The sequence below is a fragment of the Schistocerca gregaria genome, chromosome 1, assembly GCF_023897955.1.
Source record: "Schistocerca gregaria isolate iqSchGreg1 chromosome 1, iqSchGreg1.2, whole genome shotgun sequence".
In the NCBI taxonomy this organism is placed as follows: domain Eukaryota; kingdom Metazoa; phylum Arthropoda; class Insecta; order Orthoptera; family Acrididae; genus Schistocerca; species Schistocerca gregaria.
Genome location: NC_064920.1, coordinates 232,068,422 through 232,356,779, shown reverse-complemented (window position 1 = coordinate 232,356,779; position 288,358 = coordinate 232,068,422). Strand labels below are relative to the sequence as shown.

Below are 288,358 nucleotides of genomic sequence, written 5' to 3'. Positions count from 1 at the left end.
TAAACGTTAGAATCGAAACTAGTTTTCTTTGAACACTAATATTTTCAATATTAGGAAACAAATATTTAGTTTTTGTAGGTGTTGTATGAAAGCAAGAACAAATGATGCAATGAGACAATTGATGCTACGTATTTCTGATAACTTTTTATACGACCATGAAGCAGTTTTCAGTGCATCGATAGTACAACCTACAACTCCTCCTCAGAAAAGAAAGCTAACTATCCACGTTCAGGGTGGACATTTGCTACAAAACATGATTCCTGTGCACGACTGCTCTCCCTAGCGGATCTTGTCTCATCCACAACCGGCACCCCCAGTTGAAATCAATCAACCTCAAATCCGTGCACTGCATTTTCTGTTAATTAATACTGTAGCTTGATTGTTGGTCTACTTATTTCTGAACTTGAAGAAATGGGTAGACTTCAAGCTGATAATGCTTTGTCTAACCGTGCCATAACAAGACAGCAATAATAATAATAATAATAATAATAATAATAATAATAATAATAATAATAATAATAATAATAATAATAATATGTGCAGCCCTACAGCAATGTAGTAGCCGGTACATAGTTACTATTTTGTTGTGCTGTCAATTTGTTAGTTTATCTGTTAAGAAATGAGTAATGAAGGAGTTTCTGATGCATTGCGAGAACTACCTGCAACTCGAAGGCATTTTCTTTAGATATTGAAGCATATATGTCTCATTTTTACGGTACTCAGTGGAAAGTATGTGTATAGTGAGTGGACTGCGAGTATATGAGGAGCAAGGAAACTGTTATTTAATTTAAATACTTTTTTTGCTGAACTGTCTTTTTACTCATACTAATAGAATTTACACGAGCAGCCCATTTTGGTGATTTGCCATTATGTAGTATACGTGTTAGCTGGTATGACGTGGTCTGCCATCTTGGAGCTATCATATCGGTTGTCTTTTTTGTTACGATACGATCACGTTGTTTATGTTTACTTTTACTTTGCGTTATCATACAAAGCTATTTTTGTCAGCTTTTATGACAGCTTGGCTCCAGAAATGGAAACTCCATTACACACACACACTATCGCTGAAGCGGAAGTGCCGCGCGGGATTAGCCTAGCGGTCTGGGGCGCTGCAGTCATGGACTGTGCGGCTGGTCCCGGCGGAGCTTCGAGTCCTCCTTCGGGCATGGGTGTGTGTGTTTGTCCTTAGGATAATATAGGTTAAGTAGTGTGTAAGCTTAGGGACTGATGACCTCAGCAGTTAAGTCCCATAAGGTCTCACACACATTTGAACATTTTTTGAAGCGGAAGGTGTCAGAAAAAGTGTCAAAAAATAACTGTAGATAACGGAAAGTAAAAGTAAAGATATAAATAACATGATCGTATACAATGAAAGGAGAACCGACGTGTACGCTCCAAGATGCCGTACGGAGCACGTCATACCAGATAATACATATACTTAATAATGGCAAATCGCCGAAAAATGATTCCACTGGCTCTGAGCACTATGGGACTTAACTCCTGAGGTCAACAGTCCCCTAGAACCTAGAACTACTTAAACCTAAGTAACCTAAGGACATCACACACATTCATGCCCGAGGCCAGATTCGAACCTGCGACGTAGCGGTCGCGCGGTTCCAGACTGTAGCGCCTAGAACCGCTCGGCTACCTTGGCCGGCGCAAATCGCGAAAGGAGTTCGTCTTGTACATTCTATCACTACGATTAAATAAATAAATAGTGCGGAAAACGTGTACTTTAAATGGAATATGTCGTTCTTCGACCTTACGCAAGCTGCGGGCCCACTAGAAAGGAAATTGTTGTTCATACATTCGCTTGTAACCTCCACCTCGTTGTCACGCGTAAATGCTACTATTTGAGACAAATATAATTATCGGTAACTTCTGTAATCAGTATTAGTGTTACGGAATAGTGGTAATAGTAATGATGAGAAAATTTCATTTTATCCCTCGCAGGGGGGGGGGGGGGGGAGGAGGAGGGCGGTAATTACCCTCAGGATGGAAACCACTGCAATAGTGGTTGACGCTACTTTGCGGCCGTGGGCTGGGAGAGGGCGCTGACGCTGACGAGACGGGTCGCCGGGTCGCGCCTTTGTGTGCCCGAGGCGTGGCCGCTATCGATCCCCTTGTGCGTGATCCTTGTCCGGGCGTCGCCTCGGCGCCGTCTCGCCCCAGGCGCCGACCTTGAGCTGCCGCTGTGGCGGCTAGCGGGGTAGCCGCTCCACGACAGCTCCGTCCCGTGTAGCCACCCTGCTGCTCATAATGCACACTGTGCCATAATGCACACTGTGCCATAATGCACACTGTGCCATAATGCACACTGTGCCATAATGCACACTGTGCCATAATGACGTCTCTGAAGAGTTTATAGGGCGCTAAGCGAATACCAGAACGCACACTACACGAAGTGACATGTGCGAATAAATTCGTGCTGAGAGGCAGATATGCTCTGACAAATACACGATGGGGTACCTGCCCGCCCCCCCCCCCCCCCCCTCCACATGTACACACAACGGAGAAACATCGCCGTGAGCGGAGCTTGTGTAGTACGCATTTTTGCCGCTAGGCGTGTATAGCGCAATTCATTTCCAGTTCAGTGCTGCCTGTGTTGTCGACACGGCTTGTTCTGTCATCTGCAGTGGCTGCTTTTACTAGCGCTGTCTTGTGCTTGTTTCGTTTCTTTATGATGGCAATTTGAAGTGGACAGCGTGCAGCTGTGAAATTTTGTTTCCTACTCGGTAAAAAATGCTGCTTAAACTGTTTGAATGTTGAAAGCAGCTTACTAGATAACGCTGTGTGTGTGTGGGGGGGGGGGGGGGGGGAGGGAGAGAAACTCCAAGGGTACGCGTAGCAAGATCGATTTAAACATGGCGACTTATACATTGATGACAAACCTCGTTCTCGATAACCATCGACACCCCAAATCGACGAAAATATTGAAAATGGAAAAAAATTGAGAGATTGTCGATAGACAATTGATCAGCTGTAAGAGATTAGTGGGATATCTTGAAGCTCGGTTCAGCGAATTTTAACGGAAGTTTTGGAAATGAAAAGGGCTGCTGCCAAGTTCGTTCCTCTGTTTCTGACGGATAATCAAAATCTACGTAGTTGAAACATGTGCTTTGAAATAACAGCTTGAAACTGATCCAGATTTTGTCAGAGGTCATTACTGGTGATGAGTCATTGTGTTACGGTTACCAACCAAAACCAAAGCAAAAGTCAAGCCAGTGGAAGACGTCATCGTCATCACGTCAAAAAAAAGTCGCAAAATCAAACACCAAAATAATTATTAATGCCAAGGGCGCTGTTGATACAGAGTTGTTCTCTCCCAGGTCGGGCTTTCAATGAAACCTTTTATTTGGAAGTGAAGATTGCTCAAAAGTGTTCGAGGTAAAAGATCCGATTTGTGGCAGACAACGCACTTGCACATATAGCCATCTCTATAACAATTTTTGGCTAAAAATGGCATGCTTCCGCTGTCCCACGTACCTTACTCGCCTGACATGGTTCCGTGCGACTTTTTCTTACTTCCACGCATGAAAAGGGACATGAAAGGACACCGATTTGACAACATGGAAGAAGTCAAGAGGAAAAATGAGGGGGGGGGGGGGGGGGAGACACACAGCTATAAGCCTTTTCTGAAGCTGATTAGAAAACATGTTTGGAACAGTGGAAGCACCGGTGGGACGAATGTATTAATTGTAATGAAGAGTGTTTTGAAGGAGTGAGAGCCGGCCGCGGTGGTCTAGCGGTTCTAGGCGCTCAGTCCGGAACCGCGCGACTGCTACGGTCGCAGGTTCGAATCTTGCCTCGGGCATGGATGTGTGTGATGTCCTTAGGTTAAGTGGTTTAAGTAGTTATAAGTTCTAGGGGACTGATGACCACAGATGTTAAGTTCCATAGTGCTCAGGGTCATTTGAACCATTTGAAGGAGTGAGACTTGCAAGCGAGACCAATGCTACTGATGCCAAAGTCATCACAAAACTGAGGGATTCTCGGCAATAGATATGCATATTGGGAATTGCCTGAAGATTTAGGAAAGCAAACTAATGGATTAGGGAGCTGACTGGATTGTAAGATGTCATTATGACGGTATTGAAAATGAAATGAGGTTGAACGGGACATACAGAATTACGAAAGGAATATAGAACTACTAAGAAAGTTCTTAACTGTATTCGAAAACCGAAGAAAAGATAGAGACGACAACGTGATGGAAGCTAGGCAGTTAGATGACATTAGCAAGCTGGTAGGAGAAACATAGATGCGTTTCCTGAAAAAACTGTAATGTATGGAAAAGTTTAAAGGCTGCCTTTGTTCATGCGTGGATAAGATTGGGTGATGCTAATGATCTATTTCAAAGAATTAATTGCAACCAAATTGTGACATATTTCACGATCCAGACTATGGGTTGTACTGTATTACAACTAGAGAAGAAAGCAGAAAGACGAAATGACCTGTTTCATTCGTGGGCCATTCGCTTGCTTAGTATCAGTGAATGTTTTAGATGTTGAACGTTTATGTACTGTTCCGCTCAGTTACTTTGCGTTTAGGCTTTAGGTGGATTTCTCTGTTCGTCGGTTGCAGATGATTGAAACACAGAAGTGCTGGCACAGCTGAACTATCGATGAGAGACCAGGCGTCTTCTCGTACGTAACTTATACCTAGTGTTGGAAGAGTAGTTTCAAATGTGCGTTGGTCTTGATAAAAGTGCTGGTCAGTCTAACGATGTTGTGAGCGGCTGGAAAGACCTGTCTCTAAAAACCTAACCCGATGTGATAAACACGTGGGACGTTCCGATATTGCCAGTCAATGGATTGCAACCGGTTCTGTCTCATGCCTGTTCGAGAAGCGTGTAGCTAAATGAACTGTTCTCTGGAGTACAGCCTGAGACTAAAGCAGTCCAATGGTGGCCACACAGCAACAGCACATCATTAAGACTATGAGAACGATACGGACGGCTACGCTTTCTGCGAAGCCATTACTGTGCCAGCCAATTAATCTGACCTTCGCTCGATCCCAACCACTGTTTGTTCGTTACTCATTAGGTTGTACATAAGGAGAACGTGTACATCGCGATAAGAAGTTCGTTAAAGTAAGTTACTGCGTAAATTGCATCATAGAGATCAGCGCTATGAGCAACTAAATTACGAACAAAACGCTTATTACTATCATCCGATATAACGAGTATATCCAGTTAGTTCATTCTGTACTAGCGAAAAAGTGTGTCATATTTACAAGAAAAAGCTGTAGCCAGGTGTAAGTGTGGAGTTTATATTTTCAGCATGTTTCTAAAAACGAGCACGCTCCTTAGACTTCTCTTCATAATGAAAATGAAAGGCACTATTCCGAACGTAGGAGCCGTATGAAAATATTCAGAAACTGAAATCGTTTCCGTTACTTGCATATATCTTGTAGTGACTTGCCTTTTGTTGCCGGTTGGGAAACTGTGCTAAGAGGTTCATATTTGTCATGTGCACTTCTAAAAATGCGTCAGGGAAACATCAGTTGTTCCGGAATCCCACACAGTGACGATTGAGTCTCAAACTTCTAGGTAGCCATATTGGAGACCATACAGGTTAAATAAATTATGTGGTTTGGAGCACAGTAAATTTTCCCACGTTCTTGTTTACTTCGAAGGGTCAGTATAAATGCGCATGACACACTTCCGCTACGAAAATAGTTTGCTAGGTTATTGCGACAGTATGACTTGCAAAGCCCTAGTCCAGTGGTATGTCCTTATAAGAGATTGTGCGCTAGTAGCTTGCATCAAAACAGTGTAATCGTTGGGACCATGTGCTGCTGGTGATGTAAGGACTTCCAGTGATAAACTACGCCTCCGGATGGCGCCTAACTAGCCAAAATCTGAAAGTCAAATACGCTCCTGCTGGCTCGTGAGAATTCCCTGAAAGCTTTTCTACGGTAACTGTGCACCGCTGTTAAACGGAAACATCAGTCATCGCCTCTTGTGTTGTATAAAAAGCTGTAGTTTCAAAAGTACCCTACCGTAAGATCTACTAAACTGTCCACCCTCCTATAGGAGAAAGGATAAGTCACTTTAAAGGTAGGAAGAAGGCAAGGGCGTACCACCGTCAAGTGCCTGGTAATGTTTTGTGATGATTAAACTAACGTTTTTCTCCCTCTGTCTCCCTTTTTTCCAAACAAATACCTTTAACAGCCGGCCGCAGTGGCCGAGTGGTTCTAGGCGCTTCAGTATGGAACCGCGCGACCACTACGGTCGCAGATTCGAATCCTGCCCAGGGCGTGGTTGTGTGTGATGTCCTTAGGTTAGTTAGGTTTAAGTAGTTCTTAGGGGACTGATGACCTCAGCAGTTAACTCCCATAGTGCTCAGAGCCATTTGAACAATTTTGAACCTTTAACAAAATATGAAGCAGCTAATCCTGTCACGGAGATACATGCTTGGTTTAAAAAGGTAAATGTTCCCAGAACCAACTACGGGATGAGGAAAAAGGAAGAAATTTATAAATCGTGGGCAGGAATAGTAGTATTACATATTTCAGCACTCGCATATTACATGTGTGCAGAGACGCGTAATTGAGGTTTCAGAGCCCCTTCACCTAGCGAGGAAGTAGTAATTGGTTCCCAGTTTTTCGTGTCGTGGTATGGTTTCTGTAGTGATTGTATCCTGCTTTTTAAAGCATTGATGTTGGGAGTGATGTGCCGCGAGGATATAGGTTTCACTCAGATAATGTGATAATAAGATTTACATTTCATTTTTCTTTTTATGAACAAGTCTTTACGCCACATACCAATGTTATTTATCGTAGTTTGTCGCATGATGTCAGTCTATCAAAACGAGCAAATTGTTGTTGCCAGAGCTCCAGGTGTTCAAAAGCCCGACTAAAGCTTTTACGTCCGTAATTGTTTAGTGCGGAGTGGATTCGTGTGTGCTTAAACATGCGTGGTTGTCAAACTGGCGGATACATGTATGATCGCCTTTAGTGGTCTCGGTAAGCTGTTTGTTTTTGACAAGTATCAGGTGTGACGCGACACTGAGAAACGCGGATCTGCCCGATCTGCAGTCGCAGCCGTCGACCTGCGTGACAAGATACATGCGAAGAATAACGGTGGCTGTGCATGCGGTCAGGGGGAAACAAAGGGAGGACGGCGAGCCGCCGGAAGCGGGCAGCCACTGCAGTTGCGTTGGGACACCTGCGGCCGCGATCGCGTTACTGCCTGCCGGCGTCTCCTCGTTACTAAGTGACCACATACACACACTCCATACAGACAGGACCCTCCACTGCCGGGCACTTCACGCCCGCCGCGCCCTTATGCAGTGCCACCCCTTTGAAAGCACCCTCACAGACGTTCTGCTGGGGTCCCAGTAACGAGCGCACTGGGTTTCCGTTCGTCCCATCTCCAGCTTCAAAACAAGTCATTCACAGCTGTTTCCAACAGCGCAGCAGAATTCTGCTGCTAATAGTAGCACCCTTTTACTGTGTGTGTGTGTGTGTGTGTGTGTGTGTGTGTGTGTGTGTGTGTGTGTGTCGCAAAAAAAAATCATTTAAATCGTACACGATGACATTTCGGACTGAATGGATGCACTTGCAGATGGTTTATTTAATCCGGATTTACATGGAGCACGGTTAAAACTTAAAGATCAGAATAGAGTATTGGCAGTAAGAAGCAACTCTTTCCATTGTAACAACTTGGACACAAAAATGAAGTTGAAACAATGCAACACGGTCGCAGAATATAAACATTTTATGTGCACCAATTGGAAACGAAAATTTTACGGAGCGGCCCTGAAAAGTTATGTCTCCGATTTTTTTTTTGTTTCAAAACTGTTAAACCTTTTAAATAAAACAACGGTATTAACGTTCTAAATCTTTAACCTTCGTGAAACTTCCTGGCAGATTAAAACTGTGTGCCCGACCGAGGCTCTAACTCGGGACCTTTGTCTTTCGCGGGCAAGTGCTCTACCATTTGAGCTACCCAAGCACGACTCACGACCCGTCCTCACAGCTTTAATTCCGCCAGAACCTCGTCTCCTACCTTCCAAACTTCACAGAAGCTCTCCTGCAGACCTTGCTTTAACCTTCGTGTTTACACATTTGCTCTGGCCGGTGTAGCGTGCGGTTCTAAGCGCTACAGTCTGGAACGGCGTGACCGCTACGGTCGCAGGTTCGAATCCTGCCTCTGGTATGGGTGTGTGCGATGTCCTTAGGTTAGTTAGGTTTAAGTAGTTCTAAGTTCTAGGCGACTGATGACCTCAGGTGTTAAGTCCCTTAGTGCTTAGAGCCATTTGAACCATTTTTTACACATTTGCAGCCCTCTGTTGCTGGAGTGCTCGGAATTGTAGCGTGAAGCACGGCAGTGTGTAACGTAGCCACGTCGGTGCGTCAGCAACAGCAGCGTGCTGTAATCTAGTTTCGAATTCGAAGAGTTCGTCCACGCGTTGAACACCGTGCCCTTCAGCGTGACAATGCGCTAGACGACACACGAGTGCTGCGACAATCGAAGCAATCTGATGCATTGGGTGCACTGGCATCGATAATTTTCCATACAGTCTCGGCTTCGCCCCAACCGATTTCCTTCTGTGGCCAAAACTTACCAAACACCTTCGAGGGCTTCACTTTGCTTGCACCACTTCATCATAATCAGAGGTGAGATTGCGGCTCCGTCAACAAAGTCAAACTCACTACAGTGAGGGTATCAGCAAACTGGCCTCTCGCTGGGAGAAAAGATTTAGTTGCCATGGTGACTACGTTGAAAAATAAGTATGTAAGCATGAAAAATAAAATATTAGAGTGTTTTTGTTATTTAAAAATCTTTAGGAGTTTCCATACACAAAATCGGAGGGAGTCCTTTTGACCACGCCTTCCAATATAAACATGGTTCCTTGAAGCTCTTGCTGGACGTAATGGTTTAATTTTTACTAATTGTGATTTATATATCATAGCAAGCATGTTCTTGTTAGTTTCAGGGACTAGATACATGTATATATCTCATTACCATTCCTGTTCTTTGCTTAAAATGCTCAAGAATTTAACAGAAGTGCACTATCAGAACTGCTGAGAAATTCGTAGCTGCAGAATTTAATTTCATCCGCCAATAAGTTTGTTGGCTGGTTATATATAAATAAATTTAGAGCTCTCCCGGAATTTGTATTTTCTCATCTGAATCATAACACTATGTAGCTCAGACGTAATGGATGACATTTTAAATGTAGTTTTCATATTCGGCTATGGGTTGATAGTCTTTGGGACGTGTGCCTGCATCATTGCATATAACATAAAAAATAATTTTCATTTTATAAGTTAAAATATTCGCTGCATGTTGTACAGAGCGGATATCGTTCTCCACGTCCCACTTCAACCCCCGTGGAATTGTCGCAGGTTGTTTGACTAGACAGGTTCTGCGATGGTCGTTGCTGCTATAATAAAAGACAAGTGTTACAAATTCTCTTTACACAAGTTGAGGACTTGCAGTGAGAAGACAATCGTATCATTTTAAATGAGTGTATGTGTTGGGAAATGCTGAGTTTTCGTGCTGCATGCGAACCACGGCATAACCGGCGTTTTTTCGTATTAAGGACGTATTATCATATGTGAAACAAGCGATAAGTGATAGATAAAATCCCAGTACGCGGCCAGGATTGAAATCCGGGTCTTCAGATTTACACATTAGCTTATTTCTGTCTTTTGGTGGTGGTGGTTGTCGGACAACAGAAGAATAAATTTAAGCTTATTCCTTAAATGCAATGGCATATTGAATTGTGTGTAGGATTAGCATACTGAATTGTTACTTGGATGCAGAATAATCCAGAGGTAGTGGACTAGTAATTTGAAAACGATTTTGTTAACCTAGTGTATACAGCTAGGATATTAGATGATTAATATTACGTATTGCGATTATGATCGATTCTTCATCTGTGATGTGTTCACACTTAGAAGGCGATGTAGCAGACATACGGTATGGTAGTAATGTAACTAGTATGGTCGCAATCGTTTTGTCAGTATAATTCACACCTTACATGGTCAAGCACTGCGGATACTGCAGACGTGACACACTCGAAGATTCCGCTTATTGCGCGTTGTGTATCGAGTGAGCGAAGAAAAAATTACAAAAAAAAATACTTTAATTTGTATACTGACGAAAAAAAATAGTAAACCCCTTTAGAGGTTTCCATTTCACTCGAGATTCATTGTCGCAACAGTGGATATGGAGCACATGTAATAATTAAATTTACAGATCAATAGTACAAGCAGTTTTGAGGTACCAGGTATCGACAGAAGCTGAAACACCCATTTTAGTACGTGGTGTAGCCTCCGGGGGCGGCAATGCAGACGCTGACTCTGGCATCCAGTCAATCGCATAGATGGCGAATACTGTCTTCGGATACTTTATGCCACGGCCTGCTCTACTTACTTACGTAATTCTGTGAGAGTAGCTGTAGAAACGCATTAGTACTTCTCGTCCCATCATATCCCGTTCGTTCTAAATTGGAGACACGTCGAGAGATCATGTTGGCCAGAGATGTTGCTGTACGTCTTGTAGAGGAACAACACAACACTTTCCTCTTGCAAGAACGGCAACGGAACGGATCTAACAACATCGTACTCGTACTGAACGCTTGTTACGTTCACTTCTAGAAACACCAATGACCAAAGGTGAACTAGAGATCATGAGGCCACGGATGAGGCCAGTGTGTCTTGGACGAATGCACTCTGAGACAGCGCTCACCAGGTCTACGTTGTACGCGCAAACAACCATCACTTGCGCGCAGACAATACCTGCTTTCAACGTTGAAGACCACGGCGCGCCATTCCATCAGCAAAGTGATCCTCTGAGGCACCAGTCGAACTGTGCACATAGATGCTTTGGCTTGAGTTGAAGACTGGCAAGCACTGCTAATAACCGGTTCGTAAATGTTAGTGTTGACACGTCTGGGTTCACAGGCCTCCTTATCTGTTCTGTGGTAGCTGTGGGATTTGCTACTGTTGCGCTTACAATGCGATGATCCTGGCGTGTGTGAGAATATTCACGTGACCATTGATACCAGCAGCGTTGCGCAACTGACACAGCACGTCCAGAACGTGAGGCAGTTCTCCGAAAGAATCGCACCGGCAGTCTGAAGGCCACAATTTGACCCTTTTCCAACTCGCTCATTTGGCCTTAGGAAGCACGATTGCCTATCCGTGGCATGGTCGTCTCCTTGCCTCACACTTTTGCATCACACTGAGCCTTCTCGTTGTGAGCATTCCGTATTAAGAGCTAGACACAGTCTGCGCTCTGGTATCTCTGCCACTACGCTATCTGTCGGCAGACGACGTTGAAACCACTATCAGTACATCTACGATCCCCCATGCGGCATATGCCGTCATAGTCCTCCTTCCAGGTGGACTAATTTTTCTCCGGCAGTGTATTTTCAAGTCGTTTCCACTGCGTTTGAAACGTCCACTTAGAAAAATTTGACTGACCGTGCCGGTAAACTTCTACGTTATTTGATTTTCAAACAGCTGCGCAAAACTGATCGTACTTAAAAATTTCTCTCTTTACTTATTCTGATCATCGCTAAACTGACACACAACGTTTTTAGCTCAATGCAATCTGACTTTCAATAATCCCTACAAAGGAATGGCTCTGACTAACAACAACATGTACCTTTCATGAATCACTTACCTCACAAAAATCTGCGTTACTAGAACTACTGCAATACAGCAAGCGCGAATACTGCCAGCTAAATAAAAGATTCTAACTACTGATGGCACTAACTACTGAGAGGCATAGTTAGCAAATGAAAAACTTTGATAGAGAACAAACAATGTATTTTACCTTAATAGCTTTATAACATTTTGTGATATCCAAATAAATTTCGTTTTTCTTATGGACACACGTCAAGATCTTCCGCTCAAAACTCTGGCATCTCTCCCCCCACATTCACCACCGCTGGCGGCTCACCTCCAACTGCGCAACGCAACGCGCTGTTAACAGCCAACTGCCCAACACCACAATAGCATATACGCCAACAATGCAAACCAATCACAGCCTTCATACAGCACAGTCAGTGATTTTCATATAGAGCGCTACGTGGCGTTTTCCAACATAAAAACCTAAACAGCCTACTAACACACTGATAAAAACAGTAAAAGAATGCGCTGCCGTTCCTTATGTCAACATAAAGTTCCCGTCCAATTTGATGTGTGTACATATACTAAAAATATTAAATGTATAATTTCATTTCGTGGATCGCCCATCAGTTCCAGTACAGTGTTTATTGAAGTTGATGGAAGATGACGTGAACCGGGCACGTTCACAGTTACACTGTATTGGTAGTCCTACCGTTGGGTTGAAGATAACGCCGAAGCGTCGGTAATGTAAATGACACGACACTGCAGATAGCTGCAGCACACTCCACGGCGTGTCAGCCGCGCCCCGCTAAGGAGAGACGGCTTGCGCTGATGGTTCCGTTCGGTCGCCCCGCAGCCAGTTTTGGAAGTGGAGGGGAGAGGTTTTCTGGCGTGAGCTTCGGCTCGCCTCATTTGCAGTGCCGACACGGCCCGTCCTCGGCAGTTTCCCTGCCACATTAGTACCAGACCTGGCGCGGTCGGTGCATCGAGATGTGGCCGAAGCGTCACACGTCCACACTGTCTGCCCTGCAACGGCCGTCTGCGGGACATGCCAGTGTGAAATGAACTACACGTAGCTGGCCGGCGTGGCCGAGTGGTTCTAGGCGCTACAGTCTGGATTCGCGAGACCGCTACGGTCGCAGGTTCGAATCCTGCCTCGGTAATGGATGTGTGTACTGTCCTTAGGTTAGTGAGGTTTAAGTAGTTCTAAGTTCTAGGGGACTGATGACCTTAGAAGTTAAGTCCCATAGTCCTCAGAGCCATTTCAACCATTTTTGAACTACATGTACTTAACTGAAATAAGAGGATCAAGGGAGATGATATCATGAAATGATAGCAATGCAAACGGTAACCCGTATTTTCCTGCATTTCGCGAGTAGTCGTCTTAACCATTAGGCTGTGGGAGCACACATTTTATCTTACCTCGTACAACTATTGTCACCAGTGTTTCCATTTATTGCTTCTGAATATTATTAAAAGTGATCCTTCCACCGGGTTTCTCTGAACGGTCTGCAGTAATTTCATTTCATTTCATGTCATTGCATCTTCACTGATTTGATCCCTATGGAGCCATTCATTTCATTTTAGTGCATTTATTTCATGCACATGTCCCTTCGGCCAAGGTAAGCCATGGTCCTCCACCGACTCCGCTTTAGTAGGTTTGCAATTAATATGCGAAAACATCAGCGACAGTGAAACATGTATTTTGAGAAAAGCCTGTAGCCGTGCTCGGATATTCTAACAGATAAGGCGACTGCTCGCGACAAGCAAGAAACACGGGTCCACTCCCGGCCAGGATCAAATTTGTAGTTTGTCACTACATTTTCATTACATATCAGTGTGGCTATAACTCAAGAGAAGTCATCTGGAAAATTATAGCTGTGCCATTAACTATGTTGAATTTAATGTTGCCATCGCTATGTAGCCTCTTAGCCCTGTGCTAGCGAAACGTATTACCCAATGATTGACCATACAATTAGTTGGATGCAGATTCAGATAGAACACGTGCAGTTGTCTGACCATGACGGGTTCATCTCTTGTCAGGAAACGACCAGTGATCTTATTAATCGACTACCGGTAAGAAATACAAAGCTATCCTCAACGTTAAGGCTGGATTGAACGCTTAACGACTGTATGAGGCGTGATCTCATTGGAAATAGTACGCCTTTCCCTTCTTCCGAACTTTGAATTAACGTACTCAGCCAGTTATATGGGGACTTATTCTTTATAATGAATATTGAACTCTGGTGCGTTTCGACTGTTATCGTTGCGAGATATGAAAGAAGTGGTGACATGAAAAAAATCATAAGACTGACTATTTGTTTTGACCCTCTCTCACCGATCTCCCGAGCCGCATATTACCCGAAGAACGCATATAAGATATAGCAGTGTGGCAGTTTCACCAATATTGGTTCAAATTTGTATTTTCTTCAACATAGGTCCAGCTTAAATGTAGAAATAAATGTGTGTCCACCCAACCTAGACAGTTCCTACATTAACTTTTCATCTTTTGCCGTACACGGTAGTAGTATAAAAAACACTGATTTGCGGACTTGAAATGAAGCATTATGAACTCGGTTAAAAGCACATTTAATTTGTCTGAAATTCTGAATGCGTCACTGAATTTGACGTTTGTGATCACAACTCTTTCACGAAATAAGTTTTTCAATGTTTATTTACGTTTGGTGGGCTGTCCGAGCTGGTACGTATGTCCTTGTAATATGCACCCGCACTGAGCGACGGCAGATTCAAGAAGAAAGAGGAAAGCTTAAAAACAATTAGGGTTTGAATCCCTTCCTCCTCGATCCCTCCCTCTTTCTGACTCAGACCTCAATCGTGACGCAATTTGGCCAAGTAGGCCTATGACAGGAAGAAAATTCTGCTTTTAGTGGATTCATGGTACTCCTACGAAGATCATGCATTGTCTACTTCTGTACGTTAAGGATGTACGGGAAAGATCCAGCCTCTCGGTATTCATATTTTCAGACTCTACAAATCTTTTGATGGTGCCATAAGTAAGAAGCCGCAACCAACTGCCAGTCACATAGTGTGCCGCTGTGGGTAACGTCCGACCGCAGACTAAATTCCAGCGGTAATGAAAGTGGATCTTGCCAACCCAGCCGCTCGTGCTGACATAAAGACACACAAACCGTTTATTGTTCTTATAGTCTGGCAGGTAGATCCGGCGAGATATGCACCGACCGTTACCATAACGAAATATTAAACTTTCTCTCGTGTCACTTTTCTTCTTGAAAACCTGAGCGGAGAAAATGTAGAGAGTAGTACTGGCGGAACTGAATTTATGAAGGCGTGAGTGCAGTCAGGATAATTTAGCCAGCAGGAGAATCGTCGGCGAAAAACAAGGTTCCAGGTTCCATGTTCGAGTCCCTGTATCTCAGAGTTCGTTATTCATGAAGCTTCAGAACGCAAACATCTGAACCTTACAGCGCGACAGAGGATCGTTCTCCAGTGGATGACGTAGGCGAACAGCAGCAGGCCGCTTTAACAATTTTGACTGTAGGAGCGATAATGTTCACCCCCAGACCTCACTTAGTTACCAAGGTAAGCAATATCAGCCGTGGTGCCGCGCGGGACTAGCCGAGCGGTCTCAGGCGCTGCAGTCAGACTGTGCCGCTGGTCCCGGCGGAAGTTAGTCCTCCCTCGTGTGTGTTTGTGTGTGTTTGTGTGTGTTTGTGTGTGTTTGTGTGTGTTTGTGTGTGTTTGTGTGTGTTTGTGTGTGTTTGTGTGTGTTTGTGTGTGTTTGTGTGTGTTTGTGTGTGTTTGTGTGTGTTTGTGTGTATTTGTGTGTGTTTGTGTGTGTTTGTGTGTGTCCTTAGGATAATTTAGGTTAAGTAGTGTGTAAGCTTAGGGACTGATGAACTTAGCAGTTAAGTCCCATAAGATTACACACACATTTGAACATTTTATTAGCCGTGGTATGGTGTAATAACTGGAGTGAGATGGAGCTGTACTTTTGTTTATTAATATTGATTTAATACGTAATTGAGATTTCTATTGATGATTACTTCAGCGAACCTCATTCTTTACACAACATTAAGATTTTCTTCATAACAATATTTGCTCCCACAACTGTAGTATAAAAATCGCAGACGAAGCACTTCGTGAACATTCGACTCGCTCTATTAATGCGCACCGAACAAGTTATTTCGGACTGACTAGAGTAGTCGTGTTTGGAGAGTCGTGTCGGATGAGCGCGCTCATACAGAGCGTTTGCACAGTAAGGTTGTGGGCGAGAGTGCGCACGTTTATCATCTTAGTGGTGCGTGCGTTTATAACTATGGTAATGGATCCCGTCTCTATGAGAAATGCAGAGGGGAATGTATAAATGCAAAGTTTATTATCATATCGTTTTATGCAAAGTACTTCACGCTCATTTCAGTTGTTACTACTGGATCTGAGTTACATTGATAAAATAATCGAACGTTTGTTATATCATTTGTTAGAAATTTACGGCTTGGTCTGCCTCGTCGTTTACTTTTTAATAAAGCAGTTAGCACCCCTATTTGGTATTTAACTTCTCATATAGTAGCGTATAGACTCATGGCCCTCTCATTAGACAGATTTTACAGCCTCACGGCAAGAAACACGAACCAACGACCTGAGAGCTGCTTCCGTGCAGGGACGCAGGATGGCTGGACCTTTAGAATCTGTACGCTCTGCCTTGATGCGGAAGAGTACAGCTAGGTTCGTTGCACCTTCTGCATTCGTAGCATAATTGTGGACAGACGCATGTTATGTGCAGTAATATACAGGACACAAGTTGCAATGGACATTGGTCTTCTTTACTGTTGCATTATTATTCCACCGTAATGTAACACCGTCTCCGTGAGCGGTATTAGCTGGCATGGAAACATACTCAAAGTATGTAATTCTTCGTGAAATGAAACCTTGAATACAACTAAACAATTAGTTCAAAACATATCGTATAGACCCAGTGGACTCTACCGCATCAGTCCCTGGGTTCGTTTTTTACAGAAAAGTTTTCAATTTGATAGTTGATTCGCCCCTGAATGATTATGAAAAAATTGGATTTCGCGCAGTGTGGCACAGCGCAAATATTTCATCTTGCTGGAACATGTGGCAAAGGTTCTTCCTACGTTCTCTTTATCGAACTTAGTTCTTTGCAGAGGGGTCATTACAGTCGTAGAAGCAAAACATACATTTTTTACCTTTTTTCCTTTATTAAAACCATATATGTACATAAGCACAAAAATAAAATATTGAAGTGCTGGAACTGATTCAACACGAATTGTATTCTACAATAGACTGAACACATTTCAATATAGTGCCATTTGTAAGCTTACAAAATAGAACATAAATAGTAGACTGACAATAACCTCTTCAGTCCAGACAGACATAGAACCGAAAACGCAAACATATATATAATTGACTGTCTTAACTGGAATGACAGTTCTGTCATATAATTCATAACCGTCCAATCTGTCATTTGGAGCACACAAACGGATAACAAGAGATGCACAGGAACATAAATTAATGAAAACGTCATAATTAAGTTAATAACACCATTGAGAAGTCGGGAGTAGCCCTAGGAACTGGTATAACCCCATATTCGTTGTGTATTTTGTTCGCTACATAGTCTTGCATGTGATTCGTGTCCTTACCGGCATAGAGAATTACCCTACGCCTTGTTTTTAAAAAATGTCTAACATGTTAGGAAACATCTTCCTGAAATTTGTGTAACGTTTCATCTTCCAGCGTGCCATTCTCATGTAAGCCTCGAAACTAATGAGATTATCTTCACTATTGTGGATGATGGTATATGTCACAAACTGTCCTAACATCCACATCACGGTGTTGTTCTTGGTGTCGGGAAAATGTTTCGCGTCCGGCCAGAGCAGGATGTCGGTGCAGTGGCGGGCTGGGCTGCTGCGGGTAATCAGGCCCAGCCTCGGGTGTAGAAGGCATATCAAATTGCTCGCTGCATTGTCAAAGTGTCCAAACATTGGCTTGAAGCGTTTGAACCGAAATACGGAAAATTGCTAGTATAGCGTAGGTGCGCTTGAATGTGAACAAGAGTCCATGACGTTAGCACTGTGCCCGTTTGTTCAGTTGTTTGCTGCCGATGGAAAACCGGGACGGTCTGTAGCATTCCGCAGCAGTAGTGGGCGGGGCCCTCGCCTCTGCCTTTCATCGCTTGGTGCTCAATGGATCGCCAGCGCCGGGGAAATGTTTTGACAGAGCTGTTATCTCGGTGTGGACGCGACTGCGACGAGCGACGCGGAACGAGCTCTTGCGACACTGGAGCACGCTTTCGTCACACCTCTGGCTCGCATACTTCCGCAGTTTGTTTACTTTTTCAACTCACTGGTCATTATCTTGAGGCAACGAGCATTCCACGCATGACTCGCAGTGGAGCTGTGTCATTATCAAAGCGAAGATATTTTTTGCTCTCGGTTGTAAACAAGCAATATAGAAATAATACCGAGTGTATAAAATGTATAGCAACAAGTGAGTGCTAGCTAGGTCAGTTTAAAAAGGTCCAGAGTACGATAGCAAAAAGGAAGTGTGAATAAACATACGTAATAAGTACCTTCAATAACGCATTTAAGATATTTCCTTTGCCTTGTCGCTCTAAAAAGGATAAAAAGACCTTGTAGAAATTTTTATCCCATGATGTACAGTTTCGGTCATATAGAACTCGAAAAGAACAACTGAGAATTCCGTTTCAGCAATTAATATCTCCATTGTTGCAGTGTAGTATATTGCTGCAGGTGGTGAATTTAACCATGTCAGGGATTTAAATTAGATATTGTTTCACAGAACGGCGTACCGTAACGTTGGTCATTGTTGATTTGTTTAACGTAACGTTTTTCGCAGGAACTGTTGAAATTTCGCTGACCTTAAACGATACTTGAACACACACAAATTGTTCACCAGATCAGAAAACGACTTCCATTTACACAGAGTTGAAGGAACTGAGTAAACGAAAGCGTGATTTCCAAATCGAAGTTTTGCTCGGTTCCCTTTTCGCACAAAATAACTCATTTGGTTTATGTTCGCTTTATAATGTGTGACTGCTGTATTGGAGCTTCAGAACTCAGCATCAAATGTTTTGGTCCCGTGCGTATTGGAGAAAGAAGTAGCCTAACTTCCGAAAACACTGTTATATGGCTAATATATGTAGTTTTCATCTCGGACAATTCTTACTGTTTCTCCAGCGTGACTAATATCGACGTTTGCCGGAAGACATGCTGCAAGCGTTTGAATTGAACTCGCGTTCCTGACTGTCGTATACATTCACATGGCCTTCACTCGGTCGAGAAGTAACACAGTTTAACTTATGTACTACCGAGCGAGATGGTGCAAGTGGATAGCACACTGGACTCGCATTCGGGAGGACGACGGTTCAATCCCCCCGTCCGGCCATCCTGACTGAGGTTTTCCGTGATTTCCGCAAATCGCTCCCGGCAAATGTCGGGTTGGTTCCTTTGAAAGGGTACGGCCGACTTCCTTCCCCGTCTTCCCTAATCCGATGAGACCAATGACCTCGCTGTCTGGTCTCCTCTCCCAAACAACCCAATCCAACTTATGTACTTATCAGATATAATACTGATACGCTCCTTTAGATTCACTCACATTGCGGATAACAAAATTAATTTAAGATCGCTAAATGTTAATGTCAGTTTAGATGTTTAGCTGGTTTCCATGTATTCAGCATGTTCATTAAGCAAAATCACGTTCACCCCGCGACAGTCTCCTGTTACTAAATCAGCTGCCTCCTTGTCCTAGTTTCTCTTCATTGTGTGTGATGAACAGCAGGTTTCTTTAAATAGATGATATTGTCGCTAGTTAATTCATACTTCATTAAATTACTTTCTAAACTGGAATGCCCTCGGAGGGTTAAAAATGAGAAACAAAGCATACAAAAGGAGACACGTGCCTTCAATAGAGCAAGTTCCTATTGGGAAAAAAAGAAACGTGTTCTTTTTCTAGAGTGGATTGAAAACCGAAGTTGTGCATCCTGACGGACGGTTAAAGAGTGTCTCAAAGAACGTAGTCTTTGTCCCGCTGCGGTGTACCGTTATTAGAAAGCGGCGTCCCAGAGGTGTTGTGTTAACCAACTGTTTAACGTCTCGAGGACATGGCTATGTAAGACAAAGACGAGAGGGGGCTAGCAGAGCAGTTTAGAGCCAGTGCACTGGTGAAGCAAGTTGCCATTTTCATAGAAATCTGTAGGCCAGCTATATAACTCAAGATCAGAACCATCTACAGGGTTATAGTGGTGTTGTGCGCAGGGAGCGGCAGCGGTTTGTTTCAATTTCGCGGACGTGCACAACACCGTGTTGCATTATAAAAGCGGTGGCTTTTTATATTATGCACTGCTATGCAAAACTTCAGGACGCGGTAGATAAAGTAACGTGTCATATTAACAACTGGGTGGAAATGAATGAATGACCGGGATCGTGTTGCCAAATGTCTCGCAGTGTTGCACAGGAAGCTGGACGTCACATGTGATATCAGCGTGATTATGCCGCCATACGTAGCTGGGCCCGCAGCGTGACGGGAGGACGACGGTTCAATCCCGCGCCTGGGTATCCTGATTTAGGTTTTCCATGATTTCCCTAAAGCGCTCCAGGCAAATGACGGGATGGTTCCTTTGAAAGGGTACGGCCGATGTCCTTCCCCGTCCTTCGCTAATCCGATGAGACCGAAGACCTCGCTGTTTGGTCTCTTCCCCGAAACAACCTAACCCCCGCATGACGCAGTTGAAGGGACGAAAAAAAGGGAGTGTGTGTGTCAATCAGCGGGCAGTTACGGTGTATTGTGGTGGTGTTAATTACAACATGATCCGGAGACAACATTTGTAGTGTGACGTGTGTAGTCCAGGAGTTCGGTGTTGTTCACAGCATTGTTTCACATGGCTTGGGAACGTTCCGAACCTCAAGGCGCTGCTGCCCAAAAGAGAAGAGGTGGTCAAACCACGATCCACTACAACAAAAATGATCGCTATAATGTGCAACAGGCAATAAGGTGTCCACGTCAAATTGCGGATGCAATTGCAGCCACATTGTCAGCACTGAAAGACAAGCAATCTCATTGTTCACACTGGCTCGGCGACTGCAAGGGGCTGCCACTTTGCCCGGCGGCCAGCATGGTGTGTTCCCTCGGCACGTGCACATCGCCTGCATCGTTTATGATAGATCCAAGAGCGTGTGGACTGGACCCTCGAAAAGGGGGGATCACGTGCTGTCCTCGGATGAAAGCAGATTGTCTGAGTAGTGATTCTGGACGTACCCTCTTATGATGAGAGGTATGAACACGTAATGCACCCAGAAACGTCCTCGAACATGATAGTTTTAGTGGTCCAGGTGTAATGTTCTTACCGAGCGAGGTGGCGCAGTGTTTAGCACACTGGACTCGCATTCGAGAGGACGACGGCTCAAACCCGCGTCCGGCAATCCTGATTTAGATTTTCCGTGATTTCCCTAAATCGCTTCGGGCAACTGCTGGGATGGTTCCTTTGAAAGGGCACGGCCGACTTCCTTCCCCAATCCAATGAGACCGATGACCTCGCTGTTTGGTCTCTTCCACCACATCAACCCAATGTAATGATGGTGGGATACTTAATGTTGCATTTACATACTGACCTACAAATCTTTGATCATGGTACACTCCTTGGTCAGCGTAATGATGACACTATCGTTCTTCCCTATGTGCGTATTTTCAGGGGTGCATCCATCCCTGACTTCATTTTTATAGATGACAACACGCGACCGTATCCAACAGCGCAGCTGGACCAGTTCTTGCAACACGAGGACAGTCGGCGAAAGGACTGGGCCGGCCGTTCCCCCTACTAAAATTGCGTCCAACACGTGTGGGAGGTATTGGGGAACCTATTGCAGCCCATCCACATGCAACACGCCCATTCAGCAGTTATCAACCTCGCAATTGGAGAAATGGAATGTCCTGCCACAAGAACTCATTAAGCACGGCAGCACGTTGGACACCATGCACTGCTCTCTGTGCGAATCACACCATATTGAGGTCGATGTCCCGCCTTTTGTAATGTCTAGGGGACCATCATAAATCGCCACCACTACAGTGTAATTATTGCGGTTCAAAAATATCGTTCCTATTCGTCTCATTGCGTATTTCTTTTTACTATGCTGTAGCAGTTTCGCCCCTAAGTTTTGTACACCAGTATATAAAACAGAAACCGTGTGCAGCGTGCTGCGACTCACAATTGTGTGAGAAATAAGGAATAAAAAAATATATTATTTCGTGCTGAATCTTTGCTACAAAGTTGTGACTATCGTCGTTGTGGTATAGGAAAAAGACAATTTCCGTTTAAGGGGGGTAGGACGTTAAACGGGCCGACTTGGAGCAGGAGAGGCACCACAGAACATTTTAATTTCCATTGTCTATACTTTTACAAGTAAATTCATAAAACTTTGTCAGCATGACTAGGAAGGATTCAGGATTCACACTCGTAGCAGCGGAAGTTCAAAAACATAACAAATTTTTTTTTTACATGTGAAATTTCATCATTTTTTCACTTACTATTGGCTGCATTTGTTGGAATTGATACACTTTTCTTCATAAGTAAGAGAGACTGTTCGATGAATTTTGCACAACATACAAACCATACTTACAGATGTCTGAAACTCTGGAATCTATTTAATTTATGAAAAAATTAATGAGCTGTTACGTCTTAAACTTTATGTTTAGAAAAAATCAAATTTTGTAGTTAATCATATCGATTTTTACCACAGTTTTTAATGGATTTGGAAAATTCTAGAGTTTCGTACACCTGTAAGTATGGTTTGTATGCTGTACAAAATTCATCAAAGAATCGCTCTTGATTGAGAAGAAAAATTTACCTATAGCAACAAATGCAGCCAACAGTAAGTGAAAAAATGATGAGAAATTTCATATCTAAAAAAAATTTATTTTGCCATGTTTTTGCACTTCCAGTGCTATGAGTTTGAATCCTGAATCCTTCCTGGTCACGCTGACAAAGTTTTAGGAATGTATTTGTAAAAGTAGAGACAGTAGAAAATAAAATGTCCTGTGGTGCCTCTCCTGCTCCAAGTCGGCCCGTTTGACGTCCTAACCCCCTTAAATAGCGAATAACATCGTTTGTTGTTGTATATCGATGTTCCTTCCACCCATCCCATAGGCAATGCTTAATTTTTGGAGATACAAAAAAATGTGGCACATTTGTGTATGAGGTGCGTATCAGATCAATTTTATTAACAAAATGCATTTTTTTTATTTTCTCCTCTTTAAATACAGCCTCTTGCATGATGATATTAGTGAGACAGTGCTCCAGTTGCGTTAAAACACTGTTGTTAGCAATAAACGAATACTTGTTACCTGCCACTTTCGTTATACGATTCCTTGATGTGTGTCTGGATATTAACCTCTATCATGAGGCAAATTCAGTTAAAATGGTGCTGCGTAAAACTGCTAAATGTGTGTCTGTGCATATTTGTGTTTCAACTGTTAACCCAACGGGAATTCATTTTTGCTGAAATAGGTCCTGACACACTCTTCGCGTTATGCCTGAAAGTATTAGAAACTTCGTATTTTGAGTACTACAGCACGTAATACCTAACCATACTGTGCGTCGTCCTCTTGGCTGTTACAGAGACACGAGTCAGCATCCGGTGGATTTGAGCTTTGTCCCACCTAAAGCTGATGGGTTTGTCCTTTCCAAATCCACGTAAAGTAGGATTTTGTCGGATCTTCCTTGTGGGGCTAGTGACTTTTCAATGACAATAGATATTTTTCCAGCCACTGTGAAAATAAACGTGTGAGAAGTCTTTATGGTATGTAGCATTTCTAGAGGATGCTACTGGCCGAGCATGGGTGTGTGTGATGTCCTTAGGTTAGTTAGGTTGAAGTAGTTCTAAGTTCTAGTTGAAGTAGTTCTAAGTTCTAGGGGACTGATGGCCTCAGAAGTTAAGTCTCATAGTGCTCATAGCCATTTGAACCATTTTTTTTTCTCTTTGTGGAGATTATCTGCGGGGTTGAGGGGAACTTGTGGAATAGGCATGTTGACCGTTAGCTTCATATATTTTTCCGGTCCCGTGGTTGTACGTGGGAGTCTTTCTTATAACAGTTAAATTGCTACAGGGCATTTGTTGCTGGTATTGGACTTCTGGCGGTTTTAATCCTGTCGGGTCTCTGTGCACAGCAAGGACGTTTAAAGGCAAGATAGTTTCCAGAAGTGTAGCAATTCTGAGAATTAATCCGAATCAGTCTACCTACGCTTCCTAGTAAGTCAACGCGACGCATACGCGAGTAAGGAGCTTGTACACTTGAGAGCAGCGCGGTTCGAGGATTCGAGGAAACACCTGACGTGAAGAGTCTCGTCACAGCATTCTTCGAGCCTCATTACTCGCGAGCGCGTGGACACGTCCAGTACGTAACAGTACCGACCCTACTGAGCCGCGCCGGCCGCGGTGGTCGAGCGGTTCTAGGCGCGCAGTCCGGAACCGTGCGACTGCTACGGTCGCAGGTTCGAATCCTGCCTCGGGCATGGATGTGTGTGACGTCCTTAGGTTAGTTAGGTTTAAGTAGTTCTAAGTTGTAGGGGACTGATGACCACAGCAGTTTGAGTCCCATAGTGCTCAGAGCCGTTTGAACCTACTGAGCCGCTCCGAACGCGGGTATATACGCACAGGAGACATAGCACGACGCCACGTCGCTTAGAGTATTAGAAGTAGGAATATTTCAGTACGAACACAATCAATAGGTACGCCACTATTATTAAAAAGAAACGTTACCTCCATAGAACAAGGTCATTGCATACAGTAGCGTTGTAGTTCAGCGACTAGCATCTTAGGACTGACATTTGGCGCAGGCCGGTGCTGAGCCTCGGACACCGGTGTCGGGGAATTCCTTTGTGGCCCGGCCAGATGTCTGCGAAAGCTGTGGTGCGCAGGTCGCGCCATTCGCCCCATAAATCGTGGGTCCGGACTGCTAGTGTGGCGGAGGGGCTGAAGCCAGTGTTGCTCACTAGCCGCCTGCTTGTGGAGGGGGTGGCGAGGCGAGGCGTAGCCAGTGGGCCCCGCCCCGCCCAGTCCTGCCCTGCTCTGCTCTGGCGCGCAGTATTTATAGCCGCCGGCCTCACGAACCTGCCGCTAGTCTGGAACACTGATTATAAATAAGCCGCGTACCGGAGACCAGCCGCCACCGCCCGACTCTTGCGTCGAAGCTCGTCGCACCCTCTGGTCAACAAGACGCGTTCCTGTAGTCAACTGTAAGCACTGGGAAAGAGAGGTCCAGGCTCAAGGATCGGGCTGCACAATTACGACCATATACATGGTGTTGCAAAAAGGTGCGAGCAAACTTTCAGGAAACATTCCTTACACACAAATAAAGAAAAGATGTTCCAATATTTCTACGGAATCCAAACTGATCGTCCCCAAGGTCGGCCTCTACTAGTTTTTCCATTCGGTTGTAAAGAATTCGCGTTAGTATTTTGTAGCCGTGACTTATTAAACTGATAGTTGGGTAATTTTCGCATCTGTCAACACCTGATTTCTTTGGGATTGGAATTATTATATTCTTCTTGAAGTCTGAGGGTATTTCGCCTGTCTCATATATCTTGCTCGCCAGATGGTAGAGTTTTGTCACGGCGATATAAATTCGTAAAATTTGCCAAGCTTCAGGCAGAATGTAGAGACTCTTCGTGCTCGTATTGTGGACGGCTGTGATACGATACTCCATTCTCCAGGGCTGCATCAGCCCATCAGGGATTCCATGCGACGGAGGGTGGATGCATGTATCCTCGCTAACGGAGGACATTTTGAACATTACCTCTAACAAAGTGTCTGAAGTCACGCTGCTACGTTGTGTTTCTGTGTGTTTCCATTCAAAGATTAATGCGATTAGAAGAGAAGTAATGAAATGAGCTCTAACATGGAAAGTAACCGCCTCGCAGCTAGTCTCTCACAGAGCGCTGCTGTATTTAGTCTTGTCGGAAGATAACGCGCGTAACTTACAAACGATCCGATTTTTTGAATAGCTCTTCGTAATTTTTTTCCTTAATATCTATATGTTCAGGTATGTACATCTGATTAAGCACATTTCACAAAACGTAAACTCCTATTTTGTGTAAAAACCAGACATTATGGATAAAATTGAAAGTCATATATATATGCAGGGTGTTACAAAAAGGTACGGCTAAACTTTCAGGAAACATTCCTCACACACAAAGAAAGAAAATATGTTATGTGGACATGTGTCTGGAAACGCTTACTTTCCATCTTAGAGGTCATTTTATTACTTCTCTTCAAATCATATTAATCATGGAATGAAGACACAGCAACACAACGTACCAGCGTGACTTCAAACACTTTGTTGCAGGAAATGTTCAAAATGTCCTCAGTTAGCGAGGATACATGCATCCACCCTCCGTCGCATGGAATCCCTGATGCGCTGATGCAGCCCTGGAGAATGGCGTATTGTATCACAGCCGTCCGCAATACGAGCACGAAGAGTCTCTACATTTGGTACCGGGGTTGCGTAGACAAGAGCTTTCAAATGCCCCCATAAATGGAAGTCAAGAGGGTTGAGGTCAGGAGAGCGTGGAGGCCATGGAATTGGTCCGCCTCTACCAATCCATCGGTCACCGAATCTGTTGTTGAGAAGCGTACGAACAGTTCGACTGAAATGTGTAGGAGCTCCATCGTGAATGGACCACATGTTGTGTGTTGTACTTGTAAAGGCACATGTGATAGCAGCACAGGTAGAGTATCCCGTATGAAATCATGATAACGTGCTCCACTGAGCGTAGGTGGACGACGAAACTAAAATGAGCCCTAACATGGAAATTAAAGCGTTTCCGGACACATGTCCACATAACATATTTTCTTTCTTTGTATGTGAGGAATGTTTCCTGTAAGTTTGGCCGTACCTTTTTGTAACACCCTGTATAAGCGTTTTCGAAGCCGCAAGGCGCCTTCCCGGAAGGAAGGAATGTATGAGGTGTTTCACGTGTGACATCATTGGGCTGCGGCCGTTGTTGCGGATGCCAGAACCATGTCGTGGAGACGGTGGCCATGACCAGCCCGGGAATGATGGGTGAGCACTTCCGAAATACTTCAAAAGCGGTTGTAGTTGCAGACTTCTACGCTAGCGTAAGTGGCGCGACTTCCCACGACGGCGGGTGTCGTCTGGCACTCGAGTTGGGGCAGCACTCGCACGGAAGCTCGTGGATATTTAATCACTTGACGTGCCTGAAGCTCGGCAAATTTTACTAATTTATATCACCGTGAGAGGATGCATTGTGCATAACTTCAGAAAAGCCTTGCAGGAAGAAGCTCCTTCTAGGAACATTCCGTTACCAGGAGTAGCAATGAAAGTCCCTACATTCTTCTCCACAGACTGATTGGCTGAAAGACCTGGATGCTAAAAAAATTGATGAAAATGAGACATTTAAATTAGTAGAGAGGATATAAAATGTAGACTGGCAATGGCAAGGAAAGCGTTTCTGAAGAAGAGAAATTTGTTAACATAGAGTATAGATTTGTCAGGAAGGCGTTTCTGAAAGTATTTGTATGGAGTGTAGCCATGTATGAAAGTGAAACATGGACGATAGGTACTTTTGGACAAGAAGAGAGTAGAAGCTTTTGAAATGTGGTCCTACAGAAGACTGCTGAAGATTAGATGGGTAGATCACACAACTAATGAGGTATTAATTAGAATTGGAGAGAAGAGAAATTTGTGGCACAGCTTGACTACAAGAAGGGATCAGTTGGTAGGACATGTTCTGAGGCATCAAGGGATCACCAGTTTAATACTGGAGGGCAGCGTGGAGGGTAAAAATCATAGAGGGAGCCCAAGAGATGAATACACTAAGCAGATTGAGAAGGATGTAGGTTGCAGTAGGTACTGGGAGATGATGGAGCTTGAACAGGATAGAGTAGCATAGAGAGCTGCATCAAACCAGTCTCTGGACTGAAGACTGCAACAACAACAGTAAAGAAACGTTTAGTATGCAATAACCAAAACGTACAACACAGTACGTGGAGAGATGTAAAGACCCTTAAGCAGATGCATCAAGATGTGGATGACGTCGTGCGGGAACAGCTAAACGTAGCATAGTTGTTTCGCTCTTCCGTCGTATTCAGTGAACCAATACACGAGATGCATATTGGCCAACTGTTCATCAGTAAAATTATCCACAGTAGTACCGTTGACATTATCAACAGAATACTGATACAAAGCTAATTGGAGCAAGAAACAAAACGAAATGAATAACGTGAGTAACGTTCCTCCGGAGACTGTAGGTCTCTTACACCAAAATAGTCACAAGCTATCCCTAACAGGCTCCCAAAGTTGTTCGTTAGAGTTCTGGTTCACTCTGTGTATGACTACCTTATAACGACCAATTTGGCTGTGCTGTACGCCATTGGCACCTTTGAGAGCACTCGTGTTTAACATGCATCCGTTAAGTATAGGTTCTTTGAGCCCACGAACTGCACTATTTTCGCAGCAGAGCCGCTTGTATACCGAGGCCTCTTTTAATCGTAGTGTGGAAAGTTTAAAATAAACAGGGCGTCTGCTGTAGTGCTTGCTGAAAATCCCAGTCTGTCTTCCTGCTGGCAGCCCGAGCACGTCCCGTAAATTGAGGTTTCTCGGACGCCGGGCCCGCGGCGCTGGTTAGCGGCAATTAGACCTCGTTCTTGCCGACAGCTGCCGCGTTCTGGCTTCTTTAGCAGCCAGCATTGAAAATCTCACGGACGTTCCCAAGGGCCGGCTTTTAGCGACACACGTAGGCTACATTGTGCACCGACCATTGTTTTTTTTTTTTCTTTTCTTTCGCAGGACCCAGTCGTGCATGAGCTGCGCAGTCTTGCCTAAAATTGAGTGCAGGAGGAATGGATAATGTTTCATGGCAAGCTTTTTGTGAATAGTGTCTGCGTAGACATGATGGGAGGTGTGCGCTGACGGTAGGCATTCAGAAGGGGTGTTCAAACAGTGGAGCGGAGAACGTTCTTTCATTTCTTCGAATATCTTTCACCACGTTCGGTAGATGTTACGATGATGGTCCTCGTTGCATGAATAGGAAAGACAAGACTCCGCTATTCTCACTGTTGTTACCAATGTTCGTTTTCCGTGGCATTTAAAGTCGGAGTATTTAATTACATAGCAAGTGCGACAGCAGTCACAGAAGAAGACAGACGGTCTGCTCTATCATTCGGACACTACTGACCTACGTTCCTGCTTGTTAATTTTGCGTGACCGGAAACCTTTCTTTTAATACTCCGGAAGTACTTTCGAGAAGGAAACCGTTGTCAGCCAGACGTCATTGTCATCAGATACATTCTGATTGCTACTAGCTCCATGGACGATCAGAGTTCGCCCATTCTGCCTCAGGTTCCGATTAGCGATTATAGTTTTTTTGTTATTTATTTTCATTTGTTCAAATTAGACCTTACATCCATTCTGTGTGTACAGAACGATTTTGAATTAATACGAGAAGATTTAAATGTAAAATCGAAAGCCATTCAGCACGCTATTCAAAGTACACAAATAACGGTAGTATAGATTTAAACAACTCGTTTGATTCATCGCGACGATGTATCTCACGGAATTAAAACGATAGAAAATTTATATAGTAAGGCCCTTTCATGTACATGCGTACTCGGCAAGCCACCGTAAGGTGGATGGTGCAGGGTACCTCGTACACTAACATTTGCCATTCCGCCGGCCGATGTGGCCGAGCGGTTCTAGGCGCTACAGTCTGGAACTGAGCTACCGCTACGGTCGCAGGTTCGAATCCTGCCTCGGGCATGGATGTGTGTGATGTCCTTAGGTTAGTTAGGTTTAAGTAGTACTAAGTTCTAGGCGACTGATGACCTCAGAAGTTAAGTCGCATAGTGCACAGAGCCATTTGAATCGGGGGTGATGGATCATTCCCCTGCACTCAGTACCAAGCAATACGGTTATAGACTGACCTGCAAATTATCGTGGGCTCCGAACCACGTGGCAGCTACGCATTCACATTTACAAATCGTTTCCAAAGTTGAAGGAAACTGTAAGTGACAAAGTGACCAAGGATCGATTGGAAATTCTGCTTCCGGCGCTAACCCACTGTGGTCCCTCTATAGAAATAGGTACAGGGAGTAACATTTCAAAAATTTTATGCCCACCCTAGGAAAAGTTAAAAAAAAAGTTGAATGAAACAAGAAGTTTACTGTTACCAGTCATTGTTCATCTCCACGACGCTTTTCAAAGGTTTAAACCTGGTTTTGGGTTTCTTTTGACAAAAGGTAAACGCATGTCTAACAGCAAATTAGTCCTCATCATTTCCTCCTCATCCGGGAAAGTGGCGTAACTGGTCTGTGAGACATTGAGAATGTGTAATGGGCGTTGATAACCACGCAGTTAAACGCCCTACTAACCAGATTCGATCATCCCACTGGTAATGCGAGGGTTAATGTCCAAATTTTACATTGAAATTGTTTGTAGTGAGCTTGTATGGCAAATTGATCTTTTTCATTCGTGCTGCTCCCACAGTTTTTTTATCCATTCTACCAGTTATTTAAACTTCCAGTATGTCTGTTTAGTTCTGTAGCGCAGAGATTTCTATTTTTTATGGCAATATCAAGCAAACTTCCCACAGAAGATTCTAACCTGTACTTGTTAGCGCATGACGTTAAAGTAGCACGTCATCTGCGGCCTTCTACGTGTGCGACAAACAACGCAACCTCAGCACGTAAACTGAATGTAAACGCAGAGCCGCCCGCGTTCATACGCGCCTCTCTGTTTCTTATCACGTGCGTTTTTTGTGGAACCGGTCGGAGCCAGAGGGCAACTGGTGGGAGCGGCATTCTGTGGCGGCGGTAGCTCGGCCGTTCGGTGCTGTGTGCACGCGCCCGCAGCGCCTGTGTGAGCAGAGACGGGGTGTTTTTTTGCGCCGCGGAGCGGGCCCCAGTGACTTCCTTCTACGCCGACTGGCTCTGGGCGGTCGGCACACAATCGAACGCGGGCTCCTGGAACTGGCAACACTGCCCGCTCTGCTTACCACGGGGACAGGGCGGCACGGCGAAGCGAAGCAAAGCAGTCCGGCGCCGCGTCTCCAGTGGCCGCACGCCGCCGCCGCCGATAGCATATCTCGAGGCGGGCTGGCTTTCCTGGTAATTGTCACGACCACGGCGCGCAGTTACCCAGGCGGCGGTGCGTTTGTCAACGCTGATGGCCATAGCGGCTGCACTCCTCTTCGGAGCACATCAGCGATGTACTGAACTTCGCATAAATTTATCTAGTTCTTCTGTCAATTCCCGTTAAAAGTTAATACCTGGTATTTAGCCCATACTCATTTCCATCTACATACACACTCCGCAATCAACCATACGGTGCGTGGCGGAGGGTACCTCGCACCACAACTAGCTCCTTCTCTCCGTGTTCCACTCCCAAACAGAACGAGTGAAAAATGACTGCCTATATGCCTCTGTACGAGCCCTAATCTCTCTTATCTTTGTGGTCTTTCTGCAGAATATAAGTTGGCGGCAGTAAAACTGTACTGCAATCAGCCTCAAATGCTAGTTCTCTAAATTTCCTCAGTAGCGATTCACGAAAAGAACGCCTCCTTTCCTCTAGAGACTCCCACCCGAGTTCCTGAAACATTTCCGCAACAGTCGCGCGATGATCCAACCTACCAGTAACAAATCTAGCAGCCCGCCTCTGAATTGCTTCTATGTCCTCCCTCAATCCGACCTGGTAGGGATCCCAAACGCTCGAGCTGTACTCAAGAATAGGTCGTATTAGTGTTTTATAAGCGGTCTCCTTTACAGATGAACCACATCTTCCCAAAATTCTACCAATGAACCGAAGACGACTATCCGCCTTCCACACAACTATCATTACATGCTAGTACCACTTCATATCACTCTGCAGTGTTACGCCCAAATATTTAATCGACGTGACTGCCAAGCGCTACACTACTATTGGAGTATTCAAACATTACGGGATTCTTTTTCCTATTCATATGCATTAATTTACATTTATCTATATTTAGAGTTAGCTGCCATTCATTACACCAATCACAAATCCTGTCAAAGTCATCTTCTATGCTCCTACAGTCACTCAACGACAACACCTTCCTGTACACCACAGCGTCATCAGCAAACAGCCGCACATTGCTCGCGGTTGCTCTTGAATTTTTTTTTTTCTGCTCGCATTAGAAATATATTTCCTCGGTGTAGCAAAGCAACTTAAATCACTTACTAAAGACAAGGCCCCTGGTTCTGATTTTATACCAGTCAGGTTACTCTCGGAGTATTCTGGTATAATATCTCTATGTTTGGCGATCATATACAGCCGATCAGTTTTTGTCCTAAAGACTCGGAAGTTGCATAGGTTACACAGATACTCCAGAAAGAAAAATCTCCGGTCTGTAGTAGTAGTAGTAGTAGTAGTAGTAGTAGTAGTAGTAGTTCACAGAATTACTGACCCGTACCACCGAAGTCGATGTGCAACAGGATTTTGGAACATACATGTGCTCTAACATCGTGAATTATCTCGAAGAAAACACTATATTGACAAACAGCCAGTACGGATTCAGAAAATATCGCTCTTGTGAAACACAATTAGCTCTTTATTTTCACGAAGTAATGAGTTCTATTGACAGGGTGTGTCAGACTGATTCCATATTTTTAGATTAGACTTTTTGATACTGTGCCTCACAAGCGACTTCTAATCAAATTGCGTACCTGTGGAGCATCGTCTAAATTGAGAGACTGGATTCGTGATGTACTGCCAGAAAGGTCACAGTACGTAATAATTGACGGAAAGGCAGAATTAATATCTGGCGTTCCCGAAGGAAGTGTTATAGGCCCTCTGCTGTTTCTGAGTTACGTAAACGGCTTAGAAGACAATAAGACTAGCATTCTCCGGTTGTTCGCAGATTATTTACCGTCTTTGAAGACCACAACAACAACAACAACAACAAAGACATCAGATGATCAAAACAAATTGCAGAACGATGTAGAAAAGATCAATCTGTGGTGCGAAAAGTGGCAATTGACTCCAAATAACGAAAAGTGTAAAGTTCTCCACATCAGTACCAAAAGGAATCCTCTAAATCTCGCTTAGATGATAAATCACACAAATCGAAAAGCCGTGAATTCAACGATATCCTTACGGGTTACAGTTCCGAAAAATTTAAATTGATAGATAATATTGTGGGGAAAGCGAACCAAAGACTGCGATTTTTGGCACAACTCTTAAAAGATGCACCAGGTCTACTAAAGAGACTGCCTGCGTTATGCTTGTACGTGCTGCTCCGGGTATAGGATTTGCATCAGATGGCATTGACGGAGAACATCGAAAGAGTTCAAAGAAGGGCAGCTCGTTTTGTACTACCGCGAAATAGCGGACAGGCCGCAACGGATATCATACGTGAATTGAGGTGGCATTTATTAAAAAAAAAAGGCATTTTTACTCTGACAGGGCCTTCTCATGAATTTCAATCACCAACTTTCTCCTCAGAGCGTGAAAAATATTTTGTTGGCCCCCACCTACATACGGAGGGATGATTATCACCATAAAATAATAGAAATCAGAGCTCGCGCGGAGAGGTTTAAGTGTTTGTGTTTCCCGCTCACTGTTAAGAGAATGGAAGGGTAGAGGAATAGCTTGAACCCTCTGCCAGGCACTTGATTGCGAATTTCAGGGTTATCATGTAGTTGTAGATATTACCCGATACGAGTTTCAAATCTAAGGAATAAAGCAATGTTGGTTCCGAAGATTGTTCTGAACGCCACAGTGCTTTACTAGGCATGACCCCGTTGCAGGTGTTACGCTACTGCCTTCCTCCGACCTTCGAACAGACTCGCCCTGCCTGTTACAGGGGAGCCCTACAGTTTAGCGTGGATTCCAAACCATGATGCAGCTTGCCAGGGGTGAAAGAAGTGGTAAGTGACTGAAAATTATAGCACTGACCGAAGATGGAACCAGAGACCTTTGGATTTGTAGTTCGATGCTTTACCACTGCGACACCACGAATCTACTTACTAGAAAAGGGTGAAAGGCAAATTGCGCTATTTGCCACTATTATTTACTGTAAATCGAATTTTATCGTTTTAGGACGTTAATAACAACTGCTTAGCGTCCACAAGAGACTAACATGCAAATATAGGTTGGGAAAAGTTCATTAATTACTTGGGGGTACTTTTTACCGCCCCCTTCCTTAGTAGTAAAGCCTCTCTCGGGAGGTTTACCCTATAATTTATGTGTAGTTAAATTTCTTCGATATGTTCAAGTTTTTACTTATACGACTAAGAATACCAATTAGGTTGCTTCGAATTAAATTTTAAAAAGAAAAAATAAGCTGTTAGGGGATATTCAGAGAATATCCATTACTCCATTTTCAAGATGATTAATGTAATTAAGAACTTGACAGCCCACCTTTAACGTAGTTTTTAACCTCTAATTTCACAAAAAAAATCTAGTGCATAGATCCAGAAAGTGTCTTAAACTGTATTTTAACACTTTATTTAAAACACTTTATTTTTAACGTGACAGCCTTGGGTAGTATCTGGATGTACAGACAAAAGGGCTCCGCGAAAATAGTATCAACAGAATGAGATTTTCACTCTGCAGCTGAGTGTGCGCTGATATGAAACTTCTTGGCAGTTCGAGTCTCGGTCGGGCACAAAATTTTAATCTACCAGGAAGTTTCATAGTATCAACAGTTTTCACCAACCCCTAAACACCGACCGTTCATTGATAATATATTAAGAAAATGTCATCGAACGTTTGCTTACCTTGCAGATGAAAGACAACATTGTTCGTACCTTTCAGTGAACCATGTGATTACGTAGAGTTTTCAATCTCTTCATTTGTATGATTACTAAAAGAATTCCCATTGGTGAACTTCAGCTTAGCTTCTTTCCACGAACAAGTAACTTTAGCTTTAGCGTTTGTTTCGAGTTGTCGGTATGCCTGTTGACATAAGCGTTGTAAAAGTTTAACAAAAATTCATGATGAACGCAATAACATCGGCTTTAAGTGCTTTGTAGAATATCACGAGTGCCTCACTGATAACACGCAATGATTTAGACCGGGAATCCTGGGCAGTCACACGTGTAAAGCGTTCAGTTCATAGGGGCCAAAAAGAATGGTAAGCACTTTAATATTCCCCATGTTGTGGATTAATTTTATAAAACAATGTTACCAGTTATAATACTGTACATTCTCTGAATTAAGAAGTTGACGTGAGATGTCGATAGCCCTCTCTCCCTTCAAATGAGATATGGTAAGATTTTGCCACATCCCATTCCCTTTCTGAGCTCACATAATTAACGGACGCCCCCTTTCGACAAGGGTTTTTCCCCTCCGTAGCTCAGTGATCAGGCTGTCTGGCTGCTATTCGCAGGACCCGACTTCGATGCCGGGTACTATCAGGGATTTTTTTCGTGGTGGGAGGACTGGATCGTGGTGCACTCATCCTCGTGATGCCAATTGAGGAGCTGCCTCAGCGAGAAATGGCGGCTCCAAGAAAGCCCACAAGGGCGGGCAGAGCGATTTGCTGACCCCACGCCACCTCACTTCACATCCCATTGACGCCACAGAGCTGAGAATGACACGGCCGTCGTTCGGCCCCGACTGATCTCTTCTTGTTAAGAACGCGGCGCTTGGGTTGCTTCACGTGGTGACGAGGGTTCGGAGGTACAATTAGCAGGTCCGGAACGCCGTGCGCCGGCCGGAGTGACCGAGCGGTTCTAGGTGCTTGTCTGGCACCGCGCGACCGCTACGGTCGCAGGTTCGAATCCTGCCCCGGGCATGGACGTGTGTGATGTCGTTAGGTTGGTTTCGTTTAAGTAGGTTTAAGTAGATCTAAGTCTAGGGGACTGATGACGTCAGATGTTAAGTCCCATCTCAGAGCCATTTGAACCATTTGGTCGCCATGCAGACGTAATCTTGGCCGTTATCAACGGAAGACATCCGCCGAATTTGGGTTCGTCGGTTCCCTAGGAGCCAGTGGACTACTTTTTACCTGATTCGCGTAAAATGTTACGTAAGTAGATATACACACAATACGCGATAAGTGTTAGGCATGCAGTGCATGCTAAGTGTCGCGGTTAAGACCTGTTGGACTGGCGTAAGGGCTAGAGCCTTTACTATGGCGTCAGGTATTTTCCACCAAGTATTAAGCTATAAATAAACATGCGAAAAGTGCTGGCAGAACACACTTCCAGAGGAGTAAACGTTTGCGATGCCATGCATCACATAGTGTGTTTCATTTACTGCGAATGGGGTTTGGATTCCAGGCACGAGTGAGGTTTCACTCGACACCACGAAATCTCTGATGTATCATCAAAAGCTTCGAGCAGAATACTGGACCTGCGCGTCAGTAGCTAGCGACGCCAACCACTACCGCACGGAGGTGACCACCTAGAGCACATGGCTGAGTTACATTTTCCTTATATTAGTGACAGGTGATAAGTACAGGAGATACTCCACCAACAGTAATTAAAAAAAAGTCTTTCTAATGTTATTGTTAATAAACTAGCCGAGTACCTGGCGTTGTCTGGGTATGTACAAGGTCCAGTCTCCTATTAATCCATCTCGTCCTTTACCCACTCTTTGTTCACTCCTCCTATCCCTTTTTCTGTCTCTCTCCTCCCCGTTCCCCCTCCCCCCCCCCCTCCCCCGCCTGCGCGCTCTCTCATATATATAATCTCCTTCTACCCCCTCCCTCCCTCCCTCCTCTGCCCATTTCCTCGTACTCCTTCCCCTTGTGTGTCCCCATCTCCTCCTTCCCTCTTTTTGTCTGCCCATGTCGTGCTTCCTTCTATCTGTCTGCCCATCTTCTGCCCCCCCCCCCCTCTCCCCCCATCTCTCTCGACGTTATCACCGTCACCCTAATAGGAAGCTGGTGGTTTTTGTCGCCACAGTGATTCATTACAAATCGTGAATAATGTGTATACCAAATTTGGTTGAAATAGTTTCAGGGATTTACGATGAGTTTTTGACCTGTGGTTTTGCCTGAGTACACACATTTTAAATATGTATTTGTACATACTCGAACATTCGCCTGTATCTATAGCGAATTTCGCCCTGCAGTTTCGTTTTCACGCAACTCAATATTCATGAGATCGTATCTCCTGAAATGTGTGTCGTACAATGATAAAATTTTGCAGGTATATCCAGTGATATGTGTGAGGTACTACCTGTTTCGTAAATAGCGTTATAACTAATGAAGTAGTAAGTTAAAGCGTCATGCTTTAAGCGGCAGACAGCTGCATCAACAGCGAAAATGTAGTAAGCTATAAATGTTTTTCCTTTCATTACTTTTTGGGGTTTTCAGCGAAAAAACGTTCCGTAAAGGTTTGAAATTTTGCTTAAACATTTTTCAAAACCCAAATGGTCTCATTCTCAAATACAGTAAGACTAAATTATGGGCACTCGCGCGTCGTGGGCTACGCTCTTTTTCACCCCACGCCTTTGATAAGTCGGCAGTTACTATCCCCACAGCGATGTTAGGTTGAAATCGGTCCAGTGGAGAGACGGCTATGTTTAATGCATTTTCGTAATATGTATGGATTCATAACATTACAGTTTTATTTCATGCTCTTCGGTGATACGTGGATTGTTAGTGGAGGACTGCTATGGTTAGCCACGTGCCAGCTAGCGGCAGGTACAGTTTTGTTTATTTCGGGGTTCTATATGTGTGGTACGTGATAGATACTGCTTACTGAAGTTTCTTTCTCCTACAAGATGTGAAACAGGGTACAATGTCCGCTAAGAATAATGATGTATTAGTAATACAATGGTGCAGTGATACGCGTGTACACTATATGTAGGCAGATACTCAACACGTGGCAAGAAATTGTAGAAGTTTGAATATTCAGCCCATATCCCTCAACAAATGCACGAGCGTCACAAGTAAACCTGTTCGTCTATATATATCGCTGGCATCACCGTTGATCTCAAGCAGTTCCTACATTCCAGAAACAGGAAGCCATTTTCACTTGCCAGGGATGAAGCGTGGTCCCTTTCAAACTGATGAGAACATAATGGTCCCCATGGTCTTCATCCCCCACCCCCGTACATCTCATCCTATGCCCGTCTGCCCTTGCCCCCACACCCCAACTTCAATTTTTGTATCTGTCACTCCGTCGGAATTTGTTTTGTTTTTGTAAGCTGGAAGGTGAATCCCGATGGAGCGGCTGATAAACTAGGCGAGCCTCATTAAAGCGGAGCACCACGGCACGGGCGCAGCTGCGCGTGGCGCGGAACGAATTGCGGAAATGCGCGGGACCGTTGCTGCTACTGCCGGCGCTACGGCCGGCGCTGCGGCGTCAGCGGAGCAGCAAGTACCGAGGCGAGGCGAGGCGAGGGGCGTGCCTCCGGCGCGGCGCCTCGCAGTTCGACCGCCTGTACCCATCCCCTCCAGCCGCCCCGCCACAGCCGTAGCCACTGCCGCGGGTCCCGTTTGCCCTCGATGACGTCATCGCACCCGGTAGCACTGCTGCCAACGCTGCGGAGCCGAACGGTGCTCTGTGTATTGCGGTGGAGCGCGCCTGTCGATAGCAGGCGTGCCTCCCTACTGTGTTACCCTTGTCGGCCCATCGCATTCTTCTCGCCCTGCTGCCGTGACCGCTTGTGGACTGACAGGCCATTCCATTCCGAGTGTGCGGGAGACAGCTGTCGTCTTTTAATTATTGACGCTGTTGCACCAGCGATATGATGTCACTCATGCAGAGGAAAGAAAATATTTCGTGCCGGGACCACCCACTCGGAAAGTTTCCTTATCCATCAGGTTAACTTCCTTCATAGAACCCTTATACTAACAAAGTAAATACACGTACACTATGTGATCAGAAGTCTCCGGACATCCGCAAAAGCATACGTTTTTCATATTACGTGCATTGTGCTCCCACTTACTGCCAGATACTCCATATCAGCGATCCCAGTAGTCATTAGACATCTTGAGATAGCAGAATGGGGCGTTCCGCGGAACTCGTGGACTTCCAACGTTGCCAGGTGATTGGATGTCACTTGTGTCATAGTCCTGTACGCGAGATTTCCACACTCATAAACATCCGTAGATCCACTGTTTCCGATGTAACAGTGAAGTGGAAAGTTGAAGGGGCACGTACAGATACAGGCCGACCTCCTCTGTTGACTGACAGAGACCGCCGACAGTTGAAGATGGTCGTACCGTAATTTGCAGGCATCTAGCCAGACCATCACACAGGAATTCCACACAACACCAGGATCCACTGCAAGTACTAGGACAGTTAGGCGGGAAGTGAAAAAACTTGTATTCCATGGTCATAAGCGACACGTCTCGCCGGTAAATGTCAAACGACGCCACGCTTGGTGTAAAGAGCGTAAACATTGGACGATTGAACAGTTGAAAACCGTTGTGTGGAGTGCCGAATCACAGTACACAATGTGGCGATACGATGGCAGGGTGTGGGTATGGCGAATGCCCGGTGAACGTCATCTGCCGGCGTGTCTAGTGCCAAAGTAAAATTAGGAGGCGGTGGTGTTATGGTGTGGTCGTGATTTTTTTTTTTCATGGAGGGGCTTGCACCCCTTGTTTTGCGTGGCACTATCACAGCACAGGCCTACATTGATGTTTTAAGCACCTTCTTGCTTCCCGCTGTTGAAGAGGATTTCGCGGATTGTGATTGCATCTTTCAACACGATCGAGCACCTGTTCATAATGCACGGCTTGTGGCGGAGTGGTTACATGTCAGTAGCATCCCTGTAATGGACTGGCCTGACCTGAATCCTATAGAACATCTTTGGAATGCTTTGGAACACCGACTTCGTGCCAGGCTTCACCGACCGACATCGATACCTCTCCCCAGTGCAGCACTCCGTGAAGAACAGGCTGCAATTCCCCAAGAATCCTTCGAGTACCTGGTTGAAGGTATGCCTGCGAGAGTGGAAGCTGTAATCAAGGCTAAGTGTGGGCCAACACCATATTGAATTCCAGCATTACCGAATGAGGGCGCTACGAACTTGTGGAGACGCCTCTCCGGAGGGAGGAGACGCCTCTGTAAGTCATTTTCAGCCAGGTGTCCGGATCCTTCTGATCACATAGCATACTGTATACAGGATGTTCGGAAATTCCGGTTACTTACAGAGTGGAGTGAGTACACAATATTTTGAATAGGAACCACTGTCCGGAAACATAGCGTTTCCGCGCCACAGCCGTTTAGAAACGTGTTTGCTAGGTAGGTATGGAACAGGGTAGTCATGCTGGGGGAAAGGGGGTTGGTTACGTCGGATCGGCACCTGTCATTTGACGTCTGTCCTACCTCTCCGACCTGGTACATGATTGAGTACACATAATGATGCTTCTGAATGGCGAAACTCACAGTAGTGGAAGAGCTGCTCGACCCCTTTACCAAATAGTTCTCCACTACGTCAGACTCCATCGCAATCTCTTTCCTCCGCAATTTACGCAACAACATTGAGAAAGGGTACCTTCACCATCAGCAAGCGTGTCTGTGGTCCTCAAAGAGACGCCGCACACCCGAATTGGAAGAGGCCGTACTGCATCGTGCTGATGAGAGTACCCAACATTTTCTAGTGATTGTAGCACGGAAACTGAATGTCTCCGGACATGTATTCGAAACGAAAATAATATCTGCTCGCTCCCCTCTAAAAGCCCTAGAAGTTTGTAACAAACTTTCGTACACCCTGTATACAATGATTAACTTCAGGCCATGCACAAATGAGTGCAGCAGTAGTAATCATAGGAATAGTTGCGAAACTGATGAAGTTAATCACAAGCTTATACAAATGCCAAAACTACTGAAAGAATATGCGGCTGCACACATTTTATCCTGTAATGCACACTATCTCCATCATAAATTGCTAGACCTAGCTTTAGTTAGAATCCACAGTCAGTTGGTAAACGCACATATTCGTATACAGATATTGTGTACTTCGTACCATGAAGTTTTAAACATAGTACTGACACAACATGACATATCTCAAGAAATTAGAAGGGTTTAGCAAAGCCTGAAATTGAAGGAAAAATAGTCTTTAACTGGAGTCAAAACTTCGTGGGGTACTGTCGGAGCTGAAATACAGGGAATGGAGAGAAGACATTTCTGTCTACGAGAACTAAAAGCAGTTCATGCGGGATAACATTTAAAGATACATCTCGAAGAAATGCCAATAAATTAAGGTATAGCCAATATACTTTTACTTTCTCAAAACTCATCGATACAAGACCGCGATGACCATAAGAATATGAACGCTGTTAAGTATGGATTTGAAGAACGTTCCTATTGTTATCTTAGACTTCAAAGTAAGGATTAGAACAGCCCTGTCTTGGCCAAAAGAAGCCCAAGAATTGCTTCAGAGACCCAAATGTTGCAAAGTGAACTACTTTGTGCATGTCAGAGCTGACAGTGTGAATCGCTGTTAAGCGAGGAGCAAAGGCGAAATTACTTTAAACATCTTGTGTATTAGACTATCGTTGGTATAATTATGTATTGTCTATCCTTTCATTAGTAACTGGAAACTAGTTGGTGGGTCATGACAACAAATGCGTTAGTACTAACAGACTATTAGAGGAAAGACAAACGCCACTCGTTGAAATAAAATGTTACAAAGTGGACGTTTCTCATTATGCTCAGAAGTGCTAGAATCAACTGCGAGTCCCCGTTTCTTCTCAGGCGGCACTGCGAGCTTTGCCTTCTCGTTAAAGAAAAGCGGGCGGAAACCTGGATGACGGCCTGTTTTGTCAGCAGCTAGCCTATTTCCAGATGTTTGACGTCATGTTTGGAAATAAGTAATGGCCGAAGGCGCTGCCCACGAACCTTGATAGCGCGCGCTCTCTTGAACCATCTGTGCCATTGGGCCGTTGCCATAGCACCAGTTAAGACATGTGTCGACGTGAAATCTCACCGGCGACAAGATTGTTGCGAGCGCAGTATTTAATACCGTCGTATGTCTTCAGAGAAGATGTTGAAAAACGGTCTACATCTTCCGTTATACTCCTAGAGCCACCTTGCGGTGTGTGGCGGAGGGCAATTCGCTATAATTTGCCCCCCCCCCCCCCCCCCGGCCCCTTTCCTTTCCCGTTCTCAGATGATGCACGGCAAAAGCTGTCGGTATGATTCAGTATAAGCTCGAAGCTTTCATGTTTTACAGTCATGGTCATTTCGTGTGTGTCTAGAACTGAAACGTTAGGTTATACTAGTCCTGGAACGTGCGTTAACGTAGTATTAAAAGTAAACCTCTCCGTAGAGCACAACACCTCTCATGTAGCGGTTTTTTGCATTTAGAGTTGGGTGAACATTTTAGATTCGGTAAATAAATTTGTCTGGAATAAAATTTTGTTGCAAGTAGTTCCGCATCGTCAGTCTACTGCAGTTAAAGAGTGTACTAATGGACTAGTTTTCGTCGAACAATTTCGTCTTCAGAACGATTTGGCAACCGCGCAGACGTAATTTCATGTAAAACATCTGGCGGCTAGAGCAAGTCGAAGACAGACTTGTTGTTTACGAGTACCAGAAAATATAGAGGCAGGAGTTACAAATAAGAGATGTGGACCATGTACACAAAGAATGGAACTGTATTAAAATGCTATTTTGACTAAAACACCTGAAATACTGAGGGAGGGGGGGGGGGGGGTGCTAGGAGACTTAGAAGTGAAATTGACGAATGTATGCAAGCAGTGGAACAGAAAAAGGAACCAAGACTGAGTTGCTTATAAGGAAATATTGGTTGAAAACAGGTATTATGTGATAATGAGTATAGATGTTGCAAGGGTACAAACATAGGGAAGCCATAAGAAAAAAAGATAAAAATGGAAGAACATTACCAAAGAAATGAAAGCTGAAAACATTATAAGAAAACTGAAGAAAAGAATTAAGAATTAAAATAACAGCATGTAAAGACAAAGAAGGAAATTAGCTGATAAATAAACAAGGTGGTGGATAGACGGAGAGTTCAAAGGATTTTTGAAGGGCAGTGCTACCAGGAATCAGCTGCTCTATTACAAAACAAAGGAGCGCGTATTAAATTGAATACAAAAGGTAGAGAATAGTCTGGAAAATTACAGGGACCGATGACCTAGCAGTTTCTTCCCTTCCCCCTTCTTGTAAACCAACCAATCTAGAAAATTACAAAGAACCAGGAACTGTTGGAATAACTGCAGAACCATTGAAGGGTGGGGAATTGGTCTCCACAAGCGAATCCAGCAACAATCCCTGTCGGAGCAATAAATCGTTGCGAATTCGGTTTCCAATTAGAAGTTACGAAATACTGGCCTGCCCTACCCCTCACAACATGGAGATGTGGTCCCATGTGCCATTGGATATTCAAGGGCCATCGAGGAGCATGTGGCAGATTAGAGCTGTGTACTTGTTTCTGTTCCTCCGGATACATCGCCATCTGTAGCGAAACGAAGAAAACGCTTCAGACAAAACGTATGTAGATTTTGCCGCATAATCGTAATCCGCAATAGAAAACGAGAGTTCCCATTGAAGATTTCAAAGTTGTCCTCTGCGACCCACGCACGGATTGGGGGGGGGGGGGGGGGTGAGTGTGGTATCGTTGGATGTCCCCCCCCCCCCCCCCTCAGACAAACAAATAACATTTTTAATTGTATGTCTAATTTTCGAAATATTTCAATGTCTTCAGTTGAAATGGGCACCCTATATATAAGGGTAACGAGCTAAACGAAAGCAGCACGGCGAAAGAAGTGTAGGAGGGTGTGAAGGCGGCACTTGCGGCCCGCGAGCTGAGGCGAGCCGGTAATTTGACGGCCCGCGTGGCGCCTTAATGAGGCGAGCCCGCGGGCGCCGCCCCGGCTCTGCCCCCGCGTCTCTGCCATTCCTCTCCGCCACCCACCCCCGCCACGGCCGCGGCTAACAAGGCGGAGCGCACACCCTCCGCCGTTCACATTCCCCCGGACAAACTATCAGCAGCGCGTATCCAGACGACCAGGCTGCCGCCAGGTCCATACATGGCCTCACGTTGTATTTCTCACCACCACCACCACCACCCACACCCCCACCCCCATACCTTATCCCCGTTACCCTGCAGCTAGATGATGCCAGCAGCTCTCGCATGGTCGTCGTCCACAGATTGATTTGATAAAACTCTACATGTTAGTCTATCCTGTGCAAGCCTCTTCATCTCTCAGTACCTCTGCTTACTGTAGTCAAGCCTTGGTCTCCCTCTTGTAAAAAAAAATTATTTATATTTTGTTTTTTAATAATTTTTGTTGAACTGAATTGAGATGGATGGAAATATTTAAAAAATCTGTGAATATATTTAAACCATGATAAGGTGGCATCGGACATATACTTTGAGAATTTCGTCGCCGTAAGGAGGTGGTTCGTGGGCCACGGTATTTCTGAGCTAAAATGAGATAAACACTGAAAATACAGTTTGCGTAAAATGTTGAAATTGTAGGATCATGGATTAAACAAATAATGAAATCACAATAGCGTTAATCATCACTATAATTACTGAAGTGCACCATGCTACTTACATTGGGAATACAATATTAATGTTGATTATCCGCACGTCGGTATCTCGTCCGTGCGCAGTGGAAATTTCCTTGTATAATTACTAGTACGTAGTGACTTTTTATAAAATTAAAGAGTTTAAATTAGAGCGGCCAGTCTAACGCGCGAGGCTCTCACTCGACCCATTCCAGAACAGATAACAGAAGAAGTAATCAACAAAAGACTAGACATCCTTTCTGTGTCTCACCAGCGATCACATGCGACCGCGCACAAGATAACTTGCATTGGCTTTCATGCTTTATTAAATAGTGTTCTCTGATTTAAAAAAAAATAGATTTACATGCTATGGCTAAAAATGTGCCTTTAAACTCTGCAATTTTTACTCCCTCACACTTACCTTCATTACCAAACTGTCAATTTCTTAATGTCTCAGAATGTGTTCAATCAGTAACTTTCTTCTTTGAGTATAGTTATGCAATATATTTTTTTCTCCATTTCGGTTCACAGCTACGTCATAAGTTATCAGATTTACGCATCTGATGTTCAGAATTCTCCTGTAGCACCTTCATGTGAAGAGAGCCCCCATTCTCTAATTGTCTGGACTGCTTGTCGTGCACTTTTAATACCGTACAAGGCTACAATCCAAACGAATACACTGTCAGATCAAAAGTACAGGGTGCGGCTATCAGACGTGCATTTATTAATATTGCGCCGAAGCGTTGGAAGTAGTGGAGGGCGAGTAACCAAGGTCACCACTGCGTTCCCCCACACAAAGCAGCCGTGGAGGAGTGGAGTAAGCAACAAGGGTCGTTTGCAGTGAGCGCGTTCTGCCAAAGCGGTAGCGATGTAGCTGCTCAGCGTCGTTTCCGGGCGCATTTTCAAATTAATCGTAATGGGCCGGTGCCTTCGGTTAATTCAATAAAATTTGGATCGAGAACTTTGAAAACGTTTGTGAAACAACAAGGAAAAGACGTGTCAGAGCGAAGACAGTGCGTACTCCCAAGAATATGGAACGTGTAAGAATTGCTATGGGAACAAGCCTCCGGAGATAAGCGTGTAGACAGTGTTCCGCTTGGAATTTACGATAGGACTGTCCGAAGGATTTTGAGGTTAGACTTAAGTCACCGCCCGTACAAAATCAAAGTGGTTAACGCTTTGAATAATTAAGACTTCGTGCTCGGACAGCATTTCTGTGAAATATGCAATGAACGATGAGATTTTGTTTCAGCAAGATAGAGTAACAAGTCACACAGCCCACGTGAACATTAATGTTCTCAATGAAGTTTTTCCTCACCAGGTGATTTCCAAGATGCAGCGTTTACTTGCGCCCCCCCCCCCCCCCCAAGCGTTTGCTCGTCCCCCCCCCCCCCCCCCCCCGCGGTTGCTTGCGCCCCCACCCCCGTTCACCCCACCTTATAGCTTGAGATTATTTCTTATTGGGTTACTTTAAGAGCAAAGTGTACGAAGAAAGACCTCATAACGTTGGTGATCTCAAAGCAAGACCCCTGGCTGGAAATAGGAAGATTTCCTCAGGGTGTGCTCTGTCATGTGATGGACAGCATCGTAAATCGCCTGCGAGAATGCCGTGATCGAGAAGGTCGCCATCTTGCTGATGTTATTTTCAAACAGTGAAAAATGTGTTGCTTCTTAAATGCTTTTTAATGTAGAATAAGATTGTATGAATAAAATTTTGATATCTGCATCCGTGTTTACTTTACAATCATTTAAAAAATTCAGGTTTGACTGCAGCACCCTGTATGTGGGCACCTGTTGCTGCACATTAATATGGGGCCTGGGGTATCCGGGATGACCCTTTATGACGGCTTGAGTTCTGCTGGAGACACTTCCAGTAGGTGTTTGAATATCTGTCGCGGAATGGCAGTCCATTCTTCACAAAGAACCGTAACCAGATAAATTAGTAATGTTAGACTCCGGGGTTTGGAGCGAAGTCAACTTTCTAATTTGTTCCAGAGCTGTTCCATTGACTTCATGTCGGGGCTTTGCGCAAGCCAGTCAATTTCAGGAATGTTATAGTCGAGTTTGCTCTGCAGATGCTTGTACATGACATCGTGTATTGTCATGCTGATACAGTTAGTCATCTCTGAACTGTTTCTCTATGATAGATATTGCTGTAAAATGTCTTCATAGCCTTCCACGTTCAGCGTTTTTTAATCAAATAACAGGACCACACCCTAACCGCGAAAAACGGCTACATATCGTACTGCAACCTCCTCCGTACTTTACTGTTGGCGCAACACACGATGACAAGTAATGTTTTCCAGGCATTCGCCAAACCCAAACCCTTCCATCGCATATCCACAAGATATAGTGTCATTCGTCATGTCAAATAACTCTTTCCCTGCCATGCGCTGTTCACTGGCTCGCTCAGTACTCTACCGCAAACCTTGCTTAGTATTAACTATAGAAAGGTGTGGCTTGTGAATACCATTGTACCATATTCTTTTTTACTCGAGATACTGTCATTGTGGTAACTGGACTGCTCACTTTATGTGATTTTTTTTTTTTTTGTAGAGCCACCCTTAGCAATGCTTGATACCTCCTGTTCCAGTACATTATGTCTGGTTGGTCTTGATTAATCTGTGGTTGTTCCTTGTCGTGTTCACAATTACATCACCAAGGGCTTTTGCAATATGGTTCATTTAGGCCCTACAGAACAAGACATAAGTGGTTAAATGAATAAATATGTTTAATTGAGGAGCCCCACAATGTCTGTGTAGTTAACAGCATGTAATCGACAGAGGGGCAGTTGTAAAATCTATACACGTGACGCACGGAACAAATAAGACACTTCTGTGTCTAGTTGGTAGTTACAGTTATGTATTAACGATGTCTTGCGAATCACTATATAAAGAGTAAGAACCCGCTATGATAAAATAACAAGTACGACATGTTCTTGTCTCTTCAAATGATTCGTCAGTCTTAGCTGGTTGTATCATACAACTGAAGATTTATTGCTAATTGAACATACTTCAATCGCCGCAATAAACAGCCTATAAACGCTTTAAAAAGATACTGTCGTGACAGAATCCCCTGATCCATGAAACGCCAGATCACGTCAAAGTGCAGTGTGCAGCGCACTCCGCTTGCGCCCGGTGTACCGTGCAGGCGAATTGTTCCGCGGTGTCTCGCCTGGAAAGGTTAATTCAATCAGGTTTTACGGCTCCCAATAACCATTAACTTGGTCAGCGCATTTGTGTCGACACAGCGACAGCCTTTTAAGAGTTGAATCGTTTTCCAGCCGGTACAGATAGGCGCGCACGCCGGAAACGTATCGTGACTGAACCTGTGCAGTATGCACTCATGTCTAATTATACTGTGCAAACACGCGCCCTCCTCTTTGCTGGATTAGAGTTCTATTTTAGGCTTATCCTCTGGCTAGCAGCCCACTTCTCGTGATAACGACCGCTGATAGAATTGACGGTTCTCTTGCTTCTCACACATGATTTGCGTCGTGCGCCCATACTACAAAATACGCTGCACTCATTCGTTGCTTGAATAGATAAACTTAAAGCACTTTCGTCCTTCCATTTTTAATTAATTTAGGACTCGGTCACAGCTTCTAAAAAAAGGTCACGTGTCAGAGCCAGGGTTTTCTTGTTAATGAGGCTTCTGCATATGGCGTACTTCCTGTAAATGAAAAAATAAAGCTGCGTTATAATCAGTCTTCCACGTTATTTATAGGTCAGCATACAATCCTCAGGTTGTATAATGGGAAGGGCGCACTACGTTAAACAAGATTGTGCTCGAATCAACTTCGTAGTCAAGGACAGCTCTATATTTAATTCGGCAGGAAGTTAAAAAAAGCGCAAAACAAAAGCATTTTTGTTTCAAGTTTTCAACAATTTTATTTCTACGCTGCTTAATGGCTGCAGGTTCTGACACTGACGATAACTATAGTGGTACTTAAACTGGAAAGAGTTCAGCATGCTGCATATACAGGGTATCCCTGCTAGCAGCCGTCAGTTGAATTTACTGTGGTATTTCGGCAGGCATTTAAAATTTCGTTTTCGCAATGTGTAGCTGGAGTCAATCCAGATAAATATTGCTCATCGCGTCTTTCATGCGACGGTCTGTGTCGACGAAAGCATCGGTTTATTTCCCGTTAGGAGCAAAATGATTTTTACAATGTAATTTTGTGTGCTCATTCGATAGAGCGGCCCGAAATTGGTCTGGTGCAGTACTCGTTTTATCATTTGTATCAGTGCGACAGCACCGTCTGATCCTCACGGATTGCTATCGCCATGCATCAGCGCTGCTAATTCAGTGCTGAAGTTATGGTTATTCTGTGTTTTTTTACTGTCCCTGTTAATACATATTCATAAAAAGTATCACACTAGACTAATTTGGGACATTTCTATCGAATTGACACACAAAAATCCGCTTTAAAAATCATTTTGTTAACTGGATACAATTCGACTTCTTCCGTCGACATTGTGCGGCGCATGAACGATACGATGAGCAGATTTTCTTTGGGCTGACTCCACAGACACAACTGAAAAACGAAATTACAAGTATCTCTTGAAAACACACAAGAAAATACCTATGACTACTCTTAACGAGGGAGACACTGTGTATTAGAAAACACACTCTGCCAAGTTTTAATGACCTCGATACTACACAAAAATTATAAGTAATCATTTAGAGGTTGTTTCATTCGTTGCTGCGTTTGTAGAGCAAACTGAAGACTTTCCTTAGAATTCGTGGTGGGTTGATTTGGGGGAGGGGATGAACAGCGAGGTCATCGGTCCCCTTAGACTTCTTGACAGATACTGTAGGCTGGACCGCGGCTCAAACCAGAAACCTTGCCGTTTACGGGTAACTTTCTTACTAAATGTGCTACCCAGGCACGACCCACGACCCGCCGTCGCAGCATCAACTCCGTCAGAACCTCTTTACTACTGTACAGAGTTCATGAACACTCTTCTGTTTACCCTCCTGGACCATAATTTCTGGAAGAAAGGATATCGCGGAGAAGTGGCTTTAGCCACAGCTTAGGGTTTGTTCCCTGAACGGAGGGGAGCTTTGGCGTCAGAATTGAAGCTGCAGTGGTGGGTCGCGAGTAGTGCCTGCATACCTCAGTCGCTAAGAGAATTGTTCGCAAAAGGAAAGGTTCTCGGTTTCTCTCGGTCTGACGCGCGGTTTCAGTCTGTCAGAAAGTTTCAAAATAGCGCACACTCTGCTCCAGAGTGAAAATTTAATTCCGAGAAAATATATTTTTCGTATTCCAAGTGCTGGCTTATTCGTTCTTTATTCTTTAATTTTCAGTTGCTATTAAATCTCTACAAAGAAATGGGCTAGTAAATTAAAGCAATATTGTTTTCCTTCCTACATTCCTCCTTTAAATACTCCTTGCGCTCCTTAAATAAGTGTAGCGAGTGTCTTTCGTCCCAAACTGTGGATGTCCATAGCACCATGAATTCGCATTGGTAATTACTGCTCCTCTACTTAGTGTGGAATGCATACACCATTACTAAGAGATATATAATACAATGATAGGCAATAGAAGAAACAGGATGAGAAATTTGGATGGAGAACCACCACCCCACGAATGTGTACATACTAGAAACTACAAATTTATTAATGCTTTTTACTAACAGGAAGCCGATACAAAAAAGTCGTACAATCACGGATATTTTAGATTGGAGGCTACATTGTCAATGTACTGTTTTCTTACGCTGATGAGCATATACTTAAAGAAACTAGCGACTTAGTACTTAAAGGGAGATTATAAACAATATATTGGTTGAATTTTTTATTTTGGGGGCGGGGGGGGGGGACGCACCAGCTCGTAATTTTAAGAGTAAACTACACGGTGAAGCACAAAGCTTCTTTTTGAGCGTCAGTTACCGAGGGTGAAGGAGTATTTCTATGAAACTGCCGCGCAAAGTAAAGGAGCCTGTAATGAAATGCGTTGCTGCTGTTAGGCTCTTCTCTATTTCTTCCGAGAGTGACTAGCAGTATTAATGTATTCCCCGAAACGGAATTTTTCAGCTACCTACTTTGTGGGTGGCCTGCACTTTGTGAGGAATCTCGCAGTGAGTCTCTGTGGCATCTGTATTTCCTACGATTAGTTTTATGCGATCGTTCCACTCTCAGATATTTAGTTTGTGTGACTGCTTCCAGTGCCTGTTCTGCAATCGTGTGATCATGCAGTACTATGTCTTTCCGCCAATTTATTAGTAATACGGTACATTTGTTTATGTTGAGGGTCATACGATAATCATGGCTCCGAACGTCAGTGCTTTCCGTGTTTCGATACCGTTTTCGAGAATTTCGATTTATTTATGAATAGAATCACACGCTAATAGCCTCATGGAGATCCTGACTTTCTCCACAACGGGTAGATCATTTAAATATAGCGAACTTTTGTTATAGATATAATGAAGGGTAAGAGTAGGGGGCGAAGCGAATAAACCTAATGAACATAGGTCCGGAAACCAGTATTTTACGTGAACGCCTTACAGAAAGTTTCTCAGAGGATCCAAACTGCAGATAAGCGCTTGGGGCAAACACTTACAATATATGCGCAACACAGGCACCGTTCATGTGAAGGAAAGCTTCAGCACGTCTCTTCGTCGATGCCCGCACTAGTTAAAAAATTGCACACGTGTGCTAAATGCACGGACAACCATTCACAACGAGTTCCGCGAATTCGACACTGCCTAAAAGGCTGATATGCACCGAAGCTTTTAAATGTCCCCAAACAAAAAGAAAAAGAAAAAAATCAAACGGATTCACGGCACATGCTTCTCGACGTGGAAGATTTGTGCCACGCATTCCCGAACAACCAATGAAAGTGTGCTAAGCATCTTTTCACCGTAAGGAACACCATCTAACTAATCGATTAGCTTGTGTTGACGGAAAAGAAAGCACATACGACGAGTAGCTCGGCTAGGCAGAAAATGTGGCCATATTGGAGAAACCACCCCTTTCGTTTGTACCCTAGTAATCAGACAGTGTGTGTATAGTTAACAGTAATGGTCTCCTAACATTAAGCTTAATGCATTGTAGTGGAATCAAACCAAATAATGCGGACGATGTTACATTATGCAATCAGACACTAAAAACAGCGAATTACTTTTATTTTGGCAGTAAAATAAGTACTGATGATGTAATACCGTGATTAGCCAATACCAAGAGAAGCGTTTTTGGAAGATAGAGATTTGTTAACGTCGAATAAAGTTTTAAATGTTGGCAAGTTTTCTTTGAAACTCTTTGTGTAGCACAGATTCGTACGGGGAAATGAAACGTGCACGATATACACTTCAGAGAAGACGGGATTGTTGGGACATATTCATCATCAACGATAAGATCCGCTATATTTCTAGTTTTTTCTGAAAGCAAAGCACAGCCCTGTTTCGGGACCGTGTGGCCGTAACGTAAACGAGTAACTTTATGCGGATCCAAAAAAATGGTTCAAATGGCTCTGAGCAGTATGGGACTTAACTTTTGAGGTCATCAGTCCCCTAGAACTTGTGCCACGCATTCCCGAACAACCAATGAACTAACCTATGGACCTCTCACACATCCACGCCCGAGGCAGGATTCGAACCTACGACCGTAGCGGTCGCGCGGTTCCAGACTGTAGCGCCTAGAACCGCTCGGCCACTCCTGCCGGCTATGCGGAACCATTGTTGGTACTCGTTTAACTCCGGACCATTGTCCTGCTCTGCGAGTGTCTTTCCGGCAGGCCTAGGAATTGTGAGGGTCTCCTCTTTCGTGCCATATGATAGGGATGCACTTTCTTTAACCTAATTTGACCTCTTGTTATTCGACTTCTATGGCCTCACATTTTATATGCACCTGAAGATGGGACAATTGATGAGGAAGAGAATAGCTTTTAAAATGTGTGCTCTTTAGAAGATAGAACGGTAGATTGCGTAACAAATTAGGGGGTAGTGAATCGAATGTGAGAGTAGAGGAATGTATGGCACAAATTAACCAAAACAGTGGATCACTTGATAGCACACTTGGAGGCAACGAGGAATTGTTAATTTGGTACTGGAGGGAAGTGTGGGGGCCAAAGATTGTAGAGAGAGACGAGAGGATGAATACCGTAAACAAGCTCGAATGGATGTAAGTTACAATAGTTACTCGAAGAGGGTTGTATAGTACTGACAGGTGATCAGAGGTGCGCTAAAGCAGTTTCCGATCTGGAGACTAGAACGTCCCAAGTTCGTCATAAGTTTTCTCTGCAGTAAGAGTGACAGTGCTCTCTCCTTTTTACAACGATCTCCATCGTGTCGCAATGCTGGTGTGGTATTGCGTTCGCTCGTATTTTGTTCATTAGGCTGCAGTACGGAACTGCATCGAACGGCTTTCGGAACTCGAGACACACAGCACGCAGCTGGGCGCCGTTGTTGCTTCTGGTGCTACGCTGACACATACGGCTTTTGGAGGGCAGGGAGCGATTTCTGGGAAACGGCAGCGACATAGCGTACCGCGGAACAGTCGTGAGCGGCTTCGCTTTGAGGCGACGTGCCGCAGCTCTGCACGGTGTGTCGGCCGTGCGTGGCTGGCCACAGCTGCCGCGTCTGCTCCAGGAAGCGGCGGCCGTCACGCCGGCACATCCTGCCCGCCAGGGGGCGCTGATGGCACAACTCACACCGCGCATCCGCCAAATCCCAGCCGCTTCCTCCCGCCCCGTCGCAGCCTCTGTCTGTGCGATTTCGGCCGCCATTGTCAGAGAAACCACTCCAACTACTCAGTTTCGTCGAATACAGATTTTTATTTCCGATACTACATCAGCAGTAGAATTTCTTGGGAAAGTCACTGAATATATCTTGGCATTATTGCCGCTTATTTGTACCACTTACACAATTACACCAAGAAGAAATGCAGATGATAAACGGGTATTCAGTGGACAAATATATTATACTATAACTGACATGTGATTACATTTTCATGCAATTTGGGTGCATAGATCCTGAGAAATCAGTACCCAGAACAACCACCTCTGGCCGTAATAACGGCCTTGATACGACTGGGCATAGAGTCAAACAGAGTGTACGGCTACAGCTGCCCATGCAGCTTCAACACGATATCACAGTTCATCAGGAGTAGTGACTGGCGTATTGTGACGAGTCATTGACCAGACGTTTTCAGTTGGTGAGAGAACTGGAGAATGTGTTGGCCAGGGCAGCAGTCCAACATTTTCTGTATCCAGAAAGGCCCGCACAGGACCTGCAACATGCGGTCGTGCATTATCCTGCTGAAATGTAGGGTTTCGCAGGGGTCGAATGAAGGGTAGAGCCACGGGTCGTAACCCGTCTGAAATGTAACGTCCACTGCTCAAAGTGTCGCCAATGCGAACAAGAGGTGACGGAGACGTGTAACCAATGGCACCCCATACCACCACGCCGGGTGATACGCCAGTATGGCGATGACGAATACACGCTTCCAATGTGCGTTCACCGCGATGTAGCCAAACACGGATGCGACCATCATGATGCTGTAAACAGAACCTGGATTCATCCGAAAAAATGGTTTTGCCATTCGTACACTCAGGTTCGTCGTTGAGTACACCATCGCAGGCGTTCCTGTCTGTGATGCAGCGTCAAGGGTAACCGCAGCCATGGTCTCCAAGCTGATAGTCCATGCTGCTGCAAACGTCGTCGAACTGTTTGTGCAGATGGTTGTCGTCTTGCAAACGTCCCCATCTGTTGACCCAGGGATCGAAACGTGGCTGCACGGTCCGTTACAGCCATGCGGATAAGATGCCTGTCATCTCGACTGCTAGTGATACGAGGCCGTTGGGATCCAGCACGGCGTTCCGTATTACCCTCCTGAACCCTCCGATTTCATATCCTGCTAACAGTCATTGGATCTCGACCAACGCATTTCTCCTCGTTACACGAGGCATCACCGTTTCACCAGGCAACGCCGGTCAACTGCTGTTTGTGTATGAGAAATCGGTTGGAAACTTTCCTCCTGTCAGTAAGGCGCCAACCTTGTGTGAATGCTCTGAAACGCTAATCATTTGCATGTCACAGCATCTTCTTACTGTCGGTTAAATATCGCGTTTGTAGCACGTCATCTTCTGGTCTAGCAATTTTAATGGTCAGTTGTGTAGGTAAAAAGTTACTGTCATCAACACGAAAGTGATTTTTCTTGCCATTTATATTCCGTCCTTAATTATAAGAGGCGATAAAGTATCCGTACGAAGACCGTATAGTTCAGAGTCGGTAAACCCATCAGGCAAAAACACCGTCAGCACTGAGGCAATCATCCTACCGGCGCACCATGTTCAAGATCCCCAATTTACGAGGGTGAGTCAAATGAAAACCTAAAATATTTTTTAAATATTATTTATTGTGCAGAAGTGGTACAAAGCTGTATCACGTTTCAACATAATCTCTCCCACGCCCAATGCAAGTCGTCCAGCGCTTACAAAGTTGCATAAATTCCTTTAGAAAAAAAATTGTTTTGGTAGTCCGCGCAACCACTCGTGCACCGCGTGGCGTACCTCTTCATCGGAACAGAACTTCTTTCCTCCCATTACGTCTTTGAGTGGTCCAAACCTATGGAAATCACTTGGGGCAAGGTCCGGTGAGTGTGGTGGACGAGGAAGACACGCCAAATGCAGGTCTGTGATTGTTGCAACTGTTATGACACCTTTTTCGTCCCAAAAGAGTGTCAGCTTCACCTTCCCTGTTGATGGTTCTGTTCAAAATTTCTTTGGTTTTGGTGATGACGAATGGCGCCATTCCTTGCTCGCTCTCTTCGTTTCCGGTTTGTGGCAGTGAACCCAGGTTTCGTCCCCAGTAACGATTCTCGCAAGGAAGCCATCACCTTCTCGTTCAAAGCGCCGAAGTAGTTCTTCACAGGTGTCAACACGTCGTTCACTCATTCAGGAGTCAGCTGCCTTGGCACTCATCTTGCAGACACTTTGTGAAACTGGAGCACATACACAATGTGGTGTGCTGACCCATGACTAATCTGTAAACTTGCTGCAAGTCGCAAGTGGGGCGGCCATCTGATACTGCGACGGTATGTGTGCATCTGGACTATGCTGCCGCCTACAGGCCATTCTGCACGCTGTTTGTAGCACACTATGCTCCTATTGTGGCGGGACGTAAACTGTTGTGAACGAGTATTTTGCTGGTTCTGTCAGATGCGGGCACGTAGATAACTTACCTGCTGTGGGCACACTGTTTTCTTTTCTTTATTTGTGCGCATGCGCACATTAAATTTGGTACCACTGATGTGCTATTTCCCCCTTACCTGTTTGTTTCTAGAAAAGTTGTAACATTGGGTGCGGAAAACGATGAAATGGGTAATGTCGCTATTGAGGTTAAACACTGACGTTCGGATCGTCCGGAGATGGCGGTGCCACACCTTGTTTATGTAATGAAGTGAACTATTGTTTATGTTCTAGTTCGGTGAGGCTTGTCCCACAGCAAAGAACCCACTTTTATGACCGTAGGAAGGTTGTTTCACCTTGTCACAACGAGAACTACCACCTGTATAATGTGGCATCTTCGGTTTTGTTGTTTGTGCGTGAAACTTGTTAGCCCACTTAAGTGGAATAAAAAAAATGTTCTAATGTGTGTGAAATCTTATGGGACTTAACCGCTAAGGTCATCAGTCCCTAAGCTTACACACTTCTTAACCTAAATTATCCTAAGTAAAACCACACACACCCTTGCCCGAGGGAGGACTCGAACCTCCGCCGGGGCCAGCCGCACAGTCCATGACTGCAGCGCCCTTAGACGGCTCTGCTAATTCCGCACGGCAAGTGGGATCAACAATGCAGAAGTTTTGGGTGCGTTACGTGGTTGAAATGGCTCTGAGCACTATGGGACTTCATTGCTGAGGTCATCAGTCCCCTAGAACGTAGAACTACTTAAACCTAACTAACCCAAGGACATCACGCCCATCCATGCCCGAGGCAGGATTCGAACCTGCGACTGTAGCGGTCGCGCAGTTCCAGACTGTAGCGCCTAGAACCGCTCGGCCACTCCGGCCGGTTTGCGTTACGTGCTCTCATATTTGTCATGTAATGTTCTTCTTTTATACGCAACGAAGTGAAAAATTTGACGCGCTTGCCTGTATTAGAATTCCATACTACAACAGACGTTCTCCCCCACATCTCTGACGCTGGAATGACGAGCCTGTCCTTGGCTCGTGGTGGTGCAGTATAGACAAAAATTTGTCATTCCTGCAGTTCCTGTAAGAGAGAGAAATATATATTAACACTCTTGTTGATTGGCCCTGTCTGGTTTTACCTGAAAAAGAGAAAGACACCCTCTGTTGAGGGATTAGTAAAACTTAATCCCTCAGCAGGTCAGGCCAACGCGTGGTTGGCCTGTGATGTGGTTATTGGCCCAGTCCACGGATGAGCCGGTTGCGGGAGTGTTCCGTCCTCTCGTAGAACTTCCTGGCTATGGCGCGGAACCTTTCTCGGAGAGGCAGGATCCCGGTGTCCTCGTGGAGTTTGCGCGTCGAAAAGCGCCTCGTAAGATGCATAGCAGTCTTCATGACGCGGTTCTGTATCCGTTGCAGAGTCACAATGTGAGCATCTGCGGTTTTCCCCCACACCACGGCCGCATACTCTAACAGTGGGCGAACCAATGTTAGGTAAAGCGCGATGCCGTGTTGCGGTGGCAATGACGACTGCGGGTTTAGCAGTGGATACAGGGCGCGGAGGCGTCCAATTGCTCTCCCTTTGACATCACGGATGTGATGCTTCCAGGTGAGCCTGCGGTCTAGGGTAACCCCGAGGTATTTCGACGTCCCACTCCATGGGATAGGTTCTCCCAGGATTTCGAGCGGCGTAAGCCCTGGCGGCAGAAGTCTTCGAGTGAAGACGTCCCCCACATCTCCACCGTGCCCTACCTCTTAAACTGGACGGCTAAGACTGGTTTGTCAAGTCGTGGTGTGACAGGGAGCAGAATCATTCTTGCAAAAGCACAGTGATGTCACCTGCTTCACATTCTTCGCCTACATCGTACACCAGCTGGTCATGACCGCATTCCGCCCGTCAATGAGGCTCGCAAGGGCACCGGAAACTCCCACCAGCCACCAGTGTGTGGGCCCGCCGGGTCACCAGCCTCATTCAAACACGGCGCGCGTCGCGCGCAACAGGATGCTGCGTCATTGCCGTGAATCCTTGACAGCGTCGCTCACCATTTAACTATTGCCATCCGACGCCTCAGCTCCAAATAAACCTCGCCAACGTGCACAGACCCAGTCAAAATAGCTGCTGTAGTAGCCTGACACCCGTACAGTGCCAAATAAAGCCACTCTGTGCGTTACCAGTGCTGACGAATTGTAGCACTATTGTACAGTTGACATTAACGTACACACAGTGGGACGTACGAGGGTCATTTCAAAAGCTCTGCGCACTGCGCATGCGCAACGACCGTTACGGTGGCGTGAAATTTCAGGTCAGTTGTGAGCGAGACTTTAGGCGTGACGGTTGTATATTATATGTTTGCTGGATCGCGTGACTGTATTGTGAGATACAATGGAAGCTGAAACAGTCAGGTCGGATTTCACGTAGTGACTAGTGTTCTTACATCAAAATCTAACCCCTACGTGGAAAGAGCCCAACGGAAATTTACAGCGCTCTGAGAGAGATGTGTGGGAGTTGTATAATGGATGGTAGCACAGTGTCACGGTAGTGTATTTGTTTCCGTGTAGGTCGGGGAAACACGAGAAATGGAAGGCTGTCAACTGCAGCAGACTACGCCTGTCAAGTTATAGTTAATGACACTTTGAGAGAGAATCAACGAAAAAAATATAAGGTAATTGCATAGGACGCCAGAATGTCTGTCACTTCCGTTTACAGAATCATAACTGGAAAGTTAAAGGTAAGTGTCTGACACATACATCCCACGTGATCTGAGTGAAGAGCTGAAAACAGGTCGCAAAAGAATTGTTTCAACATTATTCAATAGAAGAACAGTTTCTGAAAAGGGTTGTCGCACTTGGTGAAATCTGGACACGAGATTTTGAGCCAGAGCTGAAGTCTCAATTGTCACAGTGGAAAAGTGCCATCTGTCCACGCCCAAAAACATTCCGCCGCCAACATTCAAAGGTGAGTGGTGGCATGAATGGAGTGATAGCTACAGTTCCCCAGGGTACGTCTGTAACAGACGCGTAGTACAAGCTAGTTCTGCAAAATAATTTGCGCCCGAAAATTCGTCGTAGGAGGCCTGACATGCTTGCAACTGGTTATCATATTTTGCACAGTAATACAAGACTCCATACTACCCTACCAGTTAGAGAAACGTTCGACAAATATGGATGGGAAGTGTTTCTTCACCCACCGTACAGTTCTCACGTGAGCTCACCAGACTTTGACTTGTTTACCAAATTCAAGGAACAACACCGTGGAACGCATTTGATACAACTGATGACGCTTTCATTGAAGTTAAAAAGACAGTTCAACAATAGAGGTGCTCTACCCGGAATACAGAAGTTGCCAAAACGTTGGGAACTGTCATAAGCAAGAATGGTGATTATATTGAAGGCCTATGAAGGTATTTTGTAAAATATATTATTTTCTTCAATTCTGTTTTACAGTGTGCAGAACTTCTAAAGTAACTCTCATGAGTACAGACATGAATTCAAATCTTCTCGTTAAAAAGTAGAGTGATTGGAGATGAATTTAACGACACTGGATTACTAGGAAGGAGTGGCTGCAAAAATTAATAGAAATGAAGCAGCTCACAAGCATGTATTGCAGATCCTACTTGATTTTATTTTTTATTCTTTCCGTTAGTACTTACAAGAAACGTGAAAAATGGGTAGAGAATTCAGTAGACATTAAATTCTATTTTCCACATATGCTGTATTACGATCACAGTCGTTTAATTCATATAGTTCAGATGATTTCGGTAATGTGCCATTTTCAAATGCTCACTTATAACGTGTTAGTCTATCGTTTAAATATACAACGTGCTGCACAGTTCTTATTACAGGCTCTTGGCGGTTGCAGAGGAGACATAGTAAAATCAGTTCTGATAAGGACGCCCATGTCCTGAAATGTACCTTTTGGATGTGAAATACGTTTGAAGGTCGGATCTCTTTCAGATGTCCCGCTTCACGGCACGCACACAGAGACACGGTCTGACCTGTGCCCTCCACAGGAGCCCATGACATGGGCAATGTTTAAAGTACTTTACTTTACATCGAAACTATACATTTCCGGATATGGGCTCCTTATCAAAATTGTTATCTACTAATTATCCTCTGCAGGCCCTAGAAGCCTGTAATACGAATTGTGGAACACGCTCTATAGCTGTTGTAGATTCGAATGAGGACAACGTTCTGTACTCGTCAACGACTTATAGACAGGTGGTGTCTTGTGGCGTACATGCGCAAACATAAAAACTCGTGATACATCGTTTAGAACATTTTACACAGGCCAGTCTAGAGAAACGTGTGAAATAAATGACTGCATCCGGATTACAGCCAACCTAGAAAAAAGAATTATCTTTTCATAAAACCATTATGAAACATCCCCTTAGAAAAATTATACATGACTGTGCTTAAACTGACACACAATATTTTTTAGCGCAACGCAATCTGACTTTCAATAATCCCTACAAAAGAATGGCCCTGACTAACATTAACCTATACCTTTCACAAATCACTTACGTCACCAAAAATCTTCGTTACTCGAACTACTGTAATACAGCGAGCGCCACTACTGCCAACTAAATAAAAGATTCAAACTACTGAAGGCAGTAACTACTGATAGGCATAGTTAGCAAATGAAAGATTTTGATAGAAAACAATGTATTTACCTTAATAGTCATAATAGATATAGCAGTTCATGACATCCAGTCTTACAAATTTCAAAACTCCGCCATCTCTCTCCCCACGTCCACCACTGCTAGCGGCTCACCTCCAACTGCGCAACGCTACGCGCTGTTAATATCCAGCTGTCCAACACTACAATGGCGAGTATTACAACAATGCCAACCAGCCACTGACTGCACACAGCACAGCCAGTGATTTTCAGGGCGCTACGTGGCGTTACCAATATAAGAAAACCTAAACAGCCTACTTACACTGTCTATGGGATCCGATATAAAAATGCCTTATTGGACAGACAGTTTTATTAATTAAAATGTTGTTTCACAGCTATGTCTATACAAAGGTATTATATGGTTACGATACCGCTTGGTGTACTAATAAAAGTGTTCGCTATACGCCGTTTAAAAAAACATAACACTGGAAACGTATAGGTGGAAGCTGTAGAGATTGGACACTGGGAATATCTAGTACATAACAGACTCTAAATATTGACGTAAAAATATAATATTCAAATTATCGTCCGGTAGTTACGAGAGTTCTGTTAATCAGTTCTGGTGTAACGTGAGAGAACTTTCTTGAAGACTTCCTCCCTCTACTGAAATAGTATTTCATCTCGAATGATGTTGACAGCATAAAACAATACCTAAGGTTGCCTCTTGGCATAAGAAACTAATTAATTCGAAACCACTGGATGGTTCGTCATTCGTTTTGATGTTAGTGGAACAACAGATAGTTTAGCAGAAGGCGGCAAAAGCTTCTAGCCCGGGACTAGAATGTAAAAGTAGTGCGAGTATTAAGTGTTGGCCGCCGGTTGGGTTACATCACCTGTAGTGAATGATTTGATGAAGTAACATCAAGAAGGAAGTGGAGGTCTTCATGTTAAAATCGAAAATAATACGTTTGTAACAGATTTTCCTTTATATAAACAAAAGCTTTAGTCATGTGATGTTTTGAGTACCCAATAATTCCTTATCCTCATGTTTTCTCGCTTCTGCTGTAGAGCCCATGATGCTGTGGCATAACTGTCTTGAGTATCTTTGTTTCAAGATTTCTTATTTTAAAATTTCGCTCATAAATTCTGCTCATTTGAAACATTCTCAGACTGAGAGCTTTATTCGCCTGACGATGTATCACCTTTTTTGTGTAGTAAAGTGCATCTAGAATGAAACATGATGTCGAACTTTGATAAAAAGGAAATTTAGCACAGTATGAAACGTTAATGCTAACGCCCTGCCGTAGTGATAAAACCAGTTCCCATTCAGATGAGAGAAGTTAATCACTGTCTGGCTTGGCTAATAGAAGCCTGTCCGGGTCTACCGAGTGCTGTTGTCAATCGGAGTGTACTCACCCCTCTTGAGGCCGATTGAGGAGCTACTTGATTGAAAAGTAGCGGTTCCGGTCACGAAAACTGACAAAAGACCGGGAGAGCGGCACCCTTGGGCCTTGCGAGGCCTGTTCGGACTTAGTTAGTTATGAAATGTTAAAATTCCTTATTGATCGTGTGTGGATTGAGATTATTACTTTAATAACTTCTCACAACACTCATTACTAATTCATGTTTTCTTTTTGTTTCAGGTAAGTGTTCCTGGGACACCTGCCCATGTGTAACCGTTAGCTGCAATTCATCAGCTGGTAATGTCTGTATTTAAATTATATAGTGAGCTACTTAAAATAAAGCTAGCATACATGTTCCCGGTCTAACTTAAAAGTTCAGAAATATATTCACCCAGTCTGCCATCTTCTTTCACTGTTCAAATCTTGCCGACCGCTGTGGTCTAGCGGTTCTAGGCGCGCAGTCCGGAACCGCGCGACTGCTACGGTCGCAGGTTCGAATCCTGCCTCGGGCATGGACGTGTGTGATGTCCTTAGGTTAGTTAGGTTTAAGTAGTTCTAAGTTCTAGGGGACTGATGACCACAGTAGTTAAGTCCCATAGTGCTCAGAGCCATTTTTGTTCAAATCTTCAGGTTCTTAAGAATCTCTCCTTAAAGTCAGAACTTCGTTCTGAGTTCATACGCATGTATGGGTCTAGTTAAACGGCTATTCGCTTTTAACCAACCAAAGATTATCGAATTCACTACAGGCAGCGGAAAAACGTTAGCCTTCCATGCGATGCAAATGGTCAGCACATAAACATGTTTTCTTTAATTTTTTTTTAAATCGGTTGTGTGTGTGTGTGTGTGTGTGTGTGTGTGCGCGTGCGTGCGTAAGATTCATTGAACACAATGTCTATCATGTAAACAGCCTGGGATGCATGCGGAGACTCTATTCAGGGAGTTATATGCATTGTACTCTATTTCGGTAGGCTATCGAGATAAATCCTTGAATAAGTTTATTATTATTACGAAAGAGTTTTATTTTGGTGTTTAATTTTAATCGAATCTTTGGAAACAAATCGTCCAGATATAATAACCAACAGCTCAGTTCGTTTAAATCGTGCTCGTCATAAGCTGCTTCGCACTTCTGGCTTGTCTTAGTGGGTCATTATGAGTGCAGTAGTGTCAGTGCGGTGACCTACCAAGCATCTAGGATGTCAACGTTCATTCTGTACACTTTTCTCTTAACCCAACTCCAAAAATAAATATCGGCGTAGCTTCCTCAGATTTTAATCGTCACGTAGAGATACTACAAAGCCGATCCACAGATCACAGAGAGTTCTTTTCGTATGTTACCCAGCACATACGGCAGCAATGTGGAGGAGCTCCATCATATCGGCAATACACTTGATTCTGTGCAGCCAGTAGAACATTTTAGTGTAAAAGGCTGGTCTCCTGTGGCTCGGTAGAGTAATTGTATTTCATTTGATTTCTTACCACATTTATGTTCGTAGCTGTACTGCACAGAAAATATCTGGACAATTGTACAGCTGTCGACAGAGTACGCTAAGCGTCGTTTTTGGGATTAAACTTGTTCCATTCACTCATGCTACTTGCTGTTGACAATAGTGATGGCCACTTGATTCTTCGCCGTTAAGCTTGCGTTTCCAGTACTGCTTCTGTCTGTCCCTGACTCGTTTTACCAGTAGTGTGAGTTGTAATTTAAGAATGGTACACAGTAGTATTTTACAGGTTTACTGATGAAGATATGCCCGACATGCACCTCGAGTTTGGGCAATGAACGCAGCTACGGCAACCAAAACACAGTAATGTTAGAGCTCTCAGTTGTTGCATTATTCGTTGTTTTGTGTAGTACGTTTGGTGATTGCATTTAACAGGTCTTACTCACAAAAATATCCCTGGACGACCTTCACAGTTTTGTTGGTGGAGTTCGGTGACCTTGTGTAAAAATTTTTGGCTTCAAAAAACTGTTTGTCGTTCACGAAAATTATGACCTTTTCTTCTGAGAAAACATGGTTAATGAAGTGTCCTCTTCAGTTCGTTTCACTGGTAATTACATTATTACTCTTCAACGAAGAACTAGAAAAACGCCCTCAACACACACACACACACACACACACACACACACACACACACACACAGAGTTGCCGGTCTTTGACATCTTTCAGTTGGCAGCTGCCCACGTGTGCCGGCTGAACGTGGCTAGCAGGTTAGCGCTTGGCTGTTATGCGTGAATAGGCCATTGGCTGAGGACTGCGGTATTCGAGGCTGTGCGACCACCCGTGTCGTTTCAATCCTGCCTTTCCTTACACACGGCTGGTAGTCGATTTCCCAGTGGTGGCAACACCTGCTGGCCGCGCTGGCAACATCGACCTCTGGCCGTAGAAAATAAACATGAGTCAGCAGCCGCGCCGCTACACCGGCGCAGGGTAGAGGTGGGGATGGGGAGGGGAGGAGACACACCTGGCGTCACAAGGCGACGCCGGCGCCGCTGCCTGTGGGGACGCCGCGCACCTGTTACGCCGCCCCCGTTGCTCCCCTCCGCTGATATTCTCTGCCATTGTCTCGAGCCACAATGGGACATTATCCTCAGACATGTGTGTAGCGGAAAATCTTAACTGCCATAGAATCAGTGCAAAAGGCAGCAGAAGTTTGTAGGCACGTCGGTACTGGTCTAAACCACTGAAATGTGTTATGTTTGATATGAGATAGCTCTGACAAATGCTGTGACTGTTACTGACAGAAATAGCATACAATTCAATCTATTAGACATTTATAGCAATGATTCCTCTACTGATTGACGAGAAACGAAGGCTGTAGCAATTAATTTTTCCTTGCCTTCATAATCTTCATCTCAAAAGAAAAAATGTTTACCTAGTTGCTGTTCCCATTACTTGCTAAGGGGGACGCCGTTTCCTCGTTGAGCTCTGTAACGAAATACCTGTTAAAGATAATACCCTGTCTCAATTGCGATTACCGTACATTTGAAAGTGACTTGTATTTGTTATTGGATTGTGTAAAATGTGAAAATCAAAGGTGGAAAACACTATGCGAAGAACTCAGAATTGCTGGTTACTTCTATTGTGGTTAAATTCTTTGAACTACCTGAACTGTAAATGCATTTGTACATACTCTTACAAGGGTACCGTGTGAATATCCTCCCACCGATTTGGGTCCTATTAAAAGGATGTGTAGGGCACGACTAGGACTTCTAGTATATGTCAAGAAGAAGACGCTAACTTTCAACGGTTTTCGAGAAAAGAAAAACGTCAAAATTTTTGGCATTCAGACATACTTCATAGGACTGCTAACGTTAAAGGGGGCCGCAGACAGCGAGGGAAAAAAAAACGCGTGGTTATGGGAACGAATCTCGCTGCCGGTAGTAATTTCTTTTAGTGCTATCTGCACCATTATTCGGTGATATTCTTAGACAGGCGTGGTACACTGCCAAATTGTTTGACGACTAGTAACTGTTTACGAACGTAAACATAGTGTGTTTATCAATTAATACATTCAAAAAAAGAAAGTACTCGCAAATATTCCGGTTCATTACATAATCTATTTGTCGCAATCAAATTATTTTCCATGTTTCTACTATCAGTATCACTCTGATTCGTGTATTGCTCCACTAGTAACACATTACACTTTTCACAAATATACACTCCTGGAAATGGAAAAAAGAACACATTGACACCGGTGTGTCAGACCCACCATACTTGCTCGGGACACTGCGAGAGGGCTGTACAAGCAATGATCACACGCACGGTACAGCGGACACACCAGGAACCGCGATGTTGGCCGTCGAATGGCGCTAGCTGCGCAGCATTTGTGCACCGCCGCCGTCAGTGTCAGCCAGTTTGCCGTGGCATACGGAGCTCCTTCGCAGTCTTTAACACTGGTAGTATGCCGCGACAGCGTGGACGTGAACCGTATGTGCAGTTGACGGACTTTGAGCGAAGGCGTATAGTGGGCATGCGGGAGGCCGGGTGGACGTACCGCCGAATTGCTCAACGGGCGTGAGGTCTCCACAGTACATCGATGTTGTCGCCAGTGGTCGGCGGAAGGTGCACGTGCCCGTCGACCTGGGACCGGACCGCAGCGACGCACGGATGCACGCCAAGACCGTAGGATCCTACGCAGTGCCGTAGGGATCCGCACCGGCACTTCCTAGCAAATTAGGGACACTGTTGCTCCTGGGGTATCGGCGAGGACCATTCGCAACCGTCTCCATGAAGCTGGGCTACGGTCCCGCACACCGTTAGGCCGTCTTCCGCTCACGCCCCAACATCGTGCAGCCCGCCTCCAGTGGTGTCGCGACAGGCGTGAATGGAGGGACGAATGGAGACGTGTCGTCTTCAGCGATGGGTCGCTTCTGCCTTGGTGCCAATGATGGTCGTATACGTGTTTGGCGCCGTGCAGGTGAGCGCCACAATCAGGACTGCATGCGACCGAGGCACACAGGGCCAACACCCGGTATCATGGTGTGGGGAGCGATCTCGTACACTGGCCGTACACCTCTGGTGATCGTCGAGGGGACACTGAATAGTGCATGGTACATCCATACCGTCATCGAACCCATCGTTCTACCATTCCTAGACCGGCAAGGGAACTTGCTGTTCCAACAGGACAATGCACGTCCGCATGTATCCCGTGCCACCCAACGTGCTCTAGAAGGTGTAAGTCAACTACCCTAGCCAGCAAGATCTCCGGATCTGTCCCCCATTGAGCATGTTTGGGACTGGATGAAGCGTTGTCTCACGCGGTCTGCACGTCCAGCACGAACGCTGGTCCAACTGAGGCGCCAGGTGGAAATGGCATGGCAAGCCGTTCCACAGGACTACATCCAGCATCTCTACGATCGTCTCCATGGGAGAATAGCAGCCTGCATTGCTGCGAAAGGTGGATATACACTGTACTAGTGCCGACATTGTGCATTCTCTGTTGCCTGTGTATGTGCCTGTGGTTCTGTCAGTGTGATCATTTGATGTATTTGACCCCAGGAAAGTGTCAATAAAGTTTCCCCTTCCTGGGACAATGAATTCACGGTGTTCTTATTTCAATTTCCAGGAGTGTAGATACAATAATACGGATAAAATCACTACACTGATTTGATAGAAAGTTCTCGTGTATAGTTCTTTATTTCCAAACTCCTTAACAGAAAACAGTTGTTACGACTCACTTTATTTGTTCCCCAGGCTATCTGCTAGAAAAATAATGAATGAATGATTAGGTACTGATAATTTGCTCGGCCGTAATAAATTAGAATTACGTGGCAATGAAAAAAACATTGACCTGGTGTTTATGGAACTTAGCGCTTGCTCGCTTGGATGCGGAAGCCTTGAATAGCGGCGGCTGTACAAAATATGTAAGCAAGCCTAAAAATATCAAACTCTGTCCTCGAAAACGATTGAGAATTAAGTCCTCCTGTTTGACATGTTGAAGTCCTAGTCGTGCCCTACACGCCCTTTCAAATGTGAATCAAATCAATGAGAAGTTTGTACGGTCGCCTTTTTAGTAAATGGGATCGTTAATAATACTCGAATTTTGTACTTATCTTCAGACTGGTTCATTAATTCGTTAGTTTATACTGTCTTACAAGCTTTACTTTAAGTGATACAATTTTCAGTGTCTAAATTTATGAATCTGAAGTGCACAAATATAAATTTTAAAAACATCGCTATGTTCGTGTCTAACAAATAAATAATAATTTAATTTTACCTCTGGGTTTTGGTTACGCGGGCCGTTGCCCAAAGGGATTTTAAATGAAACAAACTCGCTTTGCCTTCAATTCGTGAAAACAATTTCTCCGGAATGATTTTATAAATAGGTGCTGTAAATAAGATAAGATGGTTCTTGGACACCTTAAGTCGATAAACCTCATCTGTCAACAAACAGAACAGCTGTATTCCACTTCTGTCGTCGGAACAGGTTCGAACAAAATGGAGGTAAAGCTTCACAACAGACAGCACTTATAAAGTAATTGGTCTCTTTTGACTCGAGGAAATTCGCTGTTAATGTAATTATTTTCCCTGTTTTACTTTGCAGCAGTGCAAAACAACACTCAAGTATTTTTCATTCTGATCTCTGAAATGAAATGGTTGTACGTAAGAAACATGTATCGAAGTCGTTTAATTTTTCTCATCATAGCTCATTATCACACTGAAAGGGAATTCGTCACATATCGTTCCATCATTCTCAAGGGCATTATTTACTATGTACTAAATACAATATTGTTTTGGCTGTAGACCACAGCTGCGTTGTTATTTGTATGCTGGTATGCTGCATCTGCATGTATGTGTTCATATGCAATTCAGAGATGTATCAGTAAATCAGAAACAAGCACTCTGAATGAATTGGATCCAAATTCATTTGCGACCATCCTAGTCTTTGTGCTGTTGAAATTCGCTGCGTCGGTAAGGCTTGATCAAATTGCTCTTTACATATCCTCAGCATTAAGCTACGCTTCAGTTTTTTCACCGGTCGCGTCCTTGAATGTAGTAGTTATTAACTGTAGAGAGATAGTAAAGCAACGTTCGGTTGAAAACCGTGCACTTTACCACGGCCTGGTTACCAAGGCAAGGCGCATGGGACACTCAGTGTAGGCACTTGCTTTTCCACTATGTGCCGAGTTCCGTGAGTATCAAGATTGGAACGGGTTGCCGTCTGCCGTTTGGGGTTTAAAAAATCTTAAAGGTCCCTCAGATAGTTTGACCCCTCAGATCATGTCTAAATATACTGTGCACCCCTCATCTTGTTATGAGGTACAAATAAATCAGCTAACCTCACATCAGCGCACAGAGATTTGCACGTATTAAATAACACACACATTTAATGCTAGTAGAATATAAAAAGCCCAGTTGAGATAGTTAATTTTAGAACGTAATTGTATATGCCGGGAGGAATGGGGTGGGGGAGGAGGAAGAGTGTGTGGAAAACGAGGCCTTGATTCATATCAGTGGCGATGTCTTCATGTCCCTCCTGTTGCTACACTAGTTGGCAGATAATGCACAGGCGTTAGTTAGCCTACAGCACACCACTAGAGACGTGGACTTCAGAAAGACATGGCACCACACTATTCTTTCTGAAGTGTGCCGTTCCCTTGCTCATGAAGCCTTGTAACCTGGTTTCTAATCAGCACTTTTGGAACGTTGACGACAGGAAAGAGCATGTACCGTATACGCCCTCATTCCATCACCATGTGTGGTTTTCGACTGTTCTTAGGCGGTCATATGTTAAAATGCATGCTTTCTCTTTCATCTAAGCCAGGGGAAGCACACCTAATTAATTTTTTTATTGACGATATACGCGACAAAAGGCAACGGTGTAAACTTTGAATTACTCCGTTTTTCATTTTAAAATATCTTTAAGCTGTAACTATAAATAGATTACTGTGCCTATGTTGTTAAGACGTAAGATGCAGTGTTCCTTCGGACATACAATCGTGTCGGAAGGAACAGGAACGGCTGAGACTACAGCCGTTATAAATACAGGGTGTCCGGAAAGTCTTTCCCTGATTACATAAATTGATAACTCAGGCTAGAAGTAAGATACAAATATGAAATTGGTGTCTGATTGTTTACAAACTGTCAGAGTTTTTTCACACATCAGTAAACTTCCACGTGAGCACCCTTGGTAGCACATCTAGGCGACATTCAATTTCCGTCCACACATTAGCCAACACCACTGGTGGTTACCCGTTGCCGCAGGGTTTCAAGATCTGGTACAAGTGTTCGGTAGACCTCGTCCTTGACATAAAGAAGTCTAATGGTGTTATGTCAGACGAGCGTGGAGGCCAAACCGTTGGCCCAACACGACCAATCCATCGCCCAAGAAAGGTCATATCGAAATAGGTACGGACGTCCAAACCCTAATAAGGCGGTGCACCGTCTTGCTGAAACGAGACATCGGGGTGATAATGAAGCAGCTGAGGAACAGCATACAGTTGCAACATGTCCAGATGCACTGCAGATGTGATAGTAGCCTCAGCGAAGGAGGATGGCCCGATAATTCGATCGTTCAATAGCGCGCACCAAACATTCCCCCTTGATCTGCCTCTGGTGCACTCCACGATCTCGCCAGGGGGTCGTGAACCACAAATGCGCACATTATGGCGATTCACTACTCCACTGACAAAAAAGGTCGCTTCGTTGGAAAAGGCAATTCGTCTGAGATAACTATCATCGTTCTCAATACGTGATAAAATTTAGACCACAGTCATATCGACGTGTACTGTCATTGGGCAACAAGGCCTGACCGATTTGCACTTCGTATGCACGAAACAATAAACGTTTGTGTAAAATGTCATGGAGAGAGCTTTTTGGCATCTGTAATTCACGTGAGGCCCTGCGCATTGATTTCTTCGGACTTCGCAGAAAAGACTGTCATACTGATTCCACCCTGTCTGCTGAGGTTCTTGGTCGACCAGACGTCGGAAGGTCAGAAACCGATCCTGTGTTCTTCACGTCTCATACCAGGCTTTATTGCTCTTGACATCAAGTGGGTTCCTTTCAAATGTTGTCTGGAAGTGTCTCTGCAGTGTGGTTGGTGATCGTGTCTCATGGTACCACAGGACACTCTGTGCCTTCTCCTGATTGGTTAACATGGCTTCTTGGGCACTGCACTTCATCCACTACTTACGTACTGCGAACCTAAAACAGAGAAAAAAACTTTGAGAGTTGTAAACAATTCGACACAAGTTTCATATTTGTATCTTACTTCTAGGCTGAGTTATCAATTTATGTCATCAGGGAAAGTCTTTTCGGACACCCTGTACATTAAATGTTTTTGCAGTCTCGAATATGGGCGAATATCATCTCTATAATGAGTTGACTACAATGAAAAATTGTGCCGGTCGGGGACTCGATCCGGTATTCCCCGCTTTGGTTAACCGTGCACGGCTCGGCCGGACCAAAACATCCCTACCCATGATAGGCAATGAAAACCTCGTAAGGTCATTTTGTTTAATTTTACAGAGAAGCAAAAACGGGTTCTTAAAAATGACACAAAGTAATACAGATAAAGTTGCGACATCCATAACTATATAATAGACTAGTTATTGACAGATTAGAGAAATTCATGCACTTTCAAATCTCTTTGATAAATGAGTTACAGGAATTACGACGTTTTCAAGGACATTTATGAGGTTTTCATTGCCTACCATCGATGTGTCGTCGTTCATGCGTCTCAACCTGCACTCGTGCAAATTAGTAATTCCCGTACAGCGGAACAGGCACTGCAATATCGTAGTCATCCGCCGATACCGCGCAGCGACTTTCAGTGAAAATACCCTCCCCTTGTACGGGAATTACACAGTGTGAACGAGTAAAGGTTGTGACTAAGGAACGATGACATGTGGAAGTTCGCGTTTGGCCGTGATTCGTGCACGGATAGCCAAAGTGGTCGAGGGGACCACTAAAGCTGGAAGTCCGGGTGCGAGCCGTGGTCCGGCACAAGTTTTCACTGTCGTCATTTCATTATAAAGCTGACGGTTGCCCGTATTCGCAATTGCGAATGCATTTCATGTGTTTCTTGTATAGCTATAAACAGTGACCTCTTATGGAAAGTTCTCCCTCATGTCGAGAGAAATCACGCGCCCACCGAGAGAGAATTAATTTCTGAGATATGAGCAGTGTAACTTTAACATTTAGCAAGAAGTTTCGTATTCGTACTAAACTAGTGGAGAAACTAAGTTATGGAAAAGTTCCTTTACTGTATTTTGTAATTTGGTCACGAGAAATCGGGTTCTCTGTCGGAGCATTCACGATCATGGTCCTTAATGTCGTGTCGTGATCGTATATGACGTGCATCCATTGCCCAAGGTGTTGATTGCTAGCATCAGCTTATCTGGCACAATACGATGACGTCACTTGTCTTGTGTACTGTGTGGTTACTTGTATCTGTGTGCTACATCTTACTCGCTGCTGTGAATAGACGGGATGGGAAGGTGATAAAACTGACACGTGTTACGTCCCAACACAGAAACATGATGACATTCTTTGCATTTGTTAAGAACGGTTCCCCGTAAATTCATGCACGTGTGAAGAGAACGATTGATGAATTAGGAAATGAAGGTTGTATATTTTCGTACGGAACGTGCGTGCAAATATCCTTAAGTTGCTGCGAAATGGCAGTTTCTTAGTATACCTCGCCATTGTAACTGCAAGCGTTGGCCTGAATTATGTAACGAATGATGATAACTGCTTTACAGCGTAAATTTCTGACAGTGGGAGTGAGGTGTTACGTCTATAGTTTTAATATTCAATACAGTAAATTAGAAGTAGCGCTGATGTAGTGCATGGCCCTGTTCCCAATCCGACAAATGGAGTGACAATAAGGATACAAGAATATGATGATAGTGGCAGCGCTTCGTGTGTATGTACGTTTGCAAGCTTAACTAAGCTACGAAGAGGTAGGTTTCTTCGTTGATTGATTTTACTCTTTTGCTTTACACAGGTGTCAAATCGCGCCCAGCCCACCAACGATCTGCTGCTTACAGTGAGTTCCGATCTAAAACAGATATTTATTGTGTCATGACACGTTCCCTGCATTACAGGCTCAGGTATTCTTTACGCATTTCATAGGTTTGGCCTTACATTGCATGGACTGCATATAGTTTATTAAAAAAAATGGTTCCAATGGCTCTGAGCACTATGGGACTTAACAGCTGTGGTCATCAGTCCCCTAGAACTTAGAACTACTTAAACCTAACTAACCTAAGGACATCACACACATCCATGCCCGAGGCAGGATTCGAACCTGCGACCGTAGCAGTCGCACGGTTCCGGACTGCGCGCCTAGAACCGCGAGACCACCGCGGCCGATAGTTTACTCCACTCATTACATTCCAATGAATTTAATTCAGTTCGTAGTTGTGGTTTCATATTTTATCTTAACTTGCATCTCAGCCTTGCTATTTGCCAGTGAAATATGCTTTTCAGGCAAAAGATTAGGACCACTGCCCACCGCTATACTGAATGCTGCCCGGCGGCGTTGCAGGAAACGTTCACGGTAAGGAAAATACGTAAGCGGAGCAGAGATGAATGGAGAATCATTCAAGCGACGATACGAGACGCAAATAGATGGGGGTGGGGAGGAGGACATGCTGACATTAGTGACTTCGACAAAGGGTAGATTACTCTCGCCCGGCGCCTGGGAACAAGCATGTCTGAGGATTAAGCTGGTGGCTTGTCTGCCTGCTACTGGTGTGAGTATGTATGGAAAGTGGTTGGAGGACGGTAGAAACAAACAAAGAGTAGGCGACATGGTGTTGGACGTCTTCGCCTCACCCCATAATGTCGATGTTGGAGGCTTGTACGCGTTGTACAGTAGGATAGACGGCGATCTGTGACAGAAGAGTTGAGAAAGCACGTTGCTGGTGCAGGCACAAGCGTTTCGGAGCACATCATTCAGCGCACACAGTTGCACATGCAGCTCCGCAGCAGATAACACCTACGGGATTCCATATTAAACCAACGCCATCGTAGGCACAGAATCATCATGACTAGACCGTAGATCAACGGAAACTTATGGCATGGCATGATAAATAACATTTCTTGTTGCACTACGTCGATGGCCGTTTCCGGTTCCAGACAGTCACCACGCCACGGATGGAGGCAGGTGGGGGCGTTATTATGCTGTGGAGGACATCCATGGGACATACGATAATAATAGAAGGAAACCTGACAGCTGTGGACTAAGTGAACATCATTACAGTCCACCTGTACCCTTTCATACTTGATGTCTCCCGAATGTGATGCCACCTTCCAGCAGAATAACTGATTTTGTATCAGAAATCCAGAATCGCGCTTACAGCCGCGTCAGGAGCATGATAGTGAAATTATGCTCCCATTTTGGCCATCAAAATCGCTTGAACTGATCTCATTCCAAGCTACTAGGCCAGATCCGCGCCCGCAAACTACCGTCCTCTAGTTTACGGGAATTGCGTGACCTGTGCGTAGACATTCGGTGCCACATACCTCCACAGATCTATCAAGCGCTTCTCGGATCCACGGCAAGTAGAATAGCGAAGGTGGACCAGCACGCTATTAACACATTGTCGATCAAGCCACAGCATAGCTGGGGCCACAAAGCTTTGTTCAAAGCCCGCACCCGATTGTAGCTCGGACCGCGATTTTCTTGACGCTTTCGCTACCTGTCACTCGAAAAATTGACTCATTTCGTATGAGGACAATGTATGGACAGGTGCTGCCTTCTGTTGTGAATTTTTGGAATTATTTCGGAAGAAATGTTATCGAACATCATCGCTGCTGTGGCGAATGGTTGAAGCAGTGGATTGCGCTGACGTAATATTGTGCATGTATTCGCTAGGTTTCGCAATCTGCTGTATTTCTGCTATGAATACGCAACTTTTTCTGTACGAGCGACAAGTTTAGTCTTAAGAGGAAGAAACTGCACAGTAACTTACCTCACACTTTTTTTGGAAGGATAATTGTACTTTCTATCATCATTGTTTTAAAATTTGTAATCTATCAAAGAACTAAAGTAAATATCGTACGTCAGCTGCCCCTTATCTTCTCTAGCGAGGGAGGATTGTAAAGCGCAAGATAACATAGCGGACAATGGGTCTGTTATAACTAATACGTTGCGCAACGCGCGTCTCGTTTTTCATGCTGTCAGAAGAAAAATGTCGCCTGGAGGTTTACTCTCCACACATATATTTCTCGGGCGTTTCTCCCTGACATTTCGCAGTTTGAGAAAGAGTGGCGAGAGTAGAGGCTGCTCTGTTGGAAGTCCGTCACTAGTCATTCGTGCCGAGTACGGTGTATTGTGGACAATGCATCGTGTCATTCGCATAATCGGAAACATGGTGTGATTTGGCGCTTCCGACATGCTCATTTGGCCGTTAAAGTCACTGAAGAATCCGAGGAATCCCTGTCCTCGGATGTAATAAACTGCCTCGCGTTAAAAAGTTGGAAGCACTACTGTCGAATTGTGTCATTGAGACGTACTGCCTTACAGATGTATGACACTATTCGCAAGAAGTGCAAAATTGCGGATAATTATAATTTTAAGAAATACTGAACCATGTGTCCGTAAGCGAATGGTTAGTGTCACTGCCATCGGCGCGGAATGACCTGGGTTCAGTTCCCGATGCATATTCAGATTTTTTTCTGAGTTAGAAAGGCCTGGTACGAAGTTCACTCAGCCGTTGAGAGGCAAAACAAATGAGGAGCTGCTTGAATAAAAAAGCAACAGCATCACTAGGAATCATATACAGGAAATAATGGCTAGAGCCATTGGCGAGATGTTGATTACATATTTCACGCCCGTAGGTGGCGCCTCGCACTGCCTTGTATGTAGCATTCGGCCAATCTGAACAGGCCTAAGACCTAATCCGATAGCAGCGTTTCCTTTACTAAAACATGGAACTGGAGTATCGCAAACTATTGTCAATTACTTTCCAAGGTGTTACTCCAGGCGGGTGTAAAATGAATGTGCGCAACGGAAAATAACAAACGCTAAAATGAAGATTTGGCCCCGTCTGACTACCCCTGAAGCAGGATCTCTTAATGGACTTCAACATATAAATTACAATCTAAACATAAGTGAATGATGAAGGCAACTAATCCTATTAAATGATAAATGTTGTTCCTGCTTATATATTTATTGCAGATTAAAAAAACCCTTTATATTACAAAGTTTACGTTTACTAAGTAAAATTACTGATCAATTGCCCAACTCTGCCCCTTAATATGACTGCACGGTCTAATATTAATAACACAGAATGACTGACATCATCTACGTTCCAAACACTAGAAGACACTACTTTCAAAGACAATCTACGGTTGTGTGGAACCTCAGTGGAAATAAACTAACGTGATCACAGCTGTTTAGCTTTATACCCCTAATAAGCCGAAGCAATTTGCGATATTACCGTATGTACTGCGTCTGGTGCGTCGAAGTGATAGTTCTCGTACTCGTCTGCGACGATGGAAGAACTCCAGCCACAAATAAACTCTTTCAAACACTAGGACGGCAGAAGGCGGTCCTCTGACTAATATGTTCTAATACTGTCTTCTCCTCTCTGTGTTCTACAGACGAGAAAAGCGAACTCCCAACCACAAGGACAGAGTTCATATAACGTCTCATCGTAAGTATAGGCAGAGGAAGTGCTCTCAATTACTGAACGCTGCGTACTCAACGACGACTTCCAACCCGGATGTGAAGTCAAGAACCGTATAGGTTCGCAACAGTACAGTGCCTAACTGTTCTAACGATAAACTCTACTGAGAGCAAAGAGAGCAAGTCCGTCTGTACCAAAAAAATCTGATATCGAGCGACCGCCACACACGGGCGCTCACAACGTAAGACCTTCTCTCCAGCGCTGGCTTCCCTGCAAGGCTCGGCTCCCCATCATCGTAATTTCAAAAACGAATCATATTCCCGAAACCACTAAATATTCTCCCTCTCTGCAGATACACCGGAACGCCGACCAACCGTAATTTAATCTTTTGTCGTACAGCGCGAAAAGTTCGCGAGGAAAAACCTATACTTGTACAATGGTACGCTTCCGAGTCAAAATCCTTGGAAATAACCCAGCCTGCGTGGTTTCCGAGGTGCAGCTTGTTCGTTCCTCTTACCTGCGTCCAAGATTTTCAGTGTTCCGAAGTATTATCTTGTTATCCTTCCGGCCCCGACTACAATAGTGGCCGGCCGTCACCCTATTGTGCTCCAGAGCTTAGGTGCCACGACGTCTGTCTAGCTACTTCCTGTGTTTAAGCAGGAGCAACACCTGTGCGAGCCTACCACTCAGACCTTGAGTTCTGCCTGCCGTTTTTTCTCCAATGTCTTCTTCCAAAGTCTACTAGTATAGGCAATCATTCATTACGCCATTTTTTATAATAATGCCACTCCGTCACCTTTCATGCAATAAGCGTTAACAATTATTTACAAGACGTACGTGACAATGTCATATATTCATATACACGATGTACAACGTGTCACATGATACCTAATTGTATTTGTAGATCACGGCAAAGTATGTGGATGAGTTCTTGTTAAGGTGCGAAATTATAGCCACCTTACAACTTCATCAAGCAACTTGTTACGAAATAACACTCGATTGAAGAAGCGAGCACAACTGCAAATCTTCAATATAGTGAAATGAAATGATCGTATGGCAATGTTGGCCGGGAGGCCCCATGCGGGGAAGTTCGGCCGCCGTATTGCAAGTTCTTTTCAGTTGACGCCACTTCGGCGACTTGCGTGCGTCAATGATGATGAAATGATTATGAAGAACACACAACACCCAGTCATCACGAGGCAGCGAAAATCCCAGACCCTGCCCGGGATCGAACCCGGGACCCCGTGCGCGGGAAGCGGGAACGCTACTGCAAGACCACGTGCTGCGGACTTCAATATACTGAACAATTCATTAACAACTCTGGATTGTTACACTTTGGTGTGCATGGCCTCTTTACGACACGATCCCCGATGAACGTGGAAACCAGCAGTTGCGTGTCAGTGCTGACATTTTAGTCCTTAATGTGAGATGCTTTGTGATCAGTTTTGTGTGGCGCAAAAACTACTGACAAAGCGCGCGTTCTGCGAGCGCCGCAGCAACCAGCCTCCGAAGCGTGTGCACTGACGCAGGATGTTGCTTAACCGGAACACGGCAATTAACGCACGTGCTTCAGCGTTCGGTGTGTGGCGCGTACGATCGCTGCAGTGCTGCTCAGCGCGGAACATTGATCGCGGGAGTAATTGGGGCTTCGTCCACCGGTTTAATGGGACACTTATCTTGAAAATACTTTTTGCTGTTCAACAATAATTTGTTGTAATCTCATATATACTTTGGAAATTGACATCGATTCTGAAAAAGAACTTTACAGATAGCAAAAGTAATCACCCCTCTCCCCCCCTCCCCTCCCAAGTCTATTCTTTAAAGAACCGAACTGTCATGTACGAGGATTGCCCAGAAAGTAATGCACCGCATTTTTTCTTCAACAATTGCTTATTGAACCTAATGAGAATTAAACAAGAAAAAATGTTTTATCTACACACCCTGCTTTTCCACATAATCTCCATCCTCTTCTATGGCCTTCCTCCAGCGCGAATCAGGGGCATGTTGTCCTGGTGGCGCAGCCATTGCTTCACTGTGTGAATTACCTCCTCATCGTTCTCAAAATGTCTTCCGCGAATGGGGTCCTTTAACGGCCCAAACAAGGGGGCTAGGTCAGTTGTGACAGCCGTGGTTGGTCTCTCCGACCGCTGCAAATCGGGAACTCTGCCGAACCGCCTTTTGATGGCCACACTCTCCGTGCCCTGCGACTAACTCTACTTCTGTTGACAGCAGATGCTTCATAGACTTTGCACAAGCGTTTGTGAATATTCCCCACAATTTCTTCATTTGCAGTGAGAAATTCAATGATAGCACGTTGCTTGTAACGTACATCACCTACAGACGCCATCTTGAAACTGTCCTGCAGCTACGCTGAGACTTCAAATAATACGTACGTAACGTTTCGCATTCGTAGCATTGTTTTCGGCTGAGAAAAAAAAGTGCAGTGAATTACTTTCTGGGCAACCATCCTATATTCAGAGGCACACGTGGATACTGTCTGAAAAATGGGTGACGAAAAGAATTGGTAATAAATAAATATTAAGTTAATACGTAATGCTTGATGCTGAAGATTATCATGTGAACAGCGAACATTTAGTAAGCGATAAACTTATGCATTTCATTCATTTATGGGAGGAGGGTGGCTGTGGATAATAGTTCAGAAAAATTCTGAAATTATACATAAGGCCTTTTCGCAGTCTCTCTCGTTTTCACTTACTTGATGAATATAATCTGTATATTTTGCGTGCCGTGATTATACTGCCCAAAGACTTAAACATAGTTATTAACTTTCATAGTTGACTCATTGTGTTAAGCCTGTATCATAGGATAAAATCTCTTAATGACTATTTTATGACAACATTTTAAATTCTGTCAGTAATGAATAACATCTATTGAGGGACTTGAACACACTGTATTGGGAGCCCCACACACATTTATGTACCATGCTACATTTCAGGTTTACAAAATGCTTTTTTTTCTTTTTTTGTTCCTGTAAGACATTGGCCTATTGTATCCGGGAGAGCGGTGGTTCAAATGTGCAACCGCCCATCCAGATTTAGTTTTCCCGTGATTCCGCCAAATCACGTTAAGTGAATGCCGGAATGATTTCCTAGAAAAGGAATTAGCGATTTCCAGCTCCGTAATCTTCCAATTGGAGATCTTGCTGACTCCGATGGTATTATCGTCGACAGGAGCTCTAAACGGACTACCAGGTTAATTCTGGAGGAAAGTGGTGTGTGTGTGTGTGTGTGTGTGTGTGTGTGTGTGTGTAAAAAATGTAGAGGAAGACGAAGAAATGAATACATTAAGCATAGTCAGAAGGCTTTAAGTTGCAATAGTTATTAACAGATAGAGATGGTTGCCCAGGATATAGTAGCATGGAGAGCTGCACCAAATCAGTATTGGGACTGACGACCATAACATCAACAGCAGCGTTTAACATAATAGCTGTTTTAGATTTTCATCGCCTTACTATCAAAAAGTGTCCTTCCTTCATCATTCGCTTGGAACGTAAACACAAGTGACTAATGTGTACTTAGATATTACGCAGTCCGTTTATTCCCCCACTCCTTCCCTAATGACTACGAAATCGGAAGCCAGTTTATACAAGTATTATTTCCTGTTGAATTCTCCATTCCATTGTTAAAAGTGAAAACTAGATTTTTCTAAAGAACTGTGTAAACTGAGAAACATGCAGCCGATTTCTGTCGACACAGTGCAGTGGATTACTGGTTGTTCATACGCCTCTTCTGTGCTAATCCATAGTGATCAAAACCGGCGCCCGTGCTAATCCATAGTGATCAAAACCGGCGCCCGACAAAGAAAAATGTTAAAACTTTGTGGACCCATCCCGGACTCCCAGCAACAGGGCTGACGTGCAAAATTTTAGCGTACACGGAACGACTGGATTCGACAAGTCGTAAAAGATCTAGAACGATCCTAGGTTTATTACTCTGTAATTTCAGACAGAATGATGTACAGACAAAAAACTGGGTGATGGGAGTTGTATTCGGAGGTGGAAACGGCGAAGAAAACAGCAACAAAATCACAGTTTCACCCACACAGTCAGTACATTCCTAATAATTTCTGTTAGACACTCTGACAGAAGCGCCCCAAGCGGACAGAAAGCTACTACAGGATGATTGGGAGCGTTTGTATTGCCATCAGATTCGGCTATAACTAGACAATTATCCCACCTTAGCACCCTGGGAGAAATGAAAATGTGTGTTACAGGGCAAAGTTTTCTCCCTAACATTATCAGTCAAATCAGTGAATGTACTATAGAAGCAGATACAACTTAAGCTGAAGGGAAAACCACACAGACGTGATAATAAAACTTCAAAATCAATAGAAAAGTTTCTCGACACACAAAAAACTAATTCTTCAATATTACTACAACTGAGCCACAAGCAGCAAGAATTTTAAACATATGCGCGTTTGAAGCAAAATAAATTATATTTACAAAACATTCGTGTATTAGAAAGTCGACTGAAGTGTAAGAATGATTAAGTTATTAGACTCCGTAAAAGTATATTACGTGTCAAGGAAACTGCCGATCATAACGAGAACAGACAACAGATATATATATGCTGCTCATGTATGAAATATGTATTTATATTATCTTACTCTCAGCGGAGTAAGCTGCCATTATACACAAACTCGAAAGTATTTCTTCATGAATAAGTTATAGCTGATGTCATTGAATTAGTGAAATTCGACGGTTTTTGTATTTGTGGGTCATTCAAGTCTTTTAATCACTTACTAATGCCGAGAACACAAGAATGAAATAACGATTTCGTTAATTAAATAGAAAAATAATTAATTGAAAAATCCTGCGGTTGATCTCGCAACCAGTGTCACTAGGGTCGTGCCAACTATTACAGAATGCAATAATTTTCATAAAAGTGAGTGTCACAACTGTGCATGTTAGACTGTGAACAAGTTGGACAGAAGAAATAGAGATAATTCACAGTGTAAAAATGAGAGCTCCTTGGAAACTTGGAAAATTAAATCGTAAAGGTTTGCGCGATCCAACGTGGTACAGTCACACGTAATAGTTACGTAATATCGGTCAGTTTATTACAGGTACTATTTTAGACGAGATCTTAAAGCAGCTTATAACATCTGTTTAGCAAGTTCCGATTCGGTATTTCGTTCTCGATCCGCATACGCTGAAAACAGATTGTTAAAATACGGAAAGGACGCAGGTTGGGAATTACACCATTCACACACAGATTGCGAACTCTGCTAAGTTCCCGGATTCGGTTAAGCCCACAAGGCCACTGGAAGGCCATCCGGCCGCTGAAAGTCCAAATTCGCTGAGAGCAGACCTCGAAAATAGCAGCTCCAAACGGGGAAGAGTATAACTGGCTCAAGAACATATGTCATACATTGCGTTACATCATAATCAGGCGAACTGTGATTTGGTTACCGCCGTGTACACAGTAATCATCATCACAGATCATTTCGCAAATCGCATGGACTGTAGTTTTATCATGATGATTTAGTTTCTGCAATAGTTACTTGACTGACAGGGCATGAGTTCAGTGGCTGTAGTCAGTAGGCATCGCCGATGTCTTCGTGCTGCCCGCCCGATAGCGTCAGGATGACTTATACGACCTTTTAAGCCATCCTCCACGTTTTTATCATTACGCGAGCCCTTATCGCAGCGTAACCCAGCCCCGAACAATTTTACTGTCCTCAGCGGCTTGTAATGCGACGCAGCTGCTGCAGTTCAGTGCGAGTAAATACATTAGCAGCAAAACAAGACTGCCTGACAATTTACTGACATATATTTTAATACTTCTGCTTTGTGTCACGAAAACGAATTGCTGAGCGTGATTGATGAACACTGGGGGAATAAGGATTTGGCGTCACATTAAAGCTAACGATTCAGAATTGTACGAAGAACTATATATTTGGTAGTATTTAAATGTTACTTGCTATTAACTATTAGAGGTCCTCACACAGGAGCCACGGATTGCAGCAATCCGTTACCTGTTGCGCAGATCACAGCAGTCGATCTCTAATTGCCTGAGAGACTACTGTCACCACATGTGCGATGTTTATTACGTAGGAAGCCGCCTTTTCTGGCTTCGTGAGTGTTTTGTCGACTCCTCGCAACGATGTCTTACGTCAGCGAATCGACTAGTGTTTTACCTGATTGTATACTATAGTCGTGACAAATAAAGCTTCGTAGTAATTGTTGTATTTGTGACAATATCACCTAAACATTATCATGTGAGCAACATTTTCATGTTTGTATTCTTCTGTTCTTAAATATACGGTAAATATATACATTTTGACCAAAGATGGCCGAAAATATGACATATACTATAAAAAAAAACCTTGAGCATGAATTTACAATAAAACTACTTTTTCTACTTGGATAAGTGCATAAACTGTTCTAAAATTCACCCTAAAGTTCAGGAAAAATGATTAGTCATTAAAATCCGGGTCCTGGTTATTATAGCTGATGATGCACATAAGAAAGTGAGTGTCGGGATGATGGGCGCTAGTGAGAGCCCAACAAGAGTTGAACAAAATAGGGATGTTTTACGAAACCTAGACAAACACACAAAAGCCTAAAATTCAAAATACAATACAATAAAATATTGCATTTAACCTTGTTAATACTTTCGCCCACTTCTTAGTAGTACCTTCCCTTCTTCCCCGTTGAAAAAACGATGAAACTGCCAGCATGTAAATGTGTACCGTAGTTCATGTCAGCTTCTAATCTAGCCATTGACAATCAATTTCTGTCAGTAATCAAAGTGTTCTTTATCAGGTTGAAAATTCTTTCTAGAGTAGCATTGGAATAAAGTATAACAAACGGAAGACACAACTTTGAACAGGTTTTCATAGTTGTCATAACGACGAAAAAATTTCATCCACTTATCAGATTTCAGGTTAAAAAAGTTCTCTTCTTCTTTGTGAGAGGCGTTTGATTGCACACGTTCTTCGAACATCAAATCGTCACCTACACGAAGTGCACATAGAGAAGCCATTCCTGGAATTGAGCACTGTTCGCCTGTTAATGAAGGTGGTTTGGAAGTTTTGTACATGCTCTCTTTAAAGTCGAATCCTTTGTCAAGACAGTCTAAGCCACACTGTAAGTAATCGGCCCCTTCTATTTTGAATCATTTGACACGATCATCATATACAGAGGATCGAGTTGTGCGACAGAGGAAGGAAATTACTCAGTACTACTTAGTTGGTCTTGCAGAGAACGATTAAATACTGTTATTATCGACTCCTGACTCTGCACGAAGACAATGGTTGTCGACTCAGGTTTGCCAACTGAGCTCTCTTGCTGAAACTAAACGTAGAATTTTAAATTTCAGTAACTTCTACATAAATGACCTTCACTTTCAAACGCACGATGGAAAGTATTATATGGAATATTCTCCATTTTTTGTATATCCGAATTTTTACCTATCCTGACAAGGTTTAATGGGGAAATGGGTTTTCAGGTGGGTATTCGGGACAATCCCGCATAACTCGGGATATGTGGCAACTCCGTAAAAGGCATTATACCACAGACAACAGCTTCATTTGCCGCATCTGACTTGGGTACACACCAGTGTGCGTTGGAACATTTAGGGTCTTCTTGTCATGGAGGCTAATTGTCCATTGCAGCTTGCGCTACGAGCGATATAGAGCAATGGCATCCAGTGTTAGGTTAACAAGTTATGGCGAGAATTTTCGAAGTTTACCGAGTGTTCAAGGAAAATGTATCCATGTACGAAGATCACACTGCAGCGTTGCCATTGCCAGGTGAGAGAACTGCTGGAGAACTGGAGAGTGCCGTGAGGGACAGATATGCTGCAGAATGCCCCCCCCCCCCCCCTCCGTCTGACATTCATACCATTCTTTTACGAATGATAGTTAATAGTAGGTACACAAGAGTTGGAGGAGAGATTAGACTGTCGGCGATGAAATGGCCAACAAATTTCGTGTGCAGTAATGTATTGTAAGTGTGCTGTTACGTGTCAAGGAATAACCTAGCCTGCGAGATCTTAAATGCGCTTGATACATAGCCACACTTCTTTCTTATTCCCGTAGAAAACTCCACTCCTCCACTTACCCAACCTCACCCTTTTCTGGTTAGCCTTTCATGCCCTTAGTAACAGTTCAATCGAAGCGTTGTATCAAACTTCGAGTTGCTCTTAACTGATAGATACATTACTACTTTGGTAGGTTCTCATGCAGTGCAGAATAAAACTCCCAAATACAACACTACCTTTGCGGGGATGTAGAAAAAAATTCGTTGCTGCAACTTTCTATTAAAGTGTAGTACACTACTAAGGTAAACTACCCTCCTGAGTACCACTAGATTTGGTGCAAGAATGCTGTACGACGATTCAGTCTTAACGCGCCGTTCGTAGAAGTTGCATGTCGTTTCCGGGAAGGCGGTCATTTCGTCATTTCCTGTGGCAGGTGCTAGGTCATTGGGCCTCTGAAGTTTTTCTCGTACTGCGTGGCGTTGTGAAAGCAGTAGTTAAATTAGGTCAGCCGTTGTCTACACAATTTTCCGCTGAGCTCGACGAATGGGTAACTCTTCGGTGGTAGTCGTCGCAACATTAATCACAAATGAGACGGTGAGATTTTGAGACACACGTAAAATTCTGTAAACTGTAAGAAATCTTATTACCCCGCCCCTCCCAAAACCAACGTTGCCACACCGCAAATGGTTCGTCCCGGGAGTCAACATTTGAATACTGCAAGAGAAAAGTTTCATCGCCAGAATACGGCAGATAAAGGGAGAAGGTGAGGTGGCGTACAGTTTGGAGTTATCAGATCTGCAGTCACTGATCCGCTTTTATTTAACCTTGTCTTCAATTGTCTCCCTGCTACATTTTCGCCATCTCTCATATTGAAGGGATGCGATATAGTTTTAGGTGACTCGTCCGTCTATTTGGATTCCTCGCTACAATCGTACACAGCATACCAATACACATCTATAACGACGGTCACTAAAAAAAAATTTAAAAAAATGCACACTATTTTTTTAAGTTTGTCTTTTATTCTACAGCTTTGAAAGTTTTACAGTGTATAGATACATCCTTTAGAAACAATATTTTCATTTCTCCACATAATTTCCATCCCTCTCAACTGCCGTACGCAAGCTTGGAACCAGTGCCTGTATACCCGCAAAAATTCTGGGCCAACCTGTTGGAGCCAATGTTTGGCAGCGTGCACAAGGGAGTCATCATTATCAAACCTTGTTCCACGAAGAGTCTTTCAGTTTCCCAAAGAGATGATATAGTTACATGGAGCCAGGTCAGTACTATAAGGCGGGTGTTTCATTGTTGTCCATCCGAGTTTAGTGATCGCTTCCATGGTTTTTTGACTGACATGTGGCCGTGAATTGTCGTGCAACAGCGTGCTTTTGCCGATGTGGTCGAACACGACTCGGGCTTGAAGTTTCTTCATTGTCGTCACATATGCATCAGAATTTATGGTGGTTCGACTTGACATGATGTCCACAAGCAAGTCTTTCGTAATCGAAAAACATCGTAGCCATAACTTTTCCAGCAAAAGGTGTGGTTTTGAAATTTTTTTTCTTGGGTGAATTTGCATGATGCCACTCCATTGATTGACTCTTCGTCTCTGGTGAAAAATGATGGGGCCATGTTTCATCACCTGTCACAAGTCTTCCAAGTAATTCATCTCCACCATTCTCGTACTGTTCCAAAACTTCGCTGCAACCGTTTTTCTTGGTTTCTTTGTGAGCCACTGTCAACATCCTGGGAACCCACCTGGCACAAACCTTTTTTTAACGCCAACACTTTCAGTATTCTGCAAACACTTCCTTCCCCTATCCCAACGTAGCGTGACAATTCGTTCACTTTGATGCGTCTGTCAGCAGTCACCAATTCGTTAACTCTCTGCACATTGTGTGGAGTGTGTGCAGTGCGAGGCCTGCCGCTGCGAGGACAATACTGAGTATTGCCGTGCCCGCTTTCATCACGTAACCTGCTTGCCCACCGATTAACTGTATTGCGATCGACAGCAGCATCTCCATACACCTTTTTCAACCTTTTATGGATGTTTCCCACTGTCTCGTTTTCACAGCACAGGAATTCTGTGACAGCACGTTGCTTCTAACGGACGTAAAGTGTAGCAGCCATCTTGAAGACATGCTGTGACGGCGCCACTCACGGGAACAGGTTGTACTAACAAGCGGGAAGGATGTATCTACATACTGTAAAACTTTCACACATGCAGAATGAAAACTGTATTTTTACAAAAATAGTGTGCATTTCTTTTGAAGTGATCCTCGTACAAACCGGGAATTTGGTGTCATCTGATCAGTTTGAGTATAGTAACTTATCCAGATTTTGAGGCTCTACCTTGTCTCGTAAAGTTGTCAATTCGTTTCCTTTATTTTGTAAACAATGACCAGGAGAAATAAACTAACAACCATTCTTTAGCTGTACACGAAATATTTCTTTGAGACAATCATAGATAATGTTTTGCATCGTTAACCGGTAACCAACTATTGGCCATCATCGGGCCGATTGAAAGCAGTAGCAGATGTCATCAAACAATGCTTTGTGAAACTCTGAGATCCTCTCAGTCGTTCTGCTGATGGCCAGTGGTGGGGGTCATCAGTTAGCGATGTAATCAATTTTACGTAATAAAAAGTCAATCACAGTCTTCACGACAAAATGTCAGGTTTCCGAAAATGAATTTATTTGTTGTGCACAGCATCAAACGTCCTCGAAATATTTTTTCCTCGGGTAAGCCTCACGTAATATATCCTTCGTAATTACCGTACCAGGAATAAAGAAGCTACACATGGCAACAAACTTATGAAATTCATACAACTACTGTGCAGTTTGTATCAAAGGAGAAGTATAAAATTTGCAATATTTTCAGCGTAAATCTTACCTTCTCCATTTATGGGGCGATTGCTGTGTTCTCGCAATGGACAATACAGACGAAATGCTCCAGTGCTCTTCAGAATGCTTCCGGTTGTGCTTATATGTTGTTTGCGGTTGTGTTCTTTTTCACGGAGTTGCGTTTCGGCGAAGTAAACGCGTGGCACGTAGCGCCTGATATTTTTAGTGTTGGCGTCTCCTCGTGGAAATTTCAATCGAGTGACCAAGTTCTGCGAGAATAAAAAAGCCGTTCAGGTTTTTATAACGGGCCCGGTTTTTGTTCTGTCGAAGCGGTATCCCCGTTCGCCTGTGCCGTACGCTTGCTTCCTCGTCGACAGTGAAAGTTCAGCCGACGCGGCTCACTGGCGAATTGGCCCCAAAAGGATCGTGACCCGCTGACTTTCACAGCCGCTCCTTTAGTCTTCCGGGTCTGCGACGGCGGGCTAACACTTTGTGATTGGCATCTGCGTGTTCGCAGTGCGCTGTCGTGGTATACGGGAGTATATACGCTGCTCAGGAAATAGCGAGACCATCATAGACAGCTGCCTCAACGAGATAACAGTTTGCAATATTGATTGCTGTGTACATACAAAACTAGGCTATTACAAATGAAGACGGAAAAATTGGTATCTGTTCTTTCGAGAACAGTTACTATCTTCATATATATAGTTAGAGGCTACCCAGCCATTGACCTTCGTCTGTGCGAATGCACACAGGTTGCCCGAACTCTTACGGGAATCGTCACCTTAGTGTGCGCGAGTAATGAGTGGATGGGCAAATATCTATTACATACGTCACGTATGTAGATTGTGAACAGTTGGGAATCTGGGTCTGGGGTAATTCCCTGCAGTCGCGCTGTTCATCTGTGTCCTCGGTGGCTCAGACGGATGAAGCGTCTGCCATGTAAACAGGACCTTCTGTAAAGTTTGAAAGGTAGGAGACGGATACTGGCAGAAATAAAGCTGTGAGTACCGGGCGTGAAGCGTGCTTCTGTAGCTCAGTTGGTAGAGCACTTGCCCGCGAAAGGCAAAGGTTCAGAGTTCGAGTCTCGGTTGGGCACGCAGTTTTAATCTGCCAGGAAAGTTTCATATCAGCGCACACTCCGCTGCAGAGTGAAAAATCTCATTCTGGAGACTGGTTTGATGCTGTTCTCTATTCTCGACCATCCTGGCAACCCTCTTCACTCTGAATTGCAACCTGTATCCATTTGCACCTGGTTACTGTATTTAAGCCTTAATACTGCTCTAAAATTTTAACCCCCACACACTCTCCATTACCAAACTGATGATTCCTTGATATCTCAGGATGTGACCTATTAACTGACCCCTTCTTCTGGTCAAGTTGTGCTTCAATTTATTTTTCCCCCGATTCGATTCGTACCTCATATGTTGTTAGAGTTACCCGTCTTATCTTCAGCATTCTCTATAGCACCACATTACAAAAGCCCCTAAAGTTTTTTTGTATAAACTGCTTGTCGTCCAAGGTTCATTTCCGTACAAAGCCAAACACCATACAAATCGCCTATTTTCGACTTCCTAACACTAAAATTGGCGGTAGATGCTAACAGATTCCTCTATTTTAGAAAAGTTTTTCTTACTGTTGCCAGTCTGGGGTACAGTCCTCTCTGTTTAGATTATCATCCGCTATTTTGCTGCCCATATAACAAGTTATTTACTACTAATGGTGTCTCATTTCCTAATCAAATTTCCCCAGCATCGCTTGTATCAATTTGATTACATTGCATTAACCTTCCTTTACCTTTGTTGACGTTCATGTTACAATCTCTTTTCAAGACACTTTCCATTTCATTAGACTGCCAAACCCTTTGTCGCTTCTAATGGAATGACATTGTCATTGGCAAACTTTAAAGTTTTTATTTCTTCCTCATCAGCTTTTAATTCCCTTTCTAAATTGCTTCTTGGTTTCATTTATTACTTGCTTAGTGTACCGACTGTAGTTATTACGTATTTGTAATTAGTCTGTCCGAGAATATACAAGTGCTTAAAAAAATGATCCTCTTTCAAACAGTATATCGTCTACGTGATTAAAAATAGAAACTTAAACTGATTTTTAACTTACAAATAACACTATAGAGTTTTTATTTTCAAAATAAACATCCGATTTTACGAGGCTAGGGACGGCTGAGGCGGTACCGTGAGTTTCCGCTAATAATTTGGGCCCCCTCAATATGTACTGAATAAAGCTGCGCATTCTGGTTTCGAATTTATCAATTGTTATTTCATAGTTACGCCTGTAGAGCGCTCTGACGCCCTAATGCGTTTTACCAGTGAGCCTCTCTTATGTTTCCACCACCGACAAAAACATTTAGAGTTAGCGGTTTTGTTTCCAGCGATGGCAATGTTGGTATTATGAGCTCCTTTGGTGCTTCCAATAAGAGTCCTCAGTGTAAAAGGACACAAATTATCACTACAGTACTTTTCTCCAATTTTGTGTTGCCGAAGTTTCGTAAAGAGTTAACGCGGAGAAAGACTTAGGGCAAACAAAACTGGATGATAGCTTTACAGGCACTGCGGAACAAAGAATGAGCATAAAAAGGCAGTAAAACTGGTGACTGTCTGCAAGAAAATTTGTACGTTGCGCAATTGTTTAAAGATACTTGGTTTAATAAGAACATTGTTCTTGTAATTTTTTGTGTAATTTTTTGAATTTATCCCATGGGACTCTCATTACAAGCAGTCTTTTTTCGCAGATTGTGCAATATCCCATATAACAGCTTACTTTTTTCTTGCATAATACTTCAAATAGGATGATAAAGTCGTGTATGTGATCAGCAAGTTTCAAGTACTTAAAGTGTCATTAAGGACAAAAAACAGAGTAGAGGCCCCATTATACCATCTCTTTCTACATGGGCTTATTACCTTGGGGTACTACATAACATTACGTTTACGGTAAGCCTTCTCATTTGCCTTTCACAAATGCTCACGGAACGCATGATAAATATCCAAACGATATCAAACTCGTCCCACACTTTTGGAAGTTTGTCTCGAGTTCACTGCACTCACTGCTTTTGCTACTTGGCGTCGCAGTTCATCTGGAGATATTAGAAGAGGCGGTACATAGACGGATGCAACTTAACGGAAGGTCTATTGTTGTGGCAGCTTATTAAGGAGGACACAAAGGTGTTAGTGCGGTGGTGCTCCATATTGTTGAAAACTGAATGTTATTGTATGTACGGGCTGTTGCAGAAAAAGCCAGACCTACAACGCATCTAGGTAGAGACGTTCTGTAACGTTCATGGCTGGCACGACGGGTAGACTACGAAAACTGCTACTGACTACGCTGTCTCTTCAACGAGCACTCAGGAGGGAGGATCGATGTTGATTTCCCCCTGTATAATCAACTGCCGTCTTGAAACTGCTAATGCCATCGTCGAATGCTTTGAGTTGCAGGGGTGCAGTTCCGTAATCTTTAGACAGAAATCACACTGCACAGTTGTAAAATATGATGTGCACATGTTGAAACTGAGAATTCAAAACACCTTTTGTTGCTGTACTGTTGCGAGCTGCACCAGGGAGGTACTTGAACTGGTAATCTAAAAGTGGCGCCAACGTAAACTTTATTTCGATGCCTAATTTAAAATTCAACCCAAATTTCCATTTTTACTCAGTGCAGTCTTGGGAAAGCGAATGAATCTTTTTCAGACCCTTGTACAACATGGCGTTTCGTACTCTAGAATTATAAAACTAGGCTACACGCACAAGGCTGAGTAGCTCCTCTTCCCTGTAAGATTATTTTCTTGAAAGCATTATTGACTTGTTCCTAGACTTTGTACCTTGGCTCCCAGGCATTTCTGCAGACCCAAGGGAAATATGTCGAGAAAGCTCTGCGTGACTATCGACTTGGAATCCGCGGACATTCCAGTTCACCACGATAACTGTAAAAGGTTTTTACAACATTTTGCACTTTCCGACTTATCGTAGTAGCTTGTAAACACGCCAGACTCCTACTCGGTGGCGGGGTCCGCGTCGTTATGTGGACAGTACGTAAACAACATGAATAGTGACCAAATTCACGCCTCAGGCACGGTGTGCAGTTACGGCTCTTGTGTTAGTACTGACAGCAGTGTCTCCGAGTGGGCGTGCTTCAAGCTTTTATGTGGTAAAAGCCAAGCTATGCGAACTTGACACTACTTACTACAGGCAGTGCGCTCATTTTAGTTCTTAGGTGGATAACCTATCCATGGCTTAAGACAAACGTTAAAGACAGTAATTCAACAGGTGTCCCACTGCGGCAAAGCGTAGGGTATTTCCGAGTAGGCTTCTAAAGTGGCCGTGACTAGGCAACACGTAACGCGAGAGTACTCTTCCGGGAGAGTATTGTGAAATGACTCGATAATCCGATTCGGATGAGCGGCTTTCTGTAATTACAGAAGGAAACAGTAGGACTTCAGTGGCTCTGCGTTCAGCGTCACAAGCTTTTACCTTTGCGTTCATATGTATGTTACATTAACCGTGTCTGATTAAATTGTAGTTTGTTTCCACTACAAAATTAATATTATAATGAATTGACCAAATTGGTTAAATAAATGTGCCCATAAGTTAGTTCATTTAGTTTCATAAGTCTTAATTTTCTGCTCCCTTTCTTTCAGACCAAGTTTTCTGCTGACGTCATAGCTGCGTTGCTTAGACTCTAGGGCAGTAGTTGACAAACTTACGAAGCTTCTGAGCTACAGTACAGTTTTTAAATCCTACTGTGAGCTATCGAAAGGGTCACGACAGAAATAAGAACTTCTTTAAAAATTACATTTGTTTATTGCTTATAGGCGGACATTCCTGCTACATACTAAATAAATATTAATTACATTTTTTAAAACTATTAAATATTTAATTCGCAGCCTCTGAAAATGTAGTTTTGATTAATCCAGTGTCTTCGTACGGTTTCCTATTCTGTGCACTGATTTTTGAAACTCTGACGCCTGAGTTGCTGCTTTGTTTTTTTTTAATGGTTTAAAAAAGCTGATACTTGAGCAATACATTTGGATTTTCGCTGCCTTACTTTCTTGCCGTAAAGCAGAAACTAGTGGGAGATCGTTTTCAATCCCTGAGTTTTAAAGTAACGTTGCCTTTCTTCACAGCTCATACACTTACTGGGCGAGTTATTGAACTATATGAAATAAAATCGGCATACCTTGTGAACGATTTGCGTTAGGACATTCAAACTGCACGGTTGGCCGCTGGGCGTAATGAGAATTAATAAGCTCATTGTTTGGTTTGTGACGAAGCCCACTTTCATTTGAATGGGTTAATCAGTAATCAAATTGGCGCATTTGGGGGACTGAGAATCCGCATTTCGCGATCGAGAAGTCTCTTAACCTTCAACGCGTGACTGTGTGGTGTGCTGTGTCCAGTCACGGAATAATAGGTGCAATATTCCTTGATGTCACGGCGACTGCCGAACGGAACGTGAAAGTTTTGGAAGATGATTTCAAAGGACGCTGATTTCGACAAGATGTAGTTAATGCAAGACAGATCTCGGCCCTACCCAAGCAGGAAAGTGTTAGATGTGCTGAAGGAACACTTTGGGGACGGCATTCTGACTCTAGGGTACCCAATGGCCACTGGTGTAGGCCTCGATTGGCCGCCATATTCTCCGAATTTGAACATATGCGACTCCATTTTTGCGATGCTTCTTTAAAGACAAGGCGTACAGCAATAAATAAAGTGTGTGCACGCCGTACTTCGTAACTAATTTACGTTGTTTTCATATAGTTCCATGATTGCCATCCTATAAGTAGCCCAGTAATCATACACATTCATGTTCAAATAACTTACGGGTTTGCTGCCGGGTGACGCCGTCGACCACCGCCGATATTTCGACAGGAGCGGCAGCCTACCATACTCAAGGCACAAATGCCTATTTTTACTCTACTGCTGCGAAGTTTATGCAACCTCCGCAAGCAACGATATATTTCCTCCGCGTAGAGGTAAACAATGTGAGACCTTAAGGCATTTGTGCCGTGAGAATGGCAGGGTGTGTTGCTGTCGAAATATCGGCGGTGGTAGACGACGTCACCCGGCAGCAAACCCGTAAGTTGTTTGAACATTCAGTTCGCCGGGCAAAGTTAAGGTCTCACATACACATTCATGCTTTACCTGGGTAAAGAAGTATAGTAATCTTTTTCCCTTACCGAATGGTGGCCGAGCTGTTCTAGGCGCTACAGTCCAGAACCGTGCGACCGTTACGGTCGCAGGTTAGAATCATGCCTCGGGTATGGATGTGTGTGATGTCCTTAGGTTAGTTAGCTTTAAGTAGTTCTAAATTCTAGGGGCCTGTTGACCTCAGAAGTTAAGTCCCATAGTGCGCAGAGCCATTTGAACCATTTTTACCCTTGGCGAATGAAAGTGATTATTATTATTATTTTTTTTTTTTACTTTTTGCTTGAACACGCCATGATTAGAATCAATCTAGCTTAGTGTCAATGGATAAATCACACTATCCACGTTAGAAAATTCAGATGCACACACATGAAAAACGTACCGTGCTGTACCTCAGGAGTATACAGTTAGCGGTAAGGTTACCACTGTAGGTTTCTTGATTGCCAGTGACAACAGCATGGGAAAAGCAAACAGTTTAAGTGATCGCGGTCTGAGCTCAGAGGAGCAATCCACTTGGCCAACTTGGGCATTACCGCGATCTGCTGAAAATGTCCCCACAAGCTACCAGTTGCTCTCTATCAACTGTTTTGCCGGTCGGGTTGGGTATTTTCTCTGCCCGGGGACTGGGAGTTTGTGTTGTCATCATTATTTTATCGTCATTCGCAACTGTACAAAATTTGATTGTGAAAAAATTGGGACTTTTTATAGGCTCTGATGACCGTTGAGCGCCCCACAAACCAAACATATCAATCAACGGCTTGGCGATCACTGGAATAGATCGTCCACTTCATTTGTTTTTCCGGGGCTACATATAGTTTCTGACAAGATATGAAGCGTTCTGGGTAAAATGTTTATCTCCCTACGTAATTCGTAGAAGGTGTGCCTTGAGACAACTTTTTGTACATTATTGTATGGGAACTCGGGAGTGTGTTTTTACACTTCACGTGATATCTTCGTGTGTTTTTACACTTCACGTGATATCTTCGTGTGTTTTTACACTTCACGTGATATCTTCGTGTGTTTTTACACTTCACGTGATATCTTCGTGTGTTTTTACACTTCACGTGATATCTTCGTGTGTTTTTACACTTCACGTGATATCTTCGTGTGTTTTTACACTTCACGTGATACCTTCAGCCTAGTACCGCCTGTGAAAGCATGTTTTCTCGACCACATAAAGAACACCAACCGCGCACTTCTTTTCTGAAGCAGACTGCTTAAGTTGCATTACGTATGCCAGGCAGACCAACAATACTGTAAAATAAAGATCGCGCTATTGTGCTGTCAGCTCCTCAGTGGCTACAGCTCCCAAAAAGTGTCAGACGAATACTGTGCTGCGGCTAGGGTTGCCAGTTGTCCGGCTCTTCACGCTCGTGTCTAGCGAAATATATACAATCCAGGCCTGTCTAGGTTTGACGGGCTTTTTAGCGATGAGGCAGATAACGCACAAGGCCAGGACCAGGTCCAAGTTATTGACTTTGTTGTTGGGTAACTTAAATTATCCTGTCAAGAATTCCAAAACAAATTACTCTCTTGATAAAGTGTGTTTAAATGAGAAATATTAATACTTAAACACAAATTATTGTTATTTCTTTAATTCTAACTCATGTGACTAAAAGTATACAATATCCTTTCGTTTTCCCTCTCAGAAGGAAGATAATAGTTTATTTTATTTAACTAAGAACTTTTAGTTTATTATGACATAAGATTATTTTAGGAAGAAGACCAGAGCAATTATGAAGACTGAACGTTTAGTTGCTATCATAACTGCAAAATTACAAGAATGTGTACTTATTGTATTTTTCTCTTTTTAGGTTTTTTTGAGGTTCATCTCGCACAAAACGGATTGTAGTTGGTTATTAATAAACAACTGAAAGTACCCAGCTCACTCTATTTTTATTTAAAACAGGAAATCTTTTTGGGTAAAGTATCTGGCTTTTCTGTTTTTAGACCTGGCAACCTTACCTGCAGCGTAACTTTGTTCAGAGATCCACTCGGCTTTACCATCATGAAGCAAGGGGGGGGGGGGGGGGGATGCAAAGATCTTTTACCTGACTATCACGTCAGCGTAACTTTAGTTTGTGACAGAACCTCGCGCCACGCGGGGTAGCCGTGCGGTCTTGGGCGTCTTGTCACGGTCCGCGCCCCCCCCCCCCCCCTCCCCCCCCCCCCCCCCCCCCGTTGGAGATTCGATCAGGCATGGGTGTGTGTGTTGTCCTTAGTGTAAATTAGTGTTTAAGTTAGATTTGGGACCGATGACGTTAGTAGTTTGGTCCCATAAGACCTTACCACAAATTTCCAATTTGCAGAACCTCGGGTGTTATTTTCTGCTTGCACCGTGCTGTGTAAGCTCACACTCTACCACTAGTAGCGCCATTCTTGGTAATTCACGGCAGGCTAATTGAAACCAGCAGCCTTTGATTCTTGTCCCCATTATTAAAGGAAAAAATAAGATTGATGAAATGGCAACCCGGCCAGGTGATAGGTTCTCTAAAACCCGTTCCATCTTGTTTCTGCATGTCAGACACAGCGTTCGTTGCCATATGCAATCTCAAGCATTCGTTTCGCAACAGCAGACGGGAGAAAGTTGACCGGCGTCTCTCAGATGCGTGTCTACGGTGAGTCATGCTCAGAAGACACGGTGCCCCAACTGGCTCGGTGGTGGTGGTGGTGCTGGTGGTGGTAGTAGTATTGCGAAGCGGTCTTTTTGGTTTTCGTTACTCGAAGTTGTATAACGTTTGCTATTTGTAACTATTCTTAGGACTTCATCCTAGCTCGTATTATATAGGTAGTATACACTACTATACAACCTAGCAAACAGAATTAAGAGTTTTCTTAATGGTTCTCATCATAATATTGAACTCCAAGTAATAACGACAATGACTGAAGATAATTTCGAGAGGAAAAACTAATATAAAAATGTTGATCACAAACGGACATGCAACGACGTCACATTGGCTTCTGCGTCTGGTAAAGAATACATAAATACACAGGGGTCCAAAAAAATGTATCCACTGTTTAAAAGTCCATAACTGGCAAAATAATTGGCGGAGTTGTCTCATCTTTGGTAGTGTAAAAGTTTGTAGTTCCGGCAATCGCCACACAAGCGTTGCATTACGTTGTTTTGTTTTGTGTGATGACAGTCGCCAGATAGTCAGTGTTTTGTTTTTAGTTGCACCTAGTTACTCGAGTAAGGCTTGCATTCGAGGAAAGGAAGTCAGTTTTGAAGTGGTATTTTACGAAAACATTAATGAGGTTCAACGGCAATGGCGAAATGAGTATCAAACAGAGCCACCGACACGTTGAACGATTCGTCGTATTCGAGACAAATTTGAAGCCGAAGGCTGTGTTAAAGATGTACACAAACAACGATCTGAACGACCTGTAACAGTAACAAGTCCAGCTAACTCCGGTCGTGTGTTACAACAATTCACTCGATCATCACAGAAGTCTGTGAGACAGTGTGCCCGTGAAACTGAAGTGGGTCGCTCAAGTGTTCGGCGAATTTTGAAGACAGCAAAGTGGAAATCCTACATCCCACGATTGCTACACGCAGTGAACAAGGACACCCAGACCGCAGAATGGAGTACTGCGAGTGGTTTACTAACATGGTGCGCAACGATGAAGAGTTTGCAGAGATGATTGTGTGGTCTGATGAGGCACAGTTCAAACTCAGTGGTACAGTAAATCGCCACAATTGCATCTACTGGGACGCCGAAAATCCGAACGTCCATGTAGACAAAGCCGTGAATTTGCCAGGAGTAAATGTGGGCCATTCTTCTTTGACGGCACAGTTAACGGTGAGGTGTACCTTCAGAAGCATCAGACATCCATTTTTCCTGCCATCCGAGACTTGTATGGAGACGGAAGAGTTTACTTTCAAAGAGATGGTGCCCTAGCCCACTACCAAAATCGCGTTAGGGCGTATCTCGACGAAAATCTACCAGGAAGATGGATAGGTCGTAGAGGTGCTGTGGAGTACCCAACAAATTCCCCAGACCTAACTCCTCTGGACTTTTATCTGTGGGTAACACTGAAGGACATCGTTTATCAACAAAAGCCACGCACATTGCATGAACTCGAGAATCCATCGTCCATTCATGTGCAAATATCCAACTGAACACATTGTAGCCAGTAGTTTGTGCTGCATTTCGGCGGCATCGTTTGTGAGCGGATGTTAATGGTGACCATTTCGCATACCTCCAGTGATATCTTTAAGTTGGACCTTAAGCTACACTTTCACCAAAAATGAGACAACTCCGTCAATTTGTTTGCAAGTTATGGACGTTTAAACAGCGGATACATTTTTTTGGACCCCTCTGTGTATTGCAAAACATTAAATCGCGAAGCAGCAAGCGTGATGTCCTGATACCACGAAAATTACGTTGAAAGTTACTTACATAAAGATGCCTACTGTTGTCGCCGCTTTGGCGACAGCATGTTATTGTTGAGTCCTGTTACCTTCAGTGAAAAACCGCAGAATGAAAATGGCAAATAATCTTGTAGTTCTGGAAGAAGAGAACGTCCATTAGAAGTATTACGCGATTGGTTTGTCGAAAGTGGAGCAGAGGCGTAAAGTTAATCTTGTCATTAAGATTAAAATTTCAACATAAAATGAGCTTAGAAGAGTTTTGTTAGAAAGTATAACTCACAAGTGGCGTTTTGTGCTGTCGAAACGAAAATTGATTCTTTCGTCAGACATTGTCCTCATGGAGTATTTTTTATTTATTTTTTCCAAATGAAATGAATTTAAAAGGTCTATGTTCAGATTTGCAGATACGAATAAGTCCTGAAATGACATACTGCCTACAGAGGTAAAACACTCTTTCACGTTCAGTTCCATAAAATATAACGTCTAAATGAAAATGAATCAACGTTCTATCATCATTATTAATCATTGAAGGATTGTACTGTAAACATGTACACTTTGCGTTATAGTATTACAGATAGGACGATATCCATTTCATCGTGTACAAATGTATGTTAACGTATTTATTTGGTAGACTTTTTCGTTGGCTATGAACCAGAACATATGATATTAATTACGCGCAGAACCCGACTGGTGTGTGTGTGTGTGTGTGTGTGTGTGTGTGTGTGTGTGTGTGTGTGTGTGTGTGTGTGTGTGTGTGTGTGTGTGTGGGGGGGGGGGGGGGGTTATGGGGGCTGGAGTGAAGAGTTGGAACGGAGGGGAAGTAGTGGTGGTAGTATGCCTTTTTATGCTCTGGAAACTTTAAGGTGATGATTTTAAGCGCAAAAGACGTTGTTGTAGAAACTACAGAGAGACTTTTTTCTCATATTGGTCTGAGAGCGAGATCTGCAAGGGAGGGAGGGAAAGAGAGATAAGATACGTCTGTTTTGTAGGGGCGAGGTCGTTTTTTATGATAGTTGGGCGGTCTCCTTGTCTCTTCACCGCGAACTTGTTTCGTACTAACGACTCAATTGGTCTTTGGCCTGATAGCATGGAACTAATTGCCAGATAATTGGCAGTTATCATGTATTGTCCGCCAAGTGTTCCGTTTGCACACTGGAGTGCTTCTCTTCGTATTGCGTGTGTTGGAGTGTTTTGTCTTACTCTGGAATTAATAATAATAAAACTGTGAAAATGTGTTTTTAAATTTTGCTTCACGTATAGGTCGACTGAGTTTCACGGTTTCTGTGAAACGACTAATCCCCATCCCGCTGCTACTTGGGTTGCCATATCTAGCTGGGAGCTAGAAGGGGGTGTAGAAACGATGTAAGAAATTAATAAAATTACTTTTTGTTTAGAACACAATTACATGGAACTCTTTACGGCAGAAGTTGTTGTTACACCATATTTTTCGGAAGATTTCACCTTTTTCAGCAAGTCTTTTCTCTCTTTTACGTATTTATAAAACACCATGCAAGTCAGTCCGTGGTTGAGAAATCATCGTCTTATCAGATCTTTATTCAAATGGGAAGTGAAACATGGACGATAAATAGTTTGGACAAGAAGAGAATAGAAGCTTTCGAATTGTGGTGCTACAGAAGAATGCTGAAGGTTAGATGGGTAGATCACATAACTAATGAGGAGGCATTGAATAGAATTGGGGAGAAGAGGAGTTTGTGGCACAACTTGAGAAGAAGGGACCGGTTGGTAGGACATGTTCTGAGACATCGAGGGATCGCCAATTTAGTATTGGTGGGCAGCGCGGAGGGTAGAAATCTTAGAGGGAGACAAAGAGATGAATACACTAAGCCGATTCAGAAGGATGCAGGTTGCAGTAAGTACTGGAAGATGATGAAGCTTGCACAGGATAGAGTAGCATGGAGAGCTGCATCAAACCAGTCTCAGGACTGAAGACCACAACAACTACTACTGTCATCCATCGCGTCGGTGTTAGTATGATCACTGATCAGGCGAATATATCTGAAGACAACTGAAGTCGACAAACGAACAGTGGAAAAAACAAGTTTCCGCTATGTTGCGCGTGTTGGGCACTGTCGATCAATTCGGCGGCGGCAGTTCTCACGGCCCATTGAGGGGAGAAGCCGTACGTGCGCCTTGCAGAGGTCTGCATCGCGTCGCGTGCCATGCAGCCGTAGTGCCTGAGGGTCGGCGAGCTTTCTCCTGCGCCGGCCGCCGTTTGTAGGTTGTGACGCGCCGAGCCACTCGTTACGTAATTCCGCTCGTTGAGGGAGCCGCAACAGCAACCGCCTCGCAGCTTGTCTCTCACAGAGCGCTGCTGTATTTAGTCTTGTCGGAAGATAACGCGCGTAACTTACAAACGACCCGATTTTTTGAATAGCTCTTCGTAACTTTTTTCCTTAATATCTATATGTTCAGATATGTACATCTGATTAAGCACATGTCACAAAACGTAAACTCCTATTTTGTGTAAAAACCAGACATTATGGATAAAATTGAGTCATATATATATATGCAGGGTGTTACAAAAAGGTGCGGCTAATCTTTCAGGAAACATTCCTCACACACAAAGAAAGAAAATGTTATGTGGACATGTGTCCGGAAACGCTTACTTTCCATTTTAGAGGTCATTTTATTACTTCTCTTCAAATCATATTAATCATGGAATGAAGAGACAGCAACAGAACGTACCAGCGTGACTTCAAACACTTTGTTACAGGAAATGTTCAAAATGTCCTCAGTTAGCGAGGATACATGCATCCACCCTCCGTCGCATGGAATCCCCGATGTGCTGATGCAGCCCTGGAGAATGGCGTATTGGATCACAGCCGTCCGCAATACGAGCACGAAGAGTCTCTACATTTGGTACCGGGGTTGCGTAGACAAGAGCTTTCAAATGCCCCCATAAATGGAAGTCAAGAGGGTTGAGGTCAGGAGAGCGTGGAGGCCATGGAATTGGTCTGCCTCTACCAATCCATCGGTGACCGAATCTGTTGTTGAGAAGCTTACGAACACTTCGACTGAAATGTGCAGGAGCTCCATCGTGCATGAACCACATGTTGTATGTTGTACTTGTAAAGGCACATGTGATAGCAGCACAGGTAGAGTATCCCGTATGAAATCATGATAACGTGCTCCATTGAGCGTAGGTGGACGACGAAACTAAAATGAGCTCTAACATGGAAATTAAAGCGTTTCCGGACACATGTCCACATAACATCTCTTCTTTATTTGTGTGTGAGGAATGTTTCCTGTAAGTTTGGCCGTACCTTTTTGTAACACCCTGTATATTCAGGTATTAAGCACACGTCACAAAACGTAAACTCCCATTTTGTGTATAAAACAGGAAGTCATATGTATATACATCAGGTGTGGCTGATGCTGTCGTAGAGTAAATACGCATTCGCTTACGTTGAATGACCAATAACTGGGAAGCGTGAAGTCTTCTCAGACGAGTACGGCATCTCTGATGTCTGTAGAGCAATCATTGTGGCCGTGGCCTCATTTGGTGTCACATATGTTATTTTGTTTTGTCGGAAAAATGATGAGTGTTGTAATAGAGCAACGAAGTTTAACATGAAACTCGGGAAAAGTGGTACCGAAACCTATTTTTTACTAAAAGAAGTGTATGGCGAAGGCTTTACTACGTACGCGAATTTTCGAGTGATTCTAGCGTTTCCACAATGGCCGAGAAGACGTTAAGACCACTCACTCCCGAGAGCCCGTCAATATCAAAACAGTTAAAAAATATCGAAAAAGTAGGTAATATGATTCGATCTGACCGTCGGTTGAGTATTCGATCAATTGCAGAAACTGTAGGAATTGACAAGGAATGCGCAATGCAGATTTTACACAACCAGTTTAACATCAGACAAGTGTGTTACGAAAATTGTGGCGACCAAACGAAAAGGATTCCTGAAAATGTTTATACTGAAAATGTGAAATGACGAATCGTGCTTTTCACTTACGATCCAGAAACTAAGCGCCAGTGCATGCATTGGAAGGGCCAAACTTCACCGACAGCGAAAAAAGTTCGAATGAACTAATTAAGATTCGAAGAAGTGATGAATATTGTTTGGTTTTTTCTTTTTTTCCGATATTCATGGGATTGTGCATCTTGACTGGTTTCCTGAGGGTCAAACTATTAATCGACATTACTACCTTGAGGTTCTTGCTCAGCTCCGTGAGAAAATAAGGAAAGAAAAAAAGACCCGCATTGTGGGAGAACAAATAATGGGTTGTGCGTCAAGACAGCGCTCTGGCTCATACAGCTTTGTGTGTTAAGAGGTTTCTAGCGAAGTACAGCACCTCAGTCTTAAAACTACCCACCTTATTCACCTGACGTAGCGCCATGTGACTTTCATCTGTACCCCGAGGTCAGATCTGGATTTAAAAAAAAAAAAAAAAAAAATTCAGTCCGTTCAAGCAGTGAAAAAGTAGCGGCCGCATCATGAAGGGACTCACAGAACAAGACTTGCAACGCAGTAGCCGTCAATAGAAAATTTGAATGTAGAATTGCAGAATAGGTGAGTACCTTAAGGGTGACAATAACAAAAAAAAGTTTTACTACTATAGTCCCATTATTTTACGGCCACACCTTGTGTAAACTAAAGTCGCTGGCTCTCGTCCGTCATTATATGCAGGCTCATATCAAAAACAACTGTGAGAATTTGGCTAATAGATACACTACACTGATTTGCGAGGAAGATTTCCGCCATAAGTCGAGAGAGCAGTCTTGTCTCGAGAACAGAGTAAGCAGCACCAAATTTTCATGCGATGTGATGGTGTAGGGGCTGAGCAAGTGGCTGGGAACTGAAGGCTTCTGGTATCAAATCCTGGCTGGGTCACTTTTTCTAACTCTGTCTTTTAACCTACATTGACTCCCTCAGTGATGTAGAGATACATATTTCGAAATATGACGGCAAATTTAGACTGCCTATTCGTGCTTCCGTCAAATTAGCAATCGCAGTTTACGCTCTTACTCCATTATAAATTCTTCGAACAACGGACAGTGAGTTACTCAACTTCGAAGTATCGTGATGTTGCTGATGTTGTCTTCAGTCCGCAGAGTGGTGTGATCAAGCTCTCCATGCTACTCTATCCTGTGCAAGCTTCTTCATCTCCCAGTACCTACTGCAACCGACATCCTTCTGAATCTGTTTAGTGTATTCATCTCTTGGTCTCCTTTTACGATTTTTACCCTCCACGCTGCCCTCCAATGCTAAATTTCTGATCCCTTGATGCCTCAGAACATGTCCTACCAACTGATCCCTTCTTCTGGTCAAGTTGTGCCGCAAATTCCCCAATTCTATTCAGTACCACCTCATTAGTTAAGTGATCTACCCATCTAGTCTTCAGCATTCGTTTGTAGCACCAAATTTCGAAAGCTTCTATTCTCTTCTTGTCTTAACTATTTATCGTCCACGTTTCACTTCCATACATGGCTACACCCCAGATGACCAATAACGAAAATATAACCACCTCATCATCAGGCTCTGATGTGACAATTTAAAATAATCAAATATTTGTAATCAATAGTGTCCCTGCAATCGTTTGAGGACAATGCATACCGAAAAAACATGCGAATCCAAAAATGTCGTGTTTTATTTTCGATGCTTCAAGTCAAATGTTTCCTGGAAAAATACTTCAGCAACTTTTCTGAATTTACATGGAGTACATTCTGTCAGCAGAGCAACAGATGATTCCTCTTTTAGCTTTCTACATTCTTTCGGTCGAAACTAGCTGTGGACACAATGATTTGAGTGGCAGGGAGTAGTAGTCTCCCATAAATCGCCCAGGACAAAGAATTTCGGCAGTGAGTCTCAACAGTTTATCGCAGTGCGTACTAAGCTTCACAAGAAGAGCGTTGAAATACGGGCGAAACATGTACATTCTTCCTGTTACTTCTTACTTTTTTCTGTGATTTCTGTCGCCTCACCAGCCTCCGACACACTCATGATTCCAGCATAATATTTACATAGGTTGTAAACATGTTCCTTATATCACGATTTGCTCTCGCCATTGACGTGAGATGTCACTTCAAACGCCAGTTGTATACAGAACACACAAAGTTCATGCCTCCAGAAAACTTTTCTATAGTGTGCTGCTTATATCGCGTAAGTTGTTTGAAAGTAATGTTCAGTTATTTTCAGTTGCTTAACATAGTTTTCCAAAATTTATTCCTGACTCTACACAGTGGCCTGCAAGCAAAATATGCAACGCCTCACAGGTCATCTGGCCGTAGATATGTAATGTTACCCGTGCGAAGCCGAGCCGGGTGGCTACTTTCTTATAAAAACAAAAAGCATTTCACACCTATTGTTGAGGAATCGTCAGAAACCTAAATGCTTCCTGCCATGTTGATATTTTGTCCTTTTATTCCGTGGAAGGGAATATAAAAGATCTCTGGAAAGAACATTTTAAGAAGCTGTTAAACGCTGAGGAGCAGGTTCATGAGGAAACAACAAATACTGGAGAAATTGAGAGAAATTGGGAAGCAGAGTTAGGACAAATAACACGGGAACAAATGGAAAAAGCTGTGAAGATGATGAATGGGGGGAAAGCCCCAGGACCTGATGAAGTATCAGTGGACATGATAAGAGCAGCAGGTCCAGTGGGAATGCAGTGGCTGTATAGAGTACTATCAAGCGTGTGGAGAAATAGTAAAATACCTGACGACTGGAGGAGAAATTGTTCCCATCTTCAAGAAAGGCAATAAAATACTTTGTAAAAACTACAGAGGAATAACCCTCATGAGTCATACAGCCAAGATTTTAAAGAATTTTACTAAATCGAATAAGTGGAAAGATAGAAAAGGAGCTGAGTGAAGAACAGCATGGGTTTAGGAAAGGAAGGAGCACTATCGACCTGATATTTTCTATCCGTCAACTGATGGAAAAAAGTTGGGAGTATAACAAAAGGGTGATAATGGTTTTTATAGACATAGAAAAGGCATATGACTCAGTTGACAGGGAAAGACTCTGGGAAGAACTGAAGAAGATAGATATAGAAGATGGATACATTAATGTTATAAAGACAATATACAGAGGCCACAATTGTAGAATTAGAACACCATTGGGAAACTCTGAATACTTCGAAATATGACAAGGACTTAAGCAAGGAAGTATTCTATCTCCTGCGCTTTTTAATGTTGTGATGGAGGGATGAATAGGGCAGTTAAAGATGTAGTAAAAGAAAAAGACAAAAAGATGATTTTTGCAGATGATATGGTAATACGGGGTGATAGAGGTAGATGTACAGTTACAGCTTGATGCGTGGAAGGAAATAATGAAAAGATATGGATTAAAAATAAATAAAAATAAGAGTGAAGTAATGGTATTTGGAAGAGAGAAAGGAATCAATGGAAATATTACCTTGAATGGAGAACCCCTCAGAGTGGTAGAAAGTTTCACTTATTTAGGGAGTGAAATATCTAGGGATGGAAGAATAACTAATGAAATTAATAGGAGGTTACGGAAGGGAGGCAGTTTCTACCAAACAATAAAACATCTGATTTGGAATAATGAGGTGTAAGAAAGAGCAAAACTCCTTATGTATAAGAATTATTACACCCCTATTGTTACCTATGGTGGAGAAACATGGACAATGACAGAAAGGGACTGGAGCAGACTGCAAGCAAGGGAAATAAAATTTCTCAGAGCAGTTATGGAAAAACAAGAATGGACAGAGTAAGGAATGTAGAGATTAGAAAGGACCTGAAACAAGAAAGTATGAGAGAATAAATTGAAAGAAAGAGATTAAGATGGTATGGGCATGTTAAGAGGATGCATGGGCAGAGACTCTCCAAAATTATGGAAGAACTAAAGATGGATGGGAAAAGATCTAGAGGGCGCCCAAGAACACGGTGGAAAATGGGAGTGAGAATATCTGTTGAAAGGAGAGGTGTAACCTGGCAGCAAGTGGAGGAAGAAAAGTGGTGGGAGGACCGAGCCAAATGGATAGCACTCGTCAGCACCCAGACCCGGCAGTAGCTGGACCGGGATTCGGATATAGATAGATAGATTCCGTGGAACGGGAAAGTAGTAAACTAAATGACTGTCAGTTAAAAAAATACAGGGATTCCTTGGGGAACTGTGTTCCGGGCGGTTTCAAACTGTTTGCTGCCATATCACCTGGACAAATTTAAAATGATAACCATTGCATTAATATTGGGAACTTCGAAGAAATTCGGTTAACTTCACCACCACTAAACGTGTAATACTAACAGAAGTCGTACAGTTGTTAAAATCATTGCTTGAATTCAGCTATGAATAATAAGAACTGTGAATTTTAGCTCGACTTGTCATAGTCAGTAATGATAGAAACTCGTTTTTGGCTCTCCGCCACGTGACTTATTGTTAGATGTTGGTTTCAAACGTTAGCACGGCAGAGAGACAGGAACGTGCGCGATATCAATGTATCTGTGGTCTAAAATGTGAAGCACCTGCGGTCTATGATCTGAAGCACCACCCCATATTTGTTACGTGCCGGCAGCCACGCAGTCAGCGTCGCACTAACGCATCTCACTCGTTACGTATAGTATACGGCTGCCAGTTCGCTCCTGAAAATCTCAACCAAGAGATCGATCGAGTCTGCCATGTTTTCTGTTTCCTTAAATCTCTTCACGTTTATGTAAGTAGCGTTACAACGTAGTGCCTATTTTGCTACTTCAGAGACTTCGTTTTGCCGTAGGTCTGTTTTCATTTCTTTCTTTATCAACTCTTCTATCGGTTTCTGCTTCGCAGTTTTCCAAATCCTAAGCCACACAGCTCGCATTCCAGAGAAGCGGTGTGGATAACCGGATTTAGATGTTTCCATAAATTACCTAAAATAAATGCCGAGATGGTACCTTCGAAAGCATTGTGACCGAATTCTGTCTCATCTTTTGTCAAACTGAGCGTACTGCGTTCTCCTTTTGAATCGGAGAACTTGGTGAAAGCTGCGGGGAAACGTCATCTCTCGATGCTCACTAGTTTATTTTCATTGTTTGGGAGCCTTAGGTAGTGGACGGATAAGATAAAAAGGCAGGCGGGCCGCGTATATCAGTTACCTAACAGAGATTAGCCTGCAAAGTTACTGTGAGATAACACGTTGCCGTTTGAGGGGAAGGTGCCCTCTCAACTCAAATAGTACAGTTGTATTTTTTAAAATATGTTTATCGTTATTATTATGTTACGGCCTTATGGGAAGTCCACGGACGAATTTTTATGAATTTCTTCTCAAACTCCGTGTTTTCTTTCTATCATTATTACCCTATTTCCAGTCTTAAATTCTATAGTAACTGAACTGTTAGTCGTAGTGCAAGACTTGGTGTATTCTACCGTGCCTATAATGACCTCATCCAAAAGAGGTCTCCTTCCGAACTGCACCCAATCAGTAGCTTTCCTCGATTGCGAAACAACCAGTAGCTCTTTCATCCTCACCTCTCTACAGCTCGAATACCTTTAAAATTCCTTCAGTTTCTCTATCACCACGTCTCGAAACTATCCGGGCACTTTGTCATATTACTTCAGGTTCTAATTTTTGAGCGCTTCTTGGCAGTGCTCCAACTGCAGTATTTTCAATCTGCTGCTTCTTGACGAATGCAGCTATTGCATCGGATATCTTCAAATCCGAATTTCTTAGGTGGCAGACAAATTTCAGGATTATCTCTCTAATTTCGGAAGTGGTCAGTATGCCCTATAATCTGTTGTGCTTCTCACATATAATGATCACAAATGTGCAGTTCGTGGAACGTCGTTAAGGACGGTGGAATATTAGATTTCCGTTATATTTTTGTGAGAATTTCTCAGTGGTTCGTGATCGCATCGTTACAGAAACGTAAAACGCAAATATAAACCAACAAAGAATGAAAGCGGACGCCCATAATGCATGGAAACATAGCGCAGGTAACTCATTATAACGAGTCAGGCACGCTGTGTTAAAATAAAGAGCAAATCAGGCACAAAATCCACAAGTCTTTCTTCGGAAAGGAACGTGCATGTTAACAAAGAGAACAAAGCTTTCACCATTTGATAATAGATAACGTTGTACTTTACATAATCTGATACGTCCCGAGTTTGCTTTGCGTGACGGTTGGTGGCTTGCTGTGGGTACGGTATTAAATTTTTCAAAAGTGAGTGCAGATGACGTATTGCAATACTCGGGATTTCACTGCCATCACTATACATCCGTATAGATTAGTACAAAACGCTGTAATGGACAGAACAAAATATTCCGATGAGACTTGAATAGAAAGAACAGTGATCTTAACTTTGGTCAGATTTCCAATTAGACCATCACCAAATTCGCTAAATTTTTTCCATGTGCATATCAGTACCGCAAAAGAACAGTCGAAGATCTGTTAATCGCTCACCACTGTACAGGTCATCAACTAAAAGTGTTCTAGTTCTTCTGTTACTTTCGTTGAGTTTCTTGTGATTTTATTGAGATTTTCGTGTGTTTTTGACCCTTTTCTCGTTGTTAATTTTTTGGAGTGTTTCCCGAGTAGTGTTCTTTTGGGCTCCTAATTTTTTCTTCGTGGGTTTTCGGTTTTTTAACTCTCGTCTTAGTTCGAGGGTATTATGTTTTGTGATTCTTTAATATATTCATAAAGCATGTATTCTCATACAGTAGTAACAGATTTGCGTTGTACAGAGAGAATATTTTGTGTGCAATATGGGTAAACTGTAAACAGCTGCCGGCCGTGGTGGTCTCGCGGTTCTAGGCGCGCAGTCCGGAACCGTGTGACTGCTACGGTCGCAGGTTCGAATCCTGCTTCGGGCATGGATGTGTGTAATGTCCTTAGGTTAGTTAGGTTTAAGTAGTTCTAAGTTCTAGGGGACTGATGACCACAGCTGTTTAGTCCCATAGTGCTCAGAGCCATTTTTTTTTTTGTAAACAGCTCGTATATCGAGCCAGTGTCAAAGACTAAGTGAATAGACTAAAAAATGTGCAGCCTTATATTAATGCAAGTAGCGGCTAAAAATCACTAATTATTCTACATTTGAGTCTGTGATACGTTGACGTAAAGTGTAATATATTTGTTGACCAAGTATTTATTTTTTTGCTTGCGTTCGAAATATGGCGTATTGCTTATAAATAGGTGAAAATAATAACTGGACGTAACACTATTACTGATAAATATCGGAATTACTGTTATTAAATATCGGAATACCTCAAGTGGAGAGCCGCATCAAACTGTTTATAGGAAAGTAAGAAATTAGACTGAGACTCACTGCAAAAATCCCATGTATGAAGCAACATAGAAAACCCTCGTTGCACCAGTTCATTGCTTGTCATTCTGTGCCTCTTGACAGTTATGACTGAGAGGAGAAGAATCAACGAACAGCGGCGCGGTTCCTCGTGGATTCATTTAGGAAGGGCGAGACCTGACCGAGGCATTCATCAAACGCAGCTGGCAGACGCTACCAGAGGGGCCTTGTGCATGAAGGAATGGGTTGTCAGTAAAATTACGAACGTGTACGTTCGGGGCGAGCCAGGTAAAATTCTACTTTCTCCCAAATACACCTCGTGAAATGAGACATTAAGAAAGATTAGCGTCTCATTGGCAACGTCGTCAGTAGAAGCAGGATACGAGCTCAGAACGTTTCAGAGATAGGGAAAGAAATTGGTCGTGCCAGTTCAAAGCAACGATCCTGGCATTTGCCTTCCGCGATTTAGGGAAATCACAAAAACCTAAACTGGGTGGCGGGGCGCGGACATGAATCGTCGTCTTCTCGAATGCGAATCCAGTCTGCAAACCACTACGCTCCACTTCAAACTCATACAAAGGCTTACCGACTGCTTCCTTTCCCGCATGCTGTTCGCGAATAGAACAGGTAAAGTACTCAATGTGTTATGCATAACAAGCCGCGATGTAGTGTAGTTAGCGGCGTATATGTACACTACTGGCCATTAAAATTGCTACATCACGAAGATGACGTGCTACAGACGCGAAATTTGACCGACAGGAAGAAGATGTTGTAATATGCAAATGATTAGCTTTTCAGAGCATTCACACAAGGTTGGCGTCGAGAAAAGTTTCCAACCGATTCCTCATACACAAACAGCAGTTGACCGCCGTTGCCTGGTGAAACGTTGTGATGCCTCATGTAAGGACAACAAATGCGTACCATAACGTTTCCGACTTCGATAAAGGTCGGATTGTAGCCTATCGCGATTGCGGTTTATCGTATCTGGACATTGCTGCTTGCGTTGGTCGAGATCCAATGAGTTTTAGCAGAATATGGAATCTGTGGGTTCAGGAGGGTAATACGAAACGCCGTGCTGGATCCCATCGGCCTCGTATCACTAGCAGTCGAGATGACAGGCATCTTATCGGCGTGGCTGTAACGGATCGTGCAGCCACGTCTCGATCCCTGAGTCAGCAGATGGAGACGTTTGCAAGACGACAACCATCTGCACGAACAGTCCGACGACGTTTGCAGCAGCATGGACTATCAGCTCCGAGATCATGGCTGCGGTTACCCTTGACACTGCATCACAGACAGAAGCGCCTGCAATGGTATACTCAACGACGAACTTGTGTGCACGAATGGCAAAACGTCATTTTTTCGGATGAATCCAGGTTCTGATTACAGCATCATGATGGTCGCATCCGTTTTTGGGGACATCTCGGTGAACGCACATTGGAAGCGTGTATTCGTCATCGCCATACTGGCGTATCACCCGGCTTGATGGTATGGGGTACCATTGGTTACACTTCTCGGTCACCTCTTGTTCGCCTTGACGGCACTTTGCGCAGTGGACGTTACGTTTCAGATTTGTTACGACCCGTGGCTCTTTCCTTAATTCGATCCATGCGAAACCCTACATTTCAGAAGGATAATGCACGGGGTACGTTGCAGGTTCTGTGCGGGCCTTTCTGGAAACAGACAATGTTCGACTGCTGCCCTGGCCAGCATATTCTCCAGATCTCTCACCGATTGAAAACGTCTGGTGAATGCCAGTCACTACTCTTGATGAACTGTGGTATCGTGTTGTAGCTGGATGGGCAGCTGTACCTGTTCACGCCATCCAAGCTCTGTTTGACTCAATGCCCAGGCGTATCAAGGCCGTTATTACGGCCAGAAGTGGTTGTTCTGGGTACTGATTTCTCAGGATCTATGCACGCAAATTGCGTGAAAATGTAATCACATATCAGTTCCAGTATAATATATTTGTCCAATGAATACCCGTTTATCATTTGCATTTCTTCTTGGTGTAGCAATTTTAATGGCCAGTAGTGTAGATGTTAAGTTGCGTGCGACTGCCCATGTCTTCCTTACATTTATAACACCGAAAGTTTCATATTGAATGTGGGAGATTTAACGCTTAATAGCATTTTTTTTATATTCAGCTTAGCCGCGCGGGATTAGCCGCGCGGGATTAGCCGCGCGGGATTAGCCGAGCGGTCTCGGACGCTGCAGTCGTGGACTGTGCGGCTGGTCCCGGCGGAGGTTCGAGTCCTCCCTCGGGCCTAGGCGTGTGTGTTTGTCCTTAGGATAATTTAGGTTAAGTAGTGTGTAAGATTAAAGACTGATGACCTTAGCAGTTAAGTCTCATAAGATTTCACATACATTTGAACAATTTTTATTCAGCTTAAAAGAGTAAATAATAAATCAAGTGGAAAATCACTTCAGTTTTTTTTCTTATAGGTGTTGAATGTGAGCAAAATTCGACACAACAGCACTCCTCGAATCGATAACAGAGTTCTTCCCAAACCTTGATTATTGTTTGTGGACTAATTGTTACAACTACTGCTTCAACACTGTTTCTTAAGTCGGACAGATCAGCTAGTGCCGTACGCACATCACCCCCCCCCCCCCCCCCCCAAGGTAAAAATCGCATGGCGTCAGACCGGTTAACGTGGACGCCATGTAAAAAACTTCTATCATCTGGCCCCTTGCTGTCAGTCTAGCGGCAGGGTACAACGTCGCTTAACCACTTGCATATTGAGTTATGTCAGTGGGGCGGCACATCTCGTGGTGCCAAATAGTTCTGTTGTTATGTTTATTCCATTTGAGCAAAGACCCATAGTTCGAGAGCACCAATCAAGAAATAGCAGCAACAGTTGCTTTTACCGAAACAGAAAGGTCCAAGGGTATGGCCAAAAAGCATTCAGCTTAGAGGTGTCTCGTTGGATGTGTACCATCTATTTGGTATTTGCTGATTCCAGATGCACAAATTGTGTGGGATTACATTTCCACTTAACGTGAAATATCGTTGTCCTGGAGTAGCATTTAGTTTGCAGAGTTTCATTGGATGTATTACTTGCAAATGTAATTTCAAAGTACTATATACTACAAAGCCTGATAACCTCGGTGACGTTTTGAGACACGTGGCATGAAGCAACTATCCTGGGACTAGGACCCAGTAGCAGATGGCCTATCTAGATGCTTCTACGAGCAACAATTTTACTTTCAATATTTCATATGAATAGTGACAGAATTTAATTGTTTAAAATACTGACCGAATCTATTCAGTAAGAAGTACAATCTTATATGAAAGATTCAACACAACAAGGAAAGTATAAGTGAGAAACAGTGTTATATAGCCACCGCTCGCAAATACCCAGACGGTGTTCATCCGGTATTCGATATGGGAGCACTTTGTGACCTGCAACAAAAATTATACTCAATTTCAACCTATTCGAAACTTTTTCTCGCGGACGCTCTTATTGTCAGATATTTAACACATTGACTCATTTGTAAAATAATCAGGAATTTGAAGCTGTCTCATTCATGGCAGATAGGTTCTATAAAGAACCGGAGTTTACCGGCGAAGTCGAATGTACGACGAGAATAGTTCAAACTGAATCGGTAATCAATTGAAAACAACATGCGTTAAAGCCACTTCATCTTGAGCGACTTTGTATCTGATCGTGGCAAGTCAGTATACTGCAGCGTCCCTGGCTGATACACTATGCAAAGTAGAATTTACGGTGGTCTCTCCAAAAGAAATGCACACTATTTTTGTAAAAATAGTGTTCATTCTGTATGTGTGAAAGTTTTACAGTGTGTAGATACATCCTTCCTGCCCGTTTTCAAACTTAGTTCAACCTGTTGCCTTGAGTGGCGCCGTCACAGCATGTCTTAAAGATGGCTGCACTTGACGTTCGTCAGAAGCAATGTGCTGTCATAGAATTCCTGTGCTGTGAAAACGAGACAGTGGGAAACATCCATAAGAGGTTGAAAAAGGTGCATGGAGATGCTGCTTTCGATCGCAATACAGTTAGTCGGTGGGCAAGCAGGTTACGCGACGAAAGCGGGCACGGCAATATTGAGGATTGCCCTCACAGTGGAAGGCCTCGTACTGCACACACTCGAGACAATGTGCAGAGAGTTAAAGAATTGGTGACTGCTGACAGACGCATCACAGTGAACCACCATAAAACCTGATGCATATGTGACGACAGTGAAGAAACTTCAAGTTCGACTGAGTCGTGTTCGACCACATCGGCAAAAGCAGGATGTTTTGCTGTTGCACGACAATTCACGGCCACATGTCAGTCAACAAACCATGGAAGTGATCACAAAACTAGGATGGACAGCACTGAAACATCCGCCTTACAGTCCTGACCTGACTCCATGTGACTATCATCTCTTTGGGAAATTAAAGCCGGCCGCGGTGGTCTCGCGGTTCTAGGCGCGCAGTCCGGAACCGTGCGACTGCTACGGTCGCAGGTTCGAATCCTGCCTCGGGCATGGATGTGTGTGATGTCCTTAGGTTAGTTAGGTTTAAGTAGTTCTAAGTTCTAGGGGACTGATGACCACAGCAGTTGAGTCCCAAAGTGCTCAGGGCCATTTGGGAAACTAAAAGACTCTGTTCGTGGAACAAGGTTTGAAGATGATGACTCCCTTGTGCACGCTGCCAAACAGTGGCTCCAATAGGTTGGTCCAGAATTTTACCGTGCGGCTATACAGGCGCTGGTTCCAAGGTGGTGTAAGGCAGTTGAGAGGGATGGAAATTTTGTGGAGAAATGAAAATATTGTTCCTGAAGGATGTATCTACACACCGTTAAACTTTCAAAAAATGTAGAATAAAAGATGGATTTAAAAACAAAATAGTGTGCATTTCTTTTGGAGTGACCCTCGTATAATGCATATTCTTGGCAGATGTATGTTATATACTCCACTCTCACGAGAGCAGAAATAGTAGGAAAAGTTTCCTCCGACATTGCGAAATAATATTTACTTTCTCGAGACAGTTGGTCGCGCCTTTATTCATAGTCTGATTCTCATCCGACGTGCCAAAAGTGTGTTTTTCCTTTAATAGAGCGACTTTTTCACTGATTATTAAAGAAAACTTCAGTCCCTATTTGTACACAAGTTACTTTTCTTCCTTGCCAAGGCATTGAAAAATGTGAATAACATAATTTCTTTCAGATGTTTCGTGTCTCTTATTGAACAGTTGTAGGAAAGTAATTACGTGGTCGTGCTACCTTTGCAGCATGTCATAAAGACAAAGGTAACACAAAAGCACAAACTCCATTACTGTAATACGAGAGAGCGCGGGGAGAATATGTTGAAATCCCATGGCACTAGACGACGCCATGGTTTCATGTTTTTGCTCATACGCAGTCTTCGGCGTACTCGGGATTAAAGAAGTCTCTACTCGGCATAGCCAACTGATCGCTGACGTCATCGTCTCACTAGCGACGTTGTAATCCTTTTTGCCCAGATAGTCGCTCATATACAGGGTGAAAAGTATTTAAACCGAGAAACTCTGGGAGGTTGTAGGGGACATCAAAACAAATATTTTTCCCTAATGGCACTTTGCCTATGAGCATTATTTAAACCGGTGGAGACCATATTACGCTCTTCAGTTGAAGGCAACTGCTGTCCATCAGTGTAGTAGTGCGTTGTCTCTGTTTACTAATGGAGCGATACATCTCGATTGAGTGCACTAATATGGTTGGTGCGTACTACGTAGGACGAGCTGCACAGATGGTTTATCAACAACAATATCCTAATTGCCGTATCCCTTACCCTACGACCTTTGCTGCTGTGTACCAACGTCTGCGTGAGACCGGGTCGTCATTTAGCAGATTACCTGGACACGGACGCCGTCGCACGGTAGGAACGGTGCAGTTTGAGGAAGCTGTCTTGCAGCATGTGGAGCGGGGGATCCTTCAATCAGCATTCGTGCAATTGCATGTAACATGGAGAAGAATCAGACGAATGTAAGAACAGTCCTTCGAGAGCAATTATGTCCATTTCACTTCCAGCGTGTCCACAACCTGGAACCAGTTGATTATCCAATCCAGAACACAGTTTTCGCAGTAGTACTTGGAACAGTGTGAAATGCATCCTACATTTCATCCTCTGTGTTGTTTACCGATGAAGCAACGTTCGTGATAAGTCTTCAACATGCACAATTCGCATGTTTGGAGTGAGGATAACCCACATGCCACAGTTACCAGCGGTCATCAAGTGCGGTTCTTCGTTAATGTGTGGGTCGGTGTTGTTGGGGACTGTTTAATTGGGCCATATCTGCTACCTAGGCCATTAAATGGCAGGCACTATTACAATTTCCTCACCAGACCATTGCCAGAATTGCTGAAAGACGCCTTGCTCCCTAAAAGACAACGCATGTGGTTCCAACATGACGTGGCGCCGGCACATTTCAGTCGTCGTGTGCGTCGATTCCTGGATCGACGGTTCCCAGAAACGTAGACTGGCAGAGGTGGTCCTGTACCATGGCCTGCTCGATCCCCAGATATGTCCCCTCCGGACTTTTTTGTGTGGGGAGAGATGTGCAGCCTTGTTTACGCAACTCCTGTTGCATCAGAAGAGGATCTGTTTGTCCGGTTAATAGAAGACAATACATGATCCGATGGTTAACCTTTGTTTACGTGTCAATGGAGGCATTTTTGAAAATCTACTGAAATTGAAATTGGGTCTTGTTAATGTGTTGTCCTTTGGTCATAAAAAAATGGAGAAGTGTTTGTAGGTTTAATTAATTTGCCGCCAGAGAAATCTTCCTCTGCCGGTTTAAATACTCCTCATAGAAAAAAAAGACATTATGGAAAAATATTTGTTTTGATGTCCCCTACAACCTCCCAGAGTTTGTCGATTTAAATACTTTTCACCCTGTAGAGCAAGCGGAACGGTCGGTACCTGCGTTGGTGTGCATGCGGCAGTGCCATTGTCGCGCAGTGTGTGGCGGCCGGCCGGCGCCGCATCAGGTCGATACCGGCGAGCCAGCCAGCCGGGCGCCGTGCCGTGGGGCTGTCCAGGGCAGCGCCCTGAGCGCGCAACTGGGTCAAGCCGACTCGGCTGCCGCGCCGCGTCCCTTTCCCTGCAGCGGCTGGAGACGCGCGCACCCGCAGCGCGCCGGGCCGCACTGGAGCACTGCAATCGCGTGCCCGATCCGCATGGCGCTCACGCGGCTGTGATGTGCGAGAGATAGTGCGAATGACTTCGCACGCCTTGGCGAGAGTTACCGAGGTTTGCCGATGCTGCTTCGCCTAATGACAGCCGAGTGAGCGCTTGCATACGGCCACGCGGAAGTTACGCGCTCGCACTGTCGTCCATAAGCTCCGAATTTGCTGTGTTGGTATGCGCGTTGCACTTCGCAGACCACTATAGTAGGGCGAAATTTATTCGAACGATGAGTGACGAATAACGAATTCGGATAAAAATTATTCTTATTCATGAAAACAAATATTACTCGAAACATTCACTCATACGAATAGGAATATTTATCATCCGCGAATAATTTTTTTTTACAAGTAATAGAAAAATTTGAAATCCAATAACATTTACTATTCCAATTCTTTTCCATTTACCAGGTGTACCGGTATGAAATGAGCGTTAAGATACAAATGTGTCGATAGGGAACATTTGTTGTGAACGAGCCTTAGTGTTTGTTTGTTTTGTGTGGTATGACATCTGTCAGATATTTAGTATACATCAAGTCATGGAACAAACATCATATGTTTTCATCGTGTTACCAATGTCGAATTTTGTACCAGAAAGTGATGATTTGCGGAAAGCATTAATTTATTGTTTTCGTTTGAAAAAAAGTGCTGCAGAGTCGCCTCGAATGCTTGTCGAGGCATATGGTGATCGTGCTCTATCAGAAGCAACATGCAAAAGATGGTTTCAACGGGTCAGAAATAATGTTGGCCAGCAAGGTTGCCGAGCTCCTCCAATTGAGAACTTTTGGAGCGCAACAGGCAGGGCACTCCAACCAGCTCGGGTTTTTGACCCTCTAACGCGCCAGTTTGACAAAATTTGGCAAGATATCCCTGAGAAGGATATCCACAGCAACTCATCTATCAACTCCAAGCCGAGTAACGCGTGCACAAGAGCCAGACACGGACTAAGTTGTTACTGACTTGCTCAGTTTGTGAAGCTCTTTCTCTTGAATAAATTATGCAATTTTTCTGAAATTATCATATATCTATTATGTACGAATTTCTGTCTCATTTCGATGATTCCTTCTTCGTACGCCGTTTTTTGTCAGAGTGAACTACTTTCTAGATCACGACAATTTAAACACGAAAGAATGTGTTGAAAATGGTTGCTCAAGTACGTTATTGGACGTATATCTGGAGTTGCGTGAAAAAATAACACTTTCGGACATACTAAACAAATCGCGCAGTACTTATTCGATCCCAGACTGTACATACAACTACGGATATGGACTTGTCGGGCGTAAATTATTTATACAAACTTCCCTCATGAACTGTCTATTAGTGAAACATGTATCAAAATCCGTACAGCAAACTAGCCTTCAAATATAGACAGAAAAACGTGGCAGGGGGGCGTCATTTTTGTGATTTGTAAAGGTACTGAAGAGTAGGTTGGGCGATGTTTCTCTACTTGGTGTGCTAGGCATGGATCCAGGGATTGGTGGTGTGGGAGGGATTTAAGTACTAGAATAGCACTTTAAAAATTTCATAATTTTTGCTATGTACAACCGTAGTGTTCACTGACCGTTATCGGTATTTCACTTAACACTAAGATAACGTACATTGGTTTTGTCGACTAAAAGTATGCAAGAACATAGATGGAGGAGTGGGGGGGAAGGGGGGGGGGGGGGAGATTGCTATGTCTTTGTCATTGCAGATATATTCGTTAAAGTCAGTCTTTCTGTTGTTAAGTTTTATGTGGACAGTCCTTCCCATCCTGTGTTGCCGTAATCAGCTCCTAGTGATGTGCCAGTTCCTTCTGCGAACTTAGGAACTGTGTCGGATTTGCTATTGGCAGCAGGTGTGGTCAGCTTGTGAATATGCCCGTTTCCTGACCTGAACGTTTTCTGCAGCTAGTCACGCCGCAAGTCGTTGTATGTAGGCTACCTGTCAAAAATCTACTTAAAGAACTTAACTCTTTAGTTTTTCTCTCTACTTTATCCTCCGATAGATGGAAACAATTGGAATTGAATGTATCTAAAAGTATAAGTGCCTTCATTATTCCACATTATTCGCCGAATTCAAATTTCATGACATCAGCTGCAAGGGGTATAGATGTATTACCCAATTTTGTCATATGAACTTTGTGCCGGGCCGGGACTCGAGCACCCATTTCTTGTTTATCGCCAGCGGTCGCCTTAACAACCTCGGCTATCCGTGCACACTTCCTGGTCGAATGCACGGATAGCCGAAGTGGTGAAGGTCTCTGTTACGGCGTAAGTCAGCGCCGGCACTCCATTCGGAAACGACACAGAAGAGACGGCCGTGAGAAGAGGTCAGCGAATCGCACGCTGACTGACCTTCCTCAGGGACGACGACGCGCGAGCAGCGACTCCTAGGTGAAGAGGACATAAGAGCCGCGCCGGACTGGTGGCAGCCCACTTCGATAACAGCTTAAAAGCCTCTTCTTTAGCAGTCTCTACGCAGCACAGTCACTGCAGTCCAGTTGCTTTTATATGGCGCCCTTTGCTTGCGACACATCTGTCTAATCAAAGTTAAATATTTGTATTTGTAATAAAGGTCATTAATACGAGTTGTTTGATTGTTTGTCTAGCGAACCGAGCACGCAGGATTCCTAGACACAACAGTCTCGGCTCGCCATAAGTGGGATATCCGGGTTCGAGTACCGGTCCAGCACAAATTTTCACATGTTACTGTTAGCTAATACGTCTACCCCCTTGCAACTGAAGTCATGAAATTAGCGCTCGGCGAATGATTCGGAATAATTATGAAAAAGTTTATTTAAATAACCGCTACCAGTCACAAAATTTGTTACTACTGTATTATTTATTGAGCAACATGTTTCGGGGAATACCCCATCTTCAGGCTCAAAGGCCTTACAAAAACATATTTTAACATTAAAGTCATATTAAAGCCTTTTATAAGAGCTGTTGGTGTCTTATAAAAGGCTTTAATATGACTTTAATGTTAAAATATGTTTTTGTAAGGCCTTTGAGCCTGAAGATGGGGTATTCCCCGAAACATGTTGCTCAATAAATAATACAGTAGTAACAAATTTTGTGACTGGTAGCGGTTATTTAAATAAACTTTTTCATAATTTTTGATACAGTCACGGTCGAAATATAGTCATAATGGCTTTAAATTCGGAATAATATTTCATTGAGGTGCTGATCCTCAAATCATACACAGATGCCTTCAGCAAAATTTTGTTTTGGGAAGGGGCGGGGGGGGGGGGGAGGAGGAGAGGACATGACCCCTTTCGGATAGGCACATGTTTACTAGATGGATAAGTTTAAGCATTATTCCAATGAGCCGCAGTCGGTCATACGGAGTATAGAAGGCCCAAAGGCTCAGCAGGGTATGCGCGACATCTTTGTCTAGATGTTCACCCACTTTCAGTATTAGTGGCATCCAGTCAACGCTGGCAGTAAATTAAAATTGTACCATTAGTATTTATTCATAACTCTCTTGCTTCGGAAATTAATTAAGGAAAAATAAATATCTACAATATTTTAACGAGTTAGTAAACTACCAGTCCCCAGTTTTCAACAATTCCCTGAGCCTAAGTGTCCAGAATCCACAGAAATTATTTTCTTTATATAATATTACTTACGTTTTTATGAGTGACATCTTTTCTGTTGCGATGTCGTGCATATAACACACCATGTGTAATATTTTGCTGCTCATCGAACTTTGTGATTGTTTGGTGTCAGTGCCTTTAATTTGGGCGAAAATTACTACTGTTTTGACTGATTACTTAAAACAGAGTGCAACGTACAAAGATGACTCGACTACAGGTATTAAGAGAAGAAACACGTCAACAAAGTGACACAAGTTCACAGAACTTGTATACCTTTTAAACTTGGAGTGAATAGTAAGGCAGTGTGTTTCTTAAGCCCGCCGCGCCAGGAATAAAACAATAGTCCTTCCTGTAGCTCGTAGTTCAACATGTTTAATAAGCGATCTGCATAAATGTCTCCTTATACGAATTAGAATTTTCCAAACTTACACATCTTAACTCACAGCATTGAATACATTACAGTGGTACAGTAAATTTCATATTTTACGAGATAGTGGCAGTAGAGAAACCCGACATGTTTGTTGTTCGGTTTTGGAATGTTTATACATTCACGCTGCGTTGGTGTGTGTGTGTGTGTGTGTGTGTGTGTGTGTGTGTGTGTGGTGTGTGTGTGTGTGTGTGTGTGTGTGTGTACGAGAGAGAGAGAGAGAGAGAGAGAGAGAAATCGAACGCACGCGTACTCTCATATACGAGTCTGTCGTGATTTGTCTGGAGTCGAAAACAAAGGGACGACTTGGGTGAGGGGGTGCACTACTGTGGCTTCGGGCGTTGTACGCAGCGTAAGCGTAGGCTGTGGAAAAGCCTGTCACACAAGACGGGAACAAGTGTAGGATATGAATCACCAGTTGAATATGAAAGAGCTAGGGGGTAGGAAGGAGATGACATGACAGGTTGTCAAAAAGTGTGACATCACATCGAGGAAAGTTACCTCGAGGGTTACTGTATACTCTCCTACCTTGAATTGTTCTTACAGTACTTTTCTACGGACGATGTTGTAATATCCAAAGCTAGAAAATGACATATGCAATAACTTAAAATGTATAATAAATTTTCAGATTCATAAAGATCGATTCAACATGTACATCACGGAATGGAACGCCAAAACATTCCACAATGCTTTGCGGTATTTACAAAAGGCCGTCAGTGTGTCTGGTCAGGGCCTCGAACGAAAACCGTTTTCGGGAAGAAGCTTACGCTGGGGCTTCTAGTGACTTAGTATACGTCATTGTCCTCCGAATTCTGGCGGTGTTCGTATCTCCACGCAGTGTTTTGGCAAGTGGTATCGTCTGCTTACGTCGGAAATTAGCCTATTCTTACCGTATTCACTCGTGTTGTAATTTCTAGTTCGTTTAGTTTGTCTTGGAGTTGTGCGAAGATTCCACGAGGAGTAAAATATCTTTCCAGCGAAGGCTTTCCATTAAAAGAAGCCCAGTATTTGAAAGGGAAAAATGATTTAGATTTTACAAGACCAGGACAAACAAAAAACCCACACAGTGCCCAAATAAATTGAGGAATTTTCATTAAAAAATAAACAATGACAATCATGGCTATTGACGGAGAAAAAGTGCTTTGGGGTGATGTGGTACTTAACAAAGAAAATAAAACATATCAGATAAGGTAAAAAGGAATGAGATTTTCACTCTGCAGCGGAGTGTGCGCTGATATGAAACTTCCTGGCAGATTAAAACTGTGTGCCCGACCGAGACTCGAACTCGGGACCTTTGCCTTTCGCGGGCAAGTGCTCTACCAACTGAGCTACCGAAGCACGACTCACGTCCGGTACTCACAGCTTTACTTCTGCCAGTATCCGTCTCCTACCTTCCAAGCTTTACAGAAGCTCTTCTGCGAACCTGTGTGTGTGTGTCCCGAGTTCGAGTCTCGGTCGGGCACACAGTTTTAATCTGCCAGGAAGTTTCAAGGTAAAAAGGCTTCATACATTGCCTTATAAATATTGTTCCAAGTGTTTGTATGTTTGGACAACATGTTTCTCATTATTCCGCTTCCCAGCAATTTGCAAAACGTTGCATAGAAACTTTGTGGATAACATCAGTTATGTATTTCACTGTGGCCGTTAATAAATTCTGTCATCGCTAATTCCTTAATTCTTCCATTTTCCAACTTCTTGTACCACAGATAGTACACCACTCCACTTTCGCCGTTCGGTAGTGGGTTAAGCAAAGCGACGGTATGTTGGCGTTTCGTTTTGCGGTAACACGTCTCCATTCGACGGTGACGTCCACTGACTTTAAACTGTGAAAACGAAGAAGGAAAACATGTTAACGGAACATATCCGACCCAACCTCGTTTCACTGGTAACAGTGTGCAGTTTCCTTAACTGCAGCTAAGTTTCAATATAGAAGAGACAATAGTATAAATTAACAATGAAGGCATAGAATCAGTGAGTTACTGCGTGAAGAGCAGTTGAAAGCATGAACTGAAGCTCATAGACGCCTGCAGAAGGGGGGTGGGGGGGGGGGGGGGGCAATTGTCTCTCTTGCCATCGCTTCCGCTCTCCGCCAATCCTGGAATTCATATCAAAACTCTCATAAACTTCTAGAAATGATTTCCCGTGATTCCGCTAAGCCTCGCGTTTAGACAGTTGTAGCATTACGCTAGTTAAGAGACGTGTCACGCAACAAGAGGTAAACTGATAGAGTTTATATAAAAATGGCAGTCTTGGAAACCCGTCCATCCCCTGCTCTCCCCAACATTGATAAATTTCTGTGGACGCCCATGCTAAAGTTGCAGTTTACTAACCAACCACGATATTATTGCACTTGGCCCCCTGTGGCTGTTGTCGGAAATGTGTGGTGATATTACAGTAAACGAAAACCATACCCATTTTTCTCGACTGTCGTATACACTGCGGAATTCCGAAAAGTTTTACAATTAACTTGTCTGATCGTTAAAACAGCAGAGCACATCCTGAGGGACTTGGGCGCACAGGTAAACACACGAGTCGACCGAAGCGCCGTCACTCACAGGTGCAATAATATTGTGGTTGACTAATACAATCATTGTGGATTTCTAGTTCCGACAGTTAGACTTAGTTTTTAATGCGAAAACTATTCTACAATTCAAGAGTTGATTCTAGACCAAAGAGATGATGCGTGTTAGTAATAACTACACTCCTGGAAATTAAAATAAGAACACCGTGAATTCATTGTCTCAGCAAGGGAAACTTTATTGACACATTCCTGGGGTCAGATACATCACATGATCACACTGACAGAACCACAGGTACATAGACACAGGCAACAGAGCATGCACAATGTCGGCACTAGTACAGTGTATATCCACCTTTCGCAGCAATGCAGGCTGCTATTCTCCCATGGAGACGATCGTAGAGATGCTGGATGTAGTCCTGTGGAACGGCTTGCCATGCCATGCCATTTCCACCTGGCGACTCAGTTGGACCAGCGTTCGTGCTGGACGTGCAGACCGCGTGAGACGACGCTTCATCCAGTCCCAAACATGCTCAATGGGGGACAGATCCGGAGATCTTGCTGGCCAGGGTAGTTGACTTACACCTTCTAGAGCACGTTGGGTGGCACGGGATACATGCGGACGTGCATTACGTGCATTGTCCTGTTGGAACAGCAAGTTCCCTTGCCAGTCTAGGAATGGCAGAACGATGGGTTCGATGACAGTTTGGATGTACCGTGCACTATTCAGTGTCCCCCTCGACGATCACCAGAGGTGTACGGCCAATGTAGGAGATCGCTCCCCACACCATGATGCCGGGTGTTGGCCCTGTGTGCCTCGGTCGTATGCAGTCCTGATTGTGGCGCTCACCTGCACGGCGCCAAACACGCATACGACCATCATTGGCACCAAGGCAGAAGCGACTCTCATCGCTGAAGACGACACGTCTCCATTCGTCCCTCCATTCACGCCTGTCGTGACACCACTGGAGGCGGGCTGCACGATGTTGGGGCGTGACCGGAAGACGGCCTAACGGTGTGCGGGACCGTAGCCCAGCTTCATGGAGACGGTTGCGAATGGTCCTCGCCGATACCCCAGGAGCAACAGTGTCCCTAATTTGTTGGGAAGTGGCGGTGCGGTCCCCTACGGCACTGCGTAGGATCCTACGGTCTTGGCGTGCATCCGTGCGTCGCTGCGGTCCGGTCCCAGGTCGACGGGCACGTGCACCTTCCGCCGACCACAGGCGACAACATCGATGTACTGTGGAGACCTCACGCCCCACGTGTTGAGCAATTCGGCGGTACGTCCACCCGGCCTCCCGCATGCCCACTATACGCCCTCGCTCAAAGTCCGTCAACTGCACATACAGTTCACGTCCACGCTGTCGTGGCATGCTACCAGTGTTAAAGACTGCGATGGAGCTCCGTATGCCACGGCAAACTGGCTGACACTGACGGCGGCGGTGCACAAATGCTGCGCAGCTAGCGCCATTCGACGGCCAACACCGCGGTTCCTGGTGTGTCTGCTGTGCCGTGCGTGTGATCATTGCTTGTACAGCCCTCTCGCAGTGTCCGGAGCAAGTATGGTGGGTCTGACACACCGTTGTCAATGTGTTCTTTTTTCCATTTCCAGGAGTGTAGAAAGAGATTGAAGAACAAGCAAATGACACACACAACAGATTGGAGTCAAAGATGTGGGTTCCAATGTAGATATTTTATTCAGTGAAACATTGTTGATTTTCATAAGAATGATAGTTTCCAATTAGGGTCTAATTGTTGAATCAGGTAGTACATAGTAGAAAGTAGCTTCCCGAATAAATTAGGCACGCTTTGAATCTGATATAGATCAAAGGCGATTACACTTTCGTGTAGAAAAGGTTTTAGAATGCCATTGGGATGAGAATGAGCTATATTCATCGCCACCTTATTCCTCTTCTCTCTCTTTCCTCCCTCCCCGTTACCACTTCACATTTTCAGTATTACATCCTCTGCATTAACTGCTTTATTCAAAATAGTTTCACAGTAATACCGCGAGGTTATAGTTTTGAGTGCAGCCACTCAGAGAGTCCAGTGTGTGCTCTGATTATTGTATGTCAACGAAACTTGGCAGAAATTCTAATGCGTTCATGGGGAACCGGTTTACGCTGGAAAAACTTCAGTTTTGGCCACCAGGTGCAAATCTGGCGCTATGTATGCAGAAAAGACACAAAGAAATGTTTCCACATGTAATGGACTAGGAACGGGACGTGGGCAGGAAAGGTCAAACAAAAGAAAAAGCCATAATTTTGATTTTATTATTAATTGCCTCTTACACAATTTGTTCAACATGACCATCGGAGAAGTCGACGAGATGTTGTACAGGGCCAGCTTGCACCTCGTGGCCGAAATTGGAACTATTTTTTTCCACTGTAAATCAGTTCCGGATTAATGCGTTTACATATCTACGAAGTTTCGTTCCATACGATAATCCAGACCTCTCTGGAAGTCTGTGAGTAGCTGCACTTTAATTATAAACGCATGGTATATGTTGTACCGAGTGGTTCTCTCTCTCTCTCTCTCTCTCTCTCTCTCTCTCTCTCTCTCTCTCTCTCTCTCTCTCGCTTTTATAAGGGCGGCAAAGCAGTGCGCCGTGGGCGGGCGGAGTAGAGTAAGTCATTGTCTTGTTATGACTTATTGTTTGTCTGTGTAGATTACCTTTTGTATGCGTGAATGCTGAACGAACGTCGCGTAGGGTGATTGAGATTTCGTCATGCGAATGTCTTAATCAACTTGGATAGAACTTCCGTCTGCTTTGGTACTTAGAGCAATTAATTTATTATGTTTGGGTACATCAACATAATTATATATTCCACTAGCAACGTTGCAGAGCATGGCGGACGGTATTTATCATTAATATAAGTGGCACGTGGAGCTATGAGAAAATACCTGGGTACGCGCCCCAATTTCGTTTTACACCCATTGTCCCTACGCGCGATGGAAGACAGAGATAGAACTGTTGCACAGTTTGCCCCCGATTGTCGGTCCTATGAATTTACCAAGATGTGCTTTGTTCGATCAACTCTGCCTTTATTGCAAACATTCATGTGCAAGCAGCGAATTTCTGAAATTTATGCGCACGAGGCTTCCGTTATTGATTCACGCACTTCCTGAGTACATTACCAGCATATTTAATTTCTGTTATTCACTCCCATGTTCGTGCCTTTCCCATTTCGTACGACTTCGCTGTGCGAGGGGGTGCTGAAAATTAATATCTGCGATTTTTTTAATGAAAACTCTTAAAGCTTTTTAAATAAAACAAACTTTATTAACATTCTACTTCTTTATTCTTCATGTCTGCATATTTGCCGCCCTCTGCCGCTGCGGGGCTCCGAATTGTAGCGTGTAACAGGACGGTATGTAAGGTAACTATGTCGGCCCGTGACAAACAGCGTGCTGTAATCCTGTTTTGTATTTGAAGAGTTCGTCCACACAAGGAGGACCTTCTTCAGCATGAGAGTGCCAGACCATACACGAGCGCTGCGACATCTGCAACAACTGATGTCTTTGGTTCACTGTTATCGACCATCCCCCATGTAGTCCCGATTTGGCTCCATACGATTTTCATCGGTTTCCAGAACTTTAATAAAACCTTCAAGGACTTCACCTTGATAGTGGCGAAGAGGTGCAAGCTGTGGTGAGGTGGCGGCTCCGTCAACATAGTCAAACATTCTACTGTGACTGTATCAGTATATTGGTCTCTGGCTGGGAGAAATGTGTTCGTCGCCAGAGTAACGAAAAATGGTTCTAATGGCTCTAAGCACTATGGGACTTAACTTCTGAGGTCATCAGTCCCCTAGAACTTAGAACTACTTAAACCTAACTATCCTAAGGACATCACACAATCCATGCCCGAGGCAGGATTCGAACCTGCGACCGTAGCAGTCACGCGATTCCAGACTGAAGCGCCTAGAACCGCGCGGCCACATCGTCCGGCTAGAGTAACGAAGTTGGGAAATAAATATGTAGACATGAAGAATAAAGATGTAGAAGTTAATAACGTTTTATTTAAAAATCTTTTAAGAGTTTTCACATAAAAAATTCGAAAGAATTGTTTTTCAGCACACCTTCGTGTTACCCTTCAGGTATTAATCGATAGTGACAGGCTCCAGAAGTTAACCACTAATTCTTAATCTGATATTACAGGGTTCTTCCACTTTTGTTGCGGTCAAATATTCAGCCGCAGTTAAAGTTCAGTTCACAGAGCATAAACACTCCGTAGTATCCGCAGCCCAAGAGAACGTGAAGGATGGGTGTAACGCTTAACGTATTTGACGATTCCATTGCCAGCATTGGTTGCTGAACAGTCTAGTAGAGAAATAAGCGTGTTTCTATCTTTTACACAAGTGAAAAAGAAATTTTTAGATTTCAGCTCAGTATGGGCAGTGGATTAAATGCAATGGCGACATGTGAAAAATTTGTGCCGCATCGGGACTAGAATCTGAATGCTCCGTCCTCCAGAACGGTTTCTTAACGCCTCGGCCATCCGAGCACTCATCCCGTGGAGACCAAATGCCCACATGCCGCACACTACAGGTATAGGACCCTCCACCCATAATCCCCTGTACGCTGAGTCCCACAAGCATTAAGACAAGTGAGTGTGATAAGATTTCACTGTCATGTAAACGTATGTACATATACGCATGTGAACTTAAGCACAATTTAATAGAAACACATGTCCGAAAGAACAGACACCACACGTATAAATTATTTTTCACGAGTATTTAGGCTCGAGTTTGTTCTGTTGAACATTTTGAAGCTTCCTTTACTATATTAAATTACTCTACTACTTCATTGCGCTGTTACTGAGCTGCAGACCTCTTTTGGTCTAATTGTCATCCTGAAGTTCGGATGTCACTTTCTGTTGGCCTAAAGATTTATTTCTGAGTCTGTTGACGTCCAGATCTGCGACCGCATCCACTTCGTGTAGTTTTTCTGTGAGTGTTCATCACTCAAGTAAGACTATTTTCCTGAGGGTGGTCGATAAAATTGTGAATTGGGAAAGACCTAGCTGCGACCTCATAGCGTCTCATAATGTTTTTCATCACCGTTGTACAATCAGTAAAAGATTGATTGGGTTGAACAGAAACCCTGCTACATAGGTGAGCTTAAGCTATAGTCAGGAGCGTCATCTTTCACCTCTCTGCTCAATGCTGTATGTAATTTAACATTATTACACGTTACATTATGAATTGTACTGCGAATGTCTCGGTATCAAAGCAAGTAACTTATTCAGGTCTTGACATGAATAGGACAGTACAACATTCCTCTTTTTTTATCTACGGCTATCCTCTTGTTTTTTATCTACGGCTAATGAAGATAAGACAAACACTCGACTGTTGTCTGACTGATACGCTTATTGAATTACAGGATGATTCTAAAGGAGAAATTTCACTTATTAATTTAAACTGTTTACAGGAGAGCTGACAGTTTAAAACGATACCGTTGTCCGAAAGCTATCAAACACAAGTTTGTGCGACATAATTTTGTGTATGCTGCTATTTACACTGAATGTAAATATGCTCGACACGTAAAAAGTACTGAATACGTTAAACTCCCCAAGACTTTGCCTAGAGAGAGTGAGTTAAAGTGACAGAAAAGTGTCGTGACAAACTGCTATTTCCAAAGATAATTGAAAATTATATCTCTCTCTCTCTCTCTCTCTCTCTCTCTCTCTCTCTCTCTCTCTCTCTCTGTGTGTGTGTGTGTGTGTGTGTGTGTGTGTGTGTGTGTGTGTGTGTGTGTGTGTGTGTGTTTCAGAAATGGGAGGCACAGCGTTGTTTTACGGGGCGATCAGAGTCGTATCGAGACGTACCAGGGGTCCCATATTACTCCAACTGCACACGCCCCACATCATTACATAGCCTCCACTAGCTTGAACAGTCCCCTATTGGCATGCAGGGTCCATAGATTCACGAGGTAGTCTCTATACCCGTACGCGTCCATCCGATCGATGCAATTTGAAACGAGACTCGCCCTAGCAGGCAACATGTTTGCAGTCGTCAACAGTCCAATGTCGGTGTTGATGGGCCCAGACGAGGCGTAAAGCTCTGTGTCGTGCAGTCATCAAGAGTATAACAGGGAGCCTTCGGCTCCGAAAGCCCATATACATGTTGTTTCGTTGAATGGTTCACATTCTAACACTTGTTGATGGGCCAGCAGTGAAATCTGCAGCAATTTGCGGAAGGGTTTCACTTCTGTCACATTGAGCGATTCTCTTCAGTTGTCGTTGGTCCCGTTCTTGCAATATTCCTAATATTCACGGTACACATGTGGAATGGTCGTGCTGGAAAATCCCCACTTCATCGCTACCTCGGAGACGCTGTGTCCCATCGCTCGTGCGCCGGCTGTAGCAGTCTGGAGCTGAGCGACAGCTACGGTCGCAGGTTCGAATCCTGCCTCGGGCATGGATGTGTGTGATGTCCTTAGGTTAGTTAGGTTTAATTAGTTCTAGGCGACTGATGACCTCAGAAGTTAAGTCGCATAGTGCTCAGAGTCATTTAGCCGGCTGTAACAACATGTTCAAACTGTCTTAAATCTTGATAACCTGCCATGTAGCAGCAGTAACCAATCTAACAACTGCGCCAGACACTTGTTATTTTACATAGGCGTTTCCGACTGCAGCGCCGTATTCTGCCCGATTACATATCTCTATTTGAATGAGCATGCCTATACCAGCTTCTTTAACGCTTCACTGTATATTTTATGTTTTTCACATACAATTGGCATGTAGAATGCACGTGGCACTCTCAGGCTCATATCCAGGCTTAGATAACGTAATTTCGCCCGTGTGCGTGCGACCTTGCGTGTGTGTTAATCGTGTACATCGCACCAGGCACATCGTGAACGCCTTCAATGGGCGCTTCCCGGTGGCGTACTGATGAGGGTACGGTGCATTCGCGTGGGGCCTGAAAGCCTTATTTAAATGGAACAAATAAGCATTCAGTGGCTTGTGCTGCTGGTGTACACCAGGAGGAATCCGCGAGCGTGCAGGCTCGCGAGGGAAGGCGGCGTGTTGATAGGCCGGTATTTGCGTTCACGAATAGGCGGTGACGCAACCCGGAACGCAGTCACCTCTCGCCCACGACCGGCCTCCGTATCGTTTCGTAGCTTCCAGCGCGGCGCCATACCGTGACGCGCCCGGCGCAAGGTCGCGCATACTGCAAATTCTGTCATGCGTACCACAGACTGCAGGAGCGGGCAAAATCAAGATACTCCTGCGAAGTGTGTACGCTCCCCATGAGAGCTCTCGGCGGGGAACCTTGGCTCCAGGGTTGTATCTCCAGACTTTCTCCAGTTGCAATACCAGTGGCATTTCTTCTTTATGGTCTTGTCTGGTGTCGGTCTCAGCAGTACAAAAAAGTTACAGTGGTATGCCCAACGGAACAATGCTATTCCGCCAGCAGATGTGGGCGCCTAGTGATTTCGTGCCGCTGCACCCATGTGCCCAGGTTGTGAGCCCGTGATTTACGGTAATTAATTTTAGGGTTTTATCTGCTTAATCTTTTTTGTTTTCGCGACACGTTTTAAAAACGAGACTTCATACTTTTCCCTAGGAATTTCCTCCCTTAAGAAGTTCTAAAAGTCTGAAAGAAATGAGCTTTACAATACTGGCACACAGAAAAATCCTGCATTATCCATATACAAGAACATAAATAAATAAAAAAACCTGTTTTTGATGAAAATTGTTTAGACACTATAAAAGTGAGCTCTCTTGAAGGAGGAAAATGTTCAGAATTTGTTTCTTTGCTGGGGATTTAGAACGCAAAACGGTTCAGGTCATAAACGCTCAAACCATGACTTAAAACGGATCGTTCCCTAGGGAACCCACTCCGTGATTCTTGAAGTTATTTGACACATAGGAACCCAAACGACATTAGGCCTAATAGGTTTTCGTGATTTCCCTAAATCGCTTCAGGCAAATGTCGGGATGGTTCCTGTGAAACGGACACGGGCAGTTTCCTTCCCCATCCTTGACACGATCCGAGCGTATGCTCCGTCTCTGTTGACCCAATCTTCCATCCTAGCAACCATTCGGCAACAGATTAGGACAATAGGTTTCGACGGTGAAAATTAAACCACCTTCGCCATGTCGGTCCGATGCGTATCTAGGTTGTCCAGAAAGAATACCGAGAAACTTTAGGGGCAGGTTCCTTATACAGAAATCAGTAAAAAAAGTCTAGTAAATATGGTGGCTATGTGCGTACTTAGAGACCTATGAACATTTGTTCATCTTACCTTGAACAAGTGTTCATAGCTCTTAAGGTATGCATTTTAGAGGCCACGTTTACTAGACAATATTGTTACATTCTACCTCGTCCCAGAATATGGAAAGCAAAGAGCTTGCAATAGAAGAGAAGTGTTTCAAAGTATCGGAGATGGACAAGTGCTCATATCTCTTACGATATGCGCTTTCGAGCCCATGTTTAATAGACACTTATATTCTTGTTTTGGTGTAAAGAAGCTTTTCGTAAGGTTTGTCATTGTTCCTATGGGACACCCTGTATAACAGCATTCTACAGCCTGTGCAGTATATGCAAGGACCGTTGATTGCTCAGATTGCAAACACATTTTAAACACTAACGAGTTACAGTGCAGCACCATCAGTGGTTTTCGTTACAGTAAGAGCTGCTTAACAAACGAAGATTGATGAAAACACAGTAATCTAGTTAATATTATCTCCTCGCGGCGAGATGAACGAGAGCACCTCGCTCATGAGTTGGAGAGGGAGCTTAACTCCCTGAACTCGCTCCCACGCGAAGACGGCCAGCGTTCGTGTTGCAGAAATACAATGTCCCAACGTGTAGCGACACAGAGAACGTCCGGGAGAACATTAGTGATAAAACGCCTGGGCAGTAGAGTTGGAGTGCCGGCGACGGCAGCAGCGAGCGAGTGAAGGCATTCCTGGACGCATTACACCGGGTGACACAAGGTCATGGGATAACGATACGCACATACACAGATGGCGGTACTCCAGTAATTCATATGAAAGGATCCAAGGTGATTATGGCCTTACGACGAAAATTAATACTTTGAACGCTGAATGGTTGTTGGAGCTAGACACATCTACATCTATACTCCGCAAGTCACCCAACGGTGTGGGGCGGAGGGCACTTTACGTGCCTCTGTTATTACCTCCATTTCCTGTTCTAGTCGCGTATGGTTCACGGGAAGAACGACTGCCGGAAAGCCTCGGTGCGCGCTCGAATCTGTCTAATTTTACATTCGTGATCTCCTCGGGAGGTCTAAGTAGGGGGAAGCAACATATTCGATACCTCATCCAGAAATGCACCCTCTCGAAACCTGGACAGCAATCGACATCGCGATGCAGAGCGCCTCTCTTACAGAGTCTGCCACTTGAGTTTGCTAAACATCTCCGTAACGCTTACCAAATAACCCTGTGACGAAACGCGCCGCTCTTCTTTGGATCTTCTCTATCTCCTACGTCAACCCGACCTGATACGGATCCCACATTGATGAGTAATACTCAAGTATAGGTCAACAAGTGTTTTGTAAGCCACCTCCTTTGTTGGTGGACTACATTTTCTAAGGACTCTCCCAATTAATCTAAACCTGGCACCCGCCTTACCAAAAATTAATTTTATATGATAATTCCACTTCAAATCTTTCCGTACGCATACTCCCAGATATTTTACAGAAGTAACTGCTACCAGTGTTCCGCTATCATATAATGATACAATAAAGGATCCTTCTTTCTATGTATTCGCAATACATTACATTTGTCTACGTTAAGGGTCAGTTGCCACTCCCTGCACCACGTGCCTATCCGCTGCAGATCTTCCTGCATTTCGCTGCAATTTTCTAATGCTGCAACTTCTCTACATACTACAGCATCATCCGCTAAAAGCCGCATGGAATTTCCGACACTATCTGCTAGGTCATTTATATATATTGTGAAAAGCAATGGTCCCATAACACTCCCCTGCGGCGCGCCAGAGGTAACTTTGTCTGTAGGCGTCTCTCCATTGAGAACAACATGATGTGTTCTGTTTGCTAAAAACTCTTCAATCCAGCCACACAGCTGGTCTGATATTCCGTAGGCTCTTAATTTATTTATCAGGCCAGAGTGCGGAACTGTATCGAACGCCTTCCGGAAGTCAAGGAAAATGGCATCTACCTGGGAGACTGTATCTAATATTTTCTGGGGCTCATGAACAAATAAAGCGAGTTGGGTCTCACACTATCGCTGTTTCCGGAATCCATGTTGATTCCTACAGAGTAGATTCTGGGTTTCCAGAAATGACATGATACGTGAGCAAAAAACATGTCCACGGGACATTCCGTTCTGGAAATCGTTAGGGAATTCAATATTCCGAGTTACAAAGTGTCAAGTCTACCGATAATACCGAATTTCATGTGTTACATCTTACCGCTGACAACGCAATGGCAGACGCCTTCGCTTTACGACCGAGAGCAGCGGCGTTTGCGGAGATTTGTCAGTGCTCACAGACAAGTGACACTGCGCGAAATAGCTGCAAAAGTCAGTGTTGGACGTAAGACGAAGATGTCCATTAGGACAGTGCGGTGAAATTGAGCTTTAATGGGCTTTTGCAGCAAAGGACCGAAGCGAGTGCCTTTGCTAACAGCACGACGTCGCCTCAGCCTCTCTCCTGGGCTCGTGACCGTGTCGGTTGGACCCTAGACGGCTGGAAAACTGTACCTGGTCAGATGAGTCCCGATTTCAGTTGGTAAAAGTTAGTGGTAGGGTTCGAGTGTGGTGCAGAACCCACGATGCTGTGGACCCACGTTGTCAAGCTGGTGGTGGTTGCATACTGGTATTGGCTGTGTTTACATGGAATGGACTGGGTCCTCTGGTCCAACTGAAACGATCATTTGGACACCATTTGAATTCGTGGACTTGATGTTCCCAAAAAAATGTCACCAGCCCACAGTTATTCGCAACTGGTTTGAAGAACATTCTGGACAATTCGAGCGAATGATTTGGCCACCCCGATCACCCTACTTCAGCCCCATCGGACGTTTATGGGACATCGTCGAGAGGCCCGTCTGTGCACAGCATCCTGCACCGGCAACACTTTTGCAATTGTGGACGGCTATAGAGACGGCATGGTTCTGTACTTTTGCAGGGGACTTGCAGCGACTTCTTGAGTCCACGCTGCATCGAATTGCTGCACTACTCCGGACAAAAGGTGGTCAGACACGGTATTAGGAGGCATGCCATGACTTTCGTTACCTCAGTGTGTTCTTACGGGCGGCGCAATGCCTTCTGCTTGCTTCCACACACGCGTGGACTTGACGCAACATGCGTTGCCTTTGTGTTGGGCACTGGATTTGTATTCGGGAGTACGGTGGTTCATATACCCGCCCGGCCACCCTTATTTAGGATTCGCATGGTTTCTCTAAATCGCTTTAGGCAGATATCGGGATGGTTCCTTCGGAATGGAACTGTAGATTTCCTTTCCTGCATTCCCCATACCACGCTTGCGCTCATCGTCGACGACACTGTAAAATCTCAATTTTCCTCTATTTCATTAGGTCCATGGTGGTAAATGGTGTTTTACGGGTTGTAATTTATCACTTCCGTAATACTAATGCCAGAAATTTAGAGCCTTTTAACCATAGTTTGGGTGTTGTGGTTTGCCTGTTTGTGTTTTGATGTTAAGACGCTGGTCGTGCGACGTTATCTCAGCTGCTTCATTTGGCACTCCCTGCGGGTTTCCCGCTGCCAGTTAATACGCTTACCCCCGGGATGGCAAGGGAAGCCTTATTTTCGGTAAACAGAGGCTAATGCTTTGTCTGCGGGTCACAGAAGTGCGGGACGTTGCTCTCCGCCGCCACCCTTACAGAAAAACACTGTAGACAAGAGCAAGGCAAAAGTACTGCACGCGGGCGAGGGGTATTAAGGAGTGTAAAACGCCCCGTAGATGCGACTCCACAGCACAGGCGATTCGTGATTATCTTTAGGATACTACGAATGTACAATGGAGCTTGTCTTTACCCTTCAGATGGCCTAGTGAAATTATTTTAACGAACAGGACACACACATTACGGCGAAAAAACCATTAGGTACAAGGCAGACGAATGTACATATCGTAATCCCCCAACTCCACCGACAAAATTCCGGTTTGTTGGAGGATATTTATGGTTAATTTCGTACAAGGGCCCCGCAAGTCTCTGGTGGCTGGTTAGGGCACAGTAACTGCATTTCGTTTGATTTCTTGCCCCCGTTGATTTTCCTATCTGCATTACACTGAAAATATCTGCAGTAGAGTGCAAACGTCGACGGTATACGCTGTGTGTGTTGCTTGTTCAGTTCCAGGACATAGAGTACAATTTTTATGCTACTTCCCAACAGACTAGAACTACATTCTGGGTTGGGGCTCGTGCTCGAAACCTTGCCTTTCACGGGCAATGATGTAATCGATTGCGCTCCCAAGGTACCAATCTCGACGCTCCCTCACGACTTCATTTCTGCCAGTACCTCTCTGCTGCTTTCAAAACTTCCCAGGAGCTCACCTGTCTACGTGATACCGAGTGTTTTCGAACATACAAGACAGTTTACTTTCTACATGATAATTTCTGAATTATTAAATATGATGAATCCGCCTCCGTGGCCTAGGAAGCGCCAGGGTGGAAATATCTCTGTGACACTATTGTCACTTGAGTGGCAATATCGACTGTCTATCGTAACACTGTAGCACACGAATATTATTTCTATACCGTTTTGACAAGTGTGGCAATACCGACTGTCTATCGTCACACTGTAGCACACGAATATTATTTCTATACCGTTTTGACACGACATCTAATTTAGAGAGAATATTATTACTCTAACTTCTGCTGCTGCGCGCATTGTGGAAGACGTTTTTATTCTTGTATAGGCCATAGAAAATGATTCATTGAGAATACAGAAATAAGTGTGGAACCAGTGTTGAAAACCTAAGTGGTTGTAGAGGAAACATTGTTACTGGATTCGTTTTCTGTCATCGATCTGTTTCGCCAATTATTTGATAGGACGCAGCTAATTGGTGACTGGTGGAATTTATGAAACAGGGGGGAAAAAGCATGGCCTGGGTCGGACTGTCTTGTTTTTGTCGCCTTCCATATCGAAATGAGTACAGACAGGTTTCGATGGGCCCTAGTTCAGTCTCCATCCCAGGATACTTGTCGCTAATACTAAACGTAACTAGTGAAAAAATGACTGTTGGACTAATAAATGTGTCTTCGTGATTTTGTTGAGCTGTTCACACATTATCAGACAAAGCGTAGCGTAGCGTGGACCAATCTCTCTGTCACGTTTCATTGAGAGAACGTTCCACTGTGTAGATATTTAGTAAGATGGTAAAACAAGTTTTTGTCCACTTACGACGAAAGCCTGTTTAAAAGAATCGTTAGAATTCAAACCAAAAGTGGACGTTAAGTTTGATTGTTACAGAAGACGTATTATTGAGACCTGACTCAAGAGTTCCTTGCAGGCGTGTGGTGCTGGTAGAGTGTGAACCGCTGACCTAATAAAAGTGAGCTGAAATCATGGTGTCAGACGGAAATAAGTAAGAAAAACAGAAAACTCTCATCGCGGCAGTGCCCGCGCATCATCCTTACGATGTCAGCATTGAGGATACAATAATGATATTTGTGACATTTTGCTAGAATGTAATGTTCGGTAAATTTTGTACTGTTTTCTATGGGTATTATTTTTATTTTTCAGAGTGAACTCATCAGCCCACAATGGCAGACACCAGTCAATCCGAGCAAACCCCTCCGACTGAACCTCAGACGAATGGTGTTTCTGACGGTATAGATGACGATGAAAGAAACAAAATGCGTCCAGCTGATATTGATGCGGTGAGTTATTTAATTAAAGCATATTCAGATTCTAATTGAAACTGTACTTTGATGCTGTTCCATTCTCTGTGGATGATAAAGTCTCATCGTTTTTGGTAAGTTTGTTGCAATAAAATGTCTAAAAATGGTACAGCTTACTTAAGTCATTGCTTGCGGTTTATTATTTTAATGTAGTGAGCCATTGCTTAAGATAACGAGTTTCGCGTAATTTTATCAAGGTTATGAACCTAGAATTCTTAATCATTCGACTGGTTGGCAGCTCAGCTTCTGGATCCATTGGAACTAAATTCGTTCGCTTCTGCATAATTAAACTCTCCTGCAACAAAAGTGCCATCCGCGATCTTCCTTGGAATACCTTCCCTTTTAGCATTTCTCCAAAGACATAGACAAAGAGCTGGTTGGGTCGTATTGTGTGACCAGTACATACATTCATGTCTTCTTCGCTCTGTTGGTGTCCCAAATGCTCTTTCTTCGCCAGTTATTTGTAGGAGTTGCTGATTATTTGTTTTATCTGTCCGCGTTTTACAAATTTTCTCCAGCACCATATCTCACATTCATGAAGAGATTTCATTTAACTTTTGCCTTTGTCCATATCACACAGCCGTACAGTGTTACACTCCCTGTGCAGCTTAAAACCACCTTTTTCGTTACTCCAATATATATGTTGTCTGAGCAAAGAATTTTTCTTTTATTCATGATCATCATTTTTGCTTCTGTAAATCTTTGTCGTAGCCTGTTTGGTTCTTCTATCTTTACTTATCTTACATCCTGAATATTTCTCTGACTTATTTATGTTTATGTCTTCTGCTTCCTTGGTGCACATAGGTAGTTCTATCTTTCTTGAGTTAATTTCCGTTTCGTACTCATCCCATAGTAGTGTATCAAAGGGATCTAAAATTATTTTTCATGATTTCTTTCATCTGGAGCTATTACAGTTATTTCATCTGCAGACATAAGAATCTGCATTTTTCCTCCATTTCATTGTGATACCTGCACAGTATCCAGAGCAGTCGTTTGTTGTTAAGTTCTGTGTAGACATCGAAAAGGGATGGAGACAGATTGCACCCTTGTCCAACACCTTTAAGTATTTTAACATTTTTTGTGTATTTGTGTAGTTATTACCTTTAGTAGGCCTTGTCACTGTTCTTTGTATAGTTCTTTAATTATTACTCTGTCTCTATAGTCTAGTTTAATGGTGCTTAGAATTTCCATTAGTAGGTTCCAGTTGAGGATGTCAACTGCTTTCTAGAAGTTTGCAGTAACTATATAACTTTCGCTGTTTTGTTATTAATATTAATACTTTTAAGTGTGAGCTACAATGCTCAAAGTCCAGTGACCTTTACATGTAGCTAAATTACCTTCTTACTTTTTGGAATCAATTAGCATGATACTTTTCCTAAAATATTCTGGGTTAGTAAAAGTTTTACAATCAAATTTTCCACCTGGGATGTTATCAAACCACTACTTACTTTTTCAGAGCATTTCATACTTTCTCAAATTCTTCTTCAATTCTTCTTTTAATTTTTGTGGCTCATAATACAGCTCTTCAATATAATATTGTTTCCATTCTATAAGAATCCCTTGCTTCTTGGACGAGGTTGAATTGGTGTGTAGTTTTTGGTTTCCAGAATGCTTTCTATTTAGTATTCTTTGTTGCACGGTGTTTTTTTAATTTATTTGTTTCATGCACCTCAGGTTTTGCTTTAAATCTGCAACTTCTTTTTGTTTACAGCTTGTACTGTATTGCAAATAATCTTCGATCGCTGCTCTTTGTTATTTTTACAAGATTTTTGATTCTGGACATCATCATCTGCAATCCATTGCTTCCTTCTTAAGGCTGCTGTGTGTTTTACTGTCCATCACATTATCCAGTATCTGAAATCTCTTCCTTCCTCACTTCCTTTTCCCTTGTACATAACCTTCTAAAACTGTTTTTATCAGTTCGTCCTTTTTTCTTAATATATGCCCAGTCCAATTTCTTTTTCTTCTTTTTATTACATCTGGTAACTGTCTTTTCTCTCCCACTCTTCATTTTTTACTCTGTCCATCCAACTTATTCTTTACATCCTCTGCCATGTCCAAATCTCAAAAGCCTCCAGCCTTTCTCTGTCTTTCTTCCTCAAAGTCCGTGTTTCAGTGCCATACAGAACAACATGCCATACAAAACATTTTATGAATCTTTTTGTCAGCTCTCAGTCCAGACTGCTACAGAAAATTTTTCTTTTCTTATAAATTGCCTCTTTTTGCCATTGCTATCCTTGTTTTAATTTCTATGCTGCACTTCCAGTCTGTGTCTATCCTGCTTCTATTCAGCATAATTTTTATTTCTTTATTTCATCTAGTGCCGATACTTTTGTTTTCTTTGTGTTAATTTTCATTCCATAATTTTTTCCATTAGCTTCAATGGTTTCCACTAAATCCTGTAACTCTTTTTTTCCCCTGTGGCTAGAAGGACCATGTCATCAGCAAACCTCAAACACCCTAATCTTCTTCCTCCAATTTCTATTCCTTTGACATCTAATGAGCATTGGCCAATCATATTTTCCAAGTAGAGGTTGAAAAGGGTAGGTGATAAGACAGCATCCTTGTCTTACTCCTTTTCCTAGTCTGGACACTAATTATGCTGAGCTATGATCATCAGAAATTTAGCATGTGTAGAACACAAATGACAGGCATCAGAGTAAATGTTTTCCAATAATTTTCCTTTTTTCAGAGTTGCAGTATTCATATTTTTCAATGTGATTAATCTTGCTTCATTAGCTTTTGGAGGTTGTAAAAAAAAAATCTGAGAGAAGGTGGGGGGGGAGGAGGGGGGGGGGAGAGAGAGAGAGAGAGAGAGAGAGAGAGAGAGAGAGAGAGAGAGAGAGAGGGGGGGGGGGCAGCACGCTGCTTTCCTAGCTGTTTTAACAGTTTATGAGACCGGAGCCACCATTTCTCAATCTAGTAGCTCGTCAGTTTGGCTCACGATGGCTGAGTGTACACTGTTTGCCAACAGTGTTCATCACCCTCATCACCCATCAAAGTGTTAGCCCAACCTGACAGTGCTTAGCTTCGGTGATCTGATGGGAACCAGTGTTACCACTGCAGCAAGGCCATTGCTATATTTTACTTCCATTTGGAATTATATAGACTCACAAAAACATAAAATTTTAATCCGTCAGTGTTAGATTTGTTCAACAATGGGAATGCCTCTTTAATACATTAAAGCTGCTGCCAGAATTAAGAAACAAGAATCTATCTTCATAGTAGCTGAAAATTAATTAACAGAGAACCATAGTGATCAGTGTCGGCCTGTAATATCAGTCTAGCCCCATTCCTCTTTTATTCCCTGATGTCATCATTATTTTGATAGTGTCCTGAATCCCCTGGATTTATGCACGTACAAAATTTTCTTGACTCATTCTGAAAAAAATGTATCTGTGACACTAGCTCTTTTTCCATGCTAAAGCAAAAAGTCTTTGTCTGTCTTCTTCTTACATTTCTGATTCCTAATCCACACCTTCCTGTCATTTCAGCTTTTTGTTCATCTCTAATTCACAGTCCAGTATAAGATTCTCTGTCATCCACATATTGCAGTACTTAAAGTTGTTTGTACCCTCCTTCTGTTTCATCACCACTATGTCCAGATGTTGGCATATGCATCTGTATGATAGCTATGATATATCTACTTTTTCTGCTATAATTTTAATAGTCATCCTGTCACTATACAGTACATAGTCTATCTTTTCACCTGTCCCCCACCCCCATTCTTTAAACAATACACCACAACTCCTGTATTTTGTTTTGATTGCCTGAATATATTACTGTCGTCAGGAGTAAGACTGACCCATTTTTTGATGTTTCTGTAGAATATCTCTTGCACATATCAATTTCTATTCATGGTGATTTTTATGATTGTAATGGAAACACACACAGGGCCCGTTGTAGTCCTATTTCTCATAGATCAGTAGAAAAAAATTTGAAAGGGGCCAATGTTACCCATGATGTGGGGTTATATTGACCCCTCAACTTTGTTTATAATAAAACACATGCAGTATGGCTGTGGTATACAGTATGAGTATGTCTCTGTGAAGGGATTGCTTTGTAGAAAGTTGGTTAGCTAGATATAGGTGAAACGAACATTTCTTTGAGTATAATTATCAGTCCTTTATTTAAAACACACTACAAAAACTTTTACTGATAAAAACATTAAGCTTATTCCACAAGATTTCGGGATTGCAGCCGGATCTCGTCGACTTCTTTCCACGATATTTCGGCTGTCAACCTTGCAGCCATCTTCAGGCGAGTGTTTGACACTGGGGATTGCTAGTGCATGTCGCTCTATTTATACGTAAAAGTGCCGCAAGACGCGCATGCGCAAGTTACCGTTGCATGCGCGCCACCTGTAGATTCCAAGGCCCTCTACAATATTACTGCATCATGCGCTAGTAATCTCCAGTTTCAAACACTCGCCTGAAGATGGCTGTAAGGTTGTCAGCCAAAATATCGTGGAAAGAAGTCGACGAGATCCGGCTGCAATCCCAAAATCTTGTGGAATATTCGATACGCTGGGAAAACTTCAAGAATCACAACATTAAGCTTCTTTCATTAAAACCCTCCCAGAAAATTTATACAGAATTCCATGCCCATCAGCCAGTAGCTTTGGTGGAGGCAGCTTGCCAATCACATAACAAAATAGGGCAGTGAATATATCATGTTCTTTGGGAACAAATGTAGTTTTCATTGACTCAGTGGGGTGAAGCCCCATTACTTCACCTAACTTTTCCTTTGTTGCAGCTTTGTGAATAAACATAGTGAAAAGTTTGCTTCACTCTTTTACCCCCAACTATTTTCACAATAATAAAAGCGTTTGGAAAAAGGTCTTGACACTCGCACTTAGTGAGCAGCAACTTTTCGACCACAGAAGGACCAAAATCACTTTCGTTAGTTTCCAGAGTCTCTGGCAATTTCATTACATCAAGCTTTTGTTCTGAGAAAGAATTACCACACTTTGGAAAGAGATTTTTTTATTATTCCCATGTTTATTTTCTTTACGATTCACTTTCTTTGCCACATATCAAGGAGGGAAACTTGTTTTAATTTCCTGTTCAAAATTGCTTTTTCTAGACAATTTTTTGGACCATACAATAGTTCCAACAAGTTGGGAGAATTTGTGTGTGCTGCAATTTGCATAACATCGTTTATGTGTGCAATGGCTTCTTCAGGTGTATTTATTTTTCTAGGGACATCATTTGCTCCTCTTCTTCTTCCTTTTATTTCATCATCATCGTCCTTCTATTAAATGTGTTGCTGGAGTGAAAATGTAATGAGTTGACAGAAAGTCATCACTTTGAATGTAATCATCTACATGAAATGATTCGCATTTTCATTAATTCAGCAATTGCTGCTGCATTTTCTTGAACTTTGATGGCCACAGATTTGTCTTGATCTTGACCCCCAAACCTCACTTTGTTAAAGCATTTGGTGACAGTTTCGATTTTATTTCCTTTACTGCCAAACCAATCCAATTTATGGCATTCAGGACAGAAAGTGACTGTGCAAGAGCAAACACACTTTCTTTTTCTTCAACACTAAGAATAAGAGATTGTGTCAGTAATGACAATCAAATGTATAAATAACCACCTGGTCCATGGGTTTTATCAAACACGCATGAGATAGATTGAAAAGGGCTGTTTATGGACGACGTGACCCTCCAACCACTCTGAGGGATCTACATCAAATCGCCATTCAGGAGTGGGACAATCTGAACCAACAGTGTGTTACGTGAGGCTGGTTGAACCTGGAGGGAAAAAAAGCCAATATCACAATTGATAACGTTACTTTCAGGTGGCAGGTTGCATTGTCTAGGAAAAGGAGAACTTAGTGATTTCCTTTTTTCATTTTGGCATTGAGAGCCCAGCCATTCTTCTATAAGATCACTCACCATCCATGCCTTTTTATTGCTTCGGCATGTGACTGGAAGCTTACTGATGTCTGTCTTTTGGAAACAATGTGGTTTTGTTGCCTTTCCAATCACCAATGGTTTCTCCATTTCACCTAACATGTTTCCACACAGCAGCACAGTGAGTCTTTCCTTCGAGATTATTCTGCCAGTGCATTTTTCACCTTGGGCGGTTCACTTTTCACCTTGAATTGCTAACCATTTTGAAGGTAGCGTGTGACAGAACAGTCCCCGTTTCATTGGCACTGAACACGTCATTCAGGTCATCATTCACAATTAAGTTGGACAGTATTATCCTCCATTCTGTTTCTACACTTCCCTACACATCCTCCGCTTCCTTACACACTTCTTTCCACATGATGATGTGCCTAGCTTTGAAACTGTCCAGCTATCCTGTGGATGCCCTAAACTCCGTAATTCCAACCTATTTAGTGACTTACAGAGCCTCGCTCTGTAACATGGGCCCAGATAAAGGTAAGTTTTTTGTCTGTGCACTTACGAACAAATTCCATACTGTATTGTTAATTTCTTCATTTCTGGTCTTCGCCTTTCTTATCATCTGCCCGTTCCCTTTGATTCATTCATCCTGAATCTTATCCTTGTTTCTTAAAGTCTGATAAATTTGTATTTTACCGGATAATACTACTATGCAGTAGTACTGTATAGGCTCTTTTCCGCATTATGCAATGAATTAGTAAGTATGTTCTTAGATTTTCTTTCCTTTTCCATGTTAGCCACGATCTGTTTTATACAAAAAAATCAGGATATAGAAGTGCACTGAATGTATCAGAAGTGAAATACTTGTACAGTTTGGGCAGATTTCCAAATTATACATGTGCCGAATTAAGCAAATTTTTCTGTATTTGAAAGGGCTATTGGTTTTTTCTTTTCACATAGAGACTTCAAGTAAGAAAATAGGGTTTCAGCTACAGCTTCCGTTTTCTGTTTCATATCCTGTTCACCTGAGAGTTTAAGAGCGTACAGCTTATTTTTAATTAACAAAATAACTTCTTCCAGTGTTTCCTTATCCACAACTAGGTATAGTCTTGTACCTGAAGACCTTAGATAAGTTCTAGACATTTAAGTTCATTTTTAAATTTAGTTACAGCTTTATTTTCTGTATTCAAACTGACACCTTGTTCCTTAACTTCACTGTCAAATCAAGTTGTGCATATTGTGGCCATTCTTTACAATTCAAACAAAACACGAATCTCGGTCTAAAACTTCTGCAATACAGAGAACACTTAATACGTATGCTGTCAAAGACTGACAATGAATTTCAATTCATTGTTGCCTCAGTCTTAATTTGTTAACAGTGGTTATAAATTACACATTTGTTTTATACCGCATTTAGGCAAATGCGAGTGGAGTACTTGGAAATCCAGTGATAATATTTTGTACATAAACGTCAACATTTAGTGAAAAAAGTTAGGTTACCCCTGAGGGGAGAAGGGTAGGGTGCAAGTGTTACCCTTTTTTTAAAAAAGTTTGATTGTTATAATTGTTTGTACTGTTAACAGGTCAGACAATTTCATTAAAATTGGTGCATTTGAACATACAAGAACTTGATGATGGTATTATTAACCATCTATTCTGGCCAGAAAATTTGTTTTCCAATTGAATTTATAAACAGATATGTAGGGCTTGCTTAACTTTTTGAACTATATTATTTTTTAAATTTAATTATAAAATGTGTGACTTCAAATCAACAAATTCCATTGTACTGTTATGATGATTTTTATTTTCAAGAAGTTATAAAGGTTCATCCAGAAATGGAAAGAAGAGTGAAACTGACCCTGGGGTCAGTCATACCAGTTGATGGTACACAGAAATTGTCGCACTGGAAATCACCTTCCTCTTCCTATTTAATTTCACTCATTTCTAATGTATCCTCCCCCCTCCCCCTGCGAGTCTGGGGATTAGAATAGGCCTGAGGTATTCTTACCTGTTATAAGAGGTGACTAAAAGGATTCTCTCACTTTTCACCCCCAATAAGTTCAGGTCCCATTTTATGGTTTGACCTGCTACTTTCCAAATTCTACAGAAGTGTGGGCCACATGGGGAAGGGTGCCTTACTGATGCACGAGTTATCCATAGTGCCCTTAGATTCAATCTCCTATATCTCTTGTCGTCATGGATTTGCATCTCCACCTGCAGCTCAACTATTTGGACGAGGACACTTTCTGGTGTATGTCATCTTCTTCAGTTGTCTCCTGTCCTCTTTTGCCCCCATGACAATATTGGATTTCTCTACACTCAATATCCAACACAGTAGCCAGTCTGTTGTGGTGGGGCCATCATGTACCCCTTTTGGTGGTAGCCCTCTGACAACACAGGGATCACACTGCCTGAGTAGTAAACTCCCGACGTATACCAAGCAGTAGATGCCAATCTTCATGAGGCATCAAGAATTCTGGCAATGGCCATCATGCCAGGTGACCTTTGCTGTGGCTGGGTTGTGCCCAAGGGTAGAGCCTCTGTTTGGAGTTGGTGGCATCAGGGCAGATGACCCACAATGAAGCGGACTAAGTCACCTCTTGCTGGTGACAGTAAGGTGCCAGCAGTCTCTAAAAAGGGAAAGATCAAGTACAATGCTGACAGGTATGACCCTAAATTGTGTCCCCTCCCTTGCTACACTATATAGGACTACAGAAACAACAGAGCCATATTTGTCTCAGTATTTAGTCTGTAGCAGAACGGACGGGACTCCTTTCTACCTATGAAGCCTCAATTTTTTGTTAAACCTCTTGAGGATAAGTTTGGGGAAGTGACAGCGCTGTCCAAGACGAGAAATGGCGCAGTCTTGATTCTGACGGCATCCCCAGGCCAATCCCGAGCGTTACTTGCTTGTGACTGGCTGGGTGGTATCCCTGTTTCCATCACTCCCTATAAAAGCCTCAGCGTGGTCCAGGGGATTGTTTTCCATCACGACCTCCTCTTGCAGACTGCCGACGAGCTCTGCACCAATCTAAAACAGTGGGGTATTCGTTTCATCCGACGCTTACAGGGGACACACAGACAGACGACAGGTATGCTACCAGTGCCTCCATCTTGGCCTTTGAGGGTTCATTGCCGAAAAGGGTCAAAGTGATGGTTTCCCTCTGTCGCGTTAAACCGTATGTCCCTCTCCTTATGCGGTGCCGTAAGTGCTGGAAATTCGGACATATTTTCCCGCTGTTCTTCCAGCTTCATAGTGACTGCAGATGTCCATCACATTCCAATACTTCATGTACCCTGCCTCCCATCTGTGTCAACTGCGGAGAGCACCATTCCCCTTGTTCGCCAGGCTGCAGGATTCTCCAGAAGGAAAGAAAAATCGTGGAATACAAGATCGTGGACCAACTGATCTACACTGAGACTAAGAGGAAATTTGACTGCCTACATCCTGTACCTCTGACATCCTCTTACGCCGCTGCTACGAGAACAGTTATGGCCCCATCCGTTCAGTCAAATCCATTTGCTATTTGGCTCTAAGAGCTGTAAGACTACAACTGTCCCCTTCATAGTGGGGTGCACTTCCCTCCCTGTTGCTTCTGCACCACCTACTTCGGGAGCACTGCCCCCCCCCCCCCCCCCCGCCCCTACCACCACCGCCACCCCCCTCCCCAAACTGTCGAGGGCATCAGTCCCCACTTCAGAGATGCGTAAGTCTTCTTTGGCTCCTCTCCCTAGGAAAGCGTCCCATGGGGACCTCCCTTCCCAGGTTTGACTCAAAGAAGCCAGAGAAACCTAAGGAGCAGCGAGAGAAATAAAAAAAGACCCCCCCTCCCCCTCTCTCTCTAAGAACAAGGTAATTGTGGTGGCACCCACTCCACCACTATCTACAGCCTCTGTGTCTGAGGATGAAGTGGCAATTCTGGCGTCTGCTGAGGACCTAGATCTCCCCAGACCCGCAGATACAATGGAAATAGACTGCTCAGGATCTAAGTTGGTGGCAGCAGGTGACCCTGAGGCGTAAACTACCTCACTGAGCATTTCATGCCATCCGTGCCTCAGTATAACGTCACCCTCCAGTGGAATTTTTGCAGTTTTTTCCGCCACCTGCCTGAGCTACGGCAACTGTTGAGTTTTACACCTGCTTCCTGCATTGCCTTCCACAGCTATAAGGGATAGTATAGAAACTGTAGCGACTATAATAGTGTCACGTGGAGTTTGTATCTATGTCTTGAACTCGGTATGTAGTGAACCTGTGCCCCTTCACACTTCTCTTGGAGCTGTGGCTCTCAGGATAAGGATGACGCAGGAAATAACTATCTGCAACATATATCTTCCTCCAGATGGTGTGGCACCCCTGGACGTCTTGGCTGCACTGATTCATTAACTCCCTAAATCTTTCCTACTTTTGGAAGATTTTACTGCCCATAACCCCTTGTGGGGTGGCAGCATGCTTACTGTCAGAGGTAGAGAGGTAGAAAATTTACTGTCTCAGCTCGACCTCTGCCTCCTAAATACTGGGTCTTCCACATGTTTCAGTGTGGTTCATGGCACTTCCTCGGCCATTTATGTATCACTTTGCAGCCCAGGACTTCTTCCATCTGTCCACTGGAGAATCCATGATGACTTGTGTGGTAGTGACAACTTCACTCCCCAGTGTCATGCCCACAGACGCCTAACCTGATAGGCTCTAAACAAGGCAGACTGCTGTAACTGTTGAATCTCTGGTACCATCAATGTAGTGGTTGAGCAGATCACTAGAACCATTGTTTCTGCGGTGGAAAATTAGATCCCTTGTTCTGTTGGGTGCCCCCGGCATAAGCGGCACGCATCTCTGGAGCATCTAATAGCTTTTAAACAATTCCATGCACACGTTCACCAGCTTAAAGAATGATGGAAACAGGAGTGTTGGGAGAGGTACGCCTCAACCATTGGGTGCTATATGTTCCTTCCCTAATCTGGACGAAGATCAGACGTGATTTTGGGTACCAGATCCCCAACAGCTGTTCCGGGCATTACCATCGATGTTATCTACTGATACAAATGTGATTGCCATGCATGTTTGCTGAGCACCGTGCTCGAGCCTATGAGCCAGAGAATTACCCCCCAGCCTTTCACACTCTGAAACGTCAGATGGAAGGGAAAGTCCTCTCGTTCACTACATGCCACCGTGAACCGTATAACACCCCATTTACAAAGTAAGAGCTCCTCACTTCCCTTGCACATTGCCCTGACACAGCTCCTGGAGCGAGCGAGGTGGCGCAGTGGTTAGCACACTGGACTCGCATTCGGGAGGACAACGGTTCAATCCCGCGTTTGGCCATCCTGGTTTAGGTTTTCCGTGATTTCCCTAGATCACTTCAGGCAAATGCCGGGATGGTTCCTTTGAAAGGGCACGGCTGATTTCCTTCGCCATCCTTCCCTAATCCGAGCTTGTGCTCTGTCTCTAATGACCTTGTTGTCAACGGGACGTTAAACAGTAATCTCCTCCTCCTCCTCCTCCTCCTCCTCCTCCTCCTACAGATCCTGGACCAGATCGGATCCACAGTCAGATGATTAGACATCTCTCGTCCAACTACAAGCAACAACTCCTCGTCATCTTCAACTGGATATGGTGCATTGGTGTCTTTCCATCATGAAAGTGGGAGAGCACAATCATTCCAGTGCTCAAACCTGGTAAAAACACTCTTGATGTGGATAGCTATTGGCCCATCAGCCTCACCAACGTTCTTTGAGAATGTATGATGTGTTGGCGATTGGGTTGGATCCTGGAGTCATGTGGCCTACTGGCTCCATGCCAGGACGGTTTCCGCCAGGGTCGCTTTACTCCTGATAATCTTGGGGTCCCTCGAGTCTGCCATCCGAACAGCCTTTTCTAGACGCCAACACCTTTTTGCCGTCTTTTTTTTATTTAACGAAACTTCAAAAAGTGTAAGTCATGACCTGGTGGCATCATATCCTTGCCACATTGAGTGGGGTCTCTGGGGCCTGAACCAGATTTTTATCCAAAATTTGCTATTGCTCTGTACTTTCCGTGTCCAGGTTGGTGCCTCCCATAGTTCCCCCCATATCTCTGAGAAAGGGGTGTATTTTTCTTTTTAGTGGCCATTAACAGCCTAGCAGTAGCTGTAAGGCCATTGGCTGGCTTCACCTTCTCTGTATGCAGATGACTTCTGCATTTTGTACTGCTGCTCCAGTACTCGTGTTGCCAAGCAGTGCTTTCAGGGAGCTATCCACAAGGTGCAGTCATGGGCTCTAGCTCATGGCTTCAAGTTTTCAGCTGCAAAGTTATGTGTCATGCACTTCTGTTGGCATTGTACCATTCATCCAGAACCAGAACTTCACCTTAATGATGATCCACTCACGATAGTGGAGACATTGATTCTTGGGACTGGTTTTGGATGCCTGATTGACTTGGCTTCCTCACCTTCATCAGCTTAAGTGGAAGTGCTGGCATCACCTCAATGCCCTCTGCTTCCTGAGCAACACCACCTGGGGTGCAGATTGCTCTATGCTGCTGCAGCTCTGCAGAGCCCTTGTTTAATCATGCCCTGGTGGAGGCGGGAGTCCCTCCATGGAAGGTTAGGCATGCACAACTACTCACCAGCTACGTTGCACACATTCGTAGTACTCCTGCACATCTAATTTACTGTCTCATAAAAAGGACTGTTAAAAATGTCTTCTGACAGGCCACAGGAGAATGAAGTGTGCTGACCATTTACATACCCATAAAAAATGTAATAGACAAGACAGACAGAAAAACAGACTTTGTTCTGGTTGGGAATAAGTGCTCTCATGTGAAGACACTGTTTTTCAAAGTGAATATGTTTACCAGTGATGATATTTTGTGTTCTAAATGTTTTGACAGAATAACAACAATGATAGTACCTGAACAAGGTTTATTCTAAATGTTTTGACATAACAACAACACTGATAGTATCTGAACAAGGTGAAGCCTACCGTGGTGTAGATGATGCAGATTTTCCATCAGTAGAGGAAGAATTAAATACTCTGAATCAGTGAACTGCAGAGGTAGGTGTTAGTCCTGTTAAGAAACTATGGTCAGTGAAGTCAAGCTCTATGCATCAAGAAGGTGCAGAGAAATTACTAAAGCTATGGATGAATACACTACAGCAAAACTGACCACACTCTTCGAAGTAGAAACTCCATCTTCAGAAGAAAATGAGCCAAAACACTCTTGCACCTCTTGCCAGGAATTTTTCAAAATTATCGATTCAGCTGTTGAATGTTGTGCATGTTACAGTGAAAAGTTGCAAGTTTTAACTATTATTCCAGAGACATTTTAAAAGGAAACAATTTTGCAGCATATTCCATAAGTATCAAAGTGCATGGTAGACAAATCGAGAAATGTGAGGTCTTTAAAAAAAAAAGTCGTCTTTGGAATACCAGATCCCTGTTATGATCATCCTGTAGGAGCTCAAGTTCAAATAGTGCAGTCATTTTATCTAGAAAATAAATGAGACTGTTATCACCAGAGTGCCAACAAGAAAGACACTATAACTGTAATAGGTGAAGGTCAAAAAGTTGTGTAAGTGAAGAGGTACACGATTCGCATATTGGAAGATAAAAATTTTATGCGCTACGACCTAAGTGGGTAGTTTGACACCCACCTAGAGGTGTCTGTTTATGTGTGTACTGCACGAATTTTGAATTTTGCATGATAATTTTGAAGAACTTACTGGAGCACATGACATATGCCACCTTGGTTGGGTATGTGGAGTCATTAGTAGTCTGGGACGTAAAGTGAGAGACTTGTTTGTTTCAAGAATGTGGTGACTGCCCTGGAAAGGGAGGACAGTCTTTACAGACACTTTGCTTGGAAGACAGCAGATAACACTGCAGAAATTACAGATGTGACATGGGAGGAAAATAAACTAATTGAAAAAGCCGGTTCCTTTGACAGTTTCATTGATGAACTTCGTAAATGGTCAGTGAAAGCAGTGACACACCAGCATCTGAAGAAATTGTAGCAACAACAACAACAACAACAACAACAACACAATGCAGAAGTGAAAGGGTGTGTACAGGCTGAAGAACTATGTTTAGTGTTTCACTGTGAGTTTGCTGAGAACAGGTCTGTAATTCTCCCACTAGAAGTACAAGGCTATCATGGGACAAATGACAAGTTTTCAGTTTTTATAGTGACATATTTTCAAAATGAGACAACAAATGTTGAAGTTATAAGTGATGACACAGGACATGACTTAGCAAGTGCTTTGCTAGCAATGCACAAAATTCTTCAACTGCAAACAGGGCAGAGAAGATAATCATTATTTCTGATGGTATTCCTAGTCATTTTAAAAATCATTACCAGCTGTTTGAATTGAATAAGTTGCTTGTGCCAACTGACTGGGTATACAGTGCTACTGGTCTCGGGAAGGGGCCTTCTGATGGTGTTGCAGGCCTGCTAAAGCACCTTGCTACAAAACATAATCTTTCAAGACCAAATACAGCTGTGATTCAGAATGCTGAGGATTTTACAATAGCCGTGAAATCTTACATATCCACAGCCCTCATTCTTTTATACAAAGAGGAAATCGAAGAATTTGGTGAGCAGAAAAAAGAATAATGGTCCAAACAAACTACTCCTGTGAAAGGAATTCAGAAGGCACATTTTTGGATGTGCGAACTCATATTGCGTGCACTTCAAAGAGCAAGAAAGAAGATATTTCGCTCATTTGGCCAACACCTCAGAAACAGCAGGATAATATTCAGATTACCAACCTGAGAAGGGAGGCGTTTGTGGCATGTGTGTATGACTCTGACTGGTGGCTTGCAGAGATTATAGACATCTTTTATGAGTTAACGAAATTGTAGTGAACTTTATGCTACCACATGAACCAGCTGCTGGATATAGGTTTCTAGCTGAAGGACAGCAACCACACCATCAGTACTCACTTCCTGTTAACAAAGTTTTGAAGATTGTAAGTGCTTCAGTTCCCATTGATTCAACAGGAAGGCACCACGCTATATCAAAAGAAGATACGCAAGCAGTGGAGCGCATTTTTAGTTCATTGGTTAATTTTGGTATAAAACAGAGTACACAGAAGTTGTTTAAATTGAAACCTTTTAAGTCTTTGGACCTTACACGTACATTTTGGAACCATTTAAAATGCTCGAAAAATGAGTCTTGTACTCACCTTTCAAAACTAAAATTATGTTAAATAAGGCTAGGTTTTGATCTTCATGTCATGTGACACTGTGGTAATAAAACAGGTTTTATGTATGGCAAAAATTTCAGTTGTTTATAAAACCTGTTCAACCTAAAAGTGGAAACTCCTTTTCTGGGTACTATATGGTACTAATCAACAGAAAAAATAAAACTATATGGATTGGCATTTTTAGGGGAAAAAAATTCCATAAATTATAAAAAAAGTTCAGAACACTATAGTAAAAGAACTTAAACAGATAATTCCAACTGGAGGATTTCCTTGTAATTGTAAAGCAATTATATTTCAAATAAAAAAATAACCAATAAAATAACTAGAACTGTTTCAGAAATACAGCATTTTAAATTTTTTTCCAAAATTCATATCTTGAAAATGGTATGCACAGTGTCATCTGCGGAGGGCTGTATCCTAGAGCAAAAATTTTCTGATGATGAAATTATATGGACAACACAATACCCAGTCTGCCAGCAATCCCATCCTGGAATCGAACCTGACCAATCTCCCTCCAGCATGGCAGTTAGCCACACTAACCACTCAGCTATTGAGGCAGATATATTTTCTTGATTGTGATGTGTCTTTTTCTTTTAAAGGATATGAAGGAAATGGAAAGGAGGAAAAGAGTAGAGATGATAATGAATAGTCGTCTTTTCCGTGAGGAGCTGGAACGAATTATTGAAACACAGTTGAAGGATGGAAATGGCCCAGCAGGTTTGTTGCAACAGCTATCGGACATGATGGGGTTGCAGGGTGGCCGTTTACAACCTGCAAGTGTATTCAGAGGTGTGTAAAATACTTTTTGTAGTCCTCAATTTTTAAATGGATTTTAATCTTGCTTTTTGAACTGTGAAACTTAAGTGCAAGTCAGTTAGATATTGCAAAGCCAGTAAATCTTTCATAGAGCAATCGTGTAGATATTTATCTTTACATAAGTGGTTTTTGTAAAATTTGTGTAAATTCATAGTTCGCCTTAGGTCTTAGCATCTTATACATTACTGTTTAATGTTTTGTAGGATCTAACTGTGTCATTCCTATAAATGATATTCGTGGTGTTGAAAGCATGGGCTATGCAAAGGGGGAAAAGATCCTTAGATGCAAGTTAGCAGCAGTCTATAGATTAATGGATCTTTGTGGCTGGACCCAAGGAATCTACAACAGTATCACTGTAAGTATTTACTGATGTGCACGCCAACTATGCCATCATGTGAGATTCTGTTTTGTGTGTAACAGTTTGATGTTGATATCTTGCATTTTTATTTTCAGGCGAGATTAAACCAAGACCAAGAACATTTTCTCATAAATCCGTTTGGAATGTTATACCATGAAATAACTGCCTCAAGTTTAGTGAAAATTGACATGCAGGGCTCAATAGTTGAGCCTGGAACTACAAATTTTGTAGTGAATGTTCCTGGTTTCATGTTGCATTCTGCCATTCATGCTGCCCGTCCAGATATTAAGTGCATTATTCATGTTCATACTCCTGCAGTGTTGGCTGTGAGTATCAGAACTTGTCATATTTTCCTTTACTATAACTTGTTTAGCTCGTAACTTATTTTCAGTACTGGTCTTAAAAATATGCTGTGCAACTGTGAGCCCTCTGTCTGCAAGACCTAGAATTGCAAAGGAGAAACTGATTTCACCACTAAAGAAATCTTGGGAATTCAGAAAGTATCTGCAACATTCTGAAGGACGATTAGGGATTATAATTACCCAGTATCATCATTATCAGTAATTAGCAGTATTACGATACACACAATCTTCTAACCTTAGTGCACACCTACGTAGCCTTTTTCTCCAATCCCCCAGTTTTCCTTCAGACTATAGACTACTGATGCTTCACATAACAGCCGACCATCGTGGACTTGCCACATCCTTGCATACTTCTACATGTAGCACTGGAGCATCTTCAACAATACAATTTGTAATTGATTTTTTGTGTAAATATATATTTTTAAACGCAAACATTGATTGACTTCTGATACTGAAGTTTTTTACTAATTTAAATGTGAATTACAATAGAGTTGGCAAAAGAAGATCCCTTTCAGCTGGCATTGCTGTACCAGCTTTCAGCTGTGAAGTGCAAATGGCTGCACGCAAAAATAATAGTCATGTAACACCACTGAGGCATTGCCGTAGAGAAAGACATATGCAAAATCATGTTACAGGACTAGTTGAGGTAGACACGCAAAGAATCCCCCCAAGCCCATTGCAACTGTTGGGGGGGGGGGGATCTTTTGCTGCCTATATTACAATATTTTGCGTACTTTCTCTAGTGTCCTTTTTTAAACAAACAGTTATCGAAACAAATTGATCATCCATTATGAATTGAGGCATATCATTTAAATTGGAATTTAAATTTTACCTTACAGAGATTGCAGTTAAAAGCATGTTTGTGAGGGAATTTGTCACACTGGTTGTTGCACACCAAGTTGATAAGACATTGTATGACTAGTGACAGTAACAACAGAATTTGTGGGAATGCTGGAAAAAGCAAACGCAAATTAACGTTGCAGAATTGTTGATAAAACATGAAAGAAACTAATGTTTGTCTTTCACTGTTGTGGTAGCAAGCTGATGATAAGTGCTCACAAATTTCTCCTCCGTCAGTGTACTCAAAAAGTCTGTCATAGAGACTTTGCTGCCTTATTAACAGCGTCATCCTCTAGAATGGTGTTATTCGCTATGGTTACTTTACATTTCAGAGTTCTGTCTCAAAATTTTGCTCCATTAATTCAACTTTATAATGTATCTATTTTGAAAAATTGTGGTAACTTATTTGCTGAAACTCTGCCTTCATTGTGGTAAAGACCATATGTATCAGTATGAATATTAGCTTTGTTTTCTACTAGTGTAGAATGAGCAGATTCATTCACTATAAATTTGTTGTCGGTACCCGAAACAATTTTTGTAACAAAACGATGATTCCTGTCATGTTCATTACTGTTTAGTTATGAACTACATGTGCACTTCAAGAAAAAAATTCTGCTGGGACAGTTACTGAGATCCTACCAATCTTCGCTGATAAATTATGGTATGAACAGTAACTAAGAACATGCAGCCCTTTACCTCTCCCTTGTACCCCTTATCTTTCTCTTGCTTACCTGTTGAAGATTATGTCTGCCATGAATATCTTGTAATCTCTGCATTTGTTACTATTAAATTAATACATCTTATAACGAGCATTTCTGTAATACTGAAGGACAAGCAGTTTGATTAGTTTCATAATTCTTTTACAGGTGTCTTCATTAAAATGTGGCCTACAGCCTTTGTGCCAAGAAGCTATTGTAATTGGTGAAGTTAGCAATCATCCATATCTCGGTGCAGTCTTCGAGCCAGAAGAACGAGAAAAAATTGCCAGAAATTTGGGACCAGTAAACAAGGTTAGTTTTCCATACTAATTTCATTCAGGTGCTTTAAAGAAAATATGTACACAACAAGCATTGTATGTATCGTATTATTGCTACTCTCAAGAAGGTAAAATGTTCTGGTGTAGTGTGAAATGACTTAAACAAATGTGCTCTTCCTATTCCGCCCAAGGGGTCTATATTGTTGAAGATAGGCTGCTTTTTTAGGTCATCAGTTGTGAACTTCAGCACAATTTCAGAATGTTAGATACTGTTACTATCGATGTAACATGTTGAAAGATGGTGATACACAATGAGACAGCTATTAGATATGTGAAGACGAACAGATTTCGTTAGTGAGACTACAGGCTCTTACATTGAGTTTTCCTTGTCAAAATCTACAAATCCAAGTCTGATCTTGAATCAGCTAGGCTACTTTTTATTTATACTTTGTGATAAAATAAATCATTTCTGGCCAGAATGGTTTAACTGATATCAGCTAATTTTCAATTGGCTTTCGACAGTCAAACACTCCAAAGATTCTAGAGTCAAATTAATATTTTTTTGTATTTAAAATCATTCAGTTTTTGTCACTCCAGTAATTGATGCGACAGATGAAGCAGAGGTCCTGTCGTGTTATTTGCAATATTTTCGATCACACAGAATACAGTACCTATCAAAATGCAACTTGTATTTCCATCATACCTCATGGAGACCACTTCCATCCAACATTGCTCTGCGTTGCACACAACAGCATTTGTGAAGTTATGTGCTGTGTTTTTATGTGTTGCGTACAACCGATTGGTAACCGATGTGGTGACACTGTAGTGACAAGTGACAAATGTCAACTATAAAGTAATTTTAATCGTACTATAGGTGAGAGACTGAAATGAAATGAAAATTGATCCCACAGAATGATAAATGTCATAGCTACAGATACAAAATGCTTTGAAGTAATTCAATAATTCTATATTTTTTGCAGTAAGTGTTTCAGGTCAAGTAAACTTTCTTTCTGTTTACAACTCTAGATAAACTCACTTTCTTTTTAATCTTAGTATCATAAGTATTATGGGGTTTCACTTTCCAAATGTTTCTACGTTATCATTAATGAACACTGGATTGAAATTAAATTTCTTGTAATATACCAATACGCGTTTAGACAGTAGTTTGCCATTTTGGAAATGGCACAAAGGGTGGCGTTTTTGGTAGTATGTATATGAACTCCAATACATTAGGATGCACAGAGAGCAAGTTTAATGGCAAAAGACATGAATGCTGCAGCCCTTGCTCATTTATGTATTTTTTGTTTCTTTTTAAAAAGTTTTAGTTTTTAACTGCATGAAGTCTCTTTTTTTCTATGTTGTTGGTTGATCTCTGTATCACCCAAGTTCTTCTGTCAGCTGTTGGATTTGTGTGGCAGTTCAATTTACAGTGTGCTTACAATGTCGTGAACAAATTCTCAGAGGGTTGTTAGGAATGGAGAAATGGGCTCCGTCCAGACTCTCTGTACATAGACAGCTGAGGAGGTAAAGATGATGCGGGACTAAAAAGCCCCACTTTCTTTGTGCAGTTCTGGTGTTACGCCTGTGGATACTGGTTTAGCGTGACATGACAGTTATTCGTAATGGCCACAGTACACTAAATAACAGGTACTGTGCTATTAGACCACCAATATAGGTGGTAGCTGGACAAAAACACTTAAGTACCAAAGTCTACAGATACCTGGTAGCTTCAGATGACCCAGAACTAGGCATCCCTCATTCAAGACGTTATCAATAAATAGTATTTATACCTACTATACTGCATTGGTAAAATTGCAGTTTTAAATGCTCACATATCATTAAAAAAAAAAAAAAAACACTTGAATATTAACTGGACACTGCACTTGGCAATTCCATTTGTGGCTTGCTTGCACCCAAGTGCTTTATTTATACCGAAAGTAAATTAGAGGAGTGTAAGCATATTTATGACAAACATTTTTTTGCCTCATGTGTGGTTAAGTATGCTGGTGAGAGGTTGCAAAGCGGTGCCTGTTACGTAAGAACATAATGAAGATTTGACAACCTAAGAAAGAACATATAACCAATAATCATTATTGCAAGAAATGACCTCAGAATTTTTGTTGCCAAGCGAAATCTTCTCTGTTGCTGGGAACTTATTAGTTGCTAAGCAATTGCATTGTTGATATTGTAGATGAGGCTCTCAGTGAGGTTGCAACTACAAAGGAGCACTTAGACAATTCTTCAGAGTGTGACAAGATGATTTTGGGTGGGCGTTGGTGTCGGAAATGAGCAAAAATAGTTCCTGATAGAATGATATGCTTTACTCATTGCATCTTACTTTTAGTGATGTCGCAAATAGCTTATAGGAAATAGTTTAGAATTTTCTCAAGGCATTGTGACTTTAGAGTGACTTTTTGCAAAAGTTCTGTGACATCTTCAAGAAGATTGCTACTAATTTTTTCCTCCGTCATTACGTAACTTGACTAGGGCTTTCTTCTTAGTAGACATACTCCTCCTTTTATTGATCAAACTCTTCTCCAGATTCTTCAGTGTCTCACATTTTTATTCTCTTCAGATCACCACACTGTTCCTCACACTCTTTTGTTTACTTTCTACCTCCATAATAATCCCACATAAAACTTTCTATCATAGAATGTCACTCATTTTCTCTAATTCTTTCTTCCCCACCTTCTCCTCATCACCTCGTCCTCTACGCCATTCTCTTTTCTCATTATGGTTTAACAAAGTGTTCCTGCAAAAGCTTTGCAGATTGTTATCAGTTGTGCAATTTTGAGTTTCTCCGAACATTTCATGCTGGTTTGAGAGAACTTTCCATCAAGTGATCCAAACACGGTGGCGATTCATCTGGAAAACCTTGAACTCTCAGGGAATTGCATTTTACCTGGAAAGACCTGGGGAATTTCAGGAATCTTATGAAATGTCAGGGAATTCTGTGTTCTTAAAGTTGTGTTTTCTACATGTATGTGAATATTACATCACATAAATGACCAGTGTTTAAAAACTACTACTTATGGCTGGTTGATATCTCAAATGAGAGGAAAGAAAAGTTGTTATTGCGTGTTGCCCCCCTTCCCTCTCCCTGCTCACCATTAATTTATCTTCTCAGGGAATTTTTTTCCAGATTTTAATGGCCAATCTGCTAATAGTGTTTATCTAATGTAGATCTTCTCAGGGAATTTTTTTCCAGATTTTAATGGCCAATCTGCTAATAGTGTTTATCTAATGTAGTGGTCAACATCTTTTAAAGTTTGTTCCATTCAGTAACTTTTAAAATTCATTCACATTTCAGTGTTTGTATGGAAGTTATGGTTTAAAATTTTTATTTAACTGGGTTCATCAGGGCTTTAATTTTGTAATGTATGATAATATGTGAAACTGTGTGATAGAATTAATTACATAGTAGAACATCACTATATTACCTGTGTTCATATTTCAGGTTATGTTTCTATCAAACCATGGTGCTGTCTGTTGTGGAGAAACAGTAGAAGAAGCATTTTATAATGTTTACAATACAGTTCTGGCTTGTGAGACACAGGTATGTATTGATAAATATGATGAAATTGTTTTGTTGTTAATTTGTGCATAGCTGACATATTTAAATATAGCATGGGTATCATTCCATGTCAAGTGATCTAGAGGTTCTCACGTGACCATTACAAATTTTGTACAAATATTTCCACTTGTTCTCAATAAACATTCGTAAAGTTTAATGACCACTAATTCCATCCTTCCGGAGATGTAGTAATTTATTTGACCCCATAGCGCAGCTATCGACAGTCTTAAGCAAAATAACTGAAAAAGATTTAGTGAGCAATTTTTACTTGAATAATTCAGAACAAAGTTGGCTGAAAAAATAGGTCCTAAAAACATGTAGTTTAGCGTTTTGTATATTTGGAAGTAATTGCATGAAAACCTGAAACTGCATGTAATTACTTACCAATACAAGGTCTCGGAATATAAAATTTCATTCTCCTACAGATTTTCAATATTTCACAAATTGAGGGCAAAGATGGTGAGTTTTTTAAAAAATGCCAAAGATGGTAGCAAGACCATGGGTGTGAGAGATAGTGTATAGGGAAGTGTAGTGAACAATGAGAAGTAGGGATCGAGGAGGGAGAATGGAGGGGAAGGTGGAGAGTTGAAGAAGGAAATGGCTGGAACCTTGGTGTATGAGGCTAGATTTTAGTTGTTTGGGTTGGAGGTGTTGGTCAATGAGGGTTGAAACTCTTTCAGTGGGGGGGGGGGGGGGGGGGGGTGATCAGGATTGTTGGGTTTGTGGATTTTGGGAAGGATGTCTGAGGTCAGGTGTCGTGGAGGTGAGGAAGGAAATAGATCATAGGAGAGCTTCTGGGAAGAGTCTAAGGCTTTTAGTGGGGATTGAAGATTGTTGGACTTACAGGATGGGATCACTCTGGCAGAGTTTATAGTTGGAGGAAACAGACAGTTGTCAAATACATTCTGCCAGGTGCCACTGCCATTCATACCTCATTTGGCTGTCAAGATGGCAATGCATGGAGCCTTCAGTGATTACTGTAGCAGAATACTGTCAGATAATTTTTCAGAAAACCTCAATTCGGATTGTAAGTACAGACTGGTAGTGGTACTAAAGTCACTTTATAGTACCTAGCGAATAAGACAGGAGCTGAAATTGAGGGTAGCAAAGCAAGAGCTGAAATGTATAACTCTGTTTTCAGATGTTCCTTTACTATGGAAAACCGAGGAGCATTGCCTCAGTTTAATCCTCCTCCACTGAAAAAATGAATGAAATCAGTATTAATGTCAGTGGTGTTGGGAAACAGCTGAAATTGTTAAAACTGAATTAAGCTACAGGGCCCGATAGAATTTCTGTCAGACTCTAGATTGAAATTGCAACTGAGTTAGCTCTTCTACTAACTATAATTTATTGTACATCCGTGGAACGAAATGTTAAGCCCAGTAGTTGGAAGAAAGCAAAGGTAACACCCATCTACAACAAAAATTATCCACATAACTACCATTCAATATCTTTGACATAAATTTGTTGTAGAATCTTAGGACATACTGTGAGCCCAAACATAATAGGGTATCTTGAACAGAAAGATCTCATTGCCAACCAGCATGGATTATGAAAACGTCGATCATGTGAAACCCAACTTGCACTTTCCTGAAATGACAAACTGAAAGCTTTGAATCGAGGCAGTCCCATAGAAGAAGTATTTCTTGTTTTCCAGAAAGCATTTGACTTAGTTCACACCTACACTTATTGTCAAAAGTTCAATTGTATGGAATATCAAGCAAAATTTGTCACTGGATTGACAACTTCTTGGTAGGGAGGACACAGCATTTTATCTGGGATGGAGAGTCATTGTCAGATGTAGAATAACTTCAGGTATGCGCCAGGGAAGTGTGCTGGGACTCGTGTTGTTCATGTTGTGTATTAATGACCTTGTGGGCAATATTAATAGTAACCTCAGACTTTTTGCAGACAATGCAGTTAAGTACTGTCTTGAAAGAAGCTGCATAAATATTCGGTCATACCTTGGTAAGATTTCAAAGTGGTGGAAAGATTACCTGCTTGCTTTAATTTCTTCGGAAATGTAAAATTGTGCACTTCACAAAAAAAGCAGTATATTATGACTATAATATCAATGAGTCTCTATTGGAATCAGCCAACACATACTAATACCTGGGTGTAACACTTTCTAGGAATACAAAATGGAGTGATCACATAGGCTCATTCACGGGAAAAACAGTTGGTAGAGTTGAGTTTATTTGTGGAATACTGAGGAAGTGCAATCTACATCTACATCTACACCCTGCAAACCACTATGAGGTGCATGGCAGGATGTATGTTCCATTGTACCATTTATTAGGGCGTCTTCTTGTTCCATTCGCATATCGAGCATGGAAATAATGGTTGTTTGAATGCCTCTGTGTGTGCAGTGACTATTGGTATCTTATTCTCATGATCCCTTAGAAGTGATACGGAGGGAATTGTAGTTTATTCCTAGAGTCACCATTTATTTAAAGCCAATTCTTGAAACTTCAACAGACTTTCTCAGGATTGTTCATGTATGTCTTAAGGAGGCTGCCAATTCACTTCCTTCAGTGTCTCTGTGGCACACTCCCATGGATTAAACAAATATGAGACCATTCATGCTGCCCTTCTCTGTGTAAGTTCAATATCCCTTGTTAATCCTATTTGGTCTAGATCCCCCCCACACTTGAACAATATTCTATAATAATTTGCACAAGTGATTTGTAAGCAATCTCCTTTGTATACTGATTGCATTCACCCTAGTATTCTGGCAGTAAATTGAAGTCTGGCACCTGCTTTACCCATGACAGCCTATGTGATCATTCCATTTCATATCCCCACAGTGTTATAAGGGGTATTTGTATGAGTTGGCCAATTCCAACAGTGACTCAATGATATTATACTCATAGGATGTTACTTTTTTTTACATTTTGGGAAGTGTACAATTTCACATCTCTGAACATTTAAAGCAAGTTGCCTATCTTCACACCACTTTGAAATCTTATAGATCTGACTGAATGTTCATACAGCTTCTTTCAGATAGTGTATCATTATAAATAATTTTGTCATCTACAAAAGTCTGAGGTTACTGTTAATACTGTCTGCAAGTTATTAATAAATAATACGAACAGCAAGGGTCCCAACACATTTCCTTACGGCATACACGAACACAGTTCTACATCTGACTACTCCCCATGCGAGATAACATGCTGTGCCTTCCTGTCAAAAAGTCTTCAATCTAGTCACAGATTTCACTTTATACCCCATATGATCAAACTTTTGCAGTAAGTGTAGTGTGTTGCTGACTTGGATGCTTTTTGGAAATGAAAAAATACTGCATCTGCCTGATGCAAAGCTTTCAGTATGTCATGTGAGAAAAGTGCAAGTGGGGTCTCACATGATCAATGTTTTTGGAATCCATTCTGGTTGGCATTGAGGAGGTCATTCTGTTTGATACCTCATTATATTTTGAGCTCTAATATCCTACAACATAAATATTTCATGGATATTAGACAGTGGTTTTGTGGATCAGTTCTACTACCCTTCCTGTAGAAGAGTGTAATACACACTTTTTTTCCAAGATTTGGGATAGCCTATATTTAGAAGAGGAACTAATTCAGCTGCAAATTCAGCATAGAATCTGACAGGGACTCCATTGGGCCCTGGAGCTTTGCACAGTTTTAATGATTTCAGCTGTTTCTCAGCATCACTGATAAACATATTTCATTCATCCTTTCAGTGGTACGAGGATTAAATTTGGACAATTCTCTTGGGTTTGCCTTTGGATATGAACATTTGAATATGGAGTTAAGCATTTCAGCTTTGTTACCCTCAATGTTAGTTCCTGTCTCACTCACTGCACGCTAACTTTGTTGCCACTAACAGCCTTTGCATATGACCAGGATTTCTTTGGGTTCTGTTAAAGATCATTTGACAGTATTCTGCTGAGGTAGTCACTGAAGGCATCACACATTGCTCCCTTGAGAGGCAAATGCATTTCATCCAGCATATCTCTAGCAATAGGCCCTACACTTTGTTTTACACCTATTATGCAATAATCTCAAGTTCTTTAGAAGTTTCTTTACAATAACTGTACTGTGGAGGGTCCCTCCAATTATGTACTGTTCTACTGGGTACATACTTACCCAGTGCATGGTCAACCATTGTTTTAAAATGAAGCCATAGTTCCTCTACATGCTTCTGCCCTGTGCTGAAAGTTGGTTCTTTATTGAGATGTGACACCACTGATTTTTGATCTACTTTACTGAACATATATACCTTCCTGCTTGTTTTAGTTGTCTTTCACACTTTTGGTAATGATTGTTGCCACAGTCACATCATGGTCACTGATACTAGTTTCGATGTGGTGGACATCCTCAAAGAGACCAGGTCTATTTGTTGCCACAATTGTTGGGTGATTAAGGTCTCCACTGATGATTGGTGTATGATTGGGGAACTTACGTGCAAGTGAAGTGAGGTTTTCTTTAAAGTTTTCGGTTAAATCAGGAGACGAGTCTAGGGGGCAATAGATGGTTCTGATGGTCATTTTATGCGTAGCCCTGCTACTGAGTCTTGCCCAAACAGTTTTACATGCAGCTTCAATTTCTATCCAAGTGGATTTGAGTTTCTTGTCTACTGTGACAAATACACCACCTCCATTACCCATTTGCATATGCTTTCGGTGTGCACTCAAATTTTCTCCATAAATCTCACTGCTAATTTCAGGTTTCAACTAGCTTTCTGTACCTGCAATTATGAAAGCCTCAGTGCTTTCCACAAACACTTCAAGCTCTGGCTCTTTGTTGCGAATGCTTCGGCAGTTTACCATTAGGATTTTAATACTGTCATCTGCAGGAGGCATTTCTTTTGATCTTACACCGATACTTCTGAGTTTCCTACAGCTATCATCATCTGGATTGGATGGTGGAGTCGCCTTATCAAAAATAAGAAACCTTGTGAACACCTCACACACAGTCAGCTACCTGAGTAGTAGTCGCTGATGTATAGTGCACACTTGACCCATTTAGGGGGACCCTACAGTTCTCAACTTGAAATCAAAGGGCTACGATCAGTTCTGGGGACAATGCTGCAGATTGTGAGCTTTGCTGAAATGCCATAAGCAAGGCTGGTCTTCTCAACCTTTGCTGCCAGTTGCTGGATGACCTGTGTATGACCTCGGAGCCCAGACAACAGGTGTCATGCGTGCCACAATCTGCAGTTAGTTGCACCCTGTTCCTTCACTGGCTGCTGGAATAGCCTCTTCAAGATTTTGAATGAGGCCCCCAAGCATATACACTGAGTGAACCTTTTGTGCTTTCCTATCCTTGCAATCGATCTACAGAGGAGATTGCTTACAAATGATTCATGCAACGAGTTCTAGAATATTGCTCAAGTGTACAGGACCCGTCCCAAATAGGACCAACAGGGACTATTGAACATACACAGAAAAGGGCAGACAGTGATTCTGAAAAAAACCCATCTGGCAGATTCCTGAAGGCAGACGTAAACTATTGCCAGGAAAGTCTGTTGACAGAGTTTCAAGATCCACCATTAAATGATTCTATGAATATACTACAACCCCTATGTATCACTCACCTACGGATCTTGAGGACAAGATTAGAACAGCTACAGCACACACAGGGGCATTCAGTCAGTCATTCTTTCTGCACTCCATATGTGAATGGAATTGGGGTGGGGGGGGGGGGGGGTATAATAACTGGTACAATGGGATGTACCCTCCCCTATGTGCTTCATGGTGGTTTGCAGAGCATAGATTTACTTATGTAGATGCAAATGTAGATTTCACAGTCAATGAGGTTCTTGGTTTGAGGAGGCATTTCATATATTCACAAACAAATGTAAATATGCTGAATATTGGTGGAGGTTATGTATAAAAGAAGAGTAAAAATTAAATTGCTAAGAAAAGTCTGTTGTATTTTTATTTAAATTGTACTTGATAAACACAGCTTGTATATACCTAATACTCGATGTTTCTTGATTTTCTTTTAATTGCAGGTGAAGGTAATGCCTGCTGGTCTGGAAAATCTAGTTCTGATATCAGATGAAGTCAGGAAGCAGGTTTATGAGGCTGTACGACGGCCACCTGATGCTGTTCAAAGGCAGGATACAAGTTCTGACTTGCCACCTTCGGGCCTTAAAAAGGAGAAAAAATGGAGACTAGGAGGCACAGAATTTGAAGCCCTAATGAGAATGCTGGACAATGCGGTAATTTCATTAATATTGAATTCCTGAATATACTTTTGTTCTGTGTGCCATTGATTATTTTATTTCTTCCATCCAAATATAAATAAGAAGTTTGAACAAAGTTCCTATACTGTTAACAGATGTGTTAAATAAACTGTCATAATTTCACTGTAGTAGTCTGAGAGTCTGAGAAATGTTACGTACTTATAAACAGCAGTTGCATTGACCAGATCAGGTTGTCAAAGTTGATATTTTCTGAAGACAAAAGTCTTTGTTTGAAGGTATATATTTTTCCCACCCAAATTTTTTTTTTTGCTGCTCTACAGGATATAATTGATTGATATGAGATGATGAAACTTATTAAATCTTTTTTGCAGAGTGTAGTTTTTCTTTTTTTTAAGCCACAAGTTTGAATATTGAATTTAATTGATGAAAGGAGAAAATATAAAAATGCAGTAAATGAAGCAGGCAAAAAGGAATAAAAACGTCTCAAAAATGAGATTGACAGGAAGTGCAAAATGGCTAAGCAGGGATGGCTAGAGGACAAATGTAAGGATTTAGAGGCTTATCTCACTAGGGGTGAGATAGATACTGCCTACAGGAAAATTAAAGAGACCTTTGGAGAAAAGAGAACCACTTGTACGACTATCAAGAGCTCAGATGGAAACCCAGTTCTAAGCAAAGAAGGGAAAGCAGAAAGGTGGAAGGAGTATATAGAGGATCTATATAAGGGCGATGTACTTGAGGATAATATTATGGAAATGGAAGAGGATGTAGATGAAGACGAAATGGGAGATACGATACTGCGTGAAGAGTTTGACAGAGCACTGAAAGACCTGAGTCGAAACAAGGCCCCGGGAGTAGACAACATTCCATTAGAACTACTGACGGCCTTGGGAGAGCCAGTCCTGACAAAACTCTTACCATCTGGTGAGCAAGATGTATAAGACAGGCAAAATACCTTCAGACTTCAAGAAGAATATAATAATTCCAATCCCAAAGAAAGCAAGTGTTGACAGATGTGAAAGTTCCCGAACTATCAGTTTAATAAGCCACAGCTGCAAAATACTAACGCGAATTCTTTACAGATGAATGGAAAAACTAGTAGAAGCCAACCTTGGGGAAGATAAGTTTGGATTCCGTAGAAACATTGGAACACGTGAGGCAATACTGACCCTACGACTTATCTTAGAAGAAAGATTAAGGAAAGGCAAACCTACGTTTCTAGCATTTGTAGACTTTGAGAAAGCTTTTGACAATGTTGACTGGAATACTCTTACATTCTAAAGGTGGCAGGGGTAAAATACAGGGAGAGAAAGGCTATTTACAATTTGTACAGAAACCAGACGGCAGTTATAAGAGTGGAGAGACATGAAAGGGAAGCAGCGTGTGAGAAGGGAGTGAGATAGGGTTGTAGCCTCTCCCCGATGTTATTCAATGTATATATTGAGCAAGCAGTGAAGGAAACAAAAGGAAAGTTCGGAGTAGGTATTAAAATCCATGGAGAAGTAATAAAAAATTTGAGGTTCGCCGATGACATTGTAATTCTGTCAGAGACGGCAAAGGACTTGGAAGAGCAGTTGAACGGAAAGGACAGTGTCTTGAAAGGGGGTATAAGATGAACATCAATAAAAGCAAAACGAGGATAATTGAATGTAGTCGAATTAAGGCGAGTGATGCTGAGGGAATTAGATTAGGAAATGAGACACTTAAAGAAGTAATGGAATTTTACAATTTGGGGAGCAAAATAACTGATGATGGTCGAAATAGAAAGGATATAAAATGTAGACTGGCAATGGTAAGGAAAGCGTTTCTGAAGAAGAGAAATTTGTTAACATCGAGTATAGATTTAAGTGTCGGGAAGTCATTTCTGAAAGTATTTGTATGGAGTGTAGCCATGTATGCAAGTGAAACATGGACGATAACTAGTTTAGACAAGAAGAGAATAGAAGCTTTTGAAATCTGTTGCTACAGAAGAATGCTGAAGATTAGATGGGTAGATCACATAACTAATGAGGAGATATTGAATAGAATTGGGGAGTAGTTTGTGGCACAACTTGACAAGAAGGAGGGACCGGTTGGTAGGAAATATTCTGAGGCATCAAGGGATCACAAATTTAGCATTGGAGGGTAGTGTGGAGGGTAAAAATCATAGAGGGAGACCAAGAGATGAATACACTAAGCAGATTCAGAAGGACGTAGGTTGCAGCAAGTACTGGGAGATGAAGGAGCTTGCACAGGATAGAGTAGCATGGAGAGCTTCATCAAACCAGTCTCAGGACTGAAGACCACATCAAGAAGTCATCAGTCTTTTAACTGGTTTGATACGACGTGCCACGAATTCCACTCCCGTTCCAACCTTTTCATCTCAGAGTAGCATTTGTGACCTACGACCTGAACTATTTGCTGAATGTTTTCCAATCTCTGTCTTCCTCTGTTTTTTCCCTCTACAGCTCCCTCTAGTACCATGGAAATCATTCCCTGATGTCTTAACAGATGTCCTATCATCCTGTCCTTTCTTGTCAGTGTTTTCCACATATCCCTCTCCTCTCTCCAATTGTGCACAGAACCTTCTCATTCCTTGCCCTATCAATCCAACTAATTTTCAACATTCGTCTGTTGCACCACCTCTCAAATACTTCAGTTCTCTTCTCTTCTGGATTTCCTGCAGTCTGTGTTTCACTGCCGTACAATGCTGTGCTCCAGACGTACATGATCAGAAATTTCTTCCTCAAATTAAGGTCTATGTTTGATACTAGTAGATTTCTCTTGGCCAGGAATGCCCTTTTTGTCAGTACTAGCTTGCTTTTGATGTCCTCCTTGCTCCATCCATCATTGGTTATTTTGCTGCCTAACTTACTTAACTTCGTTATTGTGACCATTAACCCTGATGTTAAACTTCTTGCTCCTCTCATTTCTGCTACTTCTCATTACTTTCGTCTTTGTTTGATTTACTTTCAATCCCTATTCTGTACTCATTAGATTGTTCATTCAGTTCAGCAGATCATGGAATCACTGTCACTCAGGACAGCAGTGTCATCAGTGAGTCATATAATTGATATCCTTTCATCCTGAATTTTAGTTCCATTCTTGAAATCTTCCTTTTATTTCCATCATTGCTTCTTGGATGTACAGATTGAACAGTAGGGGCAAAAGACTAAATCCTTGTCTTATCCTCTTGGGTGTCCATTCCTACTATTCCCTCTTGGCTCTTGTACATATTGTATATCACCCAACCCTCCACACCTTATCCATATTTTTCTCAGAATTTTGAATATCTTCCAGCATTTTACACTGTTGAATACTTTTCCACATTGACAAATCCTAAGAAGATTTTTCTTTAGTCGTGCTTCCATTATCAGCTACAACGTCACAGTTGCGTCTATGGTGCCTTTACCTTTCCTAAAGCCAAACCGATCATCATCTAACACATCCTCAATTTTCTTTTCCATTCTTCTGTATATTATTCTTGTCAGCAACTTGGATGGGTGTGAGCTATCAACCTGATTGTGCGATAATTCTCACACCTGTCAACTATAGCTGTCTTCAGAATTGTGCATATGATATTTTTCCGAAAGTCGGATCATATGTTACCAGACTCTTGATCATACCCACTAATGTGAATAGTCGTTTTGATGTTGCTTCCTGCAATTATTTTAGAAGTTCTGATGGAATGTTATCTGTCCCTTCTGACTTACTTGTTGTTAAGTCCTCCAAATCTCTCTTAGACTCTGATTCTATACTGGGTCTCCTATCTCTTCTATTTTTATTCCTGTTTCTTCTTTTATCACATCAAATTTTCCCCCTCATAGAGGCTTTCAGTGTGTACTTTACAACTACCTGCTCTCTCCTCTGCATTAAACAGTGCAATTCCCATTGCACTCTTAGTGTTACCCCGTTGCTTTTAATTTCAACGAAGGTTGCTTTGACTTTCTTATATGCTGAGGCAGTCCTTCCGACAATCATTTCTTTTTTGATTTCTTCACATTTTTCATGCAGCCATTTTGTCTTAGCTTCCTTGCACTTCCTATTTATTTCATTCTTCAGCGACTTGTATTTCTGTATTCCTGAATTTCCCTGAGCATTTTAACATTTCATTTTTCATCAATCAACTGAAGTATTTCTTCTGTTACCCATGGCTTCTTCAGTTACCTCTTTTGTACCTATGTCTACCCCCTTCCCCCCTCCTACTTCTGTGATTGCCCTGTTTGGAGATGTCTATACCTCGTCAACAGCACTGCCTAATGAATTATTCCTTATTGCTGTATCTATAGCCTTAGAGAACTTCAAGCATATCTCATCGTTTCTTCTACTTCTGTACATCACTTCTTTGCGTACTGATTCTTCCCAAGTAATCTCTTTAAGCTTCAGCCTACTTTTCATCACAAGTACATTGTGATTCGATTCTGTATCTGGCCCTGGGATTGCCTTACAATCCAGTCTTTTGTTTCGGAATCTCTGACTGACTACAATGTAATTGAACTGAAATTTTCCCGTACCACCTGGCCTTTTCCAAGTATACCTCCTCCTCTTGTGATTTTTGATCAGAGAATTTGCTTTTACTAGCTGAAATTTATTACAGAACTTGGTTAATCTTTCTCCTCTCTCATTCAATGTCGCAAGTCCTTATTCTCCTGTAACCTTTTCTTCTGCTCCTTCCCGTACAACTGTGTTCCATTCCTTCATGACTATTAGTTTTTCATCTCCCTTTATGTACTCTATTACCCTTTGAATATTCTCATATACTTTCTCTAGCTCTTCGTCTTCAGCATTTGATGTCAGCATGTATACCTGAATTATTGTTGTTGTTAGTTTGCTGTCAATTCTGATAAGAACAACCCTACCACCGTTCACAGTAACACATTCTCTGCCATTCCTTTCTATTCATGATGAATCCTATTCCTGTTGTATCATTTCCTACTGCTGTTGATATTACCCTATACTCATCTGACTAGAAACCCTTGCCTCCTTTCCATTTCACCTCGCTGACTCCTACTGTATCTAGATTGAGTCTTTGCATTTCCCTTTTCAGATTTTCTAGCTTCCCTGCCTTGTCAAGCTTCTGACATTCCACTCCCTGGCTAGTAGAATGTTATCCTTGTGTTGGCTATTCAATCTTTTTCTCATGGTTGCCTCCCCCTTGGCTCTCCCCTCCTGGAGATCCGAATGGGGGGCTCTTCCGGAATCTTTTGCTAATGATGAGATCATCATAACACTCTTTCACTTCCAGGCCACATGTCCTGTGAAAACACAGTACGTGTCTTTAGAGGAGTGGTTTCCATTGCCTTTTGCATCCTCGTGCTGTTGATCGTTGCTGATTCTTCCCCCAGTAAGGGCAGCTTCCCACCCAAAGGACAAGACAGGCCATTGAAACTATGTCTGCTCCTCCACCCTCTTTGACAAGGCCGTTGGCAGAATGAGGGTGACTTCTTATGCTGGGAGTCTTTGGCCACCAATGCCGATTATTACTTAAAATTGAAGTGGTAGCAGGGTTCAAACCCGGGACCGAGGACATAGTGGTTAGTAATCAAGGACGCTACCCCTAGACCATGGTTGCTGGCAATATGTTCTTTTAGTTATCAACTCTTCAGGTTTGTTTAGTGCAGCTCTCATTTCATATTGCTTGCCAGCACTTCATGTTAGCATAACTGCTACATCCCACAGCAGCAATGGATCTGTCTTTCCATTCCCTGATGGAATTTGTCAAATGGTTCTTCCAGTCTTCTCATCTCATTACGCATCACATGTGATCACTATGTCTTCCTGCTTACTGAACAGCACTCTCCTTCCAGGTGCTAGTTCCATAATGCTTCCACTCCGACAAAGATCAGTAGTCCCACCATGACCTGCATCATCTCATCTACTCTGCACCTCTCATATGGGCAGGAATACCTATCACTTCCTCTCTCTTAAATTCATTGATGCTCTGCAGCTGCTTATACTAATTACATTAAATCTACACCTAACCTAAAAAAATGGCTACCTCCTGGGCCTTAATCCATAGGGGTTCCTTGTTACAATTTCATTCACAATCTCTTGTTCATCCTCCGATACCTTTCTCCTCATTCTTTCTTTTCAATTCGCATCTTGGAATAACTACCGGACTCCCTTGAAAAGGTTTCAACCATCCTACATGCATAATTGTTATTCTCATCAGCATTTGAATCTGGAAATTTATGGTGACATAGGCTCTACCACTTGGTATGGTACTTGGTAAAAAAACTTTTTTGTCTTTCCATTTGTTGTATACGAAGTTGGCAGTGTAGCCCACTGACTAACCTTACACTGTGGCATTCTTGCCATACGGCCCACTGCTTCTTCCTGTTTCTCCAGTGCCCTCCATACTGTATATCAAATTTCCCTAATCACTCTGTCAAATTCCTTAACAGATTCTCCAGTCTTCCCTTTGTTTGTTTTCAATATCTCGAATGGTGATAGCATTTAAGACTATATACTGCTTCATACATTGAAAATTCTGTATTTGTATGCTGTTTCGAATTGTAGTTAGAGATAATGTACTTCAAATAGACATCCCATTTGATATGATGTGAGTCAGCGTAGTATCAAAGCAACTTACCAATAGTCCTATGCACTCTTTCAGTTCTTTCATTGGCTTGAGGATGGAGAGGACTCATCTTTAACTACTTCAAATTCAATAATGTACACAATTCCTTCAATATGACTGACGTGAAGTTTGTTCCTTGGTCTGTTACTGTTGTTTCAGGCACTCTAAACTTCATTATCCAATTATCCACTGGTGCTTGTGCCATTGTTGCTGCATGCTGATCCGACAGTGCAATCATTTGTATGTACTGTGAGAAATGATTTTTGATTGTTAGTACATAATTATTCCCTAAGAGTATTTTACTGAAAGGACCTGAAACATCAAGCCCCAGAAATTCTAACAGTGCTAATGCTTCAGGTAGCCTGTGCACTGGTGCTCTTGGTAGACACAAATCTGCTCTCTATGTGCTCTGTATCCAATACTGCACACAATGGTTTATGTCTGTCTACCTATTCCTCCAACAATACCTTCCTCCACCATTACCTTTCTGCTACTCCTCTGTTGGTAGGTCTGCAACCTTCGTGAGCCACTACTATGTGATCATGACCTTCTTGTAGCACTGTATATGTTAGCTTCAGTGTTACAACTATGTACAGCCGCATCACGGTTTCTCTGCATTATCAGCCTCGATTGCGGTAATGAAACCAACCTTTACCTAGGTTTCAGCCCAAATAATTGAGCCTTCTTAGACAAATTATAGATTCAGGTATATCTTCTGAAGAAGGCTCAATTATTTGGGTTGAAACCTAGGTAAAGGTTGGATTCATTACCGCAATCGAGGCTGATAGTTTCTTATATATGCTGCTAAGATTCGTCATATGTTCTCTGTCCAGTTTGTCTTTCCTATTGCTTAATACCCCCAATATGAAATGCTGCTACTTTTCTACTTGAGCCATCTGCATTTTTTGTGCTTCTTCCCAGTTTTATGTATGACTTTGAAATCAAATTAATTTAGTCTTATTGCCCATTGTGTCAGCCTACTAGAAGGATCCTTTAACCTCAACAACTGAATTAATGCCATAGGATCTGTTATTACACTAAACTTTTTACAGTAAGAAAAAAATTTGAAATGTGTGATTCCATAAATAAGGCTTAACATATATTTCTCCATTGTGGAATAAAATCTTTCTGCAGAATTTAGTTGTCTTGATGTGTAAGCTACCGGAGGTTCTATGCCTTGTACCCCTTGTGACAACACACAGCCACATGCATGGTTCGATGCATTGTATGATAAAACAAATTCTCTATTAAAATCGAGACAGTTTCTCAAAAGCATGCTGACACTCTTATGACAACACAAATTTACTATCCATTTTTAACAAATTTGTCAACGGTCTAGCAATATCCGCAAATCCTTTCATGAACCTGCGGTAATACTTTGCAATTCCTACGAACGAATGCAACTCCTTTACAGATTCCAGTACAGGAAATTTACATACAGCTCTTATTAATCTTGGGTCTGCCTTAACTCCATCTTTACTTATGATATGACCTAGGTATATTACCTCTTCCATCCCAAAATTACATTTTTCTGTACTCATTTTTAACTTCACTGCTTTTAACCTTTAATTGGTGCATATGCTGTTCCCATAGATGATTTTGGCATTGAGACACTAAGCATTGCTGTGGTTTTAAACCTCTGAAACGTAGCAGGCATTCTTCTGAATTGGTAGTGTCCCCAGTGTGCCGAATACATTTGCGTTGATTTTGTAGTGCAACGTCTATCTGATGATAACTGTTCTTCAAATCCATTGTTGAAAATTATTTATATTGCCCTAAATAATCCCTAGATTTCTGAGATGTTTGGCAAACAGTAGGCATCCGTTATGGTTTTCACAACAAAATCTATATTTTTGTGTTTCATCTTTAGCATGACAACTATTCCTTCCCCCTCCCCCCTTGCACTATCACTTCCTTGATGGATAAATTTTTCCAAAGTTAGCTGCAAGTACCTTGGTATTCTGCATGGTTTGTGGCATATTGGTGATTTATTTCCCATTTGTATGTGGTGCTGTGTAACATGCGTAGTGGGTAATGGGAAATATAAATCCTTAAATTCGAAAAGTAATTTTTCCACTCATTCCTTATTGCTTCCCTCTAGATTCTTCGCTTTTTCTTGTAATGCTGTTTCAGTGGTGTTCTGTGATTGTCCATGGCTGACGCCCCTTGTGTCCCGTTTTTCTTCCTCTAGGATATCTAAGTTAGGGATTAACAACCCCTTTATTAATCCCATGTCCTCTGTGCCAAAATTATCTATAGAAACAGGTACCTTCTTTTCACCCTTCATCTCTTTTACACATGCACTTTGTTTAAATTGAACCTTATTATGTCCACTGATCCTAATGGTTTGACATCTTTATCCCACACTGCACACATTCTCTAATGTGGTAGGTTCTATTGCTTATGTTTCACCAGATCACTACTGGCGACTGACACACATGCCCTTGTGTCCAATAATATCCTGCATTACTTCCTATTATTTTGGATAAGTGGATACGTCCCCTGAAGTTAGCGAAACTGTCTCCTTACATGTCCCATTTGTTCTCCCCTGAAACATTTTATTCTAGCTGCAAACACTGTCTGTCTGCCTTGCATTCCAGTTGACAAATTGATCTCCTCATGCTCTACAGCTTACTGCACTTCTGTGCGCAAACTCATTGGACCCCATGTCCTGACACTTCTGTGTGCACCTCTTTTAAGAAAGGATCGAGTGCCCTCTGCTCAGCTTCTTGCAAACTAATTTCTTTGACTGCAGCATCCTGTCCCAATTCCTAGGTACATCCTTTAATTCTTCCATATCCTATCTGCAAATTGTTTCACAGTTTGCATGTTTTTCTTAGTTACTACCCCAATTGTATCTGGTACTATTTCGTTTTGTATGTGTCTGAATTAACCCTTCGTTAAAATCTGCGAATGTTGTTGCTTCCTTAAGAGCTTCTGTATATCTTTCATAAGTTCTAGCTTCCACTTTTAGTCTGTTTTGCAACACTCAGTAATTCCTTATTGGACCAACCTTCCATCTCAGCCAGATTTTCGTCTCCCACAAAGGTCTGCACAATCCTCGGTTGCCTTGCCAAAAAAAAAGGAGCAATGAAGCCTGTGATTGACAAATCTGCACCCCGTTGTGACAGTTGTGATTGTACCAACACACAGACTTCTGTTTTATCTGCTGTTAATCTACATCTATGTTATTATTCTGCTATTCACAATAAAGTGCCTGTCAGAGAGTTCAGTGAACCACCTTCAAGCAGTCTCTTTATCGTTCCACTCTTGAACGGTACTCGGGAAAAACGAGCTCTGAAATTTTTTTGAGAGCCTGATTTCTCTTATTTTATCGTGATGATCATTTCTCCTTATGCAAGTGGGTGCCAACATTATGTTTTTGCAGTCGGAGGAGAAAACTGGTGATTGAAATTTCATGAGAATATCCCGTCGCAACGAGAAACGCCTTAGTCTAATGATTACAGTATATGAATACAGTATATGTTTCAAAACGCTACTGCAAATAAATGTTTGTGATGTGGGATATTCAGCGGATTACGGGTAGTGATGTGACTTGAGCAATTTTCCAATTTGTAGGTACAGATCTTTCTGTGAGCAAGCGGTTGTAAATAATAGCTAAATATGGAGCTAATGTATCAGCATACTCTGAAAGGAACCTGACTGGTGTACAATCAGGACCGGCAACCTTTCCTTTATTGAGTGATTTAAGCTGCTTTTCTACACCGAGGATATCTACTTCTATGTTTCTTATCTTGGCAATTGTTCTTGATTGGAATTCAGGAATATTTACTTCGTCGTCTTTGGTGAAGGAGTTTCGGAAAACCGTGTTTAATAATTCTGCTTTAGTTGCGCTGTCATCAATGACTTCACTGTTGTTATCACACAGTGAAGGTATTGACTGCATCTTGGCACTGGTGTGCTTTGTGTATGACCAGAATCTCTTTGGGTCTTCTGCCAGATTTCAAGAGAGAGTTTTGTTGCAGAAATTATTAAAAACATCTCGCATTGAAGTACGCACTATATTTCAAACTTTTGCAAAACTTAGCCAGTCTTGGCAATTTTGACTATTTTTAAAGCTGGCATGCATTTTTTCACTGCTTCTGTAACAGCGATCTGACCTATTTTGTGTACCATGGGGGATCAGTACAATCACTTATTAATTCAGGTGCTATTGATACTAACTCTTTGAAATCATTCGATAACTTTGCTACACTTACATGACCAGATTAGGAGGACTGAAGACGGTCTCTTAAAATGGTGTTAAGAGCATTTTTGTCAACTTTTTAAAGTAGATATACTTTGCATTTCTTTTTGATGGTTGTAGGTGTGTTATGGTATCCAGCCTAGCAGCAATTGCCTTGTGGTCGCTAACCCCTGTATTCGTCACGATGCTCACTATTTGTCCAGGATTATTTATTGCTAAGAGGTCAAGTATGCTTTCGCAACCATTTACGCTTAGAGTGGGTTCATGAAATAACTGTTCAAAGTAATTTTCTGATAGAGCATTCAGCACAATTTTGGATGACGTTTTTTGCCTGCCTCTGGCTTTAAACACACAATTTTCCAATATATCAAGGGTAAATTGAAGTCACCACCAACTATAATTGTATGAGTGGTGTACCTGTTTGAAATGTTCAGCAACTACATCTTCAGAGTTGGAGTATCACTAAAACGATCCAATTAATAGTAAAGTTCGATTGTCAAGTATAACCTTACTATTTCGCAGAAACTATCTACAATTTCACTACAAGGCAAACTACTTTTGACAGCAATAAATACTCCACCACCAATTATATTTTTATTTCTGAACACAACAATCATTTGAATAAATTTTGGCTGAATTTATTTCTGGCTTTAGCCAGATTTCTGTACTTATAACTACTTGATCTTCAGTGCTTTCTATTAGGGCTTGGAGCTCTGGTTCTTTCCCAACACAGCTACAACAATTTATAACTGCAATACCAATCGTTTCTACAACTAATGAACTGTGTTTTATTTTCTCACTTTTAGACAGACGCCGCGTCTGTTGTTCCCTGATACCATTTAACCTAAAAGCCGCCCAGTCCCTTCCACAGTCACAGCTACCTGTGTAGCCACTTCCTGTGTGTAGTGGACTCCTGACCTATTAAGTGGAACCCGGAAACCCACCACCCAATGGCGCGAGTGAAGGAATTTGCAGCCTACATGGTCACAGTATCGCCTGAGTCTGTGATTCAGATCGTCCACTCGGCTCTGCATCAAAGGACTACAGTTGGTTCTATCGACAATGCTGCAGATGGTCAGCTCCACCTCAATCTCGCAAGCAACTTTTTACCCTTTTGGCTGGCCGCCAGAAACCAGAGAGAATCTCCTCCGATCCAAAGTGACACATTGGTACTGACGTGAGCCACCACTTGCAGCTGGCTGCACCCTGTACTCTTTATGGCTGGCCCAATATGCACACTGTCTTCCTTCCCCTCCTTGGCAGCCAGGTTTCTAAGGGCCCCCATTATGTGCCTAACGTTGGAGTGCCCAACTACCAGCATACTCACCCTCTGTGAATGCCCAGACCTTGCGGGCTGAGAAGCTTCCTCTGGAACAGGGTGGATGACTGCATCCCGCTTAGAAACGTCGTCAGCCACAGATAACATCTGAAACCTATTCGTCAAATGAACTGGGGAGGCCCAACTTAACTGCTTCCGGCTCTGATACATCTCACGTCTGTGGTTCTGTCGAAGCTTTGTCTTTCACAACACTCATTAAGAGAAGTAACACTCACATGACAAGAAAACAAATGACATGAACTAAAGTCTTATGTCTAATCTGAGCCATCATGATTCCCAGCTTTGCCTATCTACATGCCTGCAACAATTACGTGGACCGATTCCATACATGGTGCTGAGTGGCCCTCGAGGTTATGCTGTGCAAATCTAACAGGCACTAACCAATCGTGACTCCGATTAGTTTTAAAACTAGACAAATCCGCTGGTTGTCCGCATGCAGTGAAATCTACTTTACAAAGTGCATGACTGTCAAACTTTTCTGTGGTGGCAAGTGCGGAAATGTCTCCATGCTTCCACTAGCATATTGTAGCATCACCTGTTGCTATAAAGTACCCAGCTGGCTTTGCTTTGCAACACCTGTCGACCATGTTTTGCTTTGCAACGCATAACACTCTTGTCTGTTTGCAGCCTACTCTGTTGCAACCCACTTTCGCTCTGGTATACTTTTTGATGGAATATGGCTGATACACTACAGTATCTTATCACTTCAGTGCATTTCGCAACTCGTGTTGACTGAAAAAAAGTAAAGCAAGGAGAAGGTGAGGAGAAAATGAAATTTAATTCATTGGGTGAGAATTTATGTGAAGTTATTTCACAGAATAAAAAAAAAGTTACTAAGAAACTTGGTAGCATCAACCCATTTATCAGTCCAAAAATGTACTGATTTGGTTAGCAAAGGGTGTGTAAAATTATTTTTACCTCTCTTGATACAAGCTGGCACACATCTTTGATATCCTGGATGCTGGAACTGGGATAGAGCTGACATCTGAGCACATCCTACACATCTCCTGTCATGGATCTTGCTGGCCACAGGAGTACAGAAGTATCATTCAGACAGTTCATAGAGACGTGCCATGTGTGGATGAGCATTGTCCTGTTAAAAATGGCACCATAGTAAATCATATGAGAAGTAACACATGATGACATGGGACATCCATGTCAAATAATTTCGCTGTAGAAGTTCCCTCAAACATACCAATAGTGGTCAGGAGTCACAACCGACAGTTCCCCACACCATATAGTTATGTCTCTCAAAATGTTGGAAGAATGCAATTCTTCCCTAGTTCACCATCACACTAGCTGACTGGTCATTTGGGGTGGTGCTGAATCATAATTCATCGCTAAACAAATTGTAATACCATTCATCAGCTACCAGTGCCTCCCAACAGGGAGCACATTACGGTTTCTCAGATGGCAGGTGCAGTGTGAAGGGGCTATGGTGTGCTTGATGCACAGTACTGAGATCCTTCAGTGATTACTCAACATTTGACACTGTTCACACCTCTTACGTGCTCTACAGGCCTTGCAACAACACTGAACATGAACAAAACTAATGTTTTGTGGTGTGTGTTACACCTGTCGCAGACAATTCCAACTCTAGAATCATTTACATACCTTCTTTGTGGATACTTCTTTGTTGTGCACACTCAGCATCGTTACTGTGCAACATTTTGCTGTTAGCTACTTTACTGATTGATTAGTTTCGTTGTTCTTAAAATTTGTTTGGCTGGCACAGTTTGGTGGTACCACTGTAGATTTGATGGCATGTATTGCATAATTTAGGGATTTCTGTCAGGTGGATGACTTGGTGAGTACATAGTTTAATTAAGAGTGCTGACTCTGATATTGATGATATTGAACAGCGGCCATTGTTGTTAAGAGATTTAAAGTCACCTTTTTTTTTTTTTTTTTTTTTTTTTTTTTTTTTTTTTTTTTTTGGGGGGGGGGGGGGGGGGGGAGTTTCAAGTGAAAGCATCTCAATTGTGCTTTTATTCACCTCCACCACCACCACAAACATTAATAATAGATGTTAGTATATTAATGAAAGTGACAAGAATTATTTTAAACTGTTCCTTTTTTTTTTTTTTCCTGCTATACAGGGCTTCCGGACAGGTTACATTTATAGACATCCACTGGTCAAAGGTGACCCACCCCGACCTCGCAATGATGTTGAAGTTCCTCCAGCAGTGTCTTCCTTGGGATATATTCTTGAAGAGGAGGAGATGTACAAACAAGGGTATGCATTTGTTGTATACTGTTTTCCTTTCAATAATATAAAATAATTAACATTAACAATAAATTTGTATGTTAGTTATTTTACGTGATATTTATATCATAAAAAAATTGAACTTTGCTTTCTGAAATTTGCTTCAAGGTACTCACACAAAATAAAAAAACAAAAAGAAGGAAAAAATAAATAAAAGGGTGAAAGATAGGGGAAGTACAGAAAAACTGTGTGCTCTTGTTTCTTTCACCCTCTCCAGCTAGGCACAAATTAAAGGGAATATTGCATCATATTAATATGTTCATTTGTCTCATTTTGCCACATGCTTTATTCGAGATTGTAGGAAAAGGGAAATTCAAGTAAGAAAACTATTAAAATATTGGGAGCTGCCACATGCTTATCTTCAGAAAATGAAACTTCCAGCTGATAAAGCAGTATTTCTAGATTTGCCACAGTAGTTTCCCTGTTCACCTTTTATCATGCGTGGGCCCTTCTTAACTTATAGTCTGTATGACTTTCCCCCACACCATTTCCTATATTCTAAGACAAATTCCTCATTTTACCATGAAGAAGGTATATAATGTTTTGAATATTAGCGATATTATTTTCCATTAAGTGTTGGTCAGCAGTACTGGAAGTTAACATCCCAAAGGGAATTACTGGTTTGTGATGATAAATTTATTTCTACACAATCAAACCATGCTGATTTCGATGTGCAAAGGTTTTCCCAAAACATCCTAGATGGGTGGTATGATGCTCCTAATAGTAGTGTATCACTACCACCTTGCACATCCCTGAGTGTTAACTTATTTCAAATTAGGGTTACTACTCGGCCACACATACATTCATTCACTCACTCACTCACTCACTCATAGACTGTAGATACATGGTCACATTTCGTGATCATTTGGCAATGTGACAGCAATCCTATGAAGTAATAAAAGCAAATAGACTTCTTCAGTAGTTCAGTAGTTTTCCTTGATCCCTTTAACGAGTCTGCTACTAGTTTTAGAGAACAGTTATCCAATTTCTGAACTGCACTTGTAATCTAAACGGCTAATAATTTTTATTCTGTGTAATTAAGCTGTTGCTTTTGAAAGGTCATTTCTATCTTACATTGCCTCAAAAATTTGTGTGTGCAGCCAACTAAAAGAGAATCTTACTTACTATAATAGCACTTACAAAACAGAGAGGGGCATGAACTCACAGTTACAAGAAACGGGGATCAATAAGAGTCTGGCCATCCTGAGTTATTAGGTTTTCATGGTTTTATCGAATCGCTAACAAAATTATTGTCAAGATGGTTCCTCTGAAAATGCCACTACATACTGATTCCTTGTCTCACATTTACTGAAATGAGTGTGTGCTCGAACCCTAACAATCTCTATTTTAGAGTAACTGTGATGTGTTATCTTTTTCTCCCTACTTAAAAGTATTGAAGTACTCAATGAGGCCTTATATTGCATTCTGTTCGCTCGGCGGAGGGATAAGGCAGTAGAAATAGTTCATTTTTATTCAGATTGGAGGATATAGATGCAATATCCTCATTTGTGTGGAAAAAATTGTTTGCTATATGAGATTGCATTGTGTTGGGCAGTTAAACTGTGCACATTTCTCAATTTACAGTTTTTTATAGCTTTTGTGTGTTACCTTTTAAATGATATTTCATACATGAATTATTTCAAAGGGATTGTTTTGCAGTGTGGGATTGCAATTTTTTTTAATAAATGGCAAATTTCAGAGTTACAGTCTTTTCTCAGATATAGTTATGTTACAAAATAATGTGTTTGCATTTGAGCTAAATAGCCTCCTCACGTCAGAGATTTCTGCCGACACGTGGAGGCTAAAAGGGTTTAAACGGATGAGTCTCTTTCTAAGGAGGATAGATTTGAGAATGAATTGTCTGTAAATGTGGCCATTTTTTCTCATTGGAAAATAAAAATGTGTTGGCACGTTGATAGTGATTCACCTGTCAATATATAATGCCTGGCTTTAGTAAATTGTTTCTGTTTGTGTTTATAGGCAGTGGAAGAAGTACATCGATGGTAAAAAAACACATGACCGCACACGGTGGCTGAATTCTCCAAATGTATATCAGAAGGTGGAAATATTGGAAACGGGAACACCTGATCCAAAGAAAATAACGAAGGTAGAGGTCATAACTTTTGAAAACAAAGAGAGCAAGTAAATCATTATATAAAATCCACATTTGTTTCTAGTTGTTAAGAAGGCCGGTCGTCTACTTCTCCTTATTTATCTTGCACAAGAAATTGTTTATTGTGAAGACACTTGTTGTTTGGTATAATTAAATCAACATTCCTTAGTGTGATTCATGTTTTGCAATATGCAAATATCTTGTGCTCCATTTAAAAAAGGTACAAATAACACTTAACTCTTCTAAATGACAATTCAGTGTTGTGAAATATAACACTAGAAATTTTGTGACATGTGTTAAACCGAATTTTGTTGTGTTGCTCCGTATTGAATGTTTTATTGATGATTCAAGTATTAGCTAAATGTTAAAAGTTCCTGGTGAAATCTTTTCCTCCCTGTAAACATGGTAATTTCTGTTGCAGTAATTTTTACTTGGAAACACATTTAAAAATCTTACAGTAGAGTGAAGTAGAATGATCAGGCTGTAGACTTCTAACCATCTAAAGAAAATTTTAAGGTGTTGTATAAATACAACACTTGTATTTTTCAGAGAAAAGTTGATACATTGTGGTGACAGCCACAGATCGGATACAGATGTATCATATAGTAGAACTGTTAGCATTAATGGTAAATATAGAGTGAAACAGGCAATGGCTGTTTTCACATTATGCAGCATAAATTACTTGTCCTGTAACTTCTCTTAGATGCTGGTGTCAGTGTTTGTACTTTTTGATGTGCTCTGAAATTATGTACATTTTTAATTTCAGTTGTGTTATTAGCAATTTCTTTAAACAGAAGGTGTTTACTGTGTTTATCATGCAATATCAAGTTTCAAGGGCTTTTGCTACATTCCATTTGTTTTATGCCAGCAGTCTGTCTGTAGTTAATCAGTGGAGTTCCTACAAACTCTGATTATATTCTAGAGATAGCATTGTTATTTTTTCTGATGATAATGTAACAGTTACTGCACAGTGTTGTACTATGGATTACACTACTGTGTGTATATGTAGTAATACTTGGTGAAATAAGTGTAGCTTACAATTTATTCTTGAGAAATGAACATCAGATTGGTACCATGAAAATTATGATGGGTCATCTTTCAGTTTTATCACTTTTGAAAGATTTGGTTAATAATAACCTCTAATTCCTATGTAACAACATTTGTTACTACAATTGTCTTCAAGGATATGATTCTTACTTAACTCAGATGAAATGCTACATAGTATGCATTTAAAGCATATTGAAATATGGACCCATAAATCTTCTTAGAATGCATTTGTAGGTCACTTCTGGGTTTCTGCTTTTCTAGTTAACATTTCTCTTCATTATTTATGTGAATTTTGCTGAATTGGTTGAAAATTGTTTTATTTCTGTTCTGTGGCTGATTACTTCAGATTGAGCAGCAATCATGGATCGCTTGACAGCTGTATAACTTGTGTTCATCATTCCATTCATATTTAAATTTAATGTGTTTATGTGGTATGTACTGAATCATTGTTACAATGGAATATTAGTAGCCCTACATTCTACTTTGGACATACAAAGAAATTATTATAAATGTAGTTTATGTGGGTAGTGTATGAGCAGAGATTGTTTTGCAGCTATATATCGTAGAAGATTAATTTCTGGTTATTGTGACATACTTGATAGTGATTGTAATGACAGCGTATATGAATATGAAAAGGAAAAAAATAAAACAAAAAAAATTACGATCACAGTGATGTTTGTAGGATCATCGGGATTTTCTTATGTAGACCTTTTTTTACCTATTTTACAAAATTGTCTGTGTTCCTCAATACAAAATTGTAATAATAAATAAATGCAGTAATTAAAGACAGAGTAGGTTTTATGATACTCATTGAGATGTGCTTTTACTATATTGAATATTCAAATTTTCAGATAATAAATAGTCAATGTTTGTTAGGTTATGTTTGTAAATGCATTTTCCGTATTTCAGGAAACATATTCTGACATTTATTGTAATTTTGTGGATGAGAAAGTAACATGCTTGAGATGTGTTTATTACTGCTTTGTTCAATAAATATTGACAGCCTATTGCTTTGACTTTAATTTTTATTGCATTGGAAAATAAATTGGATTTTGAAACTTTGATCTTGTGTTTATTGCTTAAAATTTATTTTCAAAATGGACTAATTGATGCTGCTCTGATGGAGTGGCATAAATTATATTTAATTTTGTGTGAATATTATGAGTGGTATATAAACACTGTAGTTTTTTTGTGTAGTAGCTAACTAGATACATGATTGTTCTTTTTTCCCTAATTTGGTTTTTCTTTTATTTTTGATTTTTAGTGGGTGGATGCAAATGCAGAAGAGGTAATTGGAATTCATCTCATTCAGACTTATTTCAGGGTCTAAGTTTCTGTTATTTTTAATTAACGGGTTACTTCGCATTGGTGATGGGGCTTGCATGTTCTGGCAGAATGATAAATGTTTCATGGTGATGGGAACATAACAATGCACAGAACAGATAGATTGCAAACAGCAGAATGTGATAAAGCTAACTGTAAATGCGTCCATATACTGGAAATGCTTAACGATTTTTCATAGATGCTTACAATTTTTATTTCTCATCCATTTGTTGGAAAGCCTTTGGTCTCAAGTGCCATCGAAAATTTTCTTACTGATTTTGTCCCATGATAAATTTTTGGTGACAGTAGCACATGTAGACAACATAAATTAGAGACAGGCAATCTGGAGTCAACCTGTTTTGATAGTTCCACACACTGCTAACCCTCAGTTGCATATTAGTATACTTTTAAGTTTATAGGAAAAAATAACAGTAGTAATATGTCGAGATGGAAAGTTAATGTCAATGGAAAATAATACAGTTTGAAACATGTTGCTGAAGATAGCATAGTTATCTAACTGACTTCATTATGTTGAGGTATCTGAATTTTTTGTGATCATCAGAGATTTTTATGCATCAACCTTCCTCGAGTGCTACTTCCAGTGATTGAGGCATTTGACTTCTACATTTGAAGAGCTGGGTTTTGACATAGTTAGGAATCTTTACTTTGATTTCATTTACTTTTGCTGTCTTCACAGAAAAATGACACTGTTAAAGACAAGTGTGTGTTTTCCTTTGAGTTAACAATCCATTCTTAATAACAATACTATTAATGGAACAGTAGAATCCTAACACCACACACACACACACACACACACACACACAAATTCTTACATATTAATTATTAAAGAATAAAGAAGTAACATTGTTTGTATTAGTTGGTAGACAGATAATTCAGCATACAACCTCAGAACTTTTAAAATACTTAAAAATTAGAACAAACAAGTTCATTAATTTCCTTCTATCCTATTAACAGCAGCTTTGTATAAATCATTTCCTAACTATGTCCCCCTCCTCCCCTCCCCACCCTCTTACACCAAAAATGTGTGTGTCTAAAATACCATAGGGAAATTACTTATTTATTTTCTTCTGTTGCTTTTTTAAGACATTGAAGAATGCATGATACAGGCAGTTTCCTGTTCATCTGTCATATTGTCTTCTGTTGCTGCTTACCTAATCGCTACAGTCTTAAGCTAATGTTCTGGCTGCTTTTTACTCTCCTGCTTATAATTGACTGTATTAATGACTGCAAATGGTTTGCATGCTTGATGTTTCGTCTACCTTCCTTAAATTTGCTTTCTTACATGTGTATATTGTTTTCTGAAGACTTGTACGTACAGTGCAAGTGACCTAGTTCGCTGCAGACTTATGTATGTTTTCATAACATTTATTAACTTGTCTATTGGAGAGTAGAATGTGACAGTAAGCAATGTAATGCATGTAGATACTTGTCATCAGGCTCATAATTTCCAAACTTTATTTATGCTTGTAATGTACAAAGTTGACAAATGCATAACTGTCACTTCAATTAGTATTTTCCTAAGTAATAGCTCTCTTGGAGATTGAAGTAAACTTTTTCAAGCAATTTCATTGTACTGCACCTCAGGAAAGAGGTACAACACATAAATGTGCCTGTTTTCTCCTGCCCTTTATCATTTCTGTCTCTGAATTGAAACATTTAAAAAGTATGCTGCTGCTCATTGATTTGACAAAATCAGTACATACTGGGACCAAAAATTTTTCAGAAATTGCTTAATTGTGTTGTAGAAGTTACAGGAATGAAAACAGGCACACAAAATTCAGAATAGTTGCAGAATTATTTGTGGTTCTGGGGGAAGTGGTCCCTAATGTGCTGGTTTTGTCTGTTTACAGTGGGTGGCAGAGGGTTCACCAACACACAGTAGTACACCAGTGAAGATAGAGAGTGCTCTTCAGTTTGTGCCGAAGAATACAGATCCAAAGGAATTCAAGAAACTACAACAGCAGGTAAGCAGCCATACAACGAAGGAAAAAAGTCAACCATACTCACACTTTACTGAGCTTCTTGTTGTGTTGCACTATATTTACATTTACATAACAGAAAATTAATGCTCAACACTGCAGAAATGGAATTAATCCTTAGATTGCTGTTGAGAAGTTTAAGCTCAGGCTTTGGATTTTCCTGAAGTGCTATTGACGAGTTAACTTGAGCCTCCTTGCCGCCCCATGAGTGTTAGTGACAAGTATAGTTCCAAAAGCACAGAGGTACATAAGTACTGTTCACTAATTATAAGTGTACAGTGAATTTTCTGCCTTAGCAGCTGTTCACTGCTCTGTGGCTGCCAAGTGGTGTTCATGAAGCTTGTTGAGATTGACTTGATACATTGTGCCCCACTGTTCATCTGTATCACAGTGTTTATCAGCAATTATTCTACTGAGGAAGAGATTGTGCAGATACCGAAGAAGAGCAGCAGTAGGGATAACTATTTGATGTCAATAGAAGTGATAACTCCTCCACACATTCTGAAAGTGACAGACTTAAGCCGTCTATGTGAAAAGGTGTCACATTATCGTCTAATGTTTCATCAACTGCTGTAATTGATGGCTCATCTGAAACTCAAAGCAATAGTCACATACTCAGGAAGAAAGCCTGGTTTAGTGACAGATTCAATTGTAAAGATATTTTTCTTTGTTCAAGTAATCATGCAGTTGATTCGCCTTCAGGAGACAACTGTCAGGTAGGGAATGATCCAGGCATTCTGTCATTCTTCGTGTTATTTTTGACACAAGTTACTGAGAAATACACAAGCGCTTGTGGTATTGAACTGTTTATATATCAGTAAAAAATGTTCATACACGTTGATTTCCTTTGCCTTGAAGACTTTAACTCACAGTTGCAAACAACATTATTGTTTCTGTACAGATTTTTTATGCCTGATTCTGAAAGTTATATTAATGTTACGAAATATTACTAACTGACAGAGAGCTGTGTTGACCATTTCCTAAAGACAGAAATTAATCGGAAATTTCTAAAAGGATGAGAGATGTTCGTTAGATTTACTTTTAAAATACTGTACCTGTCAGACATGCAGTGTGTCCTACTGTGATTGACACAAGGACTTGGACAGCTAGGTGTAGTCAAACCAGTGAAACTGTGCTTAAGTTTTTCTGAATTTTGTGCAGTAGTTTCTAATGCCCAGAGCTTACTGCCAATTTATTGCACTTGAAAGAGGGACCTTTCTTTTGTTATTACCTTTATTACCAATTCTATGTCATTCACCAGCCACAGCTGGACAGACAGCGTCAAGATACAACATTATCAAAATACATGAATACAACTGTACTATGGTAGTAATTAATACCAGAAGACATATTCAGGTTATAAATTAGATTACAATAATATCACAACAATAAAATAGATACAAGTATATAATGAGATTAAATATAATGTTTGCTGTTGGAGTCATGGAATTGAGCTGCAGCTCAAGTAAACGCTATGCTATTATTAGAGAATTATTCTTCAATATTGCAGAAGGGTTGCTCTTTTAGCTTACACAAAATAGTAGTTTTAAACTGCTCCCATGGTAAAGACTGAATGTCATCAGGTAGAGCATTAAACAATTTTAGGGTCACCAGTGGAAAGCTGTTTTTTGGAATAATTGCAAAAAAACATACTCACATGTCACTGACCATCATATATACTGAAATGAAAATGTTTGCACAATTAAAAAATGTTTTTCTTGTTCTTCAGTTCTTAAATGGAAGGTGTTGGTATTAAAAAGGAAACTGTTTGAAAAATATAGTTTTTTTAATGAAAATTACTGCCACATTTTCCTTAGTATAAAAATTTTGAAGGATTTTGGAAAATGGCGTCCTACCTCACATTCTTCATAATAGTACTTTTTGGCACTTTCCCAAATCTTGGCTTGCTCCATTCTGCATGAACCTTACATCTCGCTTGAAGTCATTTTGACATTTTATGTAATTGGAATCATTTGTCTTCCATCGAGTATCTCACAGGTGAATTATTTTGGGTGGAAATTGATTCAACCAGGCCTTCTTTGTTACAGCTGACTATCTGATGAATTCAACATCATATTTCCCAGTAGGCCTCAAATTTTTATGTGTACCATATTAATTGTTGTCATGTGAATGTAAAGAGACTCTTTCGTCTGCCGCTTTATTTGTTTCCTCTCAGAAGAGTAATATTCCATTAGTGGGCTGCTGTGGTCCACACCAACCTTGTTTTTATTATAATCCCAAATGGAGGCAGGTTTCACTTTATTTATCAGTCCTAATTTTGTTCTGACTTCAACATTGGATGAAATTATTTCATGTTTTGTTGTCAAAAGAAATACATCCCTGATGTATCACCTTTGAAACAAAAGTTTGTAATTGTTTTTCTCCCCCTACCTTCTGGGCAAATAGATCTTCAGATAGCCTTTTCTTATTTTTCATTGCTTTACTATAAGGCCATCTTCAAAATAAATACAGAATGTATAGTGGAAAACAAGTGGTACCCTTTTCATTGCATTTGACCTTGTGAGTTGTCATGGGGCAGCAGGGAGAACATAGAAGCCACAAAGCAAAAACAGACAGTGTTCTCTGTATACCTTTCCCACTTATATGAATGACAGATGGTGCCCTCTGTGGTGGTTTTTATATATGACAGGTGAAAGTCAGATGTTGGAACACATTTACAAAGTGTTAAGCACCCAGTTAGTCTAGCAAAAAATTATTCATGACACTATCACATGTGTCTTGTGACGCAATAAAAGTAAAGTTAAAAAGTGTTTAAGCGGTTCACAATAAATGTCAACACATAAGAACAGTGTCACATAGAATCGATATACACTCCTGGAAATTGAAATAAGAACACCGTGAATTCATTGTGCCAGGAAGGGGAAACTTTATTGACACATTCCTGGGGTCAGATACATCACATGATCACACTGACAGAACCACAGGCACATAGACACAGGCAACAGAGCATGCACAATGTCGGCACTAGTACAGTGTATATCCACCTTTCGCAGCAATGCAGGCTGCTATTCTCCCATGGAGACGATCGTAGAGATGCTGGATGTAGTCCTGTGGAACGGCTTGCCATGCCATTTCCACCTGGCGCCTCAGCTGGACCAGCGTTCGTGCTGGACGTGCAGACCGCGTGAGACGACGCTTCATCCAGTCCCAAACATGCTCAATGGGGGACAGATCGGGATATCTTGCTGGCCAGGGTAGTTGACTTACCTTCTAGAGCACGTTGGGTGGCACGGGATACATGCGGACGTGCATTGTCCTGTTGGAACAGCAAGTTTCCTTGCCGGTCTAGGAATGGTAGAACGATGGGTTCGATGACGGTTTGGATGTACCGTGCACTATTCAGTGTCCCCTCGACGATCACCAGAGGTGTACAGCCAGTGTAGGAGATCGCTTCCCACACCATGATGCCGGGTGTTGGCCCTGTGTGCCTCGGTCTTATGCAGTCCTGATTGTGGCGCTCACCTGCACGGCGCCAAACACGCATACGACCATCATTGGCACCAAGGCAGAAGCGACTCTCATCGCTGAAGACGACACGTCTCCATTCGTCCCTCGATTCACGCCTGTCGCGACACCACTGGAGACGGGCTGCACGATGTTGGGGCGTGAGCGGAAGACGGCCTAACGGTGTGCGGGACCGTAGCCCAGCTTCATGGAGACGGTTGCGAATTGTCCTCGCCGATACCCCAGGAGCAACAGTGTCCCTAATTTGCTGGGAAGTGGCGGTGCGGTCCCCTACGGCACTGCGTAGGATCCTACGGTCTTGGCGTGCATCCGTGTGTCGCTGCGGTCCGGTCCCAGGTCAACGGGCACGTGCACCTTCCGCCGACCACTGGTGACAACATCGATGTACTGTGGAGACTTCACGCCCCACGTGTTGAGCAATTCGGCGGTACGTCCACCCGGCCTCCCGCATGCCCACTATACGCCCTCGCTCAAAGTCCGTCAACTGCACATACAGTTCACGTCCACGCTGTCGTGGCATGCTACCAATGTTAAAAGACTGCGATGGAGCTCCGTATGCCACGGCAAACTGGCTGACACTGACGGCGGCGGTGCACAAATGCTGCGCAGCTAGCGCCATTCGACGGCCAACACCGCGGTTCCTGGTGTGTCCGCTGTGCCGTGCGTGTGATCATTGCTTGTACAGTCCTCTCGCAGTGTCCGGAGCAAGTATGGTGGGTCTGACACACCTGTGTCAATGTGTTCTTTTTTCCATTTCCAGGAGTGTATTTCATTCACTATAGAAGGAGCAATATTCTTTCGGCTACAAAAAAATACCATATAGGGTAACTTGTAGCATTGGTGGCTTTCATTCCTCATGCTGTATGAAACCATTTAATCAGAAGAAGAACTGATAGTAACTGATGATGTGTGACCCAAAAATGTTGTATATTTCTTTATGTAGTAGAGTGAAGAATACATGCTGAGGTATTGTGGACATAACAGTTATGATGGAACAACTTATATCCAGGAGCAAGAACTTTGTTCTCAACAGCAAGGGTTCTGGTTGCTAGACATTCTAATACAGATAACTCTTTATCTGCATTATAAATTTGGCCTTATGTGAAAGTCTCTTCTTCCACAAATTTATGGAACTCTACCCAGAAGGAATCAGCTGCCAAACATTTGGATTAAGCTGCTCTCCATGCACAGTAATTCATGAATCCCATGACATTGCTTGAATCTGGTTAGCTATCCAGATGCATTAAATTCTTGCTCTTACCTTAGGGTTTCCTGAAAAATTGTAGGTTTTTATGCACACATCATACCTGAAACAATGATGCCATTAGCTTGTTTTTGGCTAAATCACTGCGAAGGAGCAGCATCTAATTCATAAAGTGTAGATCTCTTCATGCTCTTTAGTACAGATGGTTGAACTAGAATAGCATTTCCCGACATTAAAAATAATGCCCCAAACAGTTTGCATTGAAATATCATAATTAGCTCTTAGTTTTGCAGCAGTTTTTTTTCTCAAATCTTCCAACTAACTCCAATTTTTGTTTTAATGTCAACACATTGCTTTTGTTTCTCTGACATTTCTTTTAAAGATTTTTTTTTAACTTGCTTCATTGACACTTACACTCCGATTAACATTGGGAAACTTGAGTTTCTTTTGGATTTACTTGGTGTTAGACAAAAACAAGGAAAACAATATTATGTTGCCACGAGGCAGTCATTTAAATTATGGAAATGGCACTTACTGTCATGTGGCGAGTTTTTTATTACTGCTTGCTAGAAGAAAAGCATTGCACCTTTCTTAAGCACAAGTAATCTGCACACTGCATAATATGCACACGTCCTTGGACATTACCATGGTTTCTAAAGCTGCCACGATACTGCTTCGGTGTTCTTCGTCTCTACATACTCGATCAGGAGGAATATAATTGTGCACCCGTATTGGAAAGCAATGGTCAATGCTTGTGAAAACTTTACATTTTTTTCAGGAATCTCGGTGAATTTGCCATTAAAATACTTCTCTTATTTTGTGAAATGTAGGAATGGGAGAAAAGTATTAAGAACTGTAATTGAAATTGACATTATTAAAATCAAAGAACTATTCACCCTTCAAGAATAGAAGGCTAGTTTTGATATATTAGTTTCATGGCAGAAAGCAAGATATTTTATGGTGGTAATAAAAATGGAAAATGAAGATAAGTACCAAAATATATGTAGTATACTCTTATCTAATTCATATCTACATCTACATGACTACTCTGCAATTCACATTTAAGTGCTTGGCAGAGGGTTCATCGAACCACAATCATACTATCTCTCTACTATTCCACTCCCGAACAGCGAGCGGGAAAAACGAACACCTAAACCTTTCTGTTCGAGCTCTGATTTCTCTTATTTTATTTTGATGATCATTCCTACCTATGTAGGTTGGGCTCAACAAAATATTTTCGCATTCGGAAGAGAAAGTTGGTGACTGAAATTTCGTAAAAAGCTCTCGCCGCGACGAAAAACGTCTATGCTGTAATGACTTCCATCCCAACTCGTGTATCATATCTGCCACACTCTCTCCTCTATAACGCGATAATACAAAACGAGCTGCCCTTCTTTGCACCCTCTCGATGTCCTCCGTCAATCCCACCTGGTAAGGATCCCACACCGCGCAGCAATATTCTAACAGAGGACGAACGAGTGTAGTGTAAGCTGTCTCTTTAGTGGACTTGTTGCATCTTCTAAGTGTCCTGCCAATGAAACGCAACCTTTGGCTCGCCTTCCCGACAATATTATCTATGTGGTCCTTCCAACTGAAGTTGTTCGTAATTTTAACACCCAGGTACTTAGTTGAATTGACAGCCTTGAGAATTGTACTATTTATCGAGTAATCGAATTCTTGAGAATTGTACTATTTATCGAGTAATCGAATTCCAACGGAGTTCTTTTGGAACTCATGTGGATCATCTCACACTTTTTGTTATTTAGCGTCAACTGCCACCTGACACACCATACAGCAATCTTTTCTAAATCGCTTTGCAGCTGATACTGGTCTTCGGATGACCTTACTAGACGGTAAATTACAGCATCATCTGCGAACAGTCTAAGAGAACTGCTCAGATTGTCACCCAGGTCATTTATATAGATCAGGAACAGTAGAGGTCCCAGGACGCTTCCCTGGGGAACACCTGATATCACTTCAGTTTTACTCGATGATTTGCCGTCTATTACTACGAACTACGAACTGCGATCTTATCCTTTCTGATGATTTAGTATTCTTTCTTGAAAGCAGTAAAGGGAGTGTTGAGATTCAGAACGGTATTGCTGGTGTGGAATTTTCTGAGAATTTTATCTTCTGGCCACCAGTGTAGATGTAGTAATGCAAATGATAGTAAAACATGAAAGCACACAACCCATTATAAGCTAAAGACACTCCTTACAAGATTCTTGCAGCATAGTAAGACAATCTATTGAGGAATTTCACACACACACACACACACACACACACACACACACACACACACACACGCACATTTGCACGCCGCGTGCTTTTTTTTGCGGGGGGGGGGGGGATATTCAAGCTTTAATTGTATAGAAAGACTGTCTTGGTACCGGACCTTATGAGTAAACAGCAAGTATGTTTATGAAATGCCTAGTTTGTGTTTTTTTGCACCTAGTTTGTGTTTTTTTGCATAACAAAGCCTTTTCCTCGGTACTCTTTTAACCTCAGGAATTTCTGTGTACAGCCAGTTGTTTAAGAGAGAAGTAGGAAATGTACTTTCTTACTGCTTTTCATTATAGTGCACTGTTGTCTCCAGTTGTCTCCCTAACATCTGCTTAAAACAAGCTGCAGTAAACTTGTGTGTGATGACAATAGAATAGGTCTTATTTTAAGCTGAACATTATAAAATTTCTAGAAGACTGACTGTTATGGGATTCCTGTGAGTTTGGTGAGTGAAGTGTAAACATACAGTCTAATTTACTGATTGGGGCCTTACGTATCTCTCTCATCTGGCGAGTCCCACTGTGTTTAACTGCTGCGTGAAAGTACTGTGGAGTGGAAAGGAATATGATAATCACTTTCTCAAAAGTAATGGAAATCCTACTTTTCTCGAAGATTATCTTTACATTTGCTCAAAATACAGCCCTACAAGTTATATATATTTGTGCATTTCTTTGGGTAACTGAATTTACACTCACAACATGTTTCCTTGTAGAAGTTGTTCTGAATTGCATACAAATGCTTATGAGGATACAAGACAATATCACAATTGGCTTCTTTTGTGTATAGAGAGAAATAACACACGGCCTGTTGAGGCACTGCAAGTTGTGTAAAGAAGTTTCTTGGTCCAAGATGTAGAGGTAAAAGTAATAATTGAATAAATTTGAGGTACTGAAGGCATACAGTACTGGATTATGATTCTGAATTAAGACAGTAAGGTTTGAATGGAATATGCTGACAAGATTACCAGAATAATTTCCTCAACAGGTAAGGCAAACAACATGGCAACGGACAGTAGAACACTGATCGTCATATAAAATATTTTGGTTTTCTATGTTTCTCACAAACAACTAATTGTCTGCAGAATTTGAAATTATTTATCAAGAAGCAGCCAGTTTCGGCTATATGTTTAATTTACCACATGGCAGTGGGGCTGAACAGTCTTCGTTTTAATTGTATTACTTTGTGAGGGTGTAGTTTACATAGTTAAAAAACTGAGAGAGATGGTACATTTTGTGTTTTTGAGTCTCATTTAAAAGAGAAAATATAGCTGTACAAATTCTGAGTCGGACTATGTCTTTAAAGTGACGATTTCTAAATAGTAGCAGCAAATTTTAAGGGGTTGATGGTTAAAAAAAGAATTTCAATTTCTTAATTGTTTGGTATAATTTTGATGAGCACAGTTATGCAATGAAAAGAAAACATGGATCACAATTTTTTTTCAATTTAACAGAAAAATATGTTCATTCTGAATAGTGATTTTTGCACATGGTTATTTTTCATGATTGTAAGCATTGTCATTTAGTGTGACATCGTTAGAACTTCTTCCTTATTGTGAACTTCACACAAGTTTGCCAGTGGTAAAGAATTTCTCCATGTTTCTGTGCATATGAGCTGTATCCAGTTCCACATTATAAAAGCCAATAGTTGGCAAACGAGACCCCTGTTGTTTCATGTGGGAACATATTACCCTGTTCACCCACCTCTGTCCTGCTGAGATTTGTTGTTCCCCATTGTTCAAAGCGTCCTTTGTCACATATCAAGAACAGAGAGAGGCATACAGTAATGTATGATGATTGACGCAAAAGATACTGAGTAGTAGTGCAGAGTCTGAAAAATGGACTCTGTATGTGCAGTTACAATATATGAGTTGTAACTTGCAAATTCATATTGTTAATCCTCTTGTAGGAGGGATACTGGATGGGGTGTCCAAGTCATTTGCTACTGTTAATCTATGTTTTTATACAATAACGCTTTAGTCTATTTGTAGGAAACCTCATATGGTAAATGCTGCACATCTGTAGGTATTTCAGGGTCATGTGTGAAAGTCTGTTGCCAGTATTTCGGTGCGGGATTGAGAGCTTCATATATAGTTCAGTTTGTACACAAAACTTAATTTTTATGCGCTGCTGAGCCTTGTTGTAAAATAGTGTAACAATATCGGTGCTGTTAGCAGTACAGTGGTGATGCTACTGCATATTTCTGCAAACCCCCCCCCCAGCTAAAAAAATGCATTATGGATTTCCCAGCCAACATTTTACAATTTTATCTTTGCATTTTACAAACTTAAAAGTGACAAATCGTCTCCATATGGCAATTTTTGTGACCTGCCCAAGCATTTAATTGCATAAGTAAAGTTCTAGAAAAAAATATGAATGTACTTTCAAATCTACAATTTTGGATCCACACCATTCTTTATGTAATTAATTGATATTACAGTCGTGCAGAATTTTTTTTTTGTGCAAATGAGCATGTAATTAATCATCATGGAGAATAGTTGTAGCAGAATAGTATCCTTCCCCCCCCTCCCCCCCTTCTCTCTCTCTCTCTCTCTCTCTCTCTCTCTCTCTCTCTCTCTCTCTCTCTCTCTCTCTCTCTCTCTCTCTCTGCTGTTTAAGTTCCTTCAATACCTACACTGTTCTGTATTGTTTGGACTAATTTATCTGTTTGGTGCATAGGTTAATGGTCTGTAAAGCTATGAGAGAGTCAGATCAGATACAGAACTTGCCACCACCTTATGCACCTCATTGCTTTCTTGATTGGCCAAAAGTCATTAGCTTATATTAAGAAGTTGCTCAGTAGGTCGATTCCAGTTTTGTTGACATGGTTGTTTGCGGTGGTGGGTTTTAAGGGACCAGGTGTTGAAGTCATCAATCTCTTTTCATCTCCTGAACATTTCATTATTTTGCCAGTGTTTGACAAGTACAAAATCTATGTATGTCGCATAAAGGCAAGCCAGTCATGCTGTCAATTCAACACTCTCAGGGACAATGTAATTTTATCAACAAGTGATGTGGCAAATAGTTCATCATTTTATGAGTATAAGATAACTAATCGTGACCAATTGAAACACGTCACAATAAAGAGATGCCCAGTCACATCAGTAACACAATGGAGTCCCCTCTGGCAGAAATGCAGGTGTGTGTTCTTGCATGCAAATGATCTGTTGCCGAACGGAATCCTGTGATAGTCTGTCCCAAGCATCGTGCACCTTTTGTTGCAATTCAGCAGAGACTCTGGAAAACAGGTAGATTCCCACTTTCTCATGTCCTATAAAAATCTCATGTCCTATAAATGTGCATTTGGCGATGTATCTGATCATCTTCCTGACCAGAGCAGTTGTTGTACACCACGAAAAGCACATTGCTCCACAGCACCAGTGTGTCGACAAGAATTGTCCTACTGAAAAAACATATCACCTTCATATCGAAGAAATGGCAACCTGTGCAATGCAGAGGGCACTGCAGAAACACAAAATGTGACTCCAAGCAGTAACTGATGGCCTGTTACACCATGAAGCCTAGGGTGGGACCTGTATGTCATTGGTGACTCCAAGCTGTAACTGATGTTCTGTTACACCATGAAACCTAGGGTGGGATCCGTATGTCATTGGTGATGACCTCCTGAATAGACCACTCACCAGTCTTACACTGTATACAGGGTGAGTCAGGAGGAAAGGTACATTCTTTAAAGGGTAATAGTGATTTTGAACAAAAAACTTCCTATGGACGTATGCCCTATTCAAAATGGTTTCTGAGGTAGAACACATTAAATATCACTTTTGTATGTTTTTCTTGAATAACTCGAAAATCGCACCCTCCAGTGAAAACGTATTGCAGTACAAAATTAAATTGTATTAAATTTCCTACAAGGAGGTCCTATTCATTTTTTCTCTAGAACTAATTGTTTGTGTGAAGATAGCAAGAGAATTTTGAAAAACTTGCCCAATTTGCATGCGTAGTCCTATTTGAGGTGTGCAATGTACCACAGTAGTGTACAGCAAGTTGAGACGGACACTTGTGGTCTATCAAGTCGGGAAACTGCCTCATATTGGCCTACAAAAACTACATAAGATACAGCGCATACGCATCGAGCAAGTTTTTCAACATTCGTGTGCTCTCTTCACACAACCATTAGTTGTACAGAAAAAAAATTATTAGGATGTATTTTGTAGGAAATTTAATATAATTTAAATTTGTACTGCGACAGGTTTTCGCTGGAGGCTGCAGTTTTCGATTTACTCAAGAAAAATGTTCAAAAGTGATATTAAATGTGTTTTATCTCGGAAAACATTCAGAGTAGAGCATACATCCATGAAGCTTTTTGTTCAGAATCACTATCATCCCTTCAAACATGTACCTTTCCTCCTTACTCACTCTGTATGTGTACATCCATCACGCGCATATAGATAGAACATACTCTCATCACTGAAGACACCAGGGTGCCATACTATTCTCCAGTCAACTTTGTGACACCAGAGTAGCCACACCTGATATTGTCATGGTGTCAGTGGTAGCCTGGCACATGTGATGATATGCTGCTGCAGGAAGATGAGTCCCAATGACCTTGGTGAAACAGCAGGTGCAACATGTGCTTGCGTTTCTTCCCTGGATGATCTTTGATCAGCCACAACTGTTTGCACAATGTGTCGCTCTTGACGTGCATCTGTACTCTGTCCGGCATGTAATTTTGAATTGTGGAGTAATCACGTGGATGTAGATGTACTATTCAGGTGTCCCAAACCTGATCTTTGGCTGTGGCAATGTTCCACAGACTACTGCCGAAATCAGTGTCACATCACCGATATGTTGTGCCTAACATGTGCAGCAATCCTTCGATATGTCCATCCATCTACCCAAAAGCCTACAATTCAGACCCATTCAAATGGCCATCTAATCACTGAGAATACAGTCCTTGAGGGTGTTAGATCCCATCAATTCCCTTCCCCCTCCCCAGCACTGTGTGTTTCTGAGGTAAACAAATCAGTTGCTTTCTTGAATATACCCTTTATGCTGAGTCAAATTTATACTTTGGCAGATTATTAGCAATTAAAATTTAGTTGAGGAGTTTGCTTTTCCATCCGCAGTTGTAGGTTTTACTCAATAGCTGTTTCGTCATCTGCAAATACGAAGATCGTGGAAGTGGGGAGCTTCATCTCCAATCTCAGATTGGTCAGTGAAGATACGTGTAAGTTGTTGTATCTTCATGTTCCAGAAGTAAATTGTTGGCAAATATAGTGACACCAATCCATAATTTGCTCAATGTTAAAGGCCCAAAGAGGTGTACATTACTTAACTGTAGTATTATTAATTGCTCTTAGTTTGTTGAGGCTGATGCTTGACCTGTCTGTTTCAGTCTTTGAGGATCATGACTCTTAATCCTAGTTGAAAAAGTCCTTTCAGGAAATTCCATCAGTGAAAGTAAGGAAGAATTAAATGAACTATTGAATGGAATGAACAGTCAAGTAGGTGCAAAATATGGATTGACAGTAAACCAAAAAAAGATAAGAAAGGAGTAGCATAAATGAGATTACCATTAAACCAAATCCAAGCATAGCTCGGGCCTCATTAAAAGGACCACACTCGAGTAAAGGTCAGGCTTGATTAGGTCAATGCTCGAGCCACCTATTGCTCGAAAACTTGAGTAATTTTGTGTGAGAACAGATTGCTCGAAAACTTCAGTAATTTTGTGTGAGAAGAGTGTATGGATGTCTCTCAGTAAGCCCCTTGACAGGTGCTGGCTTCTGTTGTCAATCACTAGAATTATTTTGAAAGAGACATTAGCAAACTTAACAGCTGCTCTCTTTAATGGCTAAGCCAGTACTATTGCATTGATGTAATTTTGTGTGTGTCTTCATTAGGTTTCACAATTTGCTGTAATTCTGCTACAAATATGTCACATTTGTTGAGTGAGCAAGAACTTTTGGAATCTCAAGAGGAAGAAATTGCTCAATAACTCACTTTGCACTTTGTCATCATTAATTTAAAATTTATATCTAAAAACAAAGATGATGTGACTTACCAAACAAAAGCACTGGCAGGTCGATAGACACACACACAAACAAACACACAAAATTGAAGCTTTCGCAACCAGTGATTGCTTCTTCAGGAAAGAGGGAAGGAGAGGGAAAGACAAAAGGATGTGGGTTTTAAGGGAGAGGGTAAGGAGTCATCCCAATCCTGGGAGCAGAAAGACTTACCTTAGTGGGAAAAAAGGACAGGTATACACGGGCTCGCGCACGCGCACACACATATCCATCCTCACATACACAGACACAAGCAGACATTTTTAAATTTTGTAATCTATCAAAGAACTATGGTAACAGTGAAAAATAACTCTTGAGGCTTAGCGCTTTTTTAGTATTTATTGCTATTGAAGATGTATCAGTTACTCTTGATGATATGTACGTTATGTAGGTGCCAGTAATTCCTTACGTGACGACATAAAGGGTTTTGTTTTGGGGGGAGGAGACAAGAGGGTCATCAATCTCATAGAATTAGGGAAGGACGGGGAAAGAAGTCGGCCGTACTCTTTCAGAGGAACCATCCCGGCATTTACCTGGAGCAATTTAGGGAAATCATGTAAAACCTAAATCAGGATGACCGGACACGGGGTTGAACCATCGTCCTCCTGAATAAGAGTCCAGAGTGCTAACCACTTGGCCACCTCGCTCAGTAAACGACATAAAGGGCTGATTTTCTATGCTCAGTATTCTAAGTGGCTGGTCTCCAAAGTGTTTAAATAGTAATGGAGAAGATAAAAGTAAAGAAACAGCATAAATTAGAGTCCCTATAAACTTAAAACATTGTACCGTGTGTGTTTATAATTAAACTGATGTGTTCAGAGGGCTACAGTTTGGGCTGTATATATCACAGGATGCTGAAACATTGTAGGTATGTTCCTTAATCTGTGCGCTCATGGAGTATGCTCGAGAAAAAAAGGAAAAAAAGTTCCATTTTCTGCCATCAGGTGAAAATATGGTACTGTAAACAGTCAGAATGTGGTATGGGTGCAGGAAAAGGGGAGGAACGATCAAACATGTGAAATGGTTGTTGTGATGTGTTTATTAGGATATGGTCACAAGTTACAACATGTTCAATATGGTCTCTTGACTCAGGAACATGGTGAATCAGCAACATGGCATGGTCGACAGTTCCTTGTAGCGTATCTGGTGTAATCAGAGCAGTATCTCATCCTATGCTGTTCTTCAGATTAGGAATAGTCTAGGTACATCCTTGATAGACATGATCTTTCAGACATTCCCTTGACCAGAAGTCACATGGATTCACATCGGGGGATCTGGAAGGCCACACATTTTGAAACTGCTAAAGATGACGTGGTCATTACTAAAAGTTTCCTTGAAGCAAATCCTTCACCTGGCAAATGACATGAGGTGTTACCCAATCTCGGGCGGAAATAGTGGTGTGTACATATTTGTGTTTTTGCAAAGCTGGAACCGTGTTGCACAGGGAGCTCCTTTTAACATGCACCTGTCACTGTGCACCTAACAAGCCCGCAACATGTCATCTCCTTAAAAGAAAAATGGACAGAGAATGAAGGAGCTTGTGAAACCATATCACACAGCCACATTCTGGCTGCTTAAGGCACCATATTTCAGCTGGTGGCAGAAAGTGGAACTTTTTTTTCAGCGTACTCTACAAGTGTCGTGATTAATGAATACACCTATAGTGTTACAGCCTCCTGCCATGTATACAGCCCACACTGCAGCATGCGGAAAACTGTCCGCTTAATTAGAACCACTCGATAAAAAGAAGTGAAGGAACTGTGCCATCTTTGAAGGAAAATAGTGCTGTCCTTGCTGGAAATTCTTTCAGTGCAAGTATGGAAGAATTACTGGAACTACGGGATGGATTGAACAGTCTAATGAGCACTGAATATGGATGCGAGTAAACCAAAGAGAGAGAAAAATAAAGGAGTAGAATAAATGAGATTACCAATAAACTTAAAATAAAAATTGGGGACCACATAATTGCTGAAGTGACAGAAGTGTGCTATCTTGGAAGGAAAATAAATCATGGTGGAAGTAGCAGATTAGCATAAGTAAATAGGATTCTCCTCACTAAAAGTAATTTGCCACTGGGATAAAATACGGACATTAATTTGAAGAAGATATTTCTGAAAATATTATTCTGGAGCACAGCGTTATATGGAAGGGAGTCATGGTCTATGGGAACACTGGAAAAGGGTCCTTAAGGCATAACTTGACACTGTCAGGGTGAAACTGGAAAAGTGAAAGAGAGAATTGAGTAAAGAGATTTGAGACGTGCTAGTAGGAAAAGGGCTGCTTCAGGAAGAGAACTGCGTTCAACAGTTTTGTCACTGGCACAAAAAGTAACTTCGCTGTGGCATCTCATTTATGTTAGGGAAGAATCCTCCAGTAGATCTAGGTACAGCCAAGGGGCGCAGCATGCTTGCAATGGGAAACCAAAGTTTTCAGAGAAAATAGAAAAGAAGAAAAAAAGTCATAGAAGAGGTGTGGGTCATTTGTAATGAAAATTAGGATACAAATAAAAGATTGAAAATTCAAGCCAAGTGCTTGTCTTAGCCAAGTGGTAGAGGACATACGTTATTCCTGCAAAGATTTTAAAAGGATAATCATACTGTGATAGTAAATGAGGTAGGAAACACCATTGAGGTGACATTAACCTACTGAATATAGGCTTGGATGGCTATGGGTTCATTACAGATGGTACAGACAGACAGTTTTGTGAAGTAGTTTTGAACACATTTTTTTGAAAACTGTCATGAGTGGCTAGTTAGACAACCCTCATGGAAGGAAAGATTTTAGACCTTGTGATTGCAAACAGGTTGGCATGATATCAGTGTCAATAGAGAGGAGGATTAATGATCATGATGTCATCATAGCAACAGTGGTTACTAAAGCCCATAATTCCATCAAGAAGGCATTTTAAACTGATTGTAAATAACACTCTGGAAAAGTGTGTATCGAGTAGATGGAAGGGACCCACCATGGTTTAATAACAAAATTCAGAAAGCACTGATGAAGCACAGATTGTTGCATTCTTGGTTCAGAAAAGAATACATAAATGTAGACAGGCAAAAGCTACTAGAAATTCATGCATTTATAAAAAGATAAATGCTTCATTGTTCTCTATATACGTAAATGATCTGATGGATAGGGTGAGCAGCCATCTGCAACTGTTTGCGGATGACACTGCAGTGTATGGCAAAGTATCTTTGTTTATTGGCTGTAGGAGGATACATGTTGAATTGGACAGAATTTCTGCTTGGCGTGACGAATGGCAGCTTGGTCTAACTGTGGAAAAATCTGAAGTTAATGCAGACGGGTAGGGGAAAAAAATCATGTAATGCTCAGATTCAGTATTGGTAGTGTGCTACTTGACAGTCACAATGATTAAATTTCTAGGGGCAGTGTTGCAAAGCGATGAAATGAAAGGAAAACATAAGGTCACCAGTAGAGAAGGCGAATGGTCTACTTAAATTTATTCGGAGATTTTTAGGAAAATGTAGCTCATTTATCTGTGTAAAAGACTTTGTATAGAACGCTAGTGCAAACCATTATTCAGTACTGCTTGAGTGTTTGGGATCACCATCAGATTGGGTTAAAGGAAGACATCGAAGTGATTCGTAGGTATGCTGCTAGATTTATTACAAGCAGATTAGATCAACATGCGAGTATAGTGGAAATGCCTTGTGAAGGCGCTGGAGAGAAGTAATGATCGTTTCTTGAAATACTATTGTGAAAATTTAGATAATCTGCCTCAAAATAAGAGAAATTAGGACTCTCACAGAGGCATATACACTGATTAGCCAGAATGTTACCAACACCGACCTTCTACAAATATAAACCTGTCCAGGTGATAGCAGCTCACCTGATGAGGAGTGGCTGCACACACATATACATACTCCATCCTGTTCATTAATTTTACAATGATTATGAGTCCTTAATACCAGTGGCATTGTAGATGTAAAGGAGGATTTACCCATACCTCTGTTATATACCTCCCCAATCTGAATGGTATGGTAGGCTATCATATCTCCACTATTAAAGGTCTCAAGTCCTACAACAGTTTTAACTGTATAGCCGTTATAACTAACTAATGCAATGGTGATCCACCTGTTACCACACTGAGCTGAATCAGTTTTGGTAATAGTGAAATTAAGAAACCATCCACAAAACAGAGGGGCACTGCAACTTAATCTTCAAGACCATCCACGGTAGTAATATCGACATCGTCAATAGTTTTGTAGACAGTCAGACGAGAACATCTTCTGTATATCCTTTAACGTGGCTTCATGCGTGTGAACGGTCCAATGCTGTTGCACTTGCAGCTGCACAAAGACAGGCGCCTTCTTAACAAATTGATTACTTATATAGGAAACACTGTTGCCTCCTTGAGTCCCTGGTTCTCGATGTACGCTTGAGCATAAGCATGTGCGGACTTAGCATTTTCGCAGTCACGCAGTGGAGCATTATCCTAGACACATGCTGAGGTAAAACTAGCGGCAAGTGTACATGCTAGTGCGCTTATGTAACGACCAGACGGAGATGAGTGGTTACATAATCACTGAGCCAAGGCTTGCACTGAGTGCAACCTAGAGTGCCCCTGTGAGCATGCTGTCCGTATGTTGAATGCTATCTACCTGCATTTGACCAAGGGCACAGTGTGATGACCCGGAGGCTCGGCATAAGCATTTCGTGAACTGCATGACTTGTCGGGTGTTTGAGGAGTGCTGTGGTGAGTGTCTGCAACATGTGGTGAAACCAGGGTGAAATCATGTCCATACGTCATGGGGTTGTGTGGCCACACTTCATTACGGATGTTTGTCATCGTAGGCTGGGCAGACTGGTAAAACAGGGCAGGCAGCAAACTGTGGTTTAACTAACATCAGATTTCAGTGGTGGGCAGAGTGCTAGTGTGTTTGAACATCGGTACACTGAACACTTCTAACGCTGGGCCTCTGCAGCCGACGACCCAGGCGTATGCCAGTGTTAACACCATGGCATATGCTGATGGGAGGGCACGAATCCATTGTCTTCCAGGGGGAGAGCCCTTGATACCTGTACTGCGGGAGAGAACTAGCTGGTGGTGGCTCAATTATTCTCTGGGCAACATCCACACGGGCATCCATGGGTCCAGTGGAGCTCATGCAAGGCACCATTACAGTGAAGGATTATCGTACACGGGTTGCAGACCACATGCACCCCTTCATGACGATCATGTTTGCCAACGGCTGTGGTCTTTTTCAGCAAGATAATATACCAGTCCACAAGGCCTGCAATGTGATGGAATGGTTTGAGGAACACAGTAGGGAGTTCAGTGGACAGCTCCAATTGATGTTGATGTGCTGGGCCCCCCAACTCAACAGATTTGAACCCTATCAAACATATCTGGGATGTGATTGAATGTGAAATCGGAGCTGACTCCCCCTTTCCCGGAATTTACAGTAATTAAGTGACTTGTGTTTGTAGCTGTGGTGCCAAATCTCTCCAGTGACCTACCACGGCCTCATTGCTTCCATACCACAATTCATCATTGCTGTTATCCATGCCAAATGTGGATATACTGACTATTAGGTAATTGGTTATAATATTCTGGCTGATCAGTGTAGGTATTAATATTTCCATTGCTCCATTTTCTAATGAAAAAGGAAAGTGATGGCTAGTAGGTACTCTCCACCAGGCAGTTTGATAGGTGTGGAGTATGTATGTAGGTATAGAGTAGAGTTATATTATAAGCAGCTTCAACACTGAACACAAACAAATGTTATGTTGGTTCCTGTTTTTTAATGTTATAATATGTGAGTCGGGTCAACATGGAATAAGATTGGCTGCTTGGGCCTGTTAACTTGGTTGCTATTTCTGTTCCTGCTATTGGCAGATGGAATTTCACAAGCCACAGTGTAAATCTCTATAGAAGTTGTAAATGAAAATTGGATGATTTGACAGGAGAATCTTTAAGATACGACACAGACACTCACAGGAGGATAAGTCTGTAGCTCATTGTGTAGTGGCTAGCATTGCTGCCTCTGGATCATGGGGTTCGGGGTTCGATTCTTGGCCGCCGGGGACTGGGTGTTTGTGTTGTCCTCATCATTTCATCAACATTATGGCCATTAATAACAGTGACTAGATTGGACTGTGTAGAAACTGAACTGTGTAGAAACTGAACTGTGTAGAAACTGAGACTTTGTACGGGCACTGATGACCACGCATTTGAGTGCCCCACAAACCAGTCATCATCATCACAGGAGGATAACTGTAGTCTCTGACACCAGCACATCAACATCAATTGGAGCTGTCCACTGAACTCCCTACTGTGTTCCTCAAACCATTCCATCACATTGCAGGCTTGTGGACTGGTATATTATCTTGCTGAAAAAGACCACAGCCGTTGATGTGGCTATATTAGATGTAGGTGGATATAACTTGGTATGCAGATTAAGTATAGAGAGACTAGTGATTGCTACTTAGGGTAGAAAACACTCAGTCTAATAATTTTGAATTATCTATAAAACAACTTACGCCGGCTGTGGTGGTCTCGCAGTTCTAGGCGCGCAGTCCGGAACCGTGCGACTGGCACGGTCGCAGGTTCGAATCCTGCCTCGGGCATGGATGTGTGTGATGTCCTTAGGTTAGTTAGGTTTAAGTAGTTCTAAGTTCTAGGGGACTGATGACCACAGCTGTTAAGTCCCATAGTGCTCAGACCCATTTGAACCATAAAACAACTTGCACGTTATTAAAATTTCTGAACTTCCAAGCTGAATGAGGTAATAGTAAGTAGATAATTTATTTTTTGGTGTCATTTTCTATTTTTGTTATTACTTTTATTTGTTCACAATTAGTTCCAGCCTTCTTGGCCATTCTCAAGTGATTATATTTTTCTGTACAAAATAGCATGTATTACATTACCTCCATGAATAGAAGTGTACTGGTGTGAATGTGACTGTTTTAAATACATTTACCTGCAATAGGAGACCATGCCATGCATATTGAAATGGCAGTGTCTTTAAATTTATGTTTTCTCTTTGGTTTGGTTCACAAATGCTATGCTGTTGGTTTGATAACTGACTTTTGCACAGGTATTAGATTGATCAAAGGATAAAGCTAAGTGCAAAATAAATAGAATATAGTCTAACATAAGTTGTGACACTTTGTCTCGTTGCCGTTGTTACTGTAATGGCAGTGCCCCAAGTGGCCAGCAAGCTAAACTTCTGAATGTGATATTGGCTGAGTGCGAACAGTATCGTTCATATTGATTTGTAACATAGCTTCTATGATAGTGGGCATATGTAGTGTCATAAACGCCAACAATAACCAAAAAAAGACATCAAATTTGCATTTTTTTAGTTTCCTAAGAACCCTGTGAAGTATGAAGTGGTACATTACAGGACAGTTTGTCTATGATTCTCTTGTTACATACAGATACCTTACCGAAGTATGTTGTTTTCCTTTGAGAACAAAAAATTGCCAGTAAATACCGAAAGATCTGACCTTTTGCTAAATGACGTTGTATATATACACAACAACAATAACTTTTGTTCTCTACACTTTCATCCAAATTAGTGAATGTAAAATGGAGGAAACTTATGTGGAATGTAGGAAACTGGGGAGTGTAATACTTATATTATTTAACATACCAAATAAGCCACCAGTAGCTGAAGGGAAAGCCACAAAAATGTGATGATAAATAAAGAGACTGACATTTCAGTATGTAAGGCATAGTTTTCTGTTGCTGGTAAACATATTTAAAATAAGTTTTCATTCACATCATTACACTTCTGTTTATGGAGGTAATATAAAATATTCTGTTTTGTACAGCCTAGAAGGCTGAAACCACTTGTGAACGAGTAAAATTAACACAGCAAAAGTGAAAAATGCAACCTTGCTTTATAGAAGATAGCCCCCAAAATTGCAGTTTGTAGCAAATAATTGAAGTTTGAACGATTTCTTAGTAACGCATAGTCTCTAAGAAATTCATTCCAAAACACGTTTGCTAAAATTCTACTCACCCTACATCTCCAAAAGAAATTCTTAATGGTATCAATTCTATTAAAAATAAATATTCAAGTGGTTATCATGAGATCAGCAGTCAAATAAAGAAATATTTTAGTATTTTGAATTATTTATGTAATAAACTTTATTTGCGGTGATATTTTCCAGCTGGAATTAAACATGCTGTTGTCAAACTACGTCACAAGAAAAGGAGAGAGAACATTGATGACATGAGCCATCTGCCTACTGCTAGTGTATTCAAAAATTTTGAAGATCATCATTGTGTCACTCAGTGGTAAAGTACCAGACTCTGGATCCAGAAGTTTCGGGTTCAATATATGGTCAATCTTCGAATTTTTAGCTGGCACTTTACTTCTCTTACCTCTGACAATATGTTGATAGCTTAGGTCTTCATAGACCTGGCTGTGTAAGTCAGTTCAAAGGTTGGAGAAAGAACGTGACTTGTCATCTGTAGAAAAATGCTAACAATGCTAAGTAAAGCATTGTTATTCAAACTAAATTTTGTACTGGTGACAGGTTCACCATGTACAATAGAATTCACAAACCGTTAGTGCAGAAAAACATACTCACTAACTAGTTCAGATTGCAAAAAGGCCTATTAACTGAACAGACAAAATTTTCTTTGACAGATGATGTATATAGTAGGATCAGGAAATCAGAAATTATTACCATTATGAATATTTTGTGACATGACTAAAGCTTCGTATTGTGTGAACCGTAATATCCGCTCTCAAATTATGGAATATGACATACAGCAGCTTCATGGTTTTTATGATATTTGCTGTTGCAGAAAACAGCATGTATCAATTTCATGTGGATCACGTAACAATGGAAACTCCTAATTTGGAGCATCATACATAGTGTACTACAGGACTCAAACTAGAATCCTCTTGTTTCTGATTCATGGAAATGATCTTTCACTTCAAGTTTTTGAAGATGTAAATTTTTGTCCCTTTTGCAGATATCACATGTATTTGTCAATTTTTGTCCCTTTTGCAGATGACACATGTATAGTTATAAAAAGTAATGTTTCCTAACTGAAAAGATAGCTGAAACTCATTTGAAAACATCAGTAGATGCTTCAAGGCAAAAGTTTGGTTATTAAATTTTGACTATGACTCGGTACATACAACTAACTGCTCCTCGTATCCTTTTTTGTCACCAATGTTACTGATTCCTTAGAAATTTTGAAAAGCGTAAGTAAAATGCTAGGACCAAAACTAGCATCTAGCAAGACTTCAAAGGTTTCAGATTAGTCCCAAAAGATGTCAGGTACATACATATTCAACAACATGGCAGAGTTTAAGACTGAATTTAGAAATTTGGGATGAGCAACTCCTCTTCCTCTTCATTGAAGAGTATATCCCTGGAAAGTCGTAAAAATAATTCCTTAGGTTCTTAAGTTAAATCATTGAATTGCACTGAAATAAAATGTATATTTTAAACTTCTGTTCCACATAAACAGAACTTTTCATGTATATCGATTATATATACTATGTAAATGATACTAGAAATATAAAATGGGTTTTATCTGTAGTTTGTGGTAATCGAGAAATTGTCTTATATGAAGCCTTCATGGCTAATACAGTTAACAGATGTGCAGTCTACTGGTATTTTTAAGATGGTGTCATTTACTATATGATTACCAAAGGACATTAAATGTGTGCTGCACAATTCCACCTCAGCCCTTGTTGCTGCCATTTATTAAAGTGATGCTACATCATCTTATAGTTCTAGAACACCTTTTACCCTTAAATAATCCGCCCCGATAGCTGAGTGCTCAGTGCGGCGGTCTGTCAAGCCAAGGGGTCCAGGTTCGATTCCCAGCCGGGTCAGAAATTTTCTCCGTTCAGGGTCTGGGTGTTGTGTTGTCCTCATTATCATTTCATCATCATCAGTGGAAGGCAACAGGAAACTACCACTGGAATCACTTCCCTAGACACTCATGCATTGGGCCTCTCTGACGAGGCTCCCCCCATGACAAGACCTGCCGTAAGGCAGAACACAAATTTTTTTTCCCTTAAATATTTAGGATATCGTATAAAGTAGAAACAGTAACCGTTTAATGAATGGAAAGCACCAGTTTGCTTTTGTTCTACAATATTACTTTTATTGTGTTTTTGGCTTACAAGGACATCTTCAGACATTTACTAATTATTGTCACCAAAGAAGTTACAATGTTGTAAACAACATTTGAAGAGAAGTTAAACGTCTAAATTGTAGCAGAGACATACATTAACATCTTTGACAGTGTGGTGGCAATGCACTGAAAAATTAAAAAATTAAACTGTAAATAAATAAAAATGGAGTTGACAGGAAAAACTTGAACACAAAATAGGACCAGCAAGCCCACATAAGTTTCTATTAATAAAAAAAAAAAATAAAAATAAAATAAGTGCTGGACAAGGCTACTTCAGGAAGTATAAAACATGGAGAGTGATACACAAACTAATTAAAAGAAGAAACAATTATCAGTGTAACTACAGAACACATAATGAACTTTAGCAATATCAATAAGATAAACAGAAATAAATAACTGCCGGAAAATAGGAGTTCGAGAGAACATACAGAATATGCAATCTTTGAGAGTGTGCTAGTACTGCACTATTAAAAGGTAAAAAGGCTGACCATTTAAATCATTCTTAAAATATGCTACAGGTGACACGCTTCTGTTTTATTTATCTTACTACAGATTTATGTCATTGAAGTAATTTGGTATCAAACACTATGTATTTGAGATAATTTACATATAAAGTGTTCAGTCTTACCTTTTTTGTTTCCTATTTTACAGATAAAGGATAACAGGCGAGCAGATAAAATTACTTCAGGCCCACAGTCTCACATTCTCGAAGGAGTCTCGTGGGAAGAAGCGAAGAAATTGCAGGTACATAAAAATTTTTCATATTTCTTCATATCATTTGCTAGTTTTCTGCTATTGACTTTGGGCACTTAATTGAACATGCTTTGAGTTTCAGGATGCTAATATCTCTGCTACTGGTGACCAAGTCATTTTGGTAGGAGCTGCTTCAAAAGGAATAATTCAAAGAGGCTTCCAGCATAATGCTTTAGTGTATAAAACTCCATATGCTAAGAACCCATTTGACACAGTAACAGATGAAGAACTTGAGGAGTACAAGAAAGTTGTAGAAAGGAAACAAAGGGGTGAATCGTGTATGTATGTCTGTTTCATAAAATCCATAGTGAATAACAGTTAAATGTATGCAGTGACTTGTTTTGTTAGTAAGATAGTTACTTTGGTGATACTGTTTTAAAATGCTATTTTCGTACATCCTGAATTGTGTGAATGGACATCATATGATAACCAACATCTCAACATAAGGTTGTATATGGATATGACGTTCTTTCATTGTTACCATGTAATAAGAACCTCATTGAACCAGAATGAGCAATATGTATATAGACAATGCAAATATAGTTGGAAAGTTATGGTAGAATTTAAATAATTTAGGAGTAAGGGAGACGACTCACCAAACATCAGAACTGTTGAGTTGTTGACAGTCACACACAAAAGGTGCAAGGCTTGGCCAACCCATTCACTCGGCATTTCATGCTCCATTCCTGTCACTGTCTTATCCTAACCCATCAGAGGCAAGGCCATATGTGAGAGCAGCCCTATTGTCATACACCAACATTGCTGCCGTCACGTCACATCTTTTTGGGTTGGTATGACGACCATCAACTGTCCACCAGAATGAATGACCACTACCTAACTGTGACCAGGAACAAAACTGGATAGAGAGACATGACTTCTTTGAAGTTTCAAATAACTGAATTTAAGAGTTTCAAAACCCAGCTTAATAAACATGGCCGGGGGTGACCAACACAACCAAATGTGCATACCCAAACTGCATTTGCCCAATCCCTAGTGCCAAGAAGAACAGAGAGCAATGTAATATGAATCTGAGCTATGCTGTGATTTGAGCAACCATTTTGAGAGGCTTCTTACTTATCGTCTTCAGATGAAGTGACTATTACGGAGGGAACCTCTGTGGAATCTATCTTGGGCTTTTTGAAGTGAGTGTCCTGATTGGTTGTTGAAGATATGGTAGTGATAGGGAGCAGGTACGTTGTGTATACTATCCATGTGTTGCATCCCACTAAGGCAAAAATTTTGTTGCCAAATATGAGTTGCATCATTGTGTTCGGCTGATGTATTTAAGGCCACATTTGTACTAAAAACTGTAATCTGTAAGCATCATTACTTGCAGTGAGATTTTGTCAAAGATCAGTGACCTCAATTTTCATTTTTGTAGAGAACATGGTCATTATTATAGTTGTCCAGAGTTCTGGTAATCATTGTGTGAGTGACCTTGCCTATCATAAGAATGTCACAATTGATGTCCTCCTCCTCCATATTTCTTGAATTGTTGTTTGTAGGGAAAATGATGTGCATTTTCTTCTCTGCAGGTAGCCAATGTTTCAGGCTTGGTGCATTGGATGTGGCAGCACCTTTTGTTTATGTACAGTTTAGTGGGCTTCTCTTCCCATAGGTGTGTTGCTGTCATGTACTGATTGACTGACTTCCATGAGAACAGTTATTCAGAATGCAAATAAAACTTTTGCTTTAGCCAAACAGGAAAAATAAATAAGTATGTAATGTTCCTGCTGCAGAATACGCTGACACATTGTCTTTCATGCAGTTTCCAATTATAGGCCCTGTTTTAGGTTTAAGTGTACAATTGGATGACAGTAACATCTGACTATATTGACATATGTAAATGTTTTTGACAGTGTAGGTAATTATAGTAGTACAATTTTGTAGAATAATGCTATGAGGAATTGTGGTCAGCAGCAACCTTTCTCTGACTAAAGATGCTGCAGTAGACACTGAGTGAACTAAAGAATTGTCAGTAAAGAATGTCACCATGTTTTAAGAGGTTTGAAATCTGCCAAGTCATCTCATAACAGTATGTTTAATTAGCATTTAGATGGAACTTCGTATGCTAAAGCTTTAATTATCATAAAATACTTTTCTCTCCCACATGAATTCATCTAGAAATTGGATAAAATGCATTTGTTTGTAGACACACACCTGTATTCTCGAAAGCCTCATGAAATATAGGACATCAGAATCATACTTTTTTTAAAAAAGAAATAAATGTCAAAATGCACTTTATATTTTTAATGTTGAGATTAAAAAAATGGAGAACTAAATATTCTTATGTTTTGACTTTTATTTATTACTATAATGAAGTTTTTAAAAGTTGCATCAGACCGTTTGTTGTTTCACATACAGAGTTTAATTTTTGTATTCCAGAGTCAGATTTTGTCCTTAGGAAATACCTATAAATTAGTGTAGAAGTTGACCTAAGTGCTTGTGTATTTTCCTCTTATTAATTTTCTGTTAGAAAATTGTGTCTTGTAAGAAAACACAATGTTCATAATTTTTATTGTAGTTGATGAAGACCAAACTGAATCGGAGCCACTTTCCTCTTCACTGCAAAACAGTCGGCCTACAAATGAAGATAGTATGCCGGCCACTAAGTCTCCACTTATGTCACCAACTTCTGCTGCTAGTGAAACGGAAGAAGAAAGCAGAGATGGTACAGGATATTTTCATTTAAGTTCATTGCTTCTTACTAATCCTCCCCCTTTTTAACGTTTAGTTAGTTTGAAAGAGTGGATGCAGAGAGAGAATGAAGCCAATAATTGAGTTTAATAAAAAGGTTTTTTTCCGTGAAAATTTTGCTTTCTATTGAGTAAGAGCTTCCCACAACACGAAAATGTATTGAACTGATCTCTGTCACTGAATAATGTCATGTGAAAAATTCTTTCTTTTTATTTTAACTTTTGTTTGCTTCTATAGTATCCATAGTAACCTTTTTATTGACTGTGAGCTTAGCAAAATTACTATTACTGCTATTCAGTGCCTGAAAAGAATTCACACAATTGATTGTGCTTATTTTTTTCTTTTTGTTTAACTGTAAATTTAACAAAAGAGTGAGCTAAATGGGAAGACTCAGTTTCCAAACACTCATAAATGTAGTTTAGCTCTGGTACTGAGTGGTGGAATATTTTATAAATGTGACAATTACCTGTATAAGCTGTTTGCAACCAGAAAATAAGATACTGTATGCATCACACGAGTTAAACTGATTTACAATATAGAGTCGACTGAAGTTCCCAAATGTTAAAAATAAGAAAAATCTGGTGAGATTGAAAGGGAGAAAACTACAAAATTGATAGACTGTGATATTTGGATGATTATAGATGGATATATTCTGCACTCTGTGGTGTTATCAGAAATAATTGTGTATTCATGCTTGTTACAGAACCGAGAGTTTTGCGGATAGAGACAAAGCAGGTTCCTCGGCCAAGTCAAGCTGAAGTTGTTCTGAGTGATGGTAAGTTGTATGTGAAGAAGAGTAATGTGCGCATTGTAGATACCACAAAGCTCGTTGCAGATGAATAATCTTGTCGTTCAGTGTTTTGTTAAACTGATTTTTTCCAGCAATATATGATTCCTAGGTAGTGGTACACTTTCAATAATTGCAGTGTTTAAAAACAGTTATTGCAGATTGGCTTCACTAGAAAAATGCAAGTTTTGTATTTTTGAAGCATTCTGTGATAGATTGTTTAAATTTATATAAGTAATATTTTAAGATAAGTATTGCCAATTTTATTGCATGTTGTTGCATTGCATGTCTCTGTTATGCTGAACATTTGAAAAATTGGTGCATGTCTGTTTGTTCAAAGCCGAAAGTGATCTCCCAGATCCAAATGTGGAGCGTTCCTTGTCACTTAGACTGCCAGCGAAAGGTGAGCATTCTTAGCAAATTATTTACTACAGAGATAGCTTGACTGTCAAGTAGTAGACACTGAACAAAAAGTAAGCAGAATGGTTGTACACTACTGTCAGTAAAATATAATGATTTCTTTACTTGAAAAGGTATCAGGAAACAAAGTTTAAATATATATATATTTTTGATGGTGATGGTCTCTATTAAGGTACTTACAGGAGCTTGATAGCAAAAATATACTTAGTAATATTGAAGGTAAGTTGGAGAGACATGCCTGTCAATAGGGAAATGAGAGAATTTATGAAATGTTGGAGAGGCATTGTGTGTCTCTAAATTTTTAAATCACTGTTGTATGCACATTTAAAAATATCAGATTTTTGACAAATAAAGTAGTCTTATGTAAACCACTGTGAAACTCTTGTAACATTGACGAGACTAAGGCCAGCAAGTGATAGGTGGAGCAATAAATAGTAACAGTTACTTCAAGCAATAAGTAGGGACAGAAGAAGAGGGCTTTAATGTAAGGCATACTAGAATCATTGAATAATCAAAAAGAAAAAGGAGACAGGCAAATTAAATTAACATTAATGATGATCAATTTCATCCTGCAAAGACTGAGACAGAAAATAAAAATGTAAGATTCTTGTTAGTTTGAATGATGTAGCTCACCTTGGAATTGTTAGCATGCTCAGTCAACTTAACACAGAAGTCAGTCAGTGAATTACAATCACCGGTAATTTATATTGTGTTATGAACCTATATATTGGCTTTGTCTGATCTCGGTTACACATGTTGAAGGAATAGCACTGCCATTAGGGAGGGCACGAGAATCAGGTATTAAGTGTGTAAACACACAGAAAAAAATTAAAAACAATAAGAATATTGTAAAAAAAACTGGAGCAGAGAGAACGGATGTTGCAGGTGTAATGCGTACTGAACAAGTAGAAGGGAAAGTGAAATGTATTCAGTAAACATATTTGAGCCTTGATGAGAATTTTAGGAACTTTGCGTTGCAATGGTGAACACACTCCAATTCGAGATGGTGTACTAAATGATTCCTGTGAATGCGAACAATGTAGTACTATATCAGTGTTAACAAACTGCAATATTTTTCCACTCACAGATAACCATCAAAAGGAAAGGAAGGGTCTCTCTCTCTCTCTCTCTCTCTCTCTCTCTCTCTCTCTCTCTCTCTCTCTCTTTTTCTCTCTTTCGGTGGAACACCACAGTCGTTATTCTTTCTGGTTATGGGCTATGACATTAGGGGAGAACCTTGGATTTAGTATTCTCCATAATGTAAGCATACATGATGCCAGAATTTCATGTTTTCCAAGTATTAATACCTTAACTCAAAGTGTACTGCAACTTTGTCGATTGAAAAAATATGGAACTGTTCAGAAACTGAGTCAGTGTGAGCTCACAGTGGTAGCACTTGAGACCTAGCTCTGTTGCTTCTGTTGGGAGACAAGATTCATATAAGAGGGTCACTCCATAAGAAATGCACACTATTTTTGTTAAAATACGGTTTTCATATTGCATGTGTGAAAGTTTTACAGTGTGTTGATACATCTTTCCCAGTTGTTTTCCAACTTATTTCAACCTGTTTCCATGAGTGGCGCGGTCAGCATGTCTTCAAGATGGCTGCTACACTTGACGTTCGTCAGAAGCAACATGCTGTCATAGAATTCCTGTGCTGTGAAAACGGGACTATGGGAATCATCCACAAGAGGTTGAAAAAGGTGTATGGAGATGCTGCTGTCGATCGCAGTACAGTTAGTCTGCGGGCAAGCAGGTTACGTGATGAAAGCGGGCACGGCAATATTGAGGATTGTCCTCGCAGTGGCAGGCCTCGTACTGCACACACTCGAGACAGTGTGCTGACAGTTAACGAATTGGTGACTGCTGACACGACGCATCACAGTGAACGAATTGTCATGCTGTGTTGGGATAGGGGAAAGATGTGTTTGCAGAATACTGGAAGTGTTGGCGTTAAAAAAGGTTTGTGCCAGGTGGGTTCCCAGGATGTTGACAGTCGCTCACAAAGAAACAATAAAAATGATATGCAGCGAACTTTTGGAACAGTATGAGAATGGTGAAGATGAATTTCTTGGAAGAATTGTGACAGGTGATGAAACATAGCTCCGTCATTTTTCACCAGATGAAGAGGCAATCGATGGAGTGGCATCATGCAAATTCACCCAAGGAAAAAAAAAAATTCAAAACCACACCTTCTGCTGGAAAAGTTATGGCTACGGTGTTTTTCGATTCCGAAGGACTCTTGCTTGTGGACATCATGCCAAGTGGAACCACCATAAATTCTGATGCATATGTGATGACTCTGAAGGAACTTCAAGCTCGACTGAGTCGTGTTCAAACACATCGACAAAAGCAGGATGTTTTGCTGTTGCACGACAATGCACAGCCACATGTCAGTCAAAAAAGCATGGAAGTGATCACAAAACTCGGATGGACAACACTGAAACACACACCTTACAGTCCTGACCTGGCTCCATGTGACTATCATCTCTTTGAGAAACTGAAAGACACTCTTCGTGGAACAAGGTTTGAAGATGATGACTCCTTTGTGCATGCCGCCAAACTGGCTCCAACAGGTTGGTCCAGAATTTTACCATATGGGTATACAGACGTTTGTTCCAGGATGGTGTAAGGCAGTTGAGAGAGATGGAAATTATGTGGAGAAATAAATACATTGTTCCTAATGTATTTATCTACTCACTGTAAAACTTTCAAACAGAATAAAAGATGGATTTAAAAAAAGTGTGCATTCCTTTGGAGTGACCCTTGTATTAGAGAGAGATTTGTCACACAGTAATAATGGTTTTGTATTCCAAATCAGTCTAAGGGTTTTGTTGCATTATAATAACATGGTATTGCTGAACAATGTTGCTTTTGGGGCTCAACATTCTTTTGCAGATAAGTTAGGTTCAAGAAACAAGTGAAAAAAAAAAAAATCATATGAAATCATATGAAATCATAATTAAAGGGACCGATGACTGTAGCAGTCTGGTCCCTTTAATCCCACAAACCACATAATTAAAGTGTCGACTTGCTGATACTGTGATTTCTTTTTCACATTGGAAGAGTTTTTTCCAATGCAGTGAAAAGATGTACATGTGCAGAATCTCCACTGCTAATTCTGCATGACTAACAGTGATGACTGAAAACTGCAATTCGAACTTGCTGGTTGTGGTGGTGGTGTCTATAGTTTACTCTTTGACAGAGCAAAATAGCTACTCAGAATCATTAAGTACTACTGTGAGTGAAGGTCTTAACAATAGGTTCTTAATAAAATTGTGATGAGCAGTTCACAACAAAGATTACCTAGGACGTTCGAAAAGCTGCCACAGGTTTTGCACATAACATCCCCACAGCCCATTCTGTAGAGAGCCAGATAATTTCACTTAATTCATTTTATATTGGAGAGGATGTGATTATCTAGAGGTTTTTGGTTATTACTGTAGTGTGACATTTTGCTGTATGTTGTTGGAAAATCACCAGAGTAGCAACTTTCAAGAGTAGATGGGTAGCTGGCTGCATAATCTCCCTAGCAGAGTGGTACACTGTCAAGGTGCCTGCAATGAAACCTAGTGTAGTAAGTAATAACTTTTACTATGTGACACCAAATCTTAGTGGTGTAACAATAAACCACGTACCTGGGCAATTACCACAGGTCTCTATATTCAACTTTTTTGTCATTGCTGCTGTCACCAAATGCTGCATACCAGCAGTATGTGCTTTTCTGTGATTCTCTGATATGCCAAATTTTTGTTCTTTATAGATTGATGTAGGGTCAGCTTGATCATGCTACTGCATCATACTATTGCTTCAAAGAGGTCTGTGGCAATTTGTGGTTGGAAGTGGGCTAATTTGTGAGTCCCACTTACCTTGGTTTGTTTCAAAGTGGGAATTGTGGTTCATGGAGAGACAATCCTTTGGTCTTCTCTTAGTATTGTATATTTGTATCTTCTAGACCTGCTCTATCACTGGTAGGTGCCTACACTTACATTCATTGCTTCCAGCATAATGCTATTTGTATGACCTTAATATAGCATGAGGTTATGAAAGGCATACAGGCTTCATATAGGCCCATGAATGCACCCCACACCCTGAATATGTCCATTTGCACATATTGTATCCACAACTACTCTTCCTTCTGAGGCTTATTTAATTTCCAAAGTTAATGTATCAGTGCTTATGTGGTCACCGTAGGTTGATCTCTTGTGCCATTTTATAAATAGTGAAGACACAAAATATCTCACCAGCTAATTTGTGTTTGTGTGTATGAGTGTGGACTAAACTTCAACAATAACAAATAAAAAATTTCTTTGTGAGGTATGACAACTTTTAAAATGCATACAGCTAGTAACACTCTTTCCTCACTTAAGAACAAAATACCATCTTGATTAAGCGTCGTGTCATCCTTTTTAATAAGTGTACTGTTTTATGCTATAGATTCAGACATTTAAATACAGTGAAAATTTCTTTGGGCTTTTCAGACTTTCAAAGTGGATATGTTCAGTACGTGGATCTTGGGTCTGTTGCTGGATCATGTTTTGTGTATCCCACAGTATTTCCTTCAGGAGTCTGCTCAATATCATCAGATGCTTTGCCAGTGGCCACACCTGATGATGTTGAGCAGTTGTCTTGAGGAAACATTGTGGGATACAGAAAACCTGATCCAGCCACAGACGAGAGAGCAATAAATTACATGGCAAAAACTTATTTACTTATCAGGTAGATATTGGTGGTCTGGTAGCTATTGGTGGTCTGAGAGAGTCACCTTTTCAAACTAGTGCATAACAATGAAATGTTGCACAATCTTATCCATAACGACATAATTGGTAGGCCATTGGATCTGCATCACGTTTCTGTACATCTCTTCATGTAAATAAATCGAAATTCTGTAGAAATAACCCTGCTTTGATAAATTTGCATTTTAATCTGTACTTGAAGTTAAGCATTATTCCTTCTGAAAATGCTTTTATTCTGTGCGAGTAAAGGGAATATTTTATAACTGGCAAACGGCTGTACTGAAACTTCCAAATTATACCACTGGTGTTAAGTGATTACATAATGTTTCAGAGATTCTGCAGTTAGCTATCCACAAATTAATGAGCAGCTGCTGAAGTTCTTTGCTTTCTCACAAGGAGAGTTTTCTAGCATAACACAGAGTAATGGTGAATGTAGTTTAGAATTCTCAGACTTCTATTTATGAGAATAAGTGCTATTAATTCTAAAACTTGCTCCACTCATAGCAATTATGTGAAAACAAAATGTAATTGGGTTGTCATATCAGAGTACAGAGACAACTGGAGAAACAACACTGTTTGTGGCTAGCAGTCTTAATAGAATTTCATCGAACTGTATCACAAATTAAAGGGGATACATGAAATGGCAGAATGAGAAGATTACTCTTAAGAAAGTGGTTTATCTGATTGTGGATGTTTAACAGCCACGTGTTTAGACCCACCTCAATGTAATCTACTCATTGATTTTTTGAATGAAATGCAATGTAGATAATATGGCTGGAATTCTCTGCATGGAACTTTTGCCTGTGAATGGTTATGCATGTGCTTTTTTTATGCATTGAGGATTCTTTATGCTGCAGAGGCTTTAAACTTGCATGACATATTTTATACATGTACTTCTGTTTGAAGGAGGCACTGATAATGCACAATATGCATGACCAAACAATTTATATAGTGTTAAGAAAAAGAAAAGAGAGACTTTAAAGAAGTGTAGAGAATAACCAGCATCCATTTGTTTTTGTGTTTCATTTATTTGAAGTACCATAAATGGTTTTGAGAAAAAAGTCTGATGGTACACTATGCAATAGTTTCAAAGCTTTAAATTCTTGCCACATACCATGCTACACAGTTGTCTTCAGATTGTCTTCAGATTGTATGCTGCTTATTTTAATAACAGATGTGCATATAATTACTGGTCACTTCCTTGTCCACTTTCATGATATTGGTGACTATAGTTTCTGAAACATTGACTTTTCTTGGATCAGAATAACAAAATGATTGACAGCCAAACACCTGTGCATATAAGTGAGCAGTGTTGTTTGTGGCACCAACTGTTATGCTGGATCTCACAGAATATTTTCACTTGCACAATGATAGTGTTTGGTATTGAGTTTGATTGCAGGATCGTATAACCTTCTGCTTTTCTGGACACTTCAGAAGATAGATTCAAGCATTATGTTATGTGAAACATCATGCACTACGTAGAAATAAAGTACACAACGAAAATTAACCACAATGGTTACATTACGGGGCCTGTTTGTTATCTGCAACCAGACGTTGTAACCTGGACCTGAGGTTGCAGAGCAGTATTATGTAGGTGAACAGAGTGATTGGCTAAACACTCCATTTAATTGCGTTATTGCTGTGGTAGTTGTCCTGCATCTTGGCTGTCAATCACATACTGTTCTGATCCAGATATAATGACACTGTTATTCCAGCATAGCTCACAAAGGCAACACAAGTACAGATTAGAAGTAGATTACGCATAAAGAAAATAGTATTGTTCAAAATTTTTGGTCATAGCTGATATAATAAAACATTACTAACTTGAAACTCTTCCTGATTCATGCCACACTATCATTCTGTGCACTCCCCCCTCCCCCTCCCCCCCTCCTATTCAGACACAGTAGTGTGTTAAACAAGACATCAGAGCACTTGGTGGTGTCACATTGGTGGGTAGGCTGGTAACTTTCTTAATAATGCTGTATTCGGACAGTTAGCATGGACATGGTAGCAGATAAATACACATTGATAAAAGAGAGAATGGTTAAAGAATACATTCTGTTAAATACAAAGTATCACACAGGAACTAACTCAGGGAAGACAACACTATAAGGAAGTCCTGATGTTCGGTTTTGCTATCACTTTAGTGAGACGAGTTGCTTTTAAAGCGTCATACAAAATTTACTGTTTATTCCAATTAAAATAGTGTCTTGTTTTAGAAAAATGTTGCTGTACTTAACTAGAACAGCTTTTCTAAGTGAGAGAGGTGTGCTTATAATTTTTAACATTATCAGTGCTTGAATGCATTGTTTTGTTTCAGCAGTGACTCAGTACAGTGAGGGAAAGTAATGTTAACTATCTGCATAAGCTTCTTAAAATTTTTTCTGTGTTTTTGTGTTTCAAATATTTGTAAGTTGTACTCTTAGGTGGAGATGAGATAAGAAAACACCTTGACATTTAACTAGATGGGTTTGGAGAAATGGTAGAGATTGAGAATTAGCCTCAACAGTGTACTGTACTGTACTGTACTGTACTGTGCTGTGCTGTACTGTGCTGTAGGTTGTTGATCAGGCATAAGACCTAATGTGGGTGTGGCCCTCTTTCCTGCTGGTAAAATAACATGTTGTGAATTCGACTACACAAGCAAGTCTGTCTGCAAAAAAAACATCAGTATATAGAAGAGATATTGAGTCGGAGCTTTTGGCATGCACACGCACACGCACGAATACAGTCTCTGGTAGCGAAGCCAGGCTGCATTTTTCATTGTCTGTAAAAAAAGTATTGTGCATAAATGACCAAAATCACAATAAAAAGGTAGAATTTTGTGTTACATATCACTTTAGTTACAGTATCTACAAGATATATCACGAAGTAGAAGAAAGATATACTGTTATGTTTTAAATGCTGACATGTCTTGCAGTCCAAATATTTAAGTATGCATCATACAAATAGAAAAATAGCTCTTTTTTGTGAGGTTGTGAGACAGCATGGGAAACAATTTGTCTTGTGTAAGAGTACAAGAGAACTGAACAATTTAAAACACAGGGTACACAAAAGTGAAATGAAGGCCTATGTACTTGGAGTTTTCAGGTCTTAAAACCAACTTCTCTTTCGTATTTGGCTCTGTTAATTTTCTACATGGAAAGATATCTTTTTTCAATGAAAATTTTAGATACTTTTCAGTTGAATGTTACAGACTGTTCTTCATTATTTTCTGTTTGTGCATGTGATCTGCTGCAATTGCTGTTGCATGATTTGTTTTCTTCGCATTACGTAGTTGCTGACTCATCTGAAGTTCCGAATGAATTTAAGCGCTCTTGGTCATTGGGACCTAACAAGCAGAATATAAAAGGTGAGTTTGAATGCTTATGTCATGCATTTCAAATGCTTGAGTTACTGGTCTAAGCTTTAGCTTAAATTCTGCTTTATATTGCGCTTTTGTTATATCTGATTGTAAGTAACAACAGATAAGTACATTTTGATATTTTAAGGAATCATGGCATGCTTATGTGTTGACGAAATACTTTATCATGTGAAACCATTGGTATCAGATTTTTTTTGTTTCAGGAGATTCCTAAATACAATATCTTGATTAAATGTTTTAGGAAAATTGGTCTCTCTGTTCAGTTTGTTGAATGTAACATTTAGTGGTAACATTACCCAAAAATACCATATTTGCCGTCAGAAGGGAGGGGGCATAGTTTAAATTTAATTTAATTTTTTGTGCAACACATCCAAAACATTAGAACAGCATTTTCACACTCAATGTCTTTCAGATGGAAACACATTTGGTTTATCCCATCACTGGATGAATACGCGACTTTATTTGTAGTTACTGTTTGACAAGACTGTTACATCTGCATGCATCTTAGTTGGTGACATGTTTTCTACAGACCCTGTTAGAATATTTAATAATGATACCTTACATCTGTAAAGTTATCTGGTATGTATGAGTGCTGTCAGTGAGGTGACAGGTTGCCATGTGAAGTCAGTCAACTTGTTTTCATAGAATGTTATTTTAGCTAAGGAATGAAACATTTTAATTACCATTGATTCATTATGGCCTAGATTCTGTGATAAATGGTTCCCAACTGTGTGCAAAATAGCAGCTGGCACTAGTTTTTCACATTAATTTCACTCTTGCTTTCCTTAAGTTTTTACAGCTTGTTAATCACTGTTTGTCAGTGCACATGCAAGAGACAAAGAAAAAGTTGAAGATGTCATTTGTTTTTCTTTCCATTTTTAGAGAAAAGTATTAATCACTCACCCAGGTTTTCACCTGTCTAAGTGAGCTTGTAAAGAACCACTGTACCTGCAAAACCATGTGGTAAAATCTTCAACAAGGTTGGACCATTACTCAGTTTCCGCCATTATAGATTTTAAGTTCAAGTTCTCAAATATAAATAGTGATGCAGCGAGATTTACTTTTAGGAATGTCATTAAACAATTGGGACCCAAGAAATGGCTGCATTACTTGTAATTGTCTCTTTTGTTTTAAAACTGATTTACATAAATGAATTGCTTAACATTAATGTGGATTAATTAAGAGTAAATATACCAAATTAAAACTAGGTAACCAAGTGTCGGCAGTCATTTCAAAAGTTCTGCACACTGTGAGATAGAACTGTAGTCATTTAGTTTACAAAATACCTTTAAAGGTCTTCAGTATAATCTTCATTCTTGCTTATGACAGCTTCCCAGTGTCTTGGCAACTGGATAGGGCACCTTCACTTTTGAGCCATCTGATTACTTGGATCACCTCACTGTGAGCTTCGTCAGTTGTATCAAAATGTTTTCCACTGAGTTGTTCCTTCAGCTTGGGAAACAAATCAGTGTGTGGTGGCTTCATATCAGGACTGTCGGTGGGTAGGGAAGTATTTTCCATCCATAACTGTCAAGCATTTCTCTCGCATGTAGGACAATATGTGGTCTTATGTTATTGTGCAAAATGAGGACACCAAGTGCAAACATGTCGTGCCTTCTTTGATGAATTTTTGAGTGCAAAGCATTTTTTGGGAACAGTTTGTAGCATGTGCCTGTTGGATGTCCCCTGGGGCACACGTTTTGTAGCTATGACTTCATTTGTGTCATATGCAAACATCTTTCAACAGTTTCACTTAAGATTGTATGTGGTGGAATTTTTTTGGGTATGAAGAGTCAAAAACTTTTCCATTGTGACGACCAAGACTTCTGTTCTGGCTAAAAATCTCATATCCATGTTTCGTAGAGTGCAACAATTCTTTTCAGAAACTGTTCTCCTCCTGTTTGGTAATGTTGAAGCAAACCTGGTGGTTTTTGTGGTTTAGTCAGATGGTGTGGAACCCATTTGACAGCAATTCTTGTCATCTTTAACTTTTCGGTTATGATTCTGCAAACTGAAGTGAAGGACATTCAGGCGCCTTGTTTTTTGTAAATCCGCTCTCAAAATGTCATTAACAGTAAACTGAGAAATGTAGCAGTTGATGGCCTTCCACTTACTCTGTTGTTTTCAGTGCTTACGTGACCTTCACAGAAATGGACAGACCATTGTGATACTGTGCTACGATCCTCTACACTATTCCCACACACCTCTCTCAAAGTGCTGTAAATTTCTGCTGGCAAGGTTGACACAAGTTCTGGAAACCAGGGAATTACAAACATGTCAGGGAAATTTGAAAAAACCCTGGAAAAATCTCATTTTTGTCTCAGTGGATGAAATGGTTTGTTTGCTGAGATGTGCATCGTCACTATCTGGGTGCACCTGAGTACATGTGTTGCTTCCCTACTTCCTCATTGTTACTGCTTTTCCCCTTCCTACGATTCCCCTCAGCTTGCAGTCTGTGCTGCCACCACTTCTTGCCACTAGCCTAGAAGCTGCTGATGAAAGGCAGGGGGCATGGGGAGTGATTTGTTTTGATCTGGTTCTCAGAGATTGTTGTCGGTGCGGTCTCATTTCATCAACAGGGTGTCTGTGACACATGAATAGCTGGCCACATGAATGGACTTCCACGATCGGCCAAGACTGCAGGCCATTTCTGTGGGTATCTGTAAAGGATTAGGCCTGCTGATCTGAAGCCCACCATTGTTTCCTAGTAAAGTCCAAGCCCTGCCCATCGGATCTAGTCTCACCGATCTGCATCCAGGCCGGGTCTGTTTGTGTGTGTCGTCATGCGGTGGATTTTTATGGGTCATCCAAGGACCAAAGACAGTAGTGCTCCTCGCCAGGCCAGAGGCCATGGGCAATGGATTTCAGGAATTGCGCCTGTCTCACCACAAGTACATTGTACAGTGCGGCATTTTACAGATGTGTTATGTATTCTAGTATGTTTTGGAACTTCGAAAATAATTTATGTCATAGAAAGTATGGGCGATAAGAAGAAGAAAATTGTGGCAGTCACTGGTGGATTGTACACTATGTACTCATATGTTTCTCGAAAGAAAAATAGAACAATACTTGTAAAATAATAGCCATAACACAGTGACTAATAATCCACAGTAAGGAACGTAGTAGTCACCATTTTATTGGTGGTCACCTATAGTGTTGGTTTACACAACTCTTCCCTCCCTTTTACACTTCTTTCAAGAGCCCTACTTTTTTCTGAGGTTATATCTGAAATCAGTGAAGGTATTTTAAATCTGTCTTATGAAGCCAGGGAAATACTATTTTTGTCACCATATGTGTTTTGTTTTATTGAAATAAAATAACAGTTGTCTTAGACCAAACACATATACCATTTCGCTTGCTTTCTCCATCTAAAAACAGTTCATTACAAACGATTTTGACATTAGTACTTAAGATTTTTGCTCATATGGAGGGAGAAATATGGAAGTCCTTACATTTTTTTGGTCAATTTATGTTTTTACTTACCCTTGAGATATCAAAATTTGTCAGAGAAAAATATGAAAGCTTACCTGGAAATCATGGAAATATCAGAGAATTTCACTTGGGGAACCTTGTGGCAACCCTGGTAGGGTTCTTTCCCTGTGGGGGCCTGATTTTGATTGTGGAACACTGGTCACTGCATGTAATCTGACCTGACTTGCTCTCAAGCTTCCACTTTAAAAGTGAATTACTCACTACACAGATTTGTGAAGCAGCAAGCACATATACGACTGTCCGGCCTAAAGTCGCTCACAACTGACAGTCACACATGTGCAGGACTTTTTAAATGACACTCATATTTAGGTATATGTATCATGATGATGACCCAGCAGTTTGCATGTGGGGGGTCTCTCACATTTGTAGAGTTCATGCCTTCTATTTCTGCCTTCTGTAACTATAACATCATTAGAATGAACATGTACAGTGAAGGCTGTAAACCAATATTACATATTTGTTTGTGCTATTTCGTATTTGAAGCGTTGTGAATATTTGTTATGGATAATGGACGTGTGCCCCCCCCCCCCCCCCCCACTCTTTTGTGTGCTGTGTTTCTCATCCATTCTCTGATTTGTGTCGTGGTTCATAATTTACTTTTGTTTAATCTCAGCAATACATTAATTGTAAACACAACACAACTTCCCCTCCTACTTTTATTTATGTTGTGAAAACAAATCCACCTACTGAATATTACATTTCAGCATTTCCTCTATTTATTTTTGCACATTAGATTGGCTGTTATAAAGCCTTTCTGAGTGCATGCATGTGTATGTGCACACTCTTCCTTACATTCATTTTATGTATTATACCTATTCAATATTTGATTTTACATTAACTGTCTTCTTAAGCTTGATTTGTGCATACCATTTCATTTTAGAAATGTTTTTGTTGTTTTCTTTTGCAGACACCTGTGCTTTGAATCATAAAGAGACAGATAATAAAAAGCGAGCATTTGTGTACCACTTAACAAATGTGCAATCTGTCAGAGCACATTACTCCATAATTGCACAAAGGATGCACCCTGTTCTTGTAAACATAACTTTCACAAACTTAATTAGTAAAGATTTAAAAATGAGGGTTACAGGAAATCATGTTCATTATAGCACAGCAGTAGATACCAGTCATTCACTAGTTTGTTCCCCAAGAGATGTTCTTAACACCAGGAATCTATCATTGAACTGTTCAAATAAGTTTTTGGACAGTGACCCATGTAATCATCATTCATTCAATTTGTATGAGAGTAACAAAGGAGTGCGCTCCATGTTAATAAACGATTGTAAACACACAAATCCTGAAAAACTGTTCAAATGGTGTGTGGAGGAATTAAAAGCAAAGTACATATCAAAAATGGATGAAAATAGAGAATTGTGCTTAGGCAGTGAAGAACAAGATCTTAGCATGTTTTGTTCTGATGATTCAGATTTGGGATCCAGTTCACTTTCTCTTGGGGATTATGATCAGCAATATTCAAGTTGTGAGTCCTTGAACTCATTCTTCATAGAAGGTGACATGTCATCATCAAATGTATCAGATGATAACGTAGACAGTACATACCTTGATCAGAACTTGGAGGAAATGGGTAAAATAGAGTTTACTGACATAGTTAGAGTAAACACAAAACTTTCCGATAATTTACCAAGTCAGGAGCTCTGTGTTTTCAACCCTAAGAATTACATATTATGTTATAGTACATCTGACTCTGATAATGAGATAGATGAATCTTTAGAAGTAAGTCATGTTGATACTTTTAAGGTTATGAATTCATCAAATCATTCAAGCTACAGTAAACAACAAATAAGCAAGTCGTATCTTTCACAGCCCAAGAACTCTGAAAAACTGACACTTCAGTCATGCTCATCTATTGAAAGTTACAGGAATTCAACGATGATTCCTATAGAGGACTCTCATTCTCATCACCATTTAAAAGATAATAAAGCAGGGATTGAAGAGCATCAAGCTACACTTGAAATGCCTCTCCACTTTGAAATTGAAGACAGTGTATTTCCAAATACTTCCATAGAAAATGACAAAACAGTTTCAAATGCAAATATCTCAATGATAAAGAAAAGTGATGTAATCAGATACAAGAACTGTTATTTTCAAAGGGATTATAATAAAAAAGAATGTGACTTTCCACCTAATGTGAAATATTTTGATCATTGTCCAGTTTCAGGGCAGCTCATTGAAGCAAATAAAGTTATGAGTGAACTACCTGAAATTGACACATATTTTTGGGACACAAAATATAAATTTGCTTTAATTTCTGCAGAGACTGAATACTTCCCCAATTACAACGATGATTTTTGTTATGATAAGTGTGTTGTTTTAAAGGTTCCAGAAGGAATTGTGAAACATTTATATTCTGGTTCTGGGACTCCACTGTTTCATTCACAAGGGGAACATAATGTTAAAAATAATGGAAACCAGAAAAACAGAGTAGTTTTTGGCTGTAACAATACAATCAAACAAATTGACAGATGCTCAAACCTGTCACCTGAGTCCAAAGTACTAGCAGAAATAAAATTACAAAATGAGTTAGCAGATATTGACACATATTTCTTCAGTAACAGACATTGTTTTAAAATATCTGCAGATATTGATTCTAATGATCAGTCTGTTGTTACTGAATGTACAACTGTATGTACACTTGAGGTGCCAGAGGGAATAACTGAATCTGACAGTAAGCCATCTTCATCAGTGTTGCTTGATACTTACGTTGAAAAATTCAATCAAATTATTGAAGACATTTGCAGCAACTTTTTGTAATGACAGCTTGGACAAGAAGGAAACCCTGATAATGTGATAAATAGCAAGCAATATCTATATTTAAAAAGTATTTGTCAATACATCATATAATTAGAGCATTATCTTAATACAGCAGTTAATATGTACTTTTTTATAGTGTGTTAGTCAACTATGAAGTATTGGTATATGTATTTTACAGAAAAATATTATTTGCTTCATCAACATTTTGCATGTATCGGCAAGAGAGGAGATTTCAACACAGAACTGTATTTTTATTTTTTAAAATTTTTTCTTGCATGCTTAATTTATAACACAAGGCTACATTATTCAAGTGTTCAATATATCTTGTGAAAAATGGATAACTGTCATATAGGAAATATAACTGTAAGCATATTGTTAAATAATCAACTTGATGTGTATGTTTTAACATTAATCAGATATCAGTACAATTTAATGTAAGGCATGTAGAACCAAAAAGAACAGAGTTGACAAAACTTTTTTATGTTGTGTATGTGTTTCATTTTTTATTAAGTGCTAGTGAGTTTTTCATTACAAAATGTAAAAACAATGCAGAAACTGAGGCGAATATCCATTAAAAAAGCCAGACAAATGCATTCAGAAGTTGTAATAATGAGTTGTGTGAAACTAGGAAGGGCTTTATGTAAATGTGTAATGCAGTGGTTTCTTTGAGTCTACCTAAATTATCAGAGATTGTTCTAACATGCACAGTTATTGGTGCTTGGCATGTAATTTTTAATATTTCCTCATGATTAATTACTTACTGCAGACACTGAATAATAAATTATTTCCTCTACAAAAAATGTCGGTGGCAATTCTACGTATTTATGACTATAAATGAAAGTGAGCACAAGTAATCAGTTGATGCAAATTTTGTGTCTATTTGGAAGGTTTCAGTGCCAGAAGGTTTTATAAATTGACAATTTAATGATGTGTGCTCCACATGATGTTTAAATGCAGAACTTGGCTGTGGGCAACTGAAACTATTTGTTCATGGCTAAAATTTCTCCCAAGTTGAAGTTGTGCATGCATTAATAAAAAATGGACTCTCGTTTTCCACTGTTTACAGCCTTGTTGGTTATAGTGTGTTTCTGTGTGCACAGCGCATCATATATTTTACTGTGAAATGTTCCTATTACTTTATTTAAGGACCACATTCAAAGAATTTGTTTTTCAGGTGAGAACACTGTTAATGGTGATGATCCGGATGCACCCCACAGTACTTTTTCACAGAGCAGTAAAGAGGTAAGTACATTATTTATAATTGGGGTTGTTAGGGTTACTACTATTCTTAGTGACATAGAATGTGAACGAAGCACTTCCCTTCACTGTTAAATTTTAGATGATAAAGTCATGGAACACCCTTAACATAAACAGTAAAATTTTGCAAACAGTAGTACAACACATGCATATAGAAACATTGTAACACTTCAAAAAATGGTTCAAATGGCTCTGAGCACTATGGGACTTAACATCTGAGGTCATCAGTTCTCTAGAACTTAGAACTACTTAAAACCTAACTAACCTAAGGGCATCACACACATCCATGCCCTAGGCAGGATTTGAATCTGTGACCGTAGCGGCCGCACAGTTCCAGACTGAAGCACCTAGAACCGCTCAACCACACCGGCCGGCTGGAACACTCCCTCTCCAATCTTATTGGCTATCTAATAAGATGGTGAAGGGTACACAAGGCATTTGTAGTAGTACTGCCTTCGATAGCAGGCCAGTTGATCCATATCAGCAGCATGTTCTCCATTTGTGTGGAGTAAATAACTGATGAACTCACATTGGTTCTTGGTGTTGTGAGTTGTTCATTTGCTTTTATTTATGCCTTGAGCATCTGAATTTGCTAAGAAGTGATTGTCACATAAATTGTACTCTATACAGCTGAAGTTTTTGGTGGCAAAAACTTAAAATCATGAGAATATTCAAAAGTATTCTTTGGAACCACTTAAGAAGTTACCAAGAAGTGTCACTAAAATTTCAGGCTTATCACACTAGCATATTCTCACCTGTACATGTGAGAGTTTTCTGACGAATGAAAAGTAGCTGCAACAAGGTAAGCGCACAGCCATTGCTCTAAAAAATATTTGATGTAGCCTCAGTATGCTATTGGAGAGTCCTGGGTGAAATACAAATAAGTCAAGGATTAAAGGAAACAGCTCATAGCATAAATTTTGTTTTGAGAGTCAACAGGCACGTAAACAAGGTTCATAATTTTGCTGAACTTTTGGATAATTTTCTTCTACAGAGTTAATTAACATCACACACCTGTGACTACTGAAAGTCAGTATGGGTTTTACAAATATGAAAATGCAGACATTGTTTTAATTAAAAACTATTAAAACAGCAATTTCAGGGCAGTATACAACATTATGGAAGAACGCATGTTACAGTAACTCTGTTCTGAATTGATTTGTAACTGGAGTTTAAAGTGGTTGATCGTGGGCTTGGAAGAAAACACGGAATGTAAATGAAAAATTCGTTACGTTTATTAAGTAGCAGTTCTCAAGATGTTCATATCTGCGCCTTATGTGAGCCACATTTCTTTTCTAATTTAAATTGTTATGAAACATACGTTTTTCGGTGAAGGTTTTTATTCTTTCACAAGGAGGATACACTTGATTTGAAAACAACACTAATATTTGAAATTACATTTATTCCATTCAGTTGAAAGAGAATGTGACCAAAAGCATGGTTCTATTACTGTGCTTGAAATTACTTTAACGCAGAACTTGATCATAGTATCTTCAAGTTAGCATATAGGTATTACTGAATTCCTTTTTTACTCTCAAAAGCTGACCAATTGAACCATTGGACTGCATGACTGTGTATCTTTATTGGCTCCATACTGATTGCTTTCTTCTTCTTCTTCTTCTTCTTCTTCTTCTTCTTCTTCTCATTCTTTTACCAAATTTGTATAAATGATTAATCACATGTTATGTATGGGGAAAAAAGTGAACCTCTTAGTCCTCATAATTTTCACTGTGTGCCTTATGAAGAACATCATCACAAAGTATTTGGAGCTTGGCACTTCTACAAGTCATCAGAAAGCTGAAAAATATAAACTTTTTAAATGTGTAGCGTGAAAAACTTCATTAAATTGAGGATTAATGTATATTCTTCAAAAAAAAGGGGTTTACTTCTAAATATAACATTACATTTGGTTAACAAAATGTTGGTCTGAGGTTACCATGTGGCATAGACAAATTTCTTCATTGTCTGTCCTGTGGAAAGAATATAAATATTCTTTTTGTCAAGGTTGTGATTCCTGAAGTATTTTTAGGAGCAGATAGTATATTTTTTAATACTTAGTTGGAAATACTGCAAATGTTTCCATATAGAGGAAACATTCAGTCCCAGACAGGCACAACCAGAGGTTACTATACATTTAAGCTTTCCACCAAAAGGCCTTCTTCTGAATCGAAAACAAATTATATTCACAAAACCACAACTCACACACGTGACCACTGTCTCTGGTCGCTGTGGCTGGACTGCACCAGATACGAGCAGCAAGCAGCACTGATAGTAGTGGTAAAGGAGGTAGGAAGGGGAGGGATAGGAGGGTAGGCATGGGGGAAGGTGTAGTGCTGCTGGTGAGAGTATGTGGTGACAGGGTAGTACTGCTAGGTGCAGTAAGAAGGTTGGAGGGGGGGGGGGGGGGATGTCACAAGAAAGGATAGAAGTAAAGAGGGGGAAGAAGACAAGTGGGTGTGTTACTCCCACTCCAGCCTTCTATTCTGCCAGTGCACCCACTAGTTTTTTTGTCCTCTTCTTCTGCCCCCACCCCACACTCAAGCCTCTTGACTGCATGTAGCAGCCCGATCCTGTACCTGCCACATCCCCTATCAAGTACCCACCACATACGTCCATGCTCCCACAAGCAGCAGTACACCTTCTTCCACCCCTACCCTTCTTCCACCCCTACCCTGCTATCCCTACTCCTTAGCCCAACCACCCATATCAGGTTGCTGCTCCCATCGGGTGCAGTTGCTGGCCGTAGTCTGGTCACAGTGTCCAGAGACAGTGGTTATCTTTTGTCTTGTGTGTGTGTGTGTGTGTGTGTGTGTGTGTGTGTGTGTGTGTGTGTGTGTTTTGTACTTCTGGGAAAATGTGCATGTTATCTAATTCAGAAGTAGGCCTTTCAACCAAAATCTTAAAAGGTATAGTATTGCACTCTTTTTTTAAAAGCCTTTCTTAGACTCCAATTCTCTTCTATATGGTGAGTAGCAATAATAATATTGTTAATCCATCCTGGACTTTCCACTGTTTAAATAATGTTGATGGACACACAACAATAAGAATACATACATTGAAAGGCCATTTCATTCAAAATGTCTGTTAATATGTGTAAGGTGAAGGTGATATCACAGGACTTGGCAGGTGCCCTAATATGAAGTTAATTACAGATGTGTGTCTAATGATACCTAGTGGTAAAGTGTTAACAACTACTGCTGGTACACAGGAGTTATAGATATTTGTAACTGGAAAAGTAACTTCAAACACTACAAATCTGGCTATTCTCAAATTCTATATTCTGTGCATTCTGATGTCATATGCCGCACCCTCTCTTTTAGTTTCTTAAATTGCTTCCACATTATAGCTATTTTCCAGACATTAGGACAAAAATGCTTCCTTTCAGGAACATTATCTTCATGGTGATCATTCATATACACCTTCTAAAAATAAAGTTGGCAAAGAACATCGTAGAACACATGAAGTAAATGAGTGGTTCCAAGAAGAAATGGGGTGGCACCAAATGTGCAGTTTTATTACTTAATGTATAATTTTATGTTATACTATTTCACAATAGATTAAGCAATAGGAAAAAATCTGTGATGCATCATATGTTATACTATATATAAGACAGTGATAAAGATCTTCAGAAACCTACACAGCTGACTATCTTACATTTAAATAAGGCAGAGGATTATCAGTATTATCCCATAATGATTGGTCAGTTGGACACAATTTAGAATCACATTAAGTGTATTCACAGCTGTATAATGGAATGACAACAATGTAAATTTGTGCCGGACCAGGTCTTGAACCCGAACTTCCCACTTATTGCGATCAGTCACCTTACCAGCCACCTATCAAAGCATGCTCCACGGCTAGACCCAAACTTCCATATGTCGTCAACTGTGTGTCGACAAACTGCACTCGTACATTCGTTATGTATTTTCCTGTACAGTGGAGACATTTTAATTGAAAGTCGCTTGCCCAGGGTCGGCAGATAAATACGATATTGCAGTACCTGTGTTGTTAAAAAATATAATGCAGTGTTCCTTCAGATACAAATGTGTTCCAATTTCCATGTCACTTGGACAAAAGGTAAAAGTTTCTCTCTTTGTCACTTCACTCTATACATACCAAAGGAAAGGTAAATTTTCTTACGGGCCAGTGTATTTGTATTGACAGTCTCCTTGAAATTGTCTAGAGATGGGAATGTGGCAGAATCAAGTGTACTGTGACCATAAGGGGGCTATGGTTTTTTTTATTTATTTTATTTATTTATTTATTTTTATGGTTGGCAATACTGACTGGGAAGGGGGGACGGAGGGAAATCCCCTGACCGGAGTGAGCATTGCAGTTTCCAGTTGCGTGAAAGATGTCACTAAGAAATCCCTGTGAGTGTGAGCCGTGTGTTGTGATCTGCTTCCTACACACAAAAGGAATAATGCCGACTGAATTTTTTGTGTGAATCATAACGATTTCCAGCAAAGATGTTACAAACAGAACGAATGTGTAGGGAGTTCAATGGAGGCAGAACAAATATTCATGATGAACAGAGGAGAGTAAAACCTCCCATTTTTACTGATGAGTTGGTGCAAATAATCAAAGAAACTCTTCATGAAGACTGCCAGTTGGCAGTGGGTGAAATTTCTGCAATGTTTCCACAACTCTCCAAAACTCTCTGATACAAGACACTCACAGAAATGCTAGGATGCCAGAAATTGTGCATAAGATGTGCCCCATAACAGCTGACAGTGCAGCACAAGAAAAATTGGGTCAATATTTCCGGCAAGTTTATTGAGTGACTTGAATCGAAATGAGAGGATTTTCTGAACTTATTGGGACTGGAGATGAAACATGTATGGCTCATTAAACATGTGAGTCAAAAATACAGTTGTGACAGTGGTATCAGTCTAGTTCCCCATCTGCCAAAAAGTTAAAACCATGATTTTAGGGAGAAAATTATGAGCTCAGTTTCTTGGGGCCGAAAAGGCAACATTGCCTCAGGGAGAGACCATCAGTGCACAATCAGACGCTAAACATTTCAGAAGGAGCATTCAAAGCAAAAGGAGGTGAATGTTGATATGAGGAGTGTGCTTGTTGTGCGACAACACCCTTCGTCACTCAGCCTTAACAACCAAGGCACTCTTGGACTCATTTGGTTGGGATGTTTTGAACCATGCCCTTTATTCCCCTGACTTGATGCCTTCAGATTGTCATCTTTTCACCATACTGACTGCACACATGAGGGGAATTCAGTTTTCAGCTAACGAGCAGGCGTTGAAGCAAGGTTCTAAAGTGGGGAAAGGAACTGATGGGAGAGTTCTTCAAGGAGGGCGTAGAAAAGCTTGTGCCACGCTCACCACATGCATTGGACAGGATGACAATTACGTGGAAAAATAGGCAACAATTGTATCAAAAATATCATGTATTTTTTTCCAATTACATCTAAAAATATATAAAAACCTAGTACACTTGTTTTCTGAACATGCTTTGTATATGGTGAACAGTTGTATCAAAAAATCATGTATTTTTTCCAATTACATCTAAAAATATATAAAAACCTAGTACACTTGTTTTCTGAACATGCTTTGTATATGGTGAAGGAGCACCAAATTATATCATGCTTTTTATTCACTTTTCCTTTGTTGTGTTTGAATTATCGGATAACTTTCGTCTCGTTCAGGCACATTTACAGTGACTCATTGTAACAGCGGTTACCAACTCCATTATTAACTTCAGTGTAGATTAGCAGTTCTGTAATTGCTATGTCATGCTAAAATCCTAATGTGTGTGCTATCCCTGCACTGCTGCTTATATTCTGCAATAAACTGTAGATTGCTTTCTTAATTGGTTGAGGAAGCCAGTTCACAGTATGGAGCGAAGGAGAGAGACAGCACCTGAATAGTACCGTCTAGTTTTAATACAAACCTACCTTGGAGTTGATCACCAAATCCCTTCACTTTACAGAAGTATAATAATGATGCAGATTGTTCCATGGCAAACCAACTGGTGACACAGACAATTAAATTTGTAATAGTATTAAATATAATGGAATGTATAGTAGTGCAAGTGTCCTTGAATTTCATTACGCAACTGACAACAGTTGTTAAATAACAAGATTTAAATAAAACGCTGTTCAAATAAAATGCTGTTCGATTTTCACATTTCTTTAGTATTTGGACAGTGGTCAGTTTGACCATTCAAGCCAAGTTACACACTCTTGAGTCAGGAGGCAACATCTGTTTACTAGCACAGTTGATTGCCTTTAATGTACAATGATTGCTGCCATACTCAACATATCAGATGATCCTAAAGTGAGGGCCTACCAAAGAAATTGGATGCACGTAATAAGAGGAACTGAATAAGAATAATAAAGAAGGATCCTACACTCAGTGCACCAAAATTAGCAAGCCTAAACAAGACAGGAAAGATGATGAATCCTCAAACAATTTCCAGAGCATTGAAAGATAATGGCTACAGTGACTGTCTAGGGAGCCTGTATGTGAATGAACAGAATCGAATTAAGTGACTGGACTTTGCTAACGAGTTTCTTATGAAATATGATTAAATTTAACATTTTTGGGTTGGATGGACAGAAGATAATGTGGCAGAAGAAGAGCGAAGAATTTAAACTCACAACTGTTAAGTCAATTGTAAAGCATGGAGAAGGCAGTGTTCCTGTGTAAAGCCGTATATCCACATTTGACAAAGTTGTACAGTTGCCTGAATGTGTCACAACCGCTACCTCAATCACCAGATCTGAAGCCTACTGAGAATGTTTGGAGAGAACGAGAATGACATATTACAAAAACACCAAAATGTTCCAAAGAACTGTGAAGCATTGATTGAAAGACGACTCGGATGATCAATGTACTAACTATTTAAAAAAAGATCATTAACAGTATGCTGCAGCGATTGAAAGAAGTGATGCAACAGGATGGCTATCAGACATGATATTGAAACATTTATGTACCACAAAAAATTATTGTGAAATAATTAATTTTGAAAGCTGTCTAAATATTAAATTAATGTGGTAATAGGACCGAGCTTTATTTAAATTGTATTATTAAATAACTTTTATATTTTATGTTAATAAAGTTTTGTGCTGTTATTTACAAGGCATACAACTTAATACAGCACTTGATTTTGTTTGTTTGTTTGTTTTGTTACTAAAGTTATGATGCTACAAACTAAAAACCACAGTGTCTGAATATTAATGCTACCTGCAGTATAAAACCTGTTTTGCATTCCCAGATATTACTTTTTCCCACCATTTACATTATTCTCTGCTGGGTTCCTACTCTTTCAGTAAAATGTTTTCCTGCTATTAAACATTGTGTGAGTAAATAAAAGAAATTAATTTTTATTTTGCATAATATTCACTGGTTACGCAGTGCAGTGAATGCAGTTCGATTTAAATTAACATTTGGAGGGGGGGGGGGGGGGGAAGACAGGTCATTATAGTTGGCTCAATTAGGTCAAATTTATTTTTATTGCAGTGAAACCTTTGTTGAATGTGCCTAACAGTAGCATTCTGTAGCTATGCTGTGTAGTAACAGTGATTGATTATTTCAAGTGGTATAACCCCCAATTTTGAACAATTGTGTTCCGAGTGGGTCTATGCTGCTTCAGAGAAGATACACAAGCTCAAAGTGCTACAGAACACAGTCCTGCAGTGAGTGTTGCATGCCTGTCCTTCATCAGAATAGCTTAATTTCCTGCGGAGTGGGTGTCCCACCATTCCTCCAGTGATACAAGGTGCTGGCAACGAGTTGTTATCTTTCCTGTCATTCGTCTGAAAACCGGCACATACAGAACCTCTGGATGTACTCATTCCCAAGTCATTGTCATTACAACCTATCACACGCAAGCCATCATTATCTTGCCAATCATCAGTAACTAATCAATTACAATCATGTCATGTTGATCAGTGTGTGTATACACAATACTCTGGCATGCAGTATTTAACTAAATTGCCTACTGGTGAGAACCATTTGAGGTTTACGAAGATGCGCACACACAGTGACAGGGGAACTGGAAGGATGATTTATCATTCCGTAAGAATGGCCACTCAGATTCCTGGTTGTGGACAAAGACTTTGAAACCCTGGGCATTAGGGTCAAATCAGATTATTTTCCTGTACACATGCTGTTGATGATAAGTTGGCTGATCTGCTGTTGACGATAAGTTTCTGATACAAGTAAAACCATGACAAGTTAAAAGATTTTAATGAATATAAATGATACAAACTTACCTAAGTCAGTGTACTGCAATATCAAGATGTTATGTTTGCGGCTTGGACGTCTGGAGTGAAAGATACACTTACACAACTGGCTTGCCTGTGTACAACTGTCTGGTGTGCAGGGCAGTGGTGCGGCACCGAAAGCATGCTTGCCACTGTTCTAATATATAAAAATGAAGGAAAGTTACATGCCATTAATTATTTAGTGAATTTTAACTACAATTTATTTAAATGTATGTATTTCCAATGATAGCTTCTCGGTTTACAAGATGAGACATTTAGAATAAATCACTTAAGCTTTTGGTGGCTTTCTCATCCATTGTCATCAGGGGTAAAAAACCACTGACTGTTGGGGCTGGCAGGGATTTCCACTTACATGGGTGTCATTGTAGCATGTGCCACCAGTCAGAGACAGCCGAAATTACGTACGTAGGTGAGTTGTGCAGCTTCAGTTTGCCACTGGAACAGTGACATCAAGCGGTGTGAGGGGCTGGTGCCATACTTGAAACTGCTGCTCCTGCCTCGCTACAAGTGCCAAGCTTTCATCTTTGCTTTCATCCCATGCACTGTTAAGCGTGTATCCCTGCTCTCTTGTCAAAAGTGATGCTGTTTATTCTAATCTTGGCCATCTCCTTATAATGGAATCCCAGTACATTGACTCATGAGCCAAGACTGTTGTCTTTTCATATTCAAGAGGTCAGAATGATTCAAGCCCAAGCCAGAAGTAAATTTTATAGGAGAGCAAAATAAAGATTTGGGAAAAATCTATAAATCAAGTTAATAAATCTTAATAATTTAAAATATGCTTATATTACTGCAGCATCTGTTGAAAAATCAACAAATCACTTCATCAGTAGATGAACCTAGCTGTATTCAGTCAATACATAGTGAATGTCGTTTTTGCATCTTAGGCTTGAATCATGCAGATCTCTTCAGTTGAATTTTATTTCCGTTTTCCAGACAATGCTCAGCTATGGCTGACTTTTCAAGCTCCCTTTGTTTAATATATTGTCTGTTCTCAGTACAACACTCCATAGCTGTGGTTACTGTTTGACCTAAATAGAAGCTGTCACATTCACGAGGTACACCAAACACACTGGGCACACATGGACCTGTGTTGTCTTTACAGGCTGCCACATAGCTAGTATCTTGGGTGACGAGACTGTAAGGAAAACTCTGACATGGAGTGGCTCTTCTTTTTGAAATCTTGTCTGTCACATGGTATCCCATCTGATGGGCTTACCATTAAAATTTGCATCTTGTGCTCTCATTCATCGTACCGTATGAACCTGCACCCTTTTCCACTGTCATCAGCCTCTCACCATCACCAATCTGGTTCTTCATAATCACACAATCCAAGCTCAAAATGTTCTTGACAGCCTCTGCTCCTTTTTCAAAACCCTTTTAGTCCATGACCACAACTTCCTGAAAGCTGTCACTGCTATAGTACCCATGCCCTTCAACAGTTGTAACAGCATTCCCAGCACCATTTACGAAAGCTTTCCCAGATACTCCTGTCTTTTGGATGCATGGGATTGCCTTTAGTCAATCAAGGGCCTACCACTTTGGTCTAAACCTCCTGTCAACCATTCATAACTCCCCAACCATGTCCTGCTGACTTCTCTGTCTTCCACTTTCCCAAAAACTTATTCCACCTTCCTTGAAACATGCTACTCCTGAACACCAACCCTGTAACACTTTTGCTGAAACTCTGACTTCTGCATAAGTCTCTGTACTTTCTAAAGGCCTCATCTTTAACCCAAAATCTAAGTTGTGGTAGACATATGAAGGACCTAGTTTCCTTTACTTACTCTCTGCAGTACAAGCATTTCTTCGTAGTACATGGCAGTGGTAACAGCTGACCAAATCCCACATAGAACCGTGTTTAAAGCAGTTCTAACCTCCCTCAAACTGTGATCCTCCTCCACTTCGATGTGCATTCATCTCCTGGCAATCTTTCAAGAATTCCTCTATTGTAACCTCATCTCACCTTCCTTTGCTAAATCCTGCCCTAGTGAGTGCAGTATCGCTCTTAGGGATCACAGTTACCCGTAACCCAAAAATCAATCCAGATCCTTATCATCTTCCTGCAGACTCTCCACCACTGTGTCCGTGAGTCATAGTACAGCTGGCAGTGAACTTCACTTTCTGACACCTGTGCACGCAAACCTTATGATCACCATACCCTCCCAGAAGTCCAATATGACCTCGAGTAGCTCCTCAAGGCCTTAGGTCCATCCCAAAACATGACACCTGAATCTATCTCCCTCCCCATATCAGAAATCCCTTGCATTCTTTACCTTTTATCTATTCCCAAAAACAAGCCCCCAGGTCTGTACTTGTACTGGAATGGAATCTACTCCAGAGGCCTTGTTTCGACTTACGTCTTTCAGTGCTCTGTCAGATTTGTCTTGCAATATCATATCTCCCATCTCATCTTCATTTGTTTTCTCTTCTGTTTATATAATACTGCCCTGAAGTATAGGTAGACCCCCTTTACATACTCCTTCCACCTTTCAACATTGTCTTCTTTGTTTAGAAACGGTCTTACATCTGACCTCTTGATATTCATACAGTTGCTTCTCTTTTCTCCAAACGCCTCTTTTAATTTTCCTGTAAGCAGTATCTGCCTTTATCCTACTGAAATAAGTTTACATTTGTTGCCATTCTTGCTTAATCATTTTCTACTTATTATCAATCTCATTTTTAGATGTTTGTATTGCCTTTCACCTGCTTCATTTTTATACTTTTACTTTCATCAGTTAAATTCAGTATCTCCGGTGTTATGCAGATATTTCTACTAGGCCATGTTTTTTTTTTTACCTATTTCATCTTCTGCTGCATTCAGTATTTCATCTCTCAAAGCTACCCATTTGTCTTTTACTGAATTCCTTTCCCCTTTTCGTCAGTTGTTGCCTAATGCCCTCTCTGAAACTGTCAATTAAGCCTCAGGTCCTCTGTCGTGCAATTTAAAATGTGCTTCAAAAATCTTCGTATTATCATTATATAATCAGTCTGAAACCTTCTGGTCTACAGGTGTCTTCCAATATACCACCTTCTTTCATGATTTTTTAATCTAGTATCAGTGATAATTAAATTATGCTCTGTGCAAAATTCTAGCAAGCACCTTCCTCTTTCATTCCTTTCCCTCCGTACAGAGTCACGTATTATCTTTACTCCTCTTCCTTTCCCTGCTATTGAATTCCAGCCCCCCATCGCAGTTAAATTGTCATTACCTTTAACTATCTGACTAATTTCTTTTATTCATCACACATTTCTTCAATCTCTTCTTCATCTGTGGAGCTAGTTGGTATATAAAGTTGTAGTACTGTAGTGAGTGGTGCTTAGTGTCTGCCTTGACTGTGATAATGTGTTCACTATGCTGTTCATAGTAGTGTATCGGCATTCGTATTTTGTTATTCATTATTAAACCTATCCTTGCATTATCCCTATTTGATTTTGTATTTATAACCCTGTATTCACCTGACCATAAGTCCTGTTCCTCCTACCACCAGACTTCACTAATTCCCACTATATCTTACTTCAAGCTATCCATTTTACATTCAAAATTTTCTAATCCATCTACGTGAGCAAGCACTCTAACATTCCAAACTCAGATCTGTAGAATGTTTGTTTTGTTTCTCCGAATAATGACATCCTCCTTCATAGTCCCTGCCCCAATGTCCGAATGGGGGACTATTTTACCTCCATAATGTTTTACTCAAGAGGTTGCCATCATCTGTGTAACCATGCAATAGAGATGCATGCCCTCAGGAAAAATTAGACTCTAGTTTCCCCATGCCTTCAGCCGTTTGCAGTACCAGCACAGCAAGGTTGTTTTGGTTGATATGTTACAAGGCTAGATCAATCAATGTTGCCCCTGCAGTTACTGAAAAGGTTGCTGCCATTCTTCAGGAACCACATGTTTGTCTGGCCTCTCACTAAAAACCTGCTTCCAAATGTGCTTCACCTGGTCCTTCCCAATTCTATGAGCCACCTTCCTAGATTCTGATATCCGCCTCTCAGATGGATTCATAAATATGTCTGTTTATATCAAGCACACCAATCACCAACAGTACCTCCTCTTTGACAGCTGTCTCCCATTCCACACCAAAAGTCTCTTCCGCACAGCATCGCCGCTTGTGGACACCGGATCTGTACGAAGGCAGTAGTGTTTTTAATGACAGACAATAATCCTATCCAGTTCATCCACGAACAAATCACCTGTGCTATCTCCTCTTCTGATAGCAGGAAACCCATTGATCAGTCACCGACTGTCACATCCTTGGTCACCCAGTATCATCATGGTCTTCCAAAGCTCAACCACACCCTTCATCACGGCTTTGACTACCTCTTGTCATGCTGAGATAAGGTATATCCCGTCCAAAATCCTACTTGTATTACCCAAAGTAGCGTTCTGCTGCCCACCCCTATTCCAATCCTGCTCCCAGTACCTCAATGACCCTGTGGGCCATTCCTTTGTGGATGACTTAGGTGCAAGACATGTCTCATACACCCACCCAACAAGCCAGCACATTATACTGCAGTCAGTTACGGGCATTTCTTACACCATAAAAGACAGGGCCACATTGTGAAAGCAGCCACGTTATATTCCAGCTATGCTGCAGTTACTGTGTAGTGATCTTTGTGTGCATGACAGGTAACTAACTGTGTACTTGAATGGATGGTGACGCTCAACTGTAGCCAAACACTAACTTGACCATCGAGTTGCCAAATATGCTGTGCACTGCAACACAAATGAACTTCAACAGCTGCTTCACTATGCCTACCATTATAATTCTCCCTTGTGGGAGAAGTTTCTCAGAACTACACAGGTGGGAATTGTATCTCCAGCATATCCTGCGTTTTCACAATTTTTTTCATTACTCTGTCTTTATACCATAATTTCCTCTCATAACTAAAAGTAATGGGAGTGCAATATGCTGTGATAATCAATTGATGTTTGCTCAGGCCTGCTTACACTGTTTCGAGGCGAAAAGAATGTGTGCTTGAACATACTAGTTTGCAGTTAAGTGTTTAACCACCTTAACATTGGCCATGCTAGTTGCTTTTTGCATGGTTATGGTTACTGTTTGCATATATATAAAATAAATTTTTCACAGAAACAATAGAGAGCAGTTACTCTGTAACAAAGGTGAAGAAAATGGTTGACATGTTGTTATTGGAATCAAATAATTTTAGAGATCAGAAAAACAAACATTGTCTATAGGCTATATGTTCATAAATCAGATGTAGTACAACCGGAATCTGTCAAGAAAACATCTTCTAAATAGTGTGCAGATTAATGGTACCTATACGTTTTCCCTGAAAACTATGCACTTCCCACAGATTAGTTCAGTTGTTTTCATGTTCCATGGAACATTTACACTAATTTGTAGGTCCTAAATATGGCTACATGTTACACATTAATAAGTTTTTTTAGTAGAACTCTTCTACAGAATAGGGGTTGTCAAGGAGAAACTTTTTCAGGTTGTTTTCAAATTTCACATTGCTGTCAGACATTTTATGTAACTGGGTAAGTTATCAAATTGTAACTGAGTAAGTTATCAGAAATTTAAATTGCGATTGTGTTCCCCATTCTGCACTAAAGACAACTGTGATGTGAAGTGATGAATGTCATTTTCCACTCTGGTATTGTAATTATGTACATCATTGTTTGTTTTGAACTGCAGTGGATTATTTACAACAAACTTCATGAAGATACATATACACACATATATGTGGAATTTGACTAAATACCTAACTTCTTATACACATGTCCAGACAATGATTCTGGGTAAGCACAAAAAACATATAATTCTTCCAGTAAGTTTTTGAAGAATTCCATTCTTTAAAGATGAGTTACCCCAGAACATTATTCCACCTGGTTATTGTGTGAAAATATCAAGATTTGCAATGATTCTAAATGCAAATGTGGCAGAACTAAGAATGAGAGAAGCAGTTGTGGGAAACCAAAATGGCGCCTGTAACTGCAAACCGTTAATATTATTGCACAATAAAGCTGTGCAACATTATTGATGTTCTCGTAACAGGACTCACAAAGACTAGGCCGCAATATTATGCAGTATTCGAAAAGTGGGCGTAAAGGACATAAAGAAGCGGTATGGAAAACAGCGTCAAAAATTCGTGAATTTTGCCCTTAAATGTGTTGACTGCCACAAGGTCACTGGCGGACATACTGCATTTGTATTACAGCATATAATGCTAGAGGGCCTACTTTGCATTAATTTATGCTTCTTGATCGGGATAACGCCGGTGTGCACGCAATCAGGTGTTCAAATTTCGTTCGTACTCCGTCCAGAGATACACAAGCAAACGTGGTGGATTGTGTGAAACTCTGCTGTGTCTGCCGGCGACCTATTTGTAGCAACCCGCAAGAATGATTGTTAATTTTTCAATGAAGTCATTTTAATAGGTTATCAAAAAGCCTAGAAATAAGTGACTGGCAAGGATATTACCCTTACTGCTCACAAATGGCAAAAGAATTATTAGGTAGTGGAAGAAATTTCAAAAAGTTCGGATATGCTCGGTTTTACTGGAAATATACACGCTAAAAATTAATGCAAATCCAGAAGCACTGCGGAATAACGTTGGTTATACAGGGGCCACGTAGATTGGTAGCACTGCAGAGATACGGCTGAGTCGTAAAGAGTATTGTTGCGTCACATTCCTAATACGCCGCATTGTTTAATGGGCAATCAGAAGCACATGCAACTTTGCAGCGCGCAAAATTCTTCATTAGAGCGTAAAAATAATATATTTGTTGAAGCGTACTGCAGTATCAAAATACCGTAAAACTTTAAGTTTTTTTTCCTGAAGAAAAAATGAATTTTGCAATGCTGAATATGCAAGGGCTGTTAAGAAGTGTTTTCGCTGTGCACTTTCCCATAGTATAACGTGTTATGTGATGTAAGACTCGCGATAGCAGAATTTGAATTGAAACTTCTAGCATGTAGTTAAAATTGATACAGCATAAAAAATGAACAACGATTTCATTATTATGGAAACTTAGTATTTGTATGCCTATGAGGAAATTCTAAAATCTCTGTATTAGGCTAGGCGCATATGAACGATTATTTTACCAGTTGGATGATCGAAAAAATCATGTGTTTGTAAAATCGGAAGCAAGATTAAATATGCGGTGGTGTGACAGTTTAGCATATTTGGCCGCGCATGTGGTGTTATAGTCTGTTAAAGAATTACGTTTTGTGGAAACAAAGCGAGCCTGTATTCTTTCAAATAATTACTTGATAAGTCTTTCAGTACTGAAGGCGCTATCCCGAACGACATTCATATATGTTAATGTAAGGTTAATTAAGAAACTTGTCGAAATAGTGTCCTTATTTTGGTAGTTTAGTTAACGGATGTGAATTCATATGGATTGGACGTGAATCGGTCATGTTCGCGAGCTGTTCTCGTCCGTTTTATGAAAATTCAATTAACTTAATTTTCACTATTGGCCGACTAAAAAGTGGGTTAATTCGCGCGTAACTATAATATCCTGCAGTAGATTAACATTGTATTACAAGACAAAGCAAAAGATATCAGTCGTAGCAAAGTTCTATGTGTCTCGCGTCTGTTGTCACGTGGTAACTGATGTGTTGGATTTTTTTTCTAACAGAGTTAATTAAGTTTCATACAGATTTAACACATTTACAAGAAAAAATATTAAAAATAAGCATCTTACGTTAGAAATAAGTAATCCTGAGAACAAAATTAGCGGTATATGAAATGTAAGAGATAGGACAAGAAGCAACAAAACAGAACATCACTAATAATCACCTGGTGCTCCATATCTAAAGATTTAGGAGGAAATAATAGTATGCAACTAAGCTAGCTTTTTGTATTTGAGTCGACACAGCAGAAGGTGCTTCCTGTGCAAAGTCAAGTGGATTAACATTTGTCATTGTTTGTAACCAATCATTTTTTTTTAAAAAATTTATCTGAGCCCTGAGAATTTTTCACTCGTAGCTTATAGTGTGTATACATTCGTATGCAATTCCAAGCACTTACAATTTAATGTTGCTTAGTTGAAATAGTTTACTTTGGATTTTATAAAATTAAAGGGGAAATCATTTGTTATATTGCAGTTAGAAGCATTTTATTGGTATAGAAGAGATCTGACAATTAGTCAGTCTTTCTGCAGCATAAGCAAACATTGCTGTAGCCTATGTTGTAAATATTCTTCATTGGTTTGCCACCTGGAAAGCTTGAAGAGTCGCATTGCTGTTTGTATTTATTTTGTTGGTTACTTGTGGGAAACAGTACAGTTATTTACAACTATGTTTTAAGTTTAGTATATAGTTATTTTATACCTTAGTCACAGTTATCCGTGTGCGCACATTAATTTTGAATGTCAGTTTTCCGTAAATTACATTTATGCCTGCTTCTTGCAGGTGTGAATCCGGGGTTGTGGGGGTCTTGTACTATAACCCTCATCCCCTCTCCAAAATCTTTATCACACCCATATTTTGTGTGCCACAGATGCCTAGGATTTTAGTAATAATAAAAATAAGTGAAATGTTTTAATATAATGACATTATTAACAAAAAGCCACTCTAGTTGCTTAGTTAGAGCTTTATTTATCTCACATGACTGGTTTTGGCCTTTACATTAGGCTGTTACCAAGTGTATCTGAAAGTTACACTGCAGAGAAGTAGCATTTGACGGCTTCTCTGCAGTATAACTTTCATGTAGTGTAAGTGACCTAATGTATTTGTAAAAATGGAAACAAGTTTTGTGGACTTGACAAATTTCTAACTAAGCAGCAGGAGTGACTTTTCATTGGTTGAACAATAGTTACAGAATCAGATCATTCCTGTCATGGGGATAATCTGTTTATATCTGTGATTAGTAGTAGTGCTTTTCCTACCCCTTCCCACAGATCTGCACCTGTCTTCTTGTAAGGAACATGCTAATTTTGAGATAGTTGTGGCTCTTTACAATTTCAGTGGTTGTTGGCAAGAGAATCCACATTTTACTGTCGTTTCCCATAATTTATTTTGGCATGGAGTGAATTTTGTACATCTTAGTGTGAGTGTGTTCAGTTCTCCATTATGTTCTGGATGTTCACCGAGTAAGTATTGTATTGTATATATTTTTTTATTGATCCTGTTGTCTACATAGCAGCTTAAGCGTAAGACATTGGCCAAGTCAAGTTATAAATATACAGGCTGAAAGTCATTTCAAGGTACACATATTTAAGGTTACAATAATACACTTTACACATAAGTATTTATATAACGCATTTCATAAATTTAAATATTCTTCAATGGAGTAAAAACAGTGATGAGTAGAAGTTTCCCTCTTTTGATGTTGTCTCTCACCAGGCATCTACTACTTTGTTGTACCAAGCGCATCAGTGCCTCTTTAACCACTTAAGGTAAACTGTTTTATTTTCTTTCATGGATTTCATTATTAATTCCACCATATCATAAATACATGTGTTATCAGATCTCTACACTTTGGGAGCAACAGGCTGTGGACTCTGGACTACCTGAAGGCATCAGTAGATGTTTCTGTGGTCAGGGTATCATGATCATACAGCAATTGTCATTGTAGCTGATGAAGTAAAGTTGCACCTCATTATATCTTCCAAGTGGCAGTTTCATTGCAATTTTGGAAACTATTGCTACCATTTCTTCCTTCGTAACTGAACACCTGCCAGCTTCATTCTCATAACTTGCATTACTTTTATAAAAAGTAATAAATGACTGTATGAGCATGTTTAACTGCTAGTATGAGGAGCAAAAAGAAATTTACATTTGTTAAGGCAGGCCAAGTAACTTTTATTGAATTCTGTACATTACACTTCATAGTTATATAGATGCACGATACTATTTTCATTAACCATGGTCAGAACATTCTACCAATCATTCTATTCCTTCATTAGAGAAATCTGCAACTTGTTCATGGAGCAATTTGAGACTCACTGTGTGATTGTTCTCATCACTGGAAAATTTCTTTCCACTGAGATATTCTTTCAGCTTGAAGCAAGATGGAAATTTCATGGGCTTTCCAAAGAGTACAGTATACATTTGTGTGGTTGTTGCCACTATTTCACTATGCTTGGGAATAGCATTGCATTTGGTCTATATACTGGCAGAATATCTCTATGAATCTGTGCATAATTTAGGCATTTCACCCACAAGAATTGTACTGTCCCATATACTTCGACTTTGGATTACACTTCCAGTTGCTCTGCCATTTCAGTCGCACAGTGTCAAACACCTGTTTCCTGTGTTGCAGCAGAACTCTCTCTGCAGAAAACATGGAACATGTACTCTCTTCTGACAATTCCCAACATTTGCTACATGATAGTCTTAGCATGAGACAACATGTGTAATTTACTTTTTGAAAACCCTATGTACCTGTTGGGTATGGTAGCTCGGCCTGTAAAAACTGTATTACTAACCTAAAGGCTCTGGTGAGATTATAAAAATGCAATTGTACCCTATTACATCTTATAGCAGTGTACTTCTTTTTCTTCTTTTGCTGTATGAAGTAGAGAAGATTTAAGGGTGGTTGTTAAGAGCCCATTTAACTCAAAAATTGTACCAACCAGTGCAGATAAATTGTATACGTACAAGAAAATAAAAGATCGAACTTGTGTTGTAATACATGTTTTTATAGGAAGGCATAATGTTTTTGCCTGTGACAGGTGACTGTTGCTTTTATAACTCTACTGAATTTTGATATACCTCTCTGTTTTGATATTTTTAGAGTCTGAATGGGTGGGACCCAACAATCAATATTCTTGATTCCTTTATGGTAGATTTAGTTCTGGGTGCAAAATAAGTCTTAAAATTTAGGTTCCTGTCTTTTGTAATGAACTACTTATGCTATCTGTTATGTTGCAGGGATCACCAACGAAAGATATTTCAACAGAGGAATCACCGAAAAAGGATAAGAAGAAGAAGAAAGGTTTGAGGACACCTTCCTTCTTGAAGAAAAAGAAGGAAAAGAAGAAGATGGCTGAAGCATAGGTAGTAACTCAGATAGGTGAGTTTAAGTGAATTTTGTACTTTTATTCTGTTTGGAGCTAGAGGCACTCATTCATTCCATCACACAAAATATGTAGGGCTGTTGTTTTTGATGTATAAAATGAGTGGTTGATAAGCACACGAACAAGACTGAAATTATTTTGCTAAGTTTTTAGACAATGTCCTTCTTCAGAGCTCACTAACGCAGGCGTATGATGAAAAATAGCACATGCACACATCCCTCTCTACCCCCTTCTCTCTCTCTCTCTCTCTCTCTCTCTCTCTCTCTCTCTCTCTCTCTCTCTCTCTTATCCACAATAAGTAACAACATATTCTGAGTGTGCAGTGAAACTACAAAAGTATTCAACAGCTCCTCATTAATGTATTTGATGTTATTGTCACTTTTAAGAGCTCAAGCAAAGATTCAAGTTTCCTAATATGTTTGTCTACATTCTATTTAAAGCTGATTTTTTTCATGGAGGAAACAAAAACCTAACTTCAAATCAAGCAAGACAGGTGGGTGACCCGTACTTGTCTTGGGACATGCAACGCTTTGTGGAATTGGTAGAAATATACATAAAAGATCAAAGACAGTAGATGTAGTTGTAATTGGTAACTTTCATTTTCACAGGTTCCCCTTAAACTGAAGTACAGATTATATGGTTCTGAAAGCTTGCGAGTACTGTCTGGTTGTTTATTTATCTATTTATTTATTTTTAAATGTGTTTTTTGGTTTGTAAATAAAGTAAGCTGAGTCACCTAAAGTAAGTGTCGACTAAGCCACCTGTCTTGTGTTAAAGTTTCTTTCTTAGACTGTAAAGGAAGTGATCATTGTAATTAGAAATATTTTCCACAAGTATGTTGCTACATTTCCAAAACCTAAGTGAAAAATCACTTGACTTTTTTTTACATTTCACAGAAATTACAGTAGACTCAAAGCTACTTAAATCCAGTAGTGACAAAATGATGATGTTGCAGTGTGACAGCTACTTATGACTATGTTGAAATGACAGCAAATTACCATGGAGGCATCTCTCAATATGTGAAATGTGCTTTGCTCATGCTATATAATTACCCACGTATGAAAACGGGCATACAGTTCGTTTTGCATTCTCCCCTTGTTCATTACTGGACATCATGGAGTTCTGTAGTACCTGTACTGTCATGCACTTAACATGTAGTTTCCCTAGTTCTAATCATTAACTTTGGACCCCAGTGTTTTTTATATCGTCACTGCAACAGTAGTTGCCAAACAATACGGTGCACAGAAGCATTGTATTAGCCATTGTTGAATCCTTTATTTCAGTTAAACAATTAATAGCAGCAAGTCTCATCATTGAAGTATCATTATTGTACAAGTAATTGTATAATTGAATTTCAGTTTCAAATTTATGAAACGATTTAACATTTTTAGCTAAGTTTGTCACTTCTGCTTTGGTAGACACACTCTACTGAGGACAAAGAACAGGCGAGAATTGTTTTCTTTGTTTTTTGTACCTGTTTCTAAAATCAACCAAGTTAAAGTGTGTGCATCATAGCTGGTTGTGTTTGAGACCTCATTGACAACTTTGCAATCAATCAACGAAGTTGTTAAGACATTTGAGCGAAATTAGTGAGTACAGCTCCCTAAACCACTTAGGGTGAATGTTGGAATGGTTCCCCTGAAGTGACACAACAGATTCCCTTCTGCTGTGTTCCTAATGATCTCATCAACAGGGTATAGAAGCCTAATCTTTTTTCTTGTAGTTAAATGTTGCAGGAGGTTTGAAATCAAAATCTAGTGACGACTTTTAGTGCCAGGTGCTTACCAAAATCACAGTTTTAGCAAACGAACAAAAGGTGATACATATTTTCTTGCTTATTCCTACAAGAGACAATTGGAAAAAAACTTTGTTGTTTTATTCCCTGGCATATGATGATCTGGAAATGTTCTCAGATGATGACATTGTCCAAATGATACGATATTTTGGCAGTCTGACGCGTTGCCATCTTCGAGCAGTGATGCTGGATGACTGTCTGTCTTCTGTTGGGTGCTGTTTTACATACCTCCCCTCCCTCGTGTCATCAAACTAGGTTTTGCAGTACATGGATGAGGTTCTGCTAGTGAGGTAGATGTGGTATGTGTATTTGGGATACAAGTCACAACACTCAGTCACTGTATGCACACCATAGAAGTGAGGACATTGCAGATGTGGAGGAGTAGTGTCTAACTGGTGTGGTCTCAGTCCTTTAGTTCTTGTGGCACACACAGATTGCCCCCCCCCCCCCCCCCCCCCCCCACCACCACCACTTTCATGGTGCTTCGAGCATGTGGAAGGCTGGGTCTGACTGAAGCCTTATTTAGTTGATTGGTGAGGAGGTAGAACATATCAGAAAAATGCAATCAGTTTTCACCATTTCCTCACGTAGCTGGATCTTTACAGATCATTTTAAAATGCTACCCCGGGATGTGTTGCTTGTTTTACCAAATGTGTGTCATGTCATGTATTTAGAAGATGGAGCACTCTGCAATCTTTTACTTTATTGGTCATTTTTTGTTTGTGTGGTGCTTGTGCTTGATGCATTTTCATGTACTGTCTGGTTAGTCTGACCTGCGTACATTTTTCCCACATTAGCCCTTGAAGCTGTAGTCTGCAATTGGAAGAATACTCCAAAAATGTAACAGTAGGTTTGTATTTCACCTGATAGTCCAAGATGAAAGTTTTGTTGAGGTATGTTAAACATGATGTACAACTTAGAAAGGCAAGAATCTGTGTGATCCAGTGCGAATGTGGGGAAATGCAAGTTAATCAAACTACACTGTTGGAACAGGCCAACATATTGTGGTATTATGTTTTAAAAGAATCTGTAAGTATCAATTGACAAATAAAGGCAGTGGATTCCAATGTAAGTAAGGCTTGGAAACACACCTTGATCTCAGAGCATGGCAGTCTGTGAGAAGATCAATGCACTCCATGCCAACTGAACAACCTGTGACCTCACAATTTAGATGCACCTCTTCTGCAGCCTTAGCAGCATCCGAACTCCCACTCTAGTGGCACAGAGACTGAGGACTGTGCTTGTGTCTTGAGCCCATGTCCACTCCACCTTGACAGCAGACACCTGGGCACTTGCTTTTGAAGCTATCTTATGTTAAATGTTGTAACATAAGTGTGATTGTTGAGACTAATATTCAGTTTGAATTTGAAATCATTTCTGGTAGCATGTTGAAGAAGAGGGCAGTTTTGAGTAAATACAGTTTATTAGAAATTATGGACATGTTTTTCACAACAGAGAAATAATTTTTTATTGGTGTGTATAATTCTTAGTATAATTTAATAACTCCTAATTTTTCTTCACCGTTGTTGATGGGAACCTATTTTTGTTGCCTTTTAGACACTGCCAAGGTGAAGCCAGCAAAATAAGTGTACCATCTCCAAGCGGATTCATTACTGCCACGATACTTTCTAGCATTTAATTGTTGACAGTGAACATCTGTTAAATGAGCAGATGTTGCATGTCCATAAACTGGTGGTGTATCAGTGTGCATGTGTGTATGCTCCAGAAGTTTCTCTGCCAGGGCTAACTGCTTTCTTCATGCAGCATTATTTGAAATAATGGTGAGCATGCTTTACAAGTTGTTTTATTTTTGAAATATGTATGTGTACAGAAAGTAAACATGTAAAACTTGAATTTTGTCGTGAAGAAAATATTGTCTTGTAAATGAAATTTACTGCCTCAGAAGCTTTTAATATTTTAAACTTTGTTTTGGCACCATTTATTCTTGGAATATGACTTATATATAGTGGTGCACAAAACATAGAGGTACAATACTGTTTTGTATTAATCTGATCGGTAGTGTACTGTGACAGATGTCTGCACCCCTGTACTGTTTACATTGTTAAATTTATATTTTGATGCAAAAATCTTAATCATGTTAGGTCTTTGTATCATTGACAGTTATTTCACAAGCTTTGTGTGATTCACAACTTGCTGTCGTGTAAAAAGAAGGAAAGAGGACGTAAGGTTGTTGCTACGTACACTAAATTCGCAAATGTTTTATTACTTGACGTCTAGATGACTAGTGTAAGTAATATATTCAGATATTATCTATATATGAAAACAAAACAAAAAAATGACGAAACATGTCACTTCTGAAATGTAAACTGTAAATCTGAACAAACTCAATTGTATGTGAAAAATGTGAGTGAATGTGATAATTTCCTACGTAAAGAACTTGCAGGACATTGACTTTTAGTGGCAATCTACACTGAGAAGTAGACTTTTATAGTTTGTCATTTGTTTAAAATATTATAATACTGTATTGTTTTGTTAAGTGATTTTTCTAGATTTTATTGACTTCTTTTGTGTAACTTGACTTTGGATATATCAGCATGTTTTTAATTTTTGATGATTTATGTATTTTACAATAAATGATATGGAAGCCTTCAGAAAATCTTGTAAGCTTTGATAAAATTGTTTCACTGTATTTAAGAACCTTGTCTAAAGTGAATGTGATTACACTATGTGAAAGTTCTGCTTGAAATGCTTGTTGTTGTCATGTGATGTTACAGACTTCTCATACTGTGTTCAGAACAGCACCACAAAAGAGATACAAAAATGAAAAAAGTAAATGATTATTTGTATATTTTTGTCATTCTATGTCACTATTTCAATACCAAGAAATTGTGGGATAGTTTTCAAAATCTGCACTTCTGATGATCATCCTATCCATTCTTGTACAAAACTAAGCAAATCATTGTTTTTCTTAATCTCTAAAATATTGTGATTGCAAGTTTGAAATAGGATGTATTTTATTGGAAGTGCTTTTGCATTTTTGTATAAAAATGTCAGTAAAATAAATTTAATCAGTAATTTACTTTGGGAATCTTTATATGCCACAGAAAGTGATAAATGGTGAGTGTTGTGTCAGCATTAGAAACTGAATTAATATTGTGGTGCTTTAGAGCTACTGTGTAAATTTGGCCTTCATTTCAAGTGGAAAATTTTGTGAAAGGAAATCAGGACTTTGATATAAGCAAAAGAGAGTTATAATCCTTGCAAGTACTTGTGTTGGGAGCCAGCTTAACAGAATAAAGTAAGTTTATCCACAAATTTAATAAATTCTTCTGCACCCATTTTCTTCTTGTTCCTGTTATATCTGTCAAATAAGACTTAATGAAATGTAAATGTGTATATATTCCTGACATTAACATAACCTTACTATATATGACATTATAGTGTCTTAAGTACATCTTCCCATTAAATCAGTTTGAAGTATGAGCATAAGATGATGATTTAAAGGCAAGACCCCTACACAAATATTTTCTGTATGCATTTTGTTACAGGCATATATATAATGTCTGATTATGAACATAGAGTATCATGAAGAAAGAAGAGTGCTGTCATATCATTTATAGTGGTGTTAAAATATGGTGATTACAACCAGAACAAAGATACTAAAAAAGAAAGAATGCTAGCTTTCCACTGCTCTTGAAACCACAAACAAGTACAGAACCCAAACTACAATGAAGCACTGAATCTTCTATTCAGAATCCATCACCAGTTGTTTGAACTCACTAATGTCTGTATTGTTACTATTGAATATGTGAAATAGTAGTAATTTACTGGCAAGGACAGTTATTGTAGGATATTAATTTCAGTGTCAGAAAAGAATGGTTCAAATAATTTACAGCTCCAGCCCCGCCCAATCGCCCCCCCCCCCCCCCCACACCAAAAAAACAACCACCTGTGATTTATCTATGTCTTGTTACAGCCTGACTCTGAATAATCAAACACTTAAACAAGTAACATGATTGTTCCGTTGAAAATATTTGTGACGGGTAGTAGTGCCTTCTTCTCAACTGTTAGGATAATAAGAAAAGCAATTGGTCTAAAAGACAAAAGTTTGAAAGAATTAATGAATCTGTTGCTTTATGATTTGAAAGCTTAAGTAGTTGAGATTAAATATGAAAAATATGGAATGCTAAAAGTAATCTGCAGGTGGCCAGGCTTCCTGCACTTTACGAGCTGTGCTACCTCACCAGTTCTCAATCTTTGAATTCCACATACAGTACTGCCAACCTACAATAAGTGATGTAACCAACTTGTATATCATTTCTGTAATTTTACCTTCAAAGAAAGCAGATGTTGACAGATGTGAAAATTACCAAACTATCAGTTTAATAAGTCACAGCTGCAAAGTACTAACACGAACTTGTTACTGACAAATGGAAAAACTGGTAGAAGTAGACCTTGGCGAAGATCAGTTCGGATTCCGTAGAAATGTTGGAACATGTCGGGCAACACTGACCCTATGACGTATCTTAGAAGATAGATGAAGGAGAGCCAAACCTACGTTTCTAGCATTTGTAGACTTAGAAAAATCTTTTGACAATTATGAAGGTGGCAGGGGTCAAATACAGGAAGCGAAAGGCTATTTACCATTTGTACAGAAACCATATGGCAGTTATAAGAGTCGAGGGGCACGAAAGGGAAGCAGTGGTTGGGAAGGGAATGAGACAGGGTTGTAGCCTATCCCTGATGTTATTCAGCCTATAAATTGAGCAAGCAGTAAAGGAAACAAAAGAAAAATTTGGAGAAGGAATTAAAATCCATTGTGAAGATATAAAAACTGGTTTGTTGATGACATTGTAATTCGGTCAGAGACAGCAGAGGACTTGGAAGAGCAGTGGAACGGAATGGACAGTGTCTTGAAAGGAGGGTATAGGATGAACATCAACAAAAGCAAAACAAGGAAAATGGAACATAGTCGAATTAAATTGGGTGATGCTGAGGTAATTAGATTAGGATATGAGATGCTTAAAGTAGTAGATGAGTTTTGCTATTTGGGGAACAAAATAGCTGATGATGGTCGAAGTCTAGAGGATATAAAATGTAGACTGGTAATGGCAAGGAAAGCGTTTCTGAAGAAGAGAAATTTGTTAACACCGAGTATAGATTTAAGTGTCAGGAAGTCACTTCCGAAAGTATTTGTATGGAGTGTAGCCATGTATGGAAGTGAAACATGGACGATAAATAGTTCGGACAAGAAGAGAATAGAAGCTTTCGAAGTGTGGTGCTACAGAAGAATGCTGAAGATTAGAATGGGTAGATCATGTAACTTATCAGGAAGTACTGAGTAGAGCTGGAGTGAAGAGAAATTTGTTGCACAACGTGATTAGAAGAAGGGATTGGTTAGTATCACATGTTCTGAGGCATCAAGTAATCACCAATTTAGTATTGGAGGGCAGCATGGAGCGTAAAAATCATAGAGGGAGATCCAGAGATGAATACACTAAGCAGATTCAGAAGGATGTAGGGTGGAGTAGTAAGTACTGGGAGATGAAGAAGCTTGCACAGGATACAGTAGCATGGAGAGCTGGATCACACCAGTCTGTGAACTGAAGACCACAACAACAGCAGCAGCAACAACGACAACAATCTTATCTTTTATTCAATTTATACTTTTGTCCCTTGTCCTAAATGCAAGTACATAAAGAAAGTATAGAATGCTACTGCTTTCCAATCTGGCAGTAACTCTCTGCCATTCTGGGAGACAATTTTTTTCCCAGAGAAAACAGGTGCAGATACAGGATGAATGAGAACGGGCTCATGAAACGAACAGCTGTGCATTCTCACACCTTCATCAATAACAAAAGTATAGGCAGCAACTTTTTTGTAGAGATAATAGGAGTATACTATTTTTTGTACCAGAATAACAGATGTCGATGAAGAAAAATTTAGTGATGTACCTCATTTGTAGATCTAACAGAAAATGACAGAGCAAAGATCCATTGAATACAATGATTTTTGTGCTGTTTTGCTACCTTAGAATGGAAGGCCTGCGGGAAGTTTATGCCATTCCCCAAGGAAGCTTATATCACTGGGTTAAGATCCAGTGTCATGTTTGTGCATTAAATTTTTGTTAAGTTATACATGTTTTATATTAAACAAAATGTTATATCACTGGAAAATCATTCAGCCAGCATTTACAATGAGACAGTTATCTGTTTTTATCTCATAATATTCAATAGATGGCCAAATGTCCATGAGAACATCTGACACCCACATAGAAGTGTTTGTTATTGACAAAAAAAAAAATAGAATTTTCTTGATAGTTGCAAACCAGAAAGAAACTCGCACATCAAAATAATGCATTGAACGAACAAAACCAAAAATAGCAAACAAGCCAAAAGACATTGTTGTGTGCCATCACCTATCTGTTGGTGAACTTTTTAAATAAAGTGATAATGATTTGCATCAAAACACATTCATACATGCTGCATCACTGATAAACTGTCACAATATCAGGAGTAACCATTTTACAAGCACCAGTAATTGGAGCATACTTATAGACCACATGCTTCAAATTTTTCTAGAGAAGGATGTCTAACAACTGTAAGTCTTGCGATATTGCTGGATACTTACGAATATGAGTGCATCTTCCCAACCAACAGTTTGAAAGTAATCAGTTTAATGCATCTCTTACTATTAAGGAAAAATTGATAGTACATCCTTCATGTTACAGGCAGATCATTTGATGTGTTCTCTCAGACACATTTTCTAATAACAAGGATAAAGTAACTATCAGCAAATGTGTTTACCTTTCTCCGATCATCAAATCATTGTTGTGGCCTTCAATCTGAAGATAGATTTAATGCAGCTCTTGATGCTACTGTCCTGTGCAAGCCTCTTTGTCTCTGAATAAATACTGCAATTTACATCCTTCTGAATCAGCATACTGTATTCCCTCTTGGTCTCCTTCTACAATCCTCCCACCTTCCCCTCTCCCCTCCAGTACCAAACCGGTGATCCCTTGATGTCTCAGAATGAATTTGTGTACTGTATTCTTGCCCCCCTTTCCATCCAATCCCAAACTGGTGCTCCATTGATGACTCAGAATGTGTCTTGCCAACCATTCCTTCTTTTAGTCAAGTTGTGCTGCAAATTTCTTGTGTCTCCAATTCTATTCATTACCACCTCATTAGTTGCATGATCTACTCATGTAATCTTCAGCATTCTTTTGTAACCCCATATTTCAATACCTTATTTTCTGTTCTTACCTAAACTGTTCACCATCCAAGTTTCACTTCCACACATTCTTACACTCCAGGCACATGTCGTCAGAAAAGAATTCCTAACACTTAAATCTCTATTCCAAAGAGCATAGCTGCTACTCACTATATAGTGGAGATGCTGAGTTGCAGACAGGCACAACTAAAAGAAAATAAGAAAGTAAGAAAGTAAGCTTTTGGCCAACAAGGCTTTCGTCAGAAATAGACAACACACACACAAACCATGGTGTGTGGCTGCTGAGGGCAGTGAGATACTGTGCGTGCGTGCGTGCGTGCGTGCGTGCGTGTGTGTGTGTGTGTGTGTGTGTGTGTGTGTGTGTGTGTGTGTGTGTGTGTGCGTGTGTGTGTGTGTGCGCGTGCGTGTGGGGGCGGGCGCGCGCGCCTATTTCCAATGAAGGCCTTGTTGGTCAAAAACTTATTTCCTGACATTCTTTTTGTTGGGCCTATCTGCGATTCAGCATCTCCACTACATGGTGAGTAGCAACTATCCTTTTACTACTATTTTCCGCTGTTAAAATGTATATTCAGTATTCTCTTCTTCAGAAACACTTCTCATGTTATTGCCAGTATACATGTCTTGTCCTCTCTACTTCAGTCATCATCAGCCATTTTGGTGCCCAAGTAACAAAACTCATCTACTACTTTAAGTGCATCGTTTCCTAATCTTAATTCCCTCAGCATCACCTGATTCAATTCGACTACATTCCATTATCTTTGTTTTGCTTTTGTTAACGTTCATCTTATATCCTCCTTTCAAGAAACTGTACATTCAGCTGCTCTTCAAAGTTCTTTGCTGTCTCTGAAAGAATTACAATGTCATTGGCCAGTGTTGACGTTTGTATTTTTTCTATCTCTTTCTTCCTGTTTCCATAACTTATTGCTCAATGTACAAACTGAATAATATCAAGGATAAGCAACAACCATGTCTCACTCTCTTCTTAACCACTGCTTCTCTTTCATGCCCCTTTACTCTTACAACTGCCGTCTCGTTTCTGTACAAGTAGAAAACAGTTTTCACTCCCTGTATTATACCCCTACAATCCTCAGACATTCAGAGACCTATCATCTTCCTGGGCATATTTAAGATAAATTGTAGGGTCAGTATTGCCTTGTGTGTTCCTACATTTCTCCAGAATCAAAAGTGGTCTTTCACGAGTTCAGCTTTTACCAGTTCTTTCATTCTTCTGTAAATAATAAACGTTATGATGTTGGAATGATGTATTAAACTGATAGGTCATTAATATTCACACCTCTAAGCACCTGCTTTCTTTGGGAATGAAATTATTTCATTCCTCTAGAAGTATGAGGGTATTTTGCATGCCTCATACATCTTGCACACCACATGGAAGAGTTTAGTCATGGCTAGTTCTCCCAAGGCTATCAGTACTTTCGACAGAATGTCATTGCCTCCTGGGTTCTTGTTCTGACTTAATGTTTCTCAGTGTTCTGTCAAATTCTCCTTGCAGTATCATATCTCTCATCTCATCTTCATCTACGTCTTGTTTCATTTCTATATAGTTTCCTCCAAGTTCATCTCCCTTGTATATAGATCCTTTGTGTATTCCATCCACCTTCCAGTTTTCCCTTCTTTGCTTAGGACTGGTTTTCCATCTGAGCTCTTGATATTAATACAACTGCTGCTCTTTTCCCCAAAGCCTCTTTAATTTTCCTGTCATTGTGACACGTTTTCTTTTCCCCTGTGAAATAACATTCTAAATAATTACTTTTGTCCTCTGACCATTCCTGCTTAGCCATTTTGCATTAATGTCAGTTTCGTATTTTAGATGTGTGTATCCCCTTTCGCCTACTTTATTTGCTGCATTTTTATATTTTCTCCTTTCATCAATAAAATCCAAAATCTCCTCTCCTGTGTTATTCAAGTATTACTATTAGGCCTTGTCTTTGTACCCATTTGATTATCCGCTGTAGTTCACTGTTCCATCTATCAAACCTATGCATTCGTCTCCTAGTGTATTCCTTTCTCTTTTTCTAGTCAGTTGATGCATAATGCTCCCCCTGAAACTGTCAACCATCTCATGACCTTTCAACTTAAACAAGTTTCATCATCTTAAGTTTGTACTTTTTTGCAATTTCTTCAGTTTTAACCACAGTTCATAACCAATAAATTGTGGTCAGAGTCTACATATGCTCCTAGAAATGTCTTGCAATTTAAAATCTTGTTCTGAAAGCTCTGTCTGAACATTATACCCCTAATTATCCTGAAAGCTCCTGGTGTTTGCAGGTCTCTTCCAAGCATACAACCTTCTCTCATGATTCTTAAACCAAATGATAGTGATGATTGACTTACGCTCTGCGAAAAATTCTGTCAGTGGGCTTGCTCTATCATTCCTTTCCCCCAGTAAATATTCACCTATTACTTTCCCTTCTCTTCCTTTCTCTACTATCAAATTCCAGTCTGCCATCACAATTAAATTTTCATCTCCGTTAGCTATCTGACTAATTTCTTTTAGGTCATCACACATTTCTTCAATCTCTTCATCATCTGCGGAGATAGATGATATATAACTAGTACTACTGTTGTAAGTATGGGCTTAGAATCAATCTTGGCCACGTTAACACGTCCGCTATGCTGTTCATAGTAGCTTATGTGCATTTCTTATTTGTTATTAAACCTACTCCTGCACTACCCCTATTTGATTTAGTATTTATAACACTATATTCATATGACCAGAAGCTGTGTTCTGCCTGTTCAACATAGCTTATGATCAGCTTTTATTTTGTTGATGATGTCAGATTATGCCACACCACACATTCACTCTCCTTTGTCAATGGTTGAAGTGAGCACCAGACAAAGCCAATGTGGGTTTTCATTGGGCAGTAGTGCATGTTTCTCAAATTTACATTCATGTGATTTGTGGGTGTGGCCTTATCAGTAAACAACACTTTCTCCACAAAATTATTGTCTTGTTGGAAACCCTCTGACAGTATTGAAAATGGTGTTGGAAATTGCTGATAGAGATAATGGGCTGGATAATATTTATGTTTATGAAGAATATGTGGAAGCTTTTTTGGATGACACCAACCTTTATCTCTCTTTTTTTTATGAGAACTGGGTGACATTTGCCATAAATTAAGAACACATCGGCCAATTCTCCATTAGAAAATTGTATTTAGTCCTCAAAATGTTTTATGCATTACTAATGATTCAATTATGCACTGCTCTGTTGGTAACACACAACTGACAGTGTCCTTATCTCATTGCTGCAGGTTTCCATTGAGTAGTGTAAAATCACATATCTATACCTATACCTTTTTTTTTGAGAGAGAGAGAGAGAGAGAGAGAGTGCGCGAGTCTGCTATCCTGGCAGCATAAAATGGCAGACTTCCATGTAAGAAGCACAAAGTGGATACCTGTATCTCAGTTATTACTGAAGTAGTAGAATGCGTTGCTGTTTAGTTCATCCCAATAGGTTAACAGCTGTTTTAAGTGAGAAAGTCAGGGGCATCGCTACGTACACACAACCAATTTACGTAATTTTCATACGATAACTCAAATCTATCTTACTTTATCCTTTCTCAGTCAGCTATACTTAAAGTGGTCTTAGAGAAGTTTGGATAGATGTAGACTAAATAAATGTTTGGATGGACATAGGCCACATAGTTTTTTCAAATTTTTACACAATGCTCTAATAAACTTTTGGATAGACATGGGTTGTGCATATAAGGGGGAAACAAAACACAGGCTATATATTTTTTAACTAAATAAATACACGCAAACACATACACTTATTTTATACAGGTCATTGATTTACGTTGGTATAGAAAATCTTGGAAAAGTAGTTGGCCGATTTACTTCAAATTTTTCTTCAGATAGACATAGACTACATATTTTCTAATGTATTTGGTATATAGACATATAATGTAATACTTACAGGGAATACATTGTTTCTAAAAAATCTTGAGAAGCTCTTGACCAATTTAATTTACCTGATAAGCTAATAAATGTTCAGATGGATATATGTTACATATTTTTTAATAAAATACATAAATATATAAGTAATACATAAAGGGGACTGATGACCTAGCAATTTCGTTCCTTTCCTCCTCTTTATACCAACCTATAAATAAAGGGGAAACTTTGTTAGTAAATATCTCGAAAAGTTCGTGGCTGATTTTTTTTCCCTACTTTTTTTACACTATGTTTCAATAAACTTTCAGGCCGACATAGGTTACATACTTTTTAAATATATAATGGTACATAAATATGTATGTAATACATATAGGGGGAAATATTGTTAGCAGAAACCTCGAAAAGTCTTGATCGATTTAATTTGAATAGTTACATGGTACTCTAATATAGATTCAGATGAACATAGGCTACATATTTCTTTAATATGTATGGTATATAAATGTATATACAGAGTGTCACCTAATTCGGCCACCCCAGATATCCCTGGAACAACAATAGATATTCAAAAACAGTTTTCACCAGAATGAACGTACATCAGGGACCCGGGAAACCAAATACTATGCAGAATTGTTAAAAGAAAACAAATACTATTTTCAACACAACACAAACCTGCGTATTTTTAAATGGACACCACCTATTATTTCATATGCAATCAACAACATGAAGAAATGACAAAAATAATGGTGTTGGTTGCATACAATACATAAATTACATCCTGAGAAATTGCATAGTGAAGTTGATGCTTGAAATAAATGAAGCGCACAGCTAGCACACGTCCTGAGACTCGAGCGTGCACCTCACGCTGCCGGTAAATGTGATGTGATTGACATACTATATCAGTGGGTGTTAATTTATGGTGTGGTATTGTATGACAACACGTTATTGGCCCATATTTCTTTGACACTCCTAAAGGGGGATAGTTTAGCTCCTTATTGAGCTGCACCTTACTTGAACCGGTCCACCTCTTATAATGTGTCACATAATGCAGTATCAGAATGTTGGATGTCCTGTGCCATGACAACTAGAGGTACAATTAGCGGTAACACACTTGTCTCCTAATCTGGTCTGCTGAAATGCTTTCATACCGTAACACAATTCACATACGTTGCTACATTAAAACCTGTTTTCTTGTGGCTTGTTACATTTGTCGTTATTTGTCGATATGCCTTCAGTAACGAAGAAAAACTAGATTTTATTTTAATTTATGGAGAATGTCACAGAAATGCAACCGCAGCTGTGGCACTGTATGCGGAACGCTACCCAGATCGGTGGTGTCCGTCATGTCAAACCACTGGCAACATCTGCAAGACATTCACAGAAACAGGAAGCTGGGTTCCCACAAAACGTCGATGTACGACACCAGGGACTGGCAATGGAAACGAAATTGGTGTTCTGACTGCTGTAGTGCACAATCCTCAGGTGTGTGTATGTGAAGTTGCATGAGGTGTAGGAATAAGCCACAGTAGTGTGTGCAAAATCTTGTATCGGCATCAGTTTCATCTGGTCCATATCTCACTGCACCAAGACCTGTACGGGAATGACTTTGAATCATGCATTGCATTCTGTCATTTTGCACTTCAGCAGTTGCAAGGTAATCCAGTATTCCTAAGTAATATGTTGTTTACGGACGAGACTTCATTTACAAAGCATGGTAATGTGAATGTGCGGAACATGCACTACTGGTCCATGCAAAATCCACACTGGATTCGCCAAGTTGCTCATCAACGGCAGTGGATTGTCAATGTTTGGTGCGGTATCATTGCTAACTATATTGTAGGTCCTTGTTTTTACCACAGAACATTGAATGGCCAGCAATATCCATCATTTATTCAACACACACTAGCGCTCCTCATATAGGATCTAGGATTGGAAACTCATTTACCAATGTGGTTCCAACATGATGGATGTCTGGCACACAGTGCAAAAGTTGCCAGAGATGTTCTAAATGCGACATTTCCAAATAGGTGGATGGTGCGGGTAGGTACTATGTGATGGCCAGTGTGGTCCCCTGGCTTGACACTATTAGACTTCTTTCTCTAGGGTGCAGTGAGAGACAGTGTGTATCAAAAACCCCTCAACGACAATAGAGGATATTGAACATCGTATTACTGCGACGTGTGTGGCAATATCTGTAGAAACTCTACAATCTGTGCAGCACTCTGTTACATGTCCGCACACAAGTATTGTTGCATAAGGAGGGCACTTCAAACATACGTTGATGTGACACAGTTTCATAGGTCAAGATGTGGATGCATTTTCTATGCTGGATGTAATGCACAACCTGTAGGTAACAGGGCACTAGTGAATGTGTTTAGTAAAGTGAATTCAAGTGTGTTATCTCTAATTGTAGCTCTAGTTGTCATTTTGCTACAATTTACAATTTGAAAAACGTAACTTTGCATTGGATGTGTTACTTGTTTATTTTTGTGGATTGTGCATACCTTCCCACTGTGTGAGCCCCTGACACAGGCAGTGTGAGGTGCATGCTCGAGTCTCAGGATGTGCGCTTAATTTAGTTCATGCGTCAACTTCACTTCACAATTTCTGGGGATGTAATTGATGTATTGCAATGCAACCAACACCATTATTTTTGACATTTGCATGCTGTTGATTGCATATGAAATAACAGGGGGTGTCCATTTAAAAAATACACAAGTTTATGTTGAAAATAGTATTTGCTTACATTTTAAAATTTTGCATAATATTTGGTTTCCTAAGTCCCTGCCGTAAGTTCATGTTGGTGAAAATCGTTTTTTAATATCTATTGTTGTTCCACAGATATTTGAGGTGGCAGAGTTAGGTGAGACACCCCGTATAGTATATGAAGGGGAAAAGTTGTTAGCAAAATCCAGAAAATTTTCTTGGTTGATGTGCTTCAAATTTTTACATGATAGTCTAATAAGTGAGCATATAAAAGTACACTACATATTTTTGTGATACATATGGAATCCACACGCCCATTTACCATGGACCTTGCCATTGGTGGTGTGGCTTGCGTGCCTCAGCGATACAGATAGCCATACCATACACGACGGACGTGTATCTGTTTAGAGGCCATACAATTGAGTGGTTCCTGAAGAGGGGCAGCAGCTTTTTCAGAAGTTGGAAGGGGAACAGTCTGGAAGATTGACTGATCTGGCCTTGTAACATTAACCAAAACAGCCTTGCTGTGCTGGTACTGCGAATGGCTGAAAGCAAGGGGAAACTACAGGCGTAATTTTTCCCAAGGGTATTCAGCTTTAGGGTATGGTTAAATGACAATGGTACCCTCTTGGATAAAATATTCCTGGAGACACTGGAAGGTTTCAGGTTGATTATATAATGGTAAGACAGAGATTTAGGAACCAGATTTTAAATTGTAAGACATTCCCAGGGGCAGATGTGGACTCGGACCACAATTTATTGGTTATGAACTGTAGATTAAAACTGTAGAAACTGCAAAAAGGTGGAAATTTAAGGAGATGAGACCTGGATAAACTGAAAGAACCAGAGGTTGTAGAGAGTTTCAGACAGAGCATTAGGGAACAATTGACAAGAATGGGGGAAAGAAATACTGTAGTGAAGAATGGGTAGCTTTGAGAGATGGAATAGTGAAGGCAGCAGAGGATCAAATAGGTAAAAAGATGAGGGCTTGTAGAAATTCTTGGGTAACAGAAGAGATATTGAATTTAACTGTTGAAAGGAGAAAATATAAAAATGCAGTAAATGAAGCTTGCACGAAGGAATACAAAGTCTCGAAAATGAGATTGACAGGAAGTGCAAAATGGCTAATCAGGGATGGATAGAGGACAAATGGAAGGATGTAGAGGCATATATCACTAGGGGTAAGATAGATACTGCCTACAGGAGAATTAGAGAGACCTTAGGAGAAGATAAACACCTGTATGAATACCAAGAGCTCAGATGGAACACCAGTTCTACGCAAAGAAGGAAAAGCATAAGGTCGAAGGAGTCTATATAGGGTATACACGGGCTATGTACTTGAGGGCACTATTACAGAAATGGTAGAGGGCATAAATAAAGGTGAAATGGGAGATATGATACTGCTTGAAGAATTTGACAGAACACTGAAAGACTTAAGTCGAAACAAACCCCAGAAGTATACAACATTCCATTAGAACTACTGATAGCCTTGGGAGAGCCAGCCATGACAAAACTTTACCATCTTGTGAACAAGATGTATGAGACAGGTGAAATACCCCCAGACTTCAAGAAGAATATACTATTTCCAATCCCAAAGAAAGCAGATGTTGACAGGTGTGAAAATTACCGAACTTTCTGTTTAATAAGTCACGGCTGCAAAATACTAACACGAATTCTTTACAGACAAATGAAAAAACTGGTGGAAGCTGACCTTGGGGAGCATCAGTTTGGATTCCATAGAAATGTTGGAACAAGGGAGGCTACATTGACCCTACAACTTATCTTAGAAGATAGATTAAGGAAAGGCAAATCTACGTTTCTAGCATTTGTAGACCTAGAGAATGCTTTTGACAGTGTTGACTGGAATACACTCTCTTTCAAATTCTGAAAGTAGTAGGGGTCAAATAAAAGAAGAGAAAGGCTATTTACAATTTGTACAGAAACCAGATGGCAGTTATAAGAGTCGAGGGGCATGAAAGGGAAGCAGTGGTTGGGAATGGAGTGAGACAGGGTTGTAGCCTGCCTATCCTCGATGTTATTCAGTCTATATATTGAGCAAGCAGTAAAGGAAACAAAAGAAAAATTTGGAGTAGGAATTAAAATCCATGGTGAAGCAATAAAAAACCTTGTGGTTTGACAATGAGATTGCAAATCTATCAGAGACAGCAAAGGGCCTGGAAAAGCAGCTAAACAGAATGGACAGTGTGTTAAAAGGAGGACATAAGGTGAACATCAACAAAAGCAAAATGAGGATAATGGAATATAGTCAAATTAAACAGGTGATGCTGAGGGAATTAGATTTGGAAATTAGACACTTAAAGTAGTAGATGAGTTTTGCTGTTTGGGGAGCAAAATAACTGATGATGGTCAAAGTAAAAAAACTCCCTAGCCTCACAAAATTCCAAATGCCTAGTCTGGTCCAGGTTCATTGATTGTATCTTCATGACATGGACTCAGGGCCAAGACACACTATCTTCATTCCTTCACAACTTCAACACCTTTCCTCCCATCTGCTTCACACGTTCCTCCTCAACCCAGTGTGCCACTTTTCTAGATACTGGTCATCTCTTCTCCTCTCTTATGACTTCACCTGTACCTCTGTCGAGATTAAACCCACCAATCATCAACAGTGCCTACATTTCAACAGCTGTCATCCCTTACACACACACACACACACACACACACACACACACACACACACACACACACACACACACAAACAAAAAACCTTCCCATAGGCCTGGCCACCTGGGGATGGTGTGTCTGTAATGACAAGAACGCCCTTGCTCAGTATGCTGAGGGTCTCCCCAAGGCAATCACAGACAGATACTATCACCCAGACCTAGTCTGCAAACAGATCTCCCATGCCATTTCCCCCACACCGCCAGTCCTCCCACCACCCCAAAGAACCAGCCACAAAGTAGTGTCCCCTTTGCCACCAGTACCACACCAGACTGGAACAACTGAACCATATCCTTTGTCAGGACTTTGATTACCTATCATCATGCTCCGAAATGAGGGACACCCTACAAGAGATACTTCCCACCCCTCCTAAAGTAGTGTTTCATCGCCCACCCAACCTCCACAACAGCCTAGTCCATCCGTATGCCACACCCAATCTCTTCCTCTTATCACAAGGATCATACTCCTGTGGAAGACACAAGTGCAAGATCTGCCCAACCCACCCCACCCACCCAGCACCACCTAATTCCACTCCTGTCACAGGTTTATCCTACCCCATCAGGGGGCAGGCCACCTATGAAAACACCCATTCCATTTACCAATCTATTGCAGTCATTGCACAGCTTTTTATATTGGTATCAGTACCAACCAGCTGTCCACCAGGATGAACAGCCACTGTCAAACTGTGGCCAAGAGCAAAGAAGACCACCCTGTGGGACAACATGCAGCTGAACATAACATACTTGATATCAGTGGTTGCTTCACTGCCCAAGCCATCTGGATCCTCCTCTCCACCACCAGCTTTTCTAAACTGTGCATATGGGAGTTATCCCTACAAAACATTCTGTCCCCTCAACCCTCACCTCCGTCCGACAGTTTCCACCCCCTCTGTCCTATGGTCTCTGCCTCATTCTCGTCTCCCATCCTCTTTGTTTGCCACCCTCTGATAATGCACTTACCCATATTCCTCCGCTACTCTCCTTGTTTGCTCCTTTTTCCCCTACCTCTCTGCCTCACAACCCCCTGATGCTGCACCTGTTGGCATTCTAATCCTTGCACATTCCACCAGACACTTTTCGTCTCTCTCCCCACCCATATATTACAGTCCCTTCCCCTTCCTTGCCCCCCTCAGATTGCTGCATGCATCCCAAGTGACAGTTGCATTCTGGCCTGAGATGCTGGAGGTGGCAGTCATACATGTTTGACGTGTGCTTGAAATGTGCATGTGAATGGTGTGCATTTCTCTTTTACTGATGAAGGCTGTGGCTGAAAGCTCTATGTAAGTGTCTTTTAATTGTGCGTGTCTGCAGCATAATCTGTCATCTTTAGGGTAAAGTAACAATCTATCTTTTCCTACATTGATGACATTCCTGCCTGGAGTTTCCATTGTTTAATTCTTGCATTTGTTTCTCTTGTATCTTTGTTAATACACGTTTCATATTAAATCATGCTGATGTGAAATGGGAGGAAAAATAGTGTTTTGTAATTTGTTTCACTCTAGAAACTTTGTCAAACCTCCAATACAGATAGCAGCTTCATTACATGCCACATCATTTGTACCTGTTATACAGATGACAAAATCAATGTAATGCAACATTTTGCCTTCTAAATCTGTGTTTTGTCCCCACTCCTAGTTTCAATGTGTTGCTGACTTTGATATTATTATGATTTATGCTTTGTAGAGTATCAGCCAACTTTCTTCCATGGCTGTCAGCAAGCAGAAGTATGTTGCACTTTGTTGTGGATTTCCGAGTTGAGTTGCTGTTATCTTCACATTGTTTACAGTGTTTATTAATCTTGTTAATTGTTTTTTTTTCTTTTCCATCTGATTCTACAAGTTTGCTACCTTTAGTCACTGGTGATTTCTGTTGCATTCTTCTTTTGTGGACTGGTTTGTTTTTCTATTCACTTGCTATTTAGAAAGTTTTTATACTTTACTTATGATGATGATGATTTGTGGTGGAGGGTCCTAAACAGCAAGTTATCAGTGCCCTTGCATTAATGTTGTACCAAAGAAGATTTTCACAATCTGTAAACTGGAAAACTATGTGTGATCCCACCACAGGAAATGTAAAGCAACCCCAAGAAGTGAGGTTAAACAGTTAACTATACCTGTTTGTATCTGGCAAACATAATTTCATTTACTAAGTTTTTTACCTGTTGCTCTCCATTTCAACTTCTCATAGGTCCCCAGATTTTCATTTGCATATTTTATTGTTTGGAAGAAGGTGTGACTTCTTCAGCTCAGAATTTTCATTTGTTAGATGCAAAACATCATATCTTAGAATGTCAAGGATACTGTGTAAACTTGAAACACATTCATTTAGTTTAATGATTCCACTGTTACAGCTTCCACAGACAGCTTTTTTCTCAGAAGAAATGTAATTCATATTCACTCAGTACTATACATTGCATCAGATGCCATCTTAGCAAAGAAATGATAAACCTGAACCAAGAAAAAGCACATGTAGCAAAAGGTATCCATATCAACCTTCATCTTCAAGTAGTCCAAATTCGTAGATTAGTTGATGATGTCTGGTTCTTGGCAATGGCTTTGTCTTCATGTCGTTGAATATTCTATTTGTGAAATTTACTTCTCTATGATTTCTCCTGATTTGATATTTTCCCTGATGAAATGGTCCAGGTGTCAATGCTTTTTGAAAGGCCCAAAGTATTTATCAATTATTGCCAAGCAAGCAGGCCGCTGGCAAACAGAGATTGATGAGGCCAACAAGAAAAAGGCTTCCTTCATAACTCATGATGGCTTTTATGCATTTAAAGTTATGTTGTTTGGGCTGTGTTAAACCCAAGCTGCCTTGGAACCTATGATGGACAACTTACTTAGACACATTAAATGCCTTTGCTTTGTGGATGACTTTGTGATTTTTCCTAAGACATTTTAAGAATATCTAAGATGCCTGGTCTACAAGGTCTCCTCATGTATATGACAAAGTTCTCTTTGTTACCCAAGAACTAAAGATTTTGGTGAACCTAGTGAGTAGTGATGGAGTCTGTCTTAATCTGGAGAGAATAAGGACAGTCATGTATTTCCTGATTTCTTGGCACATTCATGGTGTGAAGTTTTCTTGGCATGTGCTCATACTACCACTGATTCAAAAAGGACTGCTCTATCATGGAATGTCCCTTGCAGGAACTGCTGCAGCAAGATACAAAATTTTCCTGGAATGAGGTGAAAGAAAGATCTTTCCTTATCCTTAACCATGTGCTAATGTCTTCTCCAGTTCTACGATTGTATGACTAGAATGCTGAGAAAGAACTTCACACAGACACTAGTGCTTTTGGGATAGGGGCAGTTCACAAATTCTGGAAGGTGCTGAAAAGGTGGTAGCTTATGATTGCTGAGTCCCAAGAAGAGTGTCTTGCAGTTATCTGACTGGGCCATCAACAAGTTGTAACCATATTTATTTGGTAAACTATTAATCATTGTGACAGATCACTGTTCCTGTATGATTCCAATGTTATGTGATGTGTTTCCACTAGGTGTGCTTTATGCAGCTGTTGCCTAATAAGGCAGCAAATTTCTACGAGGGTGGTATTCAAAAGCTGGTTTTTCGATACAATAAGTGCCTTTATATTCGTGATAATTATGTAGAAAAGTTGATTAAACTGTAGGCTTTCATATAAAAATAAAATTGCTGTGAAAAGTCTATTTGTTTTATTTTAATTTCAAAATGAGACTTAAAAAGCACACCTCTTACTTTCAAAATTTCACACCATAGGGCATCTTTGAACTGATACCTTTAAATTGATTTGTAAAGACAATAACATTTTAGCTTCTTCATTGTAACTGTTGTGAAAGTAGAAGTTTTGTATAGTGGAGTTACAAGTATGGGGGAACTGAAGCATTCACATGGAATTACTGGTCAGGGACAGATTCTATTGAAAGAATGTGGCTAAATTATTGTGAATTGTGAATGTGTGTCCCTATGATTGATATATTGTTGACTGTAAATGAAACAGTGAAAGCTAACCATGTGCTGAATGGTTTCAAATGTACGAAAGTACAAAAGATACCTCAAATTAACCATATTCATTACTAGCCCACAGAAAGCAGCTTTTACAGCTCACTGTGAACTTGTAAATTAATCAAATCAAACAGGCAAGTGACAGTGACAGTCAGCCATAACAACTGTTGCTAGGAAAGTAGGATAGGTAAATGCACGGCAGTTTGATACTATTCTTTCACTGATGAGTAGCAAAATGAATCCTCAGACATAATTTTTGCACTGAAACTTGTGTGATCAATGGATGTCTGCATAATTTCCACAAATGTATATTTTTCTTTTTTATTTTGATTTTATCACAGGATATAGTGGGTTGTGGGAGGAAGTTACATGTTTTATAGGAAAAATAAGATTATCCGTCTGTACTAGATTGAAGGAACATTGTACAATACTAAAAAACAGCCCGAAGAGCTCTCTTGAGCAACTACTGAATGACCAACCAGAGGTTGCTTTCTCACTGCATCTAGTTACTGCCAAATAAAATCTGATCTCTTTATCACTTTCTGATTAACTTAATAATTCCACTTTGTGGTTGTATACTTTGTGGCAATACTCACCAACAACAAACACTGTCAAAACAGATGGAGAAAATTTACATAATTTCCTCTCTCTGAATTCTGCATTGGTGTAACTATGGTGTGGTGGCCAGAAAAACGCCCTAGGTGACATTTCCATGGATGCACAGTTTTGCTACAGGTGGGAAAAAAGAGAGCAAACAAAGAAGAAGTAGGAATTTGGTCATGAAGGAGGGAATGAGGAAGAGTAGGAGTAGGGAGAGGATTGGAGGGCATTAAAATGGGAAGGGACCAATGGTGTATCAAAGGAAATATTCAGATTGGACTGTGTTGAGCAGCAATTCTGTAAGAAGTGTCTCTTCTTTGTACAGGGATGCTCGTTCTTGCTTTGACCTTAGATAGGGCAACATTCATTACGCCAAGTGGACCAATGCATTGAAAATGCAAAGAGTCTATTTGAGTCTGTTGTTTTATTTGTTATGGCTTTGTGTTTATTGGTTATGAACCAATGAGAAAGGTATTGTGTTACTGTTGCAAGCAATATGATGTTGGACTGTGTGTTGTTCTGTGCTTTGATCACATCATAGAGAAAAAAATTATTGAAATGGGTAACTGTTACTTCACTGTAAATCAGTATTTATCTATATAAAAAAAAGAAAAAAAAAGAAAGCAGGGTGATTATTTAGTGTTTCTAGCATGCCACAAGAACCAGCATACACAATCGGAATGAGTTTGAGGCTTGCCTGGCTGCAGGGAACAAGTACATCGTTGCCATCAGTTAGCAGTTAAATGCTTAAGGATGAACCTACTGTTGAGGCTGCGATATCATCAAGTGCATTATTGGTATTCTTTACTCATTTGTACTTACTGACTTATTAACTTACTTCCTTACTCAGTTTTGGCAATGGTGAATTTGAGAGTTGAGTGATTATTTTTTATTTTATTTCATTAAAAAAAAAGAAGAGAAAGATGTGGCTTTATAGCACATGTATGTATACACATGTTATGCAACTCAGTAACAAAATAGAGAAGTCCCAAACTACAATTCCAAAGGTTATGGGTTGATAATACAGTATTTTCCATCACTCTCACCACTGAGAATGCTCTCGGTGTGTGAAAAATATATTTTCATCAGCTTCTTCCACTCTCACCTCTGAGAATGCTCTTGATTTGTGAAAAGTAGCATCACAGTTCTTATTTTTCATTAAACTGTAGGCATCTCTCAAATTGCATGAATATGCATAAGCATATTTTAATGTTTTTGGTACATAAAAGCATATGTAATTAAGGGATTATTACTGTGCAAAAGTCCAATCCTTAGTCAGCATACTAGATAGCCATTAGATGTGATTAGGTGATTATAAAATTGACATTGTGTGATACATTGTTCCTCTTATATGTAAACATTGAGAATTTTATTTTCTATTTTATTCCTAATTTGTGGTGATGCAACAAGCAGCTTGCCTGTACACTACTTCCAGAATGGGTAGGTATGCCGGCCCCAGATTGAAACCATCTGGTGTATTAATGTCAATGGTTGGTGTGCTGGTCAGCCCAGATAAGGTTCTTAGATGGTTTCCCACATCCTACTATGTGAATATCAGGCTGGTACCAAAATCCTACCTCAGTTACATGATCCACAAACATTTTAAAACTTTTGCTCATCTTCAAATGAATCACACTATACACAGACAGTTGAGATGACACATATTCTGTCCCGGGAGGTAATGCAGTGGGAAGAAGAAGAGTATCTGACCACCACTTAAAGCAACTATTTCAGATCTGTTAATAACTATGCCGACCCTGCATCAATGTGGGACAAAATCACAAGAAAAAGAACAGCCACCGAGTTGTCATATTGCTACAATACTACAATGATAGATGTAGCTGTCTGGGTATTACTTGTTTAATTTAAGATGGTAGTTTGAAAAGTTCTCGGAATCACCACGAGAGGTCAATGCTAGTGCACTTAGTTGTTCACATGATATTCATTGGACTGTTGACCATAAACATGTCACATCAGTGCTCTTGGAAGAGAGCTGTGGTGGTAATGTGACTGTGTTGTTGTTCCTGTGTAGTGATTTGCAAAGATGGAAAAAAATCAAGATTTGAGCAGTGATTAAGTACTTTGTAAAGAAAGGTATGAAAGCAAAGGACATTCTTGCTGATTTCCAGAATACACTGGGCTACTCTGCTCCTTCATATTCAACTGTTGCAAGCGGACAAATGAATTTCAATTTGGTCAGGAGAGCTTACATGATGATTCATGCAGTGGTCGTCCAAGATGTGTCACTACTCCAGAAATCAGTGTTAAAGTGCACAGAATGGTCATGGAGGATCACCGATTGAAAGTGCATGAAATTGATCACACTTGCAGATGTCATCTGAAAGGTTATACCACATTTTAACTGAAGAATTAGAAATGAAAAACTTACCTGTGAGACAGGTGCCACGACTCCAGACGTGTGCCCGCACACATGTGCCACTGCCATGGCAAAATTATGTGAACTAAGGTATGAATTGTTGTCACACCCACCTTATTCACCTGATATGGCTCCGTCAGACTTCCATCTCTTCCCAAAACTAAAAATTTTTCTTGGTGGACGAAGATTAACTTTAAATTAAGAGTTGATATCCGGAGCTGACAACTATTTTGCAGGTCTGGAGGAAACTCATTTTTGAGATGGGATCAAGGCACTGGAGCATCATTGGACCAATTGCATTAATCTACAAGGAGACTAAATTGAAAAATAAAAAGTTTCATTGATGTAAGTACTTTTTTCTATTCCATTGCAAGAACTTTTCAAACCAACCTCGTAATTTATTACGCCTTTTTTACCATCCCACAAAAATCATGTAATTGTCAGAACCAAAGAGAGGAAAGCAGAATGTCAGGATGGAAGAGGTGAAAATTGGAGAGCAGCATAAAAAGTACAGCAGATATATCTCAAGACATTTCTGAAAATTTGCGGTAGTAGTAGTTTATCTTCAGTGAAATCATCTGAACTATGAGGGAAATTCATAAACTGGCTTCTGATTGGTTATTAAAAATAAACAAATGCTTATTGCATCATGGAATGTATGTGGTTGGAAAAGGAGAGGTGGGAGGTGAGGTTGCACCAATCAGCTGTGTTGCATTTGTCAGTGTGTGAGCAGCAAGCAGTTGAAGTGGACAGTGCTATTGTGTCTCCCATCAGTTACTAGGTATGTTCTGTCATTCACTTTCTGCAAGCAGGAGGAATCAGTGTTGTGGTGGTGGTTGGGTTTGAGTGATGATGATGTGAGAGAGTGGTGCAGGCTGGTGTCACAGACATGAATGACGAAAATGGTCAAGGAAGACATGCAGATGTTACTGATGAACTTGTGCAGCATTTGACATAATTATGCTTGCAAGATATCAGTTCACAATTCCCAAACTTTCCCAAGATTTACCTCAGACTTCAAGGACATCTCTCCTTAACATCCCCACAGAGAGTTTAGATTACTGTAATTTTTGTGTATGGTCGGTACCAAATTGTATAACCAGTGTTCATACAACTGAAAAAATGGGTTTGGCATTAACATTCCTTCAGTACAATCATGAAGAGGAGGAGGAACTTCTGAACAAAATCTTTGCTGGGGATGAGACATGAGTTCAGTATGTTAACTCTTAAAACTAAGTAACAGTCCAAACAGTGGATACATATTCATTATCCTAATAAGCCCAAAAAATTCAGGCAGACACTGACAAACCACAAGACAATGGTAACAATTTTTGAGACTGCACTGAGCCTATGTAAAACTAACCAAAAATCATCATACATTGAATAGTGTGTTACTGAAATTCAAGAAATCATTTACATCCACAAACTGAGTTAAATATCAGAAATTTGAAGAGATAAAGTGAACAAGGGAATTATTCATTAGTCTACTTTTAATAGGTCAATTGTTTCAAAAGTGCAACACAATTTAAATGTTAATAGTACGGACTACTCAAAACCATCCACTTCAGGAATAGAAAATTTGTTTCCTTTATACACTTTTTTGGGTTGCTTTAATATACACAGCACATCCTTCCAGTAATACTTCGCTGAGTCTGATCTTTCATGCCACATCCAAAACTTCAGTCTTTTCTCCATGCTTTCGACACTACAGCCAGCATTATTAACCTTTATAATATATTCTGGATACTTTTCTCTGTTAGAAAGGGCAATCACCAACACATTAGTAGCACTGTCTACAGGGTTTACTTTCTTTCCCACTAGAATGAAATGAACACTCCTCAGTCTCTGGAAATGTTTCACTTTTATTCATTTAATTTTTCCAGTGGGACATCATTAAGATTATCATGTTCTTCACAACTTGGCAATATAATTCTTTTTTGTCTTTTTTCTTGGGTCTGAACAATGGAAAATAGCCAGGTACCACAGCAGCAAGCAGTTAGAGGGCCTTAGCTGAGACACTTTTTGTAGCTGGCATGTCTTAACTTCTTCTTCTTACTCTTGTTTTCATCAGCTCAGGATGTTAAACAGTCACAATTTTTCTTTTCCTGTTCTAAGAATGCCTGTCCTAAAAGGCCAGTTTTTGTTCATTGCCAAACAACCAAGGAACTTCTGCATGCTTTGTGGCACGAATCCACACTTTTTGAAACTGTATATAAAGTTTTGGTCCATGGTCTCTTTTAAGTCCTCCATCAGTTCACTTCGGAGTGCAGGAAACCCATGTCAGACTAATGTGGAAGAACTTTGTTTAAAAGAGCAAGAAATGTTTAATATAAGTACTAGTAGGTTACAAAATAAATAGGACTTGAGCCTAAAATTGTTCAGGTCACAGCTACCCCAAAACATGGGATAATGATATGACAATGGGAAATATTTCTTTACCAAAATGAAGAAATTGAAATTTATTGTTTTGCACCTCAAGCTAAATGAATGAAGCAATAACAAAAACAGCTTACCGACATTAATAAGACTTTTGTAACAGATGAAAGTTAGAACAGCATTATTCTGCTTTGACTAGCAGGACTGCCACATAACAATTGTTGCTGTAGCGGCAGATTTGTTAATTACAGAAATAGTGCCCAAGGAATGTATCTGGTACTAATAACTGTTGTTTCAGACAAGAAACATGAATATTAGTTGATGTATGTGTGAGTTGCATGATAGTGTATCTGCTTTCCTCTCGGCCAGTGTTATCTGCAAAGGCTAATGTTATCCCAGCTGACCATAACACAAATGCTGAAGCGATCTGAACAATGCTTATAAGAATTATTAGTAGTAGTAAATATATCATTCCTTGATTTATGTACTACAGGTGGTTATGTCTGAAAAAATAAGCATGTTAAGGCTGGAAAATAGATTTATTGAAAATAAAAATGTACATGATGATGAAACAAAGTTAAATGCAGTCTTTACAATAAACACCTGAGGAAGAATTTAGTTTATAAACACAAAATAAATGCAAAAGGAATAATATTTAGAAGTTGTTGGTACTACGAAACACTCCATATTAGTTTAATGATAATATTATGAAGAAGATATATTACTACTCACTATATAGTGAAGTTGTTGAGTAGCAGACAGGAATTAGAAAAGACTGCTAAACAAATAAGATTTCACTCAAAAGACTTTCTTCTGAATTAGACAATATACACACACACACATTCATGCAAATGCAACTCATGCACACATGACCATCCCTGGCTGCCAGGGCCAGACTGTGAGCAACAACACATAATGGGAGAAGCAATCTGGGTGGTGGTGGTGGTGGTGGTGGTGGTGGTGGTGGTGGTAAGGAGGAGGCTGGGGCAAGGAGGGGGAGGGATACCAGGATAGGGGTGGGACACAGTAAAGTGATGCTTGTAGGAGCATACAGGGATCAGGTGGGGCAGCTAGGTGCAGTCGTGGGTTATATGGAGGGTGGGGTGCAGAAAAGGAAAAAAGTAAAAAGACTGTGGGTGCATTGGTGGAAGAGAAGACTGTGGAGTGCTGGGGCGGGAACAGGGAAAGGGATAGGTGGGTGAAAGACAGTGACTAATGGAGATTGAGGCCAGCAGCAATACCTCCACTTTGATAGCTATCACATATTCCATACCAAGAAGACCCATTCATACAGCCTAGCTGCCTGTGGCTCCCACATCTGTAGCAATGAGCAGTCCCTCTCAAAATACACCTAGGTTCTCGCTGAGGACTTCACAGACTGCAATTACCCTCCAAATCCAGTACAGAAACACATCTCCTTATCTCTTCAGTCACTCTTCACCTCCCAAAGTTTCTCCAGCTGGCTACAGAGCAGCATTTCCCTCATGACTTAGTACTACCCAAGACTGGAGCAACTGAATCTCATTCTCGACCAAGGTGTGGACTACAGCTCTCCAGTGGGTGAACAAACTCAAAGGGTAGCCAACAATTTCATATGGTTTCTACAATGCAAAATCCAGGATGGAATGAAACAATGTTATGAAAGGAATAGTTGCTACTCACCATATAGAGGAGATACTTACTCGCAGATATGCACAACAAAAAGACTGTCAGAAAGAGAGCTTTCAGCCAACAAGGCTTTCATCGGAAGTAGATAACATATACATACACACTTATGCAAACACAACTCTTCAGCCACCATCACCTTCCAAAGTTTCTCTGCTCGGCCGCAGAGCAGTATTTCCCATGTGACTTAGTACCAGGATTGGAGCAACTGAATCACATTCTCCACTAGGGTTTCGACTACATCTCATACTCTGTCTGGCCAAAGCCAGAGACTATGGTCATGTGTGTACAAGTTGCATTTTTGTGTGTGTGTGTGTGTGTTTTGTATGTTTCCGACGAAGGCATTGTTGGCTGAAAACTCACTTTCTGTCAGTCTTTTCATTGTGCCTGTCTGTGACTCATACAATTTTATTTCATTTTTTATAATTATTGGATGATTTGTGTTGTTATATTTTCTCTACAACTGAATTTAAATATCCAATCTCATTTCATCTGTGAGGAAGAAGCTTGAAATTTATACTGATGTGAACCACATGTGTAATGTGGTATGTAGTAGTTTCATTCCTACTAAGCACCATCAAGAGTGGCAGCTAGTGCTCACTTTTGTTGGTAGTGCCCATATAAAATGTCAATAACTTTATAATTTAATTGTTCCAAACTGTTTGTTACATAACCTTCATTTATCTCATACTGCTTAAAAACACTAGCTCAGGAGATAACTCGAAATTCTGTTAGCTGTTTTTTGTTGTGTGTGTATTATTCTAGTTGGTTGATGTGCCCCTAACCACATGATTTATAGCTCTCTTCCATTCTTCACAAATTAAAGGGTGTGTTATATTGGAGGGTAGGTTGTGGGTCATAGGATGAAGGTGTTGTTCTGTGAGAGCAGAGATTCTCTCAGTGTGGCACAGTTGCCAGCCACTATGGGTTTCTATATTTTAGGAGGCATATAGAAGGCAGGAACGTGGGGAGTGGTAGGGGTGAGGAGAGATATGGACTCCAGGAAGAGGTTTTGGGATGGGCCTAAGGATTCAAGGAGAGACTGGGGATCCTGCTGGATTTCTGGATCACTGTGGCAGTGTTTGTAGGTGGACATATCTGACAACTGGAAGAGTCCTTCTGGTCGTTAATCCTTGCACTTCAAAACAACAGTGGTAGAGCCTTTGTCAGAAGGTAGGGTTATAATACTAGGATCAGGTTTTAGATGGTAGGCTGCAGTTCTTTCTGCAGATGTAAGGATATTTTGCATGTTGACGTATTTAGGGAATGATGGTGAGCCAAAGTTCAAGGCTAAGAAATTCTGGGAAGTTAACAGGGGGTGATTTGGGGGCAGTGGGGGTGGATGATGGTTGGATGGAGGCATGAACTGAGTCAGGCAGGGTTCAGTTTTGGTCTTTGGTTAAGTCTGATTGGTAGGGTTGGTGACAGAAAAGTGTTTTTACTGTAGGGACCAGCAGAAGGAGAGGAGGTTTTTAACAAGTCCTGCATGATTGTATTTGGGAGAGAGGCAAAAGGTGAGGCCTTTGGAAAGGGTTAATGTTTCTGCAGATCTAAGGCTTTTTGAGGAAAGATTCATGACTGTACTTCAGGTCTGTTTAGGTTCTGGATTCTGCATGGTGGTGAGAGGGAGTTTTGGAGGGTGGGGTAAATGTAATAGGTCTGTGAGATAGGGTTTTTCAGCTATGACGGGATCTGGGGGAGGTTTGGAGATTGTTGTAGAGGTGATGGACAGTGGTACCCCAAGGTGATAGTAAGAAGTCAGCAGGGTGGAGAGTTTTTCTAGGTGACATTGTGCATGTTGCTCTAACTCCTGGAGGGGAAGAGTTTCAATATGTGTTATGGGTTCCAGGGATTTGGGATTGCAACCAGGAGAATCTGGTATTGCGAGGAGGTTTAGGCTTGATTGATGAGGTTTTGCAGGACTATGTTGGTGAGGGCTAAGGATTGGCAGAATCTGAACAGATGGAGGTCACTGTGGAGGGAAGGGTGGCAGCCAGAGAGAGGTAATTCGATGGTAAGGCCATTTGGGGAGCTTCCATGAGCCAAGCAACAATTCAGGAACAGTATGTGGAACTGGGGTTCTGGCTAGGTATAAGGAAACTTTTCAGAATTGATGCAGATGGAAGGAGCAAGGATCCATGGTGATGAAAAAAAAAAAAAAAAAAAAAAAAAAAAAAAAAAAAAAAAAAAAAAAAAAAAAAAGACGCGAAAAATATGTAAATAACATGGAATTACATCCGAAAAACATCGCAAAAATACATCCAAATACCAGAGGAAAAACAGGAAAAGGATGAAATCTAAGGGAGTACATCGATAGTGGAAGGCGACAACCCACTGAAATTAGTGTGAAGCCACAATGAAACCAAAGAAAAATTTTTAAAAAAATTAACTGTGTGTAGCAGGTGTGATGGTGGATAAGTGTGAAGGGGGATGGCAAATGTGACTGTATTAGGTGAAATTAGTAGGTGTGATCTGGGACAGAACAAAAAGAAGTGGGGTGTCGGCAGAAGTTGGTAAGTTGAGATACAGGAAAGGGGTGGGAAATAATATGTGAAAATATGGCACAGGTACACAGAAAGAGTGATCAATTAGAAGGTATAGGATTAATGATATTGGTGAGGGTAATGTGGGATGTAAAACGCTGCACCAACAATCAAATGGTTCTGAGCACTATGGGACTTAACATCTGTGGTCATCAGTCCCCTAGAACTTAGAACTACTTAAACCTAACTAACCTAAGGACATCACACAACACTCAGTCATCACAAGGTGCACCAACAATCAGTGTGGTCTTGTAGCAGTCTGTTGTGCATGACTAAGATGGTTTATATTGTGTGGCTCATAAGTAGAGTGTGCAGTGCGGTTTGTAAGATGTGAAAAGAAACACAAGAAAGAACACCTACAGCCTATTACTCACAACCTACCCTCCTATATAAAAGATATCAACAATTTCCTCCACTGACTCTCTACAGTTCCTGTTCCTTTGCCACATGGTGTTCTGTTCATCACTATTGATGCAACCTCCCTTTACACTACCACCTCTAATGCGCATGGACTTACCATTATTGAACACTATCTTTCCCAATCCCTGATGGACTCCAAACCAGTGACCTTCTCCCTAGTTGCCATGACCAACTATATCCTCACTCACAAATACTTTTCCTTTCTTTAAAGGCATGACCTAAAAACAAATCTGAGGTACGGCTATGGGCACCTGCATGGCACCATCGTAAGCCAACCTATTCAAGGGTCATCCAGAGGAATCCTTCTTGGACACTCCGAATTCTAAACCCCTCACCTGGCTCAGATTTATTGATGACATCTTCGTGATTTGGATGAAGAGTGAGGACACCTTATTGACATTTCTCCAGAACCTCAACAGCTTCTCCACCACTTGCTTCATCTGGTCCTACTCAACCCAACAAGCCACAATCCTAGATGTTGACCTCCATTGCAGATATGGCTACATTAGTACCTCTGTCCATATCAAGCCTACAAACCATCAGAAATAATTCCATTTCAACAACCGCCACCCATGCCTTCCATACAGCCTAACCACATGTGGTCATCACATCTGCAGTGACGAGTGGTCCCCTCTTGAAATATAATGAGAGTCTCACTGAAGCCTTCACAGACCATAATTATGCTCCCAACCTTGAACAAAAATGATTCTCCCATGCCTTTTCTTTCCAGTCTCCCGCCACCTCCCTAAGTCCCACTGTCCAGCACAGAGAAGCATTCCCTTCATAACTCAGTACCACACAGGACTGGAGCAACTGAATTACATTCTCTGCCAGGGTTTCAACTACCTCTCATCATGACCTGAAATGAGAAATGTTCTGTCCACTATTCTTCCCACCCCTCCCACAGTGGTATTCTGCCTTCCACTGAACCTACACAATATACTCATCCATACCTACACTACCTGTGCTCGCAACCCCTTACCTTACGGCTCATACATCTGCAAAACCTGCCCCTTACATCCTCCCACCTGGTCACAAACATCATATATCCCATTAAAGGCACAGCTACCTGTGCAACAAGTCATGTGATCTACAAGCTAAGTTGCAACCATAATGCTGCCTCTTGTTTGGGATTGATAGCCGACAAGCTGTCTGTCTGCATGTATGGTCACCGACAAACTGTGACCATGAAACTAGTGGACCACACTGTGGCTGAGCACACTAACAAACACAACATCTTTCATTTCAGTGGCTGTTTCACAGCCTGCGCCATATGAATCCTTTCCACCAACACCAGCTTTTCTGAATTGCGCATGTGGGAACTTTCCATGCAATATATCCTCCATTCCCGTAAACCTCCTGGCTTCAACCTTCGTTGTCCTCATCCATCTACAACCTTTCCTGTTTCATTCCAGAACTACACAGCTCTCTATTCCACTAACACACCAGTCTTTTTACTGCTCTTTTTCCACTACTCCCCCTCTCTCCTCTGCCCACAGTCTGACCTCCTGTCTGCACCTTGCTGCCCCACCCCCTCTCCAGCTTGTCCCTGCTCACTCCTAGGCACCACTTTACTGCCCCCACCCTTACCCTGCTATCACTCCCCCTCCCTGCTCCAGCCTCCTCCTTACCTCCAACTCAGTTGACTCTCCCATCATGTGCTGCTCCTCATAGTCTGGTTTCAGCTGCCAGAGACTGTGGTCGTGTGTGTGTGTGTGTGTGTGTGTGTGTGTGTGTGTGTGTGTGTGTTATTGTTGTCTATTTTTGACAAAGGCCTTGTTGGCCAAAAAGCTTATTTTGTGACAATCTTTTTGTCGTGTCTATCGCAACACAGCATCACTGCTTATTTTCCTGTTTTATTAGAAACCTAAAAAGAAATTCTGAGCCATTTGTCTCTAGAATTTTTTTAGCCATAAAGAATTTGTGTGTACTGTGTATTGTTGCACATGAACAGTGTCAATCTTATTGTTTTTTACACTTCATTAAGGTATTTTACACTTCATTAAGGTATCCTTGAATTCTTGAAAACTTCAACTATGCCTTCAGTCAGTCTTTCCACCTCATCATCAGGAGCCTTGAGAAAATAATAAAATAAAATAACTTAGGTGGTCAAAACTAGCAATAACAAGATTAAAGAAAAACAACAAAATAATGGAATAGGATATTACACAATCATATTTGATTTTACCTGTGTTTAATGAATGAAAACCTGGACCATTGTTCTCACAAGAAAGGGAATCTGGATTATCTACCAAGTCCTCCATACACAAACTCATTCCTGCTGTGGAATTTGCTTTGAAATGGTGTCTGCGAGGTTGGTATTTTCCCTGTGTCTTATCAATTTCAAAACATCTGTCAATATACTGAACACCATAGGCTTAATTTCGTCCACGTTTGAGTTGATTTGTTCAGGTAGATGGCTCAGAACCTCATCTGGATTAAAAGGCCAGATAACATATTTTCCAAATTCAGAAATAAGATTGTGACTTACAGCGGGTTGATAATGATGTGAGTAAAGTATCTTTTGACAAAACTTGTGACCTTGTTTTTTAAACCACTTTTCCAGACATCCAAAATATGTCTTTAAGGTGCCATAAAATGCCACATCCAGTTGCTGGCACATATGTGTGGAGTTTTTTGAAATGCAAGCAAACGTAATTTTATTGCAGACAGTTGCTTCTATAACGTCAGGAGTGAAGTGGCATGAGAGATTACCTCTAATAAGCACAGCTTTGCCCTCAAGCCTTATGTTATACAAAAGAAATGATTTCACAGGGCAGTGAGTAAAAATACTGGCATCAGACCACCCAGAAGGCTTCAACTGTTTTGCTAAGACCCATTCCATCCAGTTTGCCACATGTTCATACTTATAAACTACATATGGAGGCAAAACCTTAATTTTTATCTAGAAGGAATGGTTCCAGATATATGAAATATTCCTTGATTACCTCTGCTATAATTACTGATTTTTGATGCCTGATATCTGGAAATTATAAGAGGAGATCTCTTCATGTCTGCTTAGAACTGAGTGCTTCCAATCAATTCCTGACAAATTATCCTTAACAAACACATAAATTTCCCATACCCACGTACCTAAAGAAGACATTGCAAGATATCAAAAGGAAAACCCCCTTCACCAACAATGATAATACGCCATTTGAAAATACAGAGGGCTTGCCAAACTGTTTTTCATACCTGTTGTTAAGGCCTATTATTAATGTTCCTTTGGCTAAATTATGTCTTTTAGCAGATGCAATTATAGATATGGTATTCTTTTTAACTTTCTTTAATGCTATTTGGTTATTTTCTGGAGTAGCACTGTTATATATTTTTGCTGAAAGCGATCTTATATAATTTCTTGGCATATACTCTTCTTGTGCCTACAGCATGAGAGCAGAAAAATACTATGAAACATAAGAAATGGCATTGAAATGGTTCCTTCTGTGTAGTGGGAATACTTTTACTACTACTCAGAAGTATCCCCACATAACTTAACAAACATGCACTGCTCAACAGAATGTATCATTTTACATTTTACACCTCAATTCCTTCGCAAAATATTACATAAACATTATCACTAGTTCTATTAGAATGGTACTTAATACCTGTATAATATCCAGAGAATGTAAATCACAACTGATATTCTTGATATAGTTAGATTTAGCCATACAACAAAAGGAAACGTAATTTAATCTCTAATGTATGTGCCAGTTATGACTAGACATGCATATGTTTGGTGGATGTGTTTTGTGCTGCCATCTACCAGATACATGTAGAACTACAATAAAACAGTGTGATCAGTTACATTCAGAAATGTCCATGAAATATTATTACTGTTAGCAACAAAAAGTAAATACACTGGGGAATGAGCATAACAGTTCCAAGATCCTCAAAGATGCCTCTGTAAGATGTGCTGTTATTTACTTTGTACAATTTTCATGCTGCTCACTTCTGTGGAGTAAGCACTTTATTTACTTTAGATGCATTGGGCCTGAAGATAATTCCATAAGATAACAGTGACTGAAAATATACAAAGTATGTCAACACTCTTGTCTTCAAGTCAACACAATGAGAGATGCTACATATTTCTGAGGTATCTTGGAGCACAGAAGACAACACAAATGTGTGACCATTTTTCTTCTTGGGAAATATTACAGCCTTCAATAAACCTGACAATGGAAAGTGCAGTTGATTCCTAAAGCACAAATTATTACTTTATAATCACAAAAGACTGAGATAGTTTCCCCAGAAAGTGCAAAAACTGGTAGTATTGATTTTGTAATGGAATGAACTTTTACCTTGGACTGCAACAGACAAATATATGCCTGCAAAAACATTTTGACACCTCTTTACAGCAGATGAAGGCAGTAGTAGTAGTAGTAGTAGTAGTAGAAGAAGAAGAAGAAGAAGGACTATTGTGGCAAAGGGCACTGTCCTGAGCCAAAGTTAGGGCACAGTGGCCTCAATCAAGCAGGTCATTGGCATAGCACACATGAGAGGCAGAAAGAATTTAAATGCCAACATAAAGAATAAGAATTTTTTATTCGAAGTACAAGATGACATCAGTGATAAGTAATAACACTGGGGGATAAGATGCTAAAAGAAAAAAAAAAAAACACATGTGCATTTACATCTGTATTCCATATACCACTGTAGTGGAGGGGACATAAGTGTCTAAAACTATTTTCCCATCTTCCTAATCTATGGTGCACAGGAATAGAGATTGTCAGTATGCTCTGTATATATACAAATCTCTCTTTATTTTGCCATCATAGTCATTATATAAGAAGTAAGGATTGATACAATATGAACAAGACTTTTTTCTGAAAAATTATGTTGTACCAGTGCCAGCTGCTATGAAAATCAGGCACAAGAATTTTGTTAATTGCTGTAGTTGTGTGGATCTATACATGACACTTCATCTCACCCTACATTACATCAAAATCACAAACTAGACAGTAGAATAATGCATACAGTATAAATGTTGTTATTTATGTTGTGTTCTGTTACCCAGTTCATAGTTTTGACATTAGGTAAACTGAGTTGGAAAGTCATGTATAAATCTACACAGTTTCTGTAGTTGAATAACTTCTCATGACTGATGATGATTAGCAATATTTGAAACTGATTGCAATTGCAAAGATTTTCATACCAGCAGATGGTGATTCAACATGATTTTTGACAAATATTTACAAGGTATGCATTTACCATTCTCCCAGTGGTGACATAGATACAATCACAGCAAAACTAATTCAAGTATTGGACATGGTTACTAATCCTAAGGTCAACATTCTCAATTGTGGATATTTAAACATCTACACATTGAACCCAGATGGGTTTTTTTATCACATTTTTATATCTCTGTTGACTAACACGGCCACAAGGGTAACTAAGCATTGAGCATCAATCATTGACACAAATTAACTGAGTTGGAAAAAAATTGTAATGTTGTTGTAGATAATGTGGACTCTTAAAAATTAAACATAGCTGTAGAAAACAAAACTAAGATACTCATATATAGAAGGGGTATAAAACAAAACTAAGATACTCATATATAGAATGGGCTTCTCTAAGCAAAAAAGGGTTGAATTTACCATGCAAATGAACAGTGAAACATGGGGAAATCTACATGGAGACTTGTACAGATAGGGAGTTTTCAAAGTTCCTACCAAAATTTAGATTCAGGTTTGTAGAAGTGGCCCCAAAAGTACGACGAATCATTAAAACACAAAAAAAAAGGAACTGGGTGATCAACGGGATAAGGAAATCCTCTGTAAACCTCAAACACCTCAGCAGCATAAAAAATAACCAAAATGATCCCGCATTTCCAAAATACTATTAAACATACAAAAGTGCATATATAGAAAAGTTTCAATAATAGCAAAAAGGTCTCAAAATGATAAGCTTCTAGCAAAGGTAGAAAACAAAATAAAAACAGCCTGCAATGTCTCTAAACAGGAGACAAATAGAAAAAAGACAAAACACGTAAACATAAAATTACAGAACAATGATTTATAATACATGCTCCCAAAAAATTGGAAACTTTACAGATCAATATCTTAGCGACACAGCTGCCAAGCTACTACACGAGTTTAACAAAATACAGCCTGTAGAAACACTGAACTACCTTCCAAACACAATGATTTATAATACATGCTCCCAAAAAATTGGAAACTTTGCAGATCAGTATCTTAGTGACACAGCTGCCAAGTTACTACACAAGTTTAACAAAATACAGCCTGTACAAACACTGAACTACCTTCCAAACACAATGATGCTGTGATATTCCACTTCATAAGAAATAAGCAATGTTATTCGAAACCTAAAAAGTAAAACTTCAGCAGATATAGATGAAGTACCTGTGTGCTTGCTGAAGGATTGTATAAACAGTATCAAAGACACTTTAGTGCACTTGCAAAGATTCTGCCCCTACATAAGAAAGGAGACCCTGCAGAAATAGGAAATTATAGGGCCTTATCTTTACTGTCATCATTTTCAAAAGTAATGGAAACCATAGTAAAAATTAGACTCATGGGATACCCAATAAAGTACAATATTCTGTGTAAAGAATAGTTTGGGTTCAGGCATGGTAAAAGCACACAATCAGCTACAGCTCAATTTACAAATGTTCTTCTGGATTTACTAAATAAAGGAGATCATATTACGGGCATCTTCCTTGACTTCTGCAATGCCTTTGATACAGTTGAGCACAAAATTCTGTTAAATAAACTGGAAGCTGTATGAATAAGAGGGGTAGCAAATAAGTGCTTTTGTTCATACCTAGCAAACAGAGATCTCTCAAACAAACTTCAATCATATCATAAAACATCTTTCTGACCCAGAATACATTAATACTGGAGTCCCCTAGAGTGTCAAATACAGTGAAACAGTATTGTTTGCTGACGACAGTAACAGTCTAATCAGTGAAACATCGCCAAGTGTACTAAAGGACAAAGGTGAAAAAACACTCACGCATGTATGCAGATGGGTAGACAACAACAAATTAATATAATTTTACAGGCTTCTGCGGCCAGAGTCAGTCAACATAAAAGTTTTCTGAGTATGGTACCGTGTCATAATACATGAAACTACTGCTGAAGAAATACCAACATTTCAGCCACAGTTGCAGTAGCCTTCTTCTGGGTGCATTTCTTCAGTGCACCTGGAAGAAAGGCACTGCAACTGTAGTAACAGACATTATGATGCTGTTCAGTACCCAGAAAACTTTATGTCGAACAACAAATTAACTTTAAATGTAAAAAGAATACCAACAGAATTAGTTTCCACACAAGCAGAAAACCCAAAAATAACTCTTTAAAAGTGAAAGATGAAATCACAAATAAATTTTTTAGGGATGAATGTTGACACACAACTAAAATGGACTGAACACATTATACTGCTTTCAGGAAATGAATAGCTTCAGCATGCTTTGCATTTAGAATAATAAATTTAAATGGCGACATAAAGAATAAGACGTTTTTTATTCGAAGTAGAAGATGACATCAGTGATAAGTAATAACACTGGGGGATAAGATGCTAAAAGAAAAAAGACATGTGCATTTAAATCTGTATTCAACATGCCACTGTAGTGGTGGGGACATAAGTAGCTCATGAACAATAAATTTTGCATATGATAATTCTGTGAAGAGTTAAGGAATAATGTTCTGGGGAACAAATGAGCAGAACAGATAAACAATCTTTAAGCTATAAAAAGGGGCTGTACCAACTATGACAAGAAGTAGCAAGAGAACTCATTGCAGTGAGTTGTTTAAATCTATGAGAATCTTGACTGTTCCATATGAGTACATATTGCAAACAGTGATCCTCATTGAAAAAGACATTGATTAGTACCCAACGAACAGGTCTCTGCATGAACATGGAACCAGATCCAACCACCACTTACATCTCAATAAAAAAGACAAAACAAAAACCCTAAATAGCATGCTATACAGGGTGAAAAGTATTTAAACCGACAAATTCTGGGATGTTGTAGTTGACATCAAAACAAATATTTTTCCCTAATATCATTTTTTTCTATGAGGAGTATTTAAACTAGTAGAGGAAGATTTCTCTGGCGGCAAATTAATTAAACCAACAAACACTTTTCCATTTTTTTTGTGACCAAGAGACAATACATTAACACAACCCAATTTCAGTTACAGTAGATTTTCAAAAATGCATCCATTGACACGTGAACAAAGGTTACACCATCGGATCATGTTCTGTCTGACATGGGAAAAAACCCCAGAAGTATCCTGAATTGTTCCTACTGCTGCTACTATCCGGAAAACTAGATCCTCTTATGATGCAACAGGAGTTGCATAAACAAGGTTGCGCACCTCTCTCCACACAAAAAAGTCCAGAGGGGACATATCTGGGGATCGAGCAGGCCATGGTACGGGACGACCTCTGCCAATCCACATTTCTGCGAACCGTCGGTCCAGGAATCGACGCACACAATGACTTAAATGTGCCGGCACCCCTTCATGTTGGAACCATATGTGTTGTCTTGTAGGAAGCGGGACATCTTCCAGCAGTTCTGGGAATGCTCTGGCAAGAAAATTGTAATATTGCCTGCCATTTAATGGCCTAGGTAGCCGATACGGCCCAATTAAACAGTCCCCAATAACACCGACCCACACATTAACGAAGAACTGCACTTTATGAGAGCTAATAACTGTGGCATGTGGATTATCCTCACTCAAACATGCCAATTGTGCATGTTGAAGACTCCATCATGCTCGAAAGTTGCTTCATCAGTAAACAACGCAGAGGATGGAAATGTAGGATGCATTTCACACTGTTCCAGGTACCACTGCGAAAACTGTGCTCTAGGTGAATAATCAACTGGTTCCAGGTTGTGGACAAGCTGTAAGTGAAATGGACATAACAATTTCTCTCGAAGAACTGTTCTTACATTCGTCTGATTCGTCCCCACATTACGGGCAATTGCATGAGTGCTGATTGAAGGACCCCGCTCCACATGCTGCCAGACAGCTTCCTCAAATTGCAGCGTTCTTACCATGTGATGGTGTCCCTGTCCATGTAATCTACTAACTGACCCGGT

At 41.0% G+C, this 288,358-nt stretch overlaps 1 protein-coding gene across 8 annotated transcripts; it reads left to right on the top strand.

Annotated features, from left to right (window-relative positions):
* Positions 1–135,161: 135,161 nt before the first annotated feature.
* LOC126338352 (protein hu-li tai shao) lies at positions 135,162–252,106 on the top strand. Of its 8 annotated transcripts, XM_050001545.1 has the most exons (20): positions 135,162–135,369; positions 151,026–151,215; positions 151,446–151,597; positions 151,696–151,926; positions 153,669–153,812; positions 157,236–157,334; positions 163,332–163,541; positions 177,731–177,867; positions 179,878–180,004; positions 182,322–182,345; positions 184,252–184,365; positions 208,162–208,254; positions 208,346–208,541; positions 210,788–210,934; positions 211,664–211,735; positions 212,088–212,150; positions 220,181–220,255; positions 227,703–227,770; positions 246,890–247,031; positions 250,388–252,106. In XM_050001545.1, the coding sequence occupies exons 1-19, from the start codon at positions 135,253–135,255 to the stop codon at positions 247,013–247,015; spliced, it is 2,385 nt and encodes a 794-aa protein (XP_049857502.1). In that variant the 5' UTR covers positions 135,162–135,252; the 3' UTR covers positions 247,016–247,031; positions 250,388–252,106. The 8 variants fall into 8 exon arrangements, with proteins under 8 accessions (XP_049857502.1, XP_049857509.1, XP_049857508.1 ...); XM_050001546.1 differs by lacking the exon at positions 182,322–182,345 and having other exon boundaries at positions 135,231–135,369; XM_050001548.1 differs by lacking the exon at positions 220,181–220,255 and having other exon boundaries at positions 135,231–135,369.
* The last annotated feature ends 36,252 nt before the right edge of the window (positions 252,107–288,358 follow it).

What these genes read in the sequence shown, in the direction of transcription:
- LOC126338352 (XM_050001545.1), top strand. Translation starts at nt 135,253, where the DNA reads ATGGCAGACACCAGTCAATCCGAGCAAACCCCTCCGACTGAACCTCAG. An exon ending in GAGGAGATGTACAAACAAGG is followed by an intron (nt 177,868 to 179,877) that starts GTATGCATTTGT and finishes TTGTGTTTATAG; the next exon opens with GCAGTGGAAGAAGTACATCG. An exon ending in TGGATGCAAATGCAGAAGAG is followed by an intron (nt 182,346 to 184,251) that starts GTAATTGGAATT and finishes GTCTGTTTACAG; the next exon opens with TGGGTGGCAGAGGGTTCACC.